At 41.0% G+C, this 288,358-nt stretch overlaps 2 protein-coding genes and 1 long non-coding RNA gene across 8 annotated transcripts; 2 read left to right on the forward strand and 1 right to left on the reverse strand.

Annotated features, from left to right (window-relative positions):
• The first annotated feature begins 2,265 nt into the window (after positions 1-2,265).
• Positions 2,266-156,024, forward strand: tubgcp3 (tubulin gamma complex component 3). Of its 4 annotated transcripts, none has more exons than XM_069890391.1 (22): positions 2,267-2,431; positions 12,030-12,137; positions 12,952-13,019; positions 47,905-47,982; positions 58,185-58,399; positions 61,784-61,953; positions 64,631-64,749; positions 67,578-67,703; positions 68,221-68,289; positions 74,990-75,122; positions 82,765-82,931; positions 95,119-95,229; positions 99,389-99,497; positions 102,223-102,412; positions 112,311-112,446; positions 124,524-124,592; positions 125,065-125,200; positions 126,623-126,711; positions 134,161-134,292; positions 142,742-142,882; positions 151,028-151,144; positions 155,602-156,024. In XM_069890391.1, the coding sequence occupies exons 1-22, from the start codon at positions 2,356-2,358 to the stop codon at positions 155,761-155,763; spliced, it is 2,721 nt and encodes a 906-aa protein (XP_069746492.1). In that variant the 5' UTR covers positions 2,267-2,355; the 3' UTR covers positions 155,764-156,024. The 4 variants fall into 4 exon arrangements, with proteins under 4 accessions (XP_069746496.1, XP_069746492.1, XP_069746493.1 ...); XM_069890392.1 differs by lacking the exon at positions 2,267-2,431 and adding an exon at positions 18,238-18,289 and having other exon boundaries at positions 12,047-12,137; XM_069890395.1 differs by lacking the exon at positions 155,602-156,024 and having other exon boundaries at positions 2,266-2,431; positions 142,742-142,891; positions 151,028-151,109.
• On the reverse strand, positions 142,944-188,718 carry LOC138739025 (serine-rich adhesin for platelets-like). Of its 3 annotated transcripts, XM_069890378.1 has the most exons (5): positions 188,646-188,709; positions 177,995-178,324; positions 173,788-173,904; positions 166,184-167,913; positions 142,944-143,659 (listed from the first exon to the last, which is right to left on the reverse strand). In XM_069890378.1, the coding sequence occupies exons 2-5, from the start codon at positions 178,006-178,008 to the stop codon at positions 143,475-143,477; spliced, it is 2,046 nt and encodes a 681-aa protein (XP_069746479.1). In that variant the 5' UTR covers positions 178,009-178,324; positions 188,646-188,709; the 3' UTR covers positions 142,944-143,474. The 3 variants fall into 3 exon arrangements, with proteins under 3 accessions (XP_069746479.1, XP_069746477.1, XP_069746478.1); XM_069890376.1 differs by lacking the exon at positions 142,944-143,659 and having other exon boundaries at positions 161,605-167,913; XM_069890377.1 differs by lacking the exons at positions 142,944-143,659; positions 177,995-178,324 and having other exon boundaries at positions 161,605-167,913; positions 188,646-188,718.
• A 58-nt stretch (positions 188,719-188,776) lies between these two features.
• Positions 188,777-236,928, forward strand: LOC138739030 (uncharacterized). Its single transcript, XR_011341964.1, has 4 exons — positions 188,777-188,850; positions 191,105-191,219; positions 233,543-233,626; positions 234,526-236,928. It is a non-coding gene; the product is annotated as an uncharacterized lncRNA (long non-coding RNA).
• The last annotated feature ends 51,430 nt before the right edge of the window (positions 236,929-288,358 follow it).

A 288,358-nucleotide genomic window follows, 5' to 3' on the forward strand; every position in this document is an offset into this window, starting at 1 on the left:
GGGCGGGAACTTCCATGCATATGAATGCCCTTCTTCCCCAGCCTGTTTCTGCTGAGTTAGCTGGGCAGCTTGACCAATGCCATTTTAGGGCTGTTGGTCTGATGCTGCCCCTGCTTCTACTCCCACCGGTTCGTTGTCCTGGGAGTCGCTTTAGCGATCTCTGTCCGCGTCTGCTGCCGTGCGATGTGCCAGCCAGATCTCCAATTGCAGGCCGCCACAACATGATAATAAAAGGAACCTTTGAACATGACTTCTTTACATTTGTACATTTGTATATCACCCTATCCACGTGATAAACCTGGACCTCAGATCTCTCTGCACATCAATGCTTTTAAGAGTCCTGCATTAACTGTATACTTTCCCCTTATATTTGACATCCCAAAGTAAAGCATTTCACTTGTCTCGATTAAACTCCATCTGTAATTTCTCTACCCATATCTGTAAATGATTAATATCCTGGAGCATCCTTTGATAACCCTCTACACTGTCCACAATTCCATCAGCCTTTGCATCATCTGCAAATTTACTAATCCACCCACCGATTTTTTTTGCATTTACCACAAACAAGTGTCACAACACTCATCTCTGCAGAACATTACTGATCAAGGCTTCCATTCAGAAGAGTACCATTCTGCCACAGCCATCTGTCTGCTTGAGGACAGCCAATCCAAACTATCAATTCTCATTTAACATAAAAACAAAGTATTGAATATCAAAGTGAACTCAAGTTACTGAAAGCCAATGTACATTTGAACCAAGGGATTAAGAGGGCAAATAGTTTGTCAGCCTTAATTGCAAGAGGATTTGAATAAACGAGTAAGGAAGCTGTATCAAAAATGTTAAGATTTCATTTGGAATATTGTGCAGTGTTTTAGTCTCATTACTTAATGTTCTTAATGTTTAGGGAGAGCAGGGAAGACTCACTGGACTACTTCCAGAGATGGTATGTTTTCCATATGAGAAGAGTCTGAAATATTTTTAGTTTATTTGAATGAGAAATCTAATCCAACCATCAAAATGTTTAAAGGGCTTAAAAGGCTAGTTGCAAGGAGAATCTTTTCCCTATCTGACCGACCTTCCCAATACAGATTTAAAAAAACTGACAATGGAAGCATAGTTTGTAAAAAGTGGTGGCTCAACTTTAGGATGAGATGAAGACTTATGTTTTGCTCATTCATGGCTGTGATCAATAGTTTTGGACATTGTTTTGGAAGACTGATAGATTAGCTAAGACCTTGACAAATGATGGAGCAGACTCAAAGGGTTGAAAAACAAACTGGTATTCCTTTTTCTTATGTTTTACATTTTACTATTATGCCACCTCTGCACTGCTGGTCACTTAGTTTTTATGTCAATATGAATTTCAAATAGCTTGCATATAGATTCAATACAAGGTCGAGCCAGTCATCTCATCATGGAAGAATCTTATCACAGCAATAACATTGCCACAGCAACCATATTGCACATGATTTTCCAGAACACCATGATTGATAGACAAGCACTTTTCAAATGGACAAAGGCCATTTATAGATCCACGTTTTGTCCTTGATACTTTTCCTGCTTCTCTCCAACTGCTACAATCATGTCACACTGAGAGATGGAGAGTAGTTCCTCGGTAAAGTGGGAGCACTTTAGAGTATCTGGATGCTGGATGCTCCAGTATCTCATCTAAAGTGAGATACTGGCCTTAACATTCCCAGTTATGAGAAAGATGGCTGTGCCTCAATCATTGTCACACCAACCTTTTAAAAATGTCGATGCTGGGTATACCGCGGCAAGCTTGGATCACATTTGAGGAACGCTATGTCTGCCTTGGAACTAATGCAGAGAAAGTTCAGCAAGACGATCCTTAGAAATAAGGGACTACTTATGAGTAAATGTTTGGCAGATTGGCTCCAATTCGTTGATGTTCTGTAAAAATGTGGTATTAATACTCACCCAGTGGTTATATTTAAAAGGGAGGTGGACATATTTCTGGAAATTAAAGGAATCAAGTGTTCTGGAACGTCAGAGTCGCCTGGAGGGGCCGAACGGCCTTTGGCTGCCCATTCAGATTGGCAGGTGAGGGTCATCCATCGTCTCCAACAGACGCGACGCTTTTCATCCGTTGACTCAGTGTCATCTCGTTGCATTGTCACATGGACCAAGATGAAGTGATTTGGGGGGATCATTTTTACGAGCAAACATACACATTTGCTCATCGCCTTTAACGTCCGGGCGCAGCCCACCCGACCGAACAACCGGTCGCCCTGACCCGGAAATGGAAATGCAGACTTCCGCTCGAGTTCGCGGGCTCTGACAGAAATGGCGCTGTTGGAGCTGGCCAGCTACTGAGCACTCTTAGCCGGTGGAGGAATGGCGAGTGTGGACCATAAGTCACCAAACTTGCTGTTGCAGAGTCTGTGCTGCCGCATCCTTGGCCGAAATGAGGGTGAGTAATCAGCAGGGTGGGCGTGAGTTGGAAAGGCGCCCAGAAAAAAGAGCTGGAGAAAGGGAGCGGAGCAGACCGGGGGGGAATTCTGACCTGGTTTGTGTTCACTGGGTTCCAGTGCTAGGAATAAGGCGGTAGCTTGTCATGCTCTGGTAGAGAGAGAAACCACGAAAGGTGTAGTAATTGTAACGTTTCTGAGTCACGGCTTAGTGGAGAGTTAGGCATTTCCAAATTGCTGATCCGAACTGTTAACCGCTGGGCTCACTGTCAAAGGTCTTCATCTCTGTATGAGGGAATCAAAGATTCTACAGTGCTTTGGGAAGGGCAGACGAGTTGGTCCTGGCGTTCTAATAAATGTTTGCATCAGTGTCTGCATTAAATCAGATACTGTGGGTTTGTAATCCACAGGTTTGAACTAATAAAAGACCTGGGCTCACAATCTAGAGAACATAATTACCCTGTTACAGTAACTCTGGAATTTAGATTTGTATAGAACTTATTTTGGAAGAAAGAACCCTCAGCAATGGGTCATACTGAAATTTCTCTTTTGTTAAAATCCATCAGGTTTGTAGACTTTTTTTGTTAAATTCAATCAGTTTTTGAAGCTTGGTTTGACCCAAAATGACCCCAGGTTCATTGTAATGTGAATGTTTAACTACCTTTTGAAATGGCCATTTGGTATCACTGGATTGTATCATAACTACAATGAAAAATATAAGATGGAATACCTCTAACCAACCTGGATACCAATTTGGATGTGGCATATTCCTTTCTGAAGTCCTTGATTCTATACCTTCTGCACAATTGTTGGTTGGGAAAGTGATCTTACAGATTGGCAGTCACTTTTTCACATTAGGCATGTTCCTCCATTGGAGACCTGAGTAATACTGGGCACATGCTACAGAGGTCTCAACTTTAAATATAGAGCTGATGAAGTTAATTGTATTGCTTGAAAAATGGGACAAGAAAATGTTTTCCTGGTATCCATTCAGTGTCTACCTTCAGTTGATCAGCTCCTATTCCTTCTTCTTGAATGACATTTGAATTGGAGAGCTCAGGCCTGCTTTTTACTTCCATTTGATGTTGCTGAGTTTCTCCAGTATGTTTGCGTACTGCACTGAACATTGCAGGTTTTCTCTTGTTTACCTCCATTTTAATTGTATTTCATGCAAACTGAGGTATAGTGATAAACTTTACTTTGTTTACTATCCAGGCAAATCAATTCATCCTTGACATAGACAGGTGGCACAAAGTAAAACAAAAGTGCAGAGTATAGTATTGGAGAGAAAAACTTCAGTTAAAACTGGGCAAGCTCAGCGAGATCCATTTGATAGTTGGGGGTCGGGGGGGAAGAAACGTTTTGAATTTTGTCTATTTTCAAACTTGATTATCTTCTCCCTGATGGGAGGAAGAGAAGAGAATGTGTTTGGGATGGGAAGGATTGTTTAACATGCTGGCTACTCTCGTGGAAGAACAGGAAGTTTCAGAGGAGTCCACAGAGAGGAAATTGGTTTGTGCGATACTCTCTGCAATTTGCCAATATTTCCAACTATTGGCTGCAATAGTTCCCGTACTATGTGATGCATGTGAATGTGGCACTTTCGATAGTGCAACTGTAAAAATCGATAAAAGAATGATATACACACCAAATCAAGGATCTTTGTGGCATTGGTGCAGCTTCTTGGCTTTCTCAAGTGATGGCAGTCCTATGTGACGACAATATTTTGCATAGATACTTTCAGTAGAACAGATGGTCGGTACCCATGATGGACTTGGTTAGGTTTACGACTTTCTGCGGACTTCTGCATTACTGGGCACTTGAATTTTAAAACCAAGCTGTGATGCAGCCATTCATTATATTTTTCACAGTACACATGCAAAAGGTTTTATAGATTATTCGACAACGTGTCATATCTCCTCCGATTTCTTGGAGAATAATAGTGCTGATCTGCTGCCTTCATGGTTGCTTCTCTGTTGGCTGCAGGAGAGGTGCTCCAATATGTGGACTCGTAGGAACTTGAAGGTATTGACCCTCTCTGCTGCTGTCCTGTTATTGAGGGCAAGGGCATGGGCTCTCAGCCTCCCCTTTCTAAAGCCCACTCTAAGCTTCTTGTACTTTGTGATGTTGAAAACAAGATTGTTTGGGTACCACAGCTAGATTCTCAGTCTCCATCCTATATTATTACATTATTTCCTGTTATTTGGCTACCGAGAGTGTGGTGTTGTTGGCAATTTATTTTGGGTTGGAGCTAAATTTAGCTATGCAGTTGTGAGTGGAGAGGGAACCAAGCAACACAGCCTTAATATGCCTTTGGGCAAGATGAAGTGGTGATATTGCCAATCTTTACTGGGCTCTGTTGATGAAGAAATTGAGGGTCCAATTGCAGAGGGATGTACAAGAGCCACAGATCTGAGTTTGATTAGTTCTGATGGCATGGGGTTGATGTAGTCAATGAATAACATGTTGTGGAAGTATTCTTGTAGTCCAAGTGATCTAATGCAGAATGGAAGGCCAGTGAAATGGCATCCAATGTTTTGATGATGGGTGAATTGGAGTGGGTTCGGGTACTTCCTGAAATACTGCATAACCAACCTCTTGCAGCACTTTATGGGCAGGTGGAAACCTCTGACCATTGGGGTAAGAGGCTGACAAAGTCTGCAAAAACACTAGCCAGGTTTTCGGGGGCCAGGCAGGTACACCATCTGAACTGGATGCTTTCTGAGGATTTGCTCTCCTTTGGTTGTTTTTGCCATCAATCAGAGAAATTGGGAAAACTGTGTCACTGGAGGCTTGTGAGGGTTCATGATTGTTTTCCCTTCTGAAGTGTGCATCAAAGTCATTGGGCTCATCTGGAAGAGATCCTTCACAGTTTATGATACTGCTGTAGTGTGCGCAGACCCACGAAGTGTGGAAAGAAGACCCACCACAAGGAGTTGCAGACTGATTTATTGCACTGGTAGCACTGCTTATATTTATTCCTTGCTGCTGATGTTGGGAGTGACATCACAGCAGCACTGATCTCTGATCAGGTTTTCCTGCCATGCGGATGGTCGCCTGGGATGAAGGTCATTGGCCCCTGCGGAGTCTGTATGGTCGCCATGTTTGTTGACCATTTTGTTTACCGGGTCACGTCCCAGTTAGTGGGCCACTACACGACCCCCCACCCACCCCCCCCCCCCCCCCAGAACCGACGATCGGAGTGCTGTTTGCTGCTTTTGGTGGCCTACTTCTGCGATGAGGGAGCTACAGGGAGACCGGTTGGCTAATATCCAGGTGTGCTGGTTTGAGGCTGTCAATCATAAAAGTGTCTTCCTTTCCACCAATATCCAGCACATATGTCGGCCTGTTGTGCCTAATTATACGTCCCCACATACAGCCAAACCAGAGGTGTTCAGTGTGCCCCCTCCACATGAAAATGTACTCGCAGGTTTTTAAATCTTAGGGTATGTAGATTTTGGTCATGCAATGTGACAGAGGCTGTGGAGGTGCGAGAGTGCCCACTTTTTCCTTCAGCTAAAGTCAATGAGGCCATGGGATCCTCCAGGTCCTTGATCGTGGCCAAGAACTCCCCTGGTATTACCAGTGGTGCGCCGTATATCATCTCAGCTGTGGAGGCATCTGCGCAATGCAGATCTCCAGGAGAACCCAGGGTACCTCGACTACCCAGTTTGGACCCTTGAGCCGAGCCATCAAGGCTGTCTTTATGTGCCTGTGGAACCACTCCACCAACCATTGGCCCGAGGTTAATCTGTGGTATGGTGGAGCTAGGTTCCCAGCAACTTGGCCAGCACTGCCCAGAGCCCTGAAATGAACAGTGTACTTCTATCGGAGGTCATCTGCTCCAAGACTCCAAACCTCAACACCCACATGTTAATTAGTGCCCTGCATAGACCAGTGGTACCGCCTCCGGCCACCTCAAAAAGCAGTCAATCACAATGAGGTAATAACTCGCTCCATGGGAGACTGGCAGCGGCCCTACATTGTCAATATGGATGTGGTTGAACCGACGTTGCGCTTCCTTGAAAATGTTTGAGGTGGGGGGGGGGGGAACACCTTGACATCCGTCTACACTTTGGATGTCTGGCAGAGGTGCGGGTCTTAGCCCACTAACTTGTTTTTGGAGGCCGTGCCAGATGAACCTGCTGCCTGTCATTTTAACAGAAGTCCTGATGGCTGCATGCACCAGATTGTGCACCATGTTGAAGACCTGTAGCTTCCACACTGCTGGCGTGATGCGGCGGGGTTTGCTGGTGGAGATGTCGCCAAGGATCATCTGGTTGCCAGGACCAATGGTGACATGCTCCAGCCTGAGGCCAGAAACTGCCATTCTGCATGCTGGGATCTCATGGTTCTCCTACTGTGCCCTGGCTAGGGCAGGATAGTCAATTCCCTGGAACAGGGGCTGGACAGATTCCCTCGCGGGGCGAGACAGTGCGTCAGTCAGCACGTTGGTCTTGTCCGCGATGTGTTGGATGTCCATGGTGAATTCAGACATGTATGAGAGATGTCACACTTTGTGGAAGGCAAAGGTCAACGGTTTGTGGACCGTGAAAACCTTGCATTGCCTGCTTTCCAGAAAATATCAGGTGTCTGGCTGCCAGGTATAATGCCAATGGCTCCTGGTCAAAGGCATTGCATTTGAGTTTGGGTGGTCAGAGGTGCCTGCTAAAGAAAGCCAGGGGCTGCCATTGCTCCAGTAAGTCCTCTACCGCTGTGCTGGAGGCCTCGACTGTGAGGGTGGTTGGCTCCTCTGGCCAGGGGTGTACCAGAAGGGTGAGGGTGGTGTTGGCCAGAGCACCTTTGGCCTTCTGGTATGCCTCCGAGGCCTCATTGTCCCAGATAATGTCCTTGTCTGCCTCTGAAATGAGGGCACGTGATGTGGGCCGATGCCAATATGAATCAGTGATTAAAAATTAATCATACCAGTGAATTCTTGCAACCCCTTCACTGTGTGGGGCTTGGCAAAATGCCGAATGACCTCTCTCTTTTAGCGCAGTGGTTTCACTCCTTTCCTGTTGTAATGGATAAATATTTTGGGAGAATTTGGTAAGATTTAGAGTAGGTTACATACATACACACATTTTAAAACAGATCTTATTTGAAAGACTGAACAAATACTGAAGATCTCTGGAGAATGCAAGCACATTTCACAAGTAGGTGTTAATTGAACTGACGTCATAAAATGAATGGACTGCAGACATTCTAGCTGTTGGAACTCTTCAAGGGTTTTGACAGAATGCACAGGAAGGTCATTCCTGAGTTTTGTTTATCTAACAACAACTTGAGCAGAAGAAAGAACTCCAGTTGTTTGCTGAAGAAGGTGGGGGTTTTGCAAGTGAGTGAGTCACATGGCTTTGCTGGAAGTTTCAGTTGGAGAGAGAGAAGTAATAACCTCTCTTGCCCAGTGAGTGTGTGTGACACTAAAGCAGCTGATCAGTGCAAGCTAGGAAGAGTTGGTTGGAAACAAAGTTCCAGAGCGGCAGATGGCTGGAAGTGCTATCTGTCTGATGGAATAAGAAGAATGGAACTCTGTGATTGCTTGAAGAAAGAAGTTACCATCTGGAAAACCCTGATGGAGCAAGTTTCATCAGCGAGACATTGAGGTGACTAATGGTGGTACATCAGTTGTGGAAATCCTGGAACAACAAATCTCTCTCTGCAAATCCTACAAGAACCTTCCTAAGCGGTAAACATTTACCTTTCAAAAACCAAAGCCTGGTGAACTTTATATATGTTGAATTCTGTGCTCAGTATAAGAATTGCCTGCATCCAGAGAACTTGGAAGAAGGATAAGTGAGATTGAACTGAGAACCAAAAAATTTTTCTTAAATTTACACACACATTACAGACATGTGCACTTAGAATTAGAAGGGAGTTAATTTGGGTTAGTTAAGTTAGTTTGATTCTATTTTTCATGTTTAAAGTTGATCTTAAAAATAACTTTTGTTTTAAAAAAAAAAGCACTCGTCTTGGTGAATGTCTGTTGCTGCTGGGTTTTGGGACCCTTTGGGCTTGTAACACTGTTGATCTGATGCCTCAGAAGTCAATCATTTCTAACCTGAACTGGCACTGAGCAGGGTTTATAGTTAGTCCAAATTCCTGCTGCTGGGCGCACAGTTGCCTCAGGTGCTCTGTGTTGTGGCTGGTGATGAGACTATTGTCCAAATAGATGAACGCGAATGGGAGATCTCGACCCACCACATCCATCAGCCTCTGGAAGGTCTGGGCTGCATTTTTGTCCAAAGGGCATTGTCAAGAATTCAGAGTCCAAAGGGGTAATGATGGTGGTTTCGGGGATATCATTGGGATGGACTGGGATCTGATGATAACCCCTGATGAAATTGACTTTTGAAAACACCAGTACCTCTTGTAAGTTAGTGGTAAAGTCTTGGATATATGGCACGGGGTACCTATTGGATATGGTGGCCTCGTTGTGGCGGTGATAGTCACAATGTGGCCTCCACCCTCCTGCTGCCTTCGGAACCATGTGGAGGGGAGAGGCCCAGGGGTTGTCGGAATACCACACTATCCCTAGCTCTTCCATTTTTTTAAAAATAAGCCCCCTTGGTGAAAGTGAGCTCCTCAGTGTGGATGTGGGTAGGCATCTTGCCCTGGCAAGGAGCAGGGACCCTCAGTGAAGATATGATGCCTTATCCAGTGTATTGGCTTGGCAGCAGAAAACTGGCACCATGATCGTAGGGAACTCTGCTAGGATCTGCATGAACGCATTGTCAGATAGCGTAACGGAGTCGAGGTGGGGACAGGTAAATTGGGTTCACCCAGGGATGTGGTTTGAAAAGTCCTGACATAAACCTATCGCCACCCTTTAGAGTCCACCAGCAGGCAGTGGGCAAGTAGGAAGTCTGCTCCCAGGAGTGGTTGCACCACCACTGCAATCATGAATGTCGATGTGAACCAGTCAATACTGAAGCGGAGGGGGGTGGTGTGGGTGCCGAATGTTTGTATGGTGTTACTGGGCCCATTTTGCTGTTACAGGTGTCGTAGGTCAAGGGGGAGAGGACACTTATTTTCGTGCCAGTGTCCACAAGGAAGCAGCTTCCTGATAGAGAGTCCCACACGTGGAGGAGGCTATCACGTTGGCCAACTGACACAGTCATCAATAATGGTTGGCCAAGGCATTTCCCTGAAACTCACAGGGTGGGTGGCATCGACAGGGCCCCGCACTCTATCGTTGATGATAATAGTGTGGTGAATGTCTGCCCTCTGGCAAGCCTTGCTGTACTAACATTGGCTGTGCATTATCTCTACTGTTGAGGACACTCCATGTGGATATAACTGCATATGCGTCTATTGTCTTTCATTATTGTACCATGAGTTTCTGCTAATAAAAGCCATGATTATTGTTTGACCACATCATCTTTGTGTACTTCATCAACTGGCACTTCAAATAGCAATACTGTTGGGTCGGTGGGGTGGGGGGGGGTGGTGTCCACTTGCCTCTCTGTTTGCTGTGGCCTTGTGCCAACTGTTTGCAGGGCCTAGCGACCTGCTTCACTTGGGCGCAGTTTTCTTTCTTCGCTCTTCCGAGCACGTCTGCCTGGGCTGCAGTTTTTTTTTCTGGGGTTGCTGAAGTCTTCATTGACGAGCAAAAGTCAAATATCTTCAGGCAGCTGCTCCAGGAAAATCTGCTTGAGGCCTGTGTCCCTCAATAAGGGCAAGCATTTTGCTCATGAGGGCAGTTAGGGCCCTGTCTCCCCACCCCCTCCCCCAAACCATCCATATGCAGCAATCGGATGGAATGCTTGGACTGAGAGCCCGAAGGTGTGGGCTAATAGCTCATACTTGCTTTGCTCCAGAGGCTGCCATAGAAAATTAACCCCCCTTGCTGCTATCTCCTGGTTGAGTGAGCTCACCATGTAGTAGTAATGTGTGTCGTTGGCATTGATCAGTTGAAGGTGAAACTGAGCCTCAGCCTGTTTGAACCAGATGTGGCTGCGATGCGCAGAAAGTTGGCAGCTTCAGCGAAACTTTGTGAAGAGCTGCTTGTTCCGTCATCTGTTGGGGTTACCAGTGTAGTGTGTGTGCTACTGCGAAGTATGGAAAGAAGACACACCACAAAGTGTCAGTCGAAAACTGATTTATTACACCGGCAGCTCTGCTTGCCGATCTCTGACTGGGCAACGTTCCTGCCATTGCTCGCTGTTTCCTGCCATGTGGGTGATTCCTGGGACAAAAGTCGTTGGCTACCATGGGGTCATTATGTTCACTGGCCATTTTGTGTTCTGGGTCGTGTCCTAGTTAGAGGGCATTACACTACCTTGTTTCACCTTGCAGGATGTGATGATGTACAATCCCTGCTATAACCACTGAGCATCCATCTGAAACTCCAGCTTAGTCTGCAATTGTCTTTTTGTATTGGTAATGATTTTCTCCTTTGTATCTACAATTCCTGTATATCTTTGAATCGCCTGATCTGAATGCCACAAATCTGGTCATCTATGGCTTCCAGTTGGTATACACTTGTACTGTATAGTCTTAGCAGGAACACAGTCATCCACACTTTTTTGTGATAAAGTCATTACCAACTGTGGCTCATTGATTCATGTGGTTGAACATGGTCTACTCCATTGTACTCCACTGATGATCTGAAGCCTCTATGCATCCCCAAACCAGCTCTGTAGAGTCTTCTCTGTTGGTTCCGCAGTCTTCAGTTTGTTCTTGAATGTAGAAAGGAGGGCACAGCCAGATGGACCAATCTTCCAAGTTTGGGCATGGAGTGCAGTGGTAAGGATACAGCCCCCCCCCCCCAAACCCCAGCCCCCCCAACCTTTGTGTTGTTTGGTGGCAGTTTGGAAATGCTTCCTTTAACCTAGCCTGCTTAAGGTCCCTTGTGATGTCTAAGAAGGCATTGGGATATTCCATATTATCCAAGTGTGGATCCTCTGGAGATTCTTCTGTGAAAATTGTAGAACACGAGCAGGTTGCAAAGATGGGGAAAGCCAACATAAGGTAGTGAAATATGGTAATTTTAGCCATTGGGAATTGTACAAGCAAAATATTCTCCTGTAAATCATTCAAAAATATTGTTTTAAAAAGCAAGCAAAATTGCAATGTAAGTGAATCCCGTGCAAGATCCTCACACTGGTTTGATACTACTCCAATCTGTATATTGGTCTAACTACAGCCAAGCCAATGTCCAAGAAGAGGTGATGGTGTGTTTGTGGCAAGCAGTGTTGCATAAATTCTAAATGCGATGAAATGTTAGAGGCAATCAAACTTTACAAAGATGACCTGTTGAGCAACTTCATGTGGGGTACCAATCGAGCTTGTTGTGGAGAAATGTACTTAAAATGAAAAGGGTTACATCACTTAACTTGTGATGGGTGAACATGGAGCTTCTCCACCGAAAGCTTTTGTATTTTTATATTCCCTTTCCAAAATGTTTTTTAAAATTTGTGATATAGTAGCATTAAACCAATAATGTAGGCTTTTGATTGTAGTACTTAGCAGAAAGGGTAGGGGAGTGGCAACGTGCTCCATTACATTCCGCATAATTCTAACTTGAGGATTTTTTTGGTAAGCACTTAAGTTCTTGTTGGATCTCCATACTTAAATCGTCTCTAATTGTGTTCACAGCTGACGTGGCTCAGCAATTCCAGTACGCTGTTCGGGTCATTGGAAGCAATTTTGCTCCCACAGTGGAGCGCGATGAATTTCTTGTGGCTGAAAGAATCAAGAAAGAAAGTAAGTTTTTTAACAACTTTGTGACTAAGAAAAAAAGCTTGTGTTGGATATAACAGGAAGGTGAAACCTGACAAGGCAGCGCTGTTCTTTCCTAGTGAACTGGTTGATTAAATAATGTACAATTTAAATTTTTGGGTGGCAATACACTTTTAATTGGATTTTTTGACTGAAATATCAGCAGGAACCAAAAATACTTCCCATGGGATACAATTTTTTTGTTGGGTTATTTGTGCTGAGTGAGATGGATTGGATGGATCACGTAATATAAACAATTTCTGGATAGCTTGTCAGGCTTCATCTTCAGAGAGTGACAAAGAGTTAGATAGAACAGAAGACTGGGGAAGACAGCTAAAGTTAACAGAACTTGCTAAAGACTGTCATCTCCAATGCAGCGCTGTGCTTCCAAACTCTCCCTTGGGGTGAAAGCCTTGCATTTACTTTCCTAATCCCCTTAAAAGTCCTATATGTTTCAGTATGATCACCCTTTAACAGACCCAGTCTGTTCAATGTTTCTTCTTGAGGCAACCCATCTATATCTACAATCATCGAAGAGTATTTTCTGTGACCTCACTCCAATAATAGTATTCCTTTCTGTTTAAGGGGACCAAATTTTTTGGTGGAAATAATATCTGGTTGCACATAAATTGTCATCAATCCTTGTTACTTTCCAATGAAATTTCTCATCAAAACATAATTTTTCAATTTGGGAAATGTAACCAGCTTTATACAAAATTGAAGAGAGGTGCATGGCTTTGTGGACGTCTGGTGTGCAGACTTATGTGGAAACTTAATGTGTTGATGCTCTTTTCTGCAGTGGTGAGGCAGAGAAGAGAGGCAGATGCAGCTTTATTTTCAGAACTTCATCGTAAACTGCAGTCACAGGTAAGAAAGTTGTTTTCCTAAATGGAATTTTTAAAAAATAAAAGCTGTTGCTCTCTTTTCAGTGCACGATTGCCTTGCCCCTGATGCCACACATCATTTTGCACTTTGAAACTAGATCTGTTGGTAAATACACCTGCAAATGTACACTCTAACATTTGTTGTAAGACTAATGGTTGGGAAAGACTCTGGACAAGGACCCAAAGGATTTGGGGTGCCAGCAAATTCTTAACAGGTGGTGTTTATTCTCATCAAGAAAAGAGAGTAAATGGAAGTTTTCTGGGATATTAAATGGGAGTGACTTGTATTGGATGGATTTTGCATGAAAGGTCCTCATAGTGTTAAAGTCCATTGGAATTAAGGGAAATACTTTCCATTGGAAAACAGTTGTGTTTGTTGGAGGCCTATTACTTCTGATCCATGAAATGCCCTGAAGAACTTGGAGCCATATCCTTTCCATTACATTTTTGGTTGCATTGAAAGGTCCGAAGTGGAATGTTTGATGATTGCAGTGTTCAGCTCTCTCTGTAGTGCTCAATCTGAATTATCTTTGAGTTAAGAAATGTGAACAGGATTAAGCCCATAGTTCACTCTGCCTGCCCTGTACTTTGTAAAATCATGGCTGGTTTTCTACCTTATTGTTATTTTCCAGCAGTATTCTTACTCCCTACATGTGCTTTCAGTGAATTAATGACTAGTTCTTTCTAGTCCACCCAAGTTCCAAAGGTTCATCACTGTCTGAGCAAAGAAAGTTTTCCCTTGTTTCCCACTTCCCCCCCCCCCCCCCCCCATCCTAATTATTTTATCCCTTGCTCTGAAATGGTACCCCTGTATGTAGGCTGCTCAGCTTGGAGAAACATTTTCCCAACATCTAGCCTACATCAGAATCTTGTAAGTATTGATGAGATTTCCTTCCATGCACTCTGAGTATAGATTCTGGTCAGTTGTCCTCAAACAGCAAACTAGAACCAGTTGAATTAATTTGTGATTCACCTCTTCTATGGCAAATGTTTACTGGGACCATAGCCCTTATACCCCTTCCATTCATGTACCTATCCAAATTTTTCTTAAATGTGAAAATGGACCCAGTATTCACCATTTCAGCTGCTACCTCATTCAACACTCCCCATTCTCTGCATGAAGTTCCCTTTAAAGATTTTGCCTTTCACCCTTAATCCTTGTTCTCTAGTTCTTGTCTCATCTAACCTCAGTGGAAAAAGCCTGCTTGCATTTACACTATCTATACCCCTCAATTTTGTATACCTCTATCAAATCTCCCCTCTTTCAGAATTTATTGTCATTAACACGTTGCAAAAGTTTGGGGAAAAATTAAGAGAAAGTGAGGTACATTTTCTATTCAGAAACCTGATGGCAGAGGGGATGAGGCTGTCTTCGTGCCGCTGGGTGTTCGTTTTCAGGCTCCTGTCCCTCCTTCCTGATGGTAGTGATGGTCCATTAGCATAGAGGCTGCTTTCTTAAGACACTGCCTCTTGTAGATGTGTTCGATGAGTGGAGACTGATGCCTCTATGTCGCTGGCCAAGATCACAACTCTAGTTTTTTTTTTCTAGTCCTGTGCATTGGCACTTCCATACCAGGCAGAGATGCAACCAGTCAGAATGGTCTCCACTTTCCACCTGATGCATCAGTTTGCAAGAGTCTTTGGTGATGTACCAAATCTCGTTAAAGTATAGATGCTGACAAGTATTTTTGGTGATTTCATCAACGTGGAGGCCCCAGGACAGATCCTCAGAGATGTTGACCCTGAGGTACTTGAAGCTCTTAACCCATTTCACTACTCATTGTTCAATGAAGACTGCTTCATGTTCTCTTGATTTTTTTTTTCCCCCTTTCTGAGGTTCACAATCAACTCCTTGCCTTTGCTAACCTTGAACGTCAGGTTGTTGTTGTGACACTACTTAACTAGCTGATCTATTCCCTCTGTACACTTCCTCATTGCCATCTGTGATTCTTCTGATGACCGTGGTGTCATCGGCAAATTTGACGACAGCATATGAATTGTGCGTAGCCTTACAGTCATGTGTATAGCGATCACCCTTGTGCCTTTGTTGATCGTCTGTGTGGAAGAGACACTGTTTCCAATTCATACTGACTGGTCTTCCAATGAGGAATCCAGGATCCAGTTGCAGAGGGTTAAACACACAAAATGCTGGAGAAGCTCAGCAGGTCAAATAGTGTCCTTTATGAAGCAAAGACAAAGATACAAAACCAACATTTTGGGCTTGAGGGTAGAGGGTAACTGGTTGGGTCTTTGGTCTGGGAAGAAGCAAAGTGCTTTTCGTCCTTGTGTGTGGGGGATAAAGGTATAGGTTGTCCTCTACTTCTGACCAACACGAGTTACTTCCACCTGCACATGTGACCAAATTTTTTAAAAAAATCTTTATTAAAACTTCTGTACAAGAACATATTTTGTATTAAAAGTACTGTATACAGTGCTCCTTTCCCAGCGGCAGCCAGAAGTCCCCGTTCCCCAACTTGCAACCAAACCAGAGTTTCAACCAATTATTCGGTCCTCATTACGGTTGTAAGTCAGGGACTACCTGTATAAAGGGATTGGATATCCATCATGAAGGTGAAGTGGTTCAATTCGGGTAATCTGAAATCATTGAGGAGATGGAGGACATGTGAGATGTTATGAATGTAAGTGGGGAGGGATTGGACCGGGGAGAAAGGATAGTCAAGGTAGAATGAAAATAGTTTGATTGAGCTGGCAGATACAGTGGGTTTATGTTGCGGGGTGGGGGGGGGGGTGGTGCAGAGGCCCAGGTTTTGGAGCTTGTTGATAGCACTGAGGGTATTATGATGTTGAAGGGTGAGCTGAAGTCTATGAAGAGTAGCCTGGTGTATGTACTGTTTTTGTATAGGTATAATCTATGGTTCTGGGAATAAAGTCCTAACTTTTCAACCTTTCTCTGTATCTCAGTTCCTCCTGTCTCAGCAACATACAAGTCTTTACACTTTTTCAATCTTATAGATATCTCACCTGTTGTTCTGTGACCAAAACAGCACGCAAACCTCCAAATTTGGCCTCACCACCAATCTCGTACAACTTATTTTTTTAAAAAAAGTAAAAATTTTAACCATACATGCATTCAGATGTAATGAAATATACAATATCAAATACATGATGATAATACCTACCACCCCATCCCCTACTCCAGAGTCCTTAGAAAAGATAAAAGACAAAAGAAACATAGAATTAATTATGAAGTTAGGGGGGGGGAAAAAAAAGAAATAAGAATAAAAATTGTCTGTTGAAAGTGTTAAATCCCATCTGGTCCAAAATTCAAATCTATTTCATCATTAGTAAGGTTCCATGCAGGTCTTAAGGCTAAGAAGAACATTTAGAAATTTAAAAAGTTAAAAATTCAATACTTTTTTTTTTGTAAATTCGGGCACCAAATTTGCATTTTGGTGATCCATCATTTTAAACTCTGGTGTGAGTCAGATTTCCAAGCAACTGGAATAAATTTATGGCCACTGCTAATGTAATTTTACCAAATTCTATCTGGTACTGTATTTAGTTAATTTCAACTTGAGTCTTATCCCTATAATGTTACCTAATAAAAATAATTCTGGATTTTGTGGAGATTGGACTCCTGTAATTTCTTTCTTTTTTTTAAAAAAAAAAGCTAAAATTCCTAATTCTAGTCAGAAATGTCATACTTTATCACAAGGCCATGTTGAATGTGGAAAAAAATTAAATTTGACCAATATTTATTAATTTGATTAAGGCATTATATAAAAATCCTATGGCTGGAATAGTGATGAATGGACAGATTTTTTTCTGCTTATATTGGAAAGATCTACTAGACAAGTCCTTTGTCACCAGCGTTGTTTGCATTAGCTATTGAACCTTTGATAAGACAGGATAGTAATATTAAAGGTATTAAAGTAAAATCTGAAGAGTTTAAAATCAGTTTGATTGCAGAAGATGTTTTGATTTATTTAACAGAACCCCAGGAATCCTTAAGATCCTCATATGATAGATTGAAATAGTGTGGAGAAATATCTGGTTATAAAATTAATTGGGGAGAAAAAGGTGAAATTATGCCATTGATTGATGCTGATTATACTTCTTGGAAGAATATTGTTCAGTTCAAGAATATTGTTCAGTTCAAGAATATTGTTCAATTTAAATATTTGGGTATTAGATAAAAAATTTAATCATTTATAGGAATTAAATTATTTACCTTTAGTCCAAAAATATTAAAAATGATTTAAATCGATGGAAAGATTTGCCGATAACATTCATGGGTAGAGTTAATTGAATTAAAATGAATATTTTACCTAGATTACAATATATTTTTCAATCTATTCCTTGTAAAGTTCCTCAATTTTTTTAAAAGATTTTAATTTTATAGTAAGAAAGTTTTTATGGAAAGATAAAATGGCAAGAGTGTTGTTACAAAAAATAATGTGGAACTATGAGTTGGGAGGTTTACAGCTTCTGAATTTTCAAAATTATTATAATGGAGCACAATTAAAGTTTATTAATAGAATGTTTGATTAAGAAAATCGACTGATTTGGGCAGATAATGAATAAAATTAATGAGAATAAGATGGATCAGGTTATTTACAAATGGAGTTTGAAATTATTGCGTAAATATAATTCACCTATTTTGATGCATTTAATGGAAACCTGGAATAAGATAAATGAGGAAATAGGTACACAAGGCAAAATTTATAGGAATAAACATTTATATCAGAATAAACTTTCCTTTGTGGTTAATAATCAGCTTTTTGCAAATATGGGACCAAAAAGGAATTAAAATTATACAGGATTGTTACAAGGCAGGTTATTTTAGTTCTTTTAAAAGAATGAAAATGTGAAATACCATCAAATACTCTTTTATTTTCTTACTACCAAGTTAGAGCCTTGTTCTTGGATAACTTTGGGAATACTTTGTTACCAAGACAGACTATATTTGAAACTTGAATTATGGAAGGTGGGAAGTAAAGGTTTATATCTGAGTAGTACAGAAATAAATGGCTAAGTTAGATTTACAAAAGACTAGATTAAAATGGGAAAAAGATTGAGGGATAGTAATTACTCGAGGATTGGAGGAGTTACGTAAAGATAGTTTGACTAAAATAGTAAATGTGAAATATAGATTAGTTCATTATCATTTTAAAAATTAATTATATTTGACTCCTGAAAAATTTGAGATATAATCTTCTTTCTTTGGGTTTATGTTTTAGATGTCTGAAAGAAATAGGATCTTTTTTACATTCTACTTGGCTATGTGATAAGGTAAAACCTTTCTGGATGTGATTTAAAGAACTTTTACAAGATATTTTTTAAGTTAAATTTTTAGTGGATCCATCAATATTTTTGTTAAGTAATATTAAAAAGATATGTTTGGAATTAAGATTAACTAAATTTCAAATTGCATTTTTGACATTAGCATTAACAGTATTGACAAAATGTATTGCGCTTACTTGGAAAAATGATATTGATTTGAACTTGCATAGGTGGCATCTGGAATTGAGATCTTGTATACCATTGGAAAAAAATAACAATTTACGTGATAATTATCTTTTTTATCAGAAAGTTTGGATCCGTTATTTGAACTATATGGGTTTAAAATTTTGAATTCTTCAACCATGTTGTGGTGGAATTGCTTCAATCCACAGAAATTAATTTTTATTATAGTTTACATCTTCTTCCTCTTTTTGGAGGGTAGACTAAATGGTTGGGATGTAAGGGGAGGGGGTGTATTGATAGTAGGGTTGGTTAAAAGGGTTGTTGGGTTATATACCATGCATGCTTTGGTGATATTAAGTATTATTTACTTTTATCTATTGTATGTAAATTTTAAATAAAGTATTTTTTTAAAAAGACCATGTTGAATGTAAAAAAAAAAAAAGTTTGTACCTCTTCGCCACATCTAAAACACTGATCTGATAAATCTGATTTCAATTTATTTAATTTTTGCATTGAGGTATAACTGATGTTAAAAAAAAATTACTGTACCAGTCTATATCGTACATTTATTGTATTAGTCATATAGTCTCAACATAAATCAGCTCAATTCTTTTCATCTATAATCACATTTAAATCTGACTCCCATCTTTGTCTAGATTTATGAATCCCCGGTTTAGGGGTCCCTATTTGAAGTAAATGATAAATTGCTGAAATAGATTTTGCATTTCCCTTTCTTCTTAAGTCTCTATATCGCTACACCATTGGACATTGTTGGACCAAAGTTATCCGTTAAATATGCTCTGATTTAAAAATAATTTATCGTATTATTAAGAAAACCATATATATTCTGAAGTTGTTCAAATTACATCAGTTGGCTTTGCTCATAAGTCTTCAATGTATCTGATCCCTTTATGAGACCAAATTTCATAAATTTGATTATCTAATGTACAAGGTAAAAGTCTGTTTTGTCAAAGAAGTTGTAAGAGATAAATTAGTCTTTATTCCCATGTCTTTATTTATATTATGCCAAATTTTAATCAAATATTTCAATAAAGGAGTTTCTCTTTCAGTAGTCATTAATTTCTCATCCCATTCATATATATTTATATATAAAGTCTTCTGCTTTTCTCTCTCCTATTTTATCCAATTCTATTTTTACCCAAGCAGATTTTCCCCCCTCTTCAAAGAATGAGGTAAGAAATTTTATTTGGGCTGCTCCATAGTAATTTTTAAAGCTAGGAAGCTGTAAACCTCCTGTTTCATATTTCCATGTTCATTTTTCTATAGAGACTCTGGACATTTTACCTTTCCATTAAAAAAAAAAAAAAATTCCTAATATATTTAACATTTGAAAGAATTTTTGAGGTATTAATATAGGCAATGATGGAAAAAAATGCTGTATTCTAGGAAATGCATTCATTTTTGCAGTTAACTCTTCCTACTAATGTTATAGGCAGTATTGTCTATCTATTTAGATCCTCCAACTTTTTTAAGCAATGGCAAATAATTCAATTTATATAAATTTTGTAGGTTATTATCCATACAACCTCGTGCAACTTCACCATAATATCCCAACTCCTGTGCTCAATACTTTCATTTATGAAGGCCAATGTGTCAAAAGCTCTATCTGCTTGTGATGCCACTTTCAGTGTCTTCTGTATCTGTATTTCCAGATCCGTCTGTGGCTTTCTGTTTACCACTTGTATCCTGCCTTGGTTAGTCCTTCCAAATGCAGCACCTCCCTTGTCTGCATTAAATTCCATCTACCATTTTTGAGCCCATTTTACGAGTTGGTCCAGATCCCACTGTCAGGGGCCTATTACGCCCCCAATGTTTGTGTCATCTGCAAACTTGTTGAACCAATGTACTATATTATCAACCAAATTATTGATATAGATGACAAACAACCATGGACTAAGCACTGATTCCTGAGGCACATCACTAGTTACAGACCTCCTGTTAGATAGACAGGCTCTACTACCACTCTCTGGCTTCTACCATAAAGCCAATGTCTAATCCAGTACTTCCTTTTCCTGAATTCCAAGTGATTGAACCTTCTTGATTAACCTTCCACGTGGGACTTTGTCAAAGGCCTTACTAAAATCCATGTAGACAATATTGACTTTTCTAGTTTCTGCTAACCTGCTCTTCCTTTCCCTCCGCTCTCCACCCCCTTCCCTCTCTATTCACCAAGCCATCACTCTTCCCCTTGCTTGCTGCTGTGCCCTCCCACCCTCCTCCACATTACCTCCTGCCTTTGCTATCATGCTCCTCTCCCTTACCTTTTAATTTGGAGGCCTGCTGACATTTTTCCATACCTTGATGAAGGGCTCAAGCCCAAAAATTGGTTGTGTCTTGATGTTTGCTATATAAAGGACACTGTTCTGTCTACTGAGTTTCTGCAGCATTGGGTTTTAGAGACAATTTCCATGTTCTTACCTTCATTAGCTTTCCTGGCAGCCTCAACAGATTAGTTAAACCACCTAACTCCTTGTTAAGGTTACCAGACTGTACCCAATATTCCAGGTGTTGTCTCTCGAAAGCCCGATGGAATTTCTTCCTGCATTCAAATTTTCTTGTTATAAAAGCAAATGTTATAATTTCCTCTCTGAATTACTTGGTGCACTCATGTATTGGCCTTTGAATGTCTTTGAGGTAAAACTAAACAAAAACAGTGAATTGTATGCTCCTTACTCAATATAATTTTTTTTAAGCAAATGTAAGGTTGAGGAAGCTGACATCTTTTCGGGCCCCTGGATGAATATAGAAGAACCAGGATAGAATGGAAACCAAAGATTTGGATTGAGGATATTTTCTTCACACATTGAAAAGAAGGTAGTCTGGAAGAGGGCAGAATTCCTCGAAGACATAGAAAGGAATTTGTGCCTGGAGATGGATGAGGTATTAAATGAATACTTTGCATCAGTTTTCATGACAGAGAAAGAATAGTTCCATGAGAATAGGGAGTGATGCTAATATTCCAGGGTATGTTTATGTCAAGGAGGAGGTGTTGTTGTTGGGTCTCTTGAAGAATATTTGGGTGGATAAAGGTCTCAAAGGGATATATCACAGGTTATTGAGAAGTAAGAGGGGAATTTCCTGGGTCCTTAAAATAGCTTTTTTTTTAAACCACAAATGAAATCTCAAATGACACTGTAGTTCCTTTCAGGAGGATTCTAGGGGAAATCTAACGAACTTGTAGGCTGGTGAGCCTTTCATCTGTGGTAGAGGAAATATTGGGTAAGAAATAAAACACGAAAGTGCAGGCACCGATATTGAAGTAAATACACAATGCTGGAGAAACTCAACAGGTCAAACAGGGTACTTTATATAGCAATCATCAAGATATGTAACAAGTTTCAGGCTTGAGCCCTTTGTCAAGATATTGGGTAAGATTTTTAGCAATGGATTTATTCATATCTAGATGAGCATAGCCTTATTTCTGATGGTAGGCATCACTTTGTGTGGAGATGATATCTCTTACAAGGAACTGGTGAAGATGACATGGCAGTAGATTTGTATTCACTTACTTTAGAAAAGGTAGAGGTCGGAAAGTTGTTCCCATTGGCGAGGGAGATGAACTAGGGGACATAGCCTCAAGATCCAGTGTAGTAGATTTAGGATGGGGATGAGGAGGAACTGCTTTTCCCAGAGGGCAGTGAATCTATGGAATTTGCTGCCTATTGAAGCAGTGGACTACCTCAGTGAATATATTTAAGACCAAGTTGGATAAATTTTCACAAAGTCGAGGAATTAAGAGATAGGGAGAACAGGCAGGTAAGTGGAGATGAGCCTATTGTAGTGGCCTGCGCATGGAGACATGGACCGGCCACACACTGGCTATTTTCCCAGATTACCTGCATGGCGGAAAGACTGAGAACTGTGGTGGGAATGCCCGCCAATCCCAGACTGGCGCTCCGATGACACAGGGCCCTGATGTCAATGCCTGGGGCCCGTATAAACACGATGGCCAGTGCAATAAACATCTCGACTTCAAGGCTTTGGGGCATGTGGGTGGGTGGGGGTGTGTGTGCAATGTTGTTCTTTTCCATGCTTGCTTAGCACAAATGTTACACTATCAACATATCATCCATGATCTCAATGAATGGCAGAGCAGGCTTGACGGGCCTTCTGTGGGCTCCTATTTCTTATGTTTTTAGAGTTTGACATGGTCGCTCTCAGTGGAATAATCAAAATAAGATTAAGGCATAAAGATTCATTGTGACTTGTCAGTCTGTCTTCATAATTAACTTTGAAGACAGCAGGTGTGGGAGAGGTGTGTTATTTTGACTGGAGGTTTTCAACCAATGGTGCTTCATATGGGTCAGCGCAGGGACATTGGTTATAGATGGTTTGGATGACAATATTGGTGAACTGATTAGTAGGCTTGAATTTGACATAGGAATTGGTTGGATAGTGAGGAAGATTGTGAAAAGATACAGCAGGATAAGGATTCATTTGAAAAATGGGCAGAGAAATGGCAGGAAGGATGGGGAGGCTTTGGAGAGCATGGGAAAAGAAGCAGATCACAAACAGCTATGAGGAAGTGTACAGGAGGGAAATGGGTCATGGTGGGGTAGAGTTCAGCAGCCTTCCATTATTTGCCACCTCTAGTGGCTGGAGCGATTGGTAAAATGCTGCTTCTTGGGTCAGGTTGGCAAGGGGTCTATCCCACCGTATCGGTGAGAGGTTGGTGATTGGGATTTCACTCTTCAGGTCGTTGCAGTGATTTTGGGACAGGACTAGTTCTTGTAGTTTTGCACACCCCATTGGGTTCTTGCACCATTTCTACTTTACAATGGCAGACCATTGGGCATAGCCCTCCTTCTGGGTGGGATTGACAGACTTGACCAACTGCATTGACCCATTTTCAACCTCTGGCATTCAGGGGTTTGCACCAGCTTCAAAAGGGCATCCGTCATCCCAATACCCAAGAAGAGTTGCATGGCTGCTTCAGTAACTACCGACTAGTAGCACTAACTTCTACTGTGATGAAATTCTTCGAGAGGCTGGTCATGGCCAGAATTAACACGTACCTAAGCAAAGATCTGGACCCACTACAATTATCCTATCGACACAATTGGTCCATGGCAGATGTAATATCGCTGGCTCTTCAGTCAGCTCTGGAATACTTCGAAAACAACAATTTATACATACATCTGCTCTTCATAGACTACAGGTTGACCTTCAATACCAAGAAACTACAAACACTAGGCCTCTGAACCCCTCTTCAACTGGATCCTTAACTTCCTCACTGGAAGACCACAGTCAGTACAAATTGATCATCAAGACAAGCACATCCCTAAGGATGTGGGCTTAGCCCACTGCTCTATTCGTTATACACTCACAACTGTGTGGCCAGGCACAATTCTAATACCATCTACAAGTTTGCTGATGACACCAGAGTTGTTGGGAGAATCATAAATGACAATGAGGAAGTGTACAGGAGGAAGATAGATCAGCTTGTTGGATGGTGTAATATCAACAACCTTGTATTCAATGTTAGCAAAACCAAGGTGATGATTGTGGACTTCAGGAGGGAGTCAGGGAAACACGACCTAGTCCTCATTGAGACCTCAGTAATGGAGAGGATCAAGAACTTCAAATTCATACCTCTGGGACTGCTGTTGTGAGGGAAGGGCATGCTTGTTCAACTGCCGGTTGTCCACCATGTGCTACAAGCTGTCCTCCTTCTGCACAAGCCACACCAGGGAGAAACGACAAGTCAGTTGACTCCCTTCTGTAACAGGGAAGCCACTGTCTTGTCTCCCCATTGTCTCCTTTGTGCCACTGGGTACCCAATACTGTCCTTCAACAGGTAGAATCGCCTTAGGCTCCCACCTGGCAGATCCAGTCAGTACCCTTGTTTGGACTACTCCAAAGGTGACAGGCCTTAAGCACGTTCACCCACAGGATGGATATTGGTGATGCAGTGACCAGGTGAGGCTGCTCAATGTCATGGCTACTTGGAGAGAATAAGGGGTCCTGCTGGATCGTCAATGGGAACCCAGGGTTCCTACCATGTGTAGGGTTGCCTGGGATGGTGGTGTGCTCAGCATTGATGTCCACCAATGCCAGCTACTGCTGGGCATTGCCATTTCCCTTGTGTGTAGTAACAGAATATGTGGTCTCTGATCTCCTGGCTGGGAAAGGATCACCAAGCAAATCTGCCAGGAGACCTGGCCTCAATCCTACGTCAGTGGAGCAGAGGATTCCTACCCACTGCAACTCCCACTGCAGTTCCACCATTGCTTCCAGAAGAGCCTCAATGGATGGGTGTGCTGAAGCAGGGTTGTGCCAACCTTTGCCCTTGGGGGATGGTACCTGTCCCTTGCTTGACATCCCTGCACAATGCTCCTTTCAGGTTGTACAAGTGGATATCCTGTTAAATAAATCCCTTGCTACCCCTGCCTTCAATAGTGGCAGGTAATTGTCTTTGTTGCTCATATGAAATCCTCTTCCTTTTCTACCTTCTGGAACTGAGTACATATTCCCTTCTCTCCATTCTCCAACCTATCCAGCAGACAAGGTCTCACTCACTGTCTTTCTGGCTGCTGGGCTGATCAAAGACAAAGTTAGGATGTGCACTTATGAGCTCAGGAGAGTAACTGCCACAGATGCTGTCAGAGATTCCTATGATTAGAGCACATCTCAGAGGGCCCTTGTCCCATTCTCTGCCCGGGACTGTAAATCCCATTCCAGCAGGGAGGGGTACCTTATCTGGACTGTGACTTCTACCTGATCCCAGAGTGGTCTGTTGCCATCGACTGCTTCCAGAGGCATCTGTAGGTATTGCTGGTTGCACAATCCATCCAGGATACCGGTTTACTGATGGGATAGGCCTATGCCAGTACTACCCTCCTCCCAGATCCAGAGCAGTCATATGGCCAGGATCTTGTCTGGTTTCTACCAGTTGTGATTTATCCTAAGCTGATCAGTTTCTTGGCAGAGTACTCCTGGGTCTTGGCAGGTTCACAGGAGCCTTGGACATAACCTTCCACCACTCTCTGGCCTTCCTCCTCCATCACCATTCAAGGAGGGAGGTGAGAGGACCCTGTGCAGTATGCAGGAATTCATGGTCACTGGTCTGACATGCAGGTGCAAAGGGAGGAAGATGGGTGCAGCACTTTGCTACCTCTTCACTATCCTCACTATCTATCCAGTTGTCTCCATCCCTCAACCATGTGTCTGACAGAGAAGACAAGAAGCCATTGGAATATAAGGGACAAAAAATAATTTTTTACCCGGACGTAAGTTTTGAACTTTTAAAGAAGGAGTTTAATACGGCAAAAATGATTTTATGGAAGAAGGCTATAACTTTATGCTGAGACATCCAGCTGTACTCAAAAGTATTTATCCCCTGGGAACAGAATAGGCTGTTCTCTGATCCAAAGAAAGCCCAAGAATTCACAGATTGTTTGCATGGCAGGAGAAGAGATGAGGAGGAGTGACAAGAAAGAAGACCAGCAAGAAAATATACAAAGATGCATAATAATATAAAATAGACAATGTGTATATATAGAGATTTAAAGATGAACAAGAGAGCTTTGTTATATGTCCAGAAAAACAGTGTTCTCTGGGTGGGGAGGGTGGCTGGGGAAGGATAACCGTCACTGCAATATCGATTGACGCGAGTATTATCGCAAACCAAATGGAAAGGGGAGTTGTGGTTGCCCGGCAAGGAACAAGGGACAACCTAAGGAGGAGAGGTTTATTTAGGGTTTTTATTGGTTGTGGGGATTGTTGGGGTATTTTATGTTTTAAGCGTGTTGTCATATATTAAGAATAAAAAGGAAAACTTAAACAATAATGGAAGAAAGGGGATGGAGGTGATGAAGAGGCAGAAAAGAAGTGAAAACAAAGATATAAGATGGCCACTTTGAACTATATGACTATAACCATTAATGGAATAAACAAAATTAAAAGGAAGAGGCTACTAACATTACTAAAAAAGGAAAAAAAGTAGATATAGCATTTGTACATGAAACGCATCTAACTGAGGTGAAACATAACAAATTGAAGAGAGACTGGGTAGGACACGTAGCGGCAGCATCATATAATTCAAAAGCTAGAGGTGTACCCATTTTAGTTAACAAAAATGTACCAATCAAGATAGAGGAGGAAATAATAGATCCAGCAGGGAGGTCTGCAATGATTAAAGTGTCAGATATACTCAGAATTCTGGAATTTGGTCAATATATGCACACCTTATGATGAGAATCAAAAGTTTATGCAAGATATTTTTTTGAAGATTGCAGATACACAAGGAATCATTCTGATAGGAGGGGATTTTAACCTTAATTTGGATCCAGTGTTGGATAAAACTGGAAAGATAACAAAAAAAAGAATGTAACCAAATTTATGGTTAAATCAATGCAAGAAGTGAAACTAATGGAGAAAACACCCAAAAGAGAAGGAATATTACTCGAGTAGGCACAAGACATACTCAAGGATTGATATGTTTTTGTTGTTGGCTCATATTCAAGGGAGAGTCATAAAAACTTGAGTACAAAGCTAGACTACTTTAAGATCATTCACCCCTGCTATTAGCAATAGAACTGGACGACATCCCACCAAGAACGTATAGATGGAAGTTAAACTCCATGCTACTTAAAAGGCAGGAATTTAGAGAGTTTATTGAATGTCAAATTAAAACATACTTTGAAATAAACACAGAATCTGTTTTTAAAAAAAAATTATATTATGGGATGCAATGAAAGCCTTCATCAGAGGACCAATAATAAGTTATATAACTAAGATGAAAAAGGAATACAATTGAGAAATAGAACAGCTGGCAAGGGAGATAGCAATTACAGAAAAAGAATTAGTGAAAAGGGAGGATATAAAGAAAAAGAGAGAGTTGGCAGGCAAAACAATAAAATATTACAAACATACAAGGAAGAGAAGAACATAATGAAATCAAGGCAAAAGTATGAATTGGGAGGAAAAAACACATAAAATATTGACCTGGCAACTTAAAACAGAGCAAGCTAAAAGAACCGTATTGGGGTCACAGAAAAAGGACAAACAAATAACATACAACCCAATAGAGATTAATGAAAACTTTAAGGAATTTTATAAACAACTATACCAAACTGAGAATGAGGGGTAAAACAATAAAATAGATGAGTTTTAGCTAAAATCGAATTGCCGAAATTGCAAGTAGAGGATCAAAGCAAACTGATAAAACCATTTGAAATAGAGGAAGTACAGGACATATTAAGAAAGCTGCCGAACAATAAAACGCCAGGAGAGGATGGATTTCCAATAGAATTATATAAAACATTTTAAATGTTATTAATTCCACCCCTCCGGGAAGTAATGAATCAGGTGGAAGAAACACAAAACTTACCAGAATCATGCAAAGCAGCAATAATCACAGTAATACCAAAGATAGGGAAGGACCCATTAACACCTGCACCATATAGACCAATATCCTTACAAAGCAGATAATAAGATAATAGCAAAATTATTAGCAAACAGATTGGCTGACTGCGTACCAAAAATAGTAAAACAAGACCAAACTGGATTTGTCAAGAAAAGACGAACAGCGGACAATGTTTGTAAATTTATTAATTTAATTCATGCAGCTCCAGGGAATAAAAAAAACAACTGTGGCAGTTGCTTTAGACGCAGAAAAAGCCTTTGACAGGGTAGAGTAGAACTACTTATTTAAAGTGTTAGCGAAATTTAATCTGCCAGAAAAATATATTAACTGGATTCTTTGGCTTGGCTTCGCGGACGAAGATTTATGGAGGGGGGTAAATGTCCATGTCAGCTGCAGGCTCGTTTGTGGCTGACAAGTCCGATGCGGGACAGGCAGACACGGTTGCAGCGGTTGCAGGGGAAAATTGGTTGGTTGGGGTTGGGTGTTGGGTTTTTCCTCCTTTGTCTTTTGTCAGTGAGGTGGGCTCTGCGGTCTTTTTCAAAGGAGGTTGCTGCCCTTCGAACTGTGAGGCGCCAAGATGTACGGTTTGAGGCGATATCAGCCCACTGGCGGTGGTCAATGTGGCAGGCACCAAGAGATTTCTTTAGGCAGTCCTTGTACCTCTTCTTTGGTGCACCTCTGTCACAGTGGCCAGTAGAGAGCTCGCCATATAACACGATCTTGGGAAGGCGATGGTCCTCCATTCTGGAGACGTGACCCACCCAGCGCAGCTGGATCTTCAGCAGCGTGGACTCGATGCTGTCGGCCTCTGCCATCTCGAGTACTTCGATGTTAGCGATGAAGACACTCCAATGAATGTTGAGGATGGAGCGGAGACAACGCTGGTGGAAGCGTTCTAGGAGCCGTAGGTGATGCCGGTAGAGGACCCATGATTCGGAGCCGAACAGGAGTGTGGGTATGACAACAGCTCTGTATACGCTTATCTTTGTGAGGTTTTTCAGTTGGTTGTTTTTCCAGACTCTTTTGTGAAGTCTTCCAAAGGCGCTATTTGCCTTGGCGAGTCTGTTGTCTATCTCGTTGTCGATCCTTGCATCTGATGAAATGGTGCAGCCAAGATAGGTAAACTGGTTGACCGTTTTGTGTGCCCAATGGAGATGTGGGGGGGCTGGTCGTCATGGTGGGGAGCTGGCTGATGGAGGACCTCCGTTTTCTTCAGGCTGACTTCCAGGCCAAACATTTTGGCAGTTTCCGCAAAACAGGACGTCAAGCGCTGAAGAGCTGGTCTGAATGGGCAACTAAAGCGGCATCGTCTGCAAAGAGTAGTTCACGGACAAGTTTCTCTTGTGTCTTGGTGTGAGCTTGCAGGCGCCTCAGATTGAAGAGACTGCCATCCGTGCGGTATCGGATGTAAACAGCGTCTAGTGGTAAATGGATATGTATCGAACCAGTTCAAACTAAGCAGATCAACTAGGCAGGGATGCCCATTGTCCCCCTCACTCTTCGCCTTAGCAATAGAACCATTGGCAGAGCTGATAAGAAAGGAACATAAAATAAAAGGGATAAAAATAAAGGAGAATGAGTATAAAATCAGTCTGTTCACAGACGACATCATAGTATACCTAACAGAACCAGAGAAATCAATAAAAGAGTTATATAAGAAACTGAAGGAATATGGAGAAATATCTGGGTATAAGGTCAACACAAATAAAAGTGAAGTGATGCCAATGAGTAACACGAACTATACAGAACTCAAAAAAGGAATCTCCATTTAAATGGCAATCACAAGCAATCTGATACCTAGGGATCAGGATAGACAATAACTTAAACCACTTGTACAAACTAAATTATCAGCCATTAATAAGGAAAATACAGGAAGACTTAGAAAATTGTTAAGAATTACCGCTAACATTGATAGGGAGGGTGAATTGCATTAAAATGAACATATTCCCACAGATACAATACTTATTTCAAATGTTACCAATTCCCTTAACAGAGAAATTCTTTGCAGAACTATAAGGGTTCTTATGGTAAGGGAGAAAATCGAGGGTTGCGCTAGATAAATTAACAGAGATCTAATCAAGGTGGATTGCAGTTACCAAACTTCAGAAATTATTACAGAGCTGCGCAATTAAGGTACTTATCAGATTTTTACTAGACAAGAGAAAAACACTTTAAAACAGATCTTATTTGAAATACTGGAGCTCTGCCCATGCTCGACATATTGGGGTCCTCTGGGCTCATAACATTTTATGGGGGATTGTCCGTTCAGATTGAAAATCGGAGTTTTTTGTGATTTATTAGTTAATTGGTTTTTTTCAAGCTAATTTAAAACTTGTGTGTGGAAAAACAGCAGCAATGGATGTTGATACATTTTTGTATGTAACCTACTCTAACGAACCTTTCCCAATTTATCTCCCAAAAACATATCTATAACTGTCACAATCTATAAATTAAAACTAAACACAAAGCCAAATTTGAGAATAAACAGAATCCTTCACCAAATACGATGAGCGCGGAATTGCTAACTTTTGCAATCTGTTGAATTCTCTCCATTTAAGGAGTATTCTGCAAGACCCCTCCATGACAATAGAAAGGGTGGCAGAACTTTAGGTAGACATCCTCTGATCTGAATGGGACGCATCTCATTGCTGTGTGTGCATTAAATAAGTGTTGGCCAAAGTCTTCCTGGAATGTGGTAGTGTTAGATTCTGTGAATTACACATGTTGCATCCTTAATCATTGAACAGTCACAGTGCAGCACAAGAACAGGCTCTTCTACCCACAATATGTGTCCTATCCCTGATGTCAATTCAAACTAATCCCATCCCTTTGCACATGAGCCATTTCCCAGCATTTCCACACATTCATGTTCCTTTCTCCATGCCCTTAAACATCATTTTTTTACTTCCTCACACCACACCATATACTGATCACCTTCTTGTTTTTTTAAAAAAGCGTATTTCCTGTAAATATTCCCCAAGGAAGAGGCTGCTTCATTAAATATATTTAAGAGACAGCGCTTTGGTAAGGGAATTAAGGGTTATGGAGGAAAAGGCAGGTAGGTGGAGCTGGGTCCATGGCCAATTCAGCCATGATCTTATTGAATGGTGGATAAAGGTGAATGGCTGACTTCTGCTCCTATTTCTTACTCTCTAGTATTGGAAAAGATTTTTTAAAAATATCCAAGAATGGGCTTGGGAACTAACCTCAGGGAAGGGAAAATTGATAGCATGGATAACCTGTAACAAAATTAATAATTGCCATCCAAATATGAAGAGACCAAATACATTGTTTACCTTGGAACAGAAGACGGCTCAGGGTGATCTAATCAAGGTCTACAACGTGATATTGACATTGATACAGCACAATTTAGGCCCTTCAGCCCACAATGTTGTACTGACCTACATATACCTACTTTATAACAATTTAATTTTTCCCTACCGCTTCCCCATAATCCTCTTTTTCTTGCATTCATGTGCCTAAGATAGAACTAGATAAAATAGGAGAAAAGGTACCAGAGCATATACTTTATAAATGGGATGAAAAGCTGGTGCAATATAACAACTCACCAGTACTGCATCACTTACTTAAAATATGGAAGAAAATACACGTAGAAAGGAAAAAAATAAATTACCAAATACCAAAAATGCTATTGACACAAAATCCACGAATCCCTTTTAGAATAGACATCTTATTTTTTTAGAGAATGGGAGAGAAAAGGAATCAAGAGAATAGAAAATTGTCTTTTTGGGAAATAATTTATTAACATTTGAACAGTTGAAGAAGAAATACGGAATAACTCATGGTACAATGTTTGCGTACCATCGATTGAAAGCTTATTTGAAGGACAAATTGGGAAGCAGACTGAGATTACCAGAAGGAAGCAGCTTTGAATATGTAATGACAGACACAATGATTATTAAAAGATTTATAACAAATATGTACATTAAGCTGCAAGTCAAGGAAAATGATGAAATAAGGTACAAACCTAAACAAAAGTGGGAAAAGGATTTAAACATAAAGATAAAGAACAAAACATGGGAAAAGTTACGTTTTGGAACTATGAAGAACACAATAAACACAAGGCTACGTATGATACAATGTAATTGGTTACATAGGCTATATTATCACCCCTCAAAAATTAAAAGAATGGGACCCAACATTATCAGATAGATGTTTTCGCTGTAAAAATGAAATTGGAACAACGATGCATGCAATTTGGGCATGTGCAAAAGTGAATACTTTTTGGGAAGAACTAAATCAGATATTAAATAAATTCACAAAAAACAACATACCAAAAAATCCAGAAATTTTTCTTTTAAATAACATAAGAAGTAGGTCTCAAATTGGATAGAGCAGAAAAAAGATTCATTATGATAGCCTTAGCAGTAGCAAAAAAATGTATTATGTCAACTTGGAAAATGGAAGAGAGCTTGAAAATACAACAATGGTCCATGGAAATTAATAAGTGTATTCCGTTCAAAAAAAATTATATATAATTTAAAAGACAAAGTTATATTGAAAAAATTTGGGAACCATACATGAAACATAACAGAAAATACCAGCCTCAGACCTCCACTTCCAAAAATGATAAGAAGATAAACACGATCAGATTTAATGTGTAAAAGTAGATGACACGTCTTTTTTTGTTTTTTGTGTGAAGATGTTGTTTTATTGTATTTTATGTGTTCAATATTTATTGGTTTTGAAGGGGGTAGAAGGGATGGGGGAGAAAAGAGAGAAAATGTCACTGTGTGTATTTAATGAGAAACATTTGTACATATTTTGGTTGATGTGGTTCATAGTGCGATAAATAAAAAATTACAAAAAAATCATGTGTCGGGCCATATCCCCGCAGCATCAGAGCTTGGACTTTGGCTGGGTCTGGCAGCCAGCTGGCTCGATGAGCTGCTTGCAACTGTTGCGGCCTTGACCAACCTGCTGGATGGTTTAGTGACTTTGTTCTCTAGCTCTCTGGTGTGGGTTTGCACAATCTGGACTGCTTCCCGTGTGGTGCTGCAACATTTCTACTTTGCCTTTTAACTGGGTTATCACCTTTTCACCTTTCCTTTCTCCCTAGGACTTCATATTGTTGTCTCAGGAAGGCTGCCAGCAGCTGTTTGGCTCCCCTTGCTTCCCAGGTACCTGATTCTGTGAGGAGGGACACAAGATGGTGCTCAATCTTCTCCACTTGTGAGTCCAGGCTATCTGACTAGTTCACTGGCTTGCCATGGTCACTCCGTAGGCTGGTCAAACTGCCAAAGCCAGAATTATTGTTTGTTTCCCCAGGACTCTGTCCCCTCTTGCACTTGGAGACTGTGCTGGGTAAACTTGTACCTCTCAGTTTGTTCGTTTTAGATTGGTCACAGTGTTTGAGCCACCGAAAGAAAATAGACACACATGCCGAGAGCACTTCAGTTTATACAAATCTTTATTGCAAATTCTAAAGCTGATATCAAACTACCATATGCAAATCCTTCCCAATTATACTTATCAACGCCTGGACTGGTCCCAGCTGCCGAGGCAAGGCAACGACTGCACACTTGTAGTAGGTTGTCGGGGTGCCGGTAGCAGCTTCTCCACCTCCCCGACCGGGACGTTGGCTGGACTCTAGAAGTTCTTCTTCTTGCTGAGAGATGTTGCCACCTCTCGGAGAGTCTCAAACTTCAGCAGCGGGACCATGGCTTATATTACCCAAAAACTGCTTACCCAAGCACCTATTCCCAGCACAGCAAGAAAGATAAGCGAGCAAGCTAGCATGCTAGGCTTCTATCGAATAACATAATTTTCAGCTTATCACTTTGAATACAATGGTTTATTTTGCATCAAGGCTAGGCCTCTGAACAGAAATGGAAAAGGAGGAAAGGTAATGATGGAAAAACGGAAAGGGAAGATAAAGTATAAAATGGCTACGTTGAACTATATGACTTTAAATATTAATGGAATACATAACCAAATTAAAAGGAAGAAACTGCTAAATTTACTGAAAAAAGAAAAAATTGATATAGCATTTGTGCAAGCAACACACTTAACTGAATTGGAGCACAAGAAATTAAAGAGAGATTGGGTAGGACATGTAACAGCAGCATCGTATAATTCAAAAGCAAGAGGAGTGGCTATATTAATTAGTAAAAATGTGCCATTTAAAATAGAAGAGGAAATAATAGATCCAGCAGGGAGATATGTAATGATAAAATGTCAGATATATTCGGAGTTTTGGAATCTACTCAGTGTATATTCACCAAACGAAGAAGATCAAAAGTTTATGCAAGATATCTTTTTGAAGGTAGCTAATACGCAAGGGAACATATTAATAGGAGGGGATTTCAACCTGAATTTGGATTCAAATATGGATAAAACTGGGAAAAAAATTAACAGAAAGAACAAAGTAACCAAATTTATAATTAAATCAATGGAAGAAATGCAACTTTTGGATATATGGAGGAAACAACACCCAAAAGAAAAGGAATATTCATATTACTCGGCTAGACATAAAACATACTCAAGAATAGACCTATTTTTGTTATCAGCTAGTATGCAAGATAGAGTAAGAAAAACAGAATATAAAGCTAGAATACTATCGGACCATTCACCCTTAATATTGACAGTAAAGCAAGAGGACATCCCTCCAAGAATGTATAGATGGAGATTAAACCCCATGTTACTTAAAAGGCAGGATTTTAGAGAATTTATTGAAAAATAAATAAAAATGTATTTTGAAATAAATACGGAATCAGTGGAAGATAAGTTTATACTATGGGATGCAATGAAAGCATTCATTAGAGGGCAAATAATAAGTTATGTAACCAAGATGAAGAAGGACTATAATCAGGAAACAGAGCAGTTGGAAAGGGAAATAGTAAATATAGAAAAAAAATTAGCAATGAAGGAAGATACAACTAAAAGAAGAGAATTGGTGGATAAAAAATAAAATATGAAACACTACAAACATATAAGGTGGAGAAGAATATAATGAAGACAAAACAGAAATATTATGAACTGGGTGAAAAAATGCACAAAATCCTAGCATGGCAGCTTAAGACAGAACAAGCTAAGAAAATGCTATTGGCATCAAGGAAAAAAGACAAACAAATTACATATAATCCAAAAGAAATTAAGGAAAACTTTAGAGAATTCTATGAACAATTATACCGAACTGAAAACGAAGGGAAAGAAGGGAAAATAGATGAATTTCTGACTAAAATTGAACTACCAAAACTACAAATAGAGGAACAAAATAAATTAACAGAGCCATTTAGAATAGTAGAAATACAAGAGATAATAAAAAATTACCAAATAATAAGACACCAGGAGAGGATGGATTCCCAATAGAATTCTACAAAACATTTAAAGACTTATTAATTCCGCCCCTCCTGGATGTAATCAACCAGATTGATGAAACACAAAGCTTACCAGATTCATGTAAAACAGCAATAATTACAGTAATACTAAAGCAAGGGAAAGATCCACTCTCACCAGCGTCATACAGACCAATATCTTTACTAAACACAGATTATAAGATAATAGCTAAACTATTAGCAAACAGATTAGCAGAGCATGTACCGAAAATGGTAAATTTAGACCAAACTGGATTTATCAAAAAAAGACGCACAACAGACAATATTTATAAATTTATTAACTTAATTCATGCAGTAGAAGGAAATAAAGCACCTACAGTAGCAGTTGCTTTAGACGCAGAGAAGGCCTTTGACAGAGTAGAATGGAATTATTTGTTCAAAGTATTGCAAAAATTCAGTTTACCGGAGAAGTATATTAATTGGATTAAAGCATTATATAAGGGACCGTTAGCGAAAGTGACAGTAAATGGACATGTATCAAAGCAATTTAACTTAAGCAGGTCAACGCGGCAGGGATGCCCACTATCACCTTTATTGTTTGCGTTAGCTATAGAACCACTAGCAGAATTGATAAGAATAGATAATAATATAAAAGGAATAAAAATAAAAGACAAGGAATATAAAATCAGTCTATTTGCAGATGATGTTATAGTGTACTTAACAGAACCAGAACTATCAATAAAAGAATTATATAAGAAATTGAAGGAATATGGAGAAGTGTCGGGTTACAAGATAAACGTAAATAAAAGTGAAGCAATGCCTATGAATAATGCGGATTTCTCAAAATTTAAGAAGGAATCTCCTTTTAGATGGCAAATGCAGGCAATAAGATACCTAGGTGTACAAATAAACAAAAATCTCGGCCAACTATATAAACTCAATTATTATCCACTAATGAAAAAAATTACAGGACGATTTAGAGCATTGGAAAGATTTACCACTAACACTAATAGGAAGGATAAACTGTATTAAAATGAACATTTTTCCAAGGATATTATACTTATTTCAGGCATTGCCAATATAACTGACAGAAAAATTCTTCAAGGAGTTAAAGAAAATAATAAGGAAATTTTTATGGAGAGGGGGAAAACCGAGGATAGCACTAGATAAATTAACAGAATGGTATAAACAAGGAGGCTTACAACTGCCAAACTTTAAAAATTATTATAGAGCCGCACAATTAAGATACCTATCAGATTTTTATCAAACAAGGGAAAAACCAGACTGGACGAGATTAGAATTAGATAAAATAGGGGAAAAGATACCTGAACACATATTATATAAATGGGATGAAAAATTGGTACAACATAGAAGTTCTCCAGTATTACATCATCTCCTCAATATTTGGAAGAAGATTCATCTAGAAAGAAATAAAACAAATTATCAATTACCAAAACTAATATTGACGCAAAACAAGTTACTCCCTTTTACAATAGATAACCTTTCCTTTAGAGAATGGGAAAAAAAAGGGATTAAAAGAATAGAAAATTGTTTTTCAGGAAATAGATTCTTATCCTTTGAACAAATGAAAGATAAGTACAATATAACTCAAGATACAGCGCTGGCATATTACCAATTGAGATCCTACTTGAAGGATAAATTAGGAAGCAGTTTGAGTTTGACAGAGGCAAGTAACCTTGAATATGTGATTACAGATACAATGATAATCAAAAGATTTATAACAAATATGTATATTAAACTGCAAGAAAAGGAGAATGAGGAAACAAATGGTAAAACTAAACAAAAATGGGAACAAGATTTAAATATAAAGATAAAAAAGGAAACATGGGAGAAATTATGTTCTGGAACGATGAGAAATACAATAAATACGAGGCTACGTATGATACAATATAACTGGATACACAGACTATACATTACACCTCAAAAGTTAAATAAATGGGACCCAACAGTATCTGATAGATGTTTTCGATGTAAAAAAGAAATGGGAACAACAATTCATGCAATCTGGACATGTGAGAATGTAGAAAAATTTTGGGAAGATCTCAATCAGATATTAAATAAAATAACAGAAAACAATATACCAAAGAATCCAGAGATCTTTCTCCTAAGTAACATAAAAAACAAAGAATTTGGAATTGATTTGGAGGATGCACAAAAAAGATTTGTTAAGATAGCTCTAGCCGTAGCAAAAAAATGTATTATGTCAACCTGGAAATTGGAAGATAATTTGAAAATACAACAATGGTATATAGAAATGAATAAATGTATTCCATTAGAAAAAATAACATATAGTTTAAGAAATAATATTGAAATATTTGAACAAATATGGGAGCCTTACATTAAATACAATAGCGAAAACCTACCGGGGACAATCAATACCTAAGTTGATGGAAGGAGAAGGAAAGAAAAGAATGGACTCAGTAGAATTTCTGGTGTATTTTTGTTGAGTGACAACATTGTCTGACTGGTTTAATGTATCCTAGATTGTATACCTTAAATGGATGGGAGGGGGGAGGGGGGGTGGGGGGGGTGGGTTGGGAGGAGGGAGGGGGGGGGGGAGAAAATGTCACTGTATATGTGTGAAAAGGAAAAAGTGTGTATCATGGCTAATGTGATTTATGGTGTGAAAAATAAAAAATTTAAAAAAAAAGGCTAGGCCTCTAACAGTCTGTGACCAAAACAAGCAGGAAGATTAAATGTTCTTGGTACACAGATGTCCTTTCGTCAGATAACTGCATCTCTGGGCCCCATGGTGGAATTTAGCTTATGTCTGCTGAGACTCAAGCAGGTTACTGATTCTCAGCCTTGCAGGAGCAAAAAAACATGGTTTAAAGCTGAAACAAAAAGCATGATTTAAATCCTCCAATACAGAGACATTATTTTCACTCCTCTTCCAGAACATTGCTATAACCCCTTAGACCAGTTGTTACTCCCAAAATCCTGCTTGTAGCCCCAATTTGTGTGAGGAACAAGTTCAAAGAATGACAGCCCTGGACACGTGGTAGTATTAAATCATGAACTTTATTTACAATGGTGAACAAATGGGCAAGAGGAAACATTCACACCCACAATTTTGCTATTGTACCAGTTATCTTAACTACAAATAATTACAACATCAGAGGGTTGAAACAATTAACGTGTGCCACCCCTTCCCTGACAAGCAGACATGGCACTAAACTTAAGGGAGTTTTTTACAGGTGAGATCAAGTGACCCACATTGCTCCCTTTCAGATGCATGCGAAAGAGAGCCCGTACCCATCTATGGACCTCACATTTTGTTAGTTCTCCAGCATTATTTCCAATTTTTTCTCTTTCCCCTCCTCTTTTCTTTCAACCCCCCCCCCCCCCACTTAGTTTGGAGGTGGCTTGGGTCGTTAACTAATCTTCTTTGGCTTGGCTTCGCGGACGAAGATTTATGGAGGGGGTAAAAAGTCCGCGTCAGCTGCAGACTCGTTTGTGGCTGACAAGACCGATGCGGGACAGGCAGACACGATTGCAGCGGTTGCAAGGGAAAATTGGTTGGTTGGGGTTGGGTGTTGGGTTTTTCCTCCTTTGCCTTTTGTCAGTGAGGTGGGCTCTGCGGTCTTCTTCAAAGGAGGTTGCTGCCCGCCAAACTGTGAGGCGCCAAGATGCACGGTTTGAGGCGTTATCAGCCCACTGGCGGTGGTCAATGTGGCAGGCACCAAGAGATTTCTTTAGGCAGTCCTTGTACCTTTTCTTTGGTGCACCTCTGTCACGGTGGCCAGTGGAGAGCTCGCCATATAACACGATCTTGGGAAGGCGATGGTCCTCCATTCTGGAGACGTGACCCATCCAGCGCAGCTGGATCTTCAGCAGCGTGGACTCGATGCTGTCGACCTCTGCCATCTCGAGTACTTCGACGTTAGGGGTGTAAGCGCTCCAATGGATGTTGAGGATGGAGCGGAGACAACGCTGGTGGAAGCGTTCTAGGAGCCGTAGGTGGTGCCGGTAGAGGACCCATGATTCGGAGCCGAACAGGAGTGTGGGTATGACAACGGCTCTGTATACGCTTATCTTTGTGAGGTTTTTCAGTTGGTTGTTTTTCCAGACTCTTTTGTGTAGTCTTCCAAAGGCACTATTTGCCTTGGCGAGTCTGTTGTCTATCTCATTGTCGATCCTTGCATCTGATGAAATGGTGCAGCCGAGATAGGTAAACTGGTTGACCGTTTTGAGTTTTGTGTGCCCGATGGAGATGTGGGGGGGCTGGTAGTCATGGTGGGGAGCTGGCTGATGGAGGACCTCAGTTTTCTTCAGGCTGACTTCCAGGCCAAACATTTTGGCAGTTTCCGCAAAGCAGGACGTCAAGCGCTGAAGAGCTGGCTCTGAATGGGCAACTAAAACGGCATCATCTGCAAAGAGTAGTTCACGGACAAGTTTCTCTTGTGTCTTGGTGTGTGCTTGCAGGCGCCTCAGATTGAAGAGACTGCCATCCGTGCGGTACCGGATGTAAACAGATGCATGCGAAAGAGAGCCCGTACCCATCTATGGACCTCACATTTTGTTAGTTCTCCAGCATTATTTCCAATTTTTTCTCTTTCCCCTCCTGTTTTCTTTCAACCCCCCCCCCCCCCCCACTTAGTTTGGAGGGGGCTTGGGTCGTTAACTCATAAGAGGACAAAGAAGGAAGTGTGGCTGGACCACACTGTCTGGTTGAGACCTGACACCTGTTGGCTGACCCAGCAACTGGCTCATGTGACTCCAGGTGACCAATTGTAAGGTGGTATCTCTGCTGTGGGCAGATCTGTCATGCAATGACGTGAGGCAATAACCTTTGACCTTGTTTACTATTCTATCAGTAAGGTGACTCTCCATGTTACAGCTGGTTACAGACTCTTGGAGGAGGAGATCACACCCTGCTCTACATCAATGATGCTGAGGTTCTTAGATGCAAACGTCGTCAGTGACTTGTGATCCAAATGTGGATGCAATGTCCAAGACAGCACATCAGTGGCTCCATTTCATCAGTCGAAGCCTATGGAAATTTGGCATGTTACCAGTATCCCTTAATGTCCTCAGGTGGCCCATTGAAAGCTTCCTATCAAGGGTTCTGAAATTGCTCAACTCTAGACTGAAAGAAACTGCAAAGAGTGGCTCAGGTTATCACACTAATTCCCCTCCATTGACTCTGTCTATAATACCTGCCAAAGAAAAGCAGCCAACATTGCTTCTCCCTTCCTGGCTGCACACTCCACGCCCCCTGCCCCCATCAGGAAGAAGGTTATGCACCTCCAGATTCAAGGACAGTTTTTTTCTTAAGGTCACTGTCAGACTCCTGAATGAGCCTCAATTGTCATGTTGCCTTTTTCTCTCTACCAACTAATCTCTCTCAATTGCATTTTGGTACTGCCTTGTATTATGTATGAGATGTCAAACTGGTCTGCTCACAAACCCTCTTCTCACAGTATCTTGGTGTATGTGACAAACTTGAACTAACATTGATCCCTTTGTAGCTGTTTTATGTTTATTAGATTGGATTTGCTTATTGCTGTTTGTCCCATTCATTTTATCTTGTTTCAAATGTTCTGTTCATTCAGATAAACAAACCTTCCATTTTGAATTGGTATTCTTTGTCCTTCTGTTCTGACTTAAATTGGACATATTTCTTGCATATATCCATTATCTTTTCCTGATCAATGCAGGTTGTAATTGCCTATTTTGCTATGCATACTTCTGATTTGATTTTTACCCCCTCTATCTCTTCAGATCCTCATCTGATTTATTTGAAATCTACACCAATAAAAGAGCTCCTCTTATGACCTCGGCAAACATTCAACTCTCTTATCTTGCTTTATCCTATATCACTTTGCACATCTTGGGCAGTAATTTGGAGATTATTTTCTTTGTGATTCTTCCTTCAGCAGAACCACATCTTTTTCACTGTTTATGTTCTTTGTTTCTGTATGGTCATTAAGAACTGAATCTTTGCCCTTTTATTCCATTTTCAACCTCTCATTGCTGCAGTCAGAGGTTTCCACCTGCTTCAAAAGGGCATCAATCATCCCGGTGTCCAAGAAGAGTAGAAGGAGCTGCCTCAACGACTATCACCCAGTAGCACTAATGCTGATTATAGCCAGAATTAACACGTACCTACGCAAATATCTGGACCCATTGTAATTCATCTATCATTGAAATTGCTCCACAGCAGATGCAATATAACCAGCTTTCTACTCAGCTCTGGATCACCTCAAAAACAGCAATTCATACATATGGCTGCTCTTCATTGATTACAGTTCAGCCATTATTCCCTCAGAGTTGGTCAAAAAGCTACAAACTCTCTGCCTCTGTACCCCACTCTGCAACTGGATCCTTGACTTTTTCAGTACGCAGTCAGTACGAATTGGAAACAAGGTCACCTCCTCACTGACTATTAATGTAGGCGCACCCCAAGGATGCATGCTTAGCCCACTGTTCTACTCATTATACACCCATGACTATGTGGCCAGGCACAATTCCAATGCCACATACAAGTTTGCTGATGACACCACAGTTGTTGACAAAATCACAAACAGCAATGAGGAAGTGTACAGAAGGGAGATAGATCAGCTCTTTAGTGGTGTCACACCAACAAACTTGTCCTCAACATCAGCAAAACCAAGGAGATGATTGTGGACTTCAGGAGGAAGTCAGGGGAACATGGCCCAGTCCTCATTGAGGGCTCAGTAGTGGAGAGGATCAAGAACTTCAAATTCCTGGGTGTCAACATCTCCAAGGATCTATCCTAGAGCCTCCATGTTGATGCAATCACAAAGAAGGCTCACTAGCGGCTATACTTTGTGAGGTGTTAGAGGAGATTTAGTATGTCAACTTCTACAGGTGTACCATGGAGTCCCTTCTGGCTGGTTGCATCACTGGTACGAAGTCACCAACTCTCAGGTCAAGAAAAAAAAATCCATAGGGTTGTTAATTCAGCCCGCGACATCACAGGCACCAGACCAATCCATTGAGGACATCTAAATGAGGTAGTGTCTTAAAAAAGCATCCTCGACCCCTCCCCCACCCACCCCAACCACTCAGGCTATGCTCTCTTCACTCTGCTACCATTGGGGAAAAAGGTACAGGAGCCTGAAGACAAGCACTCAGGCACCAGGACAGCTGCCATCAGATTCCTGAATAATATATGAACCAATGACACTGCCTTACTCTTCGTGCACTACTATTTTTTGATATTACTTTGTAAAATAGTTCATAATAGATTATTTGCTCTGATGCTGCTGCAAAACCCCAAATTTCATGCCTTGCCCCTGAAAATAATAAATTCTGATTCCAAAGCTACTATGCCAGATGGATATTGGTGTCTTCTTTGGCTTGGCTTCGCGGACGAAGATTTAAGGAGGGGATAAAAGTCCACGTCAGCTGCAGGCTCGTTTGTGGCTGACAAGGCCGATGCGGGACAGGCAGGCAGGGTTGCAGCGGTTGCAGGGGAAAATTGGTTGGTTGGGGTTGGGTGTTGGGTTTTTCCTCCTTTGCCTTTTGTCAGTGAGGTGTACATGTGGACAAAATGACAAGCCAGTTGTTTCAGGTAATGGAAAATGTCCAGGTTGCCTGATGTTTTGCGATGATCAAATAGACTCCAGCTCAAACAAGATTTCTTGAGATGCCAGTATTTAGTACAGTGCCTGTGGCCCCTGATGTGCTGTCTCCACCTTCTCTGTCTGAACAAAGATAACATAGGAGTAAAAGTTCAATTCAAGGCAAGACCTGTTGTGTAAGGCTGAGATATGATTTAACAAAAGTAGACTGAAACTGTTAAAGTGATTGATATTTGCTGATCAATGAACAATCTACAATGAAGAAGGTTAAGGGATACAGGGCGATGTTCTCAAAAAGGAAAAGGGTGTGACTGCCAAACCCAGAATCCATAGAGGACAGATGATAAGGAAAAAGAAGTTTGTATCCGATTCTGAGAACGTAATGTTACAAAAAGTCAAATGTCATGGAGCATGTGTAAAGGAAATTGTGGAAGCAGAGTGAAGGCATAAAAATTCTGGCATGTAAAATTAAAGAAAATCTAAAGAATTTTTTAGTGAACAATGAGCGAGCTGGTAACCAAATAATAAAAAAAGAGGATGGTTGCGATCAAAAGGACTGAAAGCAAATGTTGGTTTGCTTCTGAATGAATATACTGTTGTAGAAAAAGATTGGGACAATGCTGATGTTGTAGTTAGGATAAAAAGCGTAGAAATATTGATGGAATGTTTATTAAAACATTGTGCAAAGAAATTCAGGATTTTGAAATCAGATAAATTGCCAGACCTGGATGAAATTTATTCCAAGCTTTTTTTTTTTTACAGACTGTGCTTAAAAGTCTGTTCGGACAGACTGAAAATGTTTGAATTGCACAACACTGAAACAGGCTCTTCAACTGCCCATGCTGGCTTTGGAGCATTACAATTGTCCCTGCTTCTACCACTTTCTCTGACAGCTGTTTGCATATTCCCACCACATTCTGTGAAGTTGACACTGAAGTTCTTTTTTGATCTTTCCACTCTCGTCTTGGTCTATGCCCTCTAGTGTTAGATTCTTCTACTCTGGAGGTGTGGGGGTAAGGCTATGACAATTTACTTTAGCCTTCTATGTTCCAGAGAGAAAAGTCCCAGCTGTCTTGCCTCCCCTTATAATTCTGCCACTCTACTAACATACTCCTGAATCATTTCTGCTCCCTTTCCAGCTTAACAATCAGTACTATAGGTGATTGAAACTGCACATAATACTCCAAGTGTGGTCCCAGAGCATCCTGTACAATTGTATCATGTCCATGCTCCTGTATTCAGTACCCTGACAGATGAAGGTAAGCAAGCCACACCCTGTCTACCTGTATCACCACTTTGATGGAACTAGCAACCTGTACCCTAAAGTCTCTTTGTTCTTTAGCATTCTCCAAGGCCCTTCCATTCATTGTGTCAGCCCCACGCTGTTTTAATTTGGCAAAGTGCAACAACTCCTACTTGTCTGAGTTCCATTCGTATCCCATTTTTTGTGCACTTATTTAGTTCCTGTAGAGATCCTATTGTCCTTAAATATACTTCTTCATGGTACACCATGCCAACATTTTTGATGTCATCTGCAAACTTTTTACATTCTCAAACAAGCTGTTAATATAGATGACAATTAGGGGACTCCGCATTGATCTCTGCAACACATCACTGATGACAAGACTCCAATCTAAGTTATTACCCTCCTCCTACCATCAAACCAATTCTGTGTCCAGTGAGCCAGCTCACACTGATTCTTATTCAATCTGAACTTTGAGTCCAGCCTACAATGTGGAACCTTCTCAAATGCCTTGCTAAAATCTTTGGAGATGATGTCTACTGCCGTGCCCTCATCGATCCTTGGCACCTTTTTTAAAAAAAAACCTTTGTGAGATGTGATTTACCATACACAAAGCCATGTTGACTATCCCAAATCAGACTCTACCTTTCTGATCCTGACTCTTAGAATTCCCATGAGTAACTTGCCTATAAGTTCACTGGGGTGCAGGCCCCTGATGTATCCCTGCAGGCTTTTGAAAATAAAGGCACAACATTTGAAACCTTGCTCTGCAAAGATACAAATATCTCTGCTTGGGCTCCTGGAATTTTTTCACCTTAACTTCTCATTAAGTGCAACAATATACTTGATCAGGCCCTAGAGATTTAACTGATGTGTTTGATGTGTTTTTAAGATCTCTGGTATTCTCTTCAAAACATAAACAGAGAAATTACAGACCAGTTTGGAGGGAGCAGTGGAGGAGGGAGATCATTGGAATCAATTCTGAATAGAATAAGTCATCATTTCGAGGCACAGATAAACCAAGAACATCAATGTAAATTTATTTAATGAACACGATTTTGCTAGCCCTCTTCAGACAACGTTTCTAGTAAATCATGTCAATGGAAGGGAGGAGACCCAGGTGATTCTCGCTGTTGCTCTGATGGTTCTGTGAATCTCCGATCCAATGCTCTACAGCAAACGTATTACACTGATGCAGCTGGCCAAGACACTTTTGATAGAGCTCCTGTGGAAAGTTAGCAGGATGGTGGCTGTTAGTCTTGCCTGCCTCAGGCTTCTCAGGAACTGCAGTCGCTGTTACGCCTTCTTTGCAAGTGAGGAGATGTTGCATGTCCAGGATAGGTCACTTGTTAATGGACTCTGAGGACTTGTGCTTTCTCTTCCCTACAAAACTATTAATGTGTAGTGGAGAATGGTCGTTTCTGGTCTTATTAAAGACAACAATCAACTCCTTTGTCTTGACCACGTTGTTATTCTCTTAACATTTCACAAAATTTTCCACCTCTTCTCCAGTGCGACTCATCTTTGTTGCTGATGAGGACAACTCCTATTGTGCTATCTGCAAACTTGACACCTTTGGAGCTGAATGTGTAGTGTCAGTACTGTGAAGAGGAGCGGGCTGAGCACAGGCCTGAGCTGCTCCAGTATTTAGCATGATGGTGCTCAATGATCTGTTCCTGACCAGAACAGACTGTGGACTTTTGTTAGGAAATCCAGAATCCAGTTACAGAGAGGGTTGTTGAGTCCCTCAAGGACAGTTGCTCCACCAGCCGCTGGGAAATTATCATATTAAAAGCCAAGCTAAAGTTGATGAACCGATGTCTGACATATGATGCATTCTCCAGGTAGAACAGGTTAGAGTGGAGAGACCAGGCTATAGCATCATCAGTGGAATAGTTCTGTCTGTAGGTACTTTTTTTTTCTGGGTAGTCATGTGCACTGAGGCAGAGGCAGGGGGAGTGTGTTGCTTTGAACTGAATCAAAACTGTGTGTGAGATACCGAGACGGAAACAAGCACGCATCGCATTGTTCCCTCCCACCTCCTGTCTGTAGGTACTTGAAATGATTTCAGTTTCTCGAAGCATGGAGGTCAGTACCAGGGACTGCACGTTTCCTGGACCTGCTGCTTTGATAGGATCTTCCTCACCTCAGCCACGCCATGCAGGGTGCTTGTTCTTCAGGGGAAATTAGGCTTTCTTTGATGTCACTTTGTTTTTTTCCTCATTAAACCACATATTGAAAGCATTCAGCCTGTCAGGGAGACATCATTGTCACTGACCTGCAAGGTTGGCTAATAGCCAGTTATGGTTTGAGTACCCTTCCACATGTGCCTCATGTTGCTGGTGGAACACTGGTGTCTAGCTTCTTGTTGTGTCCCCACGAATTGCCTTCCTGATTGCACGGGAAAGTTAAACCTTGCTGGTCTTGATGCCATCTTGATTCCAACTTGAAAACAGCATCATGAGCTCTGAGTAATGCATGAACCTCTGCGTCCAGCCAAGGTTTTTGATTTGGCCTGCCTGTGTAGCATTTGTTCACCATGATATTGTCAATGTATTTGCCTACATAGTTAATTATTGTGCTCGTATACTCATCAATGTTGATGTGGTCTTTGTAGGTGGCTGCTTCCCTGACTGCACTGCAGTCTGTGCTTTCAAGGCAGTACTGCTGAGGCTTCATCAGGCCAGGTCCTGATCTCCCTGTGAATTGGTTTGACTCATTTTACCATTGATCTGTAAGGAGAGATTAACAGTTGTGTTCAAGAATAGGTTCGATGGATTCAAAGAGAATCAAGGCTAGAAATGTGTTATCAACAAATAATTATCTTTATGTACTCACAAAAGGCCACACACTCACAGACTACCTGGAATCTTTGGCTTGGCTTCGCGGACGAAGATTTATGGAGGGGGTAAATACACAAATAACTACATATCGGGTGCAAATAAACTGCTGCTAGACATTCTCAACTCCCAATTGGGAATGCAAGGGTTAAACACACAATGTCCATCCACCCTCAGGTACAACCTACTATGAAATTTAAATTAATTACAACTAACAAGTATATATCACATGAACCTGGTTTCCAACATCGACCACATGCCCATTGTAGTCGGCCCTCCAGTGCCTGCCTGTGGCTTGCAGACTGGTCTTCAGTGATGGTCTTTAGGCAGCAGTAAAAAAGAAAGTAAGGCTCCAAGTGCTCGGCTTTTTCAATGCAGGACTATGTGACCTGCGAGGACTATCAGCCTCACCTATGGGCAGATCTAACCATTGGTTAACACCTGGAGGACCAATCACAGTGGGCAGATCTAACCATTGATTGGCAGAGGGAGTGACTTCAGGGTTCCAGTTGGACACATGACCCTCTGCCCCAAGTTCCTGATGAAGAGGTCACGTGACTCTCCACAATCCACACCGCAGAATCCAATGTGGGGGAAGGCACAACTTTGTATCCAGGGATAGACCAGATTTATATATATTTTTTAAATTTAAATTTAGACATGTCCAATTACACCTAATTGACCTACAACCCCTGGTATGTTTTGAATGGTGGGAGGATGGAACCCCCCCCAGCGAAATTCCATGCAGAGTCGGGAGAATGTACAAACTCCTTACAGATAGGGTGCGATTCAAACCCTGGTCTTGATTGCTGGCACTGTAACAGCATTGCCCTAACAATTATGCTCATTGTGCTGCTCTGTGTTTGGAAATTTGACATGATGGAACTTTTGCAGGACTGTTTTTAAATTCATGTGAACATATTTGATGTACTTACATACCTGATGAAGGGCTCAGGCCCGAAATGTCAGTTGCCTTTTACTTCCTCTGAATGCTGTGTGGCCTGCTAAGTTTCTCCAGCAAATTGCATTGTACATGAGCCCAGTATCTGCAGACTTTCTTGTTTAATTTGATGTACTGAGTGTGGTTTCCTTCACTTACAGGGTATAATAAAAAACAGGTGGGCTGTACTTTATCTCCTGCTTAGTCTCAGTGAGGATCCACGTAAACCCCTGAGCAAGGTATGAAGGACATTTTTTTTCTTCTTCTTTGCTGATAGGGTCTGATATTAACGTATTTTTTTGATATTCCTTTGATGCAACCACTTTAACCTTTAGTAGGAATTGGAGCTCTTTACAATGTTTCAGGCTTGATTAAATTACAGTAAAACCTCGTTAGAACGTGGTAGTTGGGGTCCAAGATTTCATACTGCGTTGCAGCCGAGTCGCGGAATAAATGCATATATGTCATGATTCAGGAAGCAGGAAAACAGAATACTGTGACTCAAACCCTATAATAAGACCTTTAAACTCCACATATCCTTTATCCGGAACCTTTGTGGAACAGTGTGTTCCAAATTTCTGATTTTCCAAGATTTTGAAAAGCCAGATTTAAGCCCATCCAAATTGTGCTGCTGTATCCACCCCCACCCCCTTTCAGTCGAGCTGCTGTCTCTCCCGCCCTAAGCCCGACTTGCGCTGCTGGTCTCTTCCCCCCCCGCCTGACTTGCGCTGCTGGTCTCTCCCCCTCGCCCGCCCGACTCGTGCTGCCGTCTCTCTCCCAACTTGCCGGTTTTTATAAATGAGTCATAAGAATCCATTTTTGAGTTTGTGGCTGTTAGCCACTGGCATCCTAAAACAATGTTTGGGGTCCACAGACACCCGCGCTATAAGCGATTCCGTGGATTAACAAATTGCATTCTAATGAGGTTTCACTGTACTTTCTTTGCATATTTACAGAACTTCTCTGCTTTTTATTTCCCTCCTTAGAACAATGAATCTCAGTGCTCTGATGAATTTATTAGCCATACAAGACTGCAACAGGATTTTAAATGATTTTCATCTTTTAACTAAATTTAGACACTTTTCTTGTTGGCACTGAGTAATATCTTTTTCCTTCTATTAAAATTGACTAACTTGTTTGTCAATCATTTTCCTTGTGAAAGTTTATGAATGTCAAAGTTGTGATTCGCAAATATTGAAATAATAATTCTAATTTAAAGTCAACTTTCTACCTATAAATGGTGAATGGCAGTAAATCGAGCCCCAGTATTGTTGAACATCATTTTGTTCCATTGACTATGTTTCCAAAGCTTTTTTTTTTAAATATGGGTGGTAGTTAAAATGTGGACATTGCACTCACAAAATAATTGATAAATATGTGACTAAACAGTTTTCATGGAAGCTGGACATTCAAAGTAAATGAGAAAGAAATTTTTAAAAATGTTGGCAAATTGAAATGAAGTAAGATAGGAAAGACTTGTGTGAACACTGGGCCACTTAAAAGTTCATAAGTGTCATGTTATTATTATTATGTAAAATTAAACAACATTATTTGGTCACCATTAACAACATATCCATCATGTATGGAAAAAATAGAACAAAATACTATAATAGATTTAAAAATCACTGTGGTGTCAGGTTACATTTAGAATTGTATTTAGGACTAATACTTATTCCTTTAAAAAAAACTGGAGCACACTTGGTTGAGAACAGAAATTGCATCATGACCAGAAGGGAAAAATTTCGATGTTGAAGTTCATGAGTGTAACCTGAACAAATGTTATCTTTATAGCTGGTCCTTGCAGATTCTTCTGTCTGAGAAAAGGCAGAGGAAGAAGCTATAATGATCCTGATTATCAATGTGGGATTGAACCTGCAATAAAGATGTCACCTTAGGAATTAGAGCATTTCCATGCTTGGAAAGTTCAGGATGATGAGAGAAAGGGATCTCTTTTGTTTTGAGCTTTGGTCTTCAATATTCAGAGATACCCTGAACAATTTTTTTTCATTTTGAGTGAGTCAAAATTTTGTTCAGTTGAACAAAATCAAGTCAAGTTGTGTTTATTTGTCGTTCATACCAGAAACATTGCAGTGTACAGTCAAAAACGGAATAGCATTTCTCCAGACCATGGAGCTGCTTATTTATATGGATAAATTGCATCAGAAACCTTTTTTATAAATAACATTATCACTTATAAATATCATATTAAATATGCTAGCCCTGTGTACCCCTGGAGTTCAGAAGCTTCACAGTTTGGGGAAGAAAGCTGTTTCGCAATCTGGTCGTGAGGACCCAAATATTGCGGTTCCTCTTCCCGGAGGGCAGGAGGAAAATAGATTCCGGGAGGGGTGTGTGGAGTCCTTCACAATGTTTATAGCTTTTGCAAACAATGGCCTTTATATATGTCCATCATGGCAGGGAGAGACCCCAATGATCTCCTCAAGCAGGGTGTAGAATGTAGTGAGGGTGGAGGATGGAAGCTGAACTTTCCTCAGCCTCCACAGGAAGTAAAGGTGTTGTTAGGCCTTCTTGGCAATGGATCTGATGTTGGAAGACCAGAAGAGATTCTCCGCTAGGTGCACGCCAAGGAATTTGGTGCTCTTGACTACCTTGACAATGGAGCCATCGATGGTCAGTGGAGAGTGATCTCCCCTGGGCTCTCCTGAAGTTATCCACCATCTACTTTGCTTTGTTGATGTTGAGGTATCGGTTGTTGTCTCTTCACCAGTCCTTTAGTGATTGCACCTCCTCTCTGTAAGCTGACTCATTGTTCTTGTGAATGAGCCCTACCACGGTCGTGTCATCAGCAATCTTGATGATGTGGTTAGAGTTATGTCTTGCTGCACAGTCATGGGTCAGCAAGATAAACAGCAGAGGGCTTAGCATGCAGTCCTGGTGATGGTGGGGGTGGGGGGGGGGGGTGCCGTGTTCAGTATGATGGTATTGGACATGCTGTTTCTGATCCAGACTGAATGAGGTCTCCAGTCAGGAAGTGGAGGATCCAGATGTAGAGGAAGGTGTTTAGGCCCAACAGGTTCAACTTCCTAATCAGGTGCTGTGGTATGATTGTGTTGAATGCTGAGCTGGTCTATGAACAGCATTCGAATGTACGAGACTATCTTTTCCAGGTGGGTGAGGGCTAGGTGGAGTGAGGTGGTAATAGTATCTTCTGTAGATCAGTTGGGATGGTACACAATGAGGAGGGAGAGGGAGTGCTGAGCTTTGATGTGCTCCGTGACCAACCTCTTGAGGCACTTCATGACGGTGGATGCGAGTGCGATAGGTCGGTAGCTGTTAAGACAAGACACTGAGAACTTCTTCGGCAAAGGGATGATAGTGGCAACCTTGAATCACATTGGTACGACGGGCCTGCTCAAGGAGATGTTGAAGATACCTGTTAGGATGTCAGCTCATTGGTCCACACATCCTCTGAGCACCCTGCCAGTGATGTTATCCGGACTCGCAGCCTTACAAGGGTTAACCTTGAGCAGTATCCTTCTCACTTCAGCCTCTGTGAGATGCAGTGCCTGTTCTTATGGAGGCAGTTTGGACTTCCTCACCTCCACATCATTTTTCGCTTCAAAGCACTCATAGAAGTCATTCAAAGTGTCCAAGGGGGAGGCATCCGCGGCACAGGCAGCTGATATGGCTTTGCGGTTGATGATGGCACGGATGCCCTCCCACATGTGCTGTGTATCACCCTTGACCTGGAAGTGACTCTGAATCCTCCAGGCACGAGCCCTCTTTGCCTTCCTGATGGTCTTGGACAGCTTGGCTCTTGCGTTAGCCAAGAACTGCCTTGTCGCCCGCTCTGAAAACAGAGTCATGGTTTTTCAACACTCAACACTACAGTCATCATGCCTTCTGTTTAGGGCGAGTAGTTATGGACTTGCTAATATAGCTGATCACTGACACCGTGCACTCCTCTAACTTGACGTGATCCCTGTCCATTGCTTCCTCCTTAAACATGTGCCAGTCACTGCTCTCTGAGCAGCCCTGAAGGACAGAGATGGCTCCTACTGGCCAGGTCTTTACCTGCTTTGTAGCTGGTGTGGAGCATCTGTTGAGCAGTCTGGAGCATCTGACGAGCGGTCTGTGTGCTGGAATGAGCATTACAGAGATGTGGTCTGAGGTAGGGGCGGGGCATATTGATGCCCAATATGCATCAGGGATGTTCATGTACACAAGTTCCAGCACACTGGTCTATTATAGTCTGCTGATCTTCTGGTTGTGAAGTAATGCACTGGCAGAAGGGAGAAACCATATAGATTGACTGGCACAGTTCCAAAGGATGTACAAAACAGCTGCGCCTGAGTCCATACATACAAAAACCATTGGATGGGGTTTGTCATTTTGAGAAAGTGGTTCGTAAACCATTAAACCATTAGAATTCTTGGAATTTGTAATTCAAAAGCAGAAAATGCAAAACCAGAGCAATTGTGTTGAAATTGTATAGAACTGGACATCAAAGTCCATAATATTAGAGAGCAGAGCAGCAGAAAAACTGGCCTTTCGGCCCAACTAGTCCATGCCAACCAGGTTGTCTGTTTGAACTAGTCGCATTTGCCTGGTTTTAGTCCATATCCCTCCAAACCTTTCCTATTCAACTCCCTTCTTAAATGTCTTTTTAAATGCCATAAATATACCTGCATCCAGACCTTCCTCTGACAGCTCATATCAAAAACCACTACTGTCTGTGTGGATAAAGTTGCCCCTCAGCTCCTTTTAAATCTTTCTTCCCAACTTTAAACTTAAGCCCCCAAGATTTGGACTCTCCTAGCCAGGGAAAAAGACTGACCTTATTTATTCACCTTATCTACACCATTATGATTTTGTACACCTCTCTCTCCAAGCCTTCTATTCTCCAGGGAATAAAATTCCCAGTCCATTCAACTTCTCCATGTATCACACCCCCTCAAGTTGAAATAACACGCTCATCAATCTTTATTTCCAAACCAGTTCCAATTTAATGGTGTCCGTTCTTGCACTGGGCAGCCAAAATTTGCAGACCGTACTCCACATGTGATCTTGCCATTGTCATGTACAGTTGTCCTAATTGTGCCAAATGTCACCTCACCATCCTTTATCCTCGTGTCACCACTTTCAGGCAATTATGTACGTCTTTCAGGCAATTGCACGACATGCTCTGGGTCCCTACCATTTACAAATCTTTCTGTGGTTTAACTTACTAAATGCTTGCCCTTGTCAGTGTTCATTTCCATCTGCCATTCCTTGGCCCACTTCCCCCAGTTGAATAGATCCTGTTATGATCCCAGATGGCTTTCCTCACTGTCCACCATACCACCAATTTTGTTGTTGTCCGCAAATTTACTAACCAAGTTTTCAACATTTTTATCAAGATCAGAAATAGAGATTTCAAACAATGATGAGAAACACGAAATTCTGCAGACACTGTGATGGTAGTAAAAACACACAAATGCTGGAGGAACTCAGCCAGTCTTGCAGTGTCCAGAGGAGGTAAAGATATATTACCAACTAAACAATGGTGAACCCAGCACCAATCCCTGCAATGTATGACCAATCAACTCTGCACTGCTATTGTCTTACTCTATCGAACTATGAAATATTACGGCACAGGATCCCATCCTTCAGCCTATCTGGTCCATAGCAAACTTTTACAGTATTCACCTCGCTCCATTGACTTGCACCCAGACCATAGTCCTCCATTCATCTCGCATTGATGTACAGGTTGTACCTCTTAAATCTGACGACGTTGGGACCCTGGCCATTGCCAGACCACAGAAAATGCCGGAAAACAGAAATTGACCCCCAATGTAAACATATCAAAGAAAGAACAAAACATAAAACAGGAAATGATACTGTAGGGTGGCATGATTAGCATAGCGGTTAGTGCAATGCCTTTACATGCCAGCGATCAGGTCCGGTATTCAAGACCCGTGTTTTCTGTAGAGTTTGTCCTAACAGCGGCAGATTCAAATGTGCCAGACCATGGGGCGCCAGATAAGAGAGGTACAACATATACCAATCCAAATATCTCTTGTATGTTGAAATTGGACCCACTGGCAACTTTCGCTGGCAACTCGTTCCACGCTGTCACCACCCACTAAGTGAAAATATTCACCTTCCACCCTTCACCCATTCTTGTCTCACCTCATCTAAGTGAAAAAGCCTGCTTACATTACAGCCATAGTTTGTATACCTCTATCAAAGATCCCTTTATTGTACCCTACAGGGAATGAAGTCCTCACCTATTCTACCTTTCCCTCTAACTCAGCTCCTCAATGTCCAGCAATATGCTTATAAATTTTATCTACACTTACTGATATCTTTTCTGAAGGTAGGTGTCCAAAACTGCACACAGTACTCTAAATTTGGCCTCACCAATGTCTTGTACAACTACAAGGTAACATCCCAACTCCTGAACTCAATACTTTGAAGGCCAGTGTACCAAAGCTCTTTCATGATCCTATTTGACTCAATTTCAAGGAATTGTGTATTTATATTCCCATATTTCTCTGTTCTACAAAGATCCATAGTGCCCAACAGTTTATTGTGAAAATTCCACCCTAGTTTGTCCTCACAAATTGCAACACCTCACACTTTATTTTGCCATTTTGCAGCCCATTTTCCAGCTGGTTCAGATCTTGCTGCATGCTTTAAAGCCTTTATTGCTGTCCACGGCACCCCCAATCTTGGTGTCATCTGTAAATTTGCTGATCCATTTTACCACATTATCATCCAGATTGTTAATAGTTTACAATGGACTTGGCACTAATCCCTGAGTGCGCCACTAGTCACAGGCCTCCAGTCAGAGAGGCAATGATCTAGCACTCTCTGACTTGTCCCACAAAGTTGATGACTAGTCCAGTTTACTGCCTCATCCTGAATTCCGAGCGACTGAAGCTTCTTGACAATCTCCCATGTGGAACCTTGTGACAAAGATCTGTGAATGCCAACATCTGGTGCCTTTCTTTTAACAACTTTCCTGGTAACTTCCTGGAAAAACCTATAAAATCAGTTTGACATGACTTCCCATGCACAAAGCCATGTTGTGGCAAATCAGTCCTTGTCTGTACTTGTGTATCTAGTATTTTATGATACATTCCAATTATTTACCCACTATCGATGTCATGCTTACTGGTTTATAATTACCCAGATTATTCTTAGAAAGAGCCATTCTTCTTGAACAAAACAACATTAACTTTTCTCCAATCCTTTGGCTGCTCACCCATGGCTAAGAATATTTTAAATACTTCTGCTCTGGCCCCTGCCATTGCTGTACTAGCCTCCCTCAAGGACCGAGAGAATATCTCACAAGCCCTGGGGATTTATCCACCTTTGTTTTTGCCTCAAATCCTCTGTAATCTGTATAGAGTGCATGACTCCACTGTTGCTTTGCCTCACTTCCATAGACTCTGTGTCCATCTCTCGAGTAAATACAGGTTTAAAAAATCCATTTAAGATCGCCCATCTCTTTTGTCTCCATGAATAAGTGACCACCAATCTTCAAGAGGATCAATTTTGTCCTTTACTAACCTTTTTCTCCTAGCATCTCCAAGGAAGCCCTTGGGAATTTCCTTCACCTTGTCTGTCAGAGCAACCTCATGCCTCCTGATTTCCTTCTCAAGTGTTTTCTTGCACTCATCAGGTACCTTATTTGAACCTTGCTGCCTAATCCTGCTGTATACCTCTTCCTCCTTCTTTACCAGGACCTTAATATATAGAAATCCAATTTTGGTTGGTGGAAGGTGATCTAATGTTCTGAACTAGCTTACCACATGGGACCTTGACAAAGGCCTTGCTAAAATCCATGTAGATAATGTCCTTCACCCTGTCTGTGTCAATTCTCTTTGTCACCTCCAAAAAAATCTGTTTATCACACACAAAGCCCTGTTGTTTATCCTGAATCTATCTACCTTTCCAAAGCCAAATAGATCCTGTCCCTCAGAATCCCCTCCAGCAACTTACCCACCACTTTTAATGGCCTGTAATTCTCTGACTTGTCTTTGCAGTTCTTATTAAATCAAAGTAACATTTGCCACTCTTTAATCTTTCTGTACCTCACCCACAGCAAAAGCTGAATCAAATATCTTAGCCAGAAATTTATTCCCTAGCTTTCCACAGTATCTTTGGATGTACTTGGTCAGTCGTTGAGGATTTATCCTCATGGTTTCAGATCCCAGTACCTCTTTTTCTGTAATGTGGCCATGTTCCAAACTATCTTTACTCATTGGCTTCAATTCTATAGCTTCTACTTTCTCCATAGTAAATAGAGATGAAAAATATTTGTTTAAGACTTCTCCCATCTCCTTTGGTTCTGCACAAGAAAACATTAATTTTCTCCCTGGTTACCTTTTTGCTCTCAATATACTTGTTGAGTATCATGGAATTCTGCCTAACTTCATCTGCCAGAGATTTATCTTTTGTTCTCCTGATTTCCCTCTTGAGTATTCCTACTTATATGTTCTTCAAGGTATTCACCTTGATCTCATTTGGCTAAACCTGATATTTGCCTCCTTTTTACCTACCAGAACCTCAATATTCATTTTCACTCATGGTTTCTTCTACTTGCCAGCATAGTCATTAACTTTAACAACATGCTGTCCCTGAACTCTTCTTATCGCACTTCTTAAAAACTTCCCAGATACCAAATGTCTCTTTAAGAACAAACAACATCTCTTAATCAGCCTTTGCATATTCCTGTCTAATTTCTTCAAAACTAGCTTTGCCCCAGTTTAGGTCTTTAACTTATGGATTTAGTCCTATGTTTTACCAAAGTAATTTTGAAATATTTCCAGAATAGTTTCCATAAATAATTTATGGTTGATAAATGGAGTATTAGTTACCAGGTTTGAGCTTTGATGTGATGGTCCTGGAGAAAGTATTGGAAAGATTGGCTTGCATGATCCCAGGAGTGAGGTAAGGTGAGTGACAAAATTAGATTGGAGATGCTGGGATTGATCTTCTTGAAGCAAAGAAGGTTGAATGGAGATTTGATGGAGTACTGCAGGATCATAACTGGGTTATATAGGCTGAATAAAAAATATTTCTTCTCTTCAAAGTCTCGTGGAACTGATTTAAAATTCTGGTCAAAAGGTAGAAAGGGCATGTGAATAAATTTTCATCCATACAGAGTGCAGATAAGGTTAATAACACAAGAATGCTGGAGGAACTCAGCAGATGTCTCAACATTCATAGGAGGTAAAGATATAAAGCCAGCATTTTGGGAATCACAGCATCTGCTGTTTCAAAACACTGTTAAGTATACATTTATTTGTCACAAAATATCCAGGCCAATGAGAAAGGCTCTTAAGTGAACAGTTTTAACAGGCTATCTCCAGCGTTCCTATAGCCATGTAAACAGCACAAGACTGAACCTGGAGTCTTGTGGTACTTGTACCTCTTTCCTAATGAAGCATAGAGCATGTCCTGGGAGGTGTGGATTCTTGACGATTGCTCAGCATTCCATGCAGGTTTTCATGCTAGTGGGGAAAATTTTGCCTGTGATGTACTGCACTATGTCCACTCTCTTTTCCAGGGCTTTCTGCTCATGCCCTCAGAACAAGCCATGATGCAGCCAAGTCAGCACACTTTCCACTATATATCTGTAGAAGTTTGCCAAGGTTTTCAATGTCATACCAAACCTCTGCAAACTCCTGAGAAACATTCGTGTGTTGGGGCCCGGAAAGGTCCTCAGAAATAATGTCTCACAGGAATTTAATTTTTTTTTGCCCTCCTGATTTCCCTTCTAAAAGTATTCATGCCTGTATGTTCTTCAATGGATTCACCTTGATTTCAGTTAGCTAAACCTGGCATTTGCCTCCTTTTTCCCGACCAGAGCTTCAATATTCCTTTTCACTCATTGGTTCCTTAAACCTGCCAGTGTAGCCCTTCACTTTAATAAGAACATGCTGTCCATGAACTCCCCCTATCTCACTTTTAAAAGCATTGGATCATACATTCTCTGGTTTTCCCCTCAAGTCCACAGTCAGCTCCTTAATTTTGGTGGCATTGAGGGTAAAGTTGTTGTTAGTGCACCATTCAGCCAAGTTTTCAATCTCCCTCCTGTTCGATGACTCATCACCCCCTTTTATAGAATTCACTACCATGGCATTGTCATATCAAGCCACAGTCACGGGTGTAAAGTGATTAGTGGAGGAGGCTAAGGACACAGCCCTGTGGTGCTCCAGTACTGATGGACATTGTGGAGATTTTCTTACCAATCCTCATTAATTAGTAGCTTCCTGTTTTCATGTTGTGTGTTCTGCTGTTCATGTTTAGGACTTGAAAGTTAAGTGTCTGTTTCTAAATATTGCTAGCTCAGATTATGCAGATGTTTATTACTGTAAATTTCAATAAGCAGAATATGTGATGGAACTTGATTATTGAATTTGATTGGTATTTTCTTTTTTGTTATTGTAGCTCCCTTGTTTAAAGTTCAGTTCTTATATTTTTGCAGGTTGCTAATTATGCAGCATTATTTGCGCAAGCATTGCCAAGAGATGCTCATTCCACTCCTTACTACTACTCCAGACCACAGTCTCTCCCTCTGAATTATTCTGACAGGGCACTTTCCTCTCAAAGTGTTGGCAGCATGGGAAGTAGTGGAGTTGGTAGCCTTAGTATATATGGTTTAAATGGACCAACGCCAACTCCTCAGTCTTTATTACCAGGGTAAGTAGTCTTCTGTTGGTAACTCAAAGGTAAAAATAAATGTAAAACTGTTCTGAGCTACTGTGGAATAGTTTCTGATGCAGTGAGGTCAATACTACATCTAACTGGAGTTGCATTTTTCTTTTGTACTGACGCTGCTTTCAAATTTGTGAACATTCCGGAGTTTGTTCCAATGTCTCTGCCGAGTGAAGGGTATTGACAGCTGACCCAGAGTTCAAAGTTTTGAGTTTGTTATTTCTCTGTCCCAGACAATGTAAAAGTTGATGATATGAATTGGGAAAATGGTCTTATTAAATATGTGTAAGATGTAGTTAGTCAGATTTTTGCTCTGTGAAAGAATTTAGGATTATGTGGGAAAAATGGGTAAGTGGAGTTGAGTCCATGACCAGATCAACCGTGATCATATTGAATGGCAGACCAGGCTCAACAGTCCAGATGGCCTACTCCACTCCTATTTCTTATGTCCTTTGATAAATTATGCGCCAAAGACCATTTAATGCTCAAAAAAATGTTCAATAAATGTGGAGGCGTTGTTAGGCTCATATTGTACCCAAATTTTACAGAAGTCTATGATGGTAGCATTCATAACAATCTTCCAAGCAGGATGAGGCAATTTAATTACTGTGTACATATTGATCCAATCCTTGGCTTCTAGCTTGTAGTCTGCAATTTTATATGCTGCTTCAAGTGCTCAGCAAAATGTATTTTCAATGCAATTTTTTTTGCCTACACATTCTTTTGGGTAGTAGATGATTTTTCTTTTCTCTCACTTCAAACCTAATTCAGATAATCATCTTAAATATCTTTCTCTTGTGCTTCAGCTCCATTCCAAGGAAGCATGTTCTTGCCTCAATGCCTTGGCAGTATGATCAACCTCTTATGAATAAAATTCTTCTGGTTTCACAGTATCCTTATAAACTTTAAAAAACACTCAACATATTGTAAATATGAAATATAAGCCAAAAAGGTTGGAAGAACTCAATAAGCCATTGGTTGAAAGAGAAATAGTTAAAGTTTTAGATCCAAGATCCTTCTCAGACCTAATATTGACCATTTCTCTTTGTATGAATGCTGCCTGACTGGCTGGGTGTTTCCACCATTTTTTTTTTAGCCTCAATACAAGTAAAGCAAGTTCTAAAAGACCCAAAGATCCTTTGAAATACCTTTTTTTTCTTTTCTTGCTTATTTGATAGCCTGCTGCCTTAAAATGCAATAGTCCTTCTGGTGCAAATACTTCTAAAGTGCAGTTCTACAGAGTTACAGCATTTCAAACAGGATAATGATGGGCATGGTTCAAAGGTTCCCTTTTTGTCACTTAATAATGCATTAAAAATGTAATATACATGATGCACTTCAAGTTTTGTCTGCCATAAGAGTCACTGTGAGGAAATGCCTGGCACCCCTAACAATAGGAGAAAGAAAAGAAAGAGAGAGTCCCTTCAGAGATACTGAGTGTCCATGGATTCACTTTCAGCGCTCCATCAGCTGCACGGACACCTTTTCAAACCCAAGCTCCAAATCCAAACTTCTGATTCAATCAGGAAGTCTTTTCAGCACCCATAGCTTTGAGGGCTCCCTTCCCTTCTTTCCCCTCAATACCCTCTTGAATCCTAGTTCCGATACCTGGTTTCCACCAGCTCGCAGGCTGTTTGAGTCCTTTGACCTCAAGTCGCTGACAGCCTGTGTGGGTTTTGTGGGTAAAGAATTGAGTCCACGACCAGATCAGCCATGATCATATTGAATGGCAGAGCTGGTTCACTCTGTCATGGTCACTATCGTGTAGGGTCATCTCCTATGGTTCTCCTTCTCAACAAGAGATGTTCTCCCTGTTTCTGGAGCCCTATGTTGGTTTGCTGCTCCCCTGGAGTCTGCAACACCTCTTGGTACGCTGCACAGCAAAGGCGTTACTACCTTGGGCACGGACCCTGTGGTTGCAGGATTTTAAAAGAAAGCACCGCCTGCCCCTTGAACGGGCCATTTAAAGCCTGTACGGAGCTGTCCATATCAGGATCGGGCTGTATGACCTTGCAGTGCAGCCCTGCATCTGTGCTCTACTGGATCTGCACCAGTAGAAGCACAGCCGTTACAGCAGCTCTGGCAGTCCTGCTTTTTTTTATTTGGATTTTAGGGGCATTTGGTATTAAGCAAGTCAAGGGGACTGCTTTCTCCTGCATAATGTTGAATTTGAGTTTAGTTGAAACTGCACTCATCTCAGCAAGTGTAAAGGATTTCATTCTGTTCCCAACTTGTAGATTTGGAAAGGCTTTCGTTATCTATGGGATTATTGATTACAGGATGCTGAATCCTTGATCTAGTCTTGTAAACAACCTATTTTCCGGATGATCCATTTGAATTTTCAAATCATCAAAGTTTGACAAACTTATGACAATAGAAAGTACAATAAACAGGAAGGTTTGGACATTTTAACATGCTGATATGGGACATAAAGCAAAACAGTAAGAATTAGAGAATAGCACCATTATAGATGATGGGCAACAGCATTTCATGAAGGTAGTTCAATACATTCATGAGGCCAGTTGAGGATGGGGAGGAATTGTTGGCCATGCCAACAATGCCTGCAATGAGGTAATTCACTATGAGAGAATAGTTTCTCAAATTGAGGTTAAGAACTGTTTGGTTGTGTTGAATGGTGTAAGGTAAAACATCATGAGATGGGAATGTGTAAGGAGTTACCCTGTGCGGGGCTGAAACAAGATGTGAATGCATCCTTGTACTTACAAGATAAGAGAGACATTGATGGATTGAGAGGCAGGAAGCTAGCAGGGAAAGGATAGCAACAGTTTTAGTCATTGGACAAGTAATGATATGATGATGTTCTAAGCACGTATCCAAGGGTATAAAAAATCACCATTTTGCTGATAACGGCAGAATGCATTCTCCGACTAACATTGTTAGTCGCAAGTGTTACAATCCGGTAATAAAGAACAAAGAACCCTGATTTCGACTCAGTCTGGTGTTTGTCTCACTCATTCATGAACAAAGCAGACCTAACAATGGCTAGTTTCTACTATGTCTGTTTGACTTCCTCATTGATTTTATCTGCCCTTGCCTAATTCATTCCTTTTTTCTCCTGATTTTGTTCCCCTTTCTCTCACTTTTTTCCATTTCATTTTTTTCTCTCCCTTTTAGTTCCTCAGTGTTCTCTTACAGAATTGTGTATTCTTGGGTGTTTTTTTTTCCTTCTCCCAATTTCTGAAACATTACCTATATAAATCCAATTATGTGGATGGTCATGTTTTCTGCTCTCTTTATTCCAGTGTATTCTCAGTTGCCTCGTAATTCTTGAGAATAACACTACAATGTGTTAAAGAGGCTTAAATTATTATCAAACATAACTTCTGAAAGTTTTGTTTCTATTGTCAGACAAACTTACCAATCGACAGTAACAGCAGATACAATGAGGCAGCAGTTAGGATCACGACTTGCTTGGGCATTAACTGCTGCTCAACCTTCATCGTTACCTACCTCAAAAGGCCTTCCAAGCTCCATCTCTCGCAATATGCCAAGACTGAGACGTGAAGGTGAACCTGGCTGTAAGTGCTTGTTAGTTTCTAAATTCTTTTGTCAACACCAAGTCAAAGTGGAAGATGGTTTTCCACAATCCTTCCTAAAGTTATCTGCACATTACTAAATGTGGGATTTTTCTGTTTCCTCATTTGCATCAGTTTAAAAACAGTTTTTTTGGCTGTCAACTTCCAGTGGGGTGATTGCAGGTTGGAACAGGTAGCATTTGGCTTTTGTGGCAGTGATGGGTTGTTTGGAATTGTAGCCAGAGATTAGTGTGGCAGGACAGCTTCTATGGGTTAATTTAGTTATTGCAATTTCCAATGTAAAAATGTTTTAAAAATTTCCAAATGTCTGATTTGCCACATTTCAGTTCTCAATTTCTTTGCTAGACTCATTCTACTTGCATTGTGGTCAAGTTGCAGTCACTAACATGATCACATTTGATTCATGAAATCACCAGTTGATATCAAATGCAAGGTATTAGGAAGTGCCATCCTGCTCAGTTTTGCTTAACTTGAATAAGTTTTCTACCTTGCAGGGTTGATGAATTGGTTGATCTTAGAGCAAATCTCTCAATGTAATGGTGATCAAGAAATTGTTTTATTTTGAACCCCATTCCCTGAAAGTAAAATGCATGAGTACCAAGGTAGATGTTCAATAGCTTGCAAAGCTAATTCATAATATTATTTGTACTTGGGGGAGTATTTCCAATGACTTCACGGTCAATTATTTAAATTATTTAAAAAGGGGGGTAGAGAAAAAGCGGGGAATTATAGGCCGGTGAGCCTTACATCAGTAGTGGGCAAAATGATGAAATCCATTATTAAAGATGTAATAGCGGAGTATATGACTAGCAGAGAAGGGATCAGACGGAGTCAACATGGATTTACAAAAGGTAAATCGTGCTTGACAAATCTATTGGAATTCTTTGAGATGGTGACAGGTGAAATAGATGGGGGAGACCCAGTGGATGTGGTGTACCTGGACTTCCAAAAGGCCTTCGATAAGGTCCCGCATAAACGACTGGCTTCCAAAATCAAGGCTCTTGGGATTGGGGGCAAAATATTGATGTGGATTGAGAACTGGCTGGCAGGTAGAAGACAGAGAGTTGGGATAAATGGCTCGTTATCTGAATGGCAGGCGGTGACCAGTGGGGTGGCACAGGGATCTGTACTGGGACCCCAGCTGTTCACAATTTACATTAATGATCTGGATGAAGGGATTGGATGTAATATCTCCAAATTTGCAGATGACACTAAGCTAGGAGGGGTTGTGTGCAGGAAGAGGGGGTCAGGAAGCTCCAGTGTGATTTGCTTAAATTGAGGGACCTGGCAGATACATGGCAAATGCACTACAATGTGGATAAATGTGAGGTTATCTACTTTGGTAATACAAACCGGAGGACAGATTACTATTTGAATGGCAATAGATTAAGAGATGGGGAAGTGCAGAGAGACCTAGTGGTACTTGTACACCAGTCTCTGAAGGCGAGCATGCAGGTACAGCAGGCGGTTAAAAAGGCAAATGGTATGTTGGCCTTCATATCAAGAGGGTTTGAGTATAGGAACAAGGATACCTTACTGCAGCTGTACAGGGCCTTGGTGAGACCCCACCTGGAGTATTGTGTGCAGTTTGGACACCTTATCTAAGGAAGGATTTTCTTGCAATGGAGGGAGTGCAGAGGCGATTCACCAGGCTGATCCCTGGAATGACAGGAATGACTTATGAGGAAAGATTGTGCAAATTGGGATTGTACTTGCTGGAGTTTAGAAGATTGAGAGGGGATCTCATAGAGACGTATAAAATTCTGGCAGGACTGGACAGAATGGATGCAGATGGGATGTTTCCAATGATGGGAAAATCCAGAACACGGGGCAATGGTTTGAGGATAATAGGCAAACCATTTAGGACCGAGATGAGGAGGAATTTCTTTACCCAGAGGGTGGTGAATCTGTGGAATTCATTGCCACAGAGGGCAGTAGAGGCAGGTTCATTAAATATATTTAAGAGGGAATTAGATCTATTTCTTCAGTATAAGGGTATTAAAGGTTACGGAGAGAAGGCGAAGACGGGGTACTGAACTTTAAGATCAGCCATGATATCGTTGAATGGCGGAGCAGGCTCGAAGGGTCGAATGACCTACTCCTGCTCCTATCTTCTATGTTTCTATGAAAGAGTTTAAGGGCTAGCATCGAAAAGGAATTTAAAATGACCTGAAATGTTCAGAAGGTTGAGCATTAGAAAGAGTTGAGGTTTCGGGTTGATGACCTTCATTCGTCATAAAGGTTAATTAACCTAAAGTGTTAACTCCATTTCTTTATTCATTAAATGCTGTCTTGCTGATGAGCCTTTCCAGTACATTCTGTTCTTATTTCACATTCATGGTATGTTTATTTTGCTTTAACAAGTAAATTACACCAATATTCTCAAGCAAGTTCTGGAGTATTTTGGCTGGTTATTTGTAAATAACCCAATATACAGTGCAAAATGCTAACAGCTACCTACCATGTATGGTGCGGAGGCAGGGTTTTTTTTGGACAATCACCCTTTTCTGAATATAGCACTGAAAGTAAGGTGTTGCATGAACTTCAAATTGTTCTGCTACTGTGCCCTGCAGGGCTTCCTGTTGTTTAACTGTTGACACAGCCTATTGAAGGAGAACCAGTGAAAGGCAAGGTACTGATCTGTTGTTTTATTTTTCAGCTTCTACAGAAGTAACAGAAGTCGCACTGGTTAGAGATATTCTTTATGTCTTCCAGGGAATTGATGGCAAATGTATCAAAATGTGTAATTCTGAAAACTGCTACAAAATTGATTCCAAGGTAATTCAAATTTGATGAGTGTTTGCAATTTAAAAATAATTTCTTGCATGTGATTTGCCATATATTTACCACTATTCCACGAGACTTTCAATCTCTTTACAGCTGTGCGTCTCATTGTAACTTGATATCCGGCCCACTACTGTGGTGTTGTCAAAAAAAATTGAAGATGGAGTTGGAACGGTATTTAGCTGTATACTCCTGGGTATAGAGGGAGTATCGTAGGGGACTGAGTATACATCATTGAGGAATGTCGATGTTGGGTGATATCATGGAGGAATCATGACTTACTTGTCTTCACTAATTGTGGCCTGTTAGACAGGAAATCAAGGATCTACTTGCAGGGCAGACGCCGCGCACTCGATCTCGAAATTTAGGAATGAGTTTGGTTTAATCCACTGCAATAATGAGCCAAATGTGTCATATGTAGTGAAGCCTGCATTTGAAAACCATCTGTTTTTAGTCGAGGTTGATGCCATTGTTTCTGTTTGTAAATGAATGTCAATATCGAAAATTCAGCACAAAATTAGATTGCTTCTTTATGCAACCACAAAGCCATAAAAAAAAGATCTCAGCTGTCTGGTGAGTAAACAATTCTGGCAAACTAGTTTGAGTCAAAGAAAGCAGGAAAATAAGAGGAGTTGGTGACCAGGGAACTCCAGCCTTCCCAGCCTTTTAATATGATCACAGCTGACTTCAACTCCTATTCCAATTCCCCATCCTCAATTTTCAAATCTCTACCTTAAATATTTTTAATAATCTGGTGGTCTCCACTGTCTGGGGCAGTGAATTCCAAACACTGAAACCGAGAGAGAGAATTCTACGCTCCTCGGTTTTAATTTAGCAAGCTCTGATTATGTAACGATAGCACTAATGTCCTGGCTTTTCCACAAGTGAAAATATTTCAAGATATACTCGACCAAGCCCCATGATTTTTCTAAACTCCAAGGAATACGGACTGAACTCTTTTGATCGGACAAATGTAATCCCATAAAACTGGTTTAGTTTTCTTTCACATTTATGTATTTCTTCAGAATGAGAATTTTTTTTAATATATAAAATCTTTATGCATTCCTAAAATAAACTGCAATTCAAAAGCACTTTAAAATATCGTGAAAATTATTGCATCAGTCATTTCTGATATGTTTCCTGCTGAATGACTTGATCTCCCCCACTAGGAGGGCGGTGGGTAGTGCTTTGTGATTTTGAACCTTCCACTGATTCAGTCAAATGACCTTGAAAGTCTGAACTGAGTGTACACTATCTGTAGTGTCTACTTTGATGAAAGCTACCATCTGGCTTGTAGCATATGTACAATAATTTCAGTACATAGTCCTTATTTGAACCTTTATATCAAGATACATTTCGCTGAGATATTTAATGAGCTTTAGCTTGACATCAACTTCGACACTTTTTTCTGTGGAGGACTTGAAGTATTAAGTATCTTGACTTTCTATTGCCAAGAAAAAATAGTTAATGAGATGTTATTTATAGTGTTTCAAGTTGGAACTTTGGAATATACAGGATATTTTTGAATTACTTGGCTCGAGAGCGTAAAAATAATATTAATGAGTTTTCCAGTGTATCTTTTTTAAATGGTTCAAGTTCTCTGGAGTTACCGGTGTTGATTTTGGTTTTGGATAATTTTATATTTTACATTACTGTCTTGGTCATCGCAACAATTCCAATAGCATTATCAGTGACTGGTGGAGTGATGACATTGGTCCAAATTAGTGAGTAAGTTTAATGCTGCAATTAATAGGAGTGATGGATATGGCAAAATTAGGAAAGAGGTTGTCAGAAGTACAAATTCTCACACATGAGTCTCTTTAAAATTGATGACACGACAAGCTTTATTTACAAGTCTGCAGAGTTGGACTCAACTGGCTTCTCGCCAAGTCAAGCCCCGATACATACAGTGCATTAATTTTTATACCTTTTTTTGTTTGTCCTTTCCCTTTTTAACACTGTTTTAATTGGTTAGTTTTTGCAAAATCATCCTAAGTACACTTGCATTTGTAATTATCATGTTTGTTACGTACACTACGAACTCTACACACACTAAATTCTGTTTCTCACTCTTTTTATCAATCTTTGGCTCCTACATGTCTCTCTGTGACCATGAAAATCTCTGTTTGTTATAACATTGTCTAGCTGAACTTTTATGGTAAGCTCCCTGTCTATTCTGGCTTCCCCTTTTATGATTAATCATCACTTTTTAACTTAAGCCCTTTTTAACCTAAATTCTCTATCTATAACAGAGGTGGTGAGATACTGACATTTAGTAAGATAGCTGGTTTCCAGTGTTTTCAATTTATGCCAATCTGTTTAAAAATGCATGCATTTTTTGACAGTGGATAATTGCTCTCCCATTGCATTAAAAATTCATGCTGACAGTGAACTTTTTGTGTCAATTTGCCCTCAAAATTTGTACCTATTTGTAATCATTTGCCAGCTCATGAGATTCTGCCTGATGAGTGGGGTTTAATTCATTCGCCTTTGGGTGGAATTGAAATAATGACTCGCTGATTGTATTTCTGACCATGCTCGTCTGCACATTAAGAATAGTGGGGATTTCAGGGCAGGAGCTGAAATGAGTCTGGTTGAAACCTCTCCGATAATTCTTGTATCAGCACTACCTTTACACAAACCAGATTAGTCTGGATTTCTGGACCATTTTTCTTGGGGATCCCATTCCTGAGTGTTCAACTGAACTTCGTCTGGTGCTTTGAAATATTAAAAATTTGACACTGTTAGCTAATTTGCTGAAATGCTGTGTTTGGCAGAAATTGAATTGTTTTAGATCAGTGTCACTTTTGTTCTCCTTTCAGTTGGGAATATCAAAGTCTCTGAGAGATACTGTGAGTAGATTAGCAGAACTTGGATGGCTTCATAACAAAATAAGGAAATATACAGATCAGAGATGCTTAGATCGTGCCTTTGGACTTGTGGGGCAGGTATGTTGAACTTATCCCATCACATTAGTATGTGAACAGAAACAATACAAGTTAGCTCAGAAAAGGGGAAGACAAAGTGAACACCATTTGTTATTGGATTCCAAGCTCTCCTTGTGCCTTTTTCAAATGCTTCTCATCTGTTGTCCCCTTACCCCCAAATTTGGCTAGAGTTGTCATAAGCTCATTGACTATCTGGTAAATTATTCATTCTTAAAGTAAATTCTTTATGAGATCCGTCTTTAATTTCTGATCCCTTCTCGTTTGATACTGGGTTTTTTTTAATATCATTTTGCCTGCTGTGATAAATTCTTGTTATAATTTATTTGCTCTTGTGACATTTAATTCTAAAGAAATTAAAATTCTTGCGTAAACTCCAAATATTGAGGTTCATCGTCATTAACATGTTCTCCATTGTTAATTATTAAGGAAAGCATATTGTGTATTTTAGCAGAAATTTATTTCAGCAGAAGTGAAATCATGGGCTATTTCAGCCTCTTTTTTCATTTGCTTCCTGCAGAGTTTTTGTGCTTCCTTGCATCAGGAGTTGAAAGAATATTACAGGTTACTTTCTGTTTTACATTCCCAGGTAAGTCATTGAAATCTTTTTGCATTTGCCTAGTTATTATTTTTGCAAAACTTCTCTGTCACCTCTGAAGCTGTTTATTTATGCATGGATACTGCATATAGTTGCACTTATTGAGTCAAAAAGCTCTTCAGCATGGAAACCAGCCTTTTAACCCAGTTTCTCCAAGCCAATCAAATTAATCCCATTTACTACATTTGCTACATGATCTTCCTGTCCATGTACCTGTCCAAATGTCTTTTTGAATATTATATTTGTGTTCAATTTTACCACTTCTATTAGATGATTCCATATAGTCATCTCCCTCTGTATGAAGAAAATGTTCTTCAGGTCCTTTTTAAATCTTTTCCTTCTCATCTTAAATGTGTCCCCTCCAGGGGAAAAGGCAATGACTATTTAACTTATTTATTTCCCTCATGATTTGTATACCTATATAAAGTCTCTACTCAGCCTCCCAAGGCTTTATGCAGCCCATACAGCCTCATCATTCAAACTTACCAGTCCCCATAACATTTTCATAAATCTTTTCTCCACACTTTCCAGCTTCATGATATCTTTCCTGTAGCTTGGTAACTAGAACTTCACGCAATACTCTGTGCGATCTCTCCAATGTCTTGTACAGTTCTAACATAACATCCCTGCTCCTGTACTCAATGTCCTGACCAATAAAAGCAAGCATGCCAAATGCCTTTATCATCACCTTGACAACCTTGTCACCACTCTCATTGAATTATGTACCTGTGCCCTGCCTCTCTCTTCTACAATTCTCACCAGCAACTATATTAAACCATACCTTAGTTTAACTTGCCAAAGAATAGCTCCTAAATATGCAGACGTGCTGGAGAAACTCAACAGGTCATGCATCATCCATAGGAAGTAAAGGGTATAAGCAAAAACAGACAAGTGTCTGAATAAAAAGGTGGGGGAGAAGGAGAGGAGGGGAGAAGGAGCACAGGATAGCCAGTAAGAAGTAATTAGTGGATACAGATTGGAGGGTCAAAGGGAGAAAAAAGCTACCCATATCCGATGTGCTGTCCTGCCCTTCTAGAAATTCAGTTCTATGCCTCTAACTATTTTTCCAGGAATTTAGGTCTTATATTTGTGCATATTGCACTGATTGTGTCAGAATGTGCTGCACAATATTTTTAAGACAGTGAGACAGTCAGCATGCCTTTGTGCAGATAGGTCGTGACTTATCAGTTTATTATAGGTGGCTGACGAGAGTAGGGCAGTGCATGGAGTTTAGTAAAACATTTACCATGGGTAGCTGATCCAGAAGGTACAGATGCATGGGATTCACAGTGATTGATAGTTGGAATATGGAAATGACTGGCTGAGGGAGGACAGAGGGTGGTGGAATGCTATTATTGTGTTTAGAAGTTTGTGGCCAGTGGTGTTCAGCAGGGATCTGTTTTTTGGGGCTGTTGTTTTTGAATGACTTGCATAAAAAAGCAGGTGGGTGGGTTAGTGAGTTTGCAGATAATGCAAAGGATGATGCAGTCGTGGACAGTGTAGAAGGCTATCAACAAATAGAACAGGATACAGATCAGTTACAGATATTGGCAGAGAAATGACATGGAATTCAATCTGGACAAGTGTGAGGTGTTGCACTTTAGGAGGTCAAATGTAAGGGGAATGTATTCACTCAGTGGCAAAACCCTTGAAAGCATTGATGTTCAAAGGATATGGGTGGGGGGGGGGGGGGTGATCCCAGACCATAGATTCTGAAAAATATCTACTCAAGTAGATTTGGTGATAAAGAAGGCATCTGAGCATCTGATAAGGTTTATAAAATCATGAGAGATTTTTCCCAGAGTAAAAATGTCACAACTAGAGGACATTTGTTTAAATTTGGGGGATTGGGGGGGTGTGGATGGTGGAGTTTAAAGAAATATGCAGGACTAATTTTTTTTTACTTAAAGTGTTGGGTGCCTGTAACCAGTCTGCCAGGAGTAAGGATAGAATCAGATAAAATGGCAATTTGGAGGCCACTTGATAGAAATATGAAAGAAGCTGAGTTTTAAGTATGAATTTGACATCATGTTTCCAACAGACATGTGGCTGAAGGATTTGTTTCTGTTATGTTTGTTCCATGTTACAGGCACAAAATAGAGGGTAGCAAGCCATGTGGAGGCAAATGAGATTGATATTGGGGTCAACACAGACATTGTTCTATTCCAATGCTGTATGGTTCTATGTTCCTGAGCTGCACCTTGTATCCTGAAGCAAATTACTCAAATTATCACCTTTGTTTCCACACTTGGCATTATTGTCCTTTATCCCTATTGCATGAACAATCAGGCATTTGAAATTGGAGTGACTTTTATTGTTGCTCAAGTGTACTTTGCAACTGATCTATTGTATTTGCTGAGCAGAAAATCAGCATTTGGATAAGCAATTCAATTTCTTAAAGTAGAGAAGGGGAGTGGTGACTCCACGTAACACAGTAACTCGTAAATATTTTATGCTTTACTTGGATAATGGGAATGGACTAAAGTTACAGTGTGCTGCAAATATGCTTGTGAGGTTTTAGGTCTTATATCATGCGTGTGAGAAGATAATGGTCAGTTTATGGCTGATAGCTAGATATTGAAAAAATTAAATTATTTTTCCATCAACATTGATTCCATGTTATCCAAATTAAATTTGTATGAACAATTATGGCTGATCTATATTTAGTAGTACATACCATCCAGTTTAAGGTCTTAAATGTTGCAGTCCATTCTATCATTGCCTCAAGTTTGTTGCTGCAATGCAGAAAGATGAAAGAAAGAAATAGATCCAACCTTGCAAGAGATCTGAATCTTTCAATCATTTGTACCTTTGGCTAGTCCTAATTTATCTAATGATTAGATAGCATACATTATAAGGTTCTTTATGATGGTAGGAGGTTATATAACAGAATATCAGCCCATAGTGCAGCTGTTTTGAGAAACTCAAAATTTGACCTGAAGAATGAAAGGGCACATTTTAATTTTTGCTTGATAGAGAATGAATGGCTAAGGTCTGTTTTAGATACAACCTTCAAATGTTAAAACATTAGAATTAGAAGGTAGATGGAAGAGTACTCTTTAATAGCCATTACAAGAATGTGATTGCAAATTGATCAGTGTTGGGAATTAAATATTCCAGGATACTTTGGGAATATGTGAGGAAAAAATGAGCAGGGATAGCACTGATAATAAATAATATGGTAAGTGCAATAAGGGAAAGGATCAGCTCAAAAAAATGTTTTAAAAATCAATTTGGTTGGAGCGAAAGATGAGTGGTAGACAATACTGTTGGAGATTTTTATAGATGATCAAATATTAGTGGTATTAGTTCAACTTTAGTGTTGTGTGGACTAAGATGCAGTGATAATTTTGTTTTGTGAGCAGTCTAGAGTGACATTTCAGACATAGTACATGTAAGATACAGCACTGAAATGTTGTACAGACCAAAGGCAACATCATTTTACTATTTTAAGTTTATTCAGGAGTTTGATCACATTAAGAAAGAAACTCTTTGAATCTGATGGTGTGTGGTCTTGAGATCATGAATCTTCTTGCTGGCAGAGATGATGGCCGGGGCAAAATTAATCTTTTAACTGTGGCTGTTTATTCAAGGCAATGAGAGTTGATGGAGGGGAGATGGGTGTGTATGATGGGTGATCTGTGTTCACAACACTCCATAGTAAAAATAAAAAAAATTATGCAATCTTCATGAAGGACTTTCAATATGCATATAAACTAGCCAAACCAAATTAGCATTCATAGTGTGGAAGACAACTAAATGAAATATACAGAAACTTTTTAAAATATTTGTATGCTGAGACGTTAGTAAAGGTAACCAGCACATAGAAGGCCCTTCTGGCCCATGAAGCCCAATTAACCTACCAATCCAGTATGTTTTGGAACAAGGTAGGAAACTGGAGCACTGGGGAAATTCCATGCAGGTTACAGGGAATTGTACAGACAATCCTGCAATCGAATCCAAGGCACTGCTGCTGTAATTATTATTGGTAGTCCTTCAGTTCAAAGAAGATATGTTGTTATGCAATTCATCTGTGGACGCAGAAGTGATTTTGCAGTCCCAGTCTGGAAGCACAGACTAGCAGTCCGTTTTTGTAATAAGTGTGGCTACTGCTTTGTGATGCTATTCACAGTTTTTAGCAGCATCTGTCTTCAAAACTGCTGTAGGCTTCCTAACACAGGGATCGCAAATGAGATCCATCAGCAGCTGCCGCAGCTTCTAGTTCTCTTGGCAGGATGTCACAGGGTTTCATTCACAGCGTCTTTTTATAGTGGTTGCGTAGATGATCTTGAGGTTTCCTTCCAGTCTTCAGTTCACTATAGAGCAGCTGGTGAGGCATACAGTGGCCATCCATTCTGATGGCGTGTCCCACTCACATCTGGGCTCTGATGATCAGGGACTCAATGATGGTGGACTTCGCGCGACCCAAGACCTGGTTGGAGAGACAGTTTTGCCAATGGATGCCAAGGATGGAATGGAGGGCGTGCATGTGGAATTTCTCCAGTTGTTTGATATGACATCGGTACAGAGTCCAGGTCCAGGAGAGAAGGGATGACCTGAGCTCTATAGACTTTCAGCTTTGTGGAGATGTGAACATTGTGTTGATTGAGCACTCTGGTATGCAGCCTCCCCAGAGCCTGGCTGGACTTTCTGATCCTGGAATCAATTTTTTTGTCCAAAGACCCATCACTTGAGATGATGTTCCCCAAGTATTTGAAGCTGTTTACAATTGTCAGCTGGGTGTCATCAACAGTGATATTTGGTTCTATGGTGTTGGTGTTTGGCACAGACTGATGGAGTACTTCAGTCTTGTTCAGGTTGATGGTCAGGCCAAAGAGCATAACAATGTCTGAGAATTTGTTCAATATTAACTGTAGATCACTATCTGTATACACCAAGAGTCCACAGTCATCAGCAAAATTGTTTTCTTGAATGACTGTGAAGAGGCACTTCATGTGTGCATTTAAGCGGCGAAGGTCAAAGAGAGAGCTGTCCAGTCGTAACCTGATGTACACTCCCTCCTCCAGAACTTGGACAGTACATGACAACATGGAAGTGAAGAACAGATTGAACAAGACTGTTGCTAGTACACAGCCCTGCTTCACCCTATTAAAAATGACAAATGCAGCTGATCTATCACCACTGCAGAGGACCTGTTCTATTATTCTGTCGTGGAGCAGCTGAATCATTTTTACGAATTCCTTGGGTATCCGTAACATCTCAGGATGATCCACAGATCCTCCCTGCTTTTGTCAGGTTAATGAAGACAGAGTAAAGAGGTTTGTTCTGCTTGATGCACTTCTCCTGAACTTGTCTCATGGCAAATATCATGTCCACTGTACTCCGTTCTGGCTGAAAGCCGCCCTGCACCTCTGGGAGATTCCTTTCCAGGAGAGTGACAAGTCTGTTCAGGAGGATGCTGGTGAAAATCTTGCCTGCGATGGACACCAGTGAGATACCCCTGATGTTTCTGCAGTTTGATTTGCTTCCCTTTTTTTATAGAGAGGTATGATGAGGGCATCATGGAAGTTGATCCAGATGTCTTCCAGGTTGTCTTGGAATGGCTGTAATGCCTTTGGGTTTAGAGCTTTGTAGATCTTGGCAGGAATACCATCCTGTCCTCCTGCTTTGAATTCATCTGCAAGGTCGCTTTATTGATCTCATCAGTAGAGGGCAACAGGTGTAGGTCATCCAGGACTGGCTTCTGAGGGATGTGCTGTAAGACATCAGGATCAACTGTGGCCAGCCTATTGAGTAGGTTGGAAAAGTATTCAGCCCAATGGTTTTTCAGTCCTTCCTGGTCTTTGATCAGGCTCGACCCTTCAGATGACAGCAAAGGGTTTAGAAGGACCGTAAACTGACTTTATGGCATTGAAAAACTCTCTGGTAGAATGCATGTCTGCACAGCGTTCCACCTGCTCAGCCTTTCTCTGCCACGACTTGTCCCTCATTCTCTCAGTTCTGTCTGTACTTCGGACTGCAGATGTTTAAATTTGATTTTCTTTGAGATAGATGATGGGTCATTTTGCCGGTCTGCATAGGCCTGTTCTTGGCCTATGCCAATGTAATAGCATTACGCAAAACGCCACGCTAATAGTGCTACCCATTTTTGATCCATTTTGGAGCGGGAAAGATTTAATTGATGAATTGATAATTGAGAAGCATTTAGAAAATTCTGATTGGTCACAATGTAATAGAATTTTGAATCAAGTTTTAAGTCTTTGCGAGATTCGGGACTTAAGGCTAAATGGAGTGAAGCTTAAAGGCTTGATGTCCGAGTTGGCAATGGGATTGGGAAACTACTTAAAACAAATAACAAAGAACAAGCATTGCATGATATTTAAACATTACACTAATTCTTTACTTAGTTAAAATTTCTTCTCCTTAGAAGCACAAAAATCCAACCGGAAACATGGTTTAGCAATTAGGAGTTCAGGTTACATTAAATGAAAAGGGCCTTTGATTTTATCTAAAAGAACCAATAATCCCAAGGATTGAGAAAATTGTACAATTCATCAAGGAAGTGGAAAGTAGAATAAGAATTTTGGACAGTACAAGCAAAGCAAGTGGTGCTGTTGTCTTGCAGCTTCAGCACCCTTGATTGATTGAACTCAGCTTCAGTGCTTACGTAATTTGTACATTTGTTCCTAATGAAATTCATTTGTGTTTTCTTTCAAATCTCAACTCATAGATACAAGTAGAAGATGACCAAGGGGTGAACGTTGGACTGGAAAGCAGCCTGACGTTGCGACGGCTGCTCATCTGGACCTATGATCCCAAGATTAGACTCAAGACACTTGCAGCCCTTGTTGATCATTGTCAAGGTATCCAGGTTGATGCTCGACCTGCAGAGTTAATCTCCCATGGGTTGTTTTTTGCTCCAGATTCCAGCATTTACATTCTATTGTCTCAAGAATAGTACCCAGCCCACTCAATTTTTCCACATCTGACAGACCCTGCAAATTAACCCCCTGTACGTTCCATTACATACCTCTTCAAGAGTTTGAGTCACATGTTGTTCTCATTTGTCAAATCAGAATGATAATCTATGCTAAGAAGAAATATAATTGTACCAAGACGCATTTATTCTGACATCAAATTCCTTTGCAGTAAAGATTCTTGCCATTTTCCCCCCTTTAGCATGCTCCTACTGCATATTAGCTTTGTGACTTTGATACAAGGAAAATCTTGTCTCCAAATGTGTACATACACAATCCTTGTCTCTACCCTGCAGCTCAGTGACTGGCGTGGGTCTGGAGTGGAAGGATATCAGTTGAGTAGTTTCCCTATGTATGCTATAAATTAGCTCGACTCTTGCAGGAGGATTGTTGAGGGTGAGGTGCAGCAATGTGATGGGAAAGCTTTATTTTAAATAAAAAAGCCTTTCAGACTCCCTTGTGGCTTAACAGCTGTATGTGCTGACGCTGATTCTGTGTCAAGGGCATTTTCACAGCAGGAATTAATGAGTCAAAAATCAGGAAAGGAATAATCATAACAGAACTATACAAGACCGAAACAGACCTCTGGCCATTTTGTTCATGCTGACCAAGGTGTCTACCTGAGCTCATCCTATTTGCCTGCATTTGGCCCAAACCATTCTATATCTTTCCTGTCGTTGAACCTGTCCAAATGTCTTTTAAATGTTCTCATTGAACTTGCTTTAACTGTCCCCTGGCAGTTCTTTGCATCTCCCCATCACTCTCCATGGAATAACTTGACCCTCCGGTCCCCTTTTAAAGCTTTTCCTTCTCACCTTAAACTTATGCTCTCAAGTTTCAGATTGCCTTACCCTGTGACTATCCATCTTAACTATCCTACTTGCAATTTTAAAAACCTTTATATCACCCCTTAGCCTCTTTCGTTCCAGGGAAAACTTCTCTCCTCAAATATCAAACCCACCAGTATCAGCACAGGATGTGTATCAGATCAATATTTCAGAGAAGATTTTTGGGCACTGAAAGAAGGGTAGAAAAAAAAAAGCATCGAATTGACTGAGCTTGAGGAACAAGGGCTGTCCTGGGATTGTTTATTCTGGAAAAAATGATCAGAAGGTGTATTGTTTCTGGGTTTAACAGTTTTTGAGAATGGCTGAGAAGTGTTTGAAAATTTAATAACATATTAAAAATAGTTCAGAGGACCACTACAAGGCTCTAACAAATAAAAAAAAACTGAAATACAATACGCTCCAAACATATAATATGAAAAAGCCCATAATGCGGTCAAAACAAAAATACTGTGAATTGGGAGAGAGTGCCCACAAAGTCCTTTCTGTGGCAGTTGAGGACAGGACAGGCCTCAAGTTCGATCAATACAGTACAATGGGAATGGCAAGATTATCCATAAACCAAAAGAGATTAATGATCTTCATGGAATTCCATGAGAGTTTATATAAATCAGAATGGACAGGGAGGTCCAATTAAAACCAGTGAGTTCCTGTTTAAATTAGAGTTACCACATTTATACCCAGAAGAACAGGAAGGTCTAGTTCTTCCCTTCATGGAAGTGAGAGGGAAAGCATTGAATTCACTGCAGACTAACAAGTCTCCAAGGGAGGAAGGGTTTCCACCTCAGTTTTATAAGGATTTATTGATGCCTCTCTATATGGAGGTGGTAGACCAGGCAATGTAAACCCATCCTCTCCAGAATATTTTTCGATAGCAATCATTACGATGATCCTTAAAAAAGACAAATACCTGCTAACGCCATCTTCTTTTAGTCCCATTTCATTGTTAAACACAGACTATAAGATACTGACCAAAGCCCTAGCAAATAGATTGGAGAAACATCTGCCGAAACTAATAAATAAAGACTAGGCGGGCTTTGTACAAAAAAGCCAGACAGTGGATAGCATTGGCAGACTGTTGAGCAAACCAGAATCAAGAGAGGTTTAGCTGTGGGCCTGGATATGGAAAAGGCATTTGACAGACTGGAGTGGGATTTCTTAATCAAAGAGCTGGAAAAGTTGGGATTAGAGCTAACTTTTAAAAAAATTGGGTAAGGGTGCTGGACCATGTGCCCAAGGCTAAATTTATGACGAGCGGACAAACTTCACCAGCTTTCCCACTGACAAGATCAAGTAGACAAGGCTGCCTGCTATCTCCTGCCCTATTCATATGGAGCCATTAGCCAAAGCCATTCGCCTGGATCCAGACCAAGGGTTTTAGTGTAGGCAAGGAAGAACATAAAAATTGATTTATTTGCCAATGACATACTGATATGTCTGACAGACCCAGCAAACTCGTTGTCCAAGCTGCACTCTACTCTGGAGCATTATGAAGAGATCTCCAGTTATAAGGTCAATTGGAACAAGAGCAAAATTATGCCACTTACTAAGGGGATTACAGTCAATACCAAGAAAACAGTTATTTAAAGTGGCCAAAAATAGGATTAAATATCTATGAGTCAGAATAGACAATAACTTGAATAATTTAACTTGAAGAGATGGACATCCCTGCCCATAACTTTAGTGGGAAAGGTCAACTGTGTTAAAATAAATGTGTTACAGAGACTTTAGTACCTTTTCCAGACACTGCCCGTGGCATTGGTCCCGGGGATTCTTCCAAAATTTGCTCTCACAAATAAGAACATTTTTATGGAACAGAAAGGTAACCAGGGTCTCTCTGGAAAAATTGACCTGGGATTTCAGTCTGAGTGGATTACGAACGCCAGACTTCAAGAAATATTATTGGGCAGCCCTGTTGAGTCTGGGCGGATTACGAACACCAGACTTTCAAGAAGTATTATTGGGCAACCCTGTCAAGAAGCATTACCTCACTTTTTGAAGGGGAAGCTGAACCATCCTGGGCACAATTGATCTGCATGAGGTACGTGAGAAGGTACAGAGGTAATGGAACGCTACCTTCAGATAAGGTCTTTCCTGCAGGACATATTAGGTCCAACTATGGCCTTATCAACATGACATAGAGGCCATGATTTGAAGGGGGAACACACGGAAGTTCATCTCGGCAATATATCTCATGCTCCAAGCGGAAGGACCTAAACCAGACCATCATAAATCGAGGCAGAGGTGGGAGTTGGACCGAAGAATAACAATTGATGAGCGGTGCTGGTCCGACTTATGTCAGATCAGTATGACTGCAATCATTAATGCACAGTAAAGGCTGGTATAATATACCTTTCTACACCAGCTGTATCCTGATGCCGCAAAAATTGAACAGATCTAAACCAGAATTGTCTCACCAGTGGCATTGAGACAAGAACCTTTGTGCATGGAACCTCGACATGTACCAAGGTGAGACCCTTCTGGGTGGAACTAGGCCAAGCCAAGTCATAGAAAAAAAAATCATAGGTAAAGAATTCCCACAGGACCCAGAGTTGATCCTGTTGGGAAACATAATGGACATAACCTGTCCAAATTTCAAATCCAATTCGTATCGATCGCATTGGCAGTGGCCAGGAAGTGCCCAGATTCCTGAGCATTATTCATTACAATACAGAAATGCGAAGTTGTGTTCCCCTGGAAATTTGGCATCTATACTTAAATTCCATAGGAGCACAATTATAGTGTGGACCATCGTGCCTCGCCGTCCTATCCCTCAATGGGCGGGGGTGGGTTCCATCCCATCCCAACCAGGAAAAGTCAAGAGAAGAAAACAGCCTGAGCACTGGCCGCTGTGTCGTGACAAACCCAAAAATTGAACAGATCTAAACCAGAATTGTCTTTCTTGTGAGTGTCTTGATTGTGTGTAACTGTGGCTAGTTATGTGTTCAGTTTTAAATGTGGGGTTTGGGGAGGAAGGGAGATGAAAAGAGCTTAAACTCTCCAGGAAACTATAAAATGGATAATTGTAAATTTTTGTCAATGCTGATACTTTTAACATTAACACTGATAATGTTGATAACTGTTTAGGTGTAAGTTTGGAAAATTCAAAAAAAGATTTTAAAATTAGAATATTTTAGTTTCCAATGGGCTGGAGAGAGTGAACTACAAGTGACGTGAACCTCCAGGAGGAGACAAAATGTCGAGGTTAGATTGGCCTTTGTTAATCATATACAGAATGAAGTGAGAGCAGAAATTCTGGGTGATTAGAATGTTGATTAAAGGGGAAAAAGATGAATGATGGCATCAGAACAAAGGAAATATTGCCCCTTGAACTATCTCAACCAGTGAGATCAGGGTAATCTGATCTTGAGCTTGCGCCCGTTTTTTTGCCCATTCCAATGACCCTTGATTTTCCATTATCTAAAAATTTCAGCCTTGTATATTCATTGAGTTAGCTGCCACTGGTGTCTGGAGCAGAGAATGCTTCTGAGAGAAAAAAATGTTATTCATCCCATCTTTCTATTTCTCTGAGCAAAGCATTTAACTTTGTGTTTCCCATCTTACACAGAAAAAAGACACAGAACTGCAACCACATAGGAGGCCACTTGGTCCGTTGAACCTATTAAGAGCAATGTAGTTACTTTCACTTTCTTGCCCTTTGCCCATCGCCCTCCAAATTCTTTTTTGGAAAGTCGTCCACCTCAATTGAGTCGGCTACATTTCAATCTCCCTCTATAATTAAATCTATTACTAACCAAAGCAATACATTTCAGATCTTAATCATGCACTTCATTTAATTTAAAAAAAAGTTCCCTTATCTCACTTTTCCAATCACTATTATTGGATTTCTCCTGGTTTTACTCTTTTTCTGAATGGGAACACTTTCACCCTGTGTACTCTCTGCCATTATTAATCTTAAGACCACCTAGCAGTCTTTGTTTGAAGGAAAATGATCTTATTTTCTCTAGTTCACATGCATAACAAAAATCTCTCATCCTTGGAGCCATGCTGAAAAATCTCTTCTGCAGCCTTCATTTTTTCTAAGGTGTGGCACCCCAACTGAATGCAGTATTTCAATTGAACTCAAACCAATGTTATGAAATTTGATTGAGGTTTCCTTGCTGTTGTACTCTGTCCTACTATTTAAAATTGAGGTGTCCATTTGCTTTTTTAGTTACATTTGCAAATTGTTTTTCTACTTTCTATATACAAGACACATACCAACTCAGATACCTCTATTCCTGTATACATTTATTTGTACCTTATCAGATTTTACCTGCTTTCATAATCTTTCTACCTTGATTGTGGATTCTTGTCTTCTATCTGCAACTTTCTTTGTATTGTCAGTGATTTGGCTGGTCCTGATGGAATGCATCCCAGGGTACTGTAAAAATTAGGTACAGAAAAAAAAGTTATGATGGATACATTTGTGGGATTTTTTTTCCCAAAATTCTCTGTACTTTGATCAGGTCCCGGTGAATTGAAAGACAGCAAATGTCACACCACTATTTAAGAAAGAATGTAGACACAAGCCAGGTAATGATATTCCATTAGCTTAACATCTGTTGTCAAGAAAACGCTTAAAGTGATCATTGGAAATAACGAGACATCTAGATAAAAGTGGTTCCATTAGGCTGATGCAGCAGAGATTCATGAAACAAAGGTCATGTTTGACAAATTTACTGGAGTTCTTTAACTATCTCGTGAGTGCAGTGGATAGAGGAGAATAAGTGAATGTTGTGTACTAGATTTCCAGAGGGCACTAGCATGGGTGGAGGATTGATTATGCCCGATTGATTATCGGGCACACAAAACTCAAAACGGTCAACCAGTTTACCTATCTCGGCTGCACCATTTCATCAGATGCAAGGATCGACAATGAGATAGACAACAGACTCGCCAAGGCAAATAGCGCCTTTGGAAGACTACACAAAAGAGTCTGGAAAAACAACCAACTGAAAAACCTCACAAAGATAAGCGTATACAGAGCCGTTGTCATACCCACACTCCTGTTCGGCTCCGAATCATGGGTCCTCTACCGGCACCACCTACGGCTCCTAGAACGCTTCCACCAGCGTTGTCTCCGCTCCATCCTCAACATCCATTGGAGCGCTTTCATCCCTAACGTCGAAGTACTCGAGATGGCAGAGGTCGCCAGCATCGAGTCCACGCTGCTGAAGATCCAGCTGCGCTGGATGGGTCACGTCTCCAGATTGGAGGACCATCGCCTTCCCAAGATCGTGTTATATGGCGAGCTCTCCACTGGCCACCGTGACAGAGGTGCACCAAAGAAAAGGTACAAGGACTGCCTAAAGAAATCTCTTGGTGCCTGCCACATTGACCACCGCCAGTTGGCTGATAATGCCTCAAACCGTGCATCTTGGCGCCTCACAGTTTGGCGGGCGGCAACCTCCTTTGAAGAAGACCGCAGAGCCCACCTCACTGACAAAAGGCAAAGGAGGAAAAACCCAACACCCAACCCCAACCCACCAATCTTCCCCTGCAACCGCTGCAACCGTGTCTGCCTGTCCCGCATCGGACTTGTCAGCCACAAACGAGCCTGCAGCTGACGTGGACTTTTTACCCCCTCCATAAATCTTCGTCCGCGAAGCCAAGCCAAAGAAGAGAACAATTACAGCTTGCTGTTGCGAAGAGGGATTTGGGAGTGCTTATGCACTTATCATGAAAGGTTGGTTTGCAAGTGTAACAGATAATCAAGAAGGCAAATGGGATGTTGGCCTTCAATGCTGCAGGGATTGAATTTCAAGATTAGGAAGGTTCTGCCGCACCTGGAGAACTGTGTGTAGTTCTGGTCGCCTTGTTTGATGAAGGATAGACTGGCTTTGAAAGCAGGGCAGAGTGATTCCAGAGGGTTGGTTTTGAAGAGAGATTAAGGAACATGGGACTTTATTCACTGAAACTTGGAAGAATAAGATGGGATCTTATAGAAACATGAAATTGGGAAGGATAAGACAGAAGCAAGAAAGTTGTTTCAACTGGTAGGTTTGATGAACTCAGGAACGTAATCTCAAAAGTTCAGGGAAGTAGATTTAGGATGGAGATAAGGAGGAGCTGCTTTTCCCCAGAGAGTAGTGAATCGGTAGAGCCTGCCTCGTTCAATATATTTATGACATTGGATAATTTTTTGCATAAAAGGAGAATTAAGAGTTCTGAGAAGACAGCAATGTTGGGATCAGCCGCAATCTTATTAAATGGTGGTGCAGGTTCGATGGGCCAGATGACATGCTCCTGTTCCTATTTGCTATGTTCTTGCCATTCCTCTCCAGCTTTATGATGATGTCCTGCATGATGGGGAAGTCACAGAGCCACTAGTACTTTTGCTGTCTAGTGCAGGGAACTGTATCTATTTGCCAATGTATATGATCACCTGCTGTTACGTCATTACTTCATACTTCCTCCAACCTGAATGGCTCCCTGCATCATGTGCTGTGGTCAGTTTGTTCATCTGCTCTGCAGTCCTTCACTACTTTAGTCTTTGGGATTCATGAGATGGAATATAGTATTTGCATTTTCCTATGTTTTGAATTTAAATAATCTCATGATCAAAATTAATAACACACGCAGACTTTTTTGGAACCACTAATAGGCATTTACTTTTTTGGAAATAGTTTTGAAAGAATGTGGAAACAGTGCTTTAACACTCTTCGTTTTGATTTGTTCAGGGAGGAAAGGTGGAGAATTGGCATCTGCTGTCCATGCTTATACTAAAACTGGAGATCCATACATGAGATCATTGGTGCAGCACATCCTGAGCCTGGTATCGCATCCGATACTTAATTTTCTGTACCGCTGGATTTATGATGGAGAGTTAGAGGACACATACCATGAGGTAAAACTTTTTAATTTTTTTGTGTCGATGCTCATTTTTGTTTCTGTGCTGCTCTGCTCTGAATGGGAAAATTTAGTTTATGTCTTATGCCAATCACGCTCTCAGCATTTAGGCCTGCTCATGTTTCCCAAACATCTATTCCCAACTGTTTCATTTTCTTCCTCCAGACTTTCACAACCAGGTGCCTTATTGGAACCTTCTCCATTCTTAACTCAGAAGTCTTTCCTTTCAAGAATTATTTGTACAACAGATGTTTATTGATGGTCACAGAGGTAACGCTTCTGGAAGTCAAAACACAAACTGTGACACTTGGGGAGAATTGCAAATTTGACACATTAGATGCTAAGCCATTTGTCCTTTTAACCCTACTTCCCAATTAAACAGTATTAGGGCTGGCCCTCTACTTCATCCATTTGTCATCGCACCCACTCAATATTTAAAACCCAATATTCCTTGATTATCTTACTCTGAGGTGTTATGAGCCCAGAGGACTCCAAAACCCAGCAGCAATAAAAATTAAAAACAACTTTTGTTTTGGTAAACAACATCTTGAAAACAAAAGTTGTTTTTAATTTTCCTTAAACATAATAACAGGATCAATCTTTAACTTATTACTATTAACTTAGCTTAACATAACCCCCTTCTAATTCTAAGCACACATGTGTGTAATGTGTATATGTTCAGGAAGGTTCTTTGTTTCACAGTCCAATCATTCACTTCTCCAAGCAATTTTTGTACTGTGCACAGAATTTAACATTTATGAATCTTCATCAGGCTTTGGTGTTTAAAGTTAAATGATTACTGCTCAGGAAGTTTCTTGCTGGTTTCAGTGAGATATTTGTTGCTCGTTGGACAACACAAACTGATTCCTTCCAATCAGTCACTTCAGTGTCTTGCTGAAGAAACTTGCCCCATTATAGGTTTTCCAAATGATAACCTCTTCTTCCAGGTCACCACAGAGTTCCTTTTGTTTCCCTTATTTCAGGATAAACACTCTAGCTAGGCATTTCCTCTTGTAAGGACTATAAGGGTTTTTTTGAACAGGCTGAACTCAGAACACAACCAGTCATCAAAATGGGGTCTTTGAACAAGCCTGCCAGCTTTCCATGTTGCAGCCTCAACTGCTACTGTAGAACTGATCTCTCTCTCTCTCTCTCTCTCTCTCTCTCTCTCTCTCTCTCAAATCCTGCTTTTTTTCCTCTCTGCTTGTAAAAACCAAATGTCCTCTCCCGAGGCTCCAAAACCAATCTTTGAAAGATCTTATCAGTACTTGAGCCTGGACTCTGTTCCATTTGCACCTACTTTTGAAGTTCTTTCCAAAGTAGTTCCATTGTCTCTGCAAAATCAACTGGAGCCTCTGTATAGCTTCAGCAAAGCTCTTGCATTTTAAATGAGATGTCTGTTTGTAAAGAGACCTACACTAACCTCCCACAATCTATCTCTTTTAAAGATATATTTATCCATGACCATTCTAATATCTCCGTAACAGTACAAGTCAGTTATTCTCAAATTTGACCATCGTCATTGAGTGTATTAACAGCTCTTTAAAAAACAAAATTTAGTTCAGAAATTTCTCTTTCTAGTGTAATATGGCTGATGTCTTTTGCTGAGTTTATTTCCTCCTGATCTCCCCCCCCCCCACCACCATCACCCCCTAACTGAATTCTAGATTTTTTTGCGACAATCTGAAATATTTTTTCTTATAAAATGTATGACCTCACATTTACCAACATTGTACATAGTTGAGAGCCCAGTATTGATCCCTGTGGCACCCAACATGACAGCCAGTCAAGGAGAAACTGTTCCATATATCCCTACTTTTTATCCTCAGTTTATCCACTGTTTCTCCCCTATCCCAAGAACCTTTATTTTATCTAATGTCCTTTAAAATGGAACCTTATCAAATCCCTTTTGAAATGCCCATCTGTATTTCTGACTGGAGGGCCATGTCTCATCGTGATTTGTGTTGGGAACCCTGTTGTTTGCAGATGATACAAAGATTGGTGGAGTTGTGGCCAGTGTCGAGAGCTTTCAAAGGATACAGATCAATTAGATATGGGCAAAGAAATGGCACATGAAGTTTAATTGAGGTAAATATAAGGTGGCGTACTTTGGGAGGTCAAATGTCAGGGGAAAGGACACAGTTAATGGTAGGACTCTCAAAAGCAACAAACTGCAGAGGAATCTGGGTGTCAAGGTCCACAGCTCCTTGAAAGTGCCCTCGGAAGTAGATAGTGGTAAAGAAGGTGTAAAGCATTCTTGCCTTCATTGGTTGGTCATTGATTATAAGAGCAAGAAAATCATATTGCAGTCATATAAAACTTTGCTTTAGCCACATAAAGTATTTTGTGTAACTCTGGTTATCCCATCACTGGAAGGATGCAGAAAAGGTACAGACGAGATTTACCATGATATTGCCTGGATTAGAGAATATAAGGAAAGGGGAGAGGTTGGACAGGCTTGAGATGTTTTCTCTGAAGCATTGGAGATTGAGGGGTAACCTTATAGAAGTTTGTAAAATTATGAGAAGCACAGCACGTGATATCAGCCAGAATCATTTTCCCAGGATAACAATGTCACATACTAGAAGGCCTGCATTTAAGGTGGGGGGTGGGTGGCATTTAAAGGAGATGTACGTGAAAACTTTTGTGCAGAGTAGTGGAACTAGGTTAGTTAGCGATGGATGTAATCGTGCTCCACCGGCTATGGGCAGGAAGGGCCTGTTGCCGTGCTGCATCTCTAAATCAATAGGTGCTCTCTTTTAGCATCAACATTTGTATTACTTGGACAGGCCTGGTCTCCACACGATCAGACATTTCCACTGTTCTCTCACTTCTCCTTCACTCATCAGTTTAGAACAGGTTTGTTCCTTTTCCAGTATTGATTAAAGGAAAGCAAGCTGAAGCATTAACTGGAGATGGCATTTTACAGCGACGACTCTTCAGAGGCAGCTCTGATGGGAATAATCAAATATTCCTGCTCAGAACTCACAAAAATCTACCAAAACATGAGACACACAAAAATAAACCTACCTGACAGCATGGATTTCCTAAGAATGCTAGAAGACCTGGGAACCGGCAGTTGTGGCAGAGGCTGGTACTGTTACTACAACGTGGGGGCTTTAACCTGCTCACCCAGGCACTCCAGAGGCAACGTGTGAGCTCTAAACTACCCACCCACATAGTTACAACTGCAGCATCTCGAGAGCAATGTGGAAGCTTTAAACTGCTCACATAGTTACCATTTGCAATACCACTGGAGTTTTAAAACAGTGATCAGACCAGCCAAACATCAAATTACCAACAGCGGACCCATGGGCCAGGTAAAGAAGACCCAACCGCTTGGATGCATAAGGGGCCTACAGGTCAGGTTGAGACGCTGGGATCTGAGGCTTCCGCTCCCTACCATCCTACTGGCCAATGTACAGTCTTTGGAGAACAAACTGGATGAACTCCAAGCCAGACTACAAAATCAGCGAGTCATCAGGGAGAGCTGCATGATGTGCTTCAGAGACTTGGCTAAATGCGGGCATTCTGGTCGGCACTGCAGCCCAAGGGATACACCCGCCACCGTGCTGTCTGAACACTGGCATCTGGAAAAACCAGGGGAGATGGTATTTGTGTCATCATCAATTCACCATGATGCACAGACGTGATGGTTATGTGCCAGTTCTGCGATCAAGTGCCACCCACTCTACCTGCTGAGGGAGTTCACCGCCATCATCCTGGTCACAGTGTACATTCCACCCAGGCTAATGCCAGGCGGGCACTAGAGGGACTGAGCACTTTGAGACAACACATCTTGATGCCATGGGACAGTACATCCCGATCATTGTAGAAGACTTTAATCAGGTCAACCTGAAGAAGTCTCTGATAAACTATCACCAACGTGTCACATGTGAGACCAGGGGAAGCAGCACACTCGACCACTGCTACACCACCATGAAGAATGTATATCGAGCCACACCACAACCACAAGTCTGAACACCTGGCTGTACTCTTACTCCTGATGTACAAGCAGAGAGTGAAGACCACAGCACCAATGGTGAAGACGGCAAAATGGTCGAAGGAGACAGAGGAGTGTCTGCAGGACTTCTTTGCATTGGTGGATGGAACATATTCATCCATAGACTTGAATGAATATGCAACAAGTGTCACCGACTTCATAAGATCTACATGGATTTGTGTGCGCCCACATGTTCATACTGGGTGTTCTCCAACCACTTGCTCTGGATAAATCAGCGTATATGCAACCTGCTAAGGGAGAGAACAAGAGCGTTTAAGGACAGGGATCATGATCTTTACAAGAAGTCAAGGTATGACCTGCGGAAGGCCATTTCTGAAGCAAAGTGGAAATTCCGAAGGAGGCTATAATTGGAGACAGATACACACCAACTATGGCAGGGGCTGCAGGACATTGCAGCCTACGAAGAAAAGGTAAATGCTATAGACAGTTGAGATGCTTCACCATCTGATGAACTGGACACTTTCTATGCAAACAAAATAGTATCTATCAGAATCCCTGAAAAAGCTGAGGACCCTGTGGTGTCCGTCTCTGAGGGTGATGTCAGAACTTCATTCAAGAGGGTGAACCCTCGCAACACGACAGGCCCAGATGGTGTATGTGGCAGGGTACTGAAAACCAACGCCAACCAATTAGCCGGTGTGTTCATGGACATTTTCAATTACTCATTACAATAGTCGGAGGTCCAAAGGGACATCAATCATCCCGGTACCCAAGAAGAGTAGTGTGAGCTGCCTCAATGACTATCATCCAGTAGCACTAACTTCTACAATGATGAAATGCTTTGAGAGGTCGGTCATGGCCAGAATGAACATGTACCAAAGCAAAGATCTTGACCCATTGCAGTTTGCCTATTGTCAGAATCGCTCCACAGCAGCTGTAATATCACTGACCCTCCACTCAGCTCTGGACCACCTTGAATACAATAATACATACGTATCATTATTTCCTCTGTGCTGGCCGAGAAACTACAAACTCTAGGCAACTGGATCCTTGATTATCTCATTTAAGACCATAGTCAGTACGAATTGGAAACAACATCTCCTCACTGATTATCAACATAGGCACATCCCAAGGATGCATGTTCATCCCACTGCTCTACTCTCTATACACCTATAACTGTGTGGCCAGGCATAATTCCAGTGCCATCTACGAGTTTGCCGATGGCACCACAGTTGTTGGCAGAATCACAAATGGCAATGAGGAAGCGTACAGGAGGGAGATAAATCAGCTGGTTGAATGGTGCAACAGTAACAACCTTGCAGTCAATGTCTGCAAAACCAAGGAGATGATTGTGGGCTTCATGAGGAAGTTGGGAACATGACCCTGTCCTCATTGAGGGCTCAGAACTTGAGAGGGTCAAGAGCTTCAAATTTCTGGGTGTCCACATTTCCAAGGATCTGTCCTGGAGCCATCACGTTGATCCAATCACAAAGAAGGCTTGCCGTCGGCTATACTTTGTTAGGCTCTGAGGAGATGCGGCATGTCACCGGAGACTCTTGTAAACTTCTACAGGTGTACCGTGGAGAGTATTCTGAGCAGTTGCATCACTGGTGTGGAGGTGCCAACTCGCAAGAACAGAATAAACTGTAGAGGGTTGTTAACTTGGCCTGCGACAACCAGGCACCAGACCACTCCATCGAGGAGCTCTACATGAGGAGGTTTCTTAAAAAAGCAACCACTATCCTCAAAGACCCCCACCACCCTCTTCAATTTGCGATCTTCGTGGGGGGGGGGGAGGGAGGTACAGGAGCCTAAAGGCGAGCACCCAACGGCACAAGGACAGCTTCTTCCCCACTGCCATCAGATTCCTGAAGAATCAATAGTTTTATGAACCCAACGACACAGTCTTATTTCTTGTGCCCTATTATTTTTTTTCCTTATAGTGATGTAGTTAGATGGTATAAAACGAATGTACAACTGTTATGCTGCCACAAAACACCGAATTTCACGAGAATAAATTCTGATCCTGATTCTTTTTCTATCCCTCTTGCTGAGTATTTCCAACATTTTCCATTTTTATTACAGCAAGACCAGAGTGTTGTATGGGCCAATTTTATAATGACAGACAGACCTGTCAGAACATAGTGAACCTATTACACTCCTCTATTTACACTTGCGTGAGTAACAAATATTCCTTAATTTTGTCTGAGAAAGCATCAACTGCATTCGTGTCACCTGAATAATTTCACATCACAGACATCCCTTTGTTCCTTTCCCTGCAAGCTTAAAAATGCTACTTTTCGCCCTTCTCCATCTTTTTTAAAAGGTCATCTCTTTGCATATGTTTCACTGTTCAGTAAGATCATGGCTGCTCTGATCATAAGCCTCAGCTTCATTTCTAACTACATTTCAGTAATTTCTCCTGGAGTCCAAAAGAACTAACTCAGTCTCCATGAGCTATCCATAGCTTAGCATCTAGAGCTCTTTTTGAGAATAATTCCAAGATTCAAGAGTTGAAGAAAAAAGTTTATAAAATCACCAGAGGTGTTGATAGGCTAGATAATTAGAATCTGCCCCCCAGGGTAAAAAAAAAATGTCACATATGAGAGGACATGTTTAAGGTTAGGAGGCAGTGCAGGTTGGAGTTTACGGGAGATGTGCAAGACAATTTTTTTTAAAAACACAGAGTATCGTGGGTGCCCGGAGTGGTCATCAGTAGAAGTAGATGCACTACAGTAGAAGACTGAAAATCCAGACTATTGAAGGATTGGGTTGGTCCGGAGTTTAGTTTTTTGTGGATTCTTGGGTAGTACTTTTAAAATTCAAATTTAGGGAGGAATAAAGAAGAGATGGACAGGTAGCTGTTAATAGTTTATACATTAACAAATACAGCATGCTTCATTGAGGAAAACGAGAAGTTTTAAAGAAAAGTCAAACCTTGACAAAAATGTAAACATAAAAATTTCACTACAAAAAATGACTAAAGCTTGCAATTATGTTTAAAAATGAACATGGTAAAAGAAAAAGAAAGCAGAAAGTATTTTGAATGAATTAATTATTTATTTTAAGTTTATTGCAAGACATTTTCATTTAAAATACAAGGTTCAGAAAACATTTATTCATTCATATCCGTGGCATCTTTTGTGTCTGTTGCACTTCGTGTGGTTGGAACACTTGCAGCTTCTTGTCGCTTGTTGCCACTCTGCATCGGTGGCGCTTGCAAACGCATGCACAACAAAAATCTCGCTAAATTTGACCAGTTTGAGTTTTTGAAAGGTCTGGACTCTGGTGTGGTCCGGATTTCTGGCATCTTGATTTTTGGACTTCTACTGTATTAGTATTTAAGAGACTTCTGGATTGACACATGAATATGAAGAGAATGGAGGGCTGTCATGTGCAAGCAGCAGAGTTTTAGTTTGATATGGACATCATGTTTGGCAAACACACTTGAGCCAAAGGCTCTGTTCCTTTGCTGCACTTGAGCCGCAGAATGCACCGGCACAGAAACAGGTCCTTTGCCCCTCGTAGTCTCTGCCATACTATTATTCTGTCTTGTCCCATTGACCTGCACCTGGACCTAGCCCTCCATGCCCCTCCCATGAATGTACCTGTTTAAATTTTTCTTAAATGTCAAAATTAAGCTCACATTAACCACTTCTGCTGGTTATCTATTCTATGAAAGTAATCTGAAACTCTGTCCCCAGATGTGGACAAATGCCAGGAACATGTTCATGCTTTCTAGGCCCATTTGAATCCAGTATTTTGATGAGATCACATCCTTGTTCAAATCTCTGGGATGCTTGGTTCCTTTTACTCAATCTCTTCTCTCTGTCCATTCCATTCATTCCAAGAATCTCTTTGGTGAATCTTCTTACCCCTGCAAGACTAGGAAATTCTTCCTTCAGTGAGGAAGCTAAAACCATGCAAAGTACTGTCCATATAGTCTTGTCAAAGTTCTGTAGTGTTACCACACATCTTCCTTTCTCCATGACCCTCTGTAATGAAGGCCACCGTTCAATCAGCTTTCCAATTAATCTTTGAACATGTATTCTGGTTTTCTGTGTTCTTTCTGTGAAGTCACCTGTTCTCTCTCAACATAAACTTTGGATTCTCAGGCCATTTATAGAATATGCTGCTTTTCTGTGGATAAATGTTTCTCTGCATATGCAATTGCAAAATGTTAGCTTTGAACATGTCTAAATCTCTTGTATTGCTTTTCAATTCCTGTATCACAACCACAGTAAACAGTGTAAGAATAATATGCAAAATTAGAAGCAAAGCTGAGATAATTTGAGGTGACAGGATCCAATAGGCCATAGTCTCCAAGAATGTATAGGAACAGTGGGTTAAACACATAAATCTGCAAATGCTGTGCCAGCAGTTTACACAAAAATTCAGGAGAAACTCAGCAAGTCACACAGCATTGTTTATGTAGTAATGAATGATAAAGATACATAACCAACATTTGGGCCTGAGCCCTTCATGAAGTTTTGATCTAAAAGCTGCCAGGTGGCTAAATAAAATGGTTGGGAAGAGCAGAGGGCTACAGACAAATGATTGTAGGTCAATAGGGTGGGAGGCCACAGGGGAGAAAAGGCTGAGAAGTGATAGAGGAGGGGATAGCTCTGAATGAAGTGGGGGAAATGGAGGGTTGAGGAAGTCAAAAGGGGATGTGGAGGAGAGGTTCAGAGGAGAGTTGGGGAGAGATGAGAAGGTCTGAGAACTAGCGGGATGGGGAAAAAAGGGGGAACTCAAAGGAGTAGATGGGGGTGAGTAGGGAGAAATGTGACCCTGAGAAAATGGCCCTGATTTTATGCCCAATGTATGCCTCTTATCATTTTCTATATTCTATCAAAGTTTCCCCTCGGCCTCTGATGTTTGAAAGTAAACACTGAGTTTGTCCAACTCTTCTTTTTTTTATTTTTTTTTAATTTTTTATTTTTCACACCATAAATCACAATAGCCATGATATACACTTTTTCTTTTTCACACATTTACAGTGACTTTTTCTCCCCCCCCCCCCCTCCCTCCTCCCAAGCCACCCCCCCACCCCCACCCCCTCATCCATTTTAGGTATACAATCTAGGTTGCATTAATTCAGTCAGACAATGTTGTCATTCAACAAAAATACACCAGAAATTCTACAGAGTCCATTCTTTTCTTTCCTTCTCCTTCCATCAACTTAGGTAATGTTTGTCCCCGGTAGGTTTTCGCTATTGTATTTAATGTAAGGCTCCCATACTTGTTCGAATATTTCAATATTATTTCTTAAACTATATGTTATTTTTTCTAATGGAATACATTTATTCATTTCTATATACCATTGTTGTATTTTCAAATTATCTTCCAATTTCCAGGTTGACATAATACATTTTTTTGCTACGGCTAGGGCTATCTTAACAAATCTTTTTTGTGCATCCTCCAAATCAATTCCAAATTCTTTGTTTTTTATGTTACTTAGGAGAAAGATCTCTGGATTCTTTGGTATATTGTTTTCTGTTATTTTATTTAATATCTGATTGAGATCATCCCAAAATTTTTCTACTCTCTCACATGTCCAGATTGCATGAATTGTTGTTCCCATTTCTTTTTTACATCGAAAACATCTATCAGATACTGTTGGGTCCCATTTATTTAACTTTTGCGGTGTAATGTATAGTCTGTGTAACCAATTATATTGTATCATACGTAGCCTCGTATTTATTGTATTTCTCATCGTTCCAGAACATAATTTCTCCCATGTTTCCTTTTTTATCTTTATATTTAAATCTTGTTCCCATTTTTGTTTAGTTTTACCATTTGTTTCCTCATTCTCCTTTTCTTGCAGTTTAATTTACATATTTGTTATAAATCTTTTGATTAACATTGTATCTGTAATCACATATTCAAGGTTACTTCCCTCTGGTAAACTCAGATTGCTTCCTAATTTATCCTTCAAGTAGGATCTCAGTTGGTAATATGCCAGCGCTGTATCTCCAGTTATATTGTACTTATCTCTCATTTGTTCAAAGTTACAGGACGATTTAGAGCATTGGAAAGATCTACCACTAACACTGATAGGAAGGATAAACTGTATTAAAATGAACATTTTTCCAAGGATATTATACTTATTTCAGGCACTGCCAATACAACTGACAGAAAAATTCTTCAAAGAGTTAAAGAAAATAATAAGGAAATTTTTATGGAGAGGGGGGAAACCGAGGATAGCACTAGATAAATTGACAGAATGGTATAAACAAGGAGGCTTACAATTGCCAAACTTTAAAAATTATTATAGAGCCACACAATTAAGATACCTATCAGATTTTTATCAAACAAGGGAAAAACCAGACTGGACGAGATTAGAATTAGATAAAATAGGGGAAAAGATACCTGAACACATATTATATAAATGGGACGAAAAATTGGTACAACATAGAACTTCTCCAGTATTACATCATCTCCTCAATATTTGGAAGAAGATTCATGTAGAAAGAAATAAAACAAATTATCAATTACCAAAACTAATATTGACGCAAAATAAGCTACTCCCTTTTACAATAGACAACCTTTCCTTTAGAGAATGGGAAAAAAAAGGGATTAAAAGAATAGAAAATTGTTTTTCAGGAAGTAGATTCTTATCCTTTGAACAAATGTCCAACTCTTCTTAAGGTTAATATTCTCTAATCCTGGCGAACCTCTTTTGCACCCTCATTAATATTCCGAATGTATCCAAACCAAAGTTTTATACAGCTGCAGTGTGACCTCCCAACATTTATACTCTAATCATTATTGCTGTGACTGAAGATGTGTAATTTTGTTCTTACTGACCTTAGAAAAATTTTTCAAGGCTGTTTTCACCTTTAGCTTCCTGCTACAAAACCATTTCACTATTTGGTTGAGATCTGTTCTTGTGATTTCTGAATGATCCAAAATGATTAAATGTTATTTAACTTGGAAGAGAATTGTTTTTTCTGGTGGAGAGATAATGTTCATGCCTCACACTTCCAGTAAGTTGATACTTTTGTGTGGAGTTTGAACATTTTCCCTTGTCTGCAGATTTTCCCCAGTGCTCCACTTGCCTTCCACATCCCAGTGACTTGCTTGTTGGTAGGTTAATTGATTACCATAAATTACCTTGCAGTTTCCTGTGACCAAGAAGAAAATAAAAGTGAAATTGATGAGATGTGAAACAGAATAGGTTATTAGAAAACAACTGGAAGAATGATGATTGGGCTGGCATAGACACAATGTTTAGAATGGCTTAATCCTATGTTGTAAAATAGGGAATCAGCTTCTTTTTCACTAGTGTATCCATATAGCTATGATTCTTTAGCCCTGGAGTATTTTGTTACATCAAAGCCTTCACATTCTTGTGGCACCAGAACTTGACAAAGTATACTTATGTTTTATAAGTGCTCATCATGACTTCCTTGCTCTTGTTTTTTTATGCCACTGGTTGTAAAGTCCAGAACCACATATGTTTTGTCAACAATTTTCTCATCCATTTCTGCCACTATCAATGAGTTAAGTATGCATTCTTCCAGATCACTGTTTTCTTCAGAATTATGTCCTCTGTCTTCTGATGCAGAGATTAAACTGAGGAAAGATCATGAGGCCAGAATCAGAGCAACACTGTTATCCTGAAAGATTATTTGACTGGGAGAGCTGCTGAGTTAGGAAGGTTTAATACCACAGAGATAGTCGGCAATGAAGCGCTGAATGTTTAAGTTGGCTCCCTGCAAAGTAACAAATGTGTAAACGTGACATGTGTTGGAGCAGTGGGTACAAAGTTTAGGATGATCCCATTTATCGAGAATTTGAAGCCCAATAGGGACTATAAATTCATGGATGGGGGATTCTGCAGCAGAAACATGAGGCAGGAAAAAGAAACTGTATGACCATAAATACGTGCTGCTTCTTTGACAGCGTATTGGGTTCTTCTTACTCTCAGCAATTAAGTGGCTTTAAAAACACCTTTTGTTGATAGAATTTTGGCACCAATCTTTATTCTATAAAGTTGGAATAAAAAGAGATGATATATTCAAGTTGGGGTTAACAGAACTGCTTGCTTACCAATCTTGGTAAGTTGCTGATTTGTAGAACTTCATACAGATTAATGGGACATTAAGCAAAGGCATGCTGAGCTCGTGCATCAGAGGCCAAAGATGCTGTTCTGTACATTTATGTGGGAATATGTTCATTGTTAATTTGCCTTGCTTTTTCTTTCTTTTGTTTGAAGTTTTTTGTAGCTTCTGATCCAACCGTGAAGGCTGACAGATTGTGGCATGACAAATACACTCTGAGAAAATCAATGATTCCATCCTTCATCACAATGGATAAGGCCAGAAAGGTGATGACTCAGGAAATATTGTGAAGCTTGAAGGGGGAGATTTTAATTCTGCATGCTCATTTACAACATTCTTGCAATTTCTGTATCTTGAAAAAAAAAATGGTTGAACGCATAAAGTTTTAATCAAGCTATGGACAATGCAGATACCGTACTTGACGGCATATAAGACATGCAGGCATACAAGACGACCAACCCCCATTTCAGCAGGGAATATTAACATTTTTTTGTGTATTTACGGGTAAGCAGAATGTTTTAAATTCATTCTCACTCACTTTGCTGTAGCGGCTTCTCCTTGGTAGGACCGGGGTCCCCACTGACAACCCGTAGTGGTTGGCGAATGGGTTCCTCTTGCACCTCTTGTGTTGCTGGCGGGGACCGTTGTAGTCGGCCTTCTCACTGGGGGAAGTGAGTGGCAACCTGCTCAGCAGCCATGACGGCAATGCCGAGTGGACCGCAGGGGATCCCTCCCTCCTTGATACTGGGGTCAGGCGGTCACACCAGGCGGACGTCGGGGGATCCCTCCCTCCCTGATACTGAGCCGTGCAGTGACGATGATCACTGTTGGTGTTACTCACCATTATCATCCTAATTTCAACTTCGCATACAGGACCTGGGGGATATTTTTGAGCCACTTTTTGTGGGGTGGGGGGGGATAAAGTGGGCCTTGTACGCCGTCAAATACAGTACTTCAAACATTTTTTACTTCTGCTTTGGATAATACTCATCATTGTCCTAAACTGGGTTGTTTATTATCACATGCATTGAAATACAATGACAAACTTGGCTTTGTGTGCTATCAAGGCAAGTCAACCCACACTAAAATACAACAGGTTATGTAAAATAAAACAAAAGTGCAGAAAAAAAGTACAGTTAATGGGCAATATCATTTTACTAAAGAGAAATCTATTGAATAGTCTGATCATAGGAAGGAAGAATCTGTCCTTCAATCCGGTGGTGTGTGTTTTTAAACTGGTGTATTCCCCGCTCAGCAGGTGAGGGGAGAAAAGAATGTGAGTGGAACACAATGAGTCTTTTAATATGTTAGCTACTTTCCCAAGACTGTGTGAAGCATAAACTGAGTCACTGGACAGGAGGTTGGTTTGCATAATGGCCTGAGTTGCATTCACAACTCTCTGCGATTTCTTGAGGTCCTGGCAGAGCAGTTTATGCACCAGCCTGTGAAATTTCTGGATGGAATGCTTTCAATAATGCATCTATAAAAATAGGTAGCAGACATTGGTGACTTGACAAATTTCTAAAAGCTTCTAAGAAGTGTGCTTTGGCTGTAGTGCCAATGTGGTTGGACCAGGACAGATTTTTGGTGGTATTTAAAAGTCTGAGACAGGTGTCCTTGTTGTCCAGATGCTGCAAGGCTGTATATAGGATCAGGAAAATGACTTTTGCTGTCAATCTGTTTTGATAGGAGGTGAATTGTAATGGGTTGAGGTTGTCTGTGAGGCTGGTGTTAATGTGAGCCATGACCAGCCTCTTGAGCATTTCATGATGTGGCTATCAGAGAGACTGGGCAGTAGTCATTGGGTCATGTTGTTAAATAGCATAGTCTGCAGACGCTATGATTGTAATGCATACAGAAAAGTGCTGTAAAAACTCAGCAAGTTACACAGCATCCAAAGGAAGCAAAGGGATTTAGCCAACATTTCGGGCCTTTGCTCTTCATCGAGACATGAGCGAAAAGCAGGCAGGTGCCTGAATAAAAAGAGGAGAGGAAGAAAAAAGGGGCTTGGGGTGATGTATAGGACAACAGGCAAGAGGTCATGTTAAAGAGCAGGCAGGCGCCTGAATAAAAAGGTGGGGGGAGGAGAGGAGGGAAGAAGGATGCGCGCTGGCCAACAGGCAAGTGGTCATTGAGTTGTGTTGTTTTTCTTTGGCTTGTAGTGGTCTTCTTAAAGCAGGTAGTTGAGAGTTAAAGTTGTCCATGAATATTCCCGTCAGCTAGTACACGCAGATTTTTGGTATCATGCTCGGTGTCTCCTTCTGGGCCAATCGTGAACTGCAGGTCCCCTCTCAGGAAGGCTGATCTATCAACTAAGATGGTAACCATGGGAGTGGGTGTGCCTGAGGCCTAAGGCAGATGAGATCAATTTGCTGTCCTGTTCAAAGCAAGTATAAAATGCATTGAGTTAATCTCTGTTCAAATAGATGTATTGGAACCAAGATGCGAGAGGGTGCTGAGGGCTTCCTGATCATGCTGGAGGTTTGGATCTAGATCTCTGGTTGCTGATGGTTGGGACTAAAGGCTGGATGGCTGCGGGAGCACTGAATGCAAATTCATGGGCACTCAGTGACCGGGGGGATTTCTCCTTGGCTTCTTTTTCTCTGATTAAGGGGCGCCAGGCAATTTGTGCTGTTGCCAAACCTTTGTCTGCCTTGGAGTAGACTAAAGGAAATTTTGTGTAATATCACCCTTTTTTTAAATTACCTGGCAATAAAAGAATCTTGAATAGATTCCTCTTGAATGTTACTTTCATATTTGCTTTCTGGCAGTGTGTCTCCTTGTCTATAATCTAATCCATTCCAATCAGATAACATCCAAGTGCACCTCGTCAGCATCCTTTTCTGAACCTCCACATAGATCCACTCATATGGTGATTGTGGACCTTATTCCAAATGTGAACGAGCCAGTTTGTTCAGTGACAGCATGCAAATTATGTATTCCGTGCCTTGACTGACTAAGGCAAGCATGCTATATTCGTTTTTTCTATTGTCATGTAATAAAACAGATGTGAGGCAAAGCCACCATCACCAGAAATTGCCCAGCACCCCTCACAAACAGGAAAAGACAAATGAAAAAGTCCTTTCAGAGTCATTGAGTACCCGTGGATTTGCCTCCAGCGCTCCTGTAGTCTCTGCAGCCTCGCAGACTTCAATCCAAACAATCAGCAACCCGACCTCCAGGTCCAAATCTCCATCGCAACCAGGAAGCCTTCAGTGCCCAAGACCCCTATTGAGTCCCTCTTGCCCTCTGGACCCACTCACATCCTGGTTCCAATACCTGGTACCCTATCAGCCAGTTTCAAGCCAGTCTTCAGCAGCCTGCGGCCAGGTGCAAGTCCTTTGAATGCAAGTCATCAGCAGCCCATGGCCTGTTTGGGTTCCTCGCCTCATGTCACCAATAGCCCACTGCCTGTGTGTTCTTCAGCCATAGAACCCCTTACTGGCCTGCTGCCATGATTACTGTCTTATAGGCTCATCTCCTCTGTTTCTCCTTCTCAGCAGGAGGGGGAGGTCACTGGTGCCCTGCATTGGTCTGCTGCAACCCCTCGAGGGTGCTGCCAAACATGAGCGCCTCCACAGACTCCGCAGTTGCTAGATTTTAACAGGCTATTTAAACCCTGTATGGAACCGTTGGTAGTAATATTGGGCAGAAGAACCCTGCGGAGGAGCGCTGTGTCTTCGCTCTCCGCAGGTCTACACCAGCAGCAATGCTGCCATTACAGCAATTCCAGCAGTGCTACCCCTTTCTTTGAATTGTTTTATCACTATAAGTGCTGCCACTTTCAGGGAATTATTAACTCGCATCTGAAGATTCCTCTATATGTCACTGCTCCAAAAGGGTCCTCCCATTTACGGTCGGCTTTCCACTTGCATTCCACGTGCACTTTTCAGATTAAATTCTTTTTCTCCACCCAAATTTTTAATTGAACTATATCCTGCTGTTTGCTTTGACAACGTACTCACTATCCATGACTCCATCAATTTTCATGTCATCTGCAAATGTGCTAATGAGACCCCTATATTTTTATCAAAATGTTTACACTTTATACCTTTACAGAACATGACTGGTCACGGACCTCCATTTAGAAAATCATCCCTTTACCATTACCCTCCTCTTTCTGTGACCAAAGCCAATTGTGTACATTCAACTCCCAGGTGAATATGATGTGCCTTATTCTTCTGGATCACTCTACCATGGGGACCTTGTCAAAAGCTTTACTCAAGTCCTTGTAGACAATATCCCCTGTCCTACTTGGGGATAGTTGAAAGCCGTATATTTAGTTCTTTCGCTGATCATTCTTGAAACTGCATTTGGTGGTTCCAGTTTTGGGAAATGAATGTACTAACAACTTTTGCAGTGATTTTGAAAGCATTTGGTGACTTTGTACTTAAAAACTGGACTTTTTTTCTGCTTCTGTCTCAGGTGCTTTTGATTGGGAAATCCATAAATTTTTTGCATCAAGTGTGTCATGATCAAACTCCAACAGCGAAGATGATGGCTGTGACGAAATCAGCTGCTTCACCAAAAGATGGTACTGTGCAATTGTCACTCATCCCTAAATTTGGAGTTGTTAAGCGCTTTGCCATTTCTTGGGTGGTATTAAAATGAGCTTGAAAGTGAAACCACATTTTTATTTTTCCTTATTTGTTAATACTTTCATACATTTAATTAGATTGGGGATGAAATGAAAGAATGGCATTGGCAAGGGGCTTGTGTAGAGAAAAATACTTTGGCGAGGGAATATTTTGTGATGGAAAATATTCTGATTTGATGAGTCATGAGAATTTATTGCCATATACACAAGGACAATCTATAGAAGCTCAGAAGCTCTGAAATTCTTAAACTGCGGCAACCAAACTTGTAGATAAACCAACTACAAAAGTAAGCATTGTTACCACAATATGCCAAGACAGATAAAGAGATAATAAGCAGATAGAGATTCACAGTTCAAGTTAGTACAACAAAAAAAATGAACACTTCAATCGTGTAAATAGTTATTTTTGTTCTCTCAGGCTATGTTAGACACGGAGGTTAAGGGCCTGATGGCTGTTAGATAAGAACTGTTCTGGAACCTAGTGCTGCTAGTCTTCAGGCCTCTATACCCTCTGCCTTGGGGTCCTTGATGATGTTGGCTGCATTCTTCAGGCCGCTTCTCCAGATGTCTGACCTACCGGTCAGTGCCCATGATGAACTATGTTTGTCATTTTCTGCAGCCTTCTGAGTTCCTGAGCACATGGGTTATCAAACTAGTCTGAGAAAACCAATCAGTATACTTTCCCCCGTATATCTGTAAAAATTTGATGCAATCTAAGATGACATGCCATCTTAGAAAGTAAAAACATTGGTGTGCATTCTTCACAGTTGCTTCAATGAGCTGGGTCCAGGAGAGGTCCTCCCAAAAATAGACTCCCAAGCACTTTTTGTGTCAGTAAAAACAGACTGTCATCATTTATCACAGTGGTTCTCAACCTTTTGCTTTCCACTCACGTACCACTTTAAGTAATTCCTATGCCCTAAGTGCTCTGTGAATAAGGGATTGCTTAAGGAGGGTGGAAAGAAAAAGTTTGAAAACCACTGTTTTAACCGTACTTAATTGACTCGTTAAGTGCCTGGTTTCAAAATTCCAAAGGAAATGGGCCAATGACAATTTTTCTCAAGCAAAATATTTCAGTAACAATTGGGTCGAGAACAGTGATTCTCAACCTTCCCTTCCCACTCACAGACCACCTTAAGTAATCCCTTACTCATCACAGAGCACCGATGGCACAGGGATTAATTAAAGTGGGATGTGAGTGAAAAGAAAAGGGTTGAGAACCACTGATTTAGCATGTCCTTCCTAAAGTTTACAATAAGCTCCTGTTTTAAAACACGCTGAGAGTAAAATTGTTGTTCTGGTATCACACAATCAGATTCTCGATTTCCATCCTATATTCTAACTCATAATTTCTGTTATTTGACCAATAACAGTGGTATTGTCTGCAAATGTATAGATTACTTTGGAGCCAAATTTTGTTAAAAAAATTATGAATGTATAGAGGAAAGATCAGGGAAGTAAGCACACAGCCTTGAAGTGCCCCTGTGTCGATGGCCAGCACGGAGGAGGTGGTGTTGTCGATCTGCACTGATTGGAGTCCGCTGATAAGGAAATCAAAGATCCAGATACAAAGAAACGAACAGGTTCCCAGCTCGCCAAGTTTGATCATTTTGTTGACATGATGGTGTTACTAAACTATAGTCAATTAACAGCCTGATGTCAGTGTTCTTGCAATCTAAAAGTTCTAAACGAGAGTGGAGAGCCAGTGAGATGTCATCTGCTATTGATGTGTTGTGATAATAGGCAAATTGAAGTAGGTCCAGGTCCTCCTTCAGGCAGATGTTGATTTGCTCTGTAACCAACCTCTCAAAATACTTCATCAAGTAAGTGAAACCATCTGATAATTGTTGAGACAGGACACCTTGCTCTACTTTGCCACTGGTATGATGATCTGTATTTGACAGCATTCTAACATGTGAACTGATGTGCAAGCAGTTATAAATATAGTCACTGAGTAATTAGTAAATAAAAAGATTCCATAAATTCTTAAACTAAATCAGGTAAGTACCGTATATATGCGTGTAATAGTCATACCATGTAAAAGTCAACCCCCTGTTTTTGGCCCAGAAATCTGATATTTTCCATATTTCGCATGTAGAAGTCAACCCTTCCCAATTTTTGGCCCCAGCTGCCACCCATCCAAACTCTCGACGCCCCAACTGCGGACTCTCACCTCAGCTACCCGCCCATCTGAGTTCCCAGTGCCCTGACTGCAGATTCACGCCAAGGACCCGGCTGCCCGCACATCTGAGCTCCCAACACCCTGAGTGTAAACCGTGAACTCTCACCTAGGCCCTGGCCGCCCACCCATGAGAGCTCCTGACACCCTGAATGTAGACTTACCATCCAGTCCTGGCCGGTTGCCCACCCATCCAAGCTTCTGACCCTTTGTACAATGCAGGCACAGTCAAAAGTAGATGCATGTGATAGTCAAACCCCTAAATTTTACCCTAAAAATTGGTCCACAAAATTTGAATATTACATGTGTAAAAATAGTAGCTTATCCATCTACTACGTGAATTAATTTCTGGGACCACCTTCAATCCAATCTTGACTTGGTTTTTGGGCTGCTTGTTAAGTTATAAATATTTGTATTATGAATGAAGTGAGTTAAGACATAATCAGTGAAATGATTTTATTTGCCATTTTAATCCCATTCTAGCTGCTGAGTTGTTCACTGATTTGGAAGGTGCTTTTCAAGAAAAAATTGATGCAGCGTATCATGAGACCAGCAAATACTTGCTCAATGTTCTCAACCAGAATTATCATTTGCTGGAGCACATAAAAGCTGCACGGCGTTACTTACTCTTGGGTCAGGGGGACTTTGTTCGTCATCTCATGGACTTGCTGAAGTGAGTACTACTCGATAGACTTGAGAGTATTGTGACGGTACTGGGTATCAAGGTTGTTATTGATTTGCTATTTTTGGTCATTCTATCAGCACTTAATTGCTACATTAACATAGGCAACAGGTGAAATCTCAGGAGCTCCACAGTATGGATGGATTTAGAAACAAAATAGCTCCTGCTGGATCAACAAGGGAAGAAGGGGCTTCTTCAGAATGTATGTGAAATTTATTTATTTTTGGTGGGAGTAGCGGGTCTCAGGTGGCTTCTGGATTTGCGTGATATGAGTCATTGAGAGGTTGTTGTTCATTGTAAAATGGTGAGTTAAGGAAAATGTTGGTTGGATGGGAGGCTGTTTGAATACTGAAAAACTAGGGGAGAGGACTAACACTGAACCTTGGGTAGAATTCCTGCTTCACCCTTGCTGGACCCATGAATTAGCCACTCTCCAGCAGCAAGCTACGTTGTTCAAGATATCACACAGAACATGATTACACAAGTACGAAGGTGTGATTAATGAACGTACTGGATAAAGAATTATCTAGTTGTTGTAGTCACCCACCCCAGAAACAGACTCTGGCCCATCATGTCCATGTGGGCTATCAAGTTCCTATCACTGTTAATCCCATTTATAGCCTTCTTGCATGAAACAATCAGCAGCGATGAGGGGGAAGAATGATAAAGAAGATTATTATTTCAGTGGAGTAAAATTTCACAGAAGTTGATTCACAAAGGAATATGAGAATCCTATACGTGAAATTAATTCATCAGGTATCGGAAAAGGAGATTGGAATATAAAAGTAGTTAAATTTTAGCATAATGCATTAGTGAGGCCTTATCTAGAATACTTTATGTGGTTATAGTCATACAACGTAGAACGGTTCTTCAGCCCAACTTGTCTGTTCTGACTGAATTGATATTTTAGATTTGTTCCATTTGTGTACATTTGGTCCAAATTAATCTAAAACTTTACTATTTATAAATGTTTGCTGTCTCTCTTAAACATTAAAAATTGTACCCATTTCTCAGTTCATGAATTATCACATTATATCTGGTACAGTGTGGAGGGTTCTTCTGTGAGCAGCCTTGTAAATCAGCATGCGTATAGTTGTACAAAGTAGAAGAGCAAGAGCACAATATGTAGAACAATTATTAAAAGGAAAAATTATTGCATAGCAAATACAGCTTGAGAGCACTGCGTGAGATTCTTCCTCTCCCAGCTTGTTTCAGATATGGACCATCTTCCATATGGAAAAGGTTCTCCCTCAGGTCCAGGTTTGAGGTATCTCAGCATTACAACAATGTTCTCATGTTAACCTAGGTCCTCTACTTGTAGAATCTTCTATCCTACAAAAAATACTTTATCTCTGTCCATCATGATTTCGTAAGGTCACTTACTAAGGTCACCCCTCAGCTACATCCGCTCCAGGGAAAAGAATCCTAGTCTATCCAACCTCTCCTTGTAACTCAACCCCTCCAGTTCCAGCTACATCTTGCTGAATCTCCTCTACACCCTTCCAACTTATTGTCAACCTTCCTACAGATGGGTGACCAGAACTGCATACACTGTTCAAGTGTGGTATCATCAATGCCTTGTTTAGCTGAATGATGAGGCCACACCTTTGAATTCAATACCCCTCCCAATGAAGGCAAATATGCCAGACCCGTCCTTCACCACCCAGACCACCAGAGTCTTCACTTCTAGTGCATGATGTGCGTGTCTCTTTAGGCCTCCCTTCTACAACACTCTCCGGGGCCCTGTCATTTACTGTGAAAGCTCTATCCTAGTTTGACTTGCTAAAGTGAAGTACCTCTCACTTGTAAAAAGTTGCATTCTATTTGACACTCCTTGGCCCATCTTCTCAACTGATCTGGATCTTGTTGGAAACTTAGAAAATCTTCCTCATTGTCCTCTGCACTACCAATTTTGGTGTTAACTAGTCAGGTTAACTGCTTTGCCATCCAAATTGTTTAAAAAGATCATGAACACTAGTGGAACTAGCAATGACCCCTCAGACACACAGCAGGCTATGGACTACCAATCAGAAAAACAATCTCCAATACTATCCTCTGATTCTATCCACATGCATTTTTGAATTCAATAGACCAAATCTCTTTGGATCCCATGAGATCTTACCTTCAAGACTAACCTGCTATGTGAGACCTTGCAGAAGCAGAATTAGGCCACTTGGTCCATTGACTGCTCTGGCAGATGTATTTTTCCTCTCAGCCCCATTGTCTTGCCTTCTCTCTGAAACTGTTTACATTCTTACCATTCAAGAATCAATCAAACTTCATTTCAGATATTGCCAAAGACGCCTTCCACAGCCGTTTCTGGCAATAAATTTGATAGATTCATTACCCTCTAGTTGAAATTTCTCCTTATCTCTGTTCGAAAGGGAAATGTGGTCTGTCCAATGGAGGTTAAACAAGAAACCTACAGATGCTGGAGAACAGGAACAATACACAAAAGTGCTAGAGGCTCTCAGCAGGTCATACAGCATCCATGTAAAATAGTTGTCAATTGACGTTTCAGGCCTTCAAGAATGCCAAAGATCAGGCAGATGTCCGAATAAGAATATGAGAATGGGGGGAGAGAAGCACGAATTTAAAGGTGATGGGTCGGACGGGACGAAAAGAACGAAGTCATCTGATAGAAAGAAAGAAGGGAAGGGGGTGTGGAGGAAGGAAGGTGCAGATGATAGGGTCTGAACAATGCATTTTAAAACCTCAGAATTATTTTTTTATATTCTAGTCTTCTAAATGAATGCTATTATTGCATTTGCCTTCTTTGCTAATGTCTTAACTTGCAAGTTAACCTTTTGGGGAAAGAAACCTGCACTCAGACTTCCAGGTTCACCTGGACATTCATGTTCTGAGCTCTCTCCCCATTTAGAAAATAATCTATTTATTTATTCCTTCGACCAATGTGTGCGACCATACACTTTTCTATGCTGCATTCCGCCTGCTGTTTCTTTGCCCATTCTCCCAAAGTGCCCAAGTCCCTGTGCAGATTCCCTGCTTTCTCAGTACTACTTGCCACTCCACCATCTTTGTATTATGTGCAAACTTGGCCACAAAGCCATCAATCTGTGGTCTAAATCATTTCCATTTAACCCGAGAAGTTAGCCTTGTTAAAATCTATATATGCATATATTTACATTTGAGCCTGACATCAGTAGTGAGAAATTGCTGGAGGGGATTCTGACAGACAGGATCTCTCAGCATTTGATAGAGAGTTGTCAGTGTGGCTTTGTGCATGGGAGATCACAAAATGGATTCTTTCCAACCAGTTTTTCTCATTGGTGATAACTGATCCATACATTGTCGTCAGGAAGAGAGAACAGCCTCACTTTCCAATTTTCCTTCATCTGTACGATGTGCCTGAAGGATTAAAACCTGTCAGTACAGTGGGACACATGTTCATTCGTTTTTCTTAATCACATCATCTTGAAAAATGCAATCATCTTGCCTGAGTGCGTCCTTGTATCCAGAGAAACTATAGTCTTTTATTCATAATCAATAAATGTAGTCACACTTCAACACACAGATTTCCATGGAAGGGAGAGTTGGAAGGAAGGATCATTCCTGTAAGAATTTAATAGAGTTGAACAAGTGTATAAGGGGGAAGTTGGAAATGTCATGAAAAGTATGTATCATTTTAAATATAGAAGACACTAGTTATAATCTTGGATTGTCACTGGAGCACAATGAATCATTTTCAGAATATATGAGTTGGAATTCATAATAATTGAAAACAATATTTATACTTCTATTGCTTAACAAGTTTACCTAGAGAGTAAACGTCCTCAAGATTAATATCAGCATTTATTTGGCATTTTTAAAAATAGAAAAATTTTCGTAATGCCTCAGAAAGTAGTGATCGAATGAAATATGATAGTGAACTTCAGGAGGACCAGGAATGGCCACCCTCCACCACACATTAATAACTCAGTAGTGGAGAGAGTAGAGAGCACCGTTCCTCCGAATCTACTTAACAAGTGACCTATCTTCAGGGTCAGCACCAGAACAAGTGTGAGAGGAGGCCATTAGGGTAACCGAGTAGAGCACAGTCTGACAGTCTTAAACTTGCTCAGAAGTGGGTGGGGGAAGGGGGTGCTGGCAGCAGCCTAACTGCCCGGGTGGAGCATAGTCCAATAGTTGTCGACTTGGGGGTGGGGGAAGGGGGTGATGGCAGCAGCCTAACTGCCTGGGTGGAGTATAGTCCAATAGTTGTCGACTTGGGGGTGGGGGAAGGGGGTGCTGGTGGTGACCTACCTGTGCCGAGTGGACGTAAAACCTCCTCCGTCCCTCTGACGTAGCAGCCAAAAGCGCTGCTCCTATTGTGCGGAGACTCACTAGCGTGCGTCAAGCTGGACGCTAGTGACGCTTGGCGCATGCTAGTGGTGGGGGCAGGTCTGACGGTCAGCAGTGGCCAGGGGCGTATGGAGGCAAAGGATTCCAGAGATTAACCATGCTTTGAGAGAAGAAACTCTTGACATGTCAGTTTGAAATGATCAGACATTTAATTTACAGCTAAGTTTCCTTAAGTAAAAACCTCTCAATATTTACCCTTAGGTTCTTGTAGGTTTGAATTAGATCACTCCTTATTCTCCAAAATGAAATGCAGATGCATCATGTCTTGCTTCCATTGATAGGACATCTCTCTCATCCCAAAAATTCCTCCTGTGAATCTCCTTTGGACTGCTTCCAATATTGCTATGCCTTTTTCTAGGGAAAGGAACAAAACTCTGCAGTATTCTCGGTGAGGCCTAACCATCTCTCTGTATAACTGTAACAAAACTTCATAGCCTAAACTCCAGTGCTTTCACAATAACGGCCAACATGCCATTGCTCTCTTATCTGTTTGTTGGACCTTTCTGCTGACTTTTTGTGATTCATGTGCAACACCTAGATCCCTCTGAACTTTACTCACCTGTAGTTTCTCTTCATTTAGATGAGAAACTGTCTTTTGATTTCTCTTAATGAAGTGGATGATCTCACATTAACCTCAATTTGCCAGAGTTTCATCCAATCACTGATGAGACTTTTTCTCCCACTACTGTGGCTTGACCCACTGAGTTCCTCCAACAGATTTCGTTTAATTTCATCCAGTCAGTCACTCTATCTTCATCCCTTTGCAACAATACAAGATCCTCATTACAATATTGTCATTCCACCTACTTTTGCAATACAGATACATAATCTTTATCTGATATTCTGAAAATTGAAACCTATGAACATTTTTTTCCATGGATGTTATCTGCACATCAAAGCTCGCATTTGATGCCAAATATGACCTGATGCCACCCACTGCTGTCCTGCTCTGTGCCCTAGTACTCCTACCAGTCAGACATACTTCTGCTGCTCACTGACTTTGAGGACCGTGAAAATATCAAAAAGAGCTGCAGTCCCCCATACGTAACAGAGAGAAGCAGAAGAGGAAGCTTCTGTCATTAAGTGATAGCGCAGAAAGTGGAGTTATTGCCAAGCTTGATCGTGGTGTATCTGTGTGGCATCTTACTAAAAATTATGGTGTGGGAACTACCACCATATGAGACTTAAAGAAGCAGAAAGATACGTTGTTGGTTTTACAGGGACAGTGATGACCAGAAACTCATGAAAAATAGGAAAACATTGCATTGGACAAAAAAAACGCAGATCTTGACCGTTTGCTGATTGAGTGGATCGACAACGAGAAAGTGAACGTATACCACTGACTGGTTTGATTGTCATGAAACAAAGCTAGAAAATTCCTGGAAGAACTGATCCTTGAAGGCAAGGTTGACTGCAGAAATTTAATCTGTGGTGAAAAAGATTCTGCTGATTATAATGTGCTGAACATTACATTGATGAATTTGCCAAGATGGTATCTGATGAAAATCTTAGTCGAGAGCAAATTTACGAAGCACTCTGCTGGAGCTACATCCCTTGGAAAACATTAACAATGGCTGATGAAAGAGCATCATCAAGTTTCAAGGACAATAAGGATAGGGAGATTGTTCTTGGGTGTGCAAATGCTGAAGGCACACAAAAGTGAAGGATGGTGTGCTTAGAAAAAGCCAACATCTGAGATGTTTTAAAGGTATAGCAAAGTTAACTGCATTATTATGCAAGCAAGAAAGCTGATATGAGAAGCAGCTGAGCATGAGATTATGGCAGTTGATTCAAATAAGGAGAGACTGCTTGGACAAAAACCTCTGTTAATGAAACAGATGACACTGGAAGAAGTCTTTCAAAAGACTCCAACCTGAAGACGATGGTCACCATATTTTCAGGTGTTTAGCTTGGTTTGAACTAACGTATTTGAAGTTTTACTTAAAAATAAAAAGTACACTAGTAATTGTAATTTTATGGTCTATCTTTATCTCACCATTTACCACCACGTCCCAACCAGCGCGGCTGTCTCTGGAAACCCCCCACCTGTCCAGAGACCATTCTAGTTTGAGTGTGTCAGCACGATTACCTAACATACTGCTTTTACTATTATCCAAAAATTTATAAATTCCCTCCATGAGGTCATTGTTGTTGTTAGTAAACAGGTGTGGGCCAAGAACCAATCCATTGGGTACTCCTCTAGTTACATCCTTCTAGTGTGAAAAGACCAGCTTTGAAAGAAGGCAGTCTGTATGATGGAGGCAATCTGAGTTGAAAAATTAGCAATAATCCTTAGCAAACTTGTTCCCAAACCTTTCTCTCTTTCTCACTCACACACACACGCACACGAAATCGGAAACTGCCTCCTTACACACTCTCTCTTCCCCCCCCCACACCCCCCCCCCCCCGGCGCGCACACACACACACATTCTAATAGGAAATTGGGAACCACCTCCTTACACATACACAGACCCTTCGCAAGGACATGTATTGTGTCCTCCACTATACTCCCTCTTTACCTACAAGTCTACAGCTCAGTACTGTTCCAACTCCAAATACAGTAGCACTACCAATTTTTTTTAAAAAAGATAATTTAGCCATTATCTGAACTTAATGATCATTAACTTGAGAGAGGGGGCAGATCCAACACCCCTGCCTACGTTAATAGCACTGAAATCCAAAGAATAGATATTATCACTATCTTAGGAGTAACCATCTCCAATGACATGACCTAGGTCAAGCACATCAATGTCGTGGTCGAGAAAGCACACCAACATCTCTAATTTCTTTGAAAACTAAGGAAGTTTGGCATGTCCCTCTTGTCGCTCAACAACTACTGCAGTGTACCATTGAAAGCATGCTTTTTGATTGCATCACAGTGTGGTACGAGAGCAGCTCTCCTCAAGGTTGGAAGAAGCTACAGGAGATAGTGCAGCTCAGAATATAATGCAAAGTTCTCTCCCCTCCTTTGGCTCCATTTACATCTCCCATTACTTAGCCAAGGAAGTCAACATACTGAAATACCCTCACACCCCAGGCACACTCTCTTCCTCATTTCACTCCTCATGAGCGAAAGGCTCAAGCGTTTAAAACCATACACCAACAAGCTTAAAGACAGTTTCTTCTCTGCAGCCATCAGGCTCCTAAATGAACCCCATAATAGTGCTATTGTACTGCTATTGCTTGGTGCTAATTGATCTTCTTTTTCATTGTAATCCTATACTGCATTCTGCAAGTTCTCCCCCTCCCTTCCCACCTCCACCTGCTTGTTGATATGCCATCCCTTCCTCAACCACCTATTACCTGCCTTTGGGACTGTGCTCCTCCCTTTGCTCCTTCCTCCCCTCCTCCCCATCATCCCTATTTTGTTCAGGTGCCTGCCTACATTGATGAGGACACAAGCCTGAAACATTGATTTTATGTCTTTGCTATATAAAGTACACTGTTTGACCTGTTAAATGTCTCCAGCATTGTTTTTTTCCTTCAACCATGGTCTCTGCAGACTTGCATGTTTTTCTCTGTTGTGCTCTTTTCATGTCTGTATGAATGTTGAAGATAATGTGTTCGTCTGTTCACAGAAGAATTCTCACTGTACTAGATACTTTGTGACAAATAAACTTCATTGTCAACAAATTGATTTGGCCCAAGACTCAGAAAGCAGAAATACCATTTGTCAATGGAGCTGAGTCTGTTACACACCCTTGCTTCAGTCTTGCTCAGATATATGTATGACTGGAGTTACCTTAGATTTATTTATTTAATTTGAGTAGTGTGTACAGCATTCTGATTTGTTGTGAGGAGGGCAATATGCTCGAATTTAAGTGTGACTATATGATGGTGTGAGCTGGTGGATTATGCGTCATACCTCTGCACATAATCTAATCTCAGACAGAAAAATGCTGGAGGAACTCTACAGGTCTCTCAGCATCCATTGGAGGTAAAGATATACAATTCCTTCCATAAAGTTTGGAACAAAGACTTTTCTTTTATTTGCCCCTGTTCTCCACAGTTTTAAATTTGTAATCAAACAATTCACGTGATTAACATTCCACATTCCACATTCCAGATTTTATTCAAGGTTATTTGAATACGTTTTGGTTTGACCATGTAGTCATTACAGCACTTTTAATATAGAGTCCCCTCATTTTGGGACACCTTAATATTTGGCACATAGCACTGGTATGAATATTAAAATAGTCATGTTTAGTATTTTGTTGCATTTCCATTATATGCACTGACTGCTTGAAGTCTGTGATTCATAGACATCACCGAGTTCTGAGTATCTTCTCTGGTGATGTTCTACCAGGCCTCTCCTGCAGCCATCTTCAGCTTCTGCTTGTTTCAGGGGCTTGTCCCCTTGAGTTTTATCCTCAGCATAAGGAAGGCAAACTCAATTGGATTTGGATTGGGTGAGTGACTTGGCCATTCAAGTATTTTCCAGTTTTTAGCTTTGAAAACTCCTTTGTTGCTTTTGCGGTATGTTTGGGATCATTGTCTTGCTGTAGGATGAAGTGCTGTCCATTGAATTTGGAGGCATTTGCTCAAACTTCATCAGATGCTTCTACACACCTCAGAGTTCATTTTGCTGCTGCCATCAGCAGTTACATCATCAATGAAGATGTGCACCAGTACCTGGAGCAGCAATACATGCCCAGGACATTACACACCCACTACCATATTTCATAGATGAGGTGGTATGCTTTGGATCTTGGGCGGTTCCTTTCTGCCTTCACATTTTGCTCTTGCCATCACTCTGATACAGGTTAATCTTGGTCTCATCTGTTTTGTGGCAAGACTTTTTTCCAGAATTCTGCATACTCTTAAATACTTATTGGAAAACTAATTGCCCATCCTGTTTCTGTGGCTAACTAGTGGTTTGCATCCTGCAGTGTGGCCTCTATTTCTGTTCATTAAGTCTTCTGCTGACCATCGTCATCGACACTTCCACACCTGCTTTCTGAAGAGTGTTTGGGGATTTTTCTTCATTACGATGAGAATTCTTCTGTAATCAGTAGTGGAGGTCTACCTTGACTTACCAGTCCCTTTGAGAATACTAAGTTAGTAGTGGAGGTCTACCTTAACTTACCAGTCCCTTTGAGAATACTAAGTTCACCAGTACACCCTTTCTTCGTAATGATGCTCCAAACAGTTGATTTTGGTTATCCTAAGGTTTGGACGATATCTCTCACTGTTTTATTCTAGTATTTCAGCCTCATAATGGCTTCTTTGACATTCATTGGCACCACTCTGGTCCTGGTGTTGAAAAATGGCAACAGCATACGCCAAAAATGATCAAAAACTTAGAAGCATGCCTAACTTTCATATACCTCCAACAATGAAGCAATTAAATATACCTGAGTACTCACAAACCCCTGTGAAGCCAAATGTCCCAATCGTTATGGTGCCATGAAATGGGAAAACTGTATTTAAAAAGTGCTGTAATTTCTACACAATGATGCATGTTCTAGGAATTAAAATTTTATCAGGCATAGTTCTAACTCTTACTGATCATTTTCTTATGTTATAGGCCTGAGCTGGCAAGATCAGCCTCGACATTATATCAACATAATCTGACAGGAATCCTTGAAACGGCTGTCAGAGCCACAAATGCACAGTTCGATAATCCTGAGATCCTCAAACGCCTGGATGTAAGACTCTTGGAGGTAATTAATTATGCAAGTTTACGTAAACGTTTGGTGTTCCGGCCAGATGATTAGTAATTTCTCATCCTTGCTTTGATTTACTATCTCATTCGATTGTCATCATCTCAGACTGCTATCCTGTTAATGTTCCTTCTGTACAAACAGCAATCTAGATTCATGGTCACCATATGATTACTTAAATCATCTCAACCATTGATACAACTATCTCTGATCGCTTCTCTGCATCTTATTAAATTACACCTCGAAAATCACCAGAGTCAAAGAGAAGCTCTTTCAATCAATCACTTTCAGTCTCATTGCATGACCTTGATACAGCTGACGATATCATCATCCTCCTGAACCTTTTCACTCTCATCCAGGTAGGTGGAAGTGCACCTAGTTTCTATCCCTTTCTCTCAGTTCCTCCTCTTTGCATCTTGTCCCTGGGTGAGGCCTTCCACTCCAGGATCTCCACTTTCTTCAAGAACCTGGGATCTCTGGGGGAGAGGGCTGAGGGGGGCATGCCCATGCAGTGGATCTGAGCAGATGTGCTTTGAAAGAATTCTCCATAAAAAGTATTAAAAAGATGGACAGAAAGCTCAATAATCAAAATTTCATCGTCAAAAATGGATAAAACTAGTTCTGAACAATCGAGGCAACCAAAAACGAAAACATAAGAAGCAACAGCTCAGCCAGAAACATCAAGTGAAAGCCAGTGAGGAGCAGCACAGGAAGAACCTTAGGATTGGCTGAACCCAGCAGAGCTGGGGGTTTGGCCCAAGATATAGCCACCATCCTGAACAAGATGGAAACTTGTTGCACTTGTTTTATGAGCATTGAATCAGCAATAAGAGACGTACCGAAAATTATATCGGAAATTAAAGAAATCGTGGAAGATTTAATGGAATGAATGACTCAAGTGGAGGCTGAGCTGGATAAAACAAAAGACAGGCTAAAGGCTCTAGAAAAAAAAGCAAAAACTTGGGACACAGACAGAAAAACATTGATGGACAAGATTGATCATATGGAAAATTTCAACAGATGCTACAATGTAAGAATCATTGGACTGAGAGAAGGAATCGAGGGGAAAGATCCGCATGAGCTTCTTTGAAATATGGATCCCACAAATACTGGGACAAAACACGTTAAGTACAAAGCTGCAAATTGAAAGGGCTCACCAGACTCTCGGACAGAGAAGAAACTGCGATCAATGACCACGACCAGTCCTGGTAAGACTTTTACGTGCTTAGGAGCAAGATGCGATCTTGGAAGCAGCATACGAATATTCAAAAAATAACAATGGCCCATTGGTAGTGGACAATGAAAAAGTAATGTTTTTTCAGGACTTTAGCCCTGCCTTAGTCAAAAGACATTGAGGGTCATTGTCCCAGAAGATAATCAGCAAATGTTCAAGAATAAAGAAGAAGTGGAAGAGTTTTTCGAAAGTTGTGAAGAGATTTGAGCTGCGAGATAAGATTGAAAAGACTATTTTGGAGTGGGACTACCTGAAGGATGTATTTTTTTTTCTATTTTGTGGTACTGAGCTGTTTTGTTTTGGCTGTTATAAGAAAAATCTTTGTAATATACATGGAGAGCTCTGGAAAGAAAAGGTGGTGAAAAAACCGCTCCTCTCCCGATTTAAGGGAGAAAATGGCATTGGGAGAGGAGCAGTTTTAAAAGATGGGGCTGAAGGGAGGGGTTCTTCTTTGAAAGATTACGCAGGGTTTTCTCGCGGGTTTCCAGGCTCTATTGTTTATGTCACTGTCAGAGGAGGAGGGGGATGTGTGTGTGTTTCCTGAGAGGGAAATATATATTTTTCTTAAAAGGGAAATGTTAACAGTATTTTATTTGTTTTAATTGCAAATTTATTAGTTATATAGTATTTCTTTGAAAAATGGTATGGATAAAACATTCAAGTTTATTAGTCTTAATATCAACAGGTTAAATGGGTCGAGGAAGAGAAAAGGGGTCTTGGTATGCCTAAAGAAATTAAAAGTAGATATAATCCTTCTGCAGGAAATGCATCTTACCAAGTTTGAACATGATAAATTAAGAAGACGATGGGTAGGACAAATAATATCGCCTTCCTTTGGTTCAAAGGCAAGGGGAGTAGTGATTCTAATTAATAAAAATACACCAGTATTAATAAAAGATACACTGATTGACAAATCTGGAAAGTATGACATGGCACATTGTGATATTTATGGAGAACAGAGGACATTTATGAATATTTGTGCCCCAAATTATGATGATGAAGCCTTTATGAAGGATATCTTCTTTAAAAACAGTAGAGGAAAGACAAAGTATATTGGTTGGAGGAGGATTTTAATTTTAACTTTGCCCAAATACAAGATAAATCTGCAAGAACAGTAATGAGGGCGAAAGCAGCAAAAACCACAATTTCATAAATGAAGGATTTAAGCCTCATCAATATATGGAGGCAATTAAATCCCACAGAGAGAGACTACTCCTTTTACTCAAGCGGGCATGGTTCACATACAAGGATTTACTTATTTTTAATGTTTGCTCAGTTAAAATGTAGAGTGATAAAAACAGAATACCTACAGAGGCTTCTATCAGATCACTCACCATTAACGTTAACTATTGCAATAATGGAAAAGCAAGAAAATCCTATGCTACTTAAAAGAACAGACTTCTGCAAGTTGATATCTCTTTATCAGATAGAAATATTTTGCGAAACAAACCAGCTGTCTACTAATAATAGTTTTTTTTTGGCATGGTACAAGCTCAAAGCATATTTCAGGGGACAAATTGTATCCCATACAAAGAATATTGAGAGAATATATGGCATAAGTAAACAGTTTAGAGAAAGATATTATAGAATTAGAAAAAAAATCAAAGAACAGGTCTACAAGAAGAAAACAGATTACTAGAGAATAGAAAACTAATATATAATACAATGCAAACATATAGGACAGAAAAACCTATATTAAAAACTAAACAACAATACTATGAGTTGGGTGAATGGGAACATAAAGTCCTATCTTGGCAAATCAAAGCAGGGGAGTCATCAAGAATGATAAATGCTATAAAAACAGTCACACACTTTAATATATAAACAAAAGGAAATCAATAACATTTGTAGACAATATTACACAAAACTATACAAATCAGAATTACTAGGAGACGAGAATGAAATGGAAGAATCTTTGTCGAAGGTTGAACTTCCAAAACGAGAAGAGAGAGAAAAGATAGAACTAGACACTCCCTTTACAAGAGAAGAAACTGAAAAAGCCCTGGGTACCCTACAGGCTAATAAATTCCCACCTGAGTTTTACAGACATTTAAAGAATTATTAATTTCCCCTGTTCTGGACCAAGTAGTAGAAGCACAGACCCACCCAGAATCATTCTGAACTGTGATTATTACAGTATTACCAAAAAAAATTGACCCATTAAAAACTCTCATATAGACCATCTCTCTGTTAAATGCTGATTATAAGATGCCAGCAAAAGCGTTGGATTACAGATTCGGACAATAAAGACCAGGTAGGATTTGTTCAAGGAAGACATTCCTCAAATAAACTAGGAACATTATTTAATATAATACATCTGGCAAAATTCAAATGGAATCCAAGTACTACAGTCTCCCTGGGATGCGGATAAAGCATTGGACCATTTGGAATGGTCCTTTCTATTTAAGATACTGGAAAAGTTTTATAAACTGGATTAAAACTTTATATCGTAAACCACAAGCCATAATTATGACCAATAATCAGATGTCAGAGGTGTTCCCTTTGATTAGATCGAGTAGACAGGGATGTCCCCTGTCCCCAGTGTCATGATAATGAATATGCATGAGATGTATTCACCTGACCGGAAGTCACATGGTATGAGAGAGAGCGAGAGGGAGAGAGAGGGAGAAGAGCGCAAAATGGAGGAACAATGAAAGCTGGAGAATAAAGACACGGAGATGTTTAACTGGTAAAACTTGCGTTATTATTGTTATTAACTTCACATTTCGGGCCACAAATGTGACACCCAGCACTTTTTATTTCAGCGATTGAACTGCTGGCAGAAATGATAAGAAGGGATCCGGATATAAAGGGCTTCAAAGTTGGACAAGAAGAACACAAAATTAGTCTATTTGCTGATGATGTACTACTATACCTATCAGACCCAGCTAAATCTTTGGAAAAATTACAAAGAACACTAGAAAAATATGGAGAATATATGGTTATAAAATCAATATGAACAAATAATGCCATTGACACATTTTGAATATGAAAGATACCAAAAAGGAAGTCAATTTAAATAGATGACGGATGGAATAAAATACCTTGGAATAGCAACTGATAACAATTTTTAAAATCTGTATAAACTAAATTATATTCCTCTTTTGGGGAAGATAGAAGTCTTGCAGAAATAGAGACCTACCAATTACTCTTAGTGGGAAGGGTTAATTGCGTCAAAATGAAGGTAATGCCAAAACTATGGGATTTTTTTCAATCGCTGCCTATTACCTAAAAATTTCTTTAAAGTATTAAACAATCATATTAGACAGTTCCTATGGAATAATAAGATACCAAGAATCACACTTGAAAAACTGACATGGGACTACAGGCTGGGAGGACTCAGACTTCCAGCTTTTAAAAAAATACTACTGAGCTGCACAGGCTAGATCTCTCTCAGCCTTCTTTATGGAAGGCAGCCTCCCCTCTTGGATTCAGATGGGAATGTACTCAATGGAGAGGGGACAGCAAAGGATTTTATCTATAAATGGAATGTTAAATCTCTAGGAAAAAAAGCAGATAATCCCATACTAATACATTTGATCAGAATATGACAAGGAATTAATGAATGTATAGAAAAAAAAGTAAGGATATCAGTTAAAGCACCATTGTATAAAAATGTGTTATTGCCTATGAACATAGGCGATAGAATATTAAATTTGTGGTATGACAAAGGCATAAAATGCATTAAAAACTATCGGGAAGGAACTCTTATCTCCTTCAAACAACTAAAACACAAAGGCAGAGTGGCCAATGGAACCTTCTTTTGTTTTCTTTTGTTAGATCATTCTTAAGAAAAAGATGGGGTCCAACGTTGACCCCACCTGAAATTAGTGAAACGGAAAGAATGGTCTGGATGGGGAATACACCCAAACTTGTATTCTGAGCTCCGGAGTGAAAGTGCAAAACCAGGATTCGGACTTGAGTGTGGTGATTTCAGAATCAAGCTGATCAGATTGGTGTAAGGACAGCATGATATCAATTAGAAATGGATTGATTCAGTATAATTCTTTACCCCATTTATATCTTACCTCACAAAAGTTACATAGATCAAAAACTGAAATTTCAGAGAGGTGTTTCAGATGTGGGACTATTACAGGAACTTTTCTACATGCCACATGGTCGTACATGAAAGTGAGGCCATTTTGGGAAGACATCACAGAAAAATTAAGCAGGATAACAGGAGTGGCCTTCACAGTGACTGTGAGCTATATCTACTAGGTAATTTTCTAGAAATAAGCAACAGATTGACCAAATATTAAATCTCATTTATAAAAATAGCACTGGCAGTCGCAAAAAAATTTATTGCGATCACTTGGAAGTCAGACTCCCCGAAAGCATGATGGACTGTGGAAATGAACAGCTGTATACCTAGGGGAAAAAAGTTTCACATAATTTAAAGAACAAATATGACACTTTTGTAAAGATCTGGCAGCCATTCAGGACCACATAGCGGCCCAAATGCAGTAACAGAAAGGAATATGAATGCTGATATTATACACACCCAAAAGTGATTTCCCCAATTGTATTCTATACATTTAAAAGGCTTGTAAGCTCTCTGAACCCTTCTCCATTAACAATGGCGTGAAGCAAGGCTGTGTTCTCGCACAAACCCTCTTTTCAATCTTCTTCAGCATGATGCTGAACCAAGCCATGAAAGACCTCAACAATGAAGACGCTGTTTACATCCGGTACCGCGCGGATGGCAGTCTCTTCAATCTGAGGCGCCTGCAAGCTCACACCAAGACACAAGAGAAACTTGTCCGTGAACTACTCTTTGCAGACGATGCCGCTTTAGTTGCCCATTCAGAGCCAGCTCTTCAGCGCTTGACGTCCTGTTTTGCGGAAACTGCCAAAATGTTTGGCCTGGAAGTCAGCCTGAAGAAAACGGAGGTCCTCCATCAGCCAGCTCCCCACCATGACTACCAGCCCCCCCACATCTCCATCGGGCACACAAAACTCAAAACGGTCAACCAGTTTACCTATCTCGGCTGCACCATTTCATCAGATGCAAGGATCGACAAAGAGATAGACAACAGACTCTCCAAGGCAAATAGCGCCTTTGGAAGACAACACAAAAGAGTCTGGAAAAACAACTAACTGAAAAACCTCACAAAGATTAGCGTATACAGAGCCGTTGTCATACCCACACTCCTGTTCGGCTCCGAATTATGGGTCCTCTACCGGCATCACCTACGGCTCCTAGAACACTTCCACCAGCATTGTCTCAGCTCCATCCTCAAAATTCATTGGAGCGACTTCATCCCTAACATCGAAGTACTCGAGATGGCAGAGGCCGACAGCATCGAGTCCACGCTGCTGAAGATCCAGCTGCGCTGGATGGGTCATGTCTCCAGAATGGAGGACCATCGCCTTCCCAAAATCGTGTTATATGGCGAGCTCTCCACTGGCCACCGTGACAGAGGTGCACCAAAGAAGAGGTACAAGGACTGCCTAAAGAAATCTCTTGGTGCCTGCCACATTGACCACCGCCAGTGGGCTGATATCGCCTCAAACTGTGCATCTTGGCACCTCACAGTTCGGCGGGCAGCAACCTCCTTTAAAGAAGACCGCAGAGCCCACCTCACTGACAAAAGACAAAGGAGGAAAAACCCAACCCCAACCAACCAATTTTCCCCTACAACCGCTGCAACCGTGTCTGCCTGTCCCGCATCGGACTTGTCAGCCACAATCGAGCCTGCAGCTGACGTGGACTTTTACCCCCTCCATAAATCTTCATCCGCGAAGCCAAACCAAAGAAAGAAGCTCTGACGGTGTGTGGATTTTTATGTACGGAAAGAGGGAAGGGGTATTGTTTTGTTGTTTGTTGTTGTTGTTGGTAAGAAAAAGTTTAACATTGTGATATTGAAGATTTTATGTCTATTTTTGAAAAAAAAATCAAAAATAAAATATTCAAAAAAACAGAACCTGGACATTCTCTTCCCCTCCCCACCCCTAACTGCTCTCATTGATAAGGCCCTTACCAGCATATTGCACCCCACAGGAAGAACACGCTTGGTCTTCATTATTCGCCCCTCCATTCTCCACAGCCTACACTTCAAGTCTTCGACCAACTACAATGTGTACCCAATACCTCTTACTCTTCCAACCGCTTTCTCCTTTTCCCAGGGACTCTGGTCCTCTCTTCCCTCTCCATTCTTCTAAGGCACTCGCAGTAGGTGCAATACTTGCCCCTGAACATCCTCCATTGCCTCCATCCAAATCCATTATCAGACCTTCCATGTGAGATGGAGTTTCATGTCTTCCATATCCAATCTAATGTACTGTATTTGGTACATTTGATATGGCCTCCTCTACATCGGCAAGTAGAGGAACTCTGTATGTTGATCCAAGCTAGTGTCCTGATTGCCAGCCTTTTCAATTCCTTTGCCCATTTCCCGACAGACATGTCTGTTTTCAGCCTCATCCATTGCCAGGGTGAGGCCAAATGTAAACTTGAGGAACATCATATTCTGCATGGGTAGTCAAAACTCAACACCATGCACATCGAGTTTTCTAATTTCAGATACCCACCACCCCCAGCACTGATCCAGTTCTAATTCTATCTTTCTGGTACCAACATCTGTAATTGTTTTTTTCTGCCAAATTTCACGACCTCCATACCAGCTGAATCTCCACCTCTCCAACATTTTTTGCAGTTTCCTTTTACCTTCACTCCACCCCTACTCATTTACACTAGATTCTTCTCCTTTTTCTCCTCCTAAGAAAAATCTTGACTGCCCATTCTTTCCCATGGATTCTGCCTGATCTGCTGAGTCCCTCGAGCTTCTCATGTTTGCTCAAAATTCCAGCCCGTGCAGTTCTTGTGCTTCCAAAAAAAAATTTTATTGTTGGAGCCTTGTATTTCATAGAATGATTGCTCAGCCCAGTGAATGTATTGCCATATCTTAGCAGGTGAATCCCATCACTCATTTGCTAAAGTCCAGAAATTTACAGTCACGGGCTTATCCCAATTCTCCGTCAACACCCTAATTTTGTCTCCCATCTCCAATGCATGCAGCAAATTCCAATTCAGAGTATTTTTTTAAACTTGTTCCTCCCATTCCTTGTCACTTTTTGTCCAAAATTTTAAATCTGTGCCTCTGCTTTAGCTGATGGGAATAACTTCTTTCTTTTCCAATCTTTTTATTATTATTATAATTTATAAACACATACAGTTCAAAGAGATATGAAAAATACATAGTAAATAATGAATTAATACAGAGATATTAAACAATAATATTGCAGAATAAAAATATATCATTAAAAAAAATTTTAGATCAGTTTAGAGTATGAACTATCTCTAAAAAAAATGATATAATTAATAAAAATATATAAAAAAAGAGAGGAAAAAAAACCCAAAAAGGAAGAAAAAACAAATCTGAATTAAAAACTTAAAAAAAAACCTACCGATATAGCTAAACCACGCCGATCACTCCGATCTCATCTAACAGCCCAATTATCATACATAATCATAAAAAGAAAACAGAGCCAGATCAACTCACCACAAATGAAAATATTGAATAAATGGTCGCCAGGTTAACTCAAACTTAGAAGGGGATTCATAGACAGAGTTTCTAATTTTCTCTAAATTTAAACATAGTTTAACATGGTTTAGGTAAACCATTGGAAAACAGTGGGAGGATTAACCTCTTTCCAATTCAATAGTATAGATCTTCTAGCCATTAGTGTAAAAAAAGCAATCATACGATCCGCAGGAAGAGATAAATAAGTCAAATCTATCATAGGTAATCCAAAAGTTGCAGTAATGGGATGTGGTTGTAAATCAATATTCAAAACGGTAGATATAATGGAAAAAATTTCCTTCCAATAATTCTGTAAAGAGGGACAGGACCAAAACATATGTGTAAGGGAAGCTATTTCCAATTGACATTTATCACATATAGGATCAATATGAAAATAAAAGCGATGGAGTTTATCTTTAGACATATGAGCTCTATGAACAACTTTAAACTGTATCAGTGAATGTTTTGCACATAGAGAAGAGGAGTTTACCAGTCGCAGAATTTTATTCCAATTTTCATTGGAAATATGAAGGTTGAGTTCTCTTTCCCAATCATTTTTAAACTTTCCAAAAGTCCCAGAATTTATTTTTGTAATTATATTATATAATTTAGATATCACACCTTTTGGAGGGAATTTTGAATATAATATATCCTCTAAAACAGTCGTAGTCTCCCGATTGGGAAAAGAGGGTAAAGTCGAAACTAAGAAACTCCTAATCTGCAAATATCGAAAGAAATGAGATCTAGGTAAATCATATTTCATGGATAATTGTTCAAATGACATGAAAGAGTTATCCAAGAATAAATCCGAAAAGCATGTTATACCTTTAACTTTCCAGAGTAAATAAGCTTAATCAATTAGAGAGGGATGAAAAAAGAAATTTAGTACAATAGGGGTTTCCAAGATAAAATGACTTAGGCCAAAAAATCTCCGGAATTGAAACCATATACGTAATGTATGTTTAGCCATTGGATTATCAATTAGTTTATATAGTATAGTTTGGGTAAACTATATATTTCCAATCCTGAAAATTCTATTCCTGCAGTTTTATCTTTATTAGCCCAATTTAGTAATTTTTCGGGATATAAACTGAACTTAAATAAAAGTGAATTATTCCCTTTTAATGGATGGGTTCCTATTTACGATAGTTTGCCTTTTAAAATAGCTAGAGACTATTTTATATATTTAGGGATTAAGATTACTAAAAAACATAAAGATTTGTTTAGGACTAATTTTTTTCCCTCTATTGGACCTGATCGGTAGTTTACTTACCAATTGGTCACCATTATCCCTATCCATGATAGGCCGAATTAATGCTATTAAGATGATGATCTTACCTAAATTTTTATATATATTCCAAGCTATACCTATTTTTGTTCTTAAATCTTTTTTTGATAAGGTCGATTCTAAATTGTCTTCATATATCTGGCAAAACAAGAATCCAAGATTGGGAAAAAAATATTTACAGAAATCTAAACTGGAGGGAGGATTGGCATTACCCAACTTTAGAATTTATTATTGGGCAATTAATATTAGTTACTTAAGGTATTGGTTGAATTATTCAGAATTATCTCTAAATCCCCATTGGGTAAATTTAGAAATTAAACTGGTACAAAATTTCTCAATTAGTTCTATTTTGGGAGCTGCTCTCCCTTTTACTCTTACTAAACTATATAAACTAAGGGAATAACTTCTATTGCCTTTTTGAAATCTATCATGACTTTGCACGTATTTAAAATATCCTTTCTCGAACGTTGCTAAGTTCCTCCATTCTATAAACATTATAGTTGATTTTTTTTTTGCATCCTCTTGAAGATCTTTATATCATTCTTAAAGTGTGGTGATTAGAACTTGGGTTATGATCTTACAGTATATCCTCTCTGCCATTATAATCTCCTATTTAGGAATCCCAAAATTATGTATGCTTATGAAGAACTCAAAGCACTCTTCCACTTGCAATGATTTATTTTAGGTTCCTCATTATCCGTATCATTGAAAATAGAACATCAGTTAAATACTCAGAGCATTGAATTTAATCTTACCTACCTCTTTCTATCAATCTACTATTTCTAAATTGTCATTTGCTAATCCAGTTTCCAGTGATGGATAAACAGAAATTTCTTCTACAATAATATTGTTCCCCCCCCCCGACCCCCCAACATAAATTCCTTTGTCTAGTTGTTAACTCAATTTATTTCCTTGTCAAATGTCTAGGCTGGACCAATTTGATTGAACATTGTACTTCAAGATTCAAGGGGAACATTTGCAGTTAATGGCAGGATTCCAAAGCATTGATGTGCAGAGGAATCTTGGGCTCCAGGTCCAAAGATCATTGGCAAGTAGATAGGGTGATAAGGAAGACATATAGCATGTTTTCCTTCATTGGGCAGGACTTTGAGTATAAAAGAAAGCAAGTCATATTGTAGCTGTATAAAAGGTTAGTTTTGCCATACGGTGTATTCTGGTGGAATTCTGGTCGTCTCATTTCAGGAAGGATGTGAAAGTAAAAAAGAAATTTACCAGAATGCTGTCTGGATTGTAGGATTTGAGCTAAAAGGAGAAACTTGGGTTATTTTCTCAGGAGTGTTAGGAGAGACATGGTGGAAATTTATAAAATTATTAAAGCTATAAATGGGGTAGACAGTCAGACTCTTTTTCCCAGGGTAAAAACATCTCCTACTCGAGGACAAGCATTTTAGGTGAGAAGGGCAGAGTTTAATGGAAATCTGCAAGCTTTTTCTTTTACTGGGGCCTGGATAGGCTGCCAGGAGTAGTAGTGGAAGCAGATACAATAGGAACACTTGAGTTGCTTCCATATAGACACATGAATATGCAGGGAATAGAAGGCTATATATTATGTGCAAGCAGCAGAGATTTAATTTGATTTGGACATGACATTCCACACAGACAAACTGATCTTCTTTTACTTCTAAAAATTCCAGTTTATCCCTATCCCAAGTTGTCACTCCCTTTCTTATCTCTGGAGTTGACTATTCCATTGCACTTTCTCACTCCATTTTCCATTATTTGAGGCCATTCAAAGTTCAGGCTTGCATTATACTCTATTCACAAATCACTCTGCACTTAGAACCGATAATATATGTTAGCACCTTGGTATGAAAATATCTTTGTCACAATTTGCATTATTATTTGTTTAGAAAACTGGAAAATCCTTTCGTGAGATCACTAATAAGCTACAGGAGGAACTGCAGCAGTGAAATTCCAAATGAGTTGATGATAGAGCTCCTTTAAGCATGCTTCCTGCTCCCTGATAGCAGAGCCATTTTTCCCATATTTAGTTTATTTCCATCTGTTCTAGATATCAGCTGGAGACACAGGCTGGGATGTGTTCAGTTTGGATTATCATGTTGATGGGCCGATTGCAACGGTAAGTGTAGTTCCAAGTTACTGATGGGAATCTTCGCATGTATTTGAACAGTCCAGCATTCAAACAGTCTATTTTAAAGCTTTTGTGGGGTTTTTTGGAAAGTCTCTTGACGTGTTGGCTAAGCCTGGTTTGAATTCAGTTAATAATTGATGTTCATTTTTAAAATTATTGATGACAACTCAGCATTGACTTTTGACAATGATTTTGTAATAGCTGTTTTAAATCCCCAGAGATTAATTATTCTGACTTTTTGGTCAATATACCAGGAATCCCACCTGGAAGCTAAATTATTTATGAAGATCCAAGTTGTAACAGCATATCATTTATTCTCTGAATAAATGAGCTAAAAAATATTTACAAGTTGTGAAATAAAATCCTTAAAAACACACCAAGTTATAGCCTTTCATTATGATCCGGATGAAACATGAATCAGTACTTGGCAATTCATTAATTAATAGTCATTATGTTTCAGGTCTTCACTCGAGAATGTATGAATCATTATTTAAGGGTATTCAACTTTCTCTGGCGAGCAAAACGAATGGAGTATGTTCTAACTGATATCTGGAAAGGACAGATGTGTCATGCCAAATTGCTTAAAAATATACCAGGTAAGCAATTGACTCCAGCTATCCCTCTCCATTTGCCTCTTGGCTCCCTTGGACCAACTTCCCCTGCTGTCAACCTCTATCACCCTTACTTCCCCATTCTCTCTGTCCAGCTCCGACTTGAAGCCTGAGGCATTAACTCTGCTTCATTTCCTTTTATAGTTAATCACAATTTTATTAATTTTAGCAACGTTCCATTCACCCAATATTTTAATAGGTTCATTTTGGAGGAGAAAAATTCACCAGACATAGATCAGGGATTAGAGCTCAGATTTTTTTTCTTTATCTTCGCTGCTTTGCTTTTGCCACAGTATTCCGCTGTGGTTGTGAATTGCAGAGCATCAAAAAAACCTTTAGTGTTTGGTTCATAGTTTTCCAATAAAAGAGGGTCTCTCTCAGGTTGTGGAAGGCCTGGCTTATGAAAATCCAACTTTGCACACATTCTCCCAGATGCTCAGATATAGTGCTTGAATCGAGGAAAAAATGCCAGAGATCATCTATAGAAAAAAACAATGCCTTCTCCAAGTAAGATCAAACATCACTTACCCCAAGCCGCCTCTCATAAGCAAACATTTTCTTTTATTAAACTGTTGACAGCTTTCTTGCTGATGAGCAAATCTGCTCTATTTCCCATCATTCGAAATAGTCTATATTTAGACAAACCTTCTTGTCACAGTTCACTTGCTGACAACAATATTTTTCACCAATGCTGATCTTTCTCAGACTTTCTTTTGCAAATCATTCCCCAAAGACTGTCAACCCAATAGGTTTTGGTACCGTTTTAGGGAGATTGTTCACTTCCTACTTGAAGAAAATTCTGTTTATAGGCAGTTGTAAGAAGTTGATGTAACTTGGGAATTCCCTGCACCCCAACTCAGCTCCATTTGAGTGACCTTCAAATCGAAAGTACTTTCCCTTTGAAAAGTATCAGTCTTCAGACCAGCAATCATCGAATCAATGTTCATTAGTTTGGATGTTACTGAGATTTTAAAAGTGCTGATGAGATATAATCGCAGCCTGACATTGTAAGCAATGAGCTTTACCTCTTTCTACTCATTCCTCCAAAGTCACATCTTCTCTGTCTCCCTCTCAGCATCAGCAAGGCTTAAATGTGCATCATGGTATGTTGATCATGGGTGGAACTTTGATCTAATTGGTGAACTGGTGATAGGGTAAAGTTCAGTTAGTATTATTGTGGTTCACTGCTTTGTCCACCCTTTACACTTATATTGGCTCACTGGCATGTGCGATTCATGAATTCCCTGTGGAATTTCTGAAGATTCCACCGGGTAGTTTCCATGTATATGACTTCATTATTTAGGTTTAAGGACTCAACAATCAAAAGAAATAGTAATCTTGCACTTGATTGTAAATGATTTTTTTTGTTCTTGTACTTTTTGATATTTATTTTTGTATCTCCCTCAGAGCTATCCGGGGTGCTTCACCAGTGTCACATTCTGGCATCAGAAATGGTACACTTTGTACATCAGATGCAGTATTACATCACTTTTGAGGTATGTCCAATAAACAGCAATCACTTGTAAAATATTGATTATGTCAAGTTACAGTTTAAAATATACTGTTTGTATTTGTGAGATTTTCCTCCAGTAATGCTTGAGTTCAAATATGAGTTCAAATTTGAGTTTGTTTGTTTTAAGATGCAGTCTTTTGACTGGTTAACAAAATAATTGTTAATTAAAAAGTAAAACTGAACCGTAATCATGCAATTCTTGAAGCCAAGAATTGGTCATCATGAGCACTGACCTCCCATCCATTAAAGACCATATGTGAGGTGCTTCCTCAAGAAGGCAGCCAGGGTCATGAAAAACCCCCATCATCCTGGTCACAACTTCTCACTGCTCACTTTGTAGAGGCACAGAAGCAGGTTCAAGAACAGTTTTAATCTAATTGCTATCAGAGTCTTGAGCCTTCCCATCTTGCCCAGACGTTAACCATAAACAACTGTGGGTCATAATTTCTGTCTGCACATATGAAACCTCACATTTTTGTGCATTAAACTGCAATTGTGAGAAAGTATTTATCTTTTATTTTCTACTTATTACCTGTATCTCTTTTTACTGTTTGGGCATATTGTGGCATTTAATATATAATGTTATAACTGTGGTATCTTATGCACCTGTGCGGATGCAGCAAATGAAAATTTTGGTACATCTGAACATTGAACTTGTGTAAATGACAATAATATCATCTCAGACAGTAATAAACACTAATTTAACCATGAGAACTTCATACTACAGTAAGTCCCCAAGTTAAGAGCGACCAACTTACAGACAAATCGTACTTACGAACAGACTACACACGGCTTCAGCGGTTTGTCGGCTCAAGGAAGGAGAACGTCTTCCGCCATTTTAAGTCACATTACATTACCATTAACACTCTATTGATTGTGTAATTTTGTATTTGGCTATGGTATATATACTATATACTAGGACAAACATTTGACTAACTGACACTAAATAAGAATTGTATGTACCTGTTCCGACTTACCTACAAATTTGACTTAAAGACAGACTTGAATGGATCTTGTTTGTAACCCCGTGACTGCCTGTACTAATGATTCATTGGAAACTGATTGCTGTGAGGATATATTAACTTTTCATCAATAAGCTATTATAAGGGTCACTGACATAAGAACATAAGAAATAGGAACAGGAGTCGGCCATCCAGCTCATTGAGCCTGCTTCATCATTCAATAAGATCATGGCTAATCTGACCATTGACTCAACTCCATCTACCTGCCTTTTCCTCATATCCCCTAATTCATTTTTTATGTAAAAATCTATCTAACTGAACCTTAGATATGTTTAATGAAGTAGCCTCAACCACTTCCCTGGTTAGAGAATTCCACAGATTCACTGCTCTCTGGGAAAAACGGTTTTTCCTCATGTCTATCTTAAATCTATTCCCTTGAATCTTGAGGCTGTGTCTAGTTCTGGTCTCACCTAACAGAGAAAACAATTTTCCTTGCTCTATCTTATCTATCCCTTTCATAATTGTAGATGCTTCTTTAAGTGAGCATAATCCGGGATCAACCTGGTGAACCTCCTCTGGCTGCATCCAAGGCCAGTATATCGTTGCTCAAGTATGGAGACCAGAACTGCACACAGTACTCCAGATGTGGCCTCACCAGTACCTTGTACAGTTGGAGCATGACCGCCCTGCTCTTGAATTCAATTTCTCTAGCGATGAAGGCCAATATTCCATTTGCCTTCTTAATAACCTGTTGTACCTGCAACCCAACCTTCTGCACTACAGCATGCTGTAGTTTTTTCACCATTTAAATAATAATCTGCTCTTCTATTTTTCCTACCAAAGTGACCTCGCATTATTAACATTGTTCTCCATCTGCCAGACCTTTGCCCACTCACCAAATTTAACTGTATTCTACTGCAGCCTCTCTACATCCTCTGTACAATTTATAATTTGCTTTTCCACTCAATTTAGTATCATCCACAAACTCTGTCCCATCTTCCAAATCATCAGTGTAGATGGTGAACAGCTGCGGGCCCAGCACCGACCCCTGTGACATCCCACTTACCACTTTCTGCCAATTAGAAAGACACCCATTTACCCCAACTCTCTGTCTTCTGTCAGTTAACCAATCCTCAATCCGTGCCAATATACTTTCTCCCCACATCCATTCACCTGCATAAGTCTCTTGTACGGCACCTTATCAAATGCCTTCTGGAAATCCAAATATCTATCCCTCTATCGCACCCATTACATCCTCAAAGAACTCCAGTAAGTTTGTCAAACAAGACCTGTCTTTTCCGAATCCATGCTGCATCTGCCTGATGGAACACTCTTTGTTCTAAATGTCTCGCTATTTCATCCTTAATGATAGCTTCAAGCATTTTCTTGACGACAGACGTCAAGCTAACTGGCCGATAGACCCGTCTTCTGCCTACTTCCATTTTTAAAAAGGGACATGACATTTGCTGTCTTCCAATCTGATGGGACCTCCCCAGAGTCCAGAGAATTTTGGTCAATGACTACCAAAGCATTGACTATAACTCATAGAAACATAGAAACATAGGGCAGTAGAAGCAGGTTCATTAAATATATTTAAGAGGGAATTAGATATATTTCTTCAGTATAAGGGTATTAAAGGTTACAGAGAGAAGGCTGGGACGGGATACTGAACTTTAAGATCAGCTATGATCTCGTTGAATGGCGGAGCAGACTCAAAGGGTCGAATGACCTACTCCTGCTCCTATCTTCTATGTTTCTATGACTATAACTCCCGCCATTTCCCTCAGTACCTTAGGACCAGTTGATTTGTCCACTTTCAGTCCCATTAGTTTGCTCATCACCATATCTTTTGTAACAATTATTTTATCAAGGCGCTCACCTCCCTTTACATCTTTATCACAATTCTTTGGCCTTCTGGACATGTCTCCACCGTGAGGACTGACACAAAATATCTGTTCAATGCTTTGGCTACTTCCTCATTATTCATTATCAATCTCCGTCTCTCATCTCTCAAGGGATCTATGTTGACTCTAGTCATCCTCTTCCATTTTATATAGTTATAAAAAAATTTGTTAATTTACCTTCATAATTCTTCTTCCCTTTCCTTATTTCCTGTTTAGTTCTCCTTTGCTGCCCTTTAAAGTTTTCCTCATCCTTCAGTTTCCCACTACTCTTGGCTACTTTGTACAGATGAGCTTTTAATTTTATACTTTGCTTTATTTCTTTAGTTAACCAAAGCTGGCTCTTCCCTCTCTTACTGCCCTTATTTTCAACAGGATATATTTTTATTGAGCTCTGCGAAAAATCCCTTTGAACCTCTTCCACTGTTCCTCAACTGTTCTGCCAACTAGCTTGTGCTCCCAGTCCATGCTGACCAATTCCTCCCTCATCATGTTGTAGTCTCCGCTCTTCAAGCATAATACACTAATTTTAAATCTAACTCTTGCACCCTCCATCTGTTTGAGAAATTCAATCAGTCTATGATCACTTTTTCCAAGAAGGTCCCTAACTACGAGATCGCTAATTTTACCTCTCATTGTACAATACTCAATCTAAAATAGCATTCTCCCTTGTTGGTTCCTTAACAATCTGCTCAGAAAGCTATCACGGATGCATTCTATAAAGCCATCCTCCAGACTCCCTCAACCAACTTAATATTCCCAAACTACATGAAAGTTAAAGTTCCCCCACGACAACTGCCGTTCCGTTCTTATGTGTGTTACGAGCCCAGAGGACCCCAAAACCCAGCAGCAATAGATATTCACCAAGATGGATGGTTACTAAAACAAAAGTTTCTTTTAATTATCTTTAAACATGAAAACAGAATCACACTTTAACTTATCTCTATTAACTAATCTAACTTAACCCCCTTCTAATTTTAAGTGCACGTGTATGTAATGTATATATAAGTTCAGAAAAGTTATTTGGTTCACAGTCCCATCTCATTTCTTATTCCTCCAAGTTCACTGGTTGCAGGCAATTCTTGCACTGTGCACAGAATTTAACATTTATAAAGTTCACCAGTCTTTAGTGCTTAAAAGGTAAATGGTTCTTGTCGGTTTTCAGAGAGAGATTTGTTGTTGGCTGGATACCCACAACTGATTCCTTTTTTAATCAGCCACTTCAATGTCTTGCCAATGAAACTTGGCCCCTCAGGGTTCTTCAGATGATAACCTCATTCTTTCAGGTCACCACAGAGTTCCTTTTTGTTTCTCTTATTTCAAGTGTAACGTTGGGCAGCCAGTCCTCTCCTCTTACATGAACCACCAGGGCTTTGACCAGCCTGAACCAAGCACTCACAACCCTCCTTCCATATCGGGTTTTCCACAAGCTTACCAGCTTGTCCTGTCCCAGTCCCAGCTGCTGCTGTTGACTGTAAAACTACAAAACTGAATTCTCTCTCTCTCTCCCTCTCTCTCTCTCTCTCTCTCACAGAGAGAAAGCCTGTTTTACTCTCTCTGCTTGCAAAACCACATGACCCTCCTAGAACAGCAAGTTCCACTTCAGACAATCTACAGCTCCAACAAGTTATTTCATCTGTTGCCTTTTCGTAAACAACAATCCATTAGTGAAGTCACTTGGGCACTCTCCAAAGCTTTTGCAAAGGCTCTGGGGCCAACATGTCTAACATGAGCAGAGCTCCAGTATTTTAAATAAGATCTGTTTTAAAGTCTTTGTATGTGACCTACACTTAAAAACCTGTCCCAATTTATCTTCCAAAAACATATCTATAATCTGTCACGCGTCCCTCAGCTAATTCTCGATTAATTGCCTGTGCCACTGTGCTATTTTGGTGGGCAATAGGCAATTCCACCAGTGATTTTTTTTTTTCCCCTTTACTATTCTTAATCTCTACCCAGATGGGCTCAACATTCTGTTTCTTAAATCTTGTATTGTCTCTCACTATTGCCATGATCTCATCCTTGATTAAGAGCGCCTCCCCACTACCCTTACCTTCCTGTTGTAGTGGAGGTCTACTTTTGCTCCCTCCTTCTAGTAGAGATGATGTATTCATGACCTTGTTCAGAGCTAAACAAGCAGCAATGATAGCAACCATCCTCCACTCAATAACAGCTACTCTAGTGAGGGTCATTTTATCCCCATCCCTTTAACAGCATCAACTTTAATGAAAAGCCATTCATCTCACCATCTTCTCCATCTCTAGCCAGCTAGAATCTTTCTTTCTTATCACAGCCTAGCAAGAGGCCATTCAACCCATTGAGCTCATGCCAGCTCAACAGATGAATCACGTCCTAATTTCCCCACCTCCCTATTTCCTAAGAGGTGAATACTGGTGGGACGGCAGAAGACTCGAAACATTGGTAATCCTTTATTTTCGATGGATGCTGTATGATCTCCTCAGTTTCTCCAGCACAGTTGCGCCTTCTACCTTCCCATCTGTATCCAGCTATTGCCTCTTGCCTGTCAACCCATGTTCCTCCCCCTTCCCTTCTTCTCCTCCTCATTCCTTTCCCCCCCCCCCCCTCCCCAACCCCCACTTTTATTCAGATCCCTGTCTGGTTTTTTTTTCTTATCCCCAGCGAAGGGCTCAGGCCTGAAATTTTGGTTTGCCTTCATTTCCTGTGAATGCTATGTGGCCTGCTGAGTTTCTCCAGAACATTTGTGTATTGTACGACCTCAGCACCTGCAGACTTTTGTTTAACCCCACCTTGATCCATGGGCATCTCCATCAAGAGTGCATACTTTTGTTAACCCCTTTCCTTGGTCATGCTGGAAAATGCTTGGCCATAGTGGAAAATAGTGAGGAGTATCTGGCAAGAACAGTGTATGCTCATGTTACCTGCATGGTGGTACCATTTGAGTAAATGCTCACATTATATGTTTACTGATCTGAGGAAGCCCTCCTGACTCTAGTTTTTAAGTTCTTAATAGTGAACCAACTCATTTTCAGCCTTTGAGGAATTCTCTTTGAGCCAGATGTGTAAAAGATATGAAATGTACCTTTAATTTTTTTTAAATTCAGAGATGTAGCATGATAACAGTGCCTTGTGGCCTACGATCCTTTGCCAGCTAGATACACCAATTAACCTATAAGCCCCATACTTTTTTGAAGGGTGGGAGGAAAGCAGAGCACGGGGAGAATAGAATGTACATGCTCCTTGCAGACAAATCTGTGTCCCTGTAATACCATTTCACTAACCACTTTGATGAAAAAATTTCTGCTTTAAATCCACATTTGGTAGCTAAGCTGAGAGCTCATCACATTGAGGGGTTTTGACTAATTGATGAGGCTCTGTTGTTCAGCTCTGTAGGGGAATTAAACCATCAGGTTTTAGGCTTTGTTCTTGAGCAACAGCAAACAAGATCAGCTTATTATTAGCAGCCACCAAATAACTAGAGGGTATTCAGTGAAAGGGAGGTGGTAGGACAAATTTAGTCCCTAGTTTTTGTATTACTATGGAGGCAGAAGATGTTTCAGATCTACAAGGACTGAGACGTTAAGAATCATTTGTTTTTATTTCAGCAAAAAGGAAACACAGGCTTTCTTTCAAATCAGTGCATTTTAGTTAAATTTTAATTTGTACTCCAATTAATTAAATAGATTGTCTATGCAGGAAGTTCCTCCCTTTCGGCCCACGAACCAGTGCTGCCCAATTTACATCCTACAGCCCCCGGTATGTTTCGAGCAGTGGGAGGAAAGCGGAGCCCCCAGGGAAAACCCACACAGACATGAGGTGAACGTGCAAACTCCTTACAGATAGCACAGGATTCAAACCCCGGTCCCATTCGCTGGTGCTGTTAGAGGCATTGTGCTAACCGTTAACCACTAACCAAGTAAAAGTTTCATTGAATTTCTAATTGATGGAGGGTTAAAAAAATTAAGATGCAAAGTCATGTTATGTCTAAACAGGAGGATTAATATGAGATGAGGGAAAAATTGGCTTATGTAGACTGGGAGCACAAGCTACATGGTGGAACAGTGGAAAATGTTGAAACAGATTTTTCATAGCGTTCGGCAAAAGTAAATTCTGGTTTTAAAACAAGGACGGGAAGGGAACAAATAGCCTGCTATGGATAACTTAGGAAATGAGGCAAGGCATCAAATTAAAAGCTAAAGTATACAAAGTGGCCAAGAGTAATGGGAGATTAGAAAAATGGAAAAACTTTGAAAAAAACAAAAGAAAAACACTAAAAAAAGCAATAAAGGAAGGATAAGTGAACTAGCACAGAATATAAAAATAAACATTTTTGTAAATACATAGTGGAAAATAGAGGTGAAAGTAAACATAGGTCCCTTAAGAAGATGGGAAGGAAGATTATAAGAGGAGCTGAGTCCACAGCCTTACTGAATGGCAATGCAGCCTCAACAGGCCAGATGGTTGACTCCTGCTCCTATTTCTTCTTGTATTCTTGTCCATCTTTGTATCTTTTTTAATGGCTCAGTGACTGATTTTGGTTACAACATAATACAATATTTGATTGTAACTGAAGTTAGCTGTGTCTTACAGGTATTGGAATGTTCCTGGGATGAGCTGTGGAATAAGATGCAACAGGCACAGGATCTTGATCACATCACTGCTGCTCACGAAACTTTCCTTGACACAATCGTCTCCCGGTGTCTGCTCGACAGCAACTCTGAAGTAAGTGATGCCAGCTTGATCGTGCTGGGTCCAGTGTCCTGGCGAATCTCATACATATTTTTGTAGACCGGATCTTTAACTAAGCAGGAGTCAGTAGGAATAGAGAGTATGTGGCACAGGATAGTGAAGGGGGAATTACCATCAATGTAACAGCTTAACATAATTAAGCTTTATGTACAGCACAGTATGAGCCCATCAGCCCCTATAGTTGTTGTGCCGACCTATATAAACCTTTATAAGGGACCATGAGAAAGTGCTAGCAATAAATAGCAGTAGCGGACAATTGTTAAACAGTGTGGGAAAGTTGGTAGCACTATCGCATACTATTTATACAATGTGGGAAAGTTAGTAGCACTATTGCATTCAATTTATAAATGCCATGGGGGAAAAAGCGATGGTAGACCTCTCCTCCCAGAATACCATGTGACAGAGAAAGGGCTGTGTGCACAGCTGAAAGCACAGAGCCCTCATGGAGGGTTTTCTCTGCCACATGGCATTCTGGGAAGTCAGGTCCCCATCTTTTTTCCCATGGCCTTTATAAATTATGCGCTATAACGCTACCAACTTTTCCACGCTGTTTAAAAATTGTCCACTATTGCTATTTATTTCCTCTCTCTTATAAACTTCCTCAAAGTTTATAACTTCGCATTGATCTGTTCTTCCTTCACGCTCCTGCACTTGCGCAAAAACGTGGGTCATTTCAATCCCACAATGCAATTGCCCATTCTACACTTGCCTGATTGCAATGTCGGCATCCGCAGGTGCCAGGGATTGTATTGGGGTTGAGGCCGTCAATTCCCAGTGTGAGATGACATCAGCTGGCGCCGGCGTTGTGACACTAGACACTTTTAAGGCTGATTAGCTATTAATTCCTGAGACCACTAGTAAGTGTGAAAGGACTTTTATCTGCTTTACGGTCGATTAAAGGAAGCTGTGTGCAATCATTTTCTGTTTTATTATATTTTATTTTGCAATTTTTAAACCATAATGGAAAATACATTTCATTCCATAAAGAACTTCCAAAAATTGTATGTGGTATAAAAAAAAAACCCCTCTCCAAACCACCCCCCCCTCCAAAAAAAATAGAAAGAAATAAAAGTGGAAAAAATGAGAACTGGAGAATGTCAAGGGAATAAACTATTTATATCATAAATTTTTTAATACTGGAGGTTACCAAGAAATGAGGTCTTCAAAGAGTATATTAAACACTCATATGCACATTTTGCAAATATGGGCTATATTTTCCAAAATACCTGATATTTACTTATAAGTAATCTTTTCAAGTGGAATGCAGCTATGAAGTTCTGCATTCCATCCCTAAATCGGTATCCGATTTCCAAGTTATTGCTATACTCTTCCAAGAAACTGATAAAACAATATGTACAAATTCAATTTGATACATAGTTTCAATGATAAAATAATCTTGAATCTATTTAAATACAGGTAGTATTGGTGTATTGGCACATCATTAAGTATGATCTTGTAGCTTGAGACACTAGAAGACACTCTTGTGGCTATTACAGAGATGACTAGACTAGGTGTTGAATATTCCAGATAATATCATGATTGAAAAGAACAGGACAAAAGTGAATGGAGCCAGCGTAATGTTGTTAATCAATCAAAGCAGTGTTGATTTGTAATTTAAAGGCTGTTTGTAGATAGTAATGCTGAGAACATTCCGATTTAAATCCTGAATAGCGGAGAGAAAAAAGACAAGGTTGGTGGTAATCCATAGTGCCACGAAATGTGACCCCCCCCCTTATTTGGTGGGACCATAAATGGAGAAGTGTGTAGGATATATTTGAAGGGAACTGCAGTTCAAGTTCAAATTTATACATCATCTGATTGTACCAGTACAATCCAACGAAATAGCATTCTCTGGTCCACAGTGCAAAATCAGTGCATACAGGTCTAATACAATCATATACAAATTATACATATACACAGAATCTTTATATAGTGTACATGTATTAAAATAAATATTTTATTAATAAAAACAAAGAACAAGTGAACAAATAAGATTTTAACCTACATTTTGAATGGATAAAGCAAACTGACAAGATTGTTGTCGAGAAATTCGTGGAGTGCATCACAGATTGCTTTTTAGAACAATATGCTATGGAACCTACCCGGAAACAGATTATTTTAGATCATGAATGATGTGATCAAGGATTAGTAAACAATTGTGGAGACCACAATACAGTGAAATTTTAATTTTAGCTTTAACCCCATGTGATGAGATTCAGTGCCTTCAACTGATATCAGGGCAGTTAAAATGGATGAAGGTGGAGTTGCCTTTGGCGGACAGGGAAAATAAGCAAAGATGAACTTAGACAAATGTTTTCATATTTAGTCCATAACACTTAATAGGAGTTATTCCTATTAGAATGAGGGATTCGATGAGAAAGGCATAGTCAGCAGTTAATAAAGGAGGTCAAGGATAATGTTAAACTGAAAATTAAATCATACCAAGTGACAAGGCTGGTGGTAGACCAGAGGATAAGAAAGTTTTTAGCAATGAAAGACCCTAAAGTTTATAAGGGAAAAAATATTGAGAGAAAACTTATGTGTGATATCAAAACAAGAAGATGCATATATAAATAGGAAGAAAGAAGCTCAGGTAGAATTGGAGCCTCTGAAGGACAAAGGTAATGAATTAATAATGGGATACATTGAAATGGAAGGCATGTTAAAGCAATACTTTGTGTCAGTCTTCACTGTGGATGACACTGCAAAATCCCTCATAACAGATGAGTTTGTTCCAAATAATAGAGAAAAACTTGTAAAAAAAAATCGTAATCATTAGGATAAAGTTTCAGAGAAGCTCACAGGGTAAAAAGTGCATAAATCATTGGGCCCCAATGTCCTGACACAAAGGTTTCTAACGGAAGTGGCTATAGAGATAGTGAACCCATTAGTTGAAAATTTTCAAAACTCACTAAATTCCAGGCAGGTTTCTAGAAAATATGTAAGCAGACAATGTGCTTCTCTCGTTCACAAAAGGAGGAAGACAGAAGGTGGGGAACTGTCAGCCAGTTAGCTGACCAAACTATTAGATGGCAAGCTGCTAGAGTCAATGATCCAGTAGCAAATACAATCAAACCTAGGAGCGGGCAGATCAGTTGGTCACTTTGACCAGGGAATCATTTTGAGTATCACAGCAACCAACAAAGGGAGAGTAGGTATAGCAGAGTGGCAGTGCTTAAGCTGAGTGTAGTGATTGAGGCTAAGTGCAGAAGCTTTACCTTGAGAAGCTTCAGAAGGACGACTGAACAGGTAAGGTTTTCTTTATTCTTTACAAGCTGAGTGCAGTGGGGATGTCTGGGCAGAGGTTGCTCCTCCTGGAAGACGTGGGATATCTTATTAAATACCATCACAGGTTTGAGGGGTCTGGAAGCTACTCCTCCTCAATTTTCTTGTGTTCAATTGGATCAGCTGTTCTCATGGAAAACTATAGAAGTGCAGGCAGTCCCTGGGTTATGAACAGCTCATACTTAAGCATGGGCTGTTCCCTAATTTACACATGCGGATAACGTTACCTCACAAACACTAAATAAGAACCGCAAGTACCTGGCCTGCCATATGTACAAATTTGGCATACGGACAGACACAGGAAATGGAACTTGTTCATAACCTGGGGACTGCCTGTAATGTGGATGATGTTTAGAGACTACTTGCACGGTGTTCTGATTAGATTTGTCCCACTAAGACAAGATAGTAGGATAACAGAACTATGACAAAGGAGTTAAGAGGAAGAAGGAAGCATACAGAAGATTAAGGAAGCAAATGACAAGAAGGGCTCAGGAAGAAACTTAAAAAAGGACTTATGAGAGCTAGAAGAGGGGCACAAGAAGGCTGTAGCAGGTAGGATTAAAGAAAACCCTGAAGCATTCAATTTATACGTGAAGAGCAGAAGGATGTTGAGAGAGAAGGTGGGACCAACATGTGCCTGGAGGCAGAGGAGGTAGCGGAGGTACTAAATTAATTCTTTACAAGAGGAGGTAGCAGAGATACTAAATTAATTCTTTGCATTAGAGGAGGAACCTTGGTCAATGTGAGGTCAGTATAGAACAGGCTTATGTGCTGGAGCATGTTCTGTTAAGAAAGAGGAAGTGCTGAATCTTCCTAAAGACATTAGGATTGATGGGTTTCCAGGACCTGATGACATATCCCAAGTTGCTACAGAAACCGAGGGAAGAGATTACTGGGGCTTTGGCAATGTCCTCCCTGGCCACAGTGAAGGTACCAGAGGATTAGAGAATGGCAAAAAAGGCAATAGGGATAATCCTGGGAATTATAAACTAGTAAGCCTTGCACACTATTGGATAGGATTCAAAGGGACAGGATTTATGAGCATTTAGAGAGGTGCTGTCTTCTCAAGAATAGTCAGCATGACTTCATGAGGGGAAGATTGTGCCTCATGAGCCTAATTGAATTTTTGAGGAGGTAAAAAAAATTGATGAGGGTGAAGAAGTAGATCTGGTCTATATGAATTTTAGCAAAGCATTTGACAAGGTCCCCCTTGAGAGACTCGTTCAGAAAGTCATGAGGCATGGAATCCATGTCTGTGTGGATTCAGAACTGGCTTGCCTGTACAGAGTAGAAGTGGACAGAAAGTATTCTCCCTGGAGGTCAGTGACCAGTGAAGTTCCACAGGGATCTGTTCTGGGACCCCTGCTCTTTGAGCTTTTTATAAATGACTGGACAAAGAAGTAGAGGGATGGTGTCAGTTAGTATGCAGATGATACAAAGGTTGGAGCAGTTGTCAAGTGTGTTGAATTTTGTCATATGTTACAACACAATATAAACTCGATGCAGAGTTAGGCGAAAAAATGGCAGATGGAGTTGAATCCAGATAAGTGTGAAGTGATGCATTTTTAATAGAGGTTTACAAGATTATGAGAGGCATAGATTGGGTGGACAGCCAGCACTTTTCTCCTGAGATGAGAGTAGCAAACACCAGAGGACATCTGTATAAGATGAGACAAGGAAGGTTTTGGGGGGGGTGGGGGAGAGTAGTGAGTGCCTGGAATGCATTTGCTGGGGGGAGAGGGGTGGTGAAGGTTTCTACAAGGGGACATTTATTAGAGAGACAGGAAAAATAGAGGGATATGGGTGTGAGGGAGAGAAGGTTTAGTTTGTTGAGGTGTATTTTCTCTGTGACATCTATCTCTGAGGGCGACATCGGAACATCATTCAAGAGGGTGAACCCTCACAAGCCATCAGACCCTGACGGCGTACCTGGCAGGTACTGAAAATCTGCACCAACCAACTAGTCAGAGTGTTCACAGACATTTTCAACCTCTGATTGCTGTAGTCAGAGGTTCCCTCTTGCTTCAAAAGGGCATCAGTCATCCTGGTACCCAAGAAGAGTAGTGTGAGCTGCCTCAATGACTATCTCCCAGTAGCACTAACTTCTACAGCTTTGAGAGGTTGGTCACGGCCAGAATTAACACGCACTAAGCAAAGATCTAGACCCACTGCAATTCACCTATCGTCTCAATTGCTTCATAGCAGATGCAATATTGCTGGCTCTCCACTCCACTCCAGATCACATCGAAAACAGAAATTGATACATACAGTATCAACTACAGCTCAGCCTTCATTACCATTGTTCCTTAAGTGCTGGTCAAGAAGTGACAAACTCTTGGCCTCTATAGGCCCCTTGACCCCCCCACCTCCCCCGCCGCTCTGCAACTGGATCCTTGACTTTCTCATTGGAAGACCACAGTCAGTACGAATTGGAAACATCGTCTCCTCCTCACTGATTATCAATACAGGCACACCCAAAGGATGAGTGCTTAGCCTACTGCTTTATTCATTATCTGTGTGGCCAGGCACAATTCCAATGCTATCTACGTTTGCCGATGACACCACAGTTGTCGGCAGAATCACAAACAGCAATGAGGAAGTGTTCAGGAGGGAGATGGATCAGCTCGTTGAATGGTGTAACGACAACAACCTTGCAGTCAATGACAGCAAAACCAAGGAGACTTCAGAAGGAAATCAGGGGAACACGATCCAGTCCTCATTGAGGATTCAGGAGTGGAGAAGATCAAGAACTTCAAATTTCTGGGTGTCAACATCTCCAAGGATTTGTCTTGGAGCCTCCATGTTGATGCAATCACAAAGAAAGCTCACCAGTGGCTATACTTTGTGAGGTGTCTGAGGAGATTTGGTATGTCACCGAAGACTCTCATAAACTTCTACAAGTTTACCGTGGAGAGCAATCTGGCTGGATGCATCACTGCCTGGTATGGAGGCACCAACTATCAGGACAAGAATAAACTCCAGACAGGGCAAGAATAAACTCCAGAGGGTTCTTAACTCGGCCTGTGACATCACAGGCACCACATCATCCACATGAGGCGGTGTCTTAAGAAAGCAGCCTCTATCCTCAAAGACCCTCACCACCCAGGCCATGCCCTCTTCACTCTGCTACCATTGGGGAAAAGGTCCAGGAGCCTAAAAACACAACAGCACAAGGATAGCTTCTTCCCCGCTGCCGTCAGATTCCTGAATAATCAATGAACCAAAGACACTGCCTTACTTATTATGCACGACTATTTTGATTTTTTAAATTTATTGTTATAGTATGAATGTTTACACTGTGATGCTGCCACCAAACATCGAATTTCATGACTTGTTCATGACAATTCTGATTCTGATCGAAGGCTTGTTCTGTGCTGTAATGTTCTGTGATGGCCGACTAAACGACTTGTTATGGTTGTGTCATTGAAACACTTGATTTCAATCCAACAACACTATGGCATATTCTATCCTTCCATCTAAATTTTGCAACAGAAGTCCAGAAAATCAAAGGAGAAAAACACCCATTTACCGTGAACTAATTAAACAAGAAAGTGTGTACCTGCTGGGTCGAGTGCAATACACAGATGTGCTGGAGAAATTCAACTCCAAAATCAGACACTTAGGTCCTTCTAGTTTGTGCCAAACTATTATTCTGCCTTGTCCCACTGACCTGCACCCACTCCATCGCCTTCCATACTCTTCCCATCCATTTTCTTAAATGTTAAAATTGATCATGCATTCATCACTTCAGCTGAACACCCCCACTATTCTGTTTGAAGAAGTTCCTCTGAATGTTCCCTCTCAACTTTCCTCTTTCACCCTTAACCCATGTTCTCTGGTTTGTATCTCATCTAATCTCAGCGAAAACAGCCTACTTACAGCCTACTCATAATTTGAATACCTCTATCAAATCTCTCTTCATTCTTCTACACTCCAGGGAATAAAATCCAAACCAGTTTAACCTTTCCCTGTAACTCAGTTCCTGAAGTCACAGCAACGTCTGAGTAAATCTTCTCTGCATTCGTTCTATCTTTCTGATATTTTTCCTGCAGTCAGGTAACCAAATCTGCACACAATACTCCAAATTCAGCCTCACTCAATGTCTTGTACATCTTTTCCATAACATTACAACACTCCTACACTCAATGCTTTGATTTATGAAGGCCAATATACCAAAAGCTCTCTTTACAACCCTATCGACCTGTGATGCTAATTTCAGGAAACTTTGTATCTGTATTCCCAGATCCTCTGCTCTTCCACACTCCCCTGTCCTACTATTTACTGTGTATGTCCTTTCTTGGTTTGTCCTTCCAAAATGCTGCATCTCACACTTGTCGTATTAAGTTCCATCTTCCATTTTTCTGCCTATTTTTCCAGCTGGTCCAGATCCCTCTGCAAACTATGAAAACCTTCCTTGCTATCCACTGCGCTTCCAATCTCAGTGTCATTTGCAAACTTGCCGGTCCAATTTACCGCATTACCTTCTAGATCATTAATATAGATGACAAACAATTATGGTCCAGCACTGATCCCTGAGGCACACTACTAGTCATAGGCCTCCAGTCAGAGAAGCCATCATCCACTACCACTTTCTGTCTTCTTCCATGTAGCCATTGTCGCATCTAGTTTCTACCGCACCATGAATCTGAACCTATGCATCTATGCATTCTACCGCACTATGCATCTGAACCTTCCAGATGTGGGACCTTGTCAACATCCACAGCTTTTCCTTCATTAACTTTCCTGGTAACCTCCTTGAAAATGTTTAAGATTGGTTAAACATGACCTACCATGTACAAAGCCATGTTGACTATCCCTAGTCTGACCCTGGCTATCCCCCATAGGAAATAAAAGTAAAGCAATGTATTAGGCCTGATGAAGTATTCTGCTTGGCCAGTTGAGTTTCTCCAGCACATGTGTGCATTGCACCAGGATTTGATTAATGTTTCCTGTAGTAATCAATTTTGTTGAAGTCCTCAATCTTTAGCAAGGGCCAGTGGAAACCTCAAACTATAACAGGTAAGCAGCTTGTCACAAGCCCAAACTATATGTTCCCAGAAGTAGGTCCGCAAGATTACTTATCCGTGAATGGAAAAAAATTGAACTTTTTTCTGATGCCACTTTGTTTCTTTTGAAGGAATTGCTAACACAGCTAAGGGCCCTGTTTGATCGAATCCTGGAGTTTCAGAGTGCGCAAGAGTCCATGTATCGCTCTGCTCTTGAAGAGTTGCATCATCGGCTGCGCTATGCAGAATTGAAGAAAGAAAGGCAAGCGGAGGTACGATAGGTGTGTTGCTGAAGACTTTGTATTGTGATTCATAAATAAACAGCAAGAAATGTGGGTGGAATGATATTTATTAAATGACAAGAACAGCCTGACTTTAATCTATAAAAGCAGCATTTATATAGGGAGTCCCCGGGTTACGAATGAGATCTGTTCATACGTCAGTCTTGAAGTCAAAATTTTAGTTAAGTTGGAACAGGTAGATACGGTATTGATTTAGCTTCATTTGGTCAAATGTTTGTCTTAGTACAGTAAACAAAAATTAAAACCGTTCCTAAAACAGTTTAGATAGGGAAAAAAAGATCATGATTAAAAGTTGTTCCATTGACGTCTTGCATACTCAAAGGGGCATTCGTGAGGTAACATTATGTGCATGCATGAATTAAGGGCACAATTTGTTTGGAAGTACAATTTGCCTGGAGACTCCCTGTATTGAGTTTTTCTTCCACATTGCCACCCTCCAAAACGTACAGGTTTAGAGCCAGAATCAGCATTTATCCTGTGTCTTTCTTTTAATTCATTCCACTGATATTATTGACAAAGCTGGCATTTTCTGTTCAAACCATCGAGAAAATAGTGATGAACTTCACTGCTGCAGTTCCTGTGAAGAGAATCCTTTCACAATGCTGTTACTGGACCTGGCAAATTGGAATGGAAAGTAGGTCCTGGGCCCCTGGTGAGCTGGTAGGGAAGTGCAGCAAACACGGTTCCACATAAGCCCATGTGTGTAGAGAGCTTTTCTGAATATCCACCTCAAGGTCGCCTTGCTATCTGTAAGATGAGACAGATTGTGAGTGTGACTAAGGCAGTTACTAAGAAAGCAGTTGCTTTGAGAACCACCAAAGCTGCCGCTAAAACATTAAAGAAGTGACTATCACCTCTGACGACCAAGATTTGTCAACCCCCTGAGAATGACACCATGAAAATATGAGCCAGATTCAAAACCATTGGGATTTACAGTCAAGAAGCTGATTGTGGAGTTTGGACTGTTAAGATTTCCACACCCGACACACACACCCTCCCAATCCTGCTCTAGGAAGGCAGAATGCTCTGCTTCTGATCCTGTGGCCACAGTAATGCCTTTGTGTTTCTAATTTTCGAATTGATGGTGCCAGTGATGGCACCAGAAGGTGATTGGACTCTCTTTGAGGTGGTAATCATGTGACTATATTTTAGTCTAAAACTATATGTTTTCAAGATATTTGCTGACATGGACTTTATTATGTGACACTCTTCAATGGTTGTTGTGTAGAAAACAACCACTAGCAAGGATTCCACATGAATATTGTGGCAGCTGTTGATCTTGATTCTTAATGTCATGGCCATTCTTGTCTTAGCTCTGGAATTCAGTTTGGGGTTATAATAAAGAGGTCCTAATGGAACCCAAACTGTGTCCCAGTAATCAGTTTGTTATGAAGTGTTGCTTGAAACTTTATGATTGATGCTATCCAGTGGTGATGATTGAGACCAGTAGGGGAGTGATTAGCAAGTTTCGATGTGGATTGGTTTTTTTTTGAGCATTGTATACACCTGAGTAATTTTCCACTTTTTAAGGCAGATCTGGGCTTTGATTGGAATAGACTGGCCAAACGTAAGGTTTGATTTGGAGTGTTAGTCTTTTGCTCTATAATCTAGCCTTTGCTCTGTCCAGTAAACTTGATTTTTACTGGAGAAAATTAAGGTTTAAGGTTTGACGTCTGTAATGCTGGGGACCTTGCTAAAGTGCCACAGTGAATTATCACTTCACAGAAGATGCTGGTGAGTCTTACATTGTATTATATATATCATTAAATTCAAAGTTATTTTTATTGACACAAAACAATACATAAAAATGTAATATGTATGACATACTTCAAATTTTGTATGCTGTAAGTCAAGAAAAGAGTTTCCATGAGCGATGCCTGGCATCCCTAACAAGAAGAGAAACAGAATCAAAAGAGAGTCTTTGCAGAGTCACTAAGTGTCTATGCATTCACTTTCTGCACTCCCACAGCCTCTGCAGCCACACAGACCATCCAGTTCAAATTATTGGCTGCTCGAGCACCAGGTCCAAATCTCTGATATGATCAGGAAGCCTTCACCACCCGTGGCCCTTCATGCCCTCAGCACCCTCTCGAATCCTGGTTCCAATACCTGCTTCCCATGAGCCAATATCCAGCAGCCTGTTCTTCGACCACAAGTCGCCAACCACCCACAGCCTGTGTGGGTCCTTCATCTGAGTCTTGCTTGTTTTCTGCAGTGGCCACCTTCCCTGCAGGGTGTCTCCCATACTTCTCCTTTTCAACAGATGCCCCATGCTAGTCCACTGCTCCCCAGGAGTCTGCAACCCCTCATGGTCAGCAGCCAGTACAAGTGCCACTATCTTGGACATAGACCTCCAGGGAAGCAAGATTTAAGAAAAAAACATTGTCAGCTCCTTTAAAGCCCAGACAGAGCCATTGTTATCAGATTCAGGCAGTAGGACCCGACAGAGCAGCGTTGTGTCTGCTCCTCACTCTCCTGGAAGGGTTGCTGTTACAGCAACACCAGCAATGCTGATAAATTTTTATTTTCTTCAAGTCTTCACCACCAATCATATTTAGGTCTGAAGGGCTGTGGTACTTCAATATAGTCTAATGGTTGTGATATTGTGTAACTGTAAAGCAACATATTTTCACTAGGCTCTTTCAGGTGAACCCTCCACCTTGAGGGCGGCACCAGGAGCGGATCTTAACTTGTGGACTCACCTTTCAGGTAGCAGCCCTAAAAGGCTGCTGCAGTGGCTGGTCCACTTGAAAGGGCCTATTCATATCCAGAGGTGCCTTGTAGCGCCTCTGGAACTGATGGAGGTGGGGCAACTGGTACCGTAGCGCCACCCATTATAAATATGTGGCATAGCAATGGTAGTCTTCCCTACCCATAATCCCCACACAGGTGGAACAACCGTTCCAGCTGTGTGGAGGATTATGGATAGGGAAGACCGCCATTGCTATGCCGCATTTTAAACCACAGAGAGCTGCCCCAGTGCAGGAGCGGCCAGCCAGACTGCCCCGACGTTCCCCACCAGCCGCCCCTGCCCCAGTGGCCCCCACCAACCTCCCCTCTCCAGTGGGGCAAGTGTTGTCAGGCAGCGGGATGGGGAGGCTGTCAGGCAGCAGGACGAGGGGCTGTCGGGCAGCGGGGAGTTGGGACGCAGGCTGATGGAGTCATCACCCTGACCCCAGGCAGCCATTGTAAGCGGCTGCACATTCAGGTGCATTGGTGAAGTACTGCGCTCTGCTGATTATCCCTCCTGGAGGAGGCTTGGTGTTGGTGCCTTGGAGACGCTTCTGCTGCATTCAGGTGAGTATGTCTTTAGCCACAAGGGGGGGATTATGCAGCTTTACACTGGGGTGTTCAGGCTACCTGAAAGGGCCTTCTTTTAGCATAATCCTACTCTATTATCAATTTTTTTAGGTAAATATGGTTCTACTCCTAACACGCTTATATAGTCTTAGTTCTATGGTAATAATGAAATGAGAGAAATGTTAGGCCACAGTTGTGGAGGAATACAATGGTGCAGCTCTATTGAATGCTCACAGCACCTTGGGATGCTTGTTTTGAACTGATTTTTTTTAAATTCCCCCCCTCAGTTGTCCAATTGGTGATACTCTTCAATGCATGAATAATATTGGTAGTTATCTCTGTTGCTCCAATAATGTATTAGTAAAAGGTGGTTTGAAGAGGTAAGGTCAATGAAGATCTCCCCTGTGCTGCTGCTCTTGGAAACTGTTGTTAATCTAGCCTGGCAGCTAGGTCCTTCTTTTTATGACTAACTTGGTCAGTGCATCATACAACTGTGGGGTATGCATTCAGGTCAACAGGAAGGACTCCTTGAAGTATAATATTTCTGATGGATCTCGTTGGCCAGTATAATGGGACATTCTTTGAGGTGGTGATACGGGAGATCGAATGTTGGATGACAAATCAGATTCTATGAATTATGGTTGTATCTGCTGTTCTAGATTATATGGCCTTTCTTAACTTGACAGAGAAATGTAGTCACGTTGTAACCTCAGGAAACATAGGAACTAACTTTGCTGGACAATAAGTTTTCAAGTTTAACTGTCACAACATACCCAGTAGAGTGAGAAGGGTTCTTCAGCGAACAGACTAACAGGTTATCTGAAGCACATATTTAGCCATGTAAACAGCATGATTTATAGTGTATAGGATTACAATGAAAAGGAAGATAAATAAGCACCAAGCAAGGATGGCATGAGAGCTGTTATGGATTTTATTCAGTAGCCAGGTAGCAGCATGGAAGAAACTGTCTTTAACCCTGTTTCACACTCTCAAGCCTTCTCTTCGATGGTATGATGGAGAAGAGAGTGTGACCAGGGTGTGATGGGTCCTTCAGTACGTTGGCTGCCTTTCCTCAGCAGTGGGAAATGTAGATGGTGTTTATAGAGAGGAGGAAGCAAAGTTCCCATTATGTTTTGAGCTGCATTCACCACCTTTTGTGGTTTCTTCTGATCTTGAATGCAGCAGCTCTGGTACCACAATGTGATGCATCCACCCAGTTGGCTTTTGATGGTCCACATGTAGAGGTTGTTGAGGGACAAGGGGGACAAACCAAACTTCCTTAGTCTTTCAAGAAAATAGAGTCGTTGTTGATCTTTCTTGATTATCACATCGATGTGTAAATCCCAGGTCAGGTCATTGGTGATATTTATTCCTTAGAGTTTGAAGCTATTGATGACTTCAGCCTGAGGGGTATGGACTCTGCTTCCTTTCCTGAAGTTAATGATCTTCAAGGACAGAAGAATAATGGCGAAATTAATTTTTCTTTAATTGGTGCTGGATGAGATTTTAATAGTGGTGATCGTGACATCATGAGTCGTGACTGGAATTGTTTACATCCAATGGAAGGGGCAGTGTGAGAGAAGGCATCTGAATAGCACAGCACACATCCCCTCTCCAGTGCACTGTTTCTTTATTATTGTTGCGAAAATTCTATCCAACATTTTATGCTCAACTCTCTGAAGTGTGCCAACCATGGCACCTTAATGCAGCTTCCATTTAAACACTATATTTGACCCCAACTTCTCTTCTAAAATTCAAACCAATCAAATTCACAATTTATTCTGAAGCAGCAAGAATCTACAGTGCAATACATATTTTCCAAAGTAGGTACATGAGAATTGAAGAGCCTGATGTAAGGAATTTGTTGCAGATCAAAAGTTATGGCTTTGATCTGTTTCCAAGGCCTGCAGCAACTCTTTTTGCCTACTCTTCGTAAATTACTCATTGATTCTTTTATTTCATTACAACCTATGGTATATTGATGTGCAGAATGGATGTTGTAAAATTGCACAAGTGAAATGAGTTTTTTCATATTGCGCAAAGCACTAGTATGTGTTATAAATTCAATTATTTTAATAAATTTAGCAAAAACACTTTTTTGTACAATAAGCAAGCTCCCATACTATTAGTATGGCAGAAGACAATATTTCAGAGAAGTTGCAACTTTAAATGTAGTCACGGATATGATAATCTTTATTGATCTTTGGGATTAGATAAAGATGGCAAATATTTGGCCTTTAATGACAGTGAGATCTTCATCTTTCAAAATGTCCCTCACAGAATTAAAATGGCTGTGGGAATTAGGGAACAAGGGAAAGGAAATCTGCCTTTCCTGACAGTTCATGTTGGGTACAATAACTGGCGCAGAGCTTTAACAAGACCAAAAAATATAAAGCAAGAATGCTGGAAATTTCGACCAACTTCTGAGGGAGGGTCACTGACCTGAAATATTAGCTGTTTCCCCCTCTTTGGATCCGACTAAACGTACTGAGTATTTCCAATTTCGAGGCCACAATGTTCTCCTTTGTGGAGGTGCAGTTAGCTGAGATATCAAATAAAAAGTTTTTTTCTGAGGACAGGTATTTATTGTGGATTGAAGGCTCTGGAGGGGTTGGGAATCCTCCTGAAGGGCAGGAGTGGTGAAGTAGTGAATGTGGGAAAAGTTGTGCTGAGAAATAATTGACTTTCCATTTGCAACACAAAAGTTATTTAGGTGATTCTCAGAACCACCAAGTTACTCATGAGGGAGAGTTGCAAAATATTCTCTCAACACTTGATTTGTACACTTAATAGAATGTAATAATCTTTTCAATATTTTTATTAACATTGAAATTTCACATCCAAAAAAACAGAGTGCATACGGATAGATATTAAACGTCAAAAAGATACATTTCACTTAAATCATATCATTTCATCCAAGGTACCTTTCATTTTAATAAAACAGATTATATTGTATTGATATTATAAAAAAGTGAAAAAAGCTGTTTGGCCACAACAAAAAACCTCCGAGTTCCTATCAGAATGATAAATTACCGTAAATATTCGAGTATAATGCGGAAAAAATGTGTTCCGAAATTTGAGCTCAAAGTAGGGGGGTTGCATAATACATGAGGTTATAATTTTTTTTTAAATGTCTGCCAGTTTTAACGAGGTAAGATTATCAGCAGCTGCCTACATTGATAGCAGCGCAACTGGGGGGGTGGAGGGGAGAGATGGCAGCGCGACTGGGGGGGGGGGTGAGGAGAGAGACGCCGGCGCGACTTGGGCAGGCAAGGGGGGAGAGAGACACCAGTGTGACTCAGACGGGTGAGGTCTGAGTGAGACACCAATGCGACGCGAGCGGGGAGAGAGACGCCAGCGGAACTCGGGCAGGCGAGGGGAAAGAGAGATGCCAGCGCGACTCAGGCAGGCGAGGGGAGGGGTTGTATTATACACGGGGATAAAATTATTCCCCCTTTTTCCCCTCAAAAATGGGGGGGTCGCATTATACACGAATCGCATTATACATGAATATTTACAGTACCTCATTAGTTAACAGTTCTACCTTCATAACAAATCAAAGATTATAAAAGTATATCAAGGGTCCCCATAGTGTTTGAAAATTTAAATTCAAATTGGAAATTGAGCATCTAATCTTCTCTAAGTTTAAAAATGACATCACGTAGCCATTGAATACGACTCCTAGAACGCTTCCACCAGCTCCATCCTCAACATTCATTGGAGCGACTTCATCACCAACATCGAAGTACTCGAGATGGCAGAGGCCGACAGCATCGAATCCACGCTGCTGAAGATCCAACTGCGCTGGGTAGGTCACGTCTCCAGAATGGAGGACCATCACCTTCCCAAGATCGTGTTATATGGTGAGCTCTCCACTGGCCACCGAGACAGAGGTGCACCAAAGAAGAGGTACAAGGACTGCCTAAAGAAATCTCTTGGTGCCTGCCACATTGACCACCGCCACTGGGCTGATATTGCCTCAAACCGTGCATCTTGGTGCCTCACAGTTCGGCGGGCAGCAACCTCCTTGGAAGAAGACCGCAGAGCCCACCTCACTGACAAAAGACAAAGGAGGAAAAACCCAACACCCAACCCCAACCAACCGATTTTCCCTTGCAACCGCTGCAACCGTGTCTCCCTGTCCCGCATCGGACTTGTCAGCCACAAACGAGCCTGCAGCTGACGTGGACATTTACCCCCTCCATAAATCTTCGTCCGTGAAGCCAAGCCAAAGAAGAAAAGAAAGAAAAGTTACGTCAATCTCTTCACAATACTAAATAAAGCAGTTAAGAGATTAGGTTTAAAATTAACTTTAAAAAGTGCAGAGAGAGTTTGAAATATTTTGTTCCAATATTTCTCAAGACTCTGATATGTCCAGAACATATGAATAAATGAAGCATCTTCATTGTTGCATTTATCACAACAAGGAGATACATCCACATAAAAATGAAATAGTTTGACATTGGACATGTGAGCCCTATGGACTGCTTTAAATTGTAGGAGAGAGTGGCAGGCACAGAAAAAAGAGGTATTAACCAATTTGAAAATTACATTCAAAGTTTCTTCTGAAATTAAAAGCTGTTGGTCCTGTTTTCAGGCTTTTTAAATTTTATCTGATGGACCTGGACCCTCTCTTTTTCCCAACAGCATATCATAAATGTTAAATATTGAACCATTATAGAAAGGTTGTAAATTAAAAATGACATCAGATTCTGACATAACAATCAAAGTTTTGTTTTATAACCTAGTAAGATCTTGGTAAGCCTATTGAATTATTTGTGCCCCCACAAAGTATTTATTTATTCCTCCATTTAGGGCAAATGGGGAACAACAGCAGCTGAAGAAGAAGCAGAAAATAAGAGAATTAATGAATTCCAGCAGTTAATCCCGAAGATGTGTTCCCAGATACGCGTGTGCTCACATTTTTACCAGGTATGCGATTCCAATCTGCTTCAAGAATATGATGTGAGTTGCCTTCGTGATACACAGTGCTAAGATTTTAACTTAGTTAAACTGTATCTCCATACACGTGACAATAAACAATTCAATATCTGTATAGTAGTTTATTATCAAGTTTGTTTTTTAATATTTTTTTAAAATTTTCAAATTTCATTATACATATAAACCATATATAAACCATATATAATGTTGCCTTTGAAACCCAAATGTAATCTACCTGCTCCCGCCAACCCCCTCCCCCCAAAAAGAAAGAAAAAGTTTTTTAAAATCCCCAAAGGGAAAAGAATAAAGCAAGAAAATGGAAAGAAATGTCTTAGGACTACCATCCAAACCAGAAAGATCTAATTTTCCTGACTTTATCAAATCCAAAAGACATCAGTGTGAATTTTAAAAATAGAGAAAAATAAGCAAAATTGTACATTGTTTTGTCTATAATTATCACATTCTGAAGAGAGAAAAAAAATCTCATTATTATTATTATACTTATTCTATATCTCTTTCTATCCCCCCACACCACACTCCATTCAAAGATCTATTTCCCTGCCCTCAAAGATGGGACACAGTACCAAAGACACTTCCCAAATTTTATGGGTAGTGAAAAAACCCACTAAACACGTATGTGTAGATTGTGGAGGCCAATCTCCTGAACCCCAGGCAAAACAATTTCAGGGAAAAAAAAATTCTCTTATCAAACAAGTACAAATCTACAGGAAGAAAATGTATCATTATTCATATTTAAAAATCAAGTTCAAAGAAGTTCTTTTCATTCCCTTTCAGTTTTCTTCAATGTTGGTAGCTTGTTCACATACTTCATTGCTATTTCAATATCAGTAAAAACCTTATTTTGTCATTTGGCATAGTAATTTTCAAATTGGCTGGTTGACGCAACACAAATTTATAATCTTTTTTCCAAAGGGTGATCTTCAGTGGATTAAATTCCTGTCTGTGCATTAATAACGCAGCACTTGTGCCTGGATAGAAAAATATTTTTGCATCTTTTTCCTTAACTTTTTTCCAATGCAGCTCTTAATATTTTTTCACAATCCTTAAATTTCATACATCTAATTATTATAGTACGTAGTTTTTGATCCATTCCTGGACGCGAAAAGGGGAATCTATATGCCTTCTCAATTTCTATATTTGCTCCAACGTTTTGTACTCCAAGAACATCAGGCAACCATTCTTGAAAAAAACAAATGGGATTTGTCCCCTCTTCTCCCTCTTTAAGTCCCATTATTTTCACATTATTACAACTGTTAAAATTTTCTAAAGAATCCATCTTTTCCCATATTTTTGTTTTTCCTTTAGCCCATTCATTTAATTATTTTCCCACATCAACCACTCTTCCATTGTTTCATCTACCTTCCAATCCCAATTTCTGTCTCTAACTTTGTCACGACTTTTAAAATATGATCCAATATTTTATTTATGTTCTGGTTTTTCAATAAGAGTATTTTCATTATATCTTCATGAGTATTTTTTTTAGCTTATACTGTAACTTTTTTTTGCTTGACTCACTGATTTAACATTCACCAATTCCTCCTCTTTATCTATATTTTGGTCAATCTTCAAATTGCCATTTTGAGAGAGAGCTCCTCCTCCTTCTTGTTTCTGCTGATCTTGCTTCACATCACGAATGTGCGCATGCTCAGTCTCCTCTTTTACCCTTTGAGACTGTCTTTTGCCTCCAGTGTTGAGAACGCTCCACTATTCTTCCCAACCATCAAGTCTATCTGCATGGGAGGCAGAATGAGCTATAACTCTCGGCTTTTTGCTGTAAGTAGGCCCTTTCCCATTGGAAAAACTCAATTTCTTGCTGGGAGCTCAAGGTCACTGAGACTCGCTGATTCTTCTTCGACATTTTAACCATTAAGGTAAATTCTTCCTTTTCCTCCAGTTTAAGTTACTGTAGATTATTTTATTTTATAATTACTTGGGAACTTCGGGGGTCTGTCTCCTTCCTCCTCCTCCTCCTTCCCCATTTATCAAATTTGTTGATTGTGTGTGGAGCTGGAAATAGATTGGATTGCAAATGAAATTAAGTTCTACAGCACAAAAGTAGGTCCATAATGGCTAAGCTAATCCCATTTGCTTGCATTGGTCCTTATCCCTCTTCCTATCCATGCACCTGTCTAAATATCTTTTAAACATTACCTCTTTTAAACATCCTCTACGTCTTTCTCAGGCAGCTTGTTCCTTTTACTCATCATCCTCTGTGATAAACGTTTTTTAAATCTTTCCCCTCTCAACTATGCCCTCTAATTTTAGATTTGGCTACCTGGGATAAACACTGTGACTAGTTACCTTAAATATACCCCTCATGATTTTATAAACCTCTATAAATTTCCCACTAACTTCCTATGCTCCAGGAAGAGAAATTCCAGCCTCTCCTTGTACAGTGAAACCCCAGTCTTACACACCCCAATTTAACGTAAGTTTGGATATAACACGATGGCTCCCAGATTAATTTAAAATGCATGCAGAATAACTGGGATGTTACAAATAAAGGAGAAATGTAAATAATGTCAGTATGCAAATTAAACAGGGAAATACAGTGAATCTCCGATTTAACACGACCCCGCTTTTTTCACAATGAAATTTTTATAGTCCTCAATGATCATATTGTTAAGGGTTTTCACTGTAATTCAAGCCTACTAGTCCTGGCTACATTCCTGAGAATCTTTTCTGTGCCCTGACATCTGTCTTCTAGCTGGATGACCAGATCACAGTGCTTCAAGTGTAGTCTCACCAACATCCCTGCCTGTCCTCAGTGCCCTGACCATGAAGGCAAGCTTGCCAAACACCACTTTCATCATTCTGTCTACCTGTGTCACCACTTTCTTAGAACTGTGTTCTAGGATCCCTAAGTCTCTCTGCTGTACAACACTCCCAGGGCCCAAACATTCACTGTGTAAGTCCTGCCCTGGTTTAACTTGCCATAGAGCAAGATCTCACACTTATCGGAGTTAATTCCAGCTGCCATTCCTTGACTCACTTCACCAGTTCATCTAGATTCTGTTGCAATCTTGGATAATCTTCTTCACTGCCCACAGTACCACGAATTTTAGTTTAATTGCGAAGTTACTAACCATGCTAACTACATTGTCATCCAAGTTGTTAATGTTGATGATAAACAACTGTGAACCCAGTACCAATCAATCCCTGAAATACACCAATGACCAGCTCATGCTGAATCTCATGATCTGACCTTCTGGACCGACCTATTATGCAGGACCTTGTCAAGTGCCTTACTTGTACATTGTGCCATGTACACAATGTCTACTGCCTTACCATCTTCTATCTTCTTGGTCACTTCTTCAAAAATTAATAATTTTCATCACAATTTCCCACTGACAAATTCATGCTTTCCCTAATTAGTCCTTTCTTTTCCAAACGCTGGAAGATTCAGTCTCTAAAATCTCCTCCATAACTCGTATTAAGCTCACAGACCTGCAACCTTTTTTAAATAAAGCCACAACATCAGCCACTCTCCAGTCTTCCAGCATCTCACCTGTGATGCCATATTTTTTGGTTGATTATCTTGTTTAGCCACGAATCAAAAATGTTTAGGAGTCATGAACAAGATGCAGTAACAGGTTTTTTTTTTGTTGCTACTTTCTGTTCAGGCTATTTGCTTAAGTATAAACTAATTCCCACTGATTTAGAATGCTTTGTGCTGTCAAATTTAGTTCAAGATTCTTTTATCGTCATGTAAAAAAACATGTAATATTCCACACAAAATTGAATTTAGTCTGTTGTGAGCCATGCAAAGATTCACTATCAGCAGAAATTGCCCTGTGCCCTTAAAGTCAGAGAAAGGTAAGCAGAAGAGAGTCCCTTCAGATTCAGAGTGTCCATGGATTCGCCTCCAGCGCTCCCACAGCCACACAGACTTCAGTCCAAACCATTGGCAACCCGAGTGCCAGATTCAAACCACCAACACGACCAGGAAGTTTTCACCACCCTTTCATATCCCAGATCCAATACTCCTGGTACCCCTTCAGCAAGTCTCTAGCAGTCCACATCCTGGTGTGAGTCTTTTTACCACAGTCGCAGCCTGCTGGTGTTCCTTGCCTCAAGTTACCAACGGCCCAACTGTGTGTTCTTCAGCCACCGAGCCTCTCACTCATTCGCCACCATGGTCACCATCCCATAGTGTCAACTCCTCTGCTTCTCCCTCTCAAAAGGTGGGGGAGGGGTGGTGATCTTCCTGTTTTCTGGGGCCCACACTAGTCCTCTTCTTCCCCAGAGACTGTACCCCCTTGAGGCCACTACCGAACATAGCCGTCACCTGTATGGAGCCATCAGTAGTTGGACTGGGTGGTAGAACTTTTCGGAGGAGCACTGTGTCTCCACTCTTCATGGGTCCGCGATAATGCTGCCATTTCTTTCAGGGAACATCATAATTAACCTTTATTTTCTTGCTTTAGGATATTGTTCAGCAATTCCTGGTCCTATTGACAAAAAGTCCCGACGAAAGTCTCCGTTTCCTTAACTTCAGGCTGGACTTCAATGAGCATTATAAAGCAAGGGATCCTCGGTTACGCACTTCATTGGGGAGTACCAGGGTCAAACGCAGCTCAGCATTGTAAGCTGTTCTCCAGAGACGTTTCCACTCGTTATTATGAGGGCTCCAGTTACATTTACCTAGGGTTTCTGCTGTGTTTATCCTAGTTTGTGTTGGTTGTCAAAGCTCCTTTGCATCACTGGAAAGCAAGATAATTTCTCATCTGTCACTATTCAATATAGAGAGCGAGAGAGAGAGAGAGAAAATTGTATTCCTCATCTTGATGTAATTTATTTATCATCCATGAATGTTTTGTTTGTGAATTAAACTAATTTGTTGCAATTGACATTTTTTAGCTTTAATTGCAGCTGTGTTGGAAAGAGTATCAATTATAGATCAAAACACATATTATTTTATAGATGACAAAATATTTTAAACTGCTTTAAAAAATATTCAGAAACAAACTTTTTTAATGAAGATTCACTTACATGTTTTCATCGTGCAAAATAAATTGGCACAGTTGAATTAATTTAAAAAACATAACATAATTAAACTGTTTTTAGCACCATGGAAATGGTTTCCGTTTCTTTTTATTGCTTGTGTTAAATAAACTTAATGAAAGAAATATCTGCAATTGGTTCTTCAAGATTATAATTGTGAAAGGTTGCAGTTTGTTTTAGTTGGAGTAAACCCCACCACTGGCTTTGCTTGTATTCAGTGTGATGAGGATTTCTGATGTTTACAAGGACAAGACAATGATGCTGTAGTACTGGAAGGAGAAGTATCTCTTTCAGGCCATATACAATACTTTCAAAAGTCTATGATGAGTCTTCAAGTTACAGTTTAGTGGTTCTTTCTTTCGTGATGATTGGAAGACTCATTTGGGGATTACACACAAGTACCGATAGTTCCTAGGATATTTTCTATTGCTGAAATCTTTAATCATTGTTTCAGAATGGGCTGGGGATGTTTTCAGTTAGATTAGAGCTTGTCCTGAATGTAAATCCCTCTTGCGTATCCATTTTCAATTGATTCTCAACGATCATGGTCTATTGAGGAGAAAGTTACAGATTTTCACTAGCCTTTGTGTGAACAATGTCTTTCTCATATCATTTATAGAAAGATGTGCTACTGATTTTAAGGTCCTTCTTGCCGGGAAAAAAAGTTTTATCCTATCAAATCATTTAACCACCTCAATCAGGTGGTTACCCTTTAACCGTGTACATTTGAAGTTTGAACCATCAAGCTCCAGTGTTACTCAGATAATTTTGTGGTTATAATCCCTTCAAGTCAAATGTATGCTCTCTAATACTAATGTGATTTCATGTAGTTTTTTTCTTTTCGCACATGAAAAATTCAGAGGTGACCTTTGATGTGTTAGGCTTCGTCCTCCAAATGCTTATTAGTCTCTTAGAATTGAGTAATGAAAAAATTCAGAGAGAAGGCTATGTTACTTCTATAAGATTAAACTTTTTTAAAACTATGTGAGATTGTAGATGGTGGAATCTGGGGTAACAAACATTCTACTGGAGGAACTCAGCTGGTTGAGTGGCATCAGTGGGAGGGAAATAATTGTCATAATTTCCGGCCAGAACTCTTCATTACAAACGAGAATGCAGATGGACGTAGTCTGACCTGTGAATAGGGTGGGTGTGGTTTGATGGGCTCCAGTGGGAATTGGTGAATCAGGGAGGGGTGAAGGATGACAGACAGAGGCTGTCAATTGGCAGGTCCCAGACAAAGGAAGAGAGAGGGGCAGAAAAGGAGGTGAGGTTGAAGATGAGTTATACATGGTTGAGCATACTAATGAGTCGGGTCAAGGGACGTCAGTGCTGGAATCTGATAAGAAGATGATAACAGTGGTAATAATGAGAGGTGCTGGGGAAGGATGAATGGTGGTCCCGACGGGGAGAGGAGAAGAATCTAGGGGAAATATGGGTGAAAGCGGATAGAATTCGTGGGGGAGGGGAATGGGAGGATGGGCTGGGCTTGGGGTGGATGGAGAAGGGGACAAAATGGGGCAGGGGAGAAAGGTGAGAAAAAGACTTGTGACCTGAAATTTAAAAGTTTGTTCGTATACCAGGCACAATATGAGGTGTCGTTCCTATAGTTTACATGGGGCCTCACTCGGGGAATAAGTAGATTGATGGAGAAATGGGGAGGGGAGTTAACAGACACCGTGTAAATGCACTGCATAATTGTCTGCATTGTCTCACCAATGTGGCAGAGTCCATATCGGGACCATTAAATTATGTCACTGAGGTTAGAGGAGGTGCATGTGAATCTTTGCCTCACTGGAAGGGCTACTCAGGCCATTGAATGGTGGAGAGGGAGGAGGTGTGAGAGCAATTGTTGCACTTCCCCCTATTGCAGGGGAAAATGCCTGTGATCATGGAGACGTAGGTGGGGAGGGATGAGAGGACAAGAGAGTTGTGAAGGAAATGAACCCATGGAAGGTGAAAAGAGGTGAGGATGTGTGCATGCGGCTAGTGGTGGGGCCAAGTTGCAGCTGGTGGAAATGACGGAGGATGAGGTGCTGAATGCGGAGGCTAATGGAGTGAAAGATTAGGACTTTTCAGATGTCTTTGAATGGAAGGCCTCATCTTGAGAGCAGAGGCGAACTAAGAGAAAAGGATGGCATCCTTATAGGATACACTGGGACGAGATGTAAACTTGGTGTCTGGGAAAGTTGATGGGTTCTTTAGTATTCCACTTGTCTCCTGAGATGGAGACAGAGATCTAGAAAGAAAAGAGAAGCATCAGAAATGATCCAGCTGTGTTTGAGGGGGTGGGGGGAGGCACAGTGAAGGTTGTAGCTAAGTTCATAAAATTGACAAATACTGCATGAGTGCAGGAAGCAGCCCCTGTGAATCCAACAGAGGGTGATTTGGGGGCTGGTGCCAGGGTTGGTTTGGATCAAAGACTGGGAGAAGACCCCATGGGTAAGGAAACAACAACAGCAGCAGACCAGCGAGGGGCTCAGCAACAGAAAGACCCACACTGGCTGCGGGCTACTGGAGGCAAGATTAGAGAGGGACTTAGATTAGAGAGGGTTCCCGAAGAGGCCTCAGGTACTGAAATCTTCCTGATCATATGAGGGATCGGATCCGGGATTTGCCGATGGATTTCCCAGGAGGCTGTATGGCTGCAGAGGCTGCGGGATTGTAGGAGGCACGTCACCGACACTCAGCCTCTCTGAAAGAACTCTTTTTATTTTCTTATCTTTCTCTTATCGTTGGGGTGCCAGGCAATGTTAGTAGCACTTCTTTGTGTGCCTTTACGGCAGGCAAAAGTTGACGAATTTTGCATATTGTACATTTGGTGCATGACAATAAAGAAATCTTGATATATTCCTAACAAAGCAGGGTACAAGTTGCATCATCAATAAATTTGGGTTTATTACAAGTGGTTGTAATTCATAAAGATGCGGCCAGATCAAATGCAGGTGTTCCTCTGCTTACGGTGGCTCAACTTACTGTTTTTCGAAGTTATGGTGGTGGCGTTGATGTGACTGTGGTTATTGGTTATAATGCAACAGCTGATGGATAAAAATTGTTTTATTCAGTGTGGAATAAACTTTTAATTATAAAATAGGTTTTGTTTTAAATAAATTTGCCCAGCTATAGCTATGGTAAGTGGGCTAGGCTATGATGTTTGGTAAGTGTATTCTTTTTTGATTTACAAATTTTTTTCCACTTACAACGGGTTTATCGGAACAAAACCTCATTGTAAGTAGAGGTGCCCCTGTAGTTCTTTCATGAAGAAATGAAAACTAGAAAAGTGATGCTACATTAACGCTAATGCCATTAAATAGCATGAAAGTGGCTTACTGCCATGCCAAAAAGTCGATAGATTTTGGGGGTCACCGGTGGGATCAAGAAAAAAGAAAAGGTCAACTGGAAAAGTATTAAACCCATATAACAAGGAAGAGACCAAAAAAACGTGGGTAAACTTGCAGAAAAGAATTGTGTTAACAATGAAAGAGGGAAATTGGCCCATTGTGTTTATGCTGGTTTACACAAGAACAAAGTTGGTTCTTCTCCTTAGCCCTCTCCTTGTAGCTATCACTCGATTCTTTCCTGACACTGGATTGTGCTCCCACTAACTTTTCAGGCAGTGAATTGCAAGTCATTAGTTGACTTCACAAGAAGTTTTTTCCTCATGCTGCAAAATTCTTTAATGGAGCCTGTCAAGTTAAATCTTTCTAGAAATGGAAAAGCTGTCTTGAGTCTTCATGGTTCTTAAATATTTCTTAATCTTGTCCAAAGTGAACAATCTCAGTTTCTCCTCTTCATTCGCATACCCAAAGTTTGACACCTCCAGGATCAAATTTGTCACTAGAAAAAGCAATGGGATTCAAAAATCTCTCTGTTCTCAAACTGAAGATCTGCCCTCCGGAACCAGCTGTATTTCTAGCCATGCTAGAAACTGTCATAATATTGGTATCTACTCAATTTGGAGCATTTCCTCATTCACGCACAAAAAATAAACTGAACAAATCCAATCTGCACCCTCTCTAGTTCCTTCACTTCCTTTCTATATAATGAACATTTGATCTGACTAAGTTGTGGACAAACCAGTGATTTGTTCAAGTTCAAACTGTTCCCTATAGCCAACAAAAAGGCTACACCTTTGAATTGAAAATAAGGAGAGGTATTCCGCCTTGTCTTCAGTACACCAGCTATTTTCCCATCTGCAGTCTCGTTCTTGATGAAGGGCTCCAGGCTGAATGTCGACCATTCTTTTCCTCTCACTTATGCAGCTCGACTCGCTGAGTTCCTCCAGCAGATTGTCTGTTAAACTTTTTAAATTCAGTCAAAGTATGTTAGTGATTCAGATGAGACATGAAGATCTTTCATATTATCAATCACAACATCGACTAGAAAGTGGACTGACTAACAGAAAGAGAAGTGGGGATAGGTCACCTGGCCTCCTCAAGCCTGCTCCAGAGAAGATCATGGCTGATCCTATGTGTCTGCTTGATCATTGAGAAACATTGGCACTTCAAAAGAAAAAGTAAAATAACATTTTTTTTTATATTGTGAGAATTAAAGGATGTTCAGTGGGACTTGATTTTTTTTTAATGATATATACCGCAAACAATGAAGAAAATTAATTTTTATTTGCTACATGATTTTAGGATATGACTAAAGGAAATCTTGCTGAAATTGCAATGATTTGATATCCCTATCTGAGGATGGATGCATGTGATAGTGGAACTACAATGAAGCCATCATACTTCCTAGGACAGGCTCATTGTTCTGTGATTACACAAACTGGGCCAATGCTTATTTTAGCCCTCTGTCAAGGTTTCTTAGGCCCTAAACATCGGTTATATATCTTTGATTCCTATAGATGCTGTGGAGCTTGCAAATTTCTCCAGCACTTCTATGTATTAACAACAATCACCGCTTCTGTAGATGTTCTCAATTCACTCCAATGCTTATTTGAGATTTCTTTCGCAAAACGAGATCTGATCTATTTGAAAAATACAACATTCTTTCAAGGCTTGTCAGGTTTCATTAGTTGAGGTGTTGCGTGAGAGTGATCTTAAATCCATCACTGAGATTAGAAGTTTATTCATCTTGAGGGTAGCGAATCTTTGGAAATCTTTACCCAAGAGGGCTTTGGAACCTCAGTCCCCGAGTACATTTAAGATGGAGATCTATAAATTGTTGGATATTAAGGGAATTATATTGGAGTTTATTGCAGGAAAGTGATACTCGGGTAAAAGGAAGTGGAAAATGGCTGAAACCAAGAGTATTTGGTAGGATCGAGCAACAATGAGGCTTTCGTTGATATCCAGTGCGGGGAAAAAAATGAGTTAGTCAACTATTTTGATGGCAACACAAGATTTCTGTATCATTGTTTATCTTCTCCACTTGTCTTCTATACACACACAAGGAAAGCAGAATCCACCAAAAAATGGGTTGAAATTCCATTTTTAATTTTTTTTTTCCAAAATGATTTCACAAATATGTGACATGAGCTAAATATTGAATTTAAAAGCAAATTTTCAGAGCAATGATTTCCTGGTGCTTTGGTTGTCTCCTTGTTCTTAAGATGTCCTTGCCAACATCATCTTTTTCTGCTCCCAGAATGTATTGTTTGGAACATTTCACTACCATTTTGCTAACAGTGAAATAATTGTGATAATTAAATTATAAAGCAAGATTTATTTCTAAACTTACAAAAGAAAATGCATACAACTTTTGAACATTCCCTGATGGGGATATTTTGAAAAAAATGCAAGCATTTTAAATTCTTGCTTTCGGAAATCAACAGCAGATTATGTTATGGCGAACTGAGGGGGATCCTTGGCTTGAGTTTTGTAGGGGTCTAGGCTGGTGTGGACTCAGTATTAAAGATAAAATGATTCAACTATGAAGCAGTTAAAATGTCGTCATAATCGTCGTATAGTGTGCTAACTGAGAATCCTGATATATAAGAAGTAGCATCATCAGTCCTGGGAGATGACAGCATCAAAGAGCTAGATACACTCGATAGAGAATCACAGCTCACGGCAAGCATTGAATGGTTGGAGGAACTCCAAGCTCCTGATGAATCATCTTGACTCGTGGATGAAGGAAATACAGATGAACTAGGTGCAGGTGATAAAAAATTAGAACCCAGGTCTGTGGGATACTTGCAGCTTATTGAAGAGCACGCAGCTGGAGGCATAATTTTAGTCACGTAATTGGATTGAGACTGGTTGAAAGATTCACATTTATTTGGGTTATTATAAGAGTTGGTGCTGTGTGGATGCTTGTAAGAATAATGCAAACCTTCAACTTTATCACTCTGGGAAGAATATACAGGATTTTGTAAGCTATCGTCAATGTGATTTTTCATTGGTACATTTCCTGCCCTGTGAGTAAATAAATCAGATACAACTTGTTGATCTTCATCCATGTAATTGGATGACTTGAGGGAATCCTGTGTTTCAGCAAGTCCATGATCACTGATAGGGCTGGTTAACGCTTGGGCAGAAAATGAAACAGGTTTTATTCTATGAAAAGCATGAGGAGATTGTGAATGCCGAGAAAGTCTGAATGCACCTAATTTGTCTGATTCATCATCAATCTGAGTTAATGAACAAGGAGCAACTTTTGGATTATTGCAAAGAGGTTGAAACAGAGAGTCTGTGTATGAACAAGAAATCTCATGTGGTTTTTTACTTACTGAAATACAGCTGGACTGAGCAGGTGATGTAGAACCATCTTGTTGGTTATTATCATCCAGATTAAACTGTGGCTGGGTGCATGTCTCAGGATCACCTTGTACATTGTTACCAGTCATGCAGTCATTGGCCTGCATCAATGATTTAGAACCACCTTGTAGATTATCGCTAGCTAGATTGCTTTGTTTAGGTGACTTGGAACCACAACGTAAATGATCACATATTGGTCTGGACTGGATATGTGTATTAGAATCACCTTTCTGATTGTTGCAAGCAGTATTGGAATGGGTGGGTGAATAAGAGACCGTTTGTAGTTTATCACTGACAGGACTCATTTGGGACCAGTTCGATGAACTCTCATCTTTTGCATTCCCGGTATTTTCCAGCATTTGGGAGGGAGGAGAAAGGCTTTGCACATTATCATCCACAGATGAAGACAATGAATGGAAATAAAATGATGCATCTTGTGCACAAGTGTTGGCATGAGTTGCCCTTGATTGAGTAGATGAACAGAAGGTCATTTGAGTGTTATTAGCAGTGGGAGACAATAATTTGGCTGTATGTAATGTCCTCTCATTGATAACTTGTGGTGACTGGATAAAAGTTCTGAAATCCTCTTTATCATTAATACTGGTAAATGACTGAAAGGAACCTTGCACATTTTTAATCGCAGGATTGGATGAAGCTGCAGCTTGTTCATTCTCTGCTGGACAAGAAGATGGTGCCCGAATAATGTGTGAGTGATTGGAAGAATCAGATACAACTTGTGTGACCTCTTCAGTTTCAGACAATAAAGGGGCAGGACTACATATCGGTTTTTCACTATGATAAACAGAAATGCATAATGAATGAATGGATGAACAAGAGGCATCCTTCTCACTCTTCTCAGCTTTAGACAAAACCGAATGGGCGGGAAGATGAGATGTTTGTCCCACTTTGCAGGTAACACTGGGTGTCGGTCTAAGAATGGAAGCTCCAGGTTCATCGAATAAACTGTGTGTGTTGGGATCATTAGTATGAACATGATTGATTTGTGATGTGGTTGCTGGTTCAGCAACGTGCTCACAGACTTCAGGGGTGAATGGAATGAAAGATGCAGCTACTTCAGGTATGTCACCATCAACTATCCATTTGTGTGTGTTAGATAAACAGTGAAAGTTATTGTCAATAGGAGAGGACAGGGGTGGAGTGGAAGAATTGGATCCATTTATTTGATTAGGATCAGTGCAGGTGATCAGTGATTGCATAGATTCTTTGGGTGTGACTGATGTATTATTGTGCACAGGTGTAACTGATAATTGGGAGGTGGAATAAGAGGCATCTTGTTCATAGTTAGTTTTGTTTGTGTGCTTTGAGTGTGTGAAACAATTTGAAACAACTTGCTGATCGTTATTGAAATAGATTAATGATTCTGGGGGAAGTACAAATTGACTCGTTCCACGAGAGCTGAATAGTGAGTGGATCGAGCAACTGACTGCACTGTGAGAAGATGGTGAATTAACAGGCTTGACGTCATGCAATGTACATTGACCATGGGGGAATATTTGGGGTGAAGCATGAGACACTCCTTTTGACTCGTTATGCAGCGATGAGGGAGAACAAAGATCTCTCACTTGCTTATCACTTGTGCAAACCTGAGCACAAGAAGGAGAAACGTCTTGTCTAATTTCAGAGAAATAAGGTGATGGCATTTGACCTGCTGAATGTGATGTACTTTGTGCACAGTGGCTAACAAATGTGGATTGTGCGGGAGATGACCTTGCACCTTGTCCTCTATCATGAGTTAGAAGCAGTGATGAAATAGCTGAAGAGCATATCCAATGTACATTATCTTGCACATATGCAGATGGTGTTGATGCTTTGGATGTTGAATTTTCATCAATATAATTGTTTAATGGTTTGGGGGAAGACCTGAAATCCTCTATTGTGTTATCTTTGACATGGGCAGATTGTAAATGTCTGGAAGAAGTGGAAATCTTTTGTCCTTCCATGAGTGAAGAATGGGAATGAATTGATGAAATGGGTGGTATGAATGTTTGGGGTATATCTTGATTATTTTCATCAAGATCCGTAGACATTAATTGGGAGAGAGCATAAGAAATTCCTTGCACAGTGTCATCCACATTGTTAGATTGTACCTGTGAGCAAGATGCAGGAGGTCTAACCCCGAGCTCATTGGGTGGTGAAGTGCTGGGAGGCATCTGTGCAGCTCCCCCACTGACATCCACACAAGGCAATGACGCACAACTGAGACAATGGGATGAATGGTGCTCATCGTTGGGATCCAACAAATGGAAGACCAGGTCTGATGCATTTTGATTATTGCCATCAATCTGGGAAGTTGATGAGTTGCTGACCCTGACTGGATGCCCACTTCTCCCTTGTTTGTTATCAACAATCTGGGAAGATGTCATTTGGGTGGAGGGGTATGATACATTATCAGTGTTCAAGTGCAATGACTGGGAGGAAGAGGAAGAGCTATTGAACAAATGATCTTCATGAGTGAACTGGGGTTGCATCAGTAAATTTGGTGTGGCCGGAAAACCAACATCAAGGTTAAATGGTGTATTGCTGGGAAAAACTGGAGTATGTTCATTAACGATATTCAACAGTAAATTGCTGGAAGAGTTGGATGCAGTTTGCACATTATATTTAACATGATCAGATGAATATGTGTGTGTATTCCATACATCATTGATAAAATGGGAAGACACGGAAGGTCTAGCATGTGTGTTATTTATATTGGATGTCAGCGAATGGGTAGATGGATGCTGTGCATTCTCATTTCTATTAACATATTCAATTTCTTTGTCCATAAAATTGGTGACCAGTGATTGTAAAGGATCATGAAGTACATTGTGTCCGACATCAGTGGTCAGTGGTTGGTTAGAAGCACAAAATAATTGTTGTGTTTTATTGTCACCAGTTGGAAAGCCTGGCGTATTTTGTATATTATTGTGGAAATGAATGGACTGTGACTGTGTGATGCTGTAAGGTACATGAGCTTTAGCACTGGGATGAGAAGATGGTGTCTGTTCAGGACAATGAGATAGTCTCTCTGTGATGTCGGTGCAGGTGGGCAGTGATTGACTTGGTGCCTCATGCATGCCAGCCAACAGTAAGCGAATTGGTGAACACCTTGTTGTACTAGTACCCATGTGGGGCCATGGTGAATGGACAGAGAATTCTGGTTCGTTCCTTGTATGAGCAGTTAAGTGGGGAGATTGAGAACAGTGGAAGGATCTGGATGTTTGTGGTGTATGACTGTTCATGTAGGGAAGGGTAGCAGAGCTGGACAGGCATTCTAATTTACTCTGTCTCTTACCTTCAGCACCACAGGGTACCGATCCAGTAAGAGAAATAAGACCATCATTTGCATTTTGTTGGTCATTGATAGAAGAATTTGAAATACTTTGTGCATTGTCTATGTCAGTATACAGTGGTTGGGTAGAAGATTGCGAGGGAAGATGTGCATCATCAGCGACATAGCCATGTGATGAATGTTTGTTTTTGTCCATTAATGTTTCCTTGTAACAGTAAGGAGGTATAAAGTGCATCTTTTCTCTTGATCCAAGGGAATTACATGATTTTTGTGGGCTAATTGATCTTGCTCTTCTAGCACTGGACTGGCTATCTGCTTCCTGGTGAGATGCCAGTGATTCAGAATAGGAGTGGGATCTCTTGTGAGTGACTTGAAAGATCCTTGTTATAGGTATTTTTGTTGGCCTTTGATGTTGAGTATAATTTTGTACGGATGAAGTCGTATCTTCTTCAGAGTTTAGATTTGCAGATTTAAAATGAGAATAACACCGGGTTTGTTCATTGTCTTTATGTAAGCTATCCTGTGATCTGATAATATGACTTGAAGCACCTTGTACATAACCAGACATCTGTGAGGATGATGGTTGTATCAATGAACTCAAAGTAACTGGCTTAACACTGTCCTGTAAAAATGATTCATCAAAACATTTTGGGTATTTGACTGATTCTGTGACACCCAATGTTGGTGAATAGGACTTGTGGTTGATCATTTTGATTTCTCCCTCCCTCTCCGGTTGAACTGCTGTGTGATTCACTGACCTTGATCTTATTAAGGAGGAGGACCTTCTGTCAGTAAGATGGAAGAATCGAGTAATGGGTAATTTCTTTGGCTTTTGCAAGACACTCACATTGTGCATACCATTGTCCTTTGTTTTAACTTCCTCACAGGAAACCTGCGGCCAAAGGGATGGCTTTGAGATGCCTTTTCCTTTATCAGCAGCAGGTGTTACATCATTATAATTTTGGGAGAGCATTGTTCCAACAGAAGATGTAAGCATGGCTGGCAAACTTCCAGCAGAAGTGACCTCAGAATGCTTGGAGTAATTAAATGCATCTTGTTCATTTCTGCCAACTTGTGTGGATAGGGAATGAGCAGGATCACTAGTTGCCCCTGGTGTATCATCACTAGCAAGTGTAACTGTATTTGCATTGATATCAGAAGGCCATTGTGGTGATGAGATGGACCCAGATGTGCAGTTCTTGGGCCGATCTGATGTCAATCCTAGTGATAAATTAGTTATTTTGTGTTCACAGACGGTGAAGTGGCTATGATGAGAATTGATGTGAATCAGTATGGGAGGTGGTGTTTCTCCAGAAGCTCCTTTTTTTGATCTTTGGTTGGTGCACCAATATCTATTTGGATACAAGCTGCCATGCTGCTCAGTATTTGTTGTATTCATTGTATTTGTTTTTGAAGCCAACAATCCTAAGATATTGGAAGTTGGTGACAATATTTGATTGGGCACAGATTGTTCCAGGGCTTCTGAATAGTTCCGAAACAATTCTTTTGGGAGCGGAGGAGCAATAGGTAGGTCACAATAAGAAATATTTCTATCCTTCCAGTTTTCAGTCAAGGTAGGCTCATTGATCTCATGACGTTTGACACCCTTGATTGTTTTACGTTGTGGGCATTTCAAAAAAGTTACTTTACGATTCTTTTTAATTTTCTTGTATCTATTAGTTGTAGCTTTCATTTGTCCACTGCTAATGTCCTGAAATCCCTCAACAAGTGGCCTGTAAAGTGAGAGGGGAAAAAAAAGCATGGTGTTGATATTAAAATACTATTGAAAGAGGATGTGGGGCATGTACAGCAGACGTGTCAGACAGCTCATGCTAGACAAACCTCCTCAGCATTTGCACACTGATGCAAGAATCACAGATCAGATGGACAAGACATGTTAGAAAAATGTCTGTTGATAGAATGCCAAAGCAGCTACTGTGTGAACATCTTGAAACAACCCTGGAGGTTCAATGTTGACATACACCACTAGATATGGCAGGCATTGGATCATCCTGTTTGACATCTGGATTAAAAAGCAGTACTCGTTCACACAAGGAAGCTAGAATAGAGGAAGCAAGGAGGAACAGGATATCCCAATCATCAAGAACCACCGTGACTGCATCCTGCCCTCACTCCTGTTACCTGAAGGAAAGGAACTCTCAAACCCAGATTAGTCTTATCATCCACCTTCACGCACATTGAGACCAGATATCAGTCATACTCGAGAATTAAGTGACAAACGAAATTGCACAGTACAGGTAACACTGCAATGAAACCTACATTTAAATATTTAATTAGCAATTACTCTTTGAATATAAATATCTTTTTCGCTTCACTATATTCACTGAAAATTACAGTTTGGAAATTCCAGATCTGTTTATGCTGGGCCTCACTTGACATTAAATAATGGATGCAGATCGTACTTAATTCGCAACAATGATTCTATTCATATTAAAATAGTCATGGAATAAAATAGGAATGGTCTATTTGGAAGGCACGAGAGGACTTTCGGAGGCTGATTGGGAGAAGCTGTTTGCAGGAAGTAGGAGGCTTTTAAAAGTGAGATGGAGAGAGGACCAGGGTCAGCATGGTACTGTGAGTGCAGGCCAAGGCTGGCAGGTTAGAGAACCCTGGTGGATGAGGAGTATTGAGAGCCTGGTCAGATTTAAAAAAAAAAGGCATATGTCAATGTAGGGGCAGCTAAGATCAAATGAAACCCTCAAGGAATGTAAGAAATGTAGGAATGCTCTGAGGGAAATCAGGAGGGGAAGAAGACCTCATAAGATGGCTCCAGCAGACAACGTCAAGCAAAATCATAAGGGTATATCAGCAAAAAGGCATCTAGGAAAGAATAGATCTCAGTAAGGATGAATATAATGATAATGAGTGTATTGTGCACAATATCTGTCTGCACAGAAGCTCTTGTTTGCTGCAAGTATACAATGGCATACATCGTGTTCGCTTAATACAAAAGATAGATTAATGGTATTCACAGTTACCATAGTACAGGGGGGGGGGGTGGGGAAGAGTGGTGTTATAGTAGTGTCCACAGTCTTCCAATATCTCAAATTAATAATTCTAATATGCAATTTTTTTATTTTTTTTTAAGTTCACAGAAGTTGAGGAATTGAGGCAAATGAGTAGTGATATCTTAGACCATATCCAAATTATAAAATAGGAGGAACAGGAAATCTTAAAGTATAAGATATCCAGGATATGATCGAGTGTATTCTCCTGCATTGTGGAAGTGAGGGAAGAAATTGGTGGGGCTCTGGCAAAGATATTTGCACATTCATTAACCCCAGGTGAGGTATCAGAGGACTGGCCATTGTTGTTCCTATACTTAAGTTGAGCAGGAAGGACACGCCATGGGTATAAGCTGATGAGCCAGACATCAGTAGTGGGAAATTTACTGGAGGAGATTCTGAGGGACAAGATCTACCAGCATTTCAGAAGGACTGAATTAAGTCAGTGTGGCTTTGTGTAGTGGAAATGATCTCATAATTTTGATTGTTTTTGAAGTGGGAAATATCATGGACTTGTCTATATGAAGCAGACAATGAGACGCTGGAGGAACTCGGTGGGTCAGGCAACATCCATGCATAGAAATGGTCAGTCAGCATCTCGTGTCAGGTTTCTTTATCGAGACTACAAGTGTATTGGGGGAGGGAGTGCAGGGAGAAGGAGGGGCTGAGATGATAGGATATTGGATAGAAAGTGCAGAGACAGTTGACGGTAGAAGGTTAAAGAGAAAAGTAAGAGATGGAAACAGTGGAATCAGATGGGGGAAGGGAGAAGTACCTAAAATTAGAAAAATATCAATGGTCATGCCATTGAGGAATATGATGGATTGTTCCTCAGGATTTCATTTGGCCTCGTATGGCAATACATGTTGTCTGTGTGGGAATGGTGAGGCAAACTGAAATGGCTGGACACTGAGAATTCAAGCTGGACGCCACAGAGTGCAAGTGTTTGGCGAAGACTGCACCCAATCTGCATTTGCTGGTGTAAAGTAGACCACGTGATGTACACAGAATGCAGTAGGTCAGGTTGGATGATGTGCAAGTAAAGGTCTGCCTCACCAGGAAGGTTTGTTTGTGGCCCTGGATGGAAATGGGGAAGGAGGTGCAGAGACAAGTTTTGCACTTTCTGCAGTTACAGTGGAAAATGTCTAAGGGGGTGGAAAGGTGGGTGGGAAGAAAAGAGAAGAGAAAATGAGGGAATTTCAGAAGAGACTGAGAAACAGATGGGGTGGACGGGGAAGGTGTGAGATCATGCTGTAGTTGGCCAAAGTGTTGAAGGATAATGTTCAGATACAGACACTGGTGAGTGGAAAGTGAGGACCAGAGTGACTGTCCTTGTTCTGCTTGGGGGAGGTGGGGTGAGGATGGAAGAACAAGAAATGGAACTGATACAAGCGCAGGCTTCATCCGTTAGAGTAATGGGAAATTCCACATTTATTAAAGAAGACATTTTTGATGTCCTGGAGTGGAAGGCCTTATCCTGGGAATAGATACGATGAAGACTGAGGAATTGGTGGAAAAGGATAGCAGTGTTACAAGACATTACAATGTTGAATTGGGGAATAAAACCTGAGTAGGGATTGGGACCAGGATTGTTCCACATACTCGACAAAAAGCAGGGCATTGCTGGGTCCCTGCAGATGTAAATGGGGGGAAGGAGATGTGTTAAGGGTGAAGACCAGTTCTGCCAAGTGGAGGAGAGTATTAGTTGAGGAGAACTGGCAGCTCTACAGTCAAGTAGGAAGCAGAGGGCCTAAGGTCATGGAGAATGGATATGTGAAGGCATTGCATTTTCATGGTGAAGATAAGATGATGAGTCTGGAGAATCTGAATTCTTCAGAGGTGCAAAGCACGAGTAGTATCCCAGATATAGAGGTGAATGGAGAACAAGTTAGTACCAGCCGATGAGTTTGGAAGGGCAGGAGCAGGCAGTGGGTCTGCTGGACAATTCTCCTTGTGAATTCTGGATCAGAGGTTTGGGGATTATCAGATTTCAGGCAGTGAAGAGATTGGTGATGGTGTGGGAGATAATATCCTGATGATAGAAAGTGGGGTCTTGGTCTCTGGGTGGTGTCCAAGAGCTTATGTGAACCCCACCACAATGTCAAATCAGTATGCCAGATCACAACCATGCTTTCCTTTTTTTTTAAAATGTAGAGATACAGCACAGTAATAATAGGTCCTTCTGGTCCATGAGCGCTCACTTCCTAATTACACTCATATGACCAACTAACCCCCTTTGGAATATGGGAGGAATCTGGAGCACCCAGGAAAAATCCCCTGCAGGCACTGAGAGAACATGCAAACACCTTTCAGATAGTGGTGGATTGAAACCCAGGTCGCTTGCACTGTGATATTTTTGTACTAACCCTACACTAACTATGTCAGTGCTATATTAACAGATTTTCTGCCTAAGCTCCAGGTCTCACCCTTTAATGTGTGTTAGATGCCTGATTCTACTTCATCCTCCCTAGATCCTCTCCTTCAATTAACAATTCTTCCAGTTTCTTGCATCAACTTCTGACTGAGCTACAAGATGTCTATATGAATATTAGCAAGGCCTTTGACAAAGTCGCACAAGATGGGCTAGTCCAAAAGATCAGATCACATGGGATTCTGAGTGAGTGAGCCAATTGTATTCAACATTGGCTTGATGGGTGCTATTGGATGGTTGTTTTTCAGGATGGAAACCTTAGAACCAGTGGTTTTCAAACTTTTTCTTCCCACCCACATGTCACCTTAAATAATCCCTTACTAATCACAGAGCACCTATGGCATCAGGATTAATTAAATTGGTTTGTGACTGGAAAGAAAAGGCTTGAAAACCACTGCTTTAAACTGTGTGTGCAGCGGGGATCTGTGCAGCGTGTTCTTTGTCACCCAAATCATTAACATGGATGACAATGTGGTTAGTAAATTTGCAGATGACACCAAATTGGTGGTATGGTTGGCAGCAGGGAAGGTTACACCTGCATCTAGATCAACTGGGGAACTGGGCCAAAGAATGCCAGAGGGAATTTAACTTGGATTAGCATGAGATGGTATATTTTAGTACGTCAAAGCAGGGCAGGACTTAAAAATGGTAGGGTCTTGGAGAGTGGAACAGAGAGAACTAGAGGGTACAGGTACTTAGTTTATAACCATATAACCACTTACAGCACAGAACAGGCCAGTTCGGCCCTAATAGTCCATGCCATAACAAATCCCCACCCTCCTCGTCCCACTGACCAGCACCCGGTCCATACCTCTCCAGTCCTCTCCTCTCCATGTAACTATCCAGGCTGTCCTTAAATGTAACCAATGATCCTGCCTCAACCACGTCTTCCAGAAGCTCATTCCACATCCCTACCACCCTTTGCGTAAAGAAATTTCCCCTCATATAATTTTATATATATAATCTTATAATTTTCCCCCTTCAATCTTAAACCATGCCCTTTAGTTTGAATCTCCCCCACTCTTAATTGAAAAAGCCTATTCACATTTACTTTGTCTGTCCCTTTTAAAATCTTAAACACCTCTATCAAGTCCCCCCCTCAATCTTCTATGCTCCAGAGAAAAAAGCCCCAGTCTGCATAACCTTTCCCTGTAACTCAAACCTTGAAATCCTGTCAACATTTTCATGAACCTTCTCTGCACTCTCTCTATTTTGTTTATATCTTTCCTATAATTTGGTGACCAAAACTGTACACAGTACTCCAAATTTGGCCTCACCAATGCCTTGTATAATTTCATCATAACCTCCCTACTCTTCAATACAATACTCCGATTTATGAAGGCCAACATTCCAAATGCCTTTTTCACCACACCATCTACCTGAGTATCAGCCTTGAGGGTACTATTTACCATCACTCCTAAATCCCTTTGTTGCTCTGCACATCTCAATAGCCTACCATTTAATGCATATGAGTTTCAATTTCCTGAAAGAATTGTCACAAGTAGTGAAGAAGGAATTTGGCATCATCAAGGGCATTGAGAACAGGAGTTAGAATGTCATGTTGAACTGAACAAGACAGTCATGAAGTCACATTTTCAGAACTGTATACATCGCTGGATACCCAATGATAGGATGGATGTTATGAAGCTGGAAAGGGGGCAGAAAAGATTCAAGGGGACGTGGCAGTGGCTAGAGGGATGGAGTTAGGAGGAAATGCTGGAACTTTTCTCACTGAAGATTAGGATTTTTGGTGTGGAGTGGGGGAGGTGGTTTGTGGGATGCCTTTTTGGGGTTTATAAAATCATGAGGGGGATAAAACAAGGTAAATATATATTTTCCCAGGGCGTAGATTTAAAGCGAGAGTGGAAAGATTTAAAGGGGGGCTAAGGGATACCTCTTTCCACATGGAGGCTGGTGGATATGTGGAATGAGTTGCCAGAGGAAATGGGCAAGGCAGGCACAATGGTGACATTTAGACAGGTATGGGGGATATGGACCAAATGTAAAGAAATGGGACATTGAAGTGGACAAATTGGACAAGGGCCTGTTTCCATGCTTTAAAACTCTCAGTGTATCAGACATCATAGTGAAGATCCTGTCAGTCCTGCAACCTGCTGGTGCTAGTGGATTGCAGTTAGTCATTAACTCACTTGTAGATGGTTTTCTGGTGTGCATCCTGCAATGGTTCCATGCCACGATTAGGCCTCGATTCTTCAATATCATCTCGGAATTCTGAATGTTCAAACAATTTCTTTTTGGTGAATTTTCTGAAATCGTATCCAAATAAAAATGTATTATCTACAACAATGAAGATTCAAAATTCTCACCAATTTTTCGATCCACTTTTAAGCCAAAGAAATGACAGGTTAGATAGTTGGTCTGGTGCGATTGTGGGAAGAGGTGGACGTTGAGTGTTATTTGTTCATTCCTTATTAGAACTTTGCATTATGAAACATCTGAAGTACAGATATTTAGTTGGAGTTGGTCACAGCACAGAAATGGGCCCTCTGGCCCCCAGCATCATGGAGTCATTGAATTGCCCAGCATAGAAATGGTCTATCGGCCCATGCCATTCATGCTAGCCTTTTTTGCTAATCTATATTGATGCCACTTGCCCACACCAGCTATAAACTTGTATGCCTTTCCTATTTGTACCTGTCTAAATGCCTTTTTAAACACATTTTTATCTAATTTCGTTGCATCCTCTGGTAACAAGTTCCAGATAGCAACCACTAACTGTGTAAAATAAACTTTCCCTTATCCCCAATTCCTCTCACTTTAAGCGGATGCTCTGTTTTTGTTACCACAACAAAAGGGAAAAAAGAATTGGACTACAATCTCTGTCTCCTGTGATTTTTAAATACCTCCATTAGTTCACCACTCAGCCTCTGTTGGAGTTCTTCAAGGATAAAATGAGTGCAGTGGAGAGGGTAGATATTTTATACTTGGGTTTTCAGAAAGCGTTCAACTAAGACCTGCACAAAAGACCTATGTATGATGATGCAGATAGAGGTAATATCGTGGATAGAGAATTGGCTCACCAATAGAAAGAAGGCATGTTAGAGTTAACTCTTTAGTTAGAGTTAGCGGAAGGCATGGCTAGCATCACAGCACAAAGCCGTTACAGCGCCAGCGACCTGGACCAGTGTTCAAATGCTGCGGTGTCTGTAAGGAGTTTCTACATTCTCCCCATGCCTGCTCTGGTTTCCTTCCACCGTTCAAAAAGGTATCAGGGGTGTAAATCAGTTAGGAGTATTTGGGCGGAACAGGCTCGTGAGCCGAAAGGGCCTGTTACTGTTGTATTTCTAAAATATTTAGTTGGAATGAATAGGTCCCTCTCTGGTTTGTAATCACTGCTGAGGGAATATTGCAGCAATTGATGCTCGATCAGCAACTGTTCACAATATATGAAAGGGACCAAGTGAAGCGTTACCTCGGTTTGCTGATGACACTGAATTGAACAGAAAAGCAAATTGTATCGAGGTTGCAGAGAAAGATCAATGGTTAGTGAGTGGGGTCTGCCAGGTGGAGTACAACGCCAGCATATATGAGGTCATCTGATTTGGTATATAAATCAGATTTAAATGATGAAAGATTGCACCATGATGTTGTTCAGACATACTTGAGGGTGCTTCTGCAAGAATCACAGAAAGCTAACTTGCAGGTGCAACGGGTAATCAGAAAGGCTGTCTGGAACTTGCAGTCTCAGGCACACTCATTAAGGAAAATTAGAGTCTCACATCTTGTCAGTGTGATGATCATGAAAGCTGCAAAGCAATGGTGAACTGGTGGTACCAAGGAGAATTACAGTACTGTTACAGAGTGTGTGTGTGTATATATTTATAATTTTTAAAATTATATATTATTATTAGGTCTTTAAAAGAGAGATTGTGGAGGGTTTAGCATAGGTTACTTCACAAACAGATACTTAGATAAACACCTCATTTAAAAAGCCAGAGCTTTGCTCAAGCCAGTCATCCAGGCTCCAAGAGCCTTTGCAAAGACAATGAAATTGTTTTGGAAGGAATTTCAAAAAGCAGGTGCAAATGGAAGAGTCCAGGCTCAAGTGCTGATAAGAATTGGGTTAGCCCTGCAAGAGATTCTGGTTTTCACAAGCAGAGAGGAAAGAAACCAAACCGGATTTCTCTTTTAAAGAGAGAAAGAACTGAGTTCTGCAGTGGCTTTTAGAGGCTGTAACATGGGAAGCTGGCAGGCTTGTTTAAACCCCATTTTGAGGACAGGTTTTGAGTTCAGCCTTAAACCCTTGTCGTCCTTGCAAGAGGAAATGGCTGGCTAAAGTGTTTCACCTGAAATAAGGGAAACAAGAGGAATTCTGTGGTGAACTGAAGAAGAGGTTCTCATTTGGAAAACCCTGATGGGGAAAATTTCTTTGGCAAGACACTGAGGTGGCTCATCAGAGGGAATCAGTTTGTATGTCCAATGAGCAACAATTCTCTCTCTGAAACCAACTAGAACCTTCCTGAGCAGTTACCATTTTCCTTTAAGCACCAGAGCCTGGTGAAAATTCATAAATGTTAAATTCTGAATACAGTATAAGAATTGCCTGATACTGGTGAACTTGGAGGAGTGAGAAGTGAGATTGGACTGTGAATCAAAGAACTTTCCTGAACATACACATTACATACACATGCACTTAGAATTAGAAGGGGGGGGGGGGTTAAGTTAATAGTAATAAATTAAAGTTTAATCCTGTTTTTATGTTTAAATAAAATTAAAAGCAACTTTTGTTTAAGTCACCATTTGTCTTGGTGAATTTCTATTGCTGCTGGGGTTTGGAGTCCTCTGGGCTCATAACCGTACATAGGACAGCTTTCACTACGGTATGTTTTAGGGCATTGTTTATGCAAAACAGTGGTAGGAACCGTTCATCATTGTCAAATAAATCAATATATGGGGAATTCAAAAACATTTTTTTAAAATAATGATGTGCAGGTCTAGCGTAGATTGTGGAGGGTCATGTGACCTCTCCATCTGGAACCTAGTCGGAAGTCGCATCTAAGTTGAACTCTTCCCGCCCATTTGTGTACACCTGACTACTTGGTTGCTTTAATCACCTAGTGATTACCTGGACCAGTCCCTCCAGCTTACTGTACTATAATGCCTGCCTCTTCAGCCCTGACACGAATGCTGCTGTGTCAATGCTGGAGGAGTCACTGGTAAGCTGTGAACTGCATTGAGATCAGGGCTATTGTATGCTTTGTAGTTGTAGATAGTATCTGAGCCGTGCACACGCTAGACAAGGAATGGTGGGTAGTGTATTGAAGTCCTTGGTGATGATAAGTCTCTGTAAACAGTTGCTTGTATTGTTAGTATTAAGATCAATGTGACTGGATTATACTATGCTTGTGAGAGTGTAAGCAGTTATTGGTATCAGTAGTGTTAAGTCTGATATGATTGAAAATACTTGCGTGTGTTAGCTCTGTTGTGTGTTTCAATAAAAATTACTTTTGCATTCAGTCTATGTCCAGACCCATTATTCTTTGAACTTTTCCCTTTCCACAGCAGATAGGGCTGACGGATGATTTGATAGAGGTCCTTAAACTGTTGTAATGGTTTGATAGGATTGTTGCAAAGATGTATCACTCCATGAGCAAGAGTCCAGAAACTAGGAGCCATAACTATAAGATGCACAGCGAGTCTAATGCAGAGTAAAAGCCCAACTCCTTTCCCTGTGACAGCGAGTTCCATATTCTTACCACTGAGTTGCAGTTGAGACAAATGGTGCAAATGCATTTGAGGAACACCTTGGTAAACACATGAGGATGAAAGAGGTTATGCTGATGGAGTCAGGTTGAGGAACACGAGAGGTATAAATGAGCCAAATAATGATGGACCAAATAATGTATTACTGAGCCACAAATCTATGTAAATTATGTTAAATATCAAAAGGTATAACATGAAAAAATTCTTTACAAATGGAGAGAAAAAAGCTTGCATGCAAAAGTATAGAATGGATGAACATGTAGTTGTGGTGATCTGAAGTTTCCTGTTGATGAAGGTAAGTGATTGCTTTGCAATCAGTCTCAATGTGCACCCCATGCAAGATAAGATGATTGACACCATACCATCTTTAGTACAAAACAATTCATTGACCACCAATCTACAAAGACATCCAGAAACTTCACAATCCTCCTTGGGAGTTCATGTAGAACATAGTTCCACAATCTAGTGAATGTACACATATCATCAATTACAAATTGTTGGGCCTTCCAGTTACTTTGATTTTCAGCCCACTTGTGCACTGACTCTGGGTGTGAGGAAACAGTATAGAATGGGTGGGTGAGAAGGGGAAGAGAATGAAAAATAAAACCAAGCAGAGAAAATTCTTGAACTCACTGTTGATCGTCCATGGTGGTGCAAGAGGTCGGAAGGATGATGACGAAAATCACTGAAAATATAAGAATTATGATGGCAAAACCAAGGACCAGGAGCTGCTTCAGGTTTTAATTCTTTGTTGGTTGTTTTCCATCCTTGGCTGCTGTTTTAAATTAAAAACTTCTCAATGAGGAAGAAATTTCAATGAAGACTCCAGTCCTTTCCAGACATTTGTCGAAAGAGTTGATACTGGATGATTTGTAACTCAGCGCTTCTCCTTTAACAGCCTGGTTTGCATATTTCTCTTATGCTTTGACTCATTTTTAGTGGTCGTGCTGTGTTCAGTATTTCCTTGAAACAAACCAATAAGAAAACTTGTTAATGATGTGATTTTTTCACACCCATTGCACACACTGCTTTCTTGCCTTCAATGCTTGAATGCTTCAAAACAGAAGAATATTGGAAAAAGAAAAACAAATCAGGCTATGCAGTTCTTCATGTCTGCTTTGCCATTCAAATTAGAAAATTGTTCATTTATTTCAGTGTCATTTTCCGGCACTAACCCTACATCCTATGATTTTCTTTGAATGCACTAAGTGACCATCCCAAAATCTCTCCAGGGTGGAGATTTCCAAATATTGAATATCCAAGGTGAAAAATAAAATTTCATCTCATCTTCTTGTAGCTTCACAAGGAGATTGGCTATACTGGCTTGGGTGTATATGCACCAGAAGTGATTAGAGAGTTGAGAGTAAAGGAAACATCGGAGGCAGTGATTACAATATACAGTAATTGAGTTCAATGTGAGATTTAACAACTAAAGTCAAATGCATCAGTATTTCAGTGGAGTAAAGGGGATTACAGTGGCATGAGAGGGAAACTGGCCAAAGTAGATTGGAAAGGAGCACTGGTAGGGCAGATGGCAGAACAGCAATGGATGAAGTTTCTGCAAGAAATGAGGATGATGCAGGATAAATAGCAAAATAGAGGAAATATTAAAGTGGAAAATGTCACAGGAAATATTAAAGTGGAAAATGTCACAACCGTGACAAACAAGGGAGGTCGAAGCCAACAAAAGCAAAAAAGATGGTATGCAAGGAAGCAAATAAATTAGAGGGAAAATGGTGGATTGGGAAGTTTTTATAAAAAAACTTCCAAAAGATTACTTTTTTTAAAAAAAACTCTGAAGGAGGAATAAGTATGAAAGTAAGCTAGAAAATCATATCAAAGAGAAGACAAAATGCTTTGTCAAGTACATAGAGTAAAAGAGAGGAGTGGATATAGGACCACTAAAAATGACGCTGGAGAAATAATGGGAGACCAGAAGATGGCAGAAGAATTAAATGGTATTTTGCATCAGTCTTCACTAAGGAAGACATTAGCAGTGTGCCAGATGTCGAAGGGTATCAGGGAAGGAAAGTGAGTGCAGTTATGATTTCAAGGGAGAAGGCTGGATGGTCTAAGGATGGATGTTTCCTGGACCAGATGGATTGTACCCTCTGAAAGATGTGATAGATATTGTGGAGGCATTGGAATTGATCTTTCAGGAATCCACAGATTCTGGTATTGTCCTAGAGGACTGAAGCATTGTAAATGCCACCTCACTATTCGGGGGCGGGGGTGAAGAAAGAGGCAGGAGAAAGGAAATCATAGACTGGTTAGCCTGTTATCAGTGGTTGGGGTCGAGTGTCAAGGATCAGGTACTTGGAGGGACACCAGATAAACCAAAATCAGCTTGGTTTCCGTAAGCACAAATCTTGCTTCACAAACTGATTGGATTCTCTGAAGAAATGACAAGCAGATTCAATAAAGGAGCTACAGTGGATGTGATGTATTTGGATTTTCAGAAGGTCTCTTTTTTTTAAATTTTTTTATTTTTCACACCATAAATCACATTAGCCATGATACACACTTTTTCCTTTTCACACATATACAGTGACATTTTCTCCCCCCCCCCTCCTCCCAAGCCACCCACACCCTCCCATCCATTTAAGGTATACAATCTAGGTTACATTAAACCAGACAGACAATGTTGTCATTCAACAAAAATACACCAGAAATTCTACTGAGTCCATTCTTTTCTTTCCTTCTCCTTCCATCACCTTAGGTAATGATTGTCCCCAGTAGGTTTTCGCTATTGTATTTAATGTAAGGCTCCCATGTTTGTTCGAATATTTCAATATTATTTCTTCAACTATATGTAATTTTTTCTAATGGAATACATTTATTCATTTCTATATACCATTGTTGTATTTTCAGATTATCTTCCAATTTCCAGGTTGACATAATACATTTTTTTGCTACGGCTAGAGCTATCTTAACAAATCTTTTTTGTGCATCCTCCAAATCAATTCCAAATTCTTTGTTTTTTATGTTACTTAGGAGAAAGATCTCTGGATTCTTTGGTATATTGTTTTCTGTTATTTTATTTAATATCTGATTGAGATCTTCCCAAAATTTTTCTACTTTCTCACATGTCCAGATTGCATGAATTGTTGTTCCCATTTCTTTTTTACATCGAAAACATCTGTCAGATACTGTTGGGTCCCATTTATTTAACTTTTGAGGTGTAATGTATAGTCTGTGTAACCAGTTATATTGTATCATACGTAGCCTCGTATTTATTGTATTTCTCATCGTTCCAGAACATAATTTCTCCCATGTTTCCTTTTTTATCTTTATATTTAAATCTTGTTCCCATTTTTGTTTAGTTTTACCATTTGTTTCCTCATTCTCCTTTTCTTGCAGTTTAATATACATATTTGTTATAAATCTTTTGATTAACATTGTATCTGTAATCACATATTCAAGGTTACTTCCTTCTGGCAAACTCAAACTGCTTCCTAATTTATCCTTCAAGTAGGATCTCAATTGGTAATATGCCAGCGCTGTATCTCCAGTTATATTGTACTTATCTCTCATTTGTTCAAAGGATAAGAATCTACTTCCTGAAAAACAATTTTCTATTCTTTTAATCCCTTTTTTTTCTCATTCTCTAAAGGAAAGGTTATCTATTGTAAAAGGGAGTAACTTATTTTGCGTCAATATTAGTTTTGGTAATTGATAATTTGTTTTATTTCTTTCTACATGAATCTTCTTCCAAATATTGAGGAGATGATGTAATACTGGAGAAGTTCTATGTTGTACCAATTTTTCATCCCATTTATATAATATGTGTTCAGTTATCTTTTCCCCTATTTTATCTAATTCTAATCTCGTCCATTCTGGTTTTTTCCCTTGTTTGATAAAAATCTGATAGGTATCTTAATTGTGCGGCTCTATAATAATTTTTAAAGTTTGGCAATTGTAAGCTTCCTTGTTTATACCATTCTGTTAATTTATCTAGTGCTATCCTCGGTTTCCCCCCTCTCCATAAAAATTTCCTTATTATTTTTAACTCTTTGAAGAATTTTTCTGTCAGTTGTATTGGCAATGCCTGAAATAAGTATAATATCCTTGGAAAAATGTTCATTTTAATACAGTTTATCCTTCCTATTAGTGTTAGTGGTAAATCTTTCCAATGCTCTAAATCGTCCTGTAATTTTTTCATTAGTGGATAATAATTGAGTTTATATAAATGGGCGAGATTTTAGTTTATTTGTACACCTAGGTATCTTATTGCCTGCATTTGCCATCTAAATGGAGATTCCTTCTTAAATTTTGAGAAATCCGCATTATTCATAGGCATTGCTTTACTTTTATTTACGTTTATCTTGTAACCCGACACTTCTCCATATTCCTTCAATTTCTTATATAATTCTTTTATTGATAGTTCTGGTTCTGTTAAGTACACTATAACATCATCCGCAAATAGACTGATTTTATATTCCCTGTCTTTTATTTTTATTCCTTTTATATTATTATCTATTCTTATCAATTCTGCTAGTGGTTCTATAGCTAACGCAAACAATAAAGGTGATATTGGGCATCCCTGCCGCGTTGACCTGCTTAAGTTAAATTGCTTTGATACATGTCCATTTACTGTCACTTTCGCTAACGGTCCCTTATATAATGCTTTAATCCAATTAATATACTTCTCCGGTAAACTGAATTTTTGCAATACTTTGAACAAATAATTCCATTCTACTCTGTCGAATGCCTTCTCTGCGTCTAAAGCAACTGCTACTGCAGGTGCTTTATTTCCTTCTATTGCATGAATTAAGTTAATAAATTTACAAATATTGTCGGTTGTGCGTCTTTTTTTGATAAATCCAGTTTGGTCTAAATTTACCATTTTCGGTACCTGCTCTGCTAATCTGTTTGCTAATAGTTCAGCTATTATCTTATAATCTGTGTTTAGTAAAGATATTGGTCTATATGACGCTGGTGAGAGTGGATCTTTCCCTTGTTTTAGTATTACTGTAATTATTGCTGTTTTACATGAATCTGGTAAGCTTTGTGTTTCATCAATCTGGTTGATTACATCCAAGAGGGGCGGAATTAATAAGTCTTTAAATGTTTTGTAGAATTCTATTGGAAATCCATCCTCTCCTGGTGTCTTATTATTTGGTAATTTTTTTATTATCTCTTGTATTTCTACTGTTCCAAATGGTTCTGTTAATTTATTTTGTTCCTCTATTTGTAGTATTGGTAGTTCAATTTTAGTCAAAAATTCATCTATTTTCCCTTCTTTCCCTTCGTTTTCAGTTCGGTATAATTGTTCATAGAATTCTCTAAAGTTTTCCTTAATTTCTTTTGGATTATATGTAATTTGTTTGTCTTTTTTCCTTGATGCCAATGCCATTTTCTTAGCTTGTTCTGTCTTAAGCTGCCATGCTAGGATTTTGTGCGTTTTTTCACCCAGTTCATAATATTTCTGTTTTGTCTTCATTATATTCTTCTCTACCTTATATGTTTGTAGTATTTCATATTTTATTTTTTTATCCGCCAATTCTCTTCTTTTAGTTGTATCTTCCTTCATTGCTAATTTTTTTTCTATATTTACTATTTCCCTTTCCAACTGCTCTGTTTCCAGATTAGAGTCCTTCTTCATCTTGGTTACATAACTTATTATTTGCCCTCTAATGAATGCTTTCATTGCATCCCATAGTATAAACTTATCTTCCACTGATTCCGTATTTATTTCAAAATACATTTTTAATTGTTTTTCAATAAATTCTCTAAAATCCTGCCTTTTAAGTAACATGGGGTTTAATCTCCATCTATACATTCTTGGGCTGCGCAGCGGGCTTTGGACTTGGGGGGTGAGGGGCCGTACACAGCCTTTAGAGCCTCGTAGAAACCCCTGCGCAGCTCAGACGGCAAAGTCCTCCTCAGCGACAAGATCTCCATCCTCAACCGATGGTCAGTACACTTCCAATCTCTTTTCAGTGCCAACCGCTCAGTCCAAGATTCCGCCCTGCTCCAGCTCCCTCAACAGCCCCTAAGGCTAGAGCTGGATGAGGTTCTCACCCTGGATGAGACATATAAGGCAATCGAACAACTGAAAAGTGGCAAAGCAGCAGGTATGGATGGAATCCCCCCAGAGGTCTGGAAGGCTGGCGGCAAAACCCTGCATGCCAAACTGCATGAGTTTTTCAAGCTTTGTTGGGACCAAGGAAAACTGCCTCAGGATCTTTGTGATGCCACCATCATCACCCTGTACAAAAACAAAGGTGAGAAATCAGACTGCTCAAACTACAGGGGAATCACGTTGCTCTCCATTGCAGGCAAAATCTTCGCTAGGATTCTACTCAATAGAATAATACCTAGTGTCGCCGAGAATATTCTCCCAGAATCACAGTGCGGCTTTCGCGCAAACAGAGGAACTACTGACATGGTCTTTGCCCTCAGACAGCTCCAAGAAAAGTGCAGAGAACAAAACAAAGGACTCTACATCACCTTTGTTGACCTCACCAAAGCCTTCGACACCGTGAGCAGGAAAGGGCTTTGGCAAATACTAGAGCGCATCAGATGTCCCCCAAAGTTCCTCAACATGATTATCCAACTGCACGAAAACCAACAAGGTCGGGTCAGATACAGCAATGAGCTCTCTGAACCCTTCTCCATTAACAATGGCGTGAAGCAAGGCTGTGTTCTCGCACCAACCCTCTTTTCAATCTTCTTCAGCATGATGCTGAACCAAGCCATGAAAGACCCCAACAATGAAGACGCTGTTTACATCCGATACCGCACGGATGGCAGTCTCTTCAATCTGAGGCTCCTGCAAGCTCACACCAAGACACAAGAGAAACTTGTCCGTGAACTACTCTTTGCAGACGATGCCGCTTTAGTTGCCCATTCAGAGCCAGCTCTTCAGCGCTTGACGTCCTGCTTTGCGGGAACTGCCAAAATGTTTGGCCTGGAAGTCAGCCTGAAGAAAACTGAGGTCCTCCATCAGCCAGCTCCCCACCATGACTACCAGCCCCCCCACATCTCCATCGGGCACACAAAACTCAAAACGGTCAATCAGTTTACCTATCTCGGCTGCACCATTTCATCAGATGCAAGGATCGACAATGAGATAGACAACAGACTCGCCAAGGCAAATAGCGCCTTTGGAAGACTACACAAAAGAGTCTGGAAAAACAACCAACTGAAAAACCTCACAAAGATAAGCGTATACAGAGCCGTTGTCATACCCACACTCCTGTTCGGCTCCGAATCATGGGTCCTCTACCGGCATCACCTACGGCTCCTAGAACGCTTCCACCAGCGTTGTCTCCGCTCCATCCTCAGCATCCATTGGAGCGCTTTCATCCCTAACGTCGAAGTACTCGAGATGGCAGAGGTCGACAGCATCGAGTCCACGCTGCTGAAGATCCAGCTGCGCTGGATGGGTCACGTCTCCAGAATGGAGGACCATCGCCTTCCCAAGATCGTGTTATATGGCGAGCTCTCCGCTGGCCACCGTGACAGAGGTGCACCAAAGAAAAGGTACAAGGGCTGCCTAAAGAAATCTCTTGGTGCCTGCCACATTGACCACCGCCAGTGGGCTGATAACGCCTCAAACCGTGCATCTTGGTGCCTCACAGTTTGGCGGGCAGCAACCTCCTTTGAAGAAGACCGCAGAGCCCACCTCACTGACAAAAGACAAAGGAGGAAAAACCCAACACCCAACCCCAACCAACCAATTTTCCCCTGCAGCCGCTGCAACCGTGTCTGCCTGTCCCGCATCGGTCTTGTCAGCCACAAACGAGCCTGCAGCTGACGTGGACTTTTACCCCCTCCATAAATCTTCGTCTGCGAAGCCAAGCCAAAGAAAAAGAAAAGAGATACATTCTTGGAGGGATGTCCTCTAGCTTTACTGTCAATATTAAGGGTGAATGGTCCGATAGTATTCTAGCTTTATATTCTGTTTTTCTTACTCTATCTTGCATACTAGCTGATAACAAAAATAGGTCTATTCTTGAGTATGTTTTATGTCTAGCCGAGTAATATGAATATTCCTTTTCTTTTGGGTTTTGTTTCCTCCATATATCCAAAAGTTGCATTTCTTGCATTGATTTAATTATAAATTTGGTTACTTTGTTCTTTCTGTTAATTTTTTTCCCAGTTTTATCCATATTTGAATCCAAATTCAGGTTGAAATCCCCTCCTATTAGTATGTTCCCTTGCGTATTAGCTACCTTCAAAAAGATATCTTGCATAAACTTTTGATCTTCTTCGTTAGGTGAATATACATTGAGTAGATTCCAAAACTCCGAATATATCTGACATTTTATCATTACATATCTCCCTGCTGGATCTATTATTTCCTCTTCTATTTTAAATGGCACATTTTTACTAATTAATATAGCCACTCCTCTTGCTTTTGAATTATACGATGCTGCTGTTACATGTCCTACCCAATCTCTCTTTAATTTCTTGTGCTCCAATTCAGTTAAGTGTGTTTCTTGGACAAATGCTATATCAATTTTTTCTTTTTTCAGTAAATTTAGCAGTTTCTTCCTTTTAATTTGGTTATGTATGCCATTAATATTTAAAGTCATATAGTTCAATGTAGCCATTTTATACTTTGTTTATCTTCCCTTTCCGTTTTTCCATCATTACCTTTCCTCCTTTTCCATTTCTGTTTTCTTGTTTTAAACCCTTTATAAGACAACATTCCTAAAACATCAAACATTTTCCTTATTCTCCTATTTATAACTTCTTTAGCCCCAATCTCCCCTTTCCCTCCTGAGTTGTCCTTTATCCCTTGTCAGACAACCACATCTCCCCTCTCCATTTGGGTTTGCGAATTCACTCGCAAGCGTCAACTGATTTTGCAGTGACCGCAACTCCCCCCCACCCAGCCCCCCCCAGAAAAGATTTCACTTTTCATATGTAACAAAGGTCACTCTTTTAGTTCCCTCCTTATTCCCTCTATTCCATTACCTTCCCTTATTAATTCTTGTCTATACTATCTATATTTTCCTCTAAATACAGATACATTCACGTATGCACATTATACATATACACTCTTATACCTCTTTACCCACATACATATCAATCGTGATCATTTTTACTCTCATTACACGTCTTCATCCCTCAGTCTATTTTGTAATTGTTCTGCAAATTTTCGTGCTTCTTCTGGATCCGAGAATAGTCTGTTTTGTTGTCCTGGAATAAATATTTTCAATACCGCTGGATGCTTTAGTATAAATTTATACCCTTTCTTCCATAAAATCGCCTTTGCTGTATTGAACTCTTTTCTCTTCTTTAGGAGTTCAAAACTTATATCTGGATAAATGAAGATTTTTTGCCCTCTGTATTCCAGTGGCTTGTTGCCCTCTCTTACTTTTTCCATTGTCTTCTCCAGTACCTTTTCTCTTGTAAATTCTTAGGAATTTTACTCAAATAGATCTTGTTTTTTTGTGGCTGTGGTTTAAAGGCCAATGCTCTATGTGCCCTTTCTATTTCCATTTCTTGCTGTAGTTCTGGACATCCTAGGATCCTAGGGATCCAATCTTTTATAAACTCTCTCATATTCTTGCCTTCTTCATCTTCCTTAAGGCCCACTATCTTTATGTTATTTCTTCTGTTATAGTTTTCCATTATGTCTATTTTCTGAGTTAACAGTTCTTGTGTCTCTATAACTTTTTTATTAGATTCCTCCAATTTCTTTTTTTAAGTCCTCTACCTCCATTTCTACTGCTACTGCCCGCTCTTCCATCTTGTCCATTTTCTTTCCCATTTCTGTTAAGGTCATATCTATTTTATTCATTTTCTCTTCTGTATTGTTTATTCTTCTTCTTAAATCATTAAATTCCTGTGTTTTTTCCATTCTTTATATGACTCCATGTATTCTTTAATGAGAAAGTATATCCTTTGTCTTGCCTTTCCCTTCTTCTATTTCACTGTACACTTCCTCTTCCTCTTCTTCTTCCTCTGGGTTGGCCATCTGTTGTTTCTTTGTTGCCCTTTTCTTCTCTTCTTTCTTGTTTCCATTGTCTTCTGTGTTCTCTTGCTGCAGGTGTTCTGCAGCTGTCGTTGCCGGCTGTGGAGATCGACTCCCCAGCTGGTCACCCCTCCCGTCGGTGTGTTTTTTTTCATGCGCGGTTGCGCACTTTTACTCGGCTCAGTGAGCCGTTTTTGTAGTCCAATTTCTACCGACCTGAAGGAGCGGGTTTCTCTCTCCACCGCGGGCCTCTTCGAACAGGTAAGGCCTTCTCCTTCTTCCTCCGTTGTCTTCTCTTCCTCTCTTCTTACCGTTGATTTCGATTTTTCTTTTTTTGTCGCCTTCTTTCCACCTTTATACTCACTTTTCTTTAACTTTTATTTCTGTGCCTTTGTGTTTTCCGACTTTTCTGGAGAGGGCTGGAGTTCACCGTCCGGCCACTACTCCATCACGTGACTCCTCTCTTTTTCAGAAGGTCTTTGACAAAGTATCATACATGAGACTACTTAAGATAAGACCCCATAGTATAACAGGAAACATACTAGCATGGGTAGAGCATTGGCTGATTGACAGAAAGCAGAGAGTCAGAATTACAGGGATCATATTCTGGTTGGCTGCCAGTTGTGTGTGGTATTCCACAGAGGTTGGTGTTGGAGCCAGTTCTTTTATGATTTAAATTATGGAATGAATGGCTTTGTGGCCAAGCTTGCAAGTGATATGAAGGTAGGTGGAGATAGTGTAGAGGAAACGGGGGACACTGCAGAAGGACTGAGACAAATTACAATGTTGGAAAGTATGCGGCCATGCATCCTTAGAAAAAATAAATGGGCAGACACTCTTCTAAAAGGGGGAGAAAATTGGACGTACCCAGATGCAAAGGGATCTGGGAGACCTCGAGCAGGATAGCCTAAGGTAAGCTTGCATGTTGAGTTGTCGGTGAAGAAGGCAAATATAATGCTGGCCTTCATTTCAAGAGGAATAGAACTAAAAGGAGGATGTTGAGGCTTTATAAGGCACTGGTGAGATTTCACTTTGATTATTTGAGCAGTTTTGGGCTCCTCGTTTAAGATGCGCGGATGTTGGAGAGAGTTCAGAGGACCTTCACAGTGATCATCTCCCAGCCATTTTTTCTCCATGCTGCTATTGAATATTCAATTCCATGGGCTTCATGAGAAAATATAACCCTTAAACTTCTCGTAATCATTTCTATGTGGCAGTTAGGGTGGAGAGGATTCAATGAGCCAAAATGAATAGTTTATTTGTGAGAGAGCAGATGTCTATCCTGGCCTCTTTTGAATAGGTTATTGAAAAGTTTCAGAATCCTGGATATCAAAGAGAATCTTTTACACTTACCTGTACATTAAGACAGCTCTTTACATGCAACTTTAAGAAAAAGTGTGTAAGTGTAAGTGGAATTTAATGTACTGTGATGTGCTGAAGCTCCATTGTGATATCATGAATGGAAATTGTCAACAGTTTATTGATGTCATGGGTGGGAGTGGGCAGAGTACTCTGCAGAACACAAGTGTTCGTCTCTCTTTGAGCTGTCGGATTGGAGGTGTGTTTAGGGACGGTAGAGATGAGTGCAAAAAATATGGAGGATGGATGAGGGATGCAGTTTGCAAAGGTTTTGGAGGGGGGTGTAGGAGAATGTGGCATGGGAGACAGCGGATGAAAGAATGGGGTCCTGCTCACTGGGAACTAAAAGAAATGATAGCAAATCACGTCAGAGGAGGAAAGGTCATGCACAGGTCAGACAACCTCCAGCACACAGACAAAATAGAATAAAGATATGCAAACTGGTCTCCACCTTGATGTATATTATTATTTCTCACTCCCCCTGACTAGGGCAGCACGGTTGGTGCAGCAGCTAGAGCAACACTGTTACAGCAATAGGAACTGTGGTTCTAATCGCTGTTTGTAAGGAGTTTGTATGTTCTCCCAGTGTCTGTGGGTTTTACTTGGGGAGGGGGGGGGGGGGTGGGGCTCCAGTTACCTCCCACATCTTCAAAAATCTTAGCTGGTAGGTTAATCAGGTTGTAATTGAGCGGCGTAGACTGAAAGGGCCTGTTACAGTACTATAGGTCTAAATTTAATTTTTTTTTTAAGTTTTAAAATTTAAAAAAATATCAGTGCTGTCAGTCGTTGAGAATGATTGTGCCTACAGCCAGTTACTAATTACCACTTGCAGTAGCTTTGAGCTGTGGTAGGGAGGGTGACAGCAGTGAATTTTTTTCCACTAAAGAGAGCATTCTGACTGCAGAAAAGACTAGTGTTTAGAAAGGTGATGACTGATGCACGAGAGGATTAGTTCGGGCAATAAATAGAAACAGAAATGTCTCTCTTTGGTAGGAAGGGAATAGGAAGAGAGTTGCGGACTAATATGAAGGATATAAACATGGATGTGTCTGTGGGGGGGAAAAAGTAGGATCAATTATATAATGAAAATTGAGAGAAGTAACTTTAAATATCCTTGTTTGCCATAACATCCCTCTCTCACTTGTGTTTAAGGAAGATGCTGACTGGCCTAATCCAGCTCCTGTATCTTGTGTTCATTTAATTTTTCCTGCTACCAAAATCTGACAAAAGATTCGTAACTGTTGGTGAAGATGCTCATTTACCAGTGTGACAATAAAATAAGTAACCTTTTCAAAGATCCATCTCGTGTGTTTTCTCAGAAATGTGAGGATGAAAAGATAAATACTGACCAGTGCTGCTTTCATTGGTTCATCTTTTGAACATTATCCTTTTTGCAGATTACAAATACCTGCAACAAACTAGAAAGGCTAACAGGCTTCTTTAAGACCTTCATTTCCAGTTCCTCCACCCTGCTCTTTGGACAAGTTTTCACCAAAGCCTCTCAGATTTCTTATTGACCTGTGCTTCTGCTCTCCCATATTTGACAGAGTCCTTGATGGTGTCTCATCCATTTCCTAGACCTCTGCTCTGACCCATCTCCTGGACAGAGCAAGGCTTGTGTTTCCCTGGTCACTATCACCCGCCAGCCTCTGCATTCAACAGATCCTACTTAACAAATTTTCAAAGCTTCCACATGCAAAGAAACCTTCTCCCGCAGGGATTAGAAAGAACTGTTCTCTTTTGACATCCTAGCCCACTCTTCCATCTGCCCAACCACTTCTTTCCTTAATGCAAACTGCAGATGCCATATCTGTCCTTTTACCTATTCCAAGGACCCATACTTTCCAAGTGAAGCAATGATTCATTTGCGATCTCGTCTAACGCAGTCCGTGATCACAAAGCGGTGAGCTCTGTATTAGAGAAACCAAATGTAGATTTGGTGACTGTGGACCACCTGCGTTCAGTCCATAGGATGCTTCAGATCACCCTAGATATCTGCTGTTATAATAATGCCTTTTGTAAGGTTGAGGAACAGCACCTCAATTTCATCTGGGGCATTGCAGCCCTTTGGCTCAATGTTGAATTCTACAGCTTTGGGTAACTTGCTTTCTCTGTATCAGAACTGCCCAACAGTGAAGATGACTTAGTTTTTCCATTAGCACAACCTGATTTGCTGGCCATGTCCTTTAGCCTTTAATTTTCCTTTGCCTGGATTCTTAGTCTCTAACTGACCTCAACTTGTACATTTCCTTATTTGTTTCTCTTTTGCTGCCCCATTAATCCATTGACTAAACAGCCTGTACAGCTTGTATCCATGGAAACCCTATCCTTTCCCTATCAGAAATATTTTTTTTGTCCTCTCCGACATGTCCAACCTAAAGCTCTCAATTCTTTCCTCTCAATTCTCATGAAATACCTTCAATTTGAAATGTTAATACTGTTTGTTTCCACAGAATCCTTCATCAACTCAACCGCTTGACATCGTTGACCAGTTTCTGCATCTCCCTGCTTTCTTATTGAAATGCATGGTTGCTAAAATGGCAGGCAGGACTTTTCATAAGAAAACCAGTAAGTATTCACCTGATTTCAAAACATCATGTTTAAATCTCTGCCTTTTTGTCCCTATGCTCAGTCACAATCCCACTTCCTCTTCTATTTTCTGCCATTCATTCAGCTCTATTCTCAGTGAAGATGGTCCATGCTCATTCAATCAATCTAAAAAATGAGGAAACTTCCTAAATCAATATATTGGGGGTCTTCCCCAACAGGGTGTATCACTGGACCTCCTCAAGGAATGAGATGGGGCTGAAGTACCAGAGGGGAAACACTTTGGCACTGGTGTAGTTTTAAAATAGCCATGGAGAAAGATGGGACTACAGTAGTTCATCAGTTAAGATCCAAAACTGGAAGAAGACTAGTTTTGGAGACATTAGGTGGAAACTTGCAAGGGTTGATTGGGAGAGGATGTTTACAGGTAAGGAGACGCCCTTAAAAGTGGGAGGCTTTTAAAAGTGAGATGACAAGAGTTCAGGGGCAACACATTTCTGTTAGGGTGAAGGGCAAAACTGACAAGTTGAGGGAACCTTGATTAATGAGATTGGTTAAGAAAAAGGAGGTACGGGTCAGATTTCGGCAGACTGGATGAAGTGGATCAGTGAATATAGGAGGTACATATCAGAGGGAAATCAGGAGGGCAAAATGAAGACATGAAATGAAGCTGACAGGCATAATCAAGGAGCTTCCTATGAGATTTTGTAGGTATATTAAAAGATAAATGGTCCCATTAGAAAAAATCAACATGGCCATCTCTGCAGAATCCAGGATTTGGGTGAGACTTTAAATGAATCTTTCCCAACAGTCTTTACTGTGGAGAAGATCATGGAAGTTGAGGAAGTGAAAATCAGAACCTGAACCATGAGTGAAGGAGGTGCTGGCTTCCTTGGAGCACATTAAGGTGAATAAATCCCTAGGATCTGACTGTGTGCCTCTTTGGACCATGTCAGAAGCTGTGGATATCCTCACAGAGATATTGGCATCCTCTTTAACCTTGGGTAAAATGCTGGAAGATGGGTGGGTAGCTAATGTTGTTCCTTTATGTAGGAAGGGCAAGCCAAGGAACGATGTCAGTAGCAGGAAATTTGCTGGAGGGGATTCTAGGGGCCGAGGTCTAGACAGGGAGTGATCAGATATAGTCAGCATGACATTGTTCATGGGAGACCATGTTGCAAAAATGTGATTGTTTTTCCAAGAGGTTGCCAAGATGTGGGTAGAGCAGTGGACTTTGTACACATTGACTTAGCAGGGTCTTTGATAAGGTCTTGCATGGTAGGTTAGACTAGAAGGTTAGGCCATATAGGAAATAAGGTAAGCTGGCTATTTAGAATCAAAACTAATTGTGGGAGGAGGCAGAGGATAGTTGGGGAGGGTTACTTTGATGGCCTGTGACCAGTGGTGTGCCACAGATTTTAGTGGTGTCCACTTTTGTTGTTTACAGTAACAATTTGGATGGCAATGCAGTTAGCATGATTGGTATGTTGGCAGATCACACTAAAATAGTTTGCATAGTGAGCAATGAGGAAGGTTGTTTACATTTACAACAGGGTCCAGATCAGTTGGGAAGGTGGGCCAAGGTGTAGTAAATAGAATTTAACACTGATCAGTATGAGCTGTTGCATTTTGAAAGTCGAACCAGGGAGTCCTTGCATGGTAAAGCATATTATTGAAGAACAATTACACAGGGGTACAAGTGCAGAGTTCCATGAAAGTGGCAGCTCGGGTAGACAGGTGAAGGCTGCATTGATTGAGTACAAAAGTTGGGAGTTTATGGTTCAGCTGTACAAGGTGCTGATGAGACAATATTTGGACCACTGTGTACAGTTCTGGTCACTCGGCTATAGGAAAGACATCCAGAAGTAGGGAGGAATGCAGAGGGGATTCACTAGGATATTGTTGGGACTGGAGGAGTTGAGGTATAGGGAGAGGTTGGATAGTCTGGGTCTTTATTCCCTGGAGTGTAGGAGGCTAAGGGTTGACTTTATATAAAAATGCGGGGTGTGGACAAAGTGAATGCTCCAGTATTTTTCCCCAGAGTAGATGATTTGAGAACTAGGAGGTGTAGATTTAAGATGCAAAGGAAGTTATTGAAGTGGATGCAATTATGACTTTCAAAAGACATTTGGACAGACATGGATAGGAAGGGACTGGAAGACTAGGGACCAGATGCAGACAAATGGGACTATCCCAGGATATCCACTTTGTCAACAAGGAAAAGTTGAGATGAAGGTCTGGTTCCAAGCTTCAGCTAGGGCAAATAGCTTTTTAACATTTCATTTGCATATAAACTACCCTCTTGTTTGGCAGCCCATTCCAGATAACCACCACCCTTTGTGTTTGTGGAGGGAGGGGGAATTACCCCTTGAACCCACTGTAAATTTTACCACTCTTATCTTAAACTGTGCTGGATTCCCCTTCCCTGAGAAAACATCTGGGAGAGAGACTCTACACCAGGCATAATTTTAGCAACTTCTGCAAGGTCACTCCTCAAAATCCTACATTCAAATGGGAAGAAGCTTACCCTTTCCAGTCTCCCTTTACAACTACACCCCTACTTTCCAGGCAACATCCTGGTGTGAAAACAGGGCCTGAGGAGCTCAGCAGGTCGAGCAGCATCAATGAGGGAAAAGGAATTGTCAATATTTTAAATCAAAATCCTTCACCTGGACATTGACAATTCCTTTCTCCCCTAGTAATGCTGCCTGGCTCGCTGACTTCCCCCAGCTGTTTGTTTCAAATTCCAACATTTGTTGTCTGTTTTGTCAACCACTTTTTGAATCTTTTCTACATTCTCCTTATTGCTACAGTGTGCTATCTGCTATATGGCAACCATGGCTGTGCACGATATGTTTTTTAGTAAGCTGCAACTTGATGTCCCAAATCTTATAAAGGAAACAGCCCTGAAGAAATAAAAGCAAGAGTTGGCTGCTCTCCTCACACCCATTCACCATTCAATGAGATTATGGCTGATCTTTCATCTCAATATCAACTTTTCTGACTGAACACCCTATTGCTTTATAAGCAAGATGATTCAAGTTTCTGTGGGCAAACTTTAAAGTTTGAGGAATCAAACAGATTAGAACAATCCTATTAAATGGAAAACCCAGCTTGGGAGCCTGATTGGGCCTAATTGTATGTTCTTATGATTTTTTAAAATAATATTTAACATCTTGTTCAACAGGCAGGTATTCAAATAGTGTTGTGCTGTGCCACCAGGTTTTGTATGGGGAGAGAGTTGATTTGTTTTTTAAATTTAGAGATACAGCCCAGTAACAGGCCTTTCCAGCCCACAAGTCCACATTGCCAGGATACACCTATGTGACCAATTAACCTGCTAACCTTGTACATCTTTGGAATGTGAGAAGAAACCAGTCTCCTCATAGGAAACCCATGCAGATACAGGGATAACTTGCAAACTCCTTGGACAGCACCAGATTTTAACCCAGGTTGCTGGAGTGGTAATATCATTGTGTTAACCACTGCACTAACCGTGCTGTTGTTCGATGTTTCTTTCTTAAAGACTGGATGATTGTGTTCAGAACCTCTGCAGTCCCTGCTATTGCTCCCAGTCTGTCTGAATGATTTTCCTTTGTGTGACACCAAATATTTATAAACAACATTAATTGTTATTCAGTATCTGACAAGCTATTACTGGTACCTGTTTTATGGGCACCTACCTGATCTTTCCCACAAAACGCATGCCAGTAATGGTTTGCTCATCAGTAAATATAAATATAAAAGATGTTTTCTTTCAAAGTTGATCTTGGCAAGATCTCAGAAACATCACTAATCCATAGAAATTCATCACTGAAATGCACAGATTTTCCCCAACTCTTACTACGCAATACACGCAGATAGATCTTCTGGAAAAGTGGTTCCACTTCAGGTGTATGCATGCCTGTGGTAGAATAGAAGAAATTGCTAGTTTAACATCAAGTTACCTACAGAACCAGCAGAGGTAAAATTTGGGTAAGTTTCTAATTCCAGTTGATTTGAAACAGTTTTTATATTTCAGTCAATTTTCCAATCTGATCCTACAGCACCTTTTAATATCCCTTTCAATCTCATTGAAGCCTCCTTCCAATCCACATGTTGTTCAGCACCCTCCTTCCAGAATACTATTTAACATCCAATCACTCCACTTCATTCCCCTTGCAAAACACATGATTTCACTCATAATACTTCACCCTGTCACCTTTAAAATTGCAAACTGTTTCGTTCCATTCTTCCTTCATTTCCCCTTCAACATTCCAGCAAATCTGTCTTCACTCCACACAATAGCGCATTTCCTCTATCGTATGTTACAACTTGCCACCTGAACTAATCTAGTTCCTTGTCACACCTTCAGTAATATACCACCTAGTCTTCATTCACTCTCTTACTTTTTAAATCATCTTTGGCTGTACCTGCTCTCCCCTCACTCCCTGTCCTTTGACACACTATTTAAACTAAACCACTCCCTGCACCCTTAAATATACCACCCACTCTCATCTCAATTCCTGTCCCCTCTCTTTGTGTTCAAATTGGTCGTTATTAACGATTCTTTCCTTTCCGGTTTTTCAAATTAATTAGTTCTTTTTACCCCTGCTTTGGATTCAGTGTAACATCTCAGCTCAGTGAGCAGGATGTTTGTTTTCTGATGTCCAATCCCTGTTGACATATGTTGTTATTACAAGAAAGTTTGCAGACTGTTAAAATATGTTGCAAGCCACTAAGTGGAGTCTTCAACAATCTTTGTTTTTCCATTTATTGTGATCTACTTACCATATATCGTGGATAATAGTAGCCCTTCAACATCTTTCTCGATTGTGTCATTGGTATAAACCACTACTACGTCGGAATCAGACAGTGATAGCATTGTGTCATTCTTTGAACTTTTGGGAACAAACATTTAAAATTGTATAATTAGAAACATTAGCAGAATATACCTATTTAAATATAATCAAAAGTGAATAATTGTATCTTTACCGTCACAATGGTGTAAAACACCCAAGTTCAAGGTTCTTCACACAATGATTGCAAGGATAAGAATGCGATAAATCAGGGACCGACAATAGTGGCAGAGTTTCAAGATAAAATGACGAGTTCAAGCTCACTACCAGCTGACTGTACATATTACAACCAAACAAGACAGCATTTCTCAGGTACGCACAAATACACATGTAGCAAATTTCTCTCACATCACTGACAAATGTAGCAGCACTACAACTCCCAAGAGGCATCGAACCGGCCATGGCGTGATGACGTCAGCCATGATTACGTCAGCATGTGTCGAGCGCATGATTCTGGCTTTTAAAACGTTGTGCGGCTGATGAAGAGTAAATCAGTTTGATTCACTCTAGAAATGCCTTGTGTGGTTATTTCGTCATGTCCACTGCAATTCCAGTGGCCACAATTGGTGACCCTGATGAATCCAAAACTGTATTTTTGGACAAACATGGACTCTGCAACTGTCGCTGTGAAGCTGCTACCTTTCTGGACAGCTGAGCCTGAACTGTGGTTCCAACAGGCTGAAGCATGATTTCACCTTTGCAAAGTCGAATTGGACACCATTTGTTATTACCATCTCGTCAGTGCCCTGGACCAGGCCGTCGCTAAGACTTCCTATGGGATCCACCAGTTTCAAGCAAGTATGACACTAAAAGCACTTTTATTACATGTGTATGGTATGTCCCGTAGGGAAAGGGCAGCCAAACTACTACATCTTGTGAGGTTGGGAGACCACACCCCTTCAGAACCAATTAACCATGAAACCATATAACCGTTTACAGCACGGAAACAGGCCATGTCAGCCCTTCAAGTCCGTACCGGTTCACTTGAACATTGAATGAAATGCTGTTCCTGGCAGCTGGTGAAAGGCCCAATATGTTATTTGAGCAGCTCTTTTTAGAGCGAATACCAGATGATATTCGGTTCTTGTTATCCAAGTGTTCATTTGAAGACCCAAGGGCTCTTGCGATGGAGGCAGATATTCTCTGGCTGCCTAAAAAGCAACAGCAAGAAAAGATGAGTCTGCGCAACCATCCCCTCCGATATTGACCACACGTCATACTCTAGTGCTCTTAGCACATCACTCCCAACAAACAGACAACATCCCAAGACCAGCAAGCAACCTGTGGACACCTCGTCTTAGTGTTGTCATTGGGGAGTGCTCGTTTGCAGGAAATGCCCAGGCCAAGCGTTGGAAAAATCTGCAAGCCTACTGTACATATGGGACCAGTTGTCCCGGTGAACATTTCTGGAGGACACTGGTTCAGAAGTTGTGTATTTCCACCCACTGGTTTTGACATGCGCCATCCTACCCCAGGTCTGCAACTACGACTGTTAACAGTTCCAACGTTCCAATCTTTGGCAACAGGAAGATGAATCATCTCTGCACTTGGCCGTTTATTATAGCAGCAGTATCCCAATCTTTGCTTGGTGCAGATTTTCTTCAGGCTCATTCATTCCTCATTGACTTGAAAGGGTGTTGGCTAATAGATGGAACTACTTTCAGACCATTCCTCTGGCAGATGCCTATACCCCTGCTCTGCGCCTCCAAACATTAAGCAAACCAATAGATGAATTTTTCAAGATGTTGGAAGATTTCCCTGAGATTACTATTCTACAATTTTCTGCTTCCACTGGAAAGCATGATGTTACTCATCGCATTTGTACTAAGGGACCTCCTACCCATGCTAAAGTGCGCCGCTTGCCTCCAGAGAAGCTGCGTTTAGCTAAGGAAGAGTTTGCTAAGATAGAGGAACTAAGAATAATTCATAGATCCTCTCCATTACATATGGTCCCAAAACCCAATGGAGGTTGATGACCTAGTGGAGATTACAGGTGGCTTAATGATGCCACCATCCTGGATCGTTATCTGATACCTCATATTCAGGATTTCTCAGCTAATTTGCATGAAGCGAAGACCTTCTCCAAAATAGACTTGGTGCGTGGCTGTTACCAAGCATCGGTAACCCAAACCCCATTTGGGTTGTTTGAATTTTTATGAATGCCATTCAGATTAAAGAATGCTGCTCAATTATTTCAACAGGTGATGGATGATTTAGGACGTGGTGTGACCAATGTCTTCATTTACCTCAATGACATTTTAGTGGCCATTGGAACTAAGGAAGAACATTAGGAAAATCTTTGTCCACCTTTAATTCATCTTCAAAAGTTTGGACTGACCATCAATCCAGATAAATGTGTTTTTAGGCAAGAAATGGTTGATTTCTTGGGGCATAGGATTACTCTGGAAGGCGTGATCCCACTGCCATCCAAAGTTGAGGCCATTACCAAGTACTCAAGACCTGCTACAATTAAAAGCCTGCAGAAGTTCTTGGGGATGGTAAATTTTTACTGTCAGTTTCTTCCGGGAGCAGCTCGTATCATGAAGCCTCTTTTCAATTGGGAGTCACGTGATGGAGTAGTGGCCGGACGGTGAACTCCAGCCCTCTCCAGAAAAGTCGGGAAAAACAAGAAAATACAAAGGCACAGAAATAAAAGTTAAAGAAAAGTGAGTATAAAGGTGGAAAGAAGATGGCGACAAAAAAAGAAAAATCGAAAGCAACGGTAAGAAGAGAGGAAGAGAAGACAACGGAGGAAGAAGGTGAAGGCCTTACCTGTTCGAAGAGGCCGACAGTGGAGAGAGAAAACCCCTTCCCTCAGATCGGTAAATAATGGATTACAAAAATGGCTCGCTGAGCCGAGTAAAAGTGCGCAACCGCGCATGAAAAAAAACACACCGACGGGAGGGGTGACCAGCTGGGGAGTCGATCTCCACAGCCGGCAACGTCAGCTGCAGAACACCTGCAGCAAGAGAACACAGAAGACAATGGAAACAAGAAAGAAGAGAAGAAAAGGGCAACAAAGAAACAACAGATGGCCAACCCAGAGGAAGAAGAAGAGGAAGAGGAAGAGTACAGTGAAATAGAAGAAGAAGGGAAAGGCAAGACAAAGGATATACTTTCTCTTATTAAAGAATACATGGAGTCATTTAAAGAATGGAAAAAACACAGGAATTTAATGATTTAAGAAGAAGAATAAACAATACAGAAGAGAAAATGAATAAAATAGATATGACCTTAACAGAAATGGGAAAGAAAATGGACAAGATGCAAGAGCAGGCAGTAGCAGCAGAAATGGAGGTGGAAGACTAAAAAAGAAATTGGAGGAATCTAATAAAAAACTAAAGAGACACAAGAACTACTAGCTCAAAAAATAGATATAATGGAAAATTATAACAGAAGAAATAACATAAAGATAGTGGGCCTTAAGGAAGACAAAGAAGGCAAGAATATGAGGGAGTTTATAAAAGAGTGGATCCCTAAGACCCTAGGATGTCCAGAACTACAGCAAGAAATGGAAATAGAAAGGGCACATAGAGCATTGGCCTCTAAACCACAACCACAACAAAAACCAAGATCTATTGTAGTAAAATTCCTAAGATATACTACAAGAGAAAAGGTACTGGAGAAGACAATGGAAAAAGTAAGAGAGGGCAACAAACCACTGGAGTATAAAGGGCAAAAAATCTTCATTTATCCAGATATAAGTTTTGAACTCCTAAAGAAGAGAAAAGAATTCAATACAGCAAAGGCGATTTTATGGAAGAAAGGGTATAAATTTATACTAAAGCATCCAGCGGTATTGAAAATATTTATTCCAGGACAACAAAACAGACTATTCTCGGATCCAGAAGAAGCACGAAAATTTGCAGAACAATTACAAAAATAGACTGAGGGAGGAAGACGGGTAATGAGAGTAAAAATGATCACGATTGATATGTATGCGGGTAAAGAGGTATAAGAGTGAATAGAGACAATGTGCATACGTGAATGTATCTGTACTTAGAGGAAAATATAGATAGTATAGACAAGAATTAATAAGGGAAGGTAATGGAATAGAGAGAATAAGGAGGGAATTAAAAGAGTGACCTTTGTGACATATGAAAAGTGAAATCTTTTCTGGGGGAGGCGGGGTGGGGGGAAATAGCGGTCACTGCAAAATCAGTTGACGCTTGCGAGTGGATTCGCAAATCCAAATGGAGAGGGGAGATGTGGTTGTCCGACAAGGGATAAAGGACAACTCAGGAGGGGAAGGGGAGATTGGGGATAAAGAAGATAGAAATAGGAGAATAAGGAAAATGTTGGATGTTGTAGGAATGTTGTCTTATAAAGAATTGAAAATAAGAAAACAGAAATGGAAAAGGAGGAAAGGTAATGATGGAAAAACGGAAAGAGAAGATAAACAAAATACAAAATGGCTACGCTGAACTATATGACTTTAAATATTAATGGAATACATAACCAAATTAAAAGGAAGAAACTACTAAATTTACTGAAAAAGGAAAAAATTGATATAGCATTTGTCTTGGGTAAACTTATACCTCTCATTTTGTTCATTTAGATTGGTCACAGTGTTTGAGCTACCGAAAGAAAATAGACACACACACCGAGAGCAGTTCAGTTTATACAAATGTTTATTACTAATTCAAAAGCTGATTTCACACTACAATATGCAAGCCCTTCCCAACTATACTTATCAACGCTTGGACTGGTCCCAACTGCCGAAGCGAGGCAACGACTGCACACTTGTAGTAGGTTGTCAGGGCGCTGGTAGCAGCTTCTCCACCTCCCCCGACCGGGACGTTGCTCGGACTCTGGCTGTTCTTCCTTCTTGACAAGGGGTGTTCCCACCCCTCGGAGAGTCTAAACTTCAGCAGCAGGACCACAGGCTTATATACCCCAAAAACAATTAATCATGTGCCTACTCCTTCTAATATTTGTCAGTCAAAATCAAAACTGAACATTACATTCTACAATTTAGAAGATTAATTATTATGGAACCAGGATGTTATAACTTCCTGGTTTATCTCGTAGATACAAAGACTTATTAAAACTTCTCGAGCAAGACAGGTTGTGACCAATTCGTCAATTTCAGAGTGTTGCATTTGACAACTGCTTTCCCTGGGCCTCACAGTGGAATTCCATTTCAAAATGTATGTTCAGATAAGTCCCCATGGCTGAGTTTAATTACATCTGCTAGTTCTGAAAGTAAGGTGACCTGCGTGTGGACCCAGTGTCGTCAGTTCCACATAAGCAAAAAGCATCTGGGTACATGGTTTTAATCCTCCATTACATTCCACCCCTTGGTCACAATCTGTCATTTGCGAGGCCTAACCAGTATTTGAGTACAGTGGGAGCGAAAAAAGAGAAATCAAAACAACAATTACAAAGATAAGCAATGACGCGAGCAACCAACGGAGGATAGTGTGGCCCACTCCCCCAAATGTAGCAGTTAGCCATGAGATAGGATTCCAACCAAGGCTCAAATTATCCTTGTTGGCCACAATACCCAGATACTGGAGCTCACGAACAGATTTTGAAACATGCTGAACAATAACATATTTATATAAGCTGCACTTGAGGCTGGTGACTGAGGACTTCCTTGGTGTAATGCATCGGACCGTGTTTCCCATGGGGAACTCCCTTGGAACGTCCTCGACATTACAAATCCAATTGCTGGCATCAAAGCAGCTGTTAAGCCAGATCACCAGGAGTGTAAAATGGAGAACCTGGAACAAAGAAGCCTGACACATGTCACTCACGATACCATAAGCGTTCAGTGTTTAAACAGACTAAATCATCCTGTCCCTCAATAGCTACCCACCGAGTGTTACCCTGGGCAAGTGTCACTATTTCCCCTTTTACAGGAGGGCCACTACCTGGTGGTGCCACCCATACTTTTTGTCCAACATTCTCTAGTTCAGGAATCGGGGGCAATGACTGTTATTCCTCTGGAATAGGCTGTAATTCAGGAGCGTGAAGAAGTCGGTGGAAAGGTGTACCTCCTTTTAAAGGGCGATGATTCAAATTGTCGACTGCCTGCTGCAGCACATGGCACCATCCCTTCTGGGTCCCCAGTGATGTTAACAAACGAATTTGTTCCTTCAGTAAGCCGTTCATTTGTTCAACTAACCCGGCAGCCTGCGGGTAATAAGGAATATGGTGGACCCATAAAATACCGTTGTCATTTGCCCAATCACAGATTGCTTTCCCGGAGAAGTGCGAGCCATTATCAGAGTGAATCTCCTCTGGAACATCATAACGATAAATCAAATGGTTTAGTCCTTGGATAGTGCTAGCTTGGTCAGCCGTCTTGGTGGGAAAAGTAAAAACCAGGCCCGAAAAGGTGTCAACCATTACTAGGACGTAATATTTACCCATACAGTCTAGCATGGGGCCTATGTAATCAATTTGCCAGACCGCAGCTGAGTGAGCACCCCGTTTTATTTGGCCATGCGGACCAGGTGGAACGGTATGGAACTTCACAAGCTGACATTCTGGGCATGTACGTACGACCATGCGGACATCATCCTGATGGACGGATAAAGCATGTGTACGGGACCACATAGCTGATCCCTTCTCCCCCAAATGACCACTCTGTTCATGTGCCCATCGAGCCAGGGGGACGGTATCAGCACAGCTGATAGTGGCAAGCTGATCTGCTACTGCATTATGTTGAGCCATGTTAGTCGCCATATTGGTATGGGCATCAACGTGATAAACGGTTATCTCACGATGGTGGGAAGCATCCCACAACAGCTGCCACAACTCTTTGCCCCATACTGGGCGGTCATGTATCATCCAGTTGTTCTTTTGCAAATCAGGCATCCATACCACAAGTCCATTAGCCAAAGCCCAGGAATCAGTAAACAGGCGAAGAGGGTGATCATGGGGATCTAGTGGTAAAGTGACTGCCTTCAACTCAGCATACTGACTGGAGCCACCATCCCCCTCCTCCGATAAGTGAGTTCCTGACCTGGGATGGTAAGCCACCTGTTCGTGTATGCGGCCCACCCCTTCAGGCCCTCTGGTCGCACGACTCTGAATATACCACTTCCATTTAACAATAGAAGACTGCTGAGCCCGCCCGATCTTTAGATTAGCATCATTAGCCAGGACCCAATTCATTATAGGAAGTGCAGGTCGCAATTGAACATCTGCATCACCTGTCATTCTTTCAGTCTCTAGCAGGGCCCAGTAACAGGCTAGTAACTGTTGTTCAAAAGCAGAATAACGAGCGGCAGCCTCGGGCATGATATGTGACCAGAATCCCAGTGGGACTCGGCGACCCTCTTGTTTCTGCCAGAGGCTCCAGGAGGCCACATCATCAATATAATGGTGAATTGAGAGGGAAGGCGATACTGGAAGGTGGGTGAAGGTATACTGGCGCACCTTCCAGGTAAAGGCGAACTGATCCTGTGAGTCCTCAGCTATAAGAATACTGAAGAAGGCATTAGCGAGATCAATGACAGCATACCATGTTCCTGAGTTCCCAGTAGCAATGTTTTCAATAAGGGTGACAATGTCCGGAACTGCTGAAGCAAGTGGTGGGGCATGTTTGTTCAAAAAACGATAATCAACTGTCATTCTCCAGGAGCCGTCCGGCTTCTGGACCGGCCAAACGGGGCTATTAAAGGGCGATGTTACGGGCCTCACTACCCCTTCTTCTTGCAGAGCATCGATGGTGGCAGTAATCTCTTCCTGCCCCCCAGGGAGACGATATTGTGGAATGCACACTGGTTTCATGGGGGCTGGCACCATCACAGGATCCCACTTAGCCTGACCCACTACTAGTTTTTTTGTAATAGTTCGAATTCCAAATTCAAATCCCCCTTGGCTAGTATTAAGGGCCATACCGGCCAACATATTAATACCCAGGATACACTCGTCAGTAGCAGCCACCAGGGCATGTAACAAGACAGGGGAAGGGCTATCACCCACCATGGCACAGACTTTTATTTCCTTTGCCAGGGTGACCGCTCCTCCCAACCCCTCTATTCGAAAGGCCGGTCCAGTCCAGAGGTCGGGATTACCAGGAATCACCGAGTGCTCTGCACCGGTGTCGACCAAAGGCAAGTATTGGCGATCATTACCCCCACCCCAGTGGATTGTTAACGGTATGTAGGGCCGCGGATCCCCGTGTGTGCACCGTGTCTCGATGGAGTAGACACGGGAATCCTGCCCACACCTTCAGGCTTCAGAAGGGTTCGGGGGCTTCCAGGACCACATGCTATTGTTATCTTTAAGAGCCTGTTTAACCCATTGTTTTACCTCATCATGAGTAACTGGAGCAGGAGAAGCCAGCTCGATAGAAGCAGCAGTGGGAGCAGAAAGCACAGCTGGGCCAGGAGGACTCAGCAGCTGGGGATGATGTTCCCCTGCTTTTTGCCTAAATCGATCTCCAATGGCAGCCAGCTCTTTTACAATGAAATCACGGATCATTGACTCCTTCTGACCCCTGTTCCCACTTTGGCTCACAGGGTCCTCCACCCAGTCTAGGGGAGGAGGTGGAGGCCATCCAACAGAGGGAGTAGGCCATAGAGCATAAGCAGGGGTTTGGGTATTTTCCCCTGGGTCCACATGGGAAACCGGGGTATCTATCCCTTCCATCTCTACCCTTACATCATCCCCCCTTCTGTCTGTTTGGGAAATCTGCTGCCTTATAGGGCGGGCGTGAATAGCAGATGGAGAGGGTAGTATGTTAGACACATGCTGAGGAGTATCTGCATTATTACCATTGTCATTCCAGATATTCCCATCCCAATCCTCAATTACATCAGGATCGTCACCATTCCTTATCATGGCATGAATACGATATGGATCGGGTTCTACTCCATGCCTTTCCTTATCTGCATAGAGCTGCTGCTGGAGTTTAATATTACGGCAAATCATTTGAACATGCTTATCTTCCCATTCTTTGGCTCTGTCCTGACTGGTGCGAACAATTTCGCTCATCATGGAACAGCATTGTCGCAGGACTTGTAGCTCCTCCTCTAATTGCTTTCTTTTGCACTGAGATTCTACTTCTCTTTGAATTAATTCTGCTTCACGCTGAACGGAGTGGCGTAATGCTGTGGCCAGCAACCAAAAACCATTTGTCAGCGTTCCCTTTTTATCAGGAAATTTACTTTGTCGAAGGAGAGTGGCAACCCGCTCTCCCAGAGGTGCACTTGATGAGTCTAACTTCTCATCCCAACTAATGGGTGGTCCCAACAAAGACAGGGTATTGGCCAACATGCCAAACCCATCGTCTTTGGAAGTCCATCCAGGAATCAAGAACTGCTCAGGGCTCACCTGTTTCTTTCGGCGAAACATCTTGAGACCAATCCTGCTCGCAGCGCCAATTGTCTTGGGTAAACTTATACCTCTCATTTTGTTCATTTAGATTGGTCACAGTGTTTGAGCTACCGAAAGAAAATAGACACACACACCGAGAGCAGTTCAGTTTATACAAATGTTTATTACTAATTCAAAAGCTGATTTCACACTACAATATGCAAGCCCTTCCCAACTATACTTATCAACGCTTGGACTGGTCCCAACTGCCGAAGCGAGGCAACGACTGCACACTTGTAGTAGGTTGTCAGGGCGCTGGTAGCAGCTTCTCCACCTCCCCCGACCGGGACGTTGCTCGGACTCTGGCTGTTCTTCCTTCTTGACAAGGGGTGTTCCCACCCCTCGGAGAGTCTAAACTTCAGCAGCAGGACCACAGGCTTATATACCCCAAAAACAATTAATCATGTGCCTACTCCTTCTAATATTTGTCAGTCAAAATCAAAACTGAACATTACATTCTACAATTTAGAAGATTAATTATTATGGAACCAGGATGTTATAACTTCCTGGTTTATCTCGTAGATACAAAGACTTATTAAAACTTCTCGAGCAAGACAGGTTGTGACCAATTCGTCAATTTCAGAGTGTTGCATTTGACAACTGCTTTCCCTGGGCCTCACAGTGGAATTCCATTTCAAAATGTATGTTCAGATAAGTCCCCATGGCTGAGTTTAATTACATCTGCTAGTTCTGAAAGTAAGGTGACCTGCGTGTGGACCCAGTGTCGTCAGTTCCACATAAGCAAAAAGCATCTGGGTACATGGTTTTAATCCTCCATTACAGCATTTGTCCAAGAAACACACTTAACTGAATTGGAGCACAAGAAATTAAAGAGAGATTGGGTAGGACATGTAACAGCAGCATCGTATAATTCAAAAGCAAGAGGAGTGGCTATACTAATTAGCAAAAATGTGCCATTTAAAATAGAAGAAGAAATAATAGATCCAGCAGGGAGATATGTTATGATAAAATGTCAGATATATTCGGAGTTTTGGAATCTACTTAATATATATTCACCTAACGAAGAAGATCAAAAATTTATGCAAGATATCTTTTTGAAGGTAGCTAATACGCAAGGGAACATACTAATAGGAGGGGATTTCAACCTGAATTTGGATCCAAATATGGATAAAACGGGGAAAAAAATTAACAGGAAGAACAAAGTAACCAAATTTATAATTAAATCAATGCAAGAAATGAAACTTTTGGATATATGGAGGAAACAAAACCCAAAAGAAAAGGAATACTCATACTACTCGACTAGACATAAAACATACTCAAGAATAGACCTATTTTTGTTATCAGCTAGTATGCAGGATAGAGTAAGAAAAACAGAATATAAAGCGAGAATGCTATCGGACCATTCACCCTTAATACTGACAGTAAAGCTAGAGGACATCCCTCCAAGAATGTATAGATGGAGATTAAACCCCATGCTACTTAAAAGACAGGATTTTAGAGAATTTATTGAAAAACAATTAAAAATGTATTTTGAAGTAAATACGGAATCAGTGGAAGATAAGTTTATACTATGGGACGCAATGAAAGCATTCAGTAGAGGGCAAATAATAAGTTATGTAACCAAGATGAAGAAGGACTATAATCAGGAAACAGAGCAGTTGGAAAGGGAAATAGTAAATATAGAAAAAAAATTAGCAATGAAGGAAGATTCAACTAAAAGAAGAGAATTGGCGGATAAAAAAATAAAATATGAAACATTACAAACATATAAGGTAGAGAAGAATATAATGAAGACAAAACAGAAATATTATGAACTAGGTGAAAAAACGCACAAAATCCTAGCATGGCAGCTTAAGACAGAGCAAACTAAGAAAATGGTATTGGCAACAAGGAAAAAAGACAAACAAATTACATATAATCCAAAAGAAATTAAGGAAAACTTTAGAGAATTCTATGAACAATTATACCGAACTGAAAACGAAGGGAAAGAAGGGAAAATAGATGAATTTTTGACTAAAATTGAACTACCAAAACTACAAATAGAGGAACAAAATAAATTAATAGAACCATTTGGAACAGTAGAAATACAAGAGATAATAAAAAAATTACCAAATAATAAGACACCAGGAGAGGATGGATTTCCAATAGAATTCTACAAAACATTTAAAGACTTATTAATACCGCCCCTCCTGGATGTAATCAACCAGATTGATGAGAAACAAAACTTACCAGATTCATGTAAAACAGCAATAATTACAGTAATACTAAAACAAGGGAAAGATCCACTCTCACCAGCGTCATATAGACCAATATCTTTGCTAAACACAGATTATAAGATAATAGCTAAACTATTAGCAAACAGATTAGCAGAACAGGTACCGAAAATGGTAAATTTAGACCAAACTGGATTTATCAAAAAAAGATCCACAACAGACAATATTTGAAAATTTATTAACTTAATTCATGCAGTAGAAGGAAATAAAGCACCTACAGTAGCAGTTGCTTTAGACGCAGAGAAGGCCTTCGACAGAGTAGAATGGAATTATTTGTTCAAAGTATTGCAAAAATTCAGTTTACCGGAGAAGTATATTAATTGGATTAAAGCATTATATAAGGGACCGTTAGCGAAAGTGACAGTAAATGGACATATATCAAAGCAATTTAACTTAAGCAGGTCAACGCGGCAGGGATGCCCACTATCACCTTTATTGTTTGCGCTAGCTATAGAACCACTAGCAGAATTGATAAGAATAGATAATAATATAAAAGGAATAAAAATAAAAGACAGGGAATATAAAATCAGTCTATTTGCGGATGATGTTATAGTGTACTTAACAGAACCAGAACTATCAATAAAAGAATTATATAAGAAATTGAAGGAATATGGAGAAGTGTCGGGTTACAAGATAAACGTAAATAAAAGTGAAGCAATGCCTATGAATAATGCGGATTTCTCAAAATTTAAGAAGGAATCTCCATTCAGATGGCAAATGCAGGCAATAAGATACCTAGGTGTACAAATAAACAAAAATCTAGGCCAATTATATAAACTCAATTACAACCCACTAATGAAAAAATTACAGGACGATTTAGAGCATTGGAAAGATCTACCACTAACACTGATAGGAAGGATAAACTGTATTAAAATGAACATTTTTCCAAGGATACTATACTTATTTCAGGCATTGCCAATACAACTGACAGAAAAATTCTTCAAAGAGTTAAAGAAAATAATAAGGAAATTTTTATGGAGAGGGGGGAAACCGAGGATAGCACTAGATAAATTAACAGAATGGTATAAACAAGGAGGCTTACAATTGCCAAACTTCAAAAATTATTATAGAGCCGCACAATTAAGATACCTATCAGATTTTTATCAAACAAGGGAAAAACCAGACTGGACGAGATTAGAATTAGATAAAATAGGGGAAAAGATACCTGAACACATATTATATAAATGGGATGAAAAATTGGTACAACATTGAACTTCTCCAGTATTACATCATCTCCTCAATATTTGGAAGAAGATTCATGTAGAAAGAAATAAAACAAATTATCAATTACCAAAACTAATATTGACGCAAAATAAGCTACTCCCTTTTACAATAGACAACCTTGCCTTTAGAAAATGGGAAAAAAAAGGGATTAAAAGAATAGAAAATTGTTTTTCAGGAAGTAGATTCTTATCCTTTGAACAAATGAGAGATAAGTACAATATAACTGGAGATACAGCGCTGGCATATTACCAACTGAGATCCTACTTGAAAGATAAATTAGGAAGCAGTTTGAGTTTGCCAGAGGGAAGTAACCTTGAATATGTGATTACAAATACAATGTTAATCAAAAGATTTATAACAAATATGTATATTAAACTGCAAGAAAAGGAGAATGAGGAAACAAATGTTAAAACTAAACAAAAATGGGAACAAGATTTAAATATAAAGATAAAAAAGGAAACATGGGAGAAATTATGTTCTGGAACAATGAGAAATACAATAAATACGAGGCTATGTATGATACAATATAATTGGTTACACAGACTATACATTACACCGCAAAAGTTAAATAAATGGGACCCATCAGTATCTGATAGATGTTTTCGATGTAAAAAAGAAATGGGAACAACAATTCATGCAATCTGGACTTGTGAGAGAGTAGAAAAATTTTGGGATGATCTCAATCAGATATTAAATAAAATAACAGAAAACAACATACCAAAGACTCCAGAGATCTTTCTCCTAAGCAACATAAAAAACAAAGAATTTGGAATTGATTTGGAGGATGCACAAAAAAGATTTGTTAAGATAGTCCTAGCCGTAGCAAAAAAAATGTATTATGTCATCCTGGAAATTGAAAGATAATTTGAAAATACAACAATGGTATATATAAATGAATAAATGTATTCCATTAGAAAAAATAACATATAGTTTAAGAAATAATATTGAAATATTCGAACAAGTATGGGAGCCTTACATTAAATACAATAGCGAAAACCTACCGGGGACAAACATTACCTAAGTTGATGGAAGGAGAAGGAAAGAAAAGAATGGACTCAGTAGAATTTCTGGTGTATTTTTGTTGAATGACAACATTGTCTGACTGGCTTAATGCAACCTAGATTGTATACCTAAAATGGATGAGAGGGGGGGGTGGGGGGTTGGCTTGGGAGGAGGGAGGGGGGGTGGCTTGGGAGGAGGGGGGGGAGAAAAAGTCACTGTATATGTGTGAAAAAGAAAAAGTGTATATCATGGCTAATGTGATTTATGGTGTGAAAAATAAAAAATTTTTTTTAAAAAAAGCCTCTTTTCAATTTACTGTCTGGAAATGCCAGAACCATCCATTGGACTGAAGAGGGAAACAATGCTTTCTTGAAGACCAAAGGTTTGCTGACTCATGCCACAATGCTCAGCTATCCAGTTTTAAATGCAGCCACTGCCCTTTCTACAGACGCTTCCAATATGGCCGTGGGAGGTGCATTTCATCAATATGTCAGTGGACAATGGAAACTGTTAGCATTCTTCAGCTGCCATCTTCGTGAAGCAGAGAAATCCCAATGCTTTTGACAAGCATTTTTTCCTTTGGGTGTGGTATAATTACCATTAATTGGTAGTGCAAACTGTACACAGTGTGAACATGTAAGCAATAAAACTATGCAATACAGAAAGAACAAAGAAAATCAATAAAGAGCACAAGTAAGAGTTTTTAAATTAGTTCCTGATTGAGTTTGTTGTTGAGGAGTCTGATGATGGAGAGGGAGCAGGTGTTCCTACCTATACCTTTTTTCTGATGGGAGCAGTGAGAACAGAGGGACTGTTGGGTGGTGAGGGTCTTTGATGATTGCTGCTGCCCTCCACTGGCAGCGTTCCCTGTAGATGTACAAAATAGTGGGGAGGGTTTTCCCTGTAATATTCTGAGCTGTATCCACTATCTTTTGGAGGGCTTTATGCTCAGGAGTATTGGTGTTCCCATACCAGACTGAGATGCAGTGGGTTAGCACATTTTCCACCACACCTCTGTAGAAGTTTTCTAGGTTTCTGATGTCATACCAAACCTCCGCAATCTCCTGAGGTAGTAGAGACACTGAAGTGCTTTCTTCACGATGCCATTGATGTGTTGGATCCAGAAAAGATCCTCAGAGATGGTGACTCCCAAGAACCTAAATGTGCTCACCATCACCACCTTTTTTTTTCCAGCAATGATCACTAGATTGCCCGCCTCTGGCTTTCCTTTCCTGAAGTCGACAATCAGCTCCTTAGTTTTGGTGACATTGAGAACAAGGTTGTTGTTGGTGCACCATTCAACCACGTTTTCAATCTCCCTCCTGTTTGCTGACTCGTCCCCTCAAGTGGATCTTAAGGAATGGAGATAAAGCTGGAACAGGGTACTGAGGTCAATGATCAGCCGTGATTGCATTGATGGTGGACTGAATGACCTACTCCTGCACCTATTTTTCTCATTCTAAATTGATGACTTGAATGGAACATAACACACAACTTGTGGCTTGATCACTTTTTTATACATGATCAATATAACTTGCATACTTTTGTATTCTATGCCATTGTTTGTATATCTCTGTCCCTCTTATGACTAACTAATCACTCTTTCAGTATGATAATGCTACTTTCAAGAAATTTTGAACATGTAACTTCAGGTCTCTCTCTGCATTCTCTTTAAAATTATCATTTGGTATATAGGGTCTCTTATTATTTCAGCATATTCTTTTACTTCACCGTTCTTTGTCTTAAATTACACCTGCCACATGTGCTTGCACCCTTTCAACCCACCTTGTCCTCCAGCAGCGAAAAAACATCTGAAGGAACTCAGAGGGTCAGGTGAACCTGTAGAGAGAGAGGGTGGTCCTGCTGCGGGGGTCTCATGCCAACCATCAGTCTGCCTCCACTGACTCTGTCCATCCCATCAAGGCCCTCCAACAGTTTGCTCCAGTCTCGGGTCCCCATTTGGCTTTTTGTCACCCATTAGCATCCTCCTCACTTTGAAGACCATTCTACTCTGAGCCTCTACATCGACCTCAGTGATTACTCAGCAAAACAAGACCTTTCACCTCATCAGCTGGAAAATACAATGGAAGAATAAGGAAGTTAAGGTACAATCATATAAAACATTAGTTGGGCTAGAACTGGAGTGATAGCATTGAAGAGGTAGTTCACAAGATGCTGCCTGGGATAGAGTGCTTCAGCCATGAGTCTTATTAAAAATAGAATGGTGCAGCACAGGAGCAGGTCCTTTGGACTTCCATGTTATGATGATCTTGTACAAGATAAATTTGTGAGGCCAGATTTGGAGAATTGGGTGCAGTTTTGGTCACCTAACTCCAGGAAAGATATCAATAAATTTGAAAGTGTGCAGATTTACAAGGATGTTGCCAGGGGACTTGAGGACCTGAGTTGAAGGGAAAGGTTAGAAGTAAATCACAAAATTCTGTAGACGCCATGGTTGAAGTGAAAAACACACAATGTTGGAGTGACTCAGCAGGTCAAACAGTCTCTCTTATGTAGCAAAGGCAAAGATGCATCACTGACGTTTAGGGCTTGAGCCCTTCATCAAAGTGTGGGAAAATGTTGACAAATGTCTGAACAAAAGAATGGGGAGGGGTTGCAAAGGCAGGAGATGATAGGTGAAGAAAGGAGGGAGGGGACAGCAGCGATGAGGGGAAGGATGGGTGGGTGGAAGTACTGGAAAGACAGGAAAGGGGAAAGAGAAGGTGAGCAGGTTTAGTAGAAAACAGTAAAGTCAGTTAATGACGTCTGGCTGGAGTGCCCAGTCGGAAAATAAGGTGTGGTTCCTCCAATTTGCAAGTAACAAGGAAGGCAACAACATGGCTGTAGGAATTGAGTCTGCGTGAGTACATCGTTGTAGATCAACAGGTGACAGATGGGGAGCAGTGAGAGAGAGAACACCACAGGACTCCTTTCAGAGAGCAAAGGTGAACTTCTTCAGGGTAGGCATCCCTTGAAGAGTTTTCACAGAGTTATTGTAGTAATCAGTTAAACAGGTTAGGACTTTATTCCCTGGAGCCCAGAAGAATGAGAGATTTGATAGAGGTTTATAAAATAATGAAGAATATACATGGAGTAAATGCAAACAGTAATTTTCCACTGAGGTTGGGTGAGTTGAGAATAAGAGGACGTGGGTGTGATAGTACAGATCTATCACCAATGTACATAGTGTATATAGTTACTGTATCTAGACTGTGCTTGCAGCGATTGGCTGAGAGCTAAGCCACACCTATTGTCTGGGCCTTAAAGGGTTGTGTCCCTAGCCAGGTCGGATCATTCCAAACTGGTTGGCTACCTGTGAAGAGCTCCGGTCTTTTGCTAATAAAAGCCTTGGTTTGGATCAACAAGTCTTTGGTTCTTTCGACGAGCTCTACAATTTTATTAGCAAAAGACCGGAGCTCTTCACAGGTGCACAGTATTTCACCATCTTCGGGTACCCCAATTCCATCCACAGTGATAGGGGGTCCTCATTCATGAGTGCAGAGCTGCAACAGTACCTTCTGGAGTGTGGTATTGCTTCAAGCAGGACCACGAGCTATAACCCACGCGGTAATGGCCAGGTCGAGAGGGAAAATGCCACCATATGGAGAGCGGTTACACTGGCTCTCCGGTCTAAAGGTCTCCCCACCTCTCACTGGCAGGAGGTTCTCACTAGTGCCTTACACTCCATCCGCTCCCTCCTATGTACTGCAACAAATGCCACCCCCCACGAAAGGATGTTCCTTTTCCCGAGGAAATCCGAATCGGGAACCACTGTACCGGCATGGCTCACCGTCCCCGTCCTTTTGCAACGCCACGTCCGGCACTCAAAGAACGACCCCTTGGTCGACCGAGTGACTCTACTCCACGCGAACCCACATTACGCCTACGTGGAGTTCCCAGACGGGCGGGAGGACACTGTTTCGGTGCGGGACCTAGCTCAGGACGCGGTGGACCCAGCAAACCCCCCAACTCCTTATTCTCCAGGCCCCGTGCCGCAACAGAAGGACCAACAGTACCCCAATGACCCGGGCCACCCTGCCGACAACACGACTGGGGAATTAAGCGACGGAGCAGTCGCACCCGACGAGCCTGCTGGCGACACCACTCCAGCGACCCCAATCCCGGCACCACGGCGGTCACGCCGGATGGTCAGACCCCCTGACCGCTACAGTCCTTGACCTACCCCTTCCTTTCATTCTCTCCCTCGTTTTTTTTTCCCCAGGGTCAATTCTCCAAGAAGGGGTGAATGTGATAGTACAGATCTATCACCAATGTACATAGTGTATATAGTTACTGTATCTAGACTGTGCTTACAGCGATTGGCTGAGAGCTAAGCCACACCTATTGTCTGGGCCTTAAAGGGTTGTGTCCCTAGCCAGGTCAGATCATTCCGGACTGGTCGGCCACCTGTGAAGAGCTCCGGTCTTTTGCTAATAAAAGCCTTGGTTTGGATCAACAAGTCTTTGGTTCTTTCGACGAGCTCTACAGTGGGTTAAGGCTGAAAGGTGAAATGTTAAAGGAAACCATTAGAGCAAACTTCTTCAAGGAAAGTGAAGTGAAAGTGTGGAACGAGCGACCTGCTGAAGTAGTGAATACAGGCTCAATTTTGCATTTAAGAAAAATTTGGATAGGTACATGGATGGGAAAGGTATGAAGGGCTCTGGTTCAAATGCAGGTCAATGGGATAAAAGGCAGAATAATAATTCTTCATGGACTAGAAGGGTCTGTTTGTGTGCTGTAGTGTTCCCTGACACCATGATGCCAATCTAAAATAATCCCATTTGCCTGAACATGGTGTACATCTCTCCGTTGCCTGTTCATGTATCTGTCAAATGCCTCTTAAAGGCTGCCTCTCCCATCTCTCCTGGCAACTTGTTCTCAGCATCTATTATTCTCTTTGTGCTTTAAAAAAGGGACCTACTACACAAATCTCGCTTAAACTTATCCTCTTGCTTTTTAATGTTTGCCCTTTAATATTTAACATTTCCACTGGGATAAACAGATACTATTCACCCTCTCCATACCACTCCGAATTCTATGCAGCCCCTCAGCCACTGATGCTCCAGAGAAAATGATCCAAGTTTGTCCAACCTCTCCTTACTCACTAATCCAGTCATCATCCTGACGAAATACTTCTGCACCTTCTCAAATGTCTCCACATCAGAACCAGAACTCCATGGGAAAGTTGACCTTGAAATGGCAGATGAACTTTAACTTGTATTTTGGGAAGTTTAACCAAGTCCGAATATCCACATTGAATGGCTGCTTCCTGAGGTGTTGTAGAACGGAGACCTTGGGATAAAATACAATATTTGATGGCATATAAGACCCATGGGCAAATAAGAATCCCTCTTCCCCCCTTCCACCCCCCAACAATTTCAGCAAGAATTTTTAAGAATTTAAAAATTTTAGTATCTTACATACCCAGACAGCAGCAATAGAAATTAGCCTCGACAATGTTGCATTTAAAATATTTTTAGTATTAATTACCAAACATCTAACACCTTATCTAACCAACCCTCAACTGTGCGTGTGTGGAATACCCCAAGCCACTACAGCTTGGGCACAATTCTTGAAAGGCAGTTCAAAGTTCAGTCTCAGAAAATCCAACGTTGACAAGCAGATTTTAAATCAATGTGACACGCAGATGTATGCAATTTCGGATCATGCTGTCCTCAGTCTGTTTGTCAGCTCACAGTCAAACTCCAAAACTTGCAGCTTGATTTTGTTCACTTAAAGTGATAGTCTCGTTCAACTGAAAATGAACTGGGGGTACGTAATAATTGTATGTTTTAGTGTATTTATGGGTAAGCAGGTCTTGCAAGGAGCTGCTAGGACAAACAGGTATGTGTTCCTTCTGTCTTCGGAAAAGTGGCTGCAGCAGCTGTGGCGCCTGGGTGGAGGGTAATTAGTGTTAGGGGAGGCGGCGGTGCTGGGGGGTTCAAATGGCACCCTGGGACCAGGGGGGATCCCTCCCTCCATGATTTTTGGGCCCTGGTGACAATACCAGGAGGTCAGTGAGGGATACCTCCATCCCTGATACAGGGACCAGGCAGTAATACCGAGCAGACAGCAGGGGATCCCTCTCTCCCTGATACAGGGGCTAGTCGGTAATACCATCCACTCCAAAATGTCATCTTCGCATACAAGACCAGGGGGCTTTTTTTGTGAAAACTGTGGGGGGGGGGGGTCCTTTTCTGCTATCAAATAGAGTACATAATCCCCTGAAATTGTCTACACACATGTTGACAAGATCATGAAGAAGGATTATGGCACATTGGCTGGGGCATTGGGTTCTAGAGTTAAGGCATCATATTACAGCTCTAGAAAGTTTAGCTTTAAGTTTGTTTATTGTCACGTTATACCTAGTACAGTGGGAATGGATCTTCAGCAAATGGTCTAACAGCTCAAAGCTAATGTGCAGACAGCTTTGTAAAAGACATAGATTACAAATCCTGGCACTGCAATGGAAAAAAAAATGAATTAGTACCAAACAAGGTCAGTAAATATCACTTTTGTGGGGCTCATTCAGGGGCTGTTTTTAAACTTGATGCGCGAGTTCACATCCTTGAGCCTTCTTCCCAATGGGTTGGAGGGTGAAGAGAATGTGTCCCTAGGGTGTGATGCGTCCTTCAGTATATTGGCTGCTTTTCCTGGTGGACAGTAGAAGATAATGGAGGGAAGAAAGGTCTGCATTATGATTTGAGCTGCAATCACAACCTTCTGCAGCTTCATCCTATCCTGAGCAGAGCAACTTTCATACCACGTGATGTATATCAGATGGGATATTTTTGATGGTGCCCCGTGGAAGTGTTGTGGGATGAGGGCCACATTCCCAATTTCCTTGGTCTTTAAGAAAGTAAAGGCGTTGGTATATTTTTGACTTCCATGTTAATGTGCTTGATCCAGGTCAGGTTTTTGGAGATGTTTACTCTGAAGAACATGTATCTGTCTGCTCTTTCCATTTCAGCACCATTGATATGGATGAGGATGTGGTCTCTGTCTGCTTTCCTGATGTCAGTGATTAGGCCCAGGACTATTGTGTGCAGTTCTGGTCATCGCCCTGTATGGAAGATATCATTGAAACCTGGGAGGGTGCAGAAAAGATTCATCAGGACCATTTGAGTTAGAAGGTGAGGCTGAGACCATTTTGTCTGCAGTATTGGAGGCTGAGGGGTGACGTAGAGGTTTACAAAAGCATGAAGGGTATGTACAAGATGGATTGTCATAGTCTTTTCACCAGGGCAGAGGAGTCTTAAACTTAAAGAGCACTATTTTAAGGTCAGAGGGAAAGAATTGAAGAGGACCTGAGGGTCATGTTTTCCACACACAGGATACTGGATGAATGGAACGAGCTTCCAGAGGAAGTGGTGGAGGCAGGTACATTAAATGACATTGAGACAGATATGGATTGGAAATGCTGAGTGAGATATGGGCCAAATAATGAAAATGGGACTAGCTCAGGAAGGCAAATTGGTCAGTATGGATGTATATGGCAGAATGATCTGTTTCCATGCCATATAACTATGCCTTCATACTCCAAACAGCTTTTATTCTCTATGCCCCAACTGATGAAGGCAAGTCTGCTATGTTCCTCTGTGGTGTAATTTTCTTTTTTTTTAAATTTTTTATTTTTCACACCATAAATCACATTAGCCATGATATACACTATTTCTTTTTCACACATATACAGTGACTTTTTCTCGCCCCCCCCTTTCCTCCCAAACCACCCCCCCACCCCCCCCTCTCATCCATTTTAGGTATACAATCTAGGTTGCATTAAGCCAGTCAGATAATGTTGTCATTCAACAAAATTACACCAGAAATTCTACTGAGTCCATTCTTTTCTTTCCTTCTCCTTCCATCAACTTAGGTAATGTTTGTCCCCGGTAGGTTTTCGCTATTGTATTTAATGTAAGGCTCCTATACTTGTTCGAATATTTCAATATTATTTCTTAACCTATATGTTATTTTTTCTAATGGAATACATTTATTCATTTAAATTTAGTAGTTTCTTCCTTTTAATTTGGTTATGTATTCCATTAATATTTAAAGACATATAGTTCAGCGTAGCCCTTTTATATTTTGTTTATCTTCTCTTTCCGTTTTTCCATCATTACCTTTCCTCCTTTTCCATTTCTGTTTTCTTATTTTCAACTCTTTATAAGACAACATTCCTACAACATCCAACATTTTCCTTATTCTCCTATTTCTATCTTATTTATCCCCAATCTCCCCTTCACCTCCTGAGTTGTCCTTTATCCCTTGTCGGACAACCACATCTCCCCTCTCCATTTGGATTTGCGAATCCACTCGCAAGCGTCAACTGATTTTGCAGTGACCGCTATTTCCCCCCACCCCGCCTCCCCCAGAAAAGATTTCACTTTTCATATGTCACAAAGGTCACTCTTTTAATTCCCTCCTTATTCTCTCTATTCCATTACCTTCCCTTATTAATTCTTGTCTATACTATCTATATTTTCCTCTAAGTACAGATACATTCATGTATGGTCATTGTCTCTATTCACTCTTATACCTCTTTACCCGCATACATATCAATCGTGATCATTTTTACTCTCATTACCCGTCTTCCTCCCTCAGTCTATTTTTGTAATTGTTCTGCAAATTTTCGTGCTTCTTCTGGATCCGAGAATAGTCTGTTTTGTTGTCCTGGAATAAATATTTTCAATACCGCTGGATGCTTTAGTATAAATTTATACCCTTTCTTCCATAAAATCGTCTTTGCTGTATTGAACTCTTTTCTCTTCTTTAGGAGTTCAAAACTTATATCTGGATAAATGAAGATTTTTTGCCCTTTATACTCCAGTGGTTTGTTGCCCTCTCTTACTTTTTCCATTGTCTTCTCCAGTACCTTTTCTCTTGTAGTATATCTTAGGAATTTTACTACAATAGATCTTGGTTTTTGTTGTGGTTGTGGTTTAGAGGCCAATGCTCTATGTGCCCTTTCTATTTCCATTTCTTGCTGTAGTTCTGGACATCCTAGGGTCTTAGGGATCCACTATTTTATAAACTCCCTCATATTCTTGCCTTCTTCATCTTCCTTAAGGCCCACTATCTTTATGTTATTTCTTCTGTTATGGTTTTCCATTGTATCTATTTTTTGAGCTAGTAGTTCTTGTGTCTCTTTAGTTTTTTTATTAGATTTCTCCAATTTCTTTTTTAAGTCTTCTACCTCCATTTCTGCTGCTACTGCCCACTCTTCCATCTTGTCCATTTTCTTTCCCATTTCTGTTAAGGTCATCTCCATTTTATTTATTTTCTCTTCTGTGTTGTTTATTCTTTTTCTTAAATCCTTAAATTCCTGTGTTTGCCATTCTTTAAGTGACTCCATGTATCCTTTAATAAGAACAAGTATATCCTTTACCTTGTCTTTCTTTTCTTCTTCTATTTCACTGTACTCTTCCTCTTCCTCTTCTTCTTCCTCTGGGTTGACCATCTGTTGTTTCTTTGGTGCCCTTTCCTCCTCTTCTTTCTTGTTTCTATTGTCTTCTGTGGTCTCTTCTTGCTGCAGGTGTTCTGCAGCTGTCGTTGCCGGCTGTAGAGATCGACTCCCCAGCTGGTCCCCCCTCCCGTCGGTGTGTTTTTTTCCATTCGCATCGCGCATGCGCGAAGTATCGCGCATGCGCGTTTGCGCACTTTTACTCGGCTCTGCGAGCCATTTTTGTAGTCCATTATTTACCGACCTGAGGGAACGGGTTTCTCTCTCCGCAGTGGGCCTCTTCGGACAGGTAAGGCCTTCACCTTTTTCCTCCTTTGTCTTCTCTTCCTCTCTTCTTACCGTTGCTTTCGATTTTTCTTTTTTTGTCGCCATCTTCTTTCCACCTTTATACTCACTTTTCTGTAACTTTTATTTCTGTGCCTTTGTGTTTTCCTTGGTTTTTCCCAACTTTTCTGGAGAGGGCTGGAGTTCACCGTCCGGCCACTACTCCATCATGTGACTCCTTCCTGTGGTGTAATTTTCAAGGAGCGGTGGACATCAATGCCGTTCAGGCTCCTACCATTTATTTTCCTCTTGCATTTAACCTCCCAAAATGCATTACTTCACACTTGTCTGAAACTCCTTCAGCCATTCCTCTGTCCAAAATCAACTGATCTGCATCTTGCTGTGACCTTTGACAATCTTTCTCACTATCCACATCAATTGTCATGTTTCCTGTATGCTGACGCTAATCTTGCTACTAGTTTACTTTAAATACTCATCTCAGGATAGCAGTTCCTTTGTGTCAGTCCATGAAAATAATTACAATTTTGGAGAGAGAAGACTGAATGAGTCAATTTAAGCTTTAGACATGGTCACTAGTGAAACAGACTCACATTCTTGAACTTCTGTTTTTTTGGTTGGTTTTTGCTCTTTCTTTGGAATGCAGATCTTTGCCACACGGGATCTTACCTGTGGGATCACAATAAAGTAAACGTGTTTTAGAAGTGCTCAAAATTACAGCTATCATCAAGGCTGATTGTGTGGCTCAGTCTCCAGAGGAGCTGATTAGCTGCAAGCATTTGGTTGCCCACTGTGTAGATTTGGCATCTACTGAAAAGTATAAATTATTCATCAAAAATTGATGTTTTCAGATCAGAAGATTCACAATATTTCAGGGTTAGTAAGAGTGGATTGCTGCTGGGTCCATGTTCAAATTGATTATCATCTGATTGTATTCGTACAACTGGATGAAACCATGTTCTTCGGACCTCAGTGAAAAAAACATGCCAACATAGATGCAGACATTACACACACAGAGACAAACAATTCATATGCATTTATGCATGTGTGTGCGCACACACACAGGTTACCCAGCATTGCCTGGGAAATGAAACACTGTTGTTGGCTCCAAAAGATGTCATCTGAAATGCTGTGTTGAAGGTTCTGATCATCTTTAGGAGACGTTTGGACTCTGGTGTGGTGGTGAGCAGCAGCATTTTCAATGGCTGCGGAGGCTTGTTGACTTGAGGCAGTCTAAGTTTTTCATTGGAACAGTATATCAATGGCATTTCACCCTTCCACAGTTTTGGCGTGCCTCTGTTATTGAGCCAATTACAACTGCTTTAATGGAAGAATTCTCAATGTCAACTGAGTAATTGAATGCAGCATTTAGTAGGTTAGCTGTAGTAAATGGTGCTGCCCTTTGGCTGGTGGCTTTTGTTCTTATTATTTGGAAGTCTTGCTTGTTTTTTCTCAGCAGACTCTTGTCGTCTGCTCATGGAATGCCTGGCGGTATCACCAAGGAGGTGGGCTTGGCGCTGTTCCTCAGTTTCCTACTACTTGTTCTTTGTCTGGAGGCCTGAGCACTGTGGACCTAGTGTTGCTTTGGCCACTTGTTTTAATTCTGAATGTACATTGATGCACAGCACTGGAACTAATTGAAGTATCTCTGGTGCAAGTTCAATTTTTTAAACTTTTGAACTTCATGTGGTCATGGCATTCAACAGCAAATGTTACCACAATTATAGTAAATGGTAATGCAAGTCAGTGCTAGTAAATACTTGTAGTGCAAACTGGTCAAAAAACACTTTTGAACTTCAATATGGTCATGACATTCAGCATCAAATGTTTCCACTACTGAACCTCTTTGGACATTTCTCGAGAGCTCCATATTGATTTGCACAGAGAACAGACAGACATGCACAAGTAGACACAAAATCACAAGATATTGGAGCAGAAGGTGGTCCCTTGGCCCATCGAGTCTGCTCCGCCATTCTGTCATGAGCTGATCCATCCACCCACTCAGTTTCACTCATCAGCTTTCTCTCCATAAACCTTGATGCCTTGATTAATCAAATATCTTCAAAGTCCTAGCTTTCACAGATGCCTGTGGCAACAAGCTCCACGGACTCATGACCCAATGACTAAAGAAATGTTTCTGCATCTCTGTTTTAAATTGACACCATTTTATCCTGAAATTATGCCCTCTTGTCATAAAATCCCCTACCATTGGAAACCTCCTTGCCACATCTACTCTGTCCAGGCTTTTCAGCATTCGAAATGCCTCTATGAGGTCATCTCTCATCCTCTGTTCTCCACAAGTACAGTCCAAGATCTGATAATCATTTTTCGATAACTAACCCTTTCATTCCTTTTTTTATTGTTTGTATCATGACAGGAAAAAATGAATAAAACATTAATCAAATATCCATTATCCAATAATACAAAAAAAGCACTTATATATATTTTCTCCCCATCCCCCTCCCACTCAAAAGTAAGAAAAGAAATACCTACCATTTAATATACAATAATATTAGCATCGACAATCATTAATTGTTATTAAAAATTACTAATTAAGAGGAGTGGATAAGATAGAAGAGGTGGACGGAAAATTATCCATAAAATCCATTTATGGTTTCCAAACACTATAAAAAAAAATTTCCACCTCGATTCCTTAAACTCTACGTAATTTTTCCCAAGGTATACAATTTCGCATCTCATTCTACTATCTACTTAATAACACTTCACCATCATCTTTCCATGATATCGCTAAACATTTATTTGCAGTTGCTATTGCAGTCACTTAAAAAATGTCTTGGTATTTGTCCAATTTCAATTTTATATCCTTTTCATAAATATCTCCAAGTGAAAATAGTCTTGGATTCTTTGGTGTCTTTATCTGCATAATTTGCCCTAATAATAAACTCAGTTCATTCCAAAACTTTTCCACTTTTTCACAAGACCACATTGAATGCAAAAAGGTCCCTATTTCCTTTGCACGTTGAAAACACTTATTTGAATAATTAGGGTTAAGTCCATTAACTTGTGTGGAGTATAATGCAATTGATGAAGAAAATTATATTGAACCATTTGATATCTAACATTTACTGTATTTCTAACACTTTCAATACATAATTTTGACCAAATCTCCTCCTGAATTTGTATATTTAAATCTTTCTCCTGTGGCGGCTCATCACAAGGCAGGCAAACTGGCCCCGCTTGTAAGCCACGTGGCAGGGCAGCCAGCCAAAATGGCGCCATCAGGGTTTCCCTTCCTTCCAGCTCGGGGCTCAGAAACCCGTGCTTGGGGACTACGTGACGCGCGGATGACATCAGCGCCCTCCAGCGTGGTTCTCAACCAGGTCCGGGCTGGGAATATAAGTGCACCCCAGCAGCTTGCAATAAACTAGTCTGCTCACTGAGTTCAACCCATCTGGTTGCGTGTGTTATTGCAGGAGCAGTGTAGCCGCCGCTACAATTGGTGACCCCGATTGGTTCAAACATCTTTGAACTCATCATGAGCAAGCTTGGGATCAGTGCTATAGTGGTAAAACTGCCTGAATTCTGGGTTCAGGAGCCGGAAACCTGGTTTGTCCACACAGAGGCCCAGTTTTACCTCCTCCAGATTTCGTCCGACTCGACCAAATTCTACCATGGGGTCACTGCCCTGTACCAGGCCACCTCCAGACGTGTGCTGCACCTTGTTCAGCACCCACCCACCGAGGACAAGTATGAGACCATCATGCGAGTGCTTACTGGGTCCCTCGGACTATCCAGACATCAGGGTGCCGCTCAGGTTCTGCACCTCGACGCCCTGGGGGACAGGTCCATTATGGAACTGATGGACGAGATGCTCGCGCTCATGGGTGAACACACCAACTGCCCACTTTTTGAGCACATCTTCCTCGAACATATACCCGGGGACATCTGGCTGCTGCTGGTTCAGGAGAGCTTCACTGACCCAAGCAAGGTCACCCAGAAGGCCCAAGGGCTATGGCTTGCACGATTCTCGGAAGGCTCAGTGGTCCAGCAGGTCATGAGGCACTGGCACGGGCATGCCAAGCCTGCTCCTAGCACTGCGGTAGAGCACCTGGCCCCTGCAGGGGCCCCCAAGAGCATAACCAAGGCCACAGTATCCGCTTCAGGCCTCTGCTCCTATCACCAGCGCTGGGGTGCCAAGGCTCGGAAGTGTCATCAACGCTGCTCGTTCCAGGGAAACTACCAGGCTGGCCGCTGTTGATGGCTGCGGCGGATGGCCAAGGACATACTTCTCTACCTGTGGGACTTAGTCAGCTGCCGGCGGTTCCTCATTGACACTGGAGCCCAAATCAGCATCATACCGGCCATGGCCATCGAATCCAGGAACCGACCTCGTGGACCTCCCTCCATGTGGCCAATGCAATGGCAATCCAGACGTATGAAGACAAGACAGTCCACTTCCAGATCAGCCAACAGAATTTCGCGTGGAGGTTCACAGTCTCATCCATCCCAGCTGCCATCCTGGGTGCAGACTTCCTCCTCGCACATGGGCTTTTGGTGGATATTCGAGGTAGGTGCCTGGTGGACGCCTGTACCTTCCAGACCATTTGCCTCAATGCCTCCCACTTGGAGCAACTGCAGGTGGCCACAATCAGCATGCCCAGAGATGAGTTCCAGCAGATCCTGGATGAGTTCCCGACATTCCTCAAGCCACAGTTCTCCACTGCCTCACCGCGCCATGGGGTGTTCCACCACATCCCCACCCAGGGCCCGCCGGTTCACGCCAAGGCACGCCGGCTCCCACCTGACAAGCTCCAGGTAGCCAAGGAGGAGTTTTCGCACCTGTTGGAGCTGGGGATCATTCGGCGGTCTGACAGCTCCACGTGGCCTCAAAAGCCTCCGGTGGCTGGCATCCCTGTGGAGGCTATCAACAGCTCAATGAAGAACCATTCCTGACCGTTACCCCATTCCCCCCCATCCAGGACCTTCCAGCAATCTGCACAGCACGAGGGCCTTCTCCAAGGTTGACCTGGTGCGTGGATATCACCAGATCCCGGTACACCCTGAGGACATACCCAAGACAGCCATCATCACCCCCTTTGGCCTGTTCGAATTCCTACACATGCTGTTCGGGCTCAAGAACGCCACTCAGACCTTCCAGCGCCTCATGGACTCTGTGGGCAGGGACTTGGATCTCATCTTTATTTATTTGGACAACATCCTTGTCGCCAGCAAGGACTGGGCACAACATAAGGCCCACCTACGTGCCCTTTTCTCCCGCTGGCTGACTTTTGCTTTACCATCATCCCGGCCAAGTGCCAGTTCGGGAAAGAGTCCATGCAGTTCCTGGGCCATAACATCACGGCCGAAGGAGCCATGCCCGCCGTTGAGAAGGTTGCCGCCATCAGGGAGTTCCCACGCCCGAACAGCCTCAAGGGGCTGCAGGAGTTCGTGGCTATGGTCAACTTTTACAACTGCTTCATCCCGGGAGCTGCGCACATCATGCAGCCGCTGTTCGCCCTCATCGCAGCCAAGCACAAGATGCTTGCATAGAACCCAGAAGTCTGCACTGCATTCGAGGCCACCAAGGACGCCCTCGCGAAGGCCGCCATGCTCGCCCACCCACACACTGACTTGCATATGGCACCCTCTGTCGATGTCTCTGCCACAGCCATCGGTGCCGTCCTGGAGCAGCAGGTGAATGGGCATTGGAAGCCGCTGGCATTCTTAATTGCCTATTCCACCCACCGGAATGCAAGTATAGTGCTTTTGACCGTGAGTTACTGGGCATGTACCTGGCGGTGCGGCATTTCCGCTATTTTTTTGGAGGGGAGGACTTTTACCATCTTCACCGACCACAAACACCTCACCCAGGCACTTGCGATGGCAAAGGATCCCTGGTCGCCCCACCAGCAGCGTCACCTCTCCTTCATGTCAGAGTTTACCACCGACTCTCGGCACAAGGCGGGGAAGGACAATGTGGTTGCCGATGCACTCTCGCAACTGACCATCTGTGTGCTGATGCCCGGCCTCTACTTTGACCAGCTTGCCTGGGACCAGGAAGCTGATGAGGAGACGAGGGCCTTTAAGACCGCCATCACCGGCCTATGGTTCCGACTCCGAGCGGCGAAGGCACCATCCTGTGCGATATCTCCTTGGGCACCCTGCGGACAGTGGTTCCGTAGCAGTGGTGCAGGAGGTCTTCTGTCACATCCACAACCTTTCACATCCGTCCATCAGGTCTACGGTCCGGATGGTGGCAGGACGGTTCGTATGGCTTGGGCTGCGGAAGCAGATCGTTGGCTTGGCAAGAACATGCACCCATTGCCATACGTCCAAGATGCACAGGCACACTAGGGCGCCCGTACAGGAGTTCGTGCACATCCAGGAACGGTTCAGCCACATTCATGTGGACATCATCTGGCCCTTACCTGTTTCCTGGGGCAACAGTTACCTGTTTACGATGGTGGACTGCACCACTCACTGGCCCGAAGCAATGCCAGATGCCTCCACCGACTCCTGCTCCTGAGCCCTGTTGCATGGTTGGGTCACCCGGTTCGGCATCCCGGCTCACTCCACCAGCAATTGAGTGCCCAGTTCACATCTGCACTCTGGGCACAGCTCGCCAGCAGGTTGGGGATACAGCTACACCACCCCACGGCCTACCACCTGCAGGCCAATGGACTGGTCGAACGTTTGCACCGCCACCTTAAGTCGGCACTCATGGCCCACCTCACCGGTCCCGAATGAATGGACGAACTGCCTTGGGTGCTCTTGGGCATCTGCTCCACTCCCAAGAAAGATCTGCAGGCGTAATCAGCTGAGCTGGTCTACGGTGCGCCGCTGACATTACCTGGTGAGTTCGTCAATGCACCTCACAATCCCCAACGGTCACCACATGAACTACTTCCTCACCTCAGGGCACGCTTGGACTCCTTCGAACCCCCACCGCCACCCAGGCATGGCACCTGCCCGACTCACGTTCCTGGCGAGCTGTTTTCTGTGGAGTTCATTTTCGTTTGGTGGGGCACAACTGCGGCACCTCTGCAGCGATCGTACAAGGGGCCGTACAGGGTTATACAGCATTCTGGCTCAACGTTCACGCTGGACTTGGGAGGCAGATATGAGCTGTTTACCATGGACAGGCTGAAGCCAGTGCACTTCGATCCCACCGAGCCCTTGGTTGTTGCCCAGCACAAGAAGTGAGGCCACCCGGCAAAAAAGGACATTGGCGCCAGTTCTGGGGGGGCTGTGTGGCGGCTCACCACAAGGCAGCGAACCAGCCCCACTTGTAAGCCACGTGGTGGAGCAGCCGGCCAAGATGGCGCAGTCGGGGGTTTCCCTTCCTTCCAGCTCAGGGCTCAGAAACCTGTGCTTGGGGACCATATGACACCTGGATGATGTCAACACCCGGATGATGTCAGCACCCCCCAGTGCGGTTCTCAGCCAGGTCTGGGCTAGTAGTATAAGTGCAGCCCAGCAGCCTGCAATAAACTAGTCTGCTCACTGAGCTCAACCCGTCTGGTTGCTTGTGTTATTGCAGGTGCAGTATAGCCGCCACTACATTCCCATCTAATTTTTGATTTATATAAATCTTTTTTATTTACAGTCTCTTGTAATTTTATATACATATTAGTAATAAATTTCTTAACAACAAATGTATATCTTCAGAAAATACTTCCATTCGTGTATTAACTGTAATGAATTCTGACCTCATACTATTTTTCATTTGAGCTAACTCTTGCAATATCGGCTGAGTAACGGTACTTAACAGGTTAACTTGTAGTTCAGAAAGACCCAACCCTGTTTTCTTTAACATAGTGTCAGAACCAGATGACTGCAACTCCTGCTGCAGCTCAACAGCAGGCATTTTAACAGTTTTACTGCGTGTTTGAACTCCCAATGACGACACCCCGACTTCCTCAGGGGGTTGATGCTGGTCTCCCCTCACAACTCGCTGTTGTTTCAAGAACTCACGGATAAGATCAAGCTCTTCAGATTGAAGTACTGTCTGAGTGGTTTCAAACAATGGATTCATTTTTCTGCGAGCTCCCTCTGCCGTTGGCAAACTGCCAGAATCAGGATCCACTTCTTGGAAGCAAGCACTTTCCTCCTGAGAACGAATAATTGCAGAGATATCCTTCTCCTGGTGAGCAGTAATCATTTTTTTTTCAGCTGCAGTTTTTCCAGGCCCTAAATCTTGAACACTCCGAAAATGTAGTTTCTTCTGTACTTGAGGTTTAATCTTTTTGCCATTAGTAGCCATAACAACTCCTTAATACTTTAAACTAAGTTTTTAGAAAGTTTAAACTTAAAAACAAAAAGTTAAAGACGGGTTCTTAAAAGTCTGGCCAGAGAGTTCGAGATTACACGTCTGGGCTCAGTCTGCTTTTTTGAAATGTAAACAGCAAGTGGCCTCTAATACAGAAAAAGTGATGGAGGCGGAAAAATCCGTTAAAGAATTACGAGAACGTGAAGAGGAGTTAGAGAGAAAAATAGATTATTTGGAAAATCAAAGTAGAAGGAACAATGTGAAGATTGTTGGTTTGCCGGAAGGTATGGAAGAACAAGATCCTCTTCGTTTTTTTACTGAATGGATTCCACAAATATTGGGACAAAAATTTTTCTCTGGAGGCTTGGTATTGGAAAGAGCTCATAGAGCCTTAAGAAGAAGCCCTCCACCTGATCAATCACCGAGACCCGTGATAATTCGATGCTTGAATTATTTGGACAGAGAAACGATACTTTGTCTAGCAGTGCAAAATGCGAGACAATGACAAGCTCCGTTAATGATTCAGAATAGTAGGTTTTTTTTATTCCGATTTGAGTCAAGAGGTTATTCAGCGTCAGCGTCGATTTAATCCAGTTAAAGAAGTTCTGTGGCGTAAAGGCTATAAGTCTACTTTTCGTTATCCAGCAGTGTTGAAGGTGTTTTGTGGAGACTTTCAAACTCGGTTTTTTGAGAATGAGCGTGAAGCAATGATTTTTGCTGAATAACCTTTGAAAGGTTTGGGATTAGATAAATTTCAACTTGCTTTTGTATATTTAGCTTTATCTGTAACAAAAAATGTATTGTTAGTACGTGGAAAGATACGAATATGATTGATGTTAATAGATGGCTTAATGAGATGAAATATTGTTTAATAATGGAAAAAATCACATGTATGTTTTGCATGATAACTATAGTTTTTTATTAATAAGTGGTTGTTATATTCAGAATATTTATATTTTGATTTACATTGATTAGATCTTAATATGTATGCTTAATTTTAATTTTTCTTTATGGCTCTCCTTAGGCTGAAAAGGGGGGGGGGTTATTTTTTTTCTCGCTTTTTTCTTTTTATATATATATATATATATATATATATATCGTTCATGTTTAGTTTATTGTTATATATGTTACTTATCTGTATTTTGAATGAATAAATAAAGTTTAAAAAACAACAAATGTATCTGTTATATCTTCAAATTGACTTTGTTTAAGGAATCTCAAGTCTGCTCTTGGTCTCTTTTTCAAATTAATTTTTAATTGATAATATGCAAAAATTGTATTATTAATTTAATTGATCAAAAGTTGAGAAAAAAGATCCTAAGAAACAATCTTTTATCCTCTGTAAACCTTCACTAAACCAATTATCAAATAAAGAATTATTCAAAGTCAAAGAAAGAAGTTGATTTTGTTTTAACAACATTTTTGGTCATTGATCAATATTAATTCCTCTCTCAATATGAATTCTATTCCATATGTTTAAAATATATTTCAATACGGAAAAATATTTAGTTCCTTTAAACAACTCACTATTGCATTTATACAAAATTAACTCCAAAATAGTTTAACCAATTTGATTCATTTCTATTTGAGCCCAAGCTGGTTTTTCATCTCATTGATAATAGGAGGACAAAAACCTCAATTAAGCTGCTTTAAAATAAATTCTTAAAATTTGGTAGTCACCCTGATCAAATTTCCACATTTAATTTTTCTAAACCAATTCTTGTCATCTTACCTTTCCAAAGAAATTCATATATTATTTTATTCAAATTTAGAAAGAAAAATTCTGGTACTTGAATGGACAATGATTCAAACAAATATTGTCTTCTTGGAAAAATATTAATTTTAATACAATTCACTCATTCTATTAATGTTATTGGTGGTAAATTTTTCCAACTTTTCAAATCCTCTTCCAATTTTTTTAACCATGGCAAATAATTTAGCTTAAACACTCATTTTAATTCCTAAGTATTTAATTGCTTCATTTTGCCATTTAAATTTTCTTAATCATTTACATTGAGAGTTATCCATATCTGCCATAGGCATTACTTCACTTTTATCAACATTCACTTTATAACCTGATACTAACCCATACTCTTTTAATCTCTTGTTCAACTTATTTAAAGATATTTCTGGTCTCATTAAATATACTATAACATCATCAGCAAATAGACTAATTTTATGTACTTTATTACCTACTTCAAATCCTTTAATTTCATTATCAATTCTAATTAATTCTGCCAATGGTTCAATTGCTAATGCAAACAAAAAGGGTGATAATAGACAACCTTGTCTAGAAGACCTTTCAATCAAAAAGGGTTGTGGGATTTGTTTATTCATTATCACTTTTGCTTTTGGTTGATCATACAATGCCTTTATCCAGTTTATAAAAGTATTTGGAATCTCAGAAGTATTAAGTGTCTCATATAACAAATCCCATTCCAATCGATAAAATGTTTTCTCTGCATCTAATACTACTGTGGGAATCTTCCTATTTTGTGCTATATTTATCAAAGTTGAAAATGTAACTATGTTATCTGCTGTTTTTCTATTTTTAATAAAACCAGTTTGATCTAAATTTATTAATTTTTGCAAATATTCAACTAACCTTTTAGCTAACAATTTTGATACAATTTTATCATCTGTATTCAATAATATAGGTCTATATAAAGAAGGATGTAAACAATTTTTTTTAGAATTATAGTTATTAATGATATTTTAAAAGATTCTGGTAAATAATGAACCTCTTTCATTTGACCTAATACCTCCATCAATACAGGTATTAATAGCTCTTTAAATTCTTTATAAAATTCTGGTGGGTAACTGTCTTCACCTGGCACCTTATTATTCTGTAGACATTAGAGTCTCATAAACTTTTTCTAAAAAATTCTTGGGCAGTCTTATCTTTTCATCCTCCTTTAACACCGATAATTTAACTTGTCTCAAATAATCTCTTATTTTATTGTCATCTTTCATAGATTCTGAACGATAAAGTTTAGCATGTCTTTTAAAATTATCATTTATTTCCTGTATTTTGTGTTATCTGTCCTGATAATTTCTTTGTAGCAATTATTGTTATAGAAATCTGTTCCATTTTTAATTGTCATACTAAAGTTTTATGGGCCCTTTCCCCCAACTCATAATAGTTTTGTTGTGTTTTCATTATATCTCTCTCTAATCTATCAGTCTGCACAGCACTGTCTTGATTTCTTCAACTCTAACAATTTTCTCTTCTCCTCATCTTTATGTACTTGAATTTGTTTCTCCAATTTCATTATTTCTTTATCTAATTGAGTTATTTCTTTCATATCTTCTTTATTTTTGAAGTATAACTTGTTATTTGACCTCTCAAATATGCCTTCATTGAATCCCATAATATAAATGTATTTGCAACTGAATCCTTATCTAGAAAAAAATTTAATCTGTTGACTCATAAAAATCGCAAAATTTCCTTTTCATCAACAAAATAGTATTTAACAATGTTTGGCCTGGAAGTCAGCCTGAAGAAAACTGAGGTCCTCCATCAGCCAGCTCCCCACCATGACTACCAGCCCCCCCCCACATCTCCATCGGGCACACAAAACTCAAAACGGTCAACCAGTTTACCTATCTCGGCTGCACCATTTCATCGGATGCAAGGATCGACAAAGAGATAGACAACAGACTCACCAAGGCAAATAGCGCCTTTGGAAGACTACACAAAAGAGTCTGAGGTTTTTCAGTTGGTTGTTTTTCCACAAAGATTAGCGTATACAGAGCCGTTGTCATACCCACACTTCTGTTTGGCTCTGAATCATGGGTCCTCTACTGGCATCACCTACGGCTCCTAGAACGCTTCCACCAGTGTTGTCTCTGCTCCATCCTCAACATTCATTGGAGCGACTTCACCTCCAACATCGAAGTACTCGAGATGGCAGAGGCCGACAGCATCGAATCCACGCTGCTGAAGATCCAACTGCGCTGGGTAGGACCATCACCTTCCCAAGATCGTGTTATATGGCGAGCTCTCCACTGGCCACCATGACAGAGGTGCACCAAAGAAGAGGTACAAGGACTGCCTAAAGAAATCTCTTGGTGCCTGCCACATTGACCACCGCCAGTGGGCTGATAACGCCTCAAACCGTGCATCTTGGCGCCTCACAGTTCGGCGGGCAGCAACCTCCTTTGAAGAAGACCGCAGAGCCCACCTCACTGACAAAAGGCAAAGGAGGAAAAACCCAACACCCAACCCCAACCAACCAATTTTCCCCTGCAACCGCTGCAACCGTGTCTGCCTGTCCCGCATTGGACTTGTCAGCCACAAACGAACCTGCAGCTGACGTGGACATTTACCCCCTCCATAAATCTTCGTCCACGAAGCCAAGCCAAAGAAGATGAAATAGATAAAATCCACGCTTGATCTTCCACTTCTTTGTACTCAGATTATTTTGAAATTGTGCAGAAATTAAAAACCTATCTGCAAATATCTTTTAAATTGAAAAGAATAATCTCTTTAATTTGGGTAGATTTTTCTCCATATCTTTCATCAAATCTGTTACCATTCTTACTACCTGAATTTTCACCATTCAATCTCCTGATCTATCTCATTTAGGGTCTAAAGCAAAATTAAAATCCACTCCCAATATAACTTTTCCCTTGACATTTGATGAATTCATAAAGACATCTTGCATAAATTTGCCATCATTTACATTTGGTGCATTAACATTCCTTAAGGGCCATTGTTCCAAATAAATCTGACAATTAACCATAACGTATCTCCTGCTACATCTATGTTAATATCCAATATTTTAAATGATAATTTTAAAATTAATATTGTTATACCTCTCGCCTTTGAATTAAGAGATGATGCTATTACTGTTCCTACCCAATCTCTTTTTAATTTTACATGTTCCTTTTCCATCAAATGTGTTTCCTGTTTTAAAAAAAAAATTGTCTATTTTAATTTTTTCAAATAAACTAATAATTTTTTTCCGCTTTATTTGATTCTGGATCCGCTGTTAATGTTAATAATAAAATTTATCAGCCATCTAAACTTTCAGAAAATCCAATAATTGCCAAACTTTCCATCTCCACTCCTCCCACATCCAAAATACGGACTAAATATTTCATAATACAATTATTAAATTTATGTGTATTAAAGAGAAAAAAAGAAAAGAAACAAAGAAAAGAACAGAAACCCTACCCCCCCCCCCCCACGACGTACGTTATTAACAGTGCATCTTTAAACCCCTGATTTATAGGAGTTGTGATCAAAAACCACACCCACCCACTAGATTCTGCGGAGGCCAGGCTCCCCTGAAATTTTACTATCTCTTGTGCCTCAAATCTACTTAAACTTACAATGATCAATTCATTTTTTTACACAGATCTATCAGGTAAAAACTGTCCTCTCTAACATTCTCTCTCCTCCTAAACGTACACCATTTCATTATACATCCCCAACTGCAGTCTTTTCACTTCCACTCTCTCTTCAAATATCTCCCAGTTTTCGTCTCATTTTCTCAGGCAATGAATCTGCAAACATTTTCGCTTCATTGGGTTCTATTAAAAAAAAATCTATTTTTACCCTCAGGAACAAAAACTTTTAACACTGCTGGGCACTTAAAGCAAAAGTGTTTCCCCAGCACATTTTTAACAGCATTAAATTATTATTTTTTTCAACAAATCAAAACTTATATCAGGGTAAAAGAAAATCTTATTATTAGAAATCAATGGCAATTGTCTATCCTTTGCTTTCTTCACAGCCAGCTCCAAGATCTTTTCTCTTACTTCATATCGAAGCAACTTGACCAGAATCGGACATGGCTTCTGATCCAGCTGTGGCTTAGGTGAGCTCATTCAATTTCAATATCTCCTTGAAATTCAGTTACCCCCAAAGTTTGCGGAATCCAACGTTGTAAGAATCTCTTCATATCTTGCCCTTCGTCGCCTTCCTTAAGTCCAACAATCTTTATATTATTTCTTCTACTTAAAATTTTCTAACATATCAATTTTTTGAGTTGATTGTTCTTTAGTTGTGGCCACCTCAGCTTGAATCTTCTTCATTTGCTCTTTAACATGCTGAATTTCAAATTCATTACTTTTAATTTTTGCTTCCATCGCTTCAAATTTTTGTTCCATTTCTGAGAGCGTTCTCTCCATCTTATTTTCAATTATACCCTCATGACACTTCTTAACTTCCATTGTTAACTGCAACAAAGTTTGGTGGAAAGAATCCATATACTTCATTTCAGTTGTGGATATGTACGACTCCTTTATTTTCTCCTGTCTTTGTCGTCTTCGTCGTCTACCACTACTATTACTACCACTACTAAAAAAAAATTGCCTCCATTTTTTTTGTGCGGCGGCTCTGCACATGCGCCCGGTCCAGAATTGCCAATCCCCTGGTGGACTCATCAACAAGATGCTCCTAAAAGCCATCCCATAGGCATTCCACAACCTCTGTCTCCTGAGGTCTGATACCACCCCGACTTCCCCAATCTACTGTCATGTTCATATCCCTCATAATGCAATAATTCTGCCATGCCTTATCTATTTCCCGTAGCATTTTGTAATCAACATCCCTGCTGCGGTCTGGCGGCCTGTATATAACTGTCCTTTTACCTTGTTGGTTCCAGCTATGATGGGGTTAACAAGGTAGAAAATTTTAGGAATTTGGGCCGATTCTCCAATGTGTCTTGAGGAATGAAAGATAACATGGGACAACAATTTTTTTTTCCCCCAAAAGGTTTATTCCTGAAAAAAAAAGGGAATTATGAGAGACATCTTCAAGCTGAACAGAAAGATCACGTGTCACGTAGGAAGTTGGAGAATCATTAAATTAAGTTTTATTGAATTTAACGTGTTTAATCATGTAACGATGCTGACTCATTGCATTAGTTCAACTGACTTAAAAACGTTTCGCTGCTGACTTTTGTTTGTACTCAGCATCTGATGCCTCTCATGTCAGTGTCCAACAACAGTCGGCCAGCATTGATGGATTCCACGGTGGCAATGTCCTGGTGAAACCTTTCACCGTGTTTGTTACTGACTGCACCAAGATCAGCAGGGAAGAAGTCCAAGTGCGAATGCAGAAAATGAACTTTTAATGACATGTTACAGTCCACGGTTTAGTATGCTTGAAGCAGACTTAAAATATGACACGATATCACAAAGTGATAGGAAATGTTAAGATTTTCATGATCAGCACCTCACAATCCATAAATACACTCAAAAGTGTTATGGAAGCAAAATCTTCATTGTCCATTGTTATCTGACTGCAGGACACCTAGAGTCAAGGCCTTCACTTCTGAATAACGGGTCATGCATTTAGGATAGATATGGGGAGTCATTTCTCTCAAAAGTCATGGCAATCTCCATTCATCAATTGAATGATTTCACGTAATTATGTTCCTGTATATTTCCTACTCCTGTGTGTCTGCCATCCAGGCAGAATCACTGGGCTGAGGAAGCAATGCAATGTTCTGAGATAGAAAGAGATGGCTTCCAGTGCCTTAGCTCTTCCACGGCCTCACTCATTCAAACCCTGGTTTTCATTGGATGACAAACCACTTTTCTGGGTCCTCAGCCTCTTAAAATTTGTTTGAATCTCTTTATCAGCATCGTATTTTTTTTCTGAGGCAAATGGTTAACACCCTCTTATTGACTACCACCAAATGGGAACCTAGCTTTAAAAAAAAAACACACCTTGATCCAGAGAGTAATTAATAAGAGACACTAGGGCCTGTAGATGGTGGAATCAGGTGCAAACAGCAATATGCTGGAAGAACTCAATGGGAACAACAGCATCTGTGCCTTTGACAAGGCCCTGCATGAAAGGCTGGTCAGGAAAGTCAGATCTCAAGGGATCCAGGGTGAGCTGGCCAATTGGATACAGAATTTGCTTGACGATAGGAGATAGAGAACTGTAGTGGAGGGTTGTTACCCAGATTGGAGGTCTGTAATCAGAGGTGTGATACAGGGTTCAACGCTGGGACCATGAATGTTTGCTATCTTTATTGCTTAGATCTGGCTTGGATGACAATGCAAGTGGCATGGCTGGTAGGTTTGCAAATAACACCAAAATTGGTGGTATGGTGGACAGTGTGAGAGGTTTTCTGTGATTATAACAGGATTAGATGAACTGGGAAAATAGGCCAAGGAATGGCAAATGGAATTTAACTCAGAAAAGTGTTAGGTGTTGCTTTTTGGTAGGTTAAACAAAGGCAGGTCTTGCCTACTGAATGATAGGACTCTGGGGAGTGTGGTAGAACAAAGTGACTTGAGGGTACAGGAACATTGTTCCATGAAAGTAGCAACCCAGGTAAACAGGATGGTGAAGAACATGGTTGGAACGCTTGCTTCATTGGTCAACTCACTGAGCAAGGAACAGGGATGTTATGTTCTGGACATTGATGAGTGCAATTTGGTCACCCAGCTGTAGGAAATCTAATGTTAAGACGGAAAAAGGGTGTGGAAAGCATTCATTGTCACCAGGATTCATAGGGCTTAAATTACTGATAGGCTGAGACATTTTGCCCTGGAATGTAGGAGACTAAAGGGGGACCTTGTGCAAATTTAGAACATTGAGAGATGCAGATAAAGTAAACGGTCATAACCTCGTCCCCCAGAGTTGGTGAATCTAATACTAGAGGGTATAGATTTACGAGAGGGGAAAGATTTAAAAGGGTCCTGAGAAGCAGATTTTCACAGAGGGTGGTGGATATGTAGAATGAGCTGTTAGAGGAAATTGTAGAAGCATGAACATTTGGCATTTTGACAGGAACACAAATAGGACAAATTTAGGCAGCTCTGGGCCAAATGCCGGCAAATGGGGCTAACTTGGTCAGCAGGAACAAAACTTGGTCAGGAGTAATAAGTAGGACTGAAGGGCCTTTTTTTTCTGTGCTGCAGAACTCTAACTCCATGACTCCATTAGTCACTAAGATGCCCCTGGGGCTTGGGATGAAGAAAGATCCAGGATTGAGAATTAATATTCACTCACCTCTTTTCCCCCACCCTACCCCCCACCCCCACCCTCGGCCATCTTCAAGCTGCTAGAGAATCTTGTTCAGCACATTCAGAGATGCTTCCTTTATTTAAGGAGAAATCATGAAATGTGGTTCTGAAAGTTTAAAGCAGAATGGGAAAAATGGGAAAAGGCTGAATGAGTGAGAGGGTGGATAAGAGACTTGTGTGGTGGTTAGTTCATGCCATCTTGACAGGATGCCACAGTACTTGCTGACATCCTGCAACACAAGCTTGAGCATTAATCCCGTTTCATAATTCCCACCTTTGGTCTCCTGCAGCTCCAACAACTTCTCACCTGCAATAAAGTCACAGAATCACCTGGTTACAGCAGGTAACACATATGCCTGATTGTCGCAGAACTAACCAGCAGAAGTGTCCGATTTCTAGCAGAACAAACTCCTGGAATTATCTGATTTTCTTTGGCTTGGCTTCGCGGACGAAGATTTATGGAGGGGTAATGTCCACGTCAGCTGCAGGCTCGTTTGTGGCTGACAAGTCCGATGCGGGACAGGCAGACACGGTTGCAGCGGTTGCAAGGGAAAATTGGTTGGTTGGGGTTGGGTTTTTCCTCCTTTGTCTTTTGTCAGTGAGGTGGGCTCTGTGGTCTTCTTCAAAGGAGGTTTCTGCCCGCCGAACTGTGAGGCGCCAAGATGCACGGTTTGAGGCGATATCAGCCCACTGTGGTGGTCAAAACCAAACAACATAGCCATCTACAAATGCAATTCAAAAGAATTGCAGATGCTGAAAATCCAAAATAAAAAGAGAAACCTCTGGAAAGGCACAATCTGAGCAAAAAGGTACGGTTTCAGGCCAATTTCCTTTTTCAGAAACTGGGGGAAAAGAGAAAATGAGTAAGTTTTCAGTTCAAGCCAGGGTTGCTGTTTCTTTTTACAACTGCTGCATTTTCCGTTTCTGAGACCATTGACTGATCAATAACATAGTCCGATTGCTACAAAAATTACTGCACAGATCAACAAATAGAATAATATGACTACAGCAGAGCCATTTAATAATATGATATCAGCAGAACTGACCAACAAAATCAGCCAGATAGCTCCATTAACAAATAGAAACCTCAATGTTCCAGATGGACAAATAAAATCAACTGATTCTATAGAAGAAAGAATCAATGAGCCTCCCAAGATGCTGATAATGGCAATGGTCGGAGTGCTGAATGTCACGGGTAAGTAGCTAAGTTCTCTCTTGTTGGAAATGCTCATTGCCTGGTACTTCGGTAGTTCAAATATCTCTTGCAACCTATTTGCCTGCAGCTGAATATTATGTAGGTCATGCTGCACAGAGAGGCGAACTGCTTCCCACTGCTGAAAAGTTGCCAATGGAATTGGGCATTGTGGATCCATCAGCGAGCATCCCCACTTGTAACATTAGAAAGCAAAGATGATGGATGAAAAAAGCTGAAGAAGGGACACCAACACCTCCTTTCCAAGAAGCATGAAGAGATTTGGCATGTCACCAAATACTCTATCAAACTTGCATGGGTGCATTTGTGGGAAGAACACTAATTGGTTGCATCCTGGCCTGATTTAAAAATTTGTGCCCAGATTTACAGCTGTAGAAGGTAACAACTATAGCAAGTGAGGATTTCTGTCCTTACGTACGTTGTATAATGTGAATGGCAATAAACTCGTTATCATAATTATCACCGTCAAGATCACTGAACCCTGCAATCGAACACTGGAACTCCTGCAATGGCTGGGATTTGTATCAGGTATGACTCTACCCATTGCAGTGACATCCCCTGTATGTCCATTGACTTGAGTATTAGCAGGGCTCACTGATGCCTGACTTGGTCAATAACACCTTGAGGTTAAAGATACTGCACTCACCTCTGGAATTCAGTTCCTTTGCCCGTGGTTGAATCCGTGCGTCATAAGATCTGGAACCATGGTCTTCGCATTAACAGCTTGTTATTGATAGATGTCACTCAATATTTTAGTTGGTAACACTTCCTATCACAATACTTATGATTGGATGTTCATTGATAGGGTGTTAATTAATTTGCTTTTCGTGAACAGGACATACCTGGGCAATCTTCCCTATTGCTGGGTTGGCACAAGCATTGTAACTATATGGGAACAGATGAGCTGAAACCGTATCTTTCTTGGTATTTTCCAAACTGAATATCATAGCTGTCTTATTCCTCCTATATTGCCTCATGCAAGGGTTCCATTGCATTCTCTTAGTTTTTCTCTCCATCACATTCACTCTGACAGTGAGGTTTTTCACACAGGTACCTCGAAGATGTCTTTTGGTTCATTAATTTTTGGTTCCCCTCCTTCATAATTCACAGAAGTTTTGATCACATTTTATCTCCGTCCCTCATCTCTCAACCCCTCTCCCAGCCAGAGCCAGGATAGAATTTCCCCGGACCTCTTTTCCCGTACTTCTATATTCAGTGGAGTCCCCTTTGCAACTCCCTCCACCTACATCAAAAACTTTCTAGACCAGGCACCATCCCTTCCCCTCCTACTTCAGCATCTCAGAAGGAACCTTCCGATTTTTTTTTTAATAAATATACAGGAGAACAATTGAGAGGGTCCTGTCTGGATGTGTCACCGTGTAGTACGGTAGCTTCACACCATCGGACCGGAGGTCGATACAGAGGATCATCAAAATGAGCAAGAAGATCACTGGGATCTTCCTTTCCTCTATTGACGATATTCAGCGGGAGTATTGCTTAGAGGGTCAAAGAATTATTGAGGATCTTTTTCATCCATCAAACAGTATCTTTGATGCACTACCATGAAAAAGAAGGTGCAGATCCATCAAAACCCTAACCCTAACCCTGCCAGGCAAGGAAATAGTTTCTTCCTACAGGCTGTGAGATTGATGAACAGCATCCTGTAACCAAATAAATTATCCCAAAAAATTTATTTATATTTATTTTACATTCTATCTTTATGTTCAGGGTATATATAATATTATTTTGTGTGTGTGCATGTGCACCATGGTCCAGAGGAATCCAGCTGCTTCATCTGTACGTACGTATATATTCAACCAATCAGATGATGATAAACTTGAGCTTGAAAAGCCCTTTCAGGCGAAGATGTATTCACTTCACATTTTTAAACTGGCATATTGCAGTATTCACAATGTGGCCTGTTTCACCTTGAGAAAGCAAATGGTGCTTGGGTGATGGTTTTGTGGGTCACCTTCGTTCATTCTGCAGGGACAAACTGATTTTTGCAATTGTTTGTCACTTTATTCTCCTTCCCATTCCCACTCCAATCTCTCCATCTGTAGTCTTAAATCTGCTACAATGAGACTGAACTTGGGGTGCAGAAATGGTACTCCATCCTCCAACTGGGTGATGAAGTTGCTTTTGAAAGTCGATTATCACTCGATTTTTACCATTTATGGTTGTAAACTTTCTCTGTTTGTGTCAGAATTGGCCAGTTCTACTGCAAGATTATGTAGCAGTACTATTTTCTCAGTTATCGTCACTCCACAGACATTGTGTAATGTGCAGACCATTTCCAGCATGGCTTTCAGTGCTGACCTGCACTTCACAGCTTTTAGTGCCTCTTTGTTTCCCAACCCATAAATTTCTTCATTTATCTATCACTCGTATTGTATCACCGTGGCAATTCTGTTCTCACCCAATCAGAAATATTCCCTCTACATAATCTCTGTAATATGAAACTAATGCCCTTTTTCATTTCTGCATTTCTGATGTGGGTATTTGACCTGGAATATTAATACTTTTCTGAGGATTCTGCGGGACCTGCTGAATATATCCAGTGTGTTCTGTATCAGATTTTCAACATCTGCAGTGTTTCTGATCAGCAACAGGAATTGTAGCAAGTTCATGAGTTTGATTCTGCAGAACTACAGCCAGGATGTAGTCTCGATCGTCAACATTGAATGCGCTCAACCCTTTATTGATCTCCCATGCAGTGAATCAGATTGGCTGAAGTCCAGCTTCTGCAATGGGCAGAAGCTGAGCTGAATCAGCTTCTCGGCATTTCTGACCAAATCTGGCCGCAGATGTTTCAGCTTTCAGCCCTAGTGAAACAAAGTTGACGGAGCTCAGGTTTTTTGGAGTGATGAAGGATGAGAGGTGATGTACTAGAGGTTTATAAGATTATGAATGGCTTAGATAGGGAAGATACCTAGCACCTATTCCCTGGGGGCAACAACAGTGAACATCTGTTTTAAGGTGAGTGGAGGAGAGTTGAGGGAAATTGTCAGAGGTAAGTGCTAGGTGTCTCAAATGCATTTTTGAGGGTGGAGGTGGAGGCTGGTACGATAGGGACATTAAAAAGACTCCTAGAGAGTCACATGGATGTAAGAAAAGTAAAAGGTTATTAGGTGTGAGGTGGAGAAGAATTCAATGTAGTGGAAAGGATTGACATCAGTCGGCACAACATCGTGGGCTGTGATTTTTTTTTTCTCTCTCTGTGTTCTATGATTTTAGCAAACAAGTGGTGGGCTGAACTAAATGCAGCCTGGGATGTCTGTGGAGCCTCCTTCATTACTTCTTTAGTTGCCACCCATCATTGCTGAGAGCTCTGATCTCATCAGTTGGCAGTGAGAGTGCTGAGCTCTGATTATTGCCTGCTGGAATAGTCTGATTACAGCAAAGCCAAACAATATAATGATCTGATTTCTGTAGAGCAGAGGACATCATCATCTGATTACTACAGTACCAATTATTAGAATTTTTCCAGAACCAATCAGTAGAATCACCTACTTATTGTATAATTGACCAATAGTCCTTTGATTGCAGAGGAACCAACCAATAGAATCATCTGATTATTATGGAACCAATTAACGGGATCACGTGGTTACAGTTGATCTGACCACGGGAAATGCCTGATGACCACACCACAGAGCAATAAAATCTTCAACACCAGCAGAAAGTGATGGAAATTCTCAGGAGGTCAAGCTGCTAATTCTGTGGGTGGGAAAAATAGTCAGTGTTTAATGTTGTTTCAATGGCTCCTTCCAGCATTTCTTTTTGGTTTTAGATTCCCAGCATCTGCAGTTTCTTTTAGATTTTCAATAGAATATCATCTGAATATTGCAGGAACAACCAAAAGATCCAGTTCCTGCAGTAGCGGTATGGTTACCATAGTACCAGTGACCCAGTTCAAATCCCCCACTGTCTCTAAGGCATTTGTACATTTTCCCATGTCCGCATGGGTTTCCTCCAAGTGATCCAATTTCCTTCCAAAGACATACTGTTTATGGATTAATTGGTCTCATGGGTGTATTAGGATGGTGTGGACTCATGGGCCTGAAGGCTCTATTACTGTGTTGTATCTATATTAAAAAAAAAGTGGCTATTTGCATTGTCAGATTATGACAAAAACGAAGCCAATTGAATCTTCTAATTGCAGCAGGATTGACCAATTGGATCCCTTGATTATAACAAGACTGACCAATAGAGTCATTTTTCTGCCAAAGAGCCAATCAACTTTATCAAGATTGAAGGTTGGTTAGTAAAAGGTTAGCTCTGGTTGGCTCACCAGATGCCGCCTGTTCCATTCAACATTTTAGATTTTATCTCCGGATTTTTAGATCAGTATTTTCATTTGGTGTTCAATTAAAAATTATTTGACTGCAGGTTTGTGTTCCCTGGGACTGGTCAGTAGATTCAACCATTTACTTGGGAACTGATCAAATGTATCAAGTTGAATATTCCATAATCAGCAAATATCACTCACATTTATTTCAGTAATTATTTCCCACAAGCTCCTACCTGTCAACTTTTCCAGTGTCTGTAGGATCTTTCTTAGTTACCTAGCAGGTGACTGTGACATTCCATTGAAATCTTTTGCAGGGAAAAAAAACAAGACAATAATCACAGAAATTTAATAAAGCTTCCAAACCAGAGAATGAAGTAAGCAAATTACCCATTCTTTGTGGAATAAATGACTAATGGAAATTTCCATAATCCAGGGAATGCACTACAGGATAGCTCCAGGATTGTGTGTTTCAAAGCAAGAGTGTGTGTTGGGAAATTCTCTCTTTACACAAGAAATAATTTCGCTGGGGCATAAATTTCAACGTTGCTCCACAATGAGTGGCATCTTATATTAACACGAAAGGGACTAACCAGCTCAATTATAACATTGTCAATGGAGTTGAGAACTTTAGCAAAAATGCAAATCACTCTATCCTGTCCCACCTGGAGAATGATGCCTCATATACCAGGCAGTCGTTCGTTGATTTCAGCTCAGCATTTAATGTGAGGTTGGTGGAGAAGTTGTCCTCACTGAGACTCAACACCCCTCTCTGTAACTGAATTTCTCGACTTCCTAATGGAAAAGCCACTGTCTGTCCTGGTTGGCAGCAAAACCTCGAGCATCATTGCACTGAACATTGGTGTACCTCAGGGTTGTGCGCTCAGCCCACTCTTGATCACATTACTGACCCAATGGCAGATCCAGCTTTCACTCAGTTATCATTTGTAGATAATATGACAGTAGTTGATCTCATCAGCAACAATAATGAGCCGCACCACAGAGAAGATGTGGAAAATTTCATGAAATGGTGTGATAATAACAACCTGAGTCTGAATATTGACAAGATGAAGGAGATGATCGTGGTCTTCAAGAGGACCAGGGTCGATCACCATCCACTACAAATTAATAGCTCAGTAGTGGAGAGAGAAGAAATCAAGAGTTACCTATCTTGGACACAAAACATCTCACTTGTCAGGAAGGTGCAATAATGATTGCGCTTCCTAAAAAGATTGAGGCAGGCAAGGCTACCGACACTATCCTGTCAACTTTCTACAGGATCTCTACTTAGAGCAACTTGGCCGGCTTCATCACAGTGTGGTATGGTTGTTGTAGAGCATCAGAGTGGAGATCAATCCACACGACCATAAGTGCGGCAGAGAGGATCATTGGGGTCTCCTTACCCACCATTGATGGAGAGGGAGACACCAAAATGCATTTCTCCAAGATGAAAGAATCATAATGTTCTGCCATGGATTTACAGGATGCCCAGGAGGTTTTCCTCGGGAAAACTACCCAATACAGGGCACAGGGAGCAGCTATGTTTGTGACTTTATCACCTCCTGAATCCTCCCTTGTAGAGTGGACTCCTGCCAGAACCAGGCACCAACTGATCCCCTGTACTGGACAGTTCAAGTTTATTTATCATCCAATTGTACAGGTAAAACCTAACAGAACAGCATTCTCCAATCCAGCAAACATACATACCGACATGCACACAGAGCAAAGATCAATCCACAGGACCATAAGTGCGGCAGAGAGGATCAATGAGGTCTCCCTCCCTCTTCCGATGGAGAGGGAGACACCAAAACGCATTTCTAAAGAGGGCCCGAAAAATCAATGAGGATCCCTATTACCCTGCACATGGCATCTTTTAGATACTCTTGTCGGAAAAGAAATAGAGGAGTGTCAGAGCCAAAACCACTAGGCCAAGAAACACCTTCTTCCCATGGGCAGAGAGACTGCTGAACGACTGCGGTCTTCTTCAAAGGAGGTTGCTGCCTGCCGAACATACATACAAACAAATGATACAGGTGCACCCTACTTATGTACATATTGATGAATAAACAGTTGAGATATGGAGGGTTTATATGAGCATTTCATCAGTCGTTCAGCAGTCTCTCTGCCCATGGGAAGAAGGTGTTTCTTGGCCTAGTGGTTTTGGCTCTGACACAATACAGGATAAGGATGCCTGAAACTTGAGGACATAGATAGAAGGGAAAAATTTAAAGGGGACCTGAGGGGCAACTGTCACTCACTGACAAAAGGCAAAGGAGGAAAAACCCAACCCCAACCAACCAATTTTCCCCTGCAACCGCTGCAACCGTGTCTGCCTGTCCCGCATCGGACTTGTCAGCCACAAACGAGACTGCAGCTGACGTGGACATTTACCCCCTCCATAAATCTTCGTCCGCGAAGCCAAGCCAAAGAAGAAGATGTTTGCAGGACTGGAGAGTAGGAGGCCAGGGGTAACCTTAAGGAAGTTTATAAGATAAGGTTCATGTTCACAGTCTTTTTTGCAGGATAAGGATGCCTGAAACTTGAGGACATAGATAGAAGGGAAAAATTTAAAGGGGACCTGAGGGGCAACCGTCACTCACAGGTAGAATGATCTGCCACCGCAAACTGTAGAGCTGGACACAATGATGGCATTTAAATTACATTTAGATAGGTACCTGCATAGGTAGGGCCTGCTTCCAGGTTGTAAAACATCTGTGCCGTGAGCCGTGATCAGCCACATTGAAAACCCTACAAGCTGAACAGCTAAGGCTATTCATTTCTGGGGAGAGCAACTGTCTGGCCGTATAAAATGGGGGCGCTCCCGGAGCTGCTGTTACAGCCACACTGCTGCTGGTGCTGGCCCACGGGGAGCAGAGTTACAGCACTTCCATGGGCTCTAACAACTCAATCTGACTGCTGTCAGCTCCGTACTGGCTTCAAGCGGCCTGTAAACTGAGCCATCGGTGGTTTTATTTCAAAATACTGCAGCCACGGAGTCTGCAACCAAGATGGCGGAGCCTATGATTGGCAACAGCCACAAGGGGTTGCAGACTCCAAGGGAGTAGAGGACTGGCACAGGGCACCTGAGGAGATGACCCAGGGAACCGTGACCACAGCGGCGAACCAGTCAGGTGCTCTGAGGCTGAAGAACACACAGGCTATTGGTGACTCAAGGCAAGGAACCCATGGAGGCTGTGGGCTGCTGGCAACTTCGGTCAAAGGATTCACACCGGGCTACGAATCGCTGGACCCTGGCTGTGGACTGCTGGAACCTGGCTCAAGAACTGGTTGAAGGGGTACCAGGTATCAAAACTGGGATGCAAGAGGATGTGGAAGAGTCCCTGATCGTGTCGCAGGTACGGATCTTGAGCTCAGGCTACTGATGGTTTGGACTGGACTGTGTATGACTGCAGGGGCTGCGGGAGCGCTGGGGGCAAATCCATGGACACACGGTGACTCTGGGGGGAGCTCTCTTTTGTTTCTCCTCAGACTGTAAGAGAGGCTTCAGGTAATTTCTGCTGATGATGTAAACATATTGTGCATAATATTGCACTTCTTTATTACATGACAATAAATTTTATATTGAATCTTGAATCCCTTTCATAGTTTTACAGCATGGAAACAGGCCCTTCAGCCCAACATCTGCGCCAGCCAAGTTTCTAGTCTAATTTGCTTGCCTGTGGCCCTATATTTCTCTCGACCTTTCCAGTTAAATTGTCTCATAAACATTGCAATTGTACCCACCTCCTCTGGCAGCTCATTCCATGTCCCCACCACCCTCTGTATCTTTTTTCATTCTATTGTACCCATTTACTTTGGTGAACTGGTAAAAACACAATGCTGGAGAAACTCAGCAGGTCAAACATTGTACTTTATTTAGCCAAGAGAAAGATACATAACCAACATTTCGGGCTTGAGCCCTTCATCGAGGTATGGAAAAATGCCAGCAGGCATCCGAACAAAAAAAATGCCAACATTTTTCCATACCTCGATTGAAGGGCTCAAGCCTGGAACATCAGTTATGTATCTTTCTCTTGGCTTTATAAAGTGCAGTGTTTGACCTGTTGAGTTTCCCCAGCATTTTGTTTTTATTTCAAACAAGATATCTGCAAACTTTTGTGTTTTTTGCTTTGGTGAGCTATATGTCTCAGGGGCACCAGATACAGATTAAAGTACAGGATCAGGGTGCAGTTAAATGAGAAATTTGCAATTGCTGGGTCGAGCCCAAAGTGAAAACGTGCTGGAGAAAAGAAGCAAGTCGTGCAGCATTCATAGGAAGTAAAGAGTAACCAACCAATGAACAGGTGGCCAGAAAGAATTACCATCGACTGCTCCAATTTCCTCCCCTAACTCTTCGTTTTTCCTTGTCCCCTCTCTTCCAGTTCCCCAACCCCTTTCCATCCCTCTCCTGTCAGAGAGCTACATCCTCCCCCCACCCCCCATCATCTCAGCTTTTTTTCTCTTCTACCCTCCCATCTGCCCCTTCCTCCCTCCTCCCTGCCCTCTCCCCCATGTTTTTATGCAGGCACCTGCCTGCTTTGTTTAGGCCCAAAATGTTGGTTATCCTTTACTTTCTCTCGATACTCCGTGACCTGCTGAGGATTCAAGGCCTGATATACCCAGTTAGGCATTGCCCTATCTCTAGTCAGTCTAGTGGAATCAGCCAGTTGGGACCTCATCCAATGTTTAGAGTAACATGCTTAACTTTGAATCATTTGGATTCGAGTCCTACTTTGGACCAGCTGTAAAATTCAAATTGGCCTTTGGTTCAATGCTGAGAGAGCACTGTGTGATACTGAGATAACTTTTCACTTTAGAGTGAGTACTGACTAACGTTTGACCCTAAATCTTCTTTACTAAATTCAGATGAACTGGTCATTTTCACATTGATATTTCTGGGACTTTGCTGTTATATTAAGTGCACAACAGTGACGACTGTACTTTCAAAAATTATTTAGTAGCTGCAAAGCAGTTCAGGATGTTCTGAGTTTCTGAACGCTGCTACAAAAATACTCATTTTATTTCTACATTTTGTTCAATTAAGTTAACACAGAATTGCTCCAATTATACTGTTTAGCTGAGCAATTCTGTGTTAATTGAAATGTGGTTTTCTTTGAATTGTTTCTCTGCACAATAGAATTCCAATTAAAAGCACATAATCTTCCAACTAGGAGGAGGCAAATGTATCATGTTGCCTGAATGTAACACTATCCAGAACACTGCTCTCTCTTTGATTACTCTGTTTTAAGAATAGTATTTCCTTTCATCCAGCACATAACACAAGTCAGGTTGGGTTAATAAGTTTGCAGATGACACAGAGATGGGCAGAGTTGCAGACATTGTAAATGATACAGAAGTATATAGAGCAGTTACAGTAATGTTGAGAGCAACAGCAGGTTGGATTTAATCTGAACATTGATCCCTGTGGAACATAGGTGGTCACAGACATCCAGTTAGAAAATGAGGCTTTGATCACTACCCTTCTATGGCCAAGCCGATTTTGTATCCAATTTACTGAAACACCATGAATCCCATGTCATTTAATCTTCTGGACCAGCCATTCTCTACCTTTTCTTTGACTATGGCCCTCTTAGGACTCTGCTCGGTTTATGGGCCCCCTTCCGTGTGAAGCAGTCGTTTAATTGGTTTGTTCCATACTTGTCTCCTATCGACTACATAAAAAATGTTATCTCTGTCTGTGACCCCTCTTAAATGTGCTGTGGCCCTGGTTTGGGGGTGGGGTGAGGTGGTGATATGACCTCCCAATAAGAATGGCTGCTCTGGACCAACCTATCTGTATGATCATTTTAAATCCATCATACTAAGTCTGTAATCTCATCCAAAGAAATTAATTTCTCCCTTTACACTCCATGAAAATACTCCAACATGTTAAAAAAAATGTCTTATCATCCGTGATGACCATAAGCCTTGTACCCTATTATGTCCTGCCAAAATTTCTTCAGACCGCAGATAAATAGTAGTGACTCTACAGAATGTGAACCTACTGCCCCCCTCTGGAAGCCAGGATTTGTGACACCACTATTCCCTTTGATGCCTGGCTGTCACTTCTGTTCCAAGCAGCCAAAAATAGCTGCTAAGAAGGGGCATTCAGGTCGAAAGATTCTTGGGGTTGTCCTCCAGGTCAACCTGCATTCCACTGAATGATACACCCAGCTTGGTGCAACCATTGAGGGAGCACAGTTCTTTCAGAGCACAAGGGGAGTTATTAAGTAAATGAGCAAGAGTGAAGAGTTGACATCCGTTTGCAATGTGGAGTAAATTCTTTTCATAAATCTGGTTTGAAATTGTTCGTATTGTGGCCGATTTTATTTCTGCATCATGGCCAAGTGAACTCTGTGATGGTCAATGACAGAGGAAAAATCATACACTGTTAAAAAGGAATTAATGTTTCACATTGCTCAAATCACTGTGAGAAAGCCTCAAGCTGAAAGGGGCTGTTAATAATGTCATGTCCCTTTCCCTTCTCTAATAAGAGCTCTCCGTTTTGATAGATTGTGCTGTTTTTAGCAAACAACAGTGAATCTTGGGGTTTATTTGCCAAGTACAATGGGGTTCCATGAAAGGAGCCCAGGTATACACACAGTGCATCAAATGTGCATTGCTTATGTGTTTGCACTCTGAACACATATGTCATCAACCATATTGGCAGTGGCTCTTGCCAACCAGTGATCACTCTTTGATTTGTTGAGTTGGAAACATTACAGATGGGATGTGCATTGTGAAAGGATGAAGATATTGCGGCTGCTACAATAATTTGATGCACTTGTCTGTGTGAAATGCTCAGTATGGTCACACACCAGCTGGACAATAATAGAATGGAACCTGACCCCCTTTCAATTCTAGGACAGAGCAGGTTGGCAGGTGCCCAGAAATGACGTGGAATCAATGCACAATAAGGAGCCCTGTAATCCAGTTGCCTTCACCTGTTGGTCTCCAAAGAAAGGAAAGCAAAATGAAATTGTCTCTTTTTCAGTGGGATCTCAGTCATCTCAATATTAAACAGAAAAGAGCAAGAAGTTATAAATGTTCCTTTTCAAGCATGGAAGGAAACAGAGGGATGAACTCCTCAGTCACTCCCTTAGCTTGAACAAAGGGAAACTCAGCAGGTCAAGCAGCATCCATGGAGAGAAATGATCAGGACAGCCCTTGGCTTTTTCAGTTTCAGTTGAGGCTGTAGCAGGTGGCAAACCCCATTGAGGATATTTTGAAACACAGGTGCTTCACACACTGAGGTTCAAACGAACAAATTTCCCTCCTGCTGAGAATCCTTCTTCTCCACTCCTGCCACCCTACAGCCCTTCCTATATACTGAATGGAATAAATGATTCCAAATTATCTATACTGTGACAGAGTATATAGATATGTTTTGGGGAGATAAATTGTGAAAGGTTTGTTAGAAATACTTCAAAACAGATCTTATTTAAAATACTGGAGCTCTGCTAATGCTAGACATACTGGGGCCTCAGAACCTTTGCAATAGCTTTGGAGAGTGCCCAAGAGACTTCACTAATGGATTGTTGTTTACAAAAAGGCAACAGAGGAAAGAACGTGTTGGAGCCACATTCTGTCTGGAAGAGAACTTGCCGTTCTAAGAGGGTCATGTGGTTTTACAAGCAGAAGAAGTCAAACAGGCTTTATCTCAGAGAGAGAGAGAGACAGAGAAGCAGAGATCAGTTCTACAGTGTTACAGTCAGCAACAGCAGCTGGGACTGGAACAGGACAAGCTGGCAAGCTTGTGGAAAAACCCCATTTGGAAGACAGGTTGTGAGTTCTTAGTTCAGCCTGGTCAAAGCACTTGTGGTTCATGCAAGAGAGGAGTGGCTGTCTAATGTTTCGCTTGGAATAAGGGAAACAAAAAGGAACTCTGTGGTGACCTAAAAGAAAGATATTATCATCTGGAGAACCCTGAGGGGGAAAGTTTCTTCGGCAAGACACTGAAGTGGCTGATGGAAGTAAATGTACAACAAATCTCTCTCTGAAAACCGACAAGAACCTTCCTCAGCGGTAACCATTTACCTTTCAAGCCTGGTGAACTTTATAAATGTTAAATTCTGCCACAGTATAAAAATTGCCTGAAACCAGTGAACTTGGAGGAATGAGAAGTGAGATTGGACTGTGAATCAAAGAACTTTTCTGAACTTACACACACATTACATACACATGCTCTTAGAATTAGAAGGGGGTTAAATTATATTAGTTAAGTCAATAGTGATAAAGTTAAAATGTGATTCTGTTTTCATGCTTAAAGATAATTAAAAGCAACTTTTGTTTAAATAACCATTTGTCTTGGTGGCTTTGGGGTCCTAAGGGCTTGTAACAATACATTTATTTTATGTTATATATATGATTATATTGCTCTGTATTGTCAGTGCATATGTGTGCATTATGGTCTGGAGAAATGCTATGTGGCCTGGTCGTATATGTACAGTCAGATGATCATAAACTTCAAATTCACTGCAAGAGCACCTCAATTTCACTTCCCTTCCTCCAAGCAGCTTGTCTTGCTTTGTCTATTCAACTATTTCTCCTTGCAGTCCTGCTGTATGGCAAGGTAAGTGGATACTGATGCACGCTGGTCAGGGAACAAATAGTCTGTTCGGAATCCTCAAGCACATGAACAGAACATACCATGCCACATCCTGCAAAATTTTACAACTTCAACTAATTCCAAAAGCCACTGAATGCTTGTAGAATTGTTGCATCGACCAGAAGAAATCGATCATTCTTAAGAAAGAACCATTCTCGGTTCCAAACCAGGGTCTCGATCCAAAACATCAGCTATCCATTTCCTTCCTTGGATGCTGCCTGACCGGCAGACTTCTGGCCACAGGTTGTTTATTGAAGGACATGTCAATCAATAAGTTGAACATCACTCAGGCACTTCCTGTTGTTTATCAAGACTCCACCGTGTGAGGCTAAGGAAGAGATTTAGTTCAACCTTTAAACTCCAGAATGGCTGTGCTGACATCTAATCAACAGTTCACCCAGGGAGATGAGGTGATCTGTCAGTTCTGCACACTTTTTTAAAAATATTTTTAAGTTTTAAGAAAGTACAGAATATTGGACTCAATTAATAAAATAACAATAATACAATGAATATAAAATCATAGAAAAACATTCATAAGTTCTGAAAAAAAAATAGGAAAGGAGAGCCCCTCTTCTCCCACCGTTCCTTCCCCAGATTCAAAAGAAACGGGGATAGACAACAGAGAATAGAGGGAGATAAAAAGAAAGAACATAGAATAGAAAAAGCAATAGGAGCAAGGTTCGACATCTCAAAGTCACATCATTTTTAAAAGTATTAAATTTCTGAAAAGGATTATACTAATTGATAAATAACAAAATAATTGTACAATCTGCACATTTAAGGTTACCAAATTTCGATGAAAATACTATATCTATTCCTAAGGCTACAAGTAATCTTCTCAAAGGGAATACAACTTTGCATGGCCATGTTCCTACGATCCATGTGAAGTAAGGAATTGGATTTCCATGTTGCTGCTATACAGTTCCTGGCTATTGACAATGCAATTTTAATAAACTAAGATTTATTTCCGGACAATTTAACTTTTATAACTGCCAAATTCCCCAGAAGAAACAATTCCAGGTCTAGAGGGAAGTTTGTCCCCACAAAATTTGTCAACACTTCCCCCAATTCTATCTAAAAGGTCTTAATTTTGTGCATAACCAGATGGAATGTAAAAAGGTACCAACATCTTGACCAAACCTAAAACACCTATCAGAAAATTGTTTTTTTATGTATCTTTTGAGGTGTGAGATATAATTGGTGCAGAAAATTATAATGAAACGGTCAATATGTAGAATTAATTAAGGTGGTCACACTATCTACACATAGATCTGACCAGCATTGTGGATCAATTACAATACCCAAATCCAATTCCCATCTCTCCCTTGATCTATGTAGTTCAGATTTTGGGCTTTGATCTTGGATCACAGCATATATATTAGAGATAAATTTGGTTGCATTCCCCTTTAGAATTAGGATTTCCATATCTGAGCACATTAGTAGGACCATGAATGGTCCCCACTTTCCCCTCCAAAAGGATCGCAATTGGAGATAGCAGAAGAATGTGTTGTTAGGTAAATTATATTTATTTTTAAGTCCCTCAAAAGACATAAATGACCTCTGTTGATCTTCAGAATCTTCAATACACCTGATACCATATTGGTACCAGGTAGCCAAGATTCTATTACCCAAAGTCATGGGTATTAAACTGTTTTCAGATAGTGACATCTTTGAGGATATTCCCTTCTTTAATCCCACAAATTGTTTAATTTTAAATTCTGCACATTATGCTAGAAGTTGGTTGCATCTCTCATACAATTCACAGCAGAAATATGCATGCATACATCAGAATGTAATATTGGTTTGCAAACAGCACTTTCAGTGGTCAGACATTGGGCACTACCAAGTTCAAATTTATGTCTTGTGTTACCAAATCCCCTCCATATCAACAACAGTAAAAATCCACTAATCCACTGTTCGACTACCTGTATTCGGAAATCCCCGTCATTCGGCATCCAGCTCATTGGATGACATTTGCTGTGCTCCGCTCTGGCTACTGGAGCAGTGATTCAGCAATGTCTTCTGAAACGGGGGTGGGGGGGCTCAATTCACATGTTCCCTTCCCACTCCTGTGGCTCCAGTCCCTCCCCTCTTGAAACTCGCCTCGACCTGAATCCTGCAATCCCTTGAAATTTGCCAGGATCTGTTTCCTACGCTGCCTTGAAACTTCGGGGGAGCTGGCTTCATGACATTCCTTTAACCTAACCAGATACACTGCAACGTTTATTATTGCACTGGGTAACATCTTTTTAAAAAATTAAACGTGTGAGTTGTCTGGAAAATCTCCTAGACCAGCACCACCATGTTCCTGAGCACGCTGGATTCAACGTGTTTTACTGCAAGTCTTGCCTTTCAGAGGTGCTAGAAGATCAGATCATGTGGATCCAGGGTCAACCAGCCATCTGGATACAAAATAAGAAGACAACAGAGGGTGGGGGAGGGTTGTTTTTCAGACTAGAGGCAAGGATTGTAACTTTTTATTTGCATTAATGATTCTGGTATGAATATAGGTTGCATTGTTGTATAGAACATAGGAACAACAGAGGAACAAGCCTTTTCAGCCTATGTGTCTGCACTGAGCATGATGCCCAAATTGAAATAAAACTCGACTGCTTGAATATGATGCTTGTGTCTTTCTGGAAGCCTCCAAGGTGCAATGGGTAATCAAGAAGGCAAATGAAGTGTGGGCCTCCATTGTTGGAGGGATTGAATTTAAGAGCAGGGTGGTTCTCTGCAACCATGCAGGGTAGTGGTGAGACTGCATCTGGAATACTATGTGCAGTTCAGGTCTCCTTACTTGAGAAAAGATGTACTGACATTGGAGAATGTGCAGAGGAAGCTCACCAAGTTGATTTTGGGGATGAGGGGATTAGCCTATGAGCAGAGATTGAGTATTCTGGGATGATACTCATTGGAATTTAGTAGAATGAGAGGATCTCATAGAAACATGCAAAACTCTGAAAGGGATAGGTGAGGGTTAGGAACGTTGTTTCCGATGGTAGGCGAGACTAGGACTGGACAACATCTCCTCAAGGTTTGGTGGAGTTGTTTCCGGATGGAGATGAGGAGGAACTGCTTTTCACAGAGAGTGGTGTATCTGTGGAATTGTCTGCCCAAGGAAACAGTGGAGGCTACCTTATTAAATATATTTAAGGCACAGATAGATGTTGGTTGTCATCACTGGGGAAATTAAGGGTTATGGGGAAAAGGCAGGTAGGTAGAGCTGAGTTCATGTCCAGATAAGCCATGTGTTGCGTCCTATTTGTACCATCGGAGGTCTTAATAAACACTAAGAAGGCTTGTAAGTTTAAAAGCTCAATTCTTTACTCACATTAGTTTACTGGTCATATACTGATACAATGTCGCACTGAGCATGCTCACCACTCAAGTGTGATGTGGCTCTTACAATGTGTCGCACTGAGCATGCTCACCACTCAAGAGTGATGCGGCTTTTACAGTCTTGCAGTGTTCATGCTCCAGCATAAAATAGTCCCAAGTTTCCTCAATATATATGTGGTGCACTGTTAGCCAGAATCAGACACACACAAAGATAAAGACAGTACAACAGACTTTAATCCACAAAGACTTCCATAGAGCCAAGTTGGCTGTGGCTGCAGCAACTCTGAGTGAGGCCTTGGGAGGCCGGAGCAGGCATATATCCTGGAGGGTGATTGACACCCGACCGGGTGGGGCTTGATCCATTCAGGCCGACTGATTGACAGCCGGCCAGGTGTTGTCCTGTCCCCTTACACTCCTGCAGGTACAGAGGTTGCCCCCTGCAGTAGGCCGGTGGTGTACCACCACAATATAACACCATGTTCTCATTGAACAGCGGGACAGGCTCGATAGGCCAGATGGCCAATTCCTGCTCCTATTTTTTTTATTTTATGATCTTAAACACTACTATAGTATCTGCTTCCACCACTGCTCCTGACAGCCCATTCCAGGTACACACCGCTCTTGATGTAAAATATTTAATTTGAACATCTCAAGATTCAAGATTCAATTTATTACTATGTAATAAAGACAGCAGAATGTTACATGAAATTTATTTGTCTGCTGTAAGGCAGACAGATTCACCATTTGCAGAAATTGTCCGAAGTGCCTCTTGCAGTGAGGTAAAGAGAAGCAAATGAAAATCCTTCCAGAATCACAGAGAATGCGTCCATGAATTCGCATCCAGCCCCGCCTTCCCCACAGCCACGCAGAACCCAGTCCAAACCATCATCAGCCCAAGCTCCAGGTCTGTACCTCTGACATGATCAGGAACCTTTCAGTGCCCTCGGCACCCCCCCTCGAATTCTAGTTCCGATACCTGGCATCCCTTCAGCCAGTTTTTGAGCTAGTCTCCAGCTGTCTGCAGCCCGGTGTGAATCCCTCAACTGTAGTCGCCAGCAGCCCACAGCCTGTGTGGGCTGCTGGCCTTGAGTGACCAACAACCCGCTGCCTGGGCATCTCTTCAATTGCAAAACCCTTCACTGGTCCACTGCTGTGGGCACCGTCCTGTGTGCTTTTCCTTCTCTGACTGCTCCCTTGGAATCTGCAACCCCACGTGGCTGCTGCAGATCACAGGCACCACCATCTTTGGGCCAGACCCCGCGGTCACAGAACGTATGAATAAAACTACTATTGGCTCCATTGACAGGCCTTTTAAAGCCTGTACAGAGCTGACGGCAGTCAGAATGGGCAGTTGGACTCTGTGGGAGCGCTGTGACTCTGCTCTCTGCAAGTCTGCCCCAGCGGCAGCGCTGCCGTTACAACAGCTCCTTTAAACTACCTCCACCCCATCTAAATGTGTGTCCTCTAACAGGTGACATTTTTACCCTAGGATAAAGATTCTGAAAGGTTACCCAACCTGTGGTGATATATATTATTGTCATTACACAACCTATGCCTCTCATTATTTTATAAACTTCTGTCAGGTTCCCCTCCAGCCCATAAAGCCTCAGAGAAAACCACCCAAACTTGTGCAACTTCTCCCTCTAACATACCCTTGAATCGAGATAGCATCCTGGTCATCTCTTCTGCTCCTTTTCCAAAGTGTCCACATCCTTCTTGTACTGAAGTGACCATAACTGAACATGATACTCCAATGTACCATGATCAAAGTTTTATTTAGCTGCAACATTACCTTCTTACTCTTATATTAAAAGCCTCACAAATTAAATCAAGCATATCATCTGCATTCCTTACCACACCCTCTAGTTGCTTGGTCATTTCTATGGACCTGAGCCCACAGATCCCTTTAAGAGTTCTGCCATTCCCTCTTACATTGGAACTCTCTTGCAACTGTGGGAATTAATCTCCATTTGCCAATTATCTGCCCATATCTGCAACTGATCTGTATCCTGTGGTATTCTTTGATACCTTTCTGCATCGCCCATTATCCTACCGATCCTTGTGACATCTACGCCAACACCAATCCCTGTGAAACATATGATTATGGACCTACACCCAGAATATTACTCACACTACCCCTTCTCTTCTATTGACCAGCCATTTATGTAGCCAGATGATCAATTGTCCAAGGATCCCATGCATCTGCAGTTTATGGATCAACCTTCCATGAGATACCTTGTCAAATTCCTCGCAAAAGTCCACATGGACAACATCCACTGCTCTACCCACATCAACCAGATCTGTTACCTCCTCAAAATCTCTATCACATTTGTAAGATATAATGTTCCATGCTCAGAGCCTTGCTGACTGTTACATAGTGAGCTTATGGGTGACACTAAAATTTGTGGAGAATGAGGAAGGTTATCTATTGCAACAGGATCATGATCAACTGAGCCAGTTGGATGCTATATAGTTTCATTTGGATAAGCGTGAGGTGCTACATTTGCTAAGTCAAATTGGAGCAGGAATTGCACCATTAATGGAAGGGAGGAAGAAAGTGGTATCAAATAGAGAGACCATGGGCTACAGGTACGTAGTTTCATAAAATTGGCTCTGAGGTAGTCAGGGTAGTGAAGAAGGCACATAGCATACTTGCTTTCATCAGCCAGGGCACTGAGTGCAAGAGTTACAATGTCATATTTACATCTGTACAAGACAATGGAGCCACATTTGGAGTGCAGTATGCAGCTCTGGTTGTCTTGCTATAATAAGGCTGTCATTACACTGGAAAGGGTGTAAAAAGGATGCATGAGGACATTAGCAGTGGAGGGCTTGAGTTATGAGAACAGATGGAATAACTGGAAGGGTTTACCCTGGAGTGTAGAAGGCTTAGAGGTTCATAAAATCATCACGTATAGATCAGATAAATAGACGCAGAATTTTCCCCATAGGATCGAAAACTGAAGGGCATAAATTTAAGATGAAGGGAGAAAGATTTCAAAGGTGTCTCTTTTTCACAGTGAATGGTGGGTACAGATACTCCCTGACATTTGTCTGTGTTCCGCTCTGGATGAATGATCATATCTCAGAATGGACATATGTCGGGGAATTGCCCTACCTGTGATACTGAAGAGTAAAACAATCGATTACCTTCCATTCTCTATCCCCGAATCCTTCTCATTCTCTCTGTCGCTATAAACCCTGAGCACCCTGCAGATTCTACTGGCCTCTAAAATCTGTCTGGCTATTAAAATATTAACCAACAGAATCAGAAATAAAAGGGACACAAGGAGTTAAAATGGGGTGAAATATCTCAATTTGGTAGCCACCAACATGGCGGCCACCATTGATCTTTACCGTAATCATGTAAGTTTTATAATTTTTCTTTAAAAATTTTGATCATATGTGCAGATGGACTTAAGTCACATAGGTCGCGAGTCGGGGAGTACGTGTATATGGAATGAGCTGTAGACACAGGCACAATTACAACTTTCAAACAATATTTGAACAGATGTATGGATAGGAAAGATTCGGAGAGATATGAATTTGTCAGGAAGGCACAACAATAACTGCACTGCCTGAGAAGACTGAAGCGGGCAAGGCTACTGGCCACCATAATGTCAACTTTCTATAGGAGCTCTATCAAGAGCTTTCTGTTCAGCTGCATCACAGTGTGGTACAGTTGCTACCAGCATCGGTCAGCTTCTCCTATTGGGAAAGAGATACAGAGTATCAGAGCCAGCTCCACCAGGCTGAGGAACAGCTTCTTCCCACAGGTAGTGAGAATGCTGAACAACCAAAGGAACTGCTCACACTAACATATGTACAAAACAATATCTATTTATTTATTTGTATAGATAAAATACTTGTCCTGCATATGTATTGTTTGTCTGTATGTGTATTATATCTGGTTGTGCGTCTGTATGATTTGAACTGACGACCGGGGAATGCTGTTTTGTCGGATTGTACTTGTACAATCGAATTACAGTAAACTTGATTTGACTAATTGCAGGCAAAAGGAACTAGCTTCATTGGGCTCAGTCAGCCTGGACAAATTGGATTGAAGGGCCTGTCTCCATACTGTGCAGTTCTCTTAAGTTCATTACTTTCATTCCAATTAGGACATCTAGTGGTTACAGCTTGTGGGCTGCTGAGTGACAAGTAACATACCAATAGGAGAGAAATGTTCAGAATGGTGATGGTCTTGCAGTTATGGTTTAGAACATCGTTTTGCATCCTTCTCGATGGTAGGGATCCCACAGGAAGAGGTGCAAATGTTTGGTGAAACTTGGGTCCAGTTGCAAGAGTACAGTCCTGGAAAAATACAGCAGAGATACTGATGCTTCAGTCCACATTCCTTGCTGACTATTAAGCACATCTCATTTACTTTACACACAGCTATGAACTCCTTGGAAATTCACCTGGTCATCCTGATGCTTCTTAAATGTTGGCCTACATCCAGCACACACAGTGCAATTCAGGTTCCACCTATCTTCTTCAGTTCCCAATAAATGTCTTACCCCTTTCCCTAAATCTATACCTTTTATAGATTTAGTCAGCTCTGCTGCGGGAGAAGTTTCTTCCTCTCCATCGATGGATGCATCTCAAAATTCAGTATTTCTCTCTCAGGTCCACTCTCAGTCTCCTCTGCTCCAATAGTATGAAGCCAGTCCGTCCATGAAAGTGAAATACTTCATCCTAGGCAACGTCGTGGTGAATCACCTCTGGGCCATCTCCAGTGCATATCACATCCTTACCAGAACACCCCAACTGTGGACTAGTTTTATGAAGTTGTGCCATAACTTGCCTGTGCCTTAGTCAGTGAAGGTAAGTACCCTGAGTGCCTGCTGTGCTTCCTTCACGATGACAGTGTGTTGGGTCCAGGAAAGGTCCTCCAAGATAGTGACTCCCAGGAATTTAAATTTGCTCACCTTCTCCACTTCTGAGGCCCCAATGATCCCTGGATTGTACACCTCTGGTTTTTCCTTCCTAAAGTCCACAATCATTTCCTTGGTTTTGGAGGCATTGAGTATGAGGTTGTTGTTGGTGCCAAGTCCTTCTGTTTGCTGACTCATTGCCACTTTTTGTATAACCCACTATCATGGTATTGTTGGCACATTTGTAGATGGTGATATTGTTGAACTGGGTCACACAGTCATAACAGTAAAGCGAGTAGAGCAGGGCTCTTTGATACAGGGGGAGATTGAGGAGGAGATGTTCTTACCAATCTTCACTGATTGGAGTCTGGAGGTGAGAAAATCCAGGATCCAATTACACAGTGGAATATTAAGACCCAAGTCTTCGATTTTGAAGTTTGATCTTGAACTTTGAAAATGGATGTTGCTTTGCATGAATATCAGTGTCAACGTATCAGTCCAGCCCCACATGTGACTCAATGATCTCAACACTGACACCAAACCCCCATGGATTCAAACAAAAGCAAGAACCCTTTTTAAGATTCAAAATTCCTTTATTGTCATGTAATAGTACAGAACATGTAATATTACACCAAATTGCTCTCTGCCTGCCATAAGGCAGACAGTGACCATGGATTTGTCTCCAGCTCTCTCGCAGCTTCAGCTAAATATTATTTCCAGCTTCTCTTATTCCCTCATTGTGTTGAAAAAACATTTGGAAGAAACACTGGGCATAGAAAGAAAGAATGCAGGATGAAGTCTGTATGCTTAAACATTTGCAGGGTGTTTTTTTTTGCTTCTTGACACAATGAACAGCAGATTTGGTGATGTTGATAATAGTCACCTTCTTCTAGTCTTTTGATACTGAGGCCTTAATATTCGAGGATCTCCGCCAAGACTGTTATTTCTTAATTTCAAGTGAAGAATCAGTTACTCCATATAGGTCTCATATTCAATGCAGTGAAACCACTTCTGATTCACTGACTTATGCACTTTGATGAGTGTGAGTTCCCAGTCAGCTGTGCTGAATAAAGAGTAGAGAACATAATGACAGAAACATGGCATTTAACCCAGCTAACTGTTCCTTCATTCAATGATGTCATGATTTTCTGTGTCTTAACTCGATGGGTCTGCATTGGCTTCAGCATTTCTATTCTCCTCACATGTGCTGCAGAAAAGGCAAAATGTGTCCCTACATCTCCGCCTTCCCCTACATCCAAGGCCACAAATCGACCTTCTAGGTGAGGCAGAGCTTTACCTGCACACCATTCAACATGATCTCCTGCATTTGGTGTACCCAGTATGGCCTCCTCTACACCAATGAGACCAAATGCGGAATGGGTGATCATTTCGTCGAACATCCTCGCTCATGTGTGGGGCTCAACTAAAACTCCCAGTAGTCAAACATTTCAGTTCTCTTCACCATTCCCATACACACAATTTGTCTTTGGTCTCAACTATTGACAGGGTGAGGCCAAATGTAACCTCAAGGAACAACACATCATAATCCTTAAACTCATCACCATGAATTTAGGTAATCTCCCGCCTCCATCTTTAACATCCCTTCTTTAACTACTCCCATACTTTCTCTCTAATCTTCCCAGTGATCTCTCCCTCTACCTGTCTCTCCCATCTCTTGTCCAATACCTCCCCAGTTTCTTTGATATAGTTGGTATCCCCCATTCTTCACTTTAGGCTTGATAAAGGATCCTGACCCAAAACATTGACTGATCATTTCTACCCAAGGCTGCTGCCTGACCTGCTGTGTTCCTCCAGCAGCTCACAGAGAATGTCAAACCCTTGGCATGGTGTGTATCTTCATTGTATTGTGTAGGGATATAAGGATAGGAGAGTGATCTGGAAATCCATATTTCAAAGACATGAGTTGGGGAACTGGAATGTAGGATAGATGGGGGGTGGGGTTGGGGAGGATACTTCTGTGGGTGAAGATACAATCCATAGTGATACATTCCCTCATGTGCCGTGGATCTCACTGAGTAGCTGTGGAGAATTCTGTTGAGTGAAGATATATAGGTGGAAATAAAAAACAAGAAGGGATTAATCACTTTGATGAAACAGCATTACAGGCCCTCTCAATAGTCAATGGAAATTAGAAGAGCAGAAGTGCAGGAAGATTGCAGATTGCTGTAAGAATAATAGAGTTGTGTTACTGGGAGATTTTAGTTCCATCATATTGACTGGGTCATCCATCATTCAAACGACGGTGCGGGTGGAATTTGTTAAGTGTATTTTGAGGGTCATACTAAAGAGGGCACAACCCTATATCTCCTCTGATAGAACTAGATAGGCCAAATGTCACTAGGAGAGTACTTTGGGACCAGTTACCAGAACTCCTTTAGTTTTGAAATAGTTATGGAAAGAGCTAAGACTGGTCCACAAGGTACAACATTGGGGCAAAGCCGACTTTGGGGGCATTTGATGGGAACTTGCAGGGGTTGATTGATAGAGGATGATGGCAGGTCAGTGTCAGCTGGAAATTGGGAGGGTTTTAAAAATGAGAAAGCAAATGGTCAGGGACAACATGATCCTTTTGGAATGAAGGGAAAGGCTGGCAAGGTTAAGGGACCCTGGATGATCAGGGATATTGAAGTTATGGTCAGGACATGTTAGATTTAAGTGGTCATGCCAATCCCTCAGTGAGTATTTGAGGTATTGTACATCTAAGAGAGAAATTAAGAGAGCAAAATGAGGACATGAATTGGAGCTGGCAGTCAGGATAAAATAAAATCCTAAGAATCTTTAGGGATATTAAAATTGGGGCAGGGGAAAGATTTAGTCCCAATAAAGATCAATATCATAGCTTTTGTGTGGAGCCACAGGAGATGGGGAAGATTTTAAATAAATGAAACTCATCAGTCTTTACTCTGGAGAAGATCATGGAAGTTAAGGAATTGAAGGAAGCAAATTGTGATGCTCTGGACCATGTGTGAAGGACTAGGAAGAAGGTATCAATGGCATTGGGGTGCATTAAGGTGGACAAGTTCCCAGGATCTGACCAAATGCATCTGCTGACTGTGTGGGAAGCTGCAGAAGAAACTGTGAAGGTCATTACAGAGATATTTACCTCCTCTTTGCCCTCCAGTGAAGTGCAGAAGACTTGTGGGATGAGTCTGGGGGAAGCTACTGTTGTACTGATGTTATTTTGAAAGAGTAGCAAGGAGTAGAAAAAGTAGAAGCTGAGCGCTGAAGGGCTTAGAATGATATGGACCAAATGGGATGAGCCCAGAATTCCAAACATAAAAGTGCTAGAGAGAAACTCAGCAGGTCACGCAGCATCAATAGGAAGTAAAGGGTAACCAACATTTCAGGCTGGAGCCATTCGTCAAGATATGAGCAAAGAGCAGACAAGCACCTGAATAAAAAGATGGGGGGGGGGTGGAATAGATGAAAAGAAGGAGGAAGGGGCAGGGGAAGAAGCTAAGGCTCACAGGTAAGAGGTCATAGATGGATTTGGGAGGGAAGATAGAAGAGAAAATACACTGAGAAATGATGGAGATAGGAATGGGTGGAAGGGGGGAATGGAGAGGGAAGTTTAATGGTAGTTCTTTCAAGAAGAATGTCTTTACCAACCTTATTTTCCTTGAGCTGCTTCAACTGACTTCCAATGACAACCCCCATCATGTCATTTTTGTTTCTGCCCAACTGTGTGCATGGCATGGTGGCACATAAAGCTCTTATTGACATACATATTCACACTTCTTTCCCCTTTTTTAAAAAAAAACACAAACACTATGTCTACATAACAAAACTATCTACATTCTGTGGCCAGTTGCATCTGATGACTTCTGGCTTCATGAAGTTGTTCAAGTTCATAGAGGCCATCCACAAGATTCAGCTGAAGTTCAGAAATCTATGAAGAGGTTTTTTCCTACTCTTCCTTTTCCTGTTTTGCCAGTAGCAGTTGATCTTGGGCTTCAATGTATCCATTATACAACTCTGTGAGCTTCATTCCAGGCTTCACAATCTTGGCCACAGCTGCTTCAGTGGGCGATGTAGTTGCCAGTTCCGCTTCTTCCAGATGAGTCTCTAAATGTCTCAAACGTTCTTCTCCGCTGTCATGCCCCTCTTTGTCAGAGCTGCAATGCACTGGGAATGCTCAGCTTCTACTTCTGGTAATATTTCTGCGCACTTCATTGTTTGCTGCAGTTTCTGTTCAGCAAGTTCCAGACTTTTCTGTAACTGTCTATTTTTGTCTTCGAGTTGGCATCCTTATTTGCCAGCTCATTTTTTTTCCAGTTAGTTATTTCTCTCAGTACATTAAGGCATCCCTTCTCCAAGGTAGTTATCCTTTCACCCATGAGGGTTGTGTGCTTACCTTCGGTCTGTGAAACCATTATGAAAACTCTTTTTCACCAGGTTGAGCTCTTCACATGCACTCAGACCTAATATTGGCTGTACTCTCTACAATCAGTAGCGGTGAACTTAGATGCTGCCCTTTGTGCTTGAAGGACACTATACAGCCCCATTTTAATGAAACATTCTCTCCAGTATAACCTGTCACTTTTAATTTCACAGGATAAATCTTGTTCTTTATGGTGAGGGTATTGTAATTGTCCATAGTATTACATGCTCCCATTTTCAGTTCATTTTCATTTGTGTGGGACTGTCACTTTAAGAGAATAAATCTAGCTGCAAGACTGATTGTGAGCTGGCAGGCTGGGGACAGCGTGTACCCAAATTGGATACTTCTGAAGAGAGAGCAAGGCCATGGAAAACTCAGGTGAAGAGACCATGTGATCAACATATTAAAGACAGTACATTCTTTGCTCAGGGGTCATTTTAAGGAGACAGCACAGGAGCAAAGAACTCTTGGAAGAGATACTGTGCTGAAGTGGTTTCATGTGGTAATAGACAATTTGTCTGATTTCTCCGTGTTATGGGGAATGAGTATGCCCCATCATTACCAAAAGGGAAGGTCACTTGGAATGACTGACCCATGAAAGAGTTTTGGAAGCAGAAGAGATACTGCATTTTGGCTGACTCATGAAAGGGTTCTGGAAGCTTTGTGAGAATCACTCAATTCATGGACCTTTCGGAAAGAGAAGGGGAGTCTGTAAACAGTTTGTTACCATGGTCTCATCCACCTACTTTGTGAATTTCTTTGCATCCATTTAAAGCCTGTGTGCCAACATTGGATTTTTTGAGACTGAAATTTGATCTGCCTTTCCAGAATTATGCCTGAGCTGTAGTGGCTTGGGGTATTACACACACACACACACACACACACACACACTTGAACATAGTTGGGGGTTAAGTAGATATATTTAGATAAATGAAATAAGGTTTTATATTATTGTTAATTAATAATTAAAAATATTCTGATCCTCTCTGATCCTCCAATGATCATTGGATTGTCCACGTCTGGTTTTCCTTTCTTGAAGTCAACAACCAGCTCCTTAGTTTTGGTGACATTGAGTGCAAGGTTGTTATTGGTGCACCATTCAGCCAAGTTTTCAATCTCCATCCTGTTTGCTGACTCATGACCAGCCTTTATACAACCTACTACAGTGGTATTGTCAGAAATTTGTAGATGGTGTTATTGTTGTACCAAGCTACACAACAGAGCCCTGTGGTGCTCTGGCACTGATGGAGATTGTGGACAAAATGTTCTTACCATTCTTTATTGATTGTGGTCTGGAGATGAGGAAATCCATGATCCAATTACACAGTGGGGTGATAACTCCCAGGTCTTAGAATTTACTGATCAATTTTGATGGGATGATGATGTTAAATGCCAAACTGTAGTTGATAAAGAACATCTGGATGTATGCATCTTTGCTGTCCGGTTGTTCCAGGGCTTTGTGTCGGGCCAGCAAAATGGCATCTGCTGTAGGCCTGTTGCTGCAATAGATGAACTGGAATGCATTCATGTCTTGAAATTTAAAGATATTTTATAGAAAGTCTGTGAATTAGCTCAAGAGAACTTGAAAATGGCTCAGAGTAAAATGAAGGTCTGGTATGATTTTTTAAAAAAGGCTTGAGTGAGAACTTTCAAACTGGGGATAAAGTGTTAATCCTTTTCTCAGCAAAGTTTACTCCACTTTGGGCAAAATGTTCTTGCCTTCATGAGGTAGAGTCAAAGGTGAATTATGTTAGCTATGTAGAAAAAACACCTGATCGAAGTCGTAAAACATAGAGTTGCCATGTCAACATGTTAAAACCTTACCTTGAGAACTTGGCTTACAGCAAGGATCAGCCTTCATCAGAGGTGTTGGTTGTTGAGATAACTGAGGAGTCCAGGAACCCCGAGACGGTTGGGACAAGATGATTCTTGTGAGGGTCACTTCAAACAAAACATTGTCCCAATTCATCTGCCTAATTCGAGTATTTTGCAGAATTTGGATATTAAGTTGGCTCATCTTCAGCTGCAGAAAAAGCAACAAATGAAACAGCTACTTTTGAAATTTAGAAACCTGTTTCCAGACATGCCTAAAAGAACCCCAATAACTTGTCAGGATATTGATGTTGGTTATGCCCGACCTATCAATCAACATCCATATCGAATGAATGTGGAAAAGAGTAAACTTGTTGATGATGAGATTGAATAAATATTAAAAATGTTCTACCTCAGATTAGAATTCACCTTGTGTCCTGGTGCCTAAAACAGATGGGATGGTTAGATTTTTCACTGATTACAGAAAAATTAATCCCTAAGGTGGATGATTGTGTGGACAAGGTTGGAAAAGTTGGGTTTCTTACGAAGATGGACTTACTAAAAGGTTACTGGTGTTTTCCCTTAACAGAGAGAGGTAGAGACATTTCTGCATTTGTGACCTTGTCAGGGTTATATGAATATATTTTGTCATTTGGAATGAAAAATGCTCCAGGGACATTCCAAACAATGATTAATTCTGTAACTCAAGTTTTAGATCTAACAGATACTTTTATTAATGATTTGGTTATGGGGAATGCACATAGGAAGCATATATCTCTGAGTTGGAGAAATTATTTGACAAATTTTCAAAAGCAATCCTTACTGTTAATTTAGCTAAAAGTGAATTTGGCCAAGCTCCTGTGACTTATCTTGGGTATGTAGTTGGTCCAGGCAAGTTGGCGCCTCTTCAGGCAAAAGTTCATATGATTTCTGAGTTTCCCATACCCATGGGTAGGAAAGCTGTTAAGAGGTTTTTGGGAATGGTAGGGTTTTATAGAAAGTTCTGTGAAAAATCTTAGCTGATATCACACTTCCCTTGCCTAACCTTTTGAAGAAGGTTAAAAGGTTTGGACAACATTTTGTCAGTCAGGAAGCCACCAGCCTGTGCTTAATTCACCTAACTTTGAGAAGCCATTGTCTTTAGCAGTAGATCCTAGTGATAAAACTGAAGGAGGAATAGTTGTGATGATATTGACCATCTAGTGAAGAATTATTGGCCTTTGTATTGTTTTTACAGCATTTTGATGTGTACAGCTGCACAGCTCGGGGACCACTTGTGTATACTGACCATAATCCCTTAGTGCAGGGGCTCCCAACCTTTTTGTTCCTCTGTAACCCTTGGGCATTTTTATAGGTTCCCGTGTTACCCTAAAAATTAAGGATAAAAAAACACAACATTTGCAATCAAACTGCAGATTACAACACCATGTATTGTACAGGAATGGTTATTCTCTCAGACCCAATGTACCCCCTGAAAAGTGCAAATGTACCACTGGGGGTACATGTACCCCAGGATGGGAACCCCTGCCTTAGTGAGAAAAATGAAAAACAAAACTAGACAGCTGTTAAACTGGAGACTAATTCTAAAGGAATATGATTTAATGATACTTCATATTAAAGGCAAAGATAATGTAATTGCTGGTTGCCTTTCAAAATATCAAGTTTGCAACATTACTTAAAACTGTTATATTTGTCTGTATTATATCATGTAAATAGTGAATATGTTATTTCAAACATTGTAGGTTGCAGTTAAAATTTTGTTCTTGCCGCTCAAAATCTTTTTTGTTGGTGGGAGGTATTATGTGCTCCCATTTTCATTTCATTTTCATTTGAGCGGGACTCTCATTTTAAAAGAACACATCAAGCTGCAAGCCCTGCAAGATATGGGAAATTGTCTGTGAACTGGCAGGCTGGGGACAGCATGTACCCAAATTGGGTACCACTGAAGAAAGAGGACGGCCATGGAAAACACAGGTGAAGGTAACATGTGACCAGTACACTGTTTGCTCAGGGGCCATTTTAAAGAGACAGCACAGGAGCAAGGAACTCTTGGAAGAGATACTGTACTGAAGTGGCCTCAAGTGGTAATAGACAATTTGTCTGATTTCTCCTTGTTATGGGGAATGAGTATGCCCCATCATTACCAAAAGGGAAGGTCACTTGGAATGACTGACCCATGAAAGAGTTTTGGAAGCAGAAGAGATACTGCATTTTGGCTGACTCATGAAAGGGTTCTGGAAGCTTTGTGAGAATCACTCAATTCATGGACCTTTCGGAAAGAGAAGGGGAGTCTGTAAACAGTTTGTTACCATGGTCTCATCCACCTACTTTGTGAATTTCTTTGCATCCATTTAAAGCCTGTGTGCCAACATTGGATTTTTTTGAGACTGAAATTTGATCTGCCTTTCCAGAATTATGCCTGAGCTGTAGTGGCTTGGGGTATTACACACACACACACACACACACACACACACACACACACACACTTGAACATAGTTGGGGGTTAAGTAGATATATTTAGATAAATGAAATAAGGTTTTATATTATTGTTAATTAATAATTAAAAATATTCTTTTAAATATAACACCATCTGGGCTAGTATCTATTGCTGCTGTTTGGTATGTAACAAAATTGAGGACTCATCATCTGGGATCAGATCAGATTGGGGGATGAGTGATCAATTAATTTTCAATTTAATTGATAGATTTATTTTTTGAGCCAAATTAAAGGCTTGTGTGTGGAACAATAACAGCAATGGGCATTGATGAGTTTTTGGGATTGTCCACCTTTGCTGAGTTGCAGGGAGCGACAAAGAATGAGTTGTTGACTATCACACAAAAGTTGGAACTTGCGTTGGTAAAACAAGCAATGGAAAATGCAGAGAAGCAAAGTGAGAAACAAAGGCAGACTGAGTTAGAGAGAAACTTAAATTAGAGAGAGAGAAAACAAAGGCAATTCATGTTGGAAAAACTTAGGTTGGAGGTTGAGAGAGAGAAACTTAGAGATGCAGAGGAGCAAAGGAGATATAAGGCAGAGGAAGCCACAAAGCAAAAGGAATTGGAGCTAAAATTAGAAAAACTTGGAAGGGAGAAAGCTGAGAGGCAAAGACAGTTTGAGGAAAAAAAAAATAGAAACTTGACAAGAATCTGCTGAATTAGCAGATGAGATGCTGTAATCCACAAAGTTAAGTTTGTGCCAGGTAAAATCTTACAGAAAAATAATGAAGAATATCCTCGCAAGTTAGAAAGCAAATCAAAACATAGTGCTAGGGGTAAAGAAGAAGGGAGGCAAGAAAAAGAAAAACCTTCAGCTCCCCTTTGCCACTCATGAGTCAACCTGGTCGTGTGATACCATATTGTTCTGTGCTGAGAAAGAAGAGGAAAGAAGGAATTCCACCTCTGGTCCTAGTTGGAGATTTGTGTCTAGTAGGGAGGTTAGGTTAGTTCCTGCGTTTGATGAGACAAAGACAGATTCAGATATATACCCAGCCTGCGCAGTGACTCAAACTATGGATTGAAAGTTTGCCATTGTGGATGGTGCTGTGCAGATTGATTTGAAATGGACGGGAATCTGTGAAAGTGTAAAACAGCACTCAGGTTGTAATGATCTCCCAAAGGCTTTACATCCTTCTGTATTGGACCAGAGTTCTGGTGTTAAACCTAAGAGTGGGGATTTGTGGGGCAAAGCAAAGATCCTGATCTTACTGAAGTGACAAATAAGGCTTTCTCTAATGAGGAAATTAAAAAAATGCCACTTGGAAATATTGGAACTGGGACTGTGTCAAAAATTCTTATGAAATTCTTTGCTTTGTTTGGTTTGCCTGAAGAGATCCAGTCATACCAGGGAAGTAATTTTATGTTGGGACTGTTTCAGCAGTTAGTTAATAAATTGGGGAATAACTAAATCATGTAATCTGCATATCACCCAGAATTTCAAGGGGACTTGAAGCGGTTCTATTTGACTCTCAAAACCATGAGAAGGACTGGGAAAAGGATGTCTATTTGCTCTTGTTTGCAGTGAGAGAGTCTGTACAAGAATCATTACGCTTTAGCCCTTTTTTTATTTTTATTTTTTATTTTTCACACTATGAACCATATTAACCAAAATACACATAAACATTTCCCTCTTGAATATATGCAGTCATTTTCTCCCCTTTTCCCCCCTCCCTTCCCTTCCTCCTTCCCACCCCCCTCCCCACCCACTAAACGTTCAACATATACAATATATTAAACCCATTAAACAATGTTAGGACATCAAGTTAGAGGACTTTTAGTACAGGAACAATGGGTTATTGAGGATATGTCATTGAATTTGTTGGTTTAGATTTCAGATTTAGTGCACACCCCACTCTGAGATTCCTTTTTTTTCTGTTTTTCCGTGGGCGCAGCAGAATTACTACTAATTGGTAGTCCAAAATTTAACTGGGCACAATGTGAAAATATAAACAATCAAAAGAACTGTAAACAGATAACAAATGCAAACAAACTGTGCAATACAGGGAGAGCATAGAAAATCAATAAAGTACACGAGTAAGAGTCCTTAAATTAGTCCCTGATTGAGTTTGTCATTGAGGAGTCTGATGGTGGAGAGGTAGCAGCTGTTCCTGAACCTAGTGGTGTGAGTCTTGTGGCACCTAAACCTCTTTCCTGATGGTGAGAACAGAGCATCTGCTGGGTGGTGAGGGTCTTTGATGATTGCTGCTGCCCTCCACCGGAAGCGTTCCCTGTAGATACACTCGATAGTGGGGAGGGTTTTTCCTGTGATGTCCTGGTCTGTGTCCACTTCTTTTTGGAGGGATTTACACTCAGGGGTATTGGTGTTCCCATAACAGACTGTGATGCAGCCAGTCAGCACATTTTCCACCACACATCTGTGGAAATTTGCCAGGGTTTCTGATGACATATACAAACCTCTGCAAACTCCTGAGGAAGTAGAGGCACTGACGTGCTTTCTTCACGATGCCATTAATGTGTTGAGTCCAGGAAAGATCCTCTGAGATAGTGACTCCCAAGAACCTAAATGTGTTCACCCTCTCTGATCCTCCAATGATCATTGGATTGTCCACGTCTGGTTTTCCTTTCTTGAAGTCAACAACCAGCTCCTTAGTTTTGGTGACATTGAGTGCAAGGTTGTTATTGGTGCACCATTCAGCCAAGTTTTCAATCTCCATCCTGTTTGCTGACTCATGACCAGCCTTTATACAACCTACTACAGTGGTATTGTCAGAAATTTGTAGATGGTGTTATTGTTGTACCAAGCTACACAACAGAGCCCTGTGGTGCTCTGGCACTGATGGAGATTGTGGACAAAATGTTCTTACCATTCTTTATTGATTGTGGTCTGGAGATGAGGAAATCCATGATCCAATTACACAGTGGGGTGATAACTCCCAGGTCTTAGAATTTACTGATCAATTTTGATGGGATGATGATGTTAAATGCCAAACTGTAGTTGATAAAGAACATCTGGATGTATGCATCTTTGCTGTCCGGTTGTTCCAGGGCTTTGTGTCGGGCCAGCAAAATGGCATCTGCTGTAGGCCTGTTGCTGCAATAGATGAACTGGAATGCATTCATGTCTTGAAATTTAAAGATATTTTATAGAAAGTCTGTGAATTAGCTCAAGAGAACTTGAAAATGGCTCAGAGTAAAATGAAGGTCTGGTATGATTTTTTAAAAAAGGCTTGAGTGAGAACTTTCAAACTGGGGATAAAGTGTTAATCCTTTTCTCAGCAAAGTTTACTCCACTTTGGGCAAAATGTTCTTGCCTTCATGAGGTAGAGTCAAAGGTGAATTATGTTAGCTATGTAGAAAAAACACCTGATCGAAGTCGTAAAACATAGAGTTGCCATGTCAACATGTTAAAACCTTACCTTGAGAACTTGGCTTACAGCAAGGATCAGCCTTCATCAGAGGTGTTGGTTGTTGAGATAACTGAGGAGTCCAGGAACCCCGAGACGGTTGGGACAAGATGATTCTTGTGAGGGTCACTTCAAACAAAACATTGTCCCAATTCATCTGCCTAATTCGAGTATTTTGCAGAATTTGGATATTAAATTGGCTCATCTTCAGCTGCAGAAAAAGCAACAAATGAAACAGCTACTTTTGAAATTTAGAAACCTGTTTCCAGACATGCCTAAAAGAACCCCAATAACTTGTTAGGATATTGATGTTGGTTATGCCCGACCTATCAATCAACATCCATATCGAATGAATGTGGAAAAGAGTAAACTGGTTGATGATGAGATTGAATAAATATTAAAAATGTTCTACCTCAGATTAGAATTCACCTTGTGTCCTGGTGCCTAAAACAGATGGGATGGTTAGATTTTTCACTGATTACAGAAAAATTAATCCCTAAGGTGGATGATTGTGTGGACAAGGTTGGAAAAGTTGGGTTTCTTACGAAGATGGACTTACTAAAAGGTTACTGGTGTTTTCCCTTAACAGAGAGAGGTAGAGACATTTCTGCATTTGTGACCTTGTCAGGGTTATATGAATATATTTTGTCATTTGGAATGAAAAATGCTCCAGGGACATTCCAAACAATGATTAATTCTGTAACTCAAGTTTTAGATCTAACAGATACTTTTATTAATGATTTGGTTATGGGGAATGCACATAGGAAGCATATATCTCTGAGTTGGAGAAATTATTTGACAAATTTTCAAAAGCAATCCTTACTGTTAATTTAGCTAAAAGTGAATTTGGCCAGGCTCCTGTGACTTATCTTGGGTATGTAGTTGGTCCAGGCAAGTTGGCGCCTCTTCAGGCAAAAGTTCATATGATTTCTGAGTTTCCCATACCCATGGGTAGGAAAGCTGTTAAGAGGTTTTTGGGAATGGTAGGGTTTTATAGAAAGTTCTGTGAAAAATCTTAGCTGATATCACACTTCCCTTGCCTAACCTTTTGAAGAAGGTTAAAAGGTTTGGACAACATTTTGTCAGTCAGGAAGCCACCAGCCTGTGCTTAATTCACCTAACTTTGAGAAGCCATTGTCTTTAGCAGTAGATCCTAGTGATAAAACTGAAGGAGGAATAGTTGTGATGATATTGACCATCTAGTGAAGAATTATTGGCCTTTGTATTGTTTTTACAGCATTTTGATGTGTACAGCTGCACAGCTCGGGGACCACTTGTGTATACTGACCATAATCCCTTAGTGCAGGGGCTCCCAACCTTTTTGTTCCTCTGTACCCCTTGGGCATTTTTATAGGTTCCCGTGTTACCCTAAAAATTAAGGATAAAAAAACACAACATTTGCAATCAAACTGCAGATTACAACACCATGTATTGTACAGGAATGGTTATTCTCTCAGACCCAATGTACCCCCTGAAAAGTGCAAATGTACCACTGGGGGTACATGTACCCCAGGATGGGAACCCCTGCCTTAGTGAGAAAAATGAAAAACAAAACTAGACAGCTGTTAAACTGGAGACTAATTCTAAAGGAATATGATTTAATGATACTTCATATTAAAGGCAAAGATAATGTAATTGCTGGTTGCCTTTCAAAATATTAAGTTTGCAACATTACTTAAAACTGTTATATTTGTCTGTATTATATCATGTAAATAGTTAATATGTTATTTCAAACATTGTAGGTTGCAGTTAAAATTTTGTTCTTGCCGCTCAAAATCTTTTTTGTTGGTGGGAGGTATTATGTGCTCCCATTTTCATTTCATTTTCATTTGAGCGGGACTCTCATTTTAAAAGAACACATCAAGCTGCAAGCCCTGCAAGATATGGGAAATTGTCTGTGAACTGGCAGGCTGGGGACAGCATGTACCCAAATTGGGTACCACTGAAGAAAGAGGACGGCCATGGAAAACACAGGTGAAGGTAACATGTGACCAGTACACTGTTTGCTCAGGGGCCATTTTAAAGAGACAGCACTGGAGCAAGGAACTCTTGGAAGAGATACTGTACTGAAGTGGCCTCAAGTGGTAATAGACAATTTGTCTGATTTCTCCTTGTTATGGGGAATGAATATGCCATATCATGACCAAAAGGGAAGGTCACTTGGAATGGCTGACCCATGAAAGGGTTCTGGAAGCTTTGTGAGAATCACTTGATTCATGTTCCCTATGCAAAGAGAAGGGGAGTTTGGGTTGCCACTCACCTGAAATGTATATTTCCCTGGAAGCACCTCCACAAAGATTTTATGAATTTATAAACAGTCTGTCACCATGGTCTGTAATGAATCCATGAAGAATTCCTCCATTTTTTCATTCACTGTGCATATCTTTCTCCTGGTATCCCCTACTTTTCAGCGCTCTGAAAAATTATTCTTCCCAGATTTATAGCAGGATTTTCCATAGGCAGGACATATCTTTGGAATATGTCTACATCCATACCTGCTGCATTTACTGTTTGAGTTTATCATTTTGCTTTATTGTTGCTTTGGGAAACACCTGGTGCTCTGCTTCTCTGTTTTCATTGCATGCCCTTTTATGCCTAACCTGTGCAGCTCCTTAACTGTTGTGCCTATCTTGTGCAGCTCCTTAGTTTGTGCTTGTGTGGTCTCTGCTGCCCTACACATATTCACAGGCTTTTCCAGAGTCAAATCTTTTTCATGCAACAGTCTTTCTCTAAGTCCATTATTTTGCAAACTACTCTGTAGTAAATCACAGGATTTACTCAGTGTGTAAAGTGCAGCTAAGTATTGGTCAAAGTTCATACCTTGTCACAGGAGAAAAACTTGAATCTCTCAGATGTGATGTTTTTACTTGGAACAAAACACTCCTCAAATTTTGTCATCAGAGTGTCCAATTTGAAAGCTGTCTCATTAATTTGAAATCTGTTATAGGTGTCCAAGGCATCTTCACCCACCACGTGCAGAAACATAGATGCTTTCCATTTTCAATCAGTCTCTCCCATTCCACCAACTTCTAAATAAACATTGAATCATTGTTTGAAGCATTTCTAATTATCTGCTCAATTGCCAGTAAACTGCATCAGTGTGGAGGGCTTAACATATCCATGTTTACAAACTATTGTCTTCTCTTACTCACTGAGACTCTAAGAAGAACAACTTTATGTGGGTTTAACACTTAACCGACTTCCAACTTTGAAGTACAGCCTGTCTGGTACAACGTGTGGTGTAAGTGGTCTTGCTTGCTGCTTTGATCTATAGGTAAGGCTTATTTTGCATGAAGCAGTGGTCTGGCTTATGTCTTGGTTCATTTTTGGCCAGTACGTCACTTCTCGATCTCTACGTTTGCATTTTTCCTCACCAAGATGTCCATTTTGCATCGTGTGGAGCATTTCCTTATGTATCAACACTGGAATCACAAACCTGTTCCCTTGACAAGACCTTTCTTGTCAACTGCTCGAGACCATGAATCAGCTGCAAACATGTATTTTCCTGGAGTGTAGATCATTTTCACATTATATTTATGCATTATGTTGATCACAACATGCTCTGTAAAACCATCAAGAGAGAGCATTTTAAATTGCCGACACGGGAGGAAATCATGTCCCGGTTTGCAGGTGCCAAGTGGTTTAGCAAGCTCGACGTGCATTATCTGGCAGATAATGTTTGATGAGGCAAGTTTGAGACTATGCACTTTCAATATTCTACAAAGAAGATACTGCTTTCTTTGGGTACAACATGGGATCTTGTCTGCACCAGAAGTCGACCATAAAACTGTCCTCATGATGAGACCATGATGGATGACAAAATTATTTGACAAATTTTCAAAAGCAATCCTTACTGTTAATTTAGCTAAAAGTGAATTTGGCCAGGCTCCTGTGACTTATCTTGGGTATGTAGTTGGTCCAGGCAAGTTGGCGCCTCTTCAGGCAAAAGTTCATATGATTTCTGAGTTTCCCATACCCATGGGTAGGAAAGCTGTTAAGAGGTTTTTGGGAATGGTAGGGTTTTATAGAAAGTTCTGTGAAAAATCTTAGCTGATATCACACTTCCCTTGCCTAACCTTTTGAAGAAGGTTAAAAGGTTTGGACAACATTTTGTCAGTCAGGAAGCCACCAGCCTGTGCTTAATTCACCTAACTTTGAGAAGCCATTGTCTTTAGCAGTAGATCCTAGTGATAAAACTGAAGGAGGAATAGTTGTGATGATATTGACCATCTAGTGAAGAATTATTGGCCTTTGTATTGTTTTTACAGCATTTTGATGTGTACAGCTGCACAGCTCGGGGACCACTTGTGTATACTGACCTTAATCCCATAGTGCAGGGGCTCCCAACCTTTTTGTTCCTCTGTACCCCTTGGGCATTTTTATAGGTTCCCGTGTTACCCTAAAAATTAAGGATAAAAAAACACAACATTTGCAATCAAACTGCAGATTACAACACCATGTATTGTACAGGAATGGTTATTCTCTCAGACCCAATGTACCCCCTGAAAAGTGCAAATGTACCACTGGGGGTACATGTACCCCAGGATGGGAACCCCTGCCTTAGTGAGAAAAATGAAAAACAAAACTAGACAGCTGTTAAACTGGAGACTAATTCTAAAGGAATATGATTTAATGATACTTCATATTAAAGGCAAAGATAATGTAATTGCTGGTTGCCTTTCAAAATATCAAGTTTGCAACATTACTTAAAACTGTTATATTTGTCTGTATTATATCATGTAAATAGTGAATATGTTATTTCAAACATTGTAGGTTGCAGTTAAAATTTTGTTCTTGCCGCTCAAAATCTTTTTTGTTGGTGGGAGGTATTATGTGCTCCCATTTTCATTTCATTTTCATTTGAGCGGGACTCTCATTTTAAAAGAACACATCAAGCTGCAAGCCCTGCAAGATATGGGAAATTGTCTGTGAACTGGCAGGCTGGGGACAGCATGTACCCAAATTGGGTACCACTGAAGAAAGAGGACGGCCATGGAAAAGACAGGTGAAGGTAACATGTGACCAGTACACTGTTTGCTCAGGGGCCATTTTAAAGAGACAGCACAGGAGCAAGGAACTCTTGGAAGAGATACTGTACTGAAGTGGCCTCAAGTGGTAATAGACAATTTGTCTGATTTCTCCTTGTTATGGGGAATGAATATGCCATATCATGACCAAAAGGGAAGGTCACTTGGAATGGCTGACCCATGAAAGGGTTCTGGAAGCTTTGTGAGAATCACTTGATTCATGTTCCCTATGCAAAGAGAAGGGGAGTTTGGGTTGCCACTCACCTGAAATGTATATTTCCCTGGAAGCACCTCCACAAAGATTTTATGAATTTATAAACAGTCTGTCACCATGGTCTGTAATGAATCCATGAAGAATTCCTCCATTTTTTCATTCACTGTGCATATCTTTCTCCTGGTATCCCCTACTTTTCAGCGCTCTGAAAAATTATTCTTCCCAGATTTATAGCAGGATTTTCCATAGGCAGGACATATCTTTGGAATATGTCTACATCCGTACCTGCTGCATTTACTGTTTGAGTTTATCATTTTGCTTTATTGTTGCTTTGGGAAACACCTGGTGCTCTGCTTCTCTGTTTTCATTGCATGCCCTTTTATGCCTAACCTGTGCAGCTCCTTAACTGTTGTGCCTATCTTGTGCAGCTCCTTAGTTTGTGCTTGTGTGGTCACTGCTGCCCTACACATATTCACAGGCTTTTCCAGAGTCAAATCTTTTTCATGCAACAGTCTTTCTCTAAGTCCATTATTTTGCAAACTACTCTGTAGTAAATCACAGGATTTACTCAGTGTGTAAAGTGCAGCTAAGTATTGGTCAAAGTTCATACCTTGTCACAGGAGAAAAACTTGAATCTCTCAGATGTGATGTTTTTACTTGGAACAAAACACTCCTCAAATTTTGTCATCAGAGTGTCCAATTTGAAAGCTGTCTCATTAATTTGAAATCTGTTATAGGTGTCCAAGGCATCTTCACCCACCACGTGCAGAAACATAGATGCTTTCCATTTTCAATCAGTCTCTCCCATTCCACCAACTTCTAAATAAACATTGAATCATTGTTTGAAGCATTTCTAATTATCTGCTCAATTGCCAGTAAACTGCATCAGTGTGGAGGGCTTAACATATCCATGTTTACAAACTATTGTCTTCTCTTACTCACTGAGACTCTAAGAAGAACAACTTTATGTGGGTTTAACACTTAACCGACTTCCAACTTTGAAGTACAGCCTGTCTGGTACAACGTGTGGTGTAAGTGGTCTTGCTTGCTGCTTTGATCTATAGGTAAGGCTTATTTTGCATGAAGCAGTGGTCTGGCTTATGTCTTGGTTCATTTTTGGCCAGTACGTCACTTCTCGATCTCTACGTTTGCATTTTTCCTCACCAAGATGTCCATTTTGCATCGTGTGGAGCATTTCCTTATGTATCAACACTGGAATCACAAACCTGTTCCCTTGACAAGACCTTTCTTGTCAACTGCTCGAGACCATGAATCAGCTGCAAACATGTATTTTCCTGGAGTGTAGATCATTTTCACATTATATTTATGCATTATGTTGATCACAACATGCTCTGTGCTCTGCACAGACACTGACCTTCATAGGAGATGCCATACTTGAATAGGTAGTGAAGCCTGATCCAAAAAAGACATCAGCCATTGAGAATTCTGTGAGACCCCAAAACAATATTTCTTGGGGATGGTGACTTAACTGGCTAAGTTCATCCCTAGTTTGTCGACTCCTTGAGCTGAAAAATGAGTGGATTTGGTCGCACAAGCAAGAAGAGCACTTCCAGGCTGTCATTAAAAGAAGAGCTTGTACTAAAATGTTATGATCCGGATAGACGCACCAGGATCTCAGCTGATGTATCCCCACATGGCCTTGGAGCAGGACTACTGCAGCAATACGAGGACACTAGGCAACCTGTGGCCTATGCATCTAAAAGAAGAACGACTTCACATGGGTTTAATACTTCAACCGATTCCAATGACAACCCCTGTCATAAGTCACTTCTGGGTTTCTGCCAACCATGTGTTTTGCATGCTGATAAATGTAGTTCTCATTTACACACATACCATGGGAAGGGAATGGGTGGAGGGGGGGGGGGCTGGAGGAAAGGAGACAGAGGGGGGAGACTTGGGGGAGGTTTTAATGGAAATTGTATGTTAAACTTGGTTGGAATGGCAAATTGGGCCAAAGGGTCTTTTCTGTGTTTTATATAACCCTATGAATTGGTGACAGATGGTGCATGATGGAGAGTTTTAAAGTATCCTATAATAAACCTCACAGAAGGGGATGACCATCTCAAGAATATGAAGTATTGGGAGATTTTGAGGCATATGTCTGCATGTCCCTAGGATCCAGTCCAATGTACAAAGGTAATGGAGAAACATTTGTGAAGAAGGGTCCCCAGGTCTAAAACATTGATTACAGTGTACTTCCTAGTGATGTTGGGTGACCTGCTGTGTTTCTCCAGCATTTTTGTGTATTGCATAAAGGGCATAGGCGTTTTTAGTACTTGCCTCTGGTGGCTGAGCCATGGAATTGGAACAGCAAGATGGTGTTGGAATCGTCTTCACAATGGATAGGCTACAACTAGTGGAATGTGTATAGTGTATAGTCCTGAATCCTTCATTTGTCTCTCATTAAGGTAGGAAAGTTGTTTGGTGAACTGTTTTGGCGTTTCTACCCCCTCCCCCAACTTTCTGCAAAAAAAAAACAGCTCAAGTTGACAGGAATTCTGATAGAATGTTGGAGTTAGAGGGGCCAGTTAACCAGTGAGGGAGTCAAAAGGTCCTTTTGTGCCAGGCCTTCACATGGAGGCTGGCTATAAGTGCGGAGAGAAAACATAAACTTACCTTTCATGGAGCAGCCCTAAAAGGGTGCTCCTGTGTTGCATTCATGTCGAGCGGCAGCTCATAGCACCTTCCGGGTCTGATAGAGGCGGGGCAAATAGTGTCTTGGCAGAGCAATGGCCGTCTTCCCTACCCATAGTCCCCCATGCAACTGAAATTGCTCTGTGTTTCCCAGAACAGTTTCAGCAGAGAGCAGCCCCATAGGTTGAATTGGCCGGTGAGGCTGTCACAGACCACACCAGCCGACCCCTGACAGCTCCCGCCGGCCCCCGCTGCCTGACTGCTCCTGCCAGCCGCCTCTGCCTTGAGGGGGTCATGGAAGGAGAGGGATGAGTGGGGAGATGGGTCGCAGGCTGATGGCATCATCAGCCTGCCCCTAACTAACCAGTTGCAGCAACTGTAAGGAGGTGGAGCACTGTGCTCTGCTGATTATCCTTTCCTGAGAGGGATTGTAGTCAGCGCCTTGGAGCTGGCACAGCTCATTCAAGAAAGTAAGTCTCCTGACGTAAGGGCGGAGAATCTCCACCTTTACAGTCGGGTTTTTTATTTGCATGAAAGGGCCTAAAGGCACAGTGGATTTTTTACCTTGTTCTCCCTGGGACTTCCAACGACTCTCACACATAAAATAACCACTGAAGGTAATGGCTGACCCATCGTAAACCACTGGCCACACCACTCCCTGCAGGAACCTGGCTCCCTTCTGCCTCAGTCCAGAGTGACATTATTAACCTTTCCAGCTATTGGACAAATAATTCCGCAAAGAACTTTTGATTACACTGGCCTTGGATATTATTAGAGCACACAGGTCAGACCGGTAGGCAGAGCAGTCAGAATTGAAGGCTCAGTTCGAGTATCCAACTGGTCGATGGTTTAAGCAGGAGTTACAATCACTAAGGAGGTGACAGGTACAGATGTGGAAACTGGCGATAAACAGCCTCCGTTTCCATAACACACTGACAGACCAGAAATAGAAGCCTCAAAACAATTCTGTGCATGGACATACACTTTCCTCTCTGATAAGCTGATTCATTCAGAATCTGTCACTTCGACAGTTCTGTGGTGACTGCACAGTTCCAGAGAACGGTAGGAATTTATGACAGAAAGCAGAATCATTCTGCACATTGTGTTTATGCCACGTGAAAAAAAAACGACTTCTGCTTCATTTCAATGATCAGAATTCCACAGGTCAGCAGTGTTGAGACCACTTCCTCTGGATATTCAGCAAACATTGGTAATCATTGCATTTTTTGTTTCTTAGTATAGATTCCAGGAAGATTAAGTGGCGATTTTACAAAATAAAGTAATTTTAAATAAAAAAAGTTTTCTGCCCACTGACTGGTTCCAAAATTTTCTAAGAACAATCATGTCAGTTTTATTCCTCCAACATTTTCTGTCTCAAATATCTATAAAATTTCCTTTTAAAATCCATGACTTAATCTTAAACACCATCATTCCCCTCAGTGCTTGACAAGAAACTCCAAACCCTGGCCCTCTGCTATGCCATCCGTTCCTTCAACCCAGGCACACCCCAAGGATGCGTGCTCAGCTCACTGCTCTACTCTCTATACACCCATGACTATGGGACCAGGCACAATTCCAATGCTACCTACAAATTTTCCGAAGGCACCAGGATTGTCGGCAGAATCACAGGCAACAACGAGGAAGCGTACAGGAGGGAGATAGATCAGCTAGATCACAAGAACAACCTTGCACTTAACGTTAGCAAAAACAAGGAGATGTTTGTGGACTTCAGGAGGAAGGCAGGGGAACATGAACCAGTCTTCATAGAAGGGTCAGCAGTGGAGAGGGTCAAGAACTTTAAATTCCTAGGGGTCAACAACTCCGGGGATCTGTCCTGTAGCCTCCATGCCGATGCAATCATGAAGAAGGCCCGCCAGCTGTTACACTTTGTGAGGAGTTTCAGGAGATTTGGTATGTCATCAAAGACTCCCAAAAATGTCTATAGGTATACTGTGGAGAGCCTTCTGTCTGGTTGCATCACTGACGGGTATGGAGGTGGCATCACTCAGGACGGAGCACCAGTCTTCACTCAGATTCAGATTTATTGGTAGAATACATAATGACATCACATACAACCTTGAGATTCTTTTTCCTGCAGACGAGGAAGAATCACCACATAACCCACATAACGGTAATGAATAAAACTGTTCACAACTTACACATGTAAACAAATAAAGAAATATAAACAAACTTACTGCAATACAGGGAAAATTAAAAGTGCAACAGTAAGAGTCCTTAAATGAGCCGTATTGTTTGTTGTTGAGGAGTCTGATAGTGGTGGGGTAGTAGGTGTTCCTGAACCTGTTTGTTTCCCCACATCAACCCGATGAACCTTCTCTGCACCACCTCCGAAGCCAGTGGCTCCTTTCTCAAGTTAGAAGACCAGAACTGCATTCAGTGCTCCAGATACAGCCTCACTAGTACCTTGTACAGTTGCAGCTGAACCTCCCAACTCTTAAATTTACCCCCCTTGCAATGAGGATTACTCCCAATGTCCTTCTTGATTAGCCTGCTGCACCTGCAAGCTAGAATTTTGTGATTCATGATCAAATGCTTCCCGACTCTCTCTGAACAACAGCATGCTGCAACTGTTAGCCATTTAAATAAATTTTCCTTCCAAAGTGGATGATCTCACATTGGGTGGTATATAGTGATTAGCGCAACGCTATTATATCACCAGCAATTGAGATCTGGGTTCCAATCCCACGGTGTCTGTAAGGAGTTTGTACATTCTCCCCGTGTCTATGTGGGTTTTCTCCAGGTGCTCCGGTTTCCTCCCACCGTTCAAAATTGTACCATAGTTTGTCGGTCAATTGGGCGGCAGGGGTTTGTGGGTCGAAAGAGCCTGGGACCATGCTGCATGGCAAAAAAAATTTACTAATGTGATACTTCATCTATCAGATCCTTGTCATTCACTTAATCCATCTATATCTCTTTGCAGACTCTGTATATACTCTGCATAATCTTCCACTCAATCAACAAACTTGGATACACTATACTTGCTCCTCTCCAAATTATTGATGCATATTGTGAACAGTTGTAGCCTCAGCATCGATCCCTGCAGTACTCCACTCACCACAGATTGCCAATCACAGGAATATCCATTTGTCCCATCACTCTGCCTTCTATTGATTCATCATTGCTCTATCCACTGCATTACCTCCACCCCCACCGTCCTCCATACCACAACTCCTTATTTCATGCAAAAGTCTTTTTTTACATCTTTTGTGGGTGACCACATATTAGTTGGCCTCTACTGGGACCAACAGATCAAGGCAAAATATCATACTAATGTGTTGTAACCGTGGCCAGAAATGTTAAATGAGGAACCGAACTCCCACTCTTGGTTACCCAGAGTAATGAAACGACAGCCACAGAGGTTTCAAAAAACACCGTGCTCTTTACTTCGATTCTCAAGACGTAGACTATTTACACAAAATGGCATAATTTATTTGTGTATTTACACAAGCTTGTGACTTCAAGTCACAAGGCAATCTTGTGAGTCCTTTAGTTAATGGATGGGTCCCATGGCACTCCTGGTGACTATGGGTCGCTCTGATTAGGACTCTCTAGCAAATTGCCTTTACTTTCTAAGGAATTTGAGGAGACAGTGTGTGTTGACCACAAATCTATCAAATTTCCATAGGTGTAGACTGATGCATCATAGTCTGGTTGGGAAACTTGAAAGCCCAGGAATGCAGAAGGCTATGGAAAATTGCAAGTGCAGCCAAGGCACTGACTTCTGGTCTGACAAAGACATTTATGTGAGGCGCTGCCTCAAGAAAGCAGCCAACATCACTCTGGCCATACTATCTTCCTGCTGCTCCTTGATGTTCAGCACTTCTAACCTCAAGAATAATTTGTTTCCAACAGCTATCAAATTCTGAACTTCCCTGAATCACTTGAACCAAAACATTACTAAATAACCATCAAATATTTGTCTGGGCTGAAACAACACATTTTGCATTACTGGGCTAACCAACTGTGAATATTATTCCTTTTCATTTTTCCTTTTACATTTATTTTCTTCCTCTCTGTAGCATCTTAACTCTCCCCGGTTTATATCAGTTTTCAGTAACAGGGAAGCAGCAGCAAGACTTTCATTGAATCTGTACACTGTACTCATGTATATAACAATTCTCAATCTCACATTTTCTGAAACTGAATTCTACATCAAAGCTACATGTTGCATGGAAATTGCTTTCCTTGAATTCCACAGCAAATTATGAATCTCCTTCAATCTGAAAAAGTAGATTTTAGAATTTTAAAGTCAATAGAAACTTTTTTCATAGTGGGGATGGAAAGGCGGGGGTGGGATAGTGAGCCAAGGACAAGGGATGCAACCTTTAAATCAATGCCAGAGCCTGAACAATTCCTGTCCCAATTCAATTGTTAAAAATCGCATGGTTCTGTTTCATCACTCCCTTGAAAGTCACCTGGTTCTTGCAATTCACTGCAATTTCTTTATATACTATGTAGCATTGAAAAAAACAGAATAAAAAATGTTTTATTATCAATAGTTGTCCGTCCTAAAAATCTGTCAGTTGAGCATCACTAAAGTGTCTCGTGTCTGGTCTAGACTGGTGCTGATTTACTGCATTCACAAAACAGCTACACAGATTTTTTTTATATGAATGGAATCTAGGATTATGAATCTCGTGCTGGAAAGTAGCAGCAAGGTTGATTGACCATAACTTTTCAGTGGGGTCCAGGAGGCCACAGGCCCATTTCTACCTCTATTTCTCATTGGGTATACTTTCTTTAAGCAGAGTTTAAATTAGAAACTCCTTCTCATGAGGTTGCATTAATTAATGTATAAATCTAAGATTATTTCAAATTCTTAATGACAAGATGATAAGCAAGTTGATGAGCACAGGATATAGAACATAGAACACTATAGCACAGTACAGGCTCTTTGGCCCTCAAAGTTGTGTTGACTCGTATATCCCCAAAAAAAGAACTAAACCCACTCCAACCCATAACCCTCTATTTTTCCTTCATCCATGTGCCCATCTCTTGATGTTTCAGCCTCCACCACCATCCCAGGCAAGGCATTCCAGACACCAACAACTCCCTATGTAAAAAAAAACTTATCCCTGATCTCTCCCCTAAACTTCCCTCCCCTAAATTTGTGCACAGGTCCTCTGAGTTTGCCATTCCTGCCCTGGGAAATAGGTGCTGGCTGTCCACCCTATCTATGCCTCTCAATCTTGTTGTCCTCAATTAAGTCTTCTCTCATCCTTCTAGGCTCCAAAGTGAAAAGTCCCAGCTCTGTGAACCTTGCCTCATAAAAAACATGTTTTCCAATCCAGGCAACATCCTGGAAAATCTCCTCTGCACCTTCCCCGTAGCTTCCACATCCTTCCTATAATGAGGTGACCAGAACTGAATGCAATATTCCAAATATAGTCTCACCAGAGGTTTGGACCAGTATAGCACAGATAAAGTTCCTTCATCCCACAATATCTGCAGCAACTACAATTAAACTAATCCAGTCTCTTAACTTGATGGTCTATCTGCCTGTTCATTTCTCTCTCCATGTGCCTCTTAAACATTGCTGTTATACAGTGCGCTCAATCATGTTTGGGACAAAGATACTTTTTTGCTTTATTTTCCCCTGTGCTCCATAGTTTTAAATTTGTAAGCAAACAATTCATGTGATTAAAGTACACATTCGAGATTTTATTCAAAGTTACCTGTATACATTTTGGTTTGTCCATGTTGAAATAATCTAGGCAAAATGAAACTTACTGAAATGTGACAACCAAACTTGCACATTTCAATCTATACATGGTCTAACGGCAGTTGAAATTAGGAAGTGAGGACAAGACAAAGCCAACATGTAGCATGAATAAAAGCTTTTTTATTAGCTTATAACTGAGGGTAGGGTCTTACAGTGGTCTTCAAGAGGGCTCAGGGTTTAGGTGGGAAACCAGGTTTCTACATGGGTAGATGAGGGCGGAGCCAGCCATCAGTATAACATATCACCACTGAATCCCAGTTCACTGCATTCACCCCTCCTGCAAAATTTAGGGTCTGTGGATGAAGACAGAGAACATTGATTCAGAAATAAATTTTAATTAAAGTTATTTACAAATTTACAGATTTAAACGATCCGGGGGTCTGGAGATCTTGGTGGAGCGCTTATGCACGGGAGGGTCTTGGGCTCCTTGGGTCTCCTGGTCCCTTTGTGGGGGAGGAATGGTGGAGGGGGATACACTTTCCTCCTGAACTGGAGGTGGCGAAAATGAGCTCCATGGCTCACAGGGCCGATGGGTGCCAGGTCCCTGAGGTGTCTGCCCTGCCATCCAGGTACATGGGATTCACAATATCACAAGAAAAAGGAACCAAAGCAGGCCATTTGGCCCATTGAGTCTGCTCCATGATACCTCCCTGAGCTAAACTGTTCTCGCATCTAGTTCCAAGTTCAAGCCTTGTCCCCATATCCCTTGATACTCTGACTAATTAGATATCTATCAATTTCCCATTTAAATTCCCCCAATGATCTTGGCTCCACAGCTGCAGGTGGCAACAAATTCCACAAATCCACTACCCTCTGGCTAAAGAAATTTCTCCTTATCTCTGTTGTAAACTGGTACTTTTTAATTCTAAGACTGTGCCCTCTTATCCTGGAATCACCCAACAGGGGAAACATCTTATTCACTCAGTCCAATCCATTCATTATTTTAAATGTTTCTATGAGATCCCCTCTCGTTCTTTTATATTCTAATGAATAGAGTCCAAGAGTCGCTAAGTGTTCCTCATGGGTTATCATTCTCATTCCTGGAATCATTCTGGTAAGCCTCCTCTGTACCCTCTCCAACCTTACTATTATCCCTTCTAAGGTATGGGACCCAAACTGCACACAGTATTCCAAATGAGGTCTCACCAGTGCCCCATAAAGTCTCATCAACACCTCTTTATTCTTGTACACAATCCCCTTTGAAATGAATGACAACATAGCATTCGCCTTCTTTACAACTGATCCAACCTGGCGGTCAACTTTCAGGTTGTAGAGCTCGTCCAAAGAAACAAAGACTTGTTGATCCAAACCAAAGCTTTTATTAGCAAAAGACAGGAGCTCTTCACAGGTGGCCGACCAGTCCGGAATGATCCGACCTGGCTAGGGACACAACCCTTTAAGGCCCAGACAGTAGGCGTGGCTAAGCTCTCAGCCAATCGCTGTAAGCACAGTCTAGATACTGTAACTAAATACACTATGTACATTGGAGATAGATCTGTACTATCACATTCACCCCTTCTTGGAGAACTGACCCTGGAAAAAAAAAAATGAGGGAGAGAATGAAAGGAAGGGGTAGGTTAAGGACTGTAGCGGTCAAGGGATCTGATCATCCGGCGTGACTGCCATGGTGCCGGGACTGGAGTCGCTGGAGTGGTGTCACCAGCGGGCTCGTCGGGTGCGACCGCTCCTTCGCTCAATTCCCCAGTCGTGTTGTCGGCAGGGTGGCCCAGGTCATTGGGGTGCTGTTGGTCCTTCTGTTGTGGCACGGGGCCTGGGGAATAAAGAGTTGGGGAAGGTTGGGTTGGGGGGTTTGCTGGGTCTACCGCGTCCTGAGCTAGGACCCGCACCAAAACAGTGTCCTCCCGCCCATCTGGGAACTCAACGTAGGCGTAATGCGGGTTCACGTGGAGTAGAGTCACTCGGTCGACCAAGGGGTCGTTCTTTGAGTGCCGGACGTGGCATCGCAAAAGGACGGGGCCAGGGATGGTGAGCCATGCTGGTACAGTGGTTCCTGATTCGGATTTCCTCGGGAAAAGGAACATCCTTTCGTGGGGGGTGGCATTTGTTGCAGTACATAGGAGGGAGCGGATGGAGTGTAAGGCACTAGTGAGAACTTCCTACCAGTGAGAGGTGGGGAGACCTTTAGACCGGAGAGCCAGTGTAACCGCTCTCCATATGGTGGCATTCTCCCTCTCGACCTGGCCGTTACCGCATGGGTTATAGCTGGTAGTCCTGCTTGAAGCGATACCACACTCCAGAAGGTACTGTTGCAGCTCTGCGCTCATGAATGAGGACCCCCTATCACTGTGGATGGAATTGGGGTACCCGAAAATGGCGAAAATACTGTGAAGGGCCTGTATCACTGAGGTGGCAGTGGTGTCTGGGCAGGGCACAGCGAACGGGAAGCGGGATGGTCGACGGTAGGTGCCCCTTAAAGTCTACGCTAAGACGCTCGAAGGGGTGGGTGGCTTTGATAACGTGGGAGTTATCCGGATGGAAGAAGTGGGGCTTGCATTCAGCACACACCGAACAGGCTCGGGTCATGGAGCGGATCTCCTCGACTGTGTAGGGTAGGTTGTGCGCCTTCACAAAGTGGGCAAACCTAGTGACCCCTGGATGACAGAGCGCCTCATGGAGTTTCTGTAGTCTGTCCATCTGTATGCTGGTGCACGTCCCCCTGGAGAGCTTACCAGGCCGGTACAGGATGTCATAGTTAAAGGTGGAGATTTCGATTCTCTATCTGGCGATTTTGTCATTTTTTATCTTACCACGCTGGGTGTTGCTGAACATGAAGGAGACCGCGCGTTGATCAGTCAACAGTGTAAAGCGCCTCCCAGCGAAGTAATGTCTCCAACGACGCACCGCTTCAACTATGGCCTGGGCCTCCTTCTCGATCGAGGAGTGTCTACTCTCTACACCCTGGAGGATTCTGGAAAAGAAGGCTACAGGCCGACCGGCCTGGTTCAAGGTGGCTGCCAGGGCGAAGTCAGATGCATCGCTCTTGACTTGAAATGGGACAGATTCATCGATCGTGTGCAGCGTCGATGTCGGATTTGATTCGATCGAAAGCCGCTCTGGCTTCGGTCGAGAGGGGAAAGGAGGTGGTCTTGATAAGAGGACGCGCCTTGCCGGCGTAGTGTGGAACCCATTGGGCGTAATATGAGAAAAGGCCCAGGCAGCTTTCTGGGTATGGGGGGGGGGGGAAGTCCATTAGGGGAAGCATGCAGTCAGGATCTGGCATGACTATCCCGTTCTCCACCATGCAACCTAGAATCAAGAGTCGTGTGGTCCGGAAGACACACTTGTCAAAATTGTAAGTCAGGTTCAGCCGACGGGCAGTTTGAAGAAATTTGTCTAGGTTGGCATCGTGGTCCTGCGTGTCGTGGCCGCAGATGGTGATATAGTCCAGATACGGGAAGGTAGCGGATAGCCCGTTCTGGTCCACCATCTGGTCCATTTCCCGCTGGAAGACCGCGACACCATTCGTGACCCCGAATGGTACCCTGAGAAATTGATACAGCTGCC

This window comes from Narcine bancroftii, chromosome 7 (genome assembly GCF_036971445.1).
Source record: "Narcine bancroftii isolate sNarBan1 chromosome 7, sNarBan1.hap1, whole genome shotgun sequence".
NCBI classification, from domain to species: Eukaryota; Metazoa; Chordata; class Chondrichthyes; order Torpediniformes; family Narcinidae; genus Narcine; species Narcine bancroftii.

What these genes read in the sequence shown, in the direction of transcription:
- tubgcp3 (XM_069890391.1), top strand. Translation starts at nt 2,356, where the DNA reads ATGGCGAGTGTGGACCATAAGTCACCAAACTTGCTGTTGCAGAGTCTG. An exon ending in CATCCTTGGCCGAAATGAGG is followed by an intron (nt 2,432 to 12,029) that starts GTGAGTAATCAG and finishes TTGTGTTCACAG; the next exon opens with CTGACGTGGCTCAGCAATTC. An exon ending in CCTCAGTCTTTATTACCAGG is followed by an intron (nt 58,400 to 61,783) that starts GTAAGTAGTCTT and finishes TTCTATTGTCAG; the next exon opens with ACAAACTTACCAATCGACAG.
- LOC138739025 (XM_069890376.1), bottom strand. An exon ending in CACCAGAAAACCATCTACAA is followed by an intron (nt 167,914 to 173,787) that starts GTGAGTTAATGA and finishes CTCACTTTACAG; the next exon opens with GCCACTTGTTGAGGGATTTC.